We start from the raw sequence: 288,358 nt of genomic DNA, 5'->3' as shown, positions 1-288,358 counted from the left end.
CTACTCCTCTTCCCTTGCAAGAGGAAAAACACATTTTGAAGCAAAATAGTATATGACAATTTTTATAGTAGTTACATCTTGTTCCACGCTTGCAGGAAACCCACTGTGCTTTAAAAGCCCTCTACAAACAACTCCCCTTCCCTTCATTAGATACTGAGAATGCTGATACCAGCACTACTGTGCTAGTCTGCCAGCCAAAGGGAGTGCCTTGCACAAAAGTGCCATGGGCAGATACTCCAGGAATGTAAAATTATATTGGGTTTTCAGTCAAGTTTGATGAGATAGCTCCAAAAGAGTTGGAAAATATCCACTTTTTACCTGGAAGTTTTGGCCTGCCTAGGGTACATAGGGCCATGCTGCTTCTCAGAAACAGGAGCATGTATGAGAGCACAGATATGTTCAGTGAGTTCTTGCCTTAGATGAGTCCAAGGCTTTCTCCTCTCTAGATAAGTGGTCACTCTCTTAGATCAAACGAGAAGACTGACTTCTAAAGTCATACTAATGGATAAATCCATCCAAAATGGATGAATCTAAATATTCACCTAATAATTCTGCTTCTCTGGTTCTGATCTCTTCTGAACTGAGGAACTGACTCTTCAGCTCTGTAGGCTTGAGTTGAAGCTCTTTGAAATCACAACAAGCACTTTTACTGACTTCTCTCTTCCCCACTTTCTGCCATTACTTTGTCTGAATGGCACCAAGGTGACAAGCAAAATATTTGTCTCAGTATCAGAGGCCCCAGTGAGATGTCACAGATATTTTAGATACATTGTTTAGTATAATAGAACTAAAGATTAGAGGTACAGTGACCCACAGCCTAACATTGTCCTGGGATCATGAATGAGTCTGTGTAGCTCTGGTAGCATCTTTGTCCCCTCGGTAATCTTGTGGTTTTCATTGTAGTTTCTCCCCACAGAGGTAGACGTTCAAGGCTGCTATGTACTCCAGAAACAGTCATCTCACTGTTTCTTCGTGCTTCCCCCCTACCTGTTAGCAAGCATCTTCCAGCAATCTCTGGGCCCACACACAACATGGAAGCTCCTTTGGGCAGGAACTGTCTCTCTTATGAAGCGCTTCTCATAAAGCACTTGAAGACATTGCCTCTATACAAACAATACTAAGCATGTTGACTGGACTTACTGATGTTTGCTTTCGGTCTAGGCCTACATCCAACTCTGTGCAAAAGACTAAAGTCTGAACACCAGTAAGATATGAATGAAGCTTTGCTCTATTATAGGAAATAATTAAAAGCTGTTGTTTCAGCAAAATGAAGTCTGAGAACATGTCCCAAAAATGGAGTAATAAATGCAGTTGTTGTACTGCATGCCCCAAGAGGATGCTTTGAATGCCAATTGCATTGTGGACACACACACATGCTTGTTGTAATTCTATGTTTACATTTAAAGAGGCACTGAGACATGCAGTAGGGACTATGTACTATAACAGATTTAATTCTCACAGTTCATCAGATCACTTTGGCTTATAGACTTTACTGTAAGTGACTGTTAAGAAAAAACCCAACTTAGTCATAAAGAATGAGTAGTTAACCCTGAAAAATTATATTCAAAGCAGCTGACTCAGCTTTAGCTATTTTAACAGTACAAAAACACAGCAGTCTGTCTTTTACTGTGAGTGGTAAATCATCAATGGCACATAGAACTCTAAAGTGAAAGAAAATGTGATCTGATGTATCTGATCCTACATTTAAAGAGGTAGAGAGAAGAATTGCACAGGTCTGAGTTAAACAGAAGTCAATGCTCAGGTGCAAACTGGATCAGCAACTTCTAATACATCTGATACTTTAACTATTTACAGAGGTCTCTGTGCTGTGTTCACTTGGCTCTGTTGATTTTTTGCTGTTTCTTTTCTCACTAGGATTTTCTGAGCCTTTAGATTTCTATATCTCACTTTCTTTTTTCCCAAAGAATTCCTGCTCTTTTTCATGTTCCATTTTAAATAAAGTCCCACCTACAGCACATTTTGATATTTCTGAGCTGTCATTTCTACCTATGATTCATTTTTGCATGTTTTGTCATTCCTAATTTTATAGTTTCTAGAAGTGGCTGAGGAAGATGGCAGGTGATAGAAAGATCTATGGGAGAGAAAGAAGAAAATATCTTGTATTTCTCAGTGAGCTAAATTACAGGCTCTGACATTTTCAACAGTCCATATGGAGGTGATCAAACTGCCTCCAAAGGACAGCAAGTGCTTCCCCAAAGAGACTGTAATATGCATGTATAAGACACTTCAATCACTTACCTTCCTCTGCTGCTTGGCACTTCTGCTTAAATGGTGTTTTCTATGACTTGGGGATTTTTCAGTCCTTCAAGGCAGGGCAGAGAATTGAATCACTGGGGTGGTGGAGATGGTATGTTCCCTATTTCCCACGTGGAGATGGCCAAAGTTACAGTGGAGAATTATTTGTTTTATTGTCATTGTAAAGCTTTAAAGAAAGATCAGTTCATAGAAGCAGAAGACCTCCTGATTAATGCATCCTTAGCTAGAAGAACTGACCAAATAATTCCCAAAACTCATTTATGAGTTGAAATCAGGTAAGAAAACTCAAGTCTTCAAGGTCTAGAGAACTAGAACATGAAAATAGGATACTTCAGACACTAAGAATCATCTGGAAGTTTTGCAGTAGCTCTACTATGTTGGGATTGTACTGAGATGTATGCATTTGGATCCATCTTCTTTCCTTTCTTTTATACTGAGGGGTCTCTAATCAGTGTCTCACCTGTTCACATCATCATATTGAACTGAAATTATTTCAATTCTTTCATCTCCAGATTGATAGGACACTGACAAGATGCAATCAAGCCAGAGTTTAGCTCAAATTCATGAGTCTGAACTCATTATCTAGTCTCATGGTAATCCCATTTGGCTTTTTAGATGCAAGCTCTAATGATGATTGCTTCAACTTCACGTTCCTTTCTTCACTTTCAGTTATTATATACCTCCTCTTTTTGACACATCTTGGACCTGTTTCAAAGTGAAGTGTAGGCAGGAGTGTCGTTAGTAATTTGACATATGTACACATGGTACTTCTACTGCATCCTGGTCTGTACTATCCTAGCATAATCGATCAAACCTGGCATCTTTCTGCAGTAAGGAACATATAGGGACTGCTAGCATCTAGAAGGCACTAGTCAACACCAGTTTCTTTTCAGGACTATTCCCACTAAAGTTAAAGGGAACAAATTGTTCTCAGCATTTCTGAAAGTCAATCTGCTCATATCCTTCTTTCACAGCATAAAGCTTTAGAAACTGAAGCAGATAACAGATACCAACTAGTGAGCACCGAGACATAAGGGCTTATAGCTGCATGTAGGCTCCCACTGTGCCCACATCTGCAGAGAACTGGCCCTACCTCCAATGTTGTGACACATGGAGCAGTTCCACCCCTCCAAGCAGAGTGCTGTGTGGAAACCCTTGAGACAGATCCACTTCCAGGGTTAGAAAAGGAAGAGAAAGATCCAAGCTGTACTGCTCCTGTACCACAGAGACCTGCTTTCTGTAGCTCACTGGCTTGAGTGCTGTGCTGACTGTATTAAGCTTCCAACACCAGAGCTGGATTTTCTGCACAGGACTTTTCTGGGTGGATGTGCTGTTTCTAGGCTCTAGCATGGATATATACATATGTTTGTGTGTGTTGTTCTCTCAGATACTTCCCCTGGAAAGTTCTTCAGAAACAGATGTAGAAGCAGGACACAACAGCTAAATTTGTAACGTTGCTATGCTACTTGTGAGTTAGAAACCAGACTCTTTAAATCCCAGCTATTGTCAAATTCTAGTGTTTTTCATCCAGAGTAGGCTGCTGCTCAGTGTTGAAATAAAAAAAAACAAAAATAAAAAGTTCTGAAACATTTGAAAATTTAGTCTTTGAAAACCAACCTGAGTGCTGTTTTGGGGGGTGAATTATTAAACCTGAGGCCTGCTATAAACCTGAAGCAGGTGAACTATTTTTCTGTGTGTTAGTACATTGTAACAGAAGAACCTTTCTTTCCTAAGTGTTGCACAAAGGAATTCCAAATCCATTAAGGCCTACCTCCCACAATGGCAGACAGTTGTCAAGACATTTGGGTCACAAGGACAGAAATGGAATAAAATGAATAAGCTTCTCAATGCAGACAATATGTCTAGGAAAATCATGTAGAAGAACTTTAGCAACAGCTCAGTGCATCATTTCTAGAAGAGAAGTAATGTAGTCATTAAAGAATGACAGTTTTCACTCTCTGTAGAAATAAGGGCTTTGAAACTTTCAGAAAATTGAGTCAAAGTCCTTTTCAGCTTGTATACAATAACTGTATTCAAAAACCAATCAAAGGATGCTGATTTTAGCTGTAAGGTTAAAGGCAGAAGACCCTGTATATTAAAGAATGACACAGCGCATACTATTAAATTAAAGGTTGCTCCACTTTCAAACTACAGCAACTGCATAATTTTCTTTCTTTTCCTGTAAATGCCACTCAGAAATTAAAACTAGATGAACATGTCATCTTCTGTCCTCGTGGCTGACTTCCTATTGTGCTTATTGCCACAGCCAGGAATCATCAGACCTGCCTAAACCACCAAAATTAGTTCTTACACCAAAAAGCCCAGTGATGTTACATGCAGAGAATGAACAAGGGCATGAGGTATGGGTTCAGGACCAAATATGCATTGTCTTGATTCAGAAATCTGTCCTTTATCAGCAGAACTCTTGTGAGATTAATGACATAATTCTAATGGAGAACTAGTGTAATGGAGTGATAAAGTACGGCAGAATTTGCAGGTTTTCTCTTCCTGTGTTTATATACTTCATAAAAGCTCAGTTTATTTTGCAGTAGAACATCAATTAGTGGAGATAATTCCCCTTTTCAAGACAAAATTCAGATTACTTTCCAGGAAAACCTCATTCTATTCTGTTAAGGGACTGCAGAAAGAGTTTTCGGGGAAAAAAAAAGACTAGTTCATCTTGGCTTACAGAGAGTGTGTCAATAGACGCGCCATGATGCAGAAACATTGTTCAAAAAGAAACAAAGCAAAACCCAACCCCATTTTCCAAGGCTTTGATGTGGAGGATCCTGACAGTGGAGTGCCACTACAGCCTTTACGTGTCTGGTTCCCTTTTCCCTGTCAGTCCCAGTTAGCAGAAATGCTAACTTACAGCATGAAGCACCTGCCAGAAACCTCTGGAAAGTTACCTATGTAAAGATGATAGTGAAACATGGTTTCTCTAGCAGTCAGTCTAACTTTGTCAGTAATGCAGCCGTTTCTCTTTTTTCCACTTTATAGTGCATCCGCCAGCCTCACAGGTGCCTTTGCATTTCTACTCCTTTCTTCCCATCTGCCCTGCACCAGCAGCTCTTTAAATAAGCATGGCTGTTATTTGGTGACTTTTAGCAGAGAGAGCTGAGCATAACTGGCAATATATTTCCCAGTAAATTCATTAGGCAAGAGGAATACATTTCTTCTGTTACATCAGCCCTTACACACACGACCAACATTTCATTTTCCATTTTAAATTTAAATCTACTTCAAAATTTTCCATATCGTATTACATTAGACTCTGCCTTTCTGTGCTAATTATAAATGGCAGGAGGAAATTGTGTGTAGCAGGCTAATGGTCTAATTTATAGATATGGCAGGGCAGTTGGAAATCAGGTTTCTGCCTTGACCATTATCCAGGAGTATTTACTATTATTGGATCAAATCCTGAGGCAACTTTCTGGAATTTCAGCTACAGGAGGACTGACTCTTTCAGTCAGTACAGCGGCAAAGACTCCTGAATCCTCCAAAACTCACTTCCTGGGACTTTGTGTTTACCGATTTGTAAAGTCCTCCTCTAGCACTTGGAGATACTCATGGTTTCTTTTCAGTGGCCTCTCAGCATGTGCTCAGTCTTCTTTCTTGCTCAGTGGGGATGTTAAGGATAGGCAAAGAATGCATCTGCACCCTCCCCCTGGAAGGAAACTGGGGACTGCAATATTGCAAACTGCTATTATGTGCCAGCATTAATGGCTTCCCCTTAAAATGGTCCAGAGAGCAAGAGTGAGGAATAATCTAATTCTCTTCATATTTTATCAGATGCTGAAGACATTAAATCAGTAAGAGAAGACATTAGGGAAGGCAAAACTAAGTACTCTTGCCTGTCCTAGGAGGCTAAAATTGACATTGCTCTGACTCATCTCGCCTGCTATATTGGTTCTGTTGTACAGCATTACCTCCACTTTCACCCACATTAAGCAGAGGAAAGAGCTCTCCTGGCACTGCCCTGCACTGGCATGCCACAGGATGAGTGCCTGTGATGCAGTGACACAGCCCGCCCCGGGTTTTACATTTCTCAGGGAAATGATCCAAGTCTCAGGGACTTGGATGTACTCTCTGCTAACTTGTCAAATACCGGGGAGATTTCCTAGCTATCATCACTCCCTGGAGGACACTTCTCCCAGCCCTGACCTTTCCAAGGCCAGCCCTCCAATGGGCTCACACAGCTCTGCACTGACATACCCTCGTCACTGCAAGATACCTGTGCCCTGGGGTGATGTGTAAGGGAGCTGGGTGTTTCTTCAGGCATCTCAGAACTTTACCTGTAAAACTGACCGCATCTGTACATGAGAAATGTCTCAGATTAATCAGCTACCTTATAATCACCTTCAGGTCAAAGCAGATTAAAGTGAAATGCAGATAGAAGTATTTATTTCCTATCTACAAAATAAACAACCCAATTTCAAGTGCTTATAAAAGACAAAGAAACTAAAGAAAAGTCTGTATAAGCCTCTACCATTAAGATCATATCTGAAAGGCCTGTCTCCCCGTATTCAGTTGATTATTCACTCCCCTGACTCACTTTGAACCACGCTTCCTGGTGAAGCGTGCTAACTTTAATTTTTTCAGCCAATCTCTCTTTTGAGGTCCTCCAGTTCTATCAATATTCTATCTTCCTTCTGGGTGCCCACCAAATTTATTTTCTGCCTTACTGAACAGATAACAAGATGAGAATTAAAACTAGGGAATGGAAATGGAAATGTTACTTTAAGAGATCAATCATTATTTGCTGTACTTGACTAGCCTATTAACAACTTCTTGACTGACTGAGGAGTAACACTTCTCTCCTTCACACAGTCTCCAGAGACTTTACACATACATTTTAGTGTGACGTGTCTTCATTCATTGAAACCTGTATCAGTTTGGACGCTAACAAACAAAGTTGCTACAAACATCTACATCTGTATAGCACCTTAGCAAGACCAGACACTGAAGTAGTCAACCACTTTGGGGAAATAATAAATGTGGGCTGACTGGAACACCAAATCTAGCTTTGAAGGGAACCATAAAATCAACAGACAGTATAGGTCTCACATATTCCACACTTCAAAATGCTCTGTTTCCTAGCATGTGATATGGATATTCTGCATGCACAGCTCAAAAACTCAGTGTCATTTTCCTCCTGTCCAAACACTTTTCATCTTTCATGCAGCATGATGTGTGCTAATAGTTGCTCTCCTTTCCACCATTACTATTTTCTAAAGGCCAGATCGACCTGCATTTTTAGCAGCAGCCCTTCTCTACTGTGGCTGCTCTGTCCCATCCCTGTGCTGCTGACACCACTGTTCACAAGGCTTGTTGGAGAACTAGATTAGGAAATGGATCCAGCCTAGAACTATTTTTCAGCCAGCTGTGCAATCAGTTGTGCTGACACAACAGGAGGAGGAGCACAGGAGTGTGAGTGAAGGTCAGGAAGTAGGATTCTTTAAGCAGCACAGCCACCAAACACCTCTGTGGCAGTCTAGGGGTCATCACATCAGACAGAGAGCATAATGCTATGTCAAGGAGGAGCTCTCCAATGTAAAGCAGAGAGGAGTTAAGTACATAACCACCTATGTCCATTCACCAACGGAAATCCAAAGGAGATAGAGTCATGGAGGTTTTGAGTTCCTGCCATGCCAAAGGAGCAACACAAAGGGCAATAACTGGAGCAAGGCGGGCCCAAAGAGTTGGAGAGGAAACCAGGAGCTTTTGAGGTATAGTATAATTTTGTCTTCAGTCTTTAAGAAAAGCTTTTTTTAAATTGTGAAAACAAGGCAAGAGGAAGTCTGTCCACTGCGAAAAAAGCTTTCTTCATGTTCATTCCAGTATTGTCTCTGCTCTGGCTGAAGGTTATCTCTACCATTGCACAAACTCACCATTGAAACTGGGTGACACAGAGCAGCGAAGGAAGCTGTTCCTGGGACTCATCACAGGCTAGTGCTCAAAAATCAAAGCATATTTTGGGAAAATAATACTAAAGATGTAGATATTCTTCACACAAAAGGAAGAGAACTACCACCTTGCTTAAATATCTGCAAAAGCTTGCTCAGGAATAGCAGATACTAAGGCTGAGCTATTTGGAGATACCCCTGAGCCTGCATGGTCTTTGAAAACTCACCTTAGTCACAGAAATTCCTTTTCACTTCTGCCTGGCATAACCTGAGAGCTCTTCCCAGTCTTGCTGCAAACCTTCTGCCCTCTCTGATCATGCAGTACCTCTCCTGCTCTTTGCTTATTTACAGCTGTTCACTCATCCTCTACAATACAACAAAGTTTGTGTGTGTCTACCTGTTGAGTCTCTTTCTTCTTCCTTCCTGATCTATAGCCTCTGTCTGCCTTGGGAAATGAAACCCAGCAGCACAGGCAATTTTTCTCCCTGCTTCCATCTGCTGCTGAATATATGTGCTGTAAGTTAAGAAGCTATGAATGATGAAATGCATGTAATTTTAATTTAATGATAGCTGGTTAAAGAGTGATGCATTAGAAAGGAGAGTACAAAGGCCTTTGGGTGGAGTATGTAGAGGAAGTCAAAGTTTTTATCTGAAGGACTACAGATTAGGACAGAGTGAACTTGAGGACTAGTGGAGGTTTGAAAGCACAGGAGTGGGATCAAGGGACCTTTGGAGGTCTGTAGGGAGAGAAAAATCATTTCTCTCGTGAATCAAACAGAATAGAGACCCTTAGCCACATTGACCTGTGTATACTAAAGTTTAGGTGAGAATGCTAAAGGGCAGAATAGCCTTTTCATTTGTGACCAGGTTCATTCTTCTGTAACTGAGACACTGCCTCAGATCATGCCAATATCATGCTCTGACCTGAGACAGTGCCTCAGAAATCACTACAAGCAGCATCTTCATCTGATCCAATACCCATCACTAATTTGGTTTCAGAATATTCTATGTGAATTCATTAAGTTGTGTATTCAAGATCACTAGAATTATTGGTCATGACCCAATAGATATCTTTGCTCACAGACTAGACACATTACACTCAGATAGATTGGCATGCCTCTAGTTATGATCTTTTATTTTGATTTATCCATGGCTCCCAACTTAGAACATTAATTTGGAAACCAGATAATCAAATGGACCCTAAGAGAGGCAAAAAAAAACCAACAAAAAACAAAAAAAGAAAAAGAAAAACTTGTTTTAACTTCCTGGCTACTCATTATCTATAGTGAAATTAAAACTGGCTTTTATCAAGGAGTTTTTCTACATTTTTTTGCCATAATCAGTGCGTTTCAGTGCCTAAACATGCAATGACATCATTACCACAAGCAAAAATGAGAGAACCTATTCAAGACAAATAATGATGCAGGCAAACATACAAAAAGCATGCCTAATAGTATTTATCATAATGAAGACTCCAAACTGCACCTTTGCAGTTTCTTACAATAATTATAATGTAAAGCATCAGTGTTCAGCATGTGACACTAAATAATTAGGATGTTAGTATTTAGGGACACGAGGACATAACAGCAGAAAGAAAGGATGATACATGTCACTGTTATCACAAGCTATCCTGCTGCTGTACTTTCTTTAGCTTCCTGCTCCTGACGATAGATTTTACAACTTTTATACAATGCTAATTGCATTAAGAGGTTTTAAAATACTCCATCAGGGACAAAACCTGAATTCAATGGAAATTTTGCTCATTCTGCCAAAATATATAATCAAGAACAAGATTTAGCTATCTTCTGGGAGATGCAGCTCAACAGGGCAGGTTCTGAGATCTGCTACACCATCCTGCCTAAGGACACAGGGACTGCCATACGAGGGTAGGCTGAAGGGCCTATCCAGCCCAGTATCCTATCTCAAACAGTAGACAGGACTGGATGCTTAGAGGAGAACTTTCCATTGGGCACCTCTTCACATCAGTGACGAACAGCCTTCTGCAACTACAGGGAGCATCCAGACCATCAACACTGAGAGACAGCCAGCTGTTCTTCCTGCTTCATGTCTAGCGCTTTTAGAGCCTGCTCTGCTTCTCACCACTATGACACTTCTGTAGCAATGAGAGCCACAACTTCACTGGGTATTGTAGGAATAAATATTCCCCCCATTCTTTCTTTTGGGGGGGATGGGGAAGAAGAGGGAATTCAGCATGTGTCCCTAGTGCAGCCCTGAGTAATTGCTTCCAACCCACTGTCTCCACATCAGCCATTATTTTATTAATCTTTACATTCCCCATTCCATCCTCGCTTTTCCAGGCTAAGAGTCGTAGTTCCTTCAGTTCCACTTCGCAGGGAAGCTGTTCTACAGTCTGACAACTGCTCTTAACTGATTTTTACCTCTTTTAGTCCAACAACAACTGGAACATGTGGGACCCAGTACAGACCCTGATATATGACTCTCTGCTTGGTTGCTGGAGGTAGAGAAGGGGGATGGTGTTGTTGGTCTGTTCAGCACTGCTACGTCTGGGATGGCTTCTTTCACTGCTGGAAATACAGGAGCTGAAAACAAATAGAAGAGCTAGTGCCCCTTTTTCCCCTTCCAGTTCTCCAACCTCCAATCCTACCTGCTACATCCTTTCTGAAAAAGGCCAATCAGAAGTATATGCAGCGCAGCTGATAGAGAATGAGAAGGAAGCTGCTCCCAAATGATTCTATATCCTCCACAAGAACCCCAGGAACATGGAATTGAGATTTTCTGGGAATTGTCAAAAACTGATTCTGAGATCCATTTCCAGCACAGTAATAGTCCATTTATAGTCCCATCTTGTATGGGTACAGTGAGGGCTATTCTTTTCTTCAGGTACATTTGCTAGTATCTAAAGACCTGGGAGTTTAGGTACTTAACAGGTCTCCCAACTGAAATGTTATCATACATACAGACATCCTCAGCAACTAAGGAGGCTCAATATCCAGCTCAATATCTAGTAAGATCATATCTTTATTTCTCACTGAAGAAAAGAAGAAGCCATTTCTAACTTGCCTCATCAGGAGAGCATATCTATATTTAGTGACAACCCCAAAGGTTAAAAAAATACAAGTTACCTTCATACAAAAATGATATCACTGACCTTAAAATAGCAAGATGCTTTCATATGGGACTGTCAAGCTCCCTCTATTGCCTCTTTTGGACAATTGGCACAGCTGACTCTACATATTAATGGCTAAGGTTGGAAAGGACCTCTGGGAATCATCCAGTCCAACCCCCCTGCTCAGAGCAGTCAACCAGAGAAGGTTGCAAAGGATCTTCTCAAGTCAGGTTTTGAATAACTCCAAGGATGGAGACTTTACAAGCTCTATGGGCAATCTCTATGAGCAACCTCTATGAGCAACCTTTTCCAGTCTTCAATCACTCTTACAGATTTTTTTTCTTACGTTTAAATGGAGTTTCCTGTATTTCAATTTGTGTCCACTGCACCACTGAGAAGAGTCTGGCCCCACCTTTTTTACTGCTCCCTGTCAGGTATTTATACACACCGATAAAATCCCTGTAGACTTCTGTTCTGCAGACTAAATGATCCCAGCTCTCTCAGCCTCTCCTCGTATCTCAGATGCTCCAAGATCTTAATCATCTTTGTGGCCCTTTGCTAGACCTGCTCCAGTATGTCTACATCTTTCTTGTACTGGAAATCCCAGAACTGGACTTAGCGCTCCAGATCTGGTCTCACTAGTACTGAGTAGAGGGAAAGGATTCCCCTTCCTTGACCTGCTGGCAACACTCTTCCTAATGCAGCCCAGGCTTTCTTTGTCACAAGGGCACATTGCTAGCTCATGTTCAACTTATTGTCCACCAGGACCCCCAAGGCCTTCTCTGCAAAGCTGTTTTCCAGCCAGTCGGCTCCCAGCCTGTACTGGTGCATAGGGTTATCCTTCCCTGGGTGCAGACCTTTGTATTTCCGTTTGTTGGACTTCATGAGGTTCCTGTTTGCCCATTTCTCCAGCCTGTCAAGGTCCTTCTAATGGCAGTACAGCCATCTGGTCTATCAATCAACCATTCCTCCCAGTTTTGTACCATCTGCAAACTTGCTGAGGGTGCACTTATCCCATCATCTAGATCATTAATGAAGATGTTAAACAGTATTGGCCTCAGTATCGACCCCTGAGGAACACCATTAGTGACTGATCTCCAGCTGTATTTTGTGCCACTGAACTCAACCCTTTGAGCCCAGCAGTTCAGCCAGTTTTCTGTCCACTTCACTGTCTGCTTATCTGGTCCATACTTCTTCAGTTTGTCAATGAGGATGTTATGGGAGACGATGTCAAAAGCCTTACTAAAGTTGAGATAAACAATGTTCACTGCTCTCCATTCACTGAGCTAGTCATCTCATTGTAGAAGGCTATCAGGTTGGTCAGGCATGATTTCCCCTTCATAAATCCATACTCACTACTCCAAATCACCTTCTCATCCTTCATATGCTTTGAAATGGTTTCCAGGATTATTTGCTCCATCACTTTCCTAGGCATTGAGGTTCTCCAGATCCTCCTTGTTCTTCCTGAGGATAGGAGTGACATTTGCTTTCTTCCAGCCCTATTGTGAGAGTCTTATATCAAGCAATTAAATCTCCACAGAGCCTGTATGCCACTTTTATTCATCGTTTTCATATCTTCAGCTCCTTCCTCACGTTCCTCATTCTGTCCATGGTGGAGCTGCAGTCTCGTCCCTTTCAAGCCTTGGCATTGTAAAAAGGGACAGAACAGCCATCCTGCTGCAGGACAACATGAGACAAGAGAGGCATAAGAGAATAGATCTGCTGGGATTCTTCTGAACCTTTTTGCCTTTCCCTCCAGTTAAGGAGGTACAGATTTTGCCTAGTCTGCCTGGCTGCTCTCCTCTAGGAAGTGGAGAAGTGGAGCAGACAGCTCAGTGAAAACTCAAAGCTCAGGCTGATAATTCATGGAAGACTCAGCTTCCTGAAAACTGGCTTTCATCACAGCTGAATCGTCCATCAAAAAAAAAAAGATGGCCAGTCTTCTTCCCCTCTCAAGCCTTATGTCAAACCCTTAATATAGTGAAAAAACACAAGAAACATGCAGTGTGTCTCAGAGACACATGGGGTGGCTTTCTGGGCCAACCTGGAAATATTATCTTCACAGCCTGTGCTGCTTTCTCTGCTTCCACAGCCACAAATTCAACGTTATTCCAAGGACCTCATGCCAGCACAACGCTTTTCTGTTCACATAATATGCTAGTGTTTTTCCTGTCTTGGAGGCTGTGCTAAAAGATCAACAAGCTACACAGCCATACTTAGCAAACACCTCTTCTTCACTCGCTAAGGTACTAGATTAATGCAGAGGTGGATTCCTTCCCTTTGCTTCACAAGTCTTTAATCATCTATGGTTCAGAACCAGACCCTATTTTTTCTGCTTTCCCTCGACAAATATTCAGCCTGTAGCTTCAGCCTGGACACTGGTCATATGCAGACGACTAGACTTTTGCTCTTGAGCTCTCTTTGCTCCATATATTAAATTTTCTATTGCATTTGATCACTACCTTAAACCCCATCTCCCTCCCAAATCATTGCTTCCATAGCATACAAAAGCAAAAAAAAAATAATAATAATAAGGCACACTATTTACCCAAACTGCATTCCTATTGTTTCCCTCCAGAAGTGTATACTCAGTTCTCAGGAAAAAAAGAGTAAGAAAGAAGGAGACATTCACTCATGACTGAGACTATTCACATATGTTAACATTTTGCTGGAAGATGTTCAGATACTGTGGTGACAGCCATTAGCAACAATACCTGAAGAAGAGAATACAAAATAGTAAAATGAATATATGCACTGACAGGAACCTTATTTCTTCTCCTTTGCCATCATTGTATGATGGAATGCCTATAGAAGTTTTTAAGTGGTTACCCATACCTCTTTTCACCCACAGAGGAACCACAACAATTATTGAAAAGTTCCCGGTTCCCTCATGCTCTACAAGCTTTGATCTAGGTGGATGTCCTTTAGGAGTGTTGGTGACATCTGTCTTTGCAACCATTTTTGTCTTCCTGAGGCTGCCTTCAAGACAGCTAATTAGGAGGTGGCATGTCTACAATAACGGGTTAACCTGTAGATCCTGGGAGTGCTTCCAAGCTCTGAGGTTCAGCATCCCCATTGTGTTTCAGTTGTATCTGAGGGTGGCAGGGTCCAATATCCCACCTTACGTCCTGATTTCTTTACAACACTGCATGCCAGTCTCTGAATCTGAATAATCAAGACTTAGGACTATGGAGTGAACTGCAAAGTGTATCCACTACAGATATTGTCAGAGACACTGACCTCAATGATATTGCCAGAATCAATTCACAGAAACCACCTAACTAACCTGTAAGCAACACTGACTTTGAGGTGGCCCAAAGATTCTGCATCCTGTTAACAATGCCTCAATCATCCTCTTGCTTAATACATCTAATTAATATTGAATTATATCAAATTAAAAAGGCTATTCTGTGCTAAATTGCACTGGTAGTTCTTCAGACTTCTCAAATGAAAATCAATTACCAGTTGCTGTAAATGCTTACTTGTGTGTCTTGGCAAGTTGATGCCATGTGCACGCATAAAATGTTAACCACATTTATGATACTGCTTTATGTTAATAACAATAATAAAAGGGCAGAGAAAGAAAGAGAACTCAAGTCTCTTGAGTCCTAGGACAGCACAAAGAGTGCTTCTCTCTTTCAGGGTTTTGCTTGTGTAGGAGGTAAAAGCTCTCATATACTGCAGAGCTCCTCAATCCTGCCAGACAGAGGATGGAGCCACAGCCATTACACTACATGGTTGTCACAGCTCATTTAGGCACTCTGATCATGCGTTGCCTTCTGGGCTCAATGCTTCCCCAATGCACAGGTGACTGACATCAGTCTACATGACCAGGTTCAAGAGCACAGATCTCTTGGCAGCAGCAGGAGAATTCAATAACCAGTTCACAGCAAAACATTCAGAAACAAAGTGTCAGAGGCATTGACAAATGGCAGCAATGTTCTCTTAGCCGCTGACAAGGTCACACATGCAAGTGAACCTTTGTTGTGAGCAAACTGCAAAAGTCTGCTGCAGTCAGGGGTTCTCAAAAGAAAAGCCAAACAAAGGAACTATAGACCTATATTTCTCTAACATAAATCCTTTCAGTTACTGAGGGGGTCAATGCATGCAAAACAGGGACAGGTTCAAACTTCCAGACAGGAATCCAGATCTGGATTACAATTTAGATTCATCCCTTTTTTTCTGCTGAAAAATGTTTTTGGGGGCTTGTTCAGGAGTTTGGGGCTGGTTTTATCTCTAGTGCACAGGCCTCGCAATGTAGAAAAATGCTTGTCTGAAGCACACTGGAAAACCGCAAACCATGTGTCAGAGACATTTCAACTGACCATACATTGATTGCCTTCTGTCCCACAAACTTGCTGGTTCAGAGGTTATTATTTTCAGAGAAGCAAACCTAGACTGATGATGAGTGTTTTTACTGTACAGAGGCCTTCTGAGGCAGTACTGCAAGTAAAATTTAAAACAAGCAACCAAGCACTGATATCCTGAAAATTTTTGCTGGCTGTGGAAAAGATGAGACTCTCCCTTTTTTCCTGTATGCAGAAGTGACAACCATGTACTTCTCGCTCAAACACTGACTCTATTGTTGCATAAGAATTATTTGTGCCATTTGGACTTAAATCTCTTCAACACAGACTTGCTTTGGGCTGTTGCCAAGGCTTTAATGAAAGCCTCACTACAGCAGCCATACACAATCATTTCATTTGTGCTGTGATACACTCCAAACCTGAGCTTGCTTGACTGGCTTGGGCAGGGAGGGAAATCAAAGCCTACACTTACTTGAACATTTGCTCATCTATTTGCTGGGATTTGGGAGTCAGAACTCAGTTATTAGAATTTTCCAGTGCATTCCTGCTGTCTCCCAGGGATTTTCTTATTCTTCTGTCCATTCACTTTCTATAGATTTCCAGCTTCCTGGTCATCTGTATTCAGCTATTTGGCAACTGACCTAGAAGAGAACAAACATGTAATCAAGGAATTATTATGACAGCAATAAATACAATCAGATCAATGGATGACATCTCCATTGTTGGTTCCCATCTGCAGTGGGACAGCCAGCAAAATATCCCTGCTATGTGAAACTCATCAATGGAAGACATCATTATATCCGACTAAGAGCTCTTGTGCCATTGTGTATTGTGCTAAGAATATACTGGCACAGGCCAAAATTTTTCTGAAGTGCTTCTTGTACCATGGTACCATGGGTAGGACCACACAGAGAAGAGAGGTCCTGTTAAGTTAGCTCAAGGCATATTCAGAAGACAGTAATGGACAGAGCGGGTTTAATTTAGTATGACTGGAGGCAGCTTGGAACAGATGGAGCCTATGAAGAAAGCAATGTGTCTGTCAAAAACAAGAGAAATCATCTGATCACATTGGAAATTACAAAGGTTATAGAAGAGTTTTTAAACTTAAGACTTCAGAAAAGCCAACAGTTGTGAAAGAGAACACAGCCTCATGTAACAGATATTCTAGGGATGAAGTCATTAAACTAGAGATTATATTTTCAAATAAAGTTTAGCACAGAAGTTGATAAAATTCTAATAGGAAATAGTGAATTAGAGTTTCAACAAATAAAGCCTCTGTTACAGTGGATCTATTAAAACAGGTCACCAGCTCAAGACCACACTTTTATGTGCGTTGCAGGAATCTAAAATTAAGATGGTGAACTGGAATGCTTTGTTCTTTGTGATAACACTGATAACTCAAAAACTTGGTGAAAAAGATGATCTATGGTGCAAGGTACTACTGGACATGATCTGCTTATATGGGAATGACATAATATGTCATTATATTCCCTATATTCCTATATTCCATGTCATTCCTTATATAGGAATGACATAGTATATAGGAATGACATAGTATACAATGACATTTGTGAAGGAGTATTTACATGTTAAAGAAAACTGAGAGTCAAATAGGACAAAAATATTAACAATGTCACGAAGAAGCACAGAATCCATGAAGACTGAAATTTCCATGCCTAAACTGAAAAAGGATATTATTGCTATATTCTTAACCATTCAGAGAAGTGGCTGTTATTGTGATATGCTAAAGAAAAGTAAAGAGACTGTAAGGGCAGGAGACTAATAATGGAAGAGTTTTATCTGCGTACATACTGGGTAAATGTCACAAGGGAGCATAACACAGACACTTAATTTTACACACATTTAAACTACATTTTCTTGGAACAACTAACATCCTGAAAGAGGTGAAGCAATTCTTGATTTTTTCCTGAGTACACTATTGGATTTGGTTCAAAATGATACTTACATAGTGACCACAATTATTCAAATTCAAGGTATTTTTAGGAGTGAATAAAGCTAAAAAGAGTCACTGAAGGAACACTTAACCTAAAAAGGGAGAACTGTATAACAATAAGGAAGCCTATTAGAAGATTAAAAGAACTAGTCAAAGGATGACGTGCTTGGTGTTGATAAAGACTTTTTTTCAGAGGGTAGAAACAGAGCAGAACAAGTTCAAACGAAATACAAACCACTTTCAAAAAAGGGTTTTTTTAAAAAGACCAGAGAAAAACTGACACCATTAAACAATAAATTACAAAGGTTAAAAGCAAAAAAGACAACTTCAAAAAGAGCAAGTCACATCCATGCCGTAAACCAGCACTTAATCTTGACATGTTAAATTAAAGAACATGATAGAACATTAGCAACCTGCTAATGGCTAATAATGTCTTTTTCAAATACATCAGAAGCAGGAAGCCTGTCATGGATTCTGTAAGGCTGATGGACAAATGGGGTGAAACACAGTACTCTTTTAGGGCTATAGCTGAATGAACTCTTTGCACTGGTGTTCACTGTGGAGGAGCTTTGTTAGGTTTCTTCAGCCAAACAGTGCTTTACAGAGACAATTAGGAGCAATTGTCTCAAACTGAAGAGCCAGTAGCAGAGGTTTAGAACAAATCAATAAAAGAAATAGTAACAAATACTCAGAAAAGGTGACATCCCTGAAGAGTTCCAAAGAAATTTAAATATGAAGGGGCTGAGCTACTAACTGGGAGATGTAACCTCACACTTAAATCAGTCATGTTTTCAGGGGAATGGAGGATAGCAAATCTGATGACAATTTCTTGAAAGATTTCTGTGAGTAAATACCAATAAATCTAACTTCTTTCTAGTGAATTGGCAACAACTGTAATAGGAAAGAGAACTCCCTTCAAATCACATGTATTCTGGTTCTCTGAGTCTTGAGTTGTGACTTCCTTGAGGACTACTTGGACAGCATTCACCCCACTTCATATTCTAGAGTATTCAAAGCATATTCTAACATAAGTGAACAATTTTCTGAACCAAAAAAGAACTTTAAAATTTAGCTGCTTAGTCACTGTGGTCTATATCATAAAAATAAACAAAGTACTTAGTTTATCTAAGAGTTGATTGATCAAGTACTGTAAATAGTAAAAACAATTGATAATTGATGTATTTAAATTGATTATGTAGAGCCAAGCAACACATGTTCAGGAGCTGATAACATGTATATGTGTTATTTTTACCTGAGAAACAAAAAGGAGAGAACATCAGTCCTAACTCACTGCATTTAACCAAATTCTAATATGTCAGAAATCTTAGCATTATGGATAACAGGAACAAGAACTTCTACGTGAGATGTCATGATCTGAAAACCAAAGAACTAACAGCCCTCAACCTTCCCCTTAGTGATTTGATTGCTCATTTAGTTTGCTGTATAACCAAGTCTTTAGATAGTTAATATTTTAATTGTGTGACACTTTCTAATAATGGAATTATTTCAATATTTACCCCATTTACATCTTTAGGCCTGGTTTCTTAAGTTTAACAGTAACTCTGATAAGTGAGGGAGAGTCAATACAACAGAAGAAACTCATGCCTCACAGTTCTTTCAGAGTTCTTTAAAGGAGCCAAAATATACAGGAATAAGAGAGATTCAGCTGGCAAAAGGTACTTATATCTCCAAAACATTTTTGAAAGGTGCCTCATCACAGGCACCTTAATGAAACTAAGTTGTCATAGAAAACAGGTGAGGTCTTCTCTTGGAGGCTTCCTACTGTAGGATAGGAAACAAAAGGCAAGAATAAATGGACAGTTTTCAGAAAAGACATTAGTCTTGGCTAATGCTGGCATTAGTCAAGGTGGGTTTCTTCTGGATTTTTGAGACAGAACAAAAGTTAGAAATCTATGCCAAAGAATCTGCTGCGGGAGTCAGGAAAAGCATGGCAGTACTATCAGAAGGGGAGGAGAGACAAGAACAAAGCTGAGTTGTATTAGGAGGAAAATAACTCCTTGGGAAATGGACATTTGTATTTAAGAAGATATGGCTGCCATAGTAGGAGACAGGAGAAATCAGGAGGAGGAGATCTCTGTCTGTCTCAGGCTGGGTTTTTGTCTAAGAATAACCATGGAGAAAGATGTAGATACCAGCATGAGCATTCACAACAATTACACCTGCAAACCACAGGGTTTCTGATTTGAACCCTGTGATTCTGAGGGATTGTCTTATATTTTTTAGCTCCTGATCTCTATTTCTTCACCTAAACTGTCTAGCCTTGGTTTGGGCTGAAAACTACCTTTTGCTTTTTCAGTAGTCAAGCCCCTGGCTGGCTTCTAGAGGACCTGAGTTAATCTTTTTTGTTTTTTGCCTGCCAGTCAAAGACTGTCTCCTGGTCCTTGTATCTTCTCCATCCTCCAATGAGTTAGCATAGGGAAGCAAGGGAAGACCCCTGGAGCAGCAAATGTGAAGCCCAGCAGCTGCAAGAGCATCTTATGATCTTTTTGGCTGAGGAGTTGTGTCCATTTCTGTGAAAAGGATGATTTTAAGGAGGAATCAAAGACTGTGATGAAGAAGTATGGGTAGGGTTGACGCTGGGGTAGAATGGTAGAAGTAGATTCTCTGTAAACATGGAGGAGGATTAGGAGAATACTAGAATAGAGAGTTAAAAGGGACAAAGATAAATTCAAAGGAACTGATGTATTAGTAGGGAACTGAGGAATTAAAGGAATTGTGAAGACAATCTGATGAAATTTGCATAACTGCTTATTTAAATATATCAAAATTGCTCAGCTTCTGCTGAACTCATCTGTATAACATGGATGGAAAACTTAATTCAGGAAAACTTTTTAAAACAAACTGAGGTGTGCTAGGTACAATAATTTCCATTAGTGAAAATAGTGCCTGGAGGACGCATCTCTGATGTTTCTTTGATGTTTAAAGCTCTCTAGTAAGATATATTTAGTCTCTCTGCCCTTATGTTGCCATGCAATACTATTTTAACTTCCATGCAGTTTTTCTTAGCAGCTGCTGTCAACTTATTTAGTTTGATGGCTTTTAACTTCTCTCTCCTTGTTTTCCATTTCTGGTCATGGTAATAAAGATTCTTGGCTTTGAAAAATCTGTCCGTACCAATTTTAGCCTTTTCCAGTCAGGAAATATTGATTTCCTGTTTTGGAGAGCATGAAAAACAATAAAATTAAGAAGTATAAAAATAGCATTTGACAGAGCATGCCCCTCTGGACATGATTTGGTAATTTTCTCAGGAATTCTGTTTACACAGCTTAAAAACTGCAGAAGTACAGACTAGAGGAAAATGGTCCAATCTGTTATGTTATATTATATGGTAAATCCAGAATATCAGCTATGATAATTAGACTGGTTGCTTGGTTAGGTAATGTCTCTGTTCTGGAGGTTGCTGATGATCTGTTTCCACAGTTCACAATTCCATGCAATGTTTTATGTCTCCACTTTTCACTACATTCCCATTTACTCTGCCTTGTTGCTCACATAGCTTATTAATTTCCTTCCTCTGATTGATTTTTCCACATCCTACCTATCATCTGTCTCAAGATATTGTGCAGACAAGCTGTTCTCCGGCCTATACCATTCCCTGTAATATTTAATGATTTTCCCATTCTTACTGCCCATCGAATTTTCAGTATGTTTTCTTAACAACTAAATACAAAGATCTTCATATAGTTTTGGTGTTCTTGTCTCATCAGTGCTTAAACCTGTAGAGTACTCCCCATATTAACCTTATCTCCAGTTTAACTTTGTGACAGCAGGATATTCTTCCATGACAATTCAAAACCAATTTTGCCTGATGAATTCTAGCTCTAATCTTAGTATCTCATCAATAATCATTTGGCATAAAAGCTCACAGATATTTAACATGACATGGTGCATTTCATCCTGCCTTCCACATATAGTTTTGTAGTTTTCTGAGCTTTGATCTTTATTCAGTTTTCTGGCTTTTAGACTGCACTGATCATATGTTAAAACCTTTTTTCTCTGAAATGACCTCGACTCTGATCTCATCACTCTAAAATCCAACCCTCCTCCAGTAAAACAGATCCTGTATTTGTGTGAGCCACTTGAGTACTATGTGCCAATTTACTACCAAATGAAAGAAAACAGTACTGAACACATTTTTTGGTGTTAAACTCTACCCTGTACTAGAATTTACATACAAAATTGTTAAACAATTTCTGCCTTAATGTAAGACTGTGACTTGCTTACAGGTTTCCAGAATCGATCTAATGGTTCATGAGCAATCCACCAAACTCATCATCAGAACCAAACTTCCCGTTGACCAACAAATACCAAAAGGAAGCATACCTTGCCAGAACAAGAAATGCAAAGTCAGCCAACATATTGCTGTGGCTACTATAATCAGTGCAACACAGCAGAATTATCTAAAGTTGTGGACCCATACTTATCTACAAATGCATTGAAATGATGTCTGTGAAACTAAACAATTCCTATGAATCAGACTGTGCAGAAAGAGATAATGTGCAAAGGACAGACAGACTCTATTAGCAATGGGAGATAATTTTTCATTAGATGACTCCTTCTTTGCTTTCAGTTATGATCCCCCGAAAACATACAAAATACTTTTTTAATATCTTGTCTGAGAAATAAAAATACAACATCTATTTTGAGAATCTGCTGGATCTCTTTTGTGTGTTTTTTTTTACCTACAGTACAATATACAGAGACATTATGTTATATTCAACCCTTCTATTGAACAGGAATAACTACAAGTCACAGGAAAATGAACGGTATATCAAGCAATTGTTGAAAAATTGGTGTATCTGGAAAAATCAAGACACATTGGAACCAACCATACATAGTATAATGATTTTCTTGTGGCCTTTTGAGTATCTTAGTCTTATCCTCAAAATTCTGCATGGAGATTTCCTTATTCCTTCTATACAATCAAATTATTTAGAACTTATTTATGAAAACTTGGCTTTATAAGCTTTTTCTCTTTTTTCTTTTGTTTTTAAACCAATTATGCAAAACATAGCATGTAAAGTTGACTCATGATATCATTGCAGTTGATAACAAAACTGGAAGCAAAATTTAGTCCATAAGGTGGGTGAAACAGACAGACTTAGGTCAACTCAGAAATCGAAATTTTATGTTGATTTTTAATTACATATCACACACTTAGGTCCCTGCCTCACACGTGGCAATTACTACACATAGATGAAAGAACAGAAGGTTTGGAGGTTTTGAGGGTTTTTTTAAACAACTGCATAATGCTAAAATCAATTTCATGGACTCATTAATATACAAAATACAACAAATAGGCACTGAGGTTTATTTCCTATTTCCAGAGAAAACAATGGCAAAACTCCCACTGAAGGTAAGACTTTAAATGCACAAACATTCTCAGAAAGTGGGTTCTAACAATATATTCGAGTCAAGCTTCTCAGACAAAAGAAAAGAAGACAGAGAGGGAACAAAAAACAGATTTCAAGAATATAAAAAGCTTTTTCAAAGAGCAAATGAATACTATTCATAGAGAAAAAGGATAATAAATAATGGATTTAAACTGGACTTTAAAGTAAGAAAGCTCAGCTTAGACAATATGAAAAACTTTCTAATGTTAATGATAATGAAACAGTGTGCTAAGGTACCTACAGAGATTTCAAGTCTTAAAAAATGAATGTTTCTCAGTCATATGACCCTCTCAGGGTTTGTGACAGAGTCCAAAAAAATTGCAAAGTATTATACAGCTATAGTTGGCAGCAGCTCAGTAACCCCAGGTAGCAGCAGCGTGAGTCTTCCTAGATGTGAGTGAGAAGAGCATAATTACTGGCTGTCAAGTTTTTGCACTAGTTGGAGAATGGCTAACTATCTGTAATTATGCACACCAGTTCATCCAGAACAAGGGCATGAAGATAAACTGTTACAGCCAGTAGGTATATCTGCTTCTTATTCCTCCATCCCAGAACAAGTATGCTTTTGCTCATTCTGGGGCTGTACAGTGACAAAAGACTTGCCTTTGAAATTTGCAAAAAAAATACAAAAAATACTTGGTCATATCACAATCATCTGTGAGAAATTAAATAGGTCTAGCTGATCCTACCTTGAGGAAAAATGAATTTGATGATCTCCCAAGATCTTTTCCAGACTAAGTTTCTATTATTCTAATGATTCTATAGGTCTAGAGGAAGCAAGAAGGGAAAATGTATTGCACCAAATGCACTAGAGGATCTACTTACATTTTATTGCTTTTATGTATATGGATTTTTTAAAAGCTATTCCTTTCTAAATAGTTCAAACTAAACAGAGATCAGGACTGCTATTTCACATTATGGAGTGTTCACACATGTAAGTATTCCAGAAGTGTGCTTTTAAAATAACTACAGAGACCTTTTGCCCTTAAGCAAAAAGAGCAGTATAAAAGTCCAAAAAATGAAAAAATAAATGATGATTAAGCATTTTACATTACACAGCTTGAGAAATGGCTTCATGTGTATTCTAACAGAAAACAGGATATAGATGTTTCTATTCCACTCTTCCCACTGAGGGTCTTCTCTCCATCTCACTCTGCTTTTTTTAAAGTGACAAGTAATCATTAACCAAATGTGAAGGCATGACATCAAGCAAGAATTCAAACATTCAATAACTAAAGAAAAATAATTTAGAGGGAGGCTAGAGAGATAGCTCCATCTGAATCCAACACTTTTGCCATTGAAAAGGTTTACTAACACTTCCAAGAGCAATAAAGAGAAAGGAAAAGCCAACAATAAAGAGCAAAACTGCACTGAGAGGAATGGCAGGAAGAACTGCTGTGGAACCTGTTAAATGGCAATGAGAAAACAAAGTTGGCATGGTAAGTTCAAAAAAACCATCATTATCAACACTAACCTTCTTACGGTTTCTTCTGTTCTTTCCATATACAAACAAGAGTATCAAAGCTAGAATAGCAGCTGAACTGGAGAACCTTTCATACCATTTTATCTATCTTAGCCAAGAAAATCACTTTTCTGAAATCTTGAGAGAGCACTGATTCAGTGTCAAAAAAGAATCCTTCAGAATTTGATGTTTAAATTCCTTTATTTTGTTTCATTTTTTTCAAAAGCTTGCTTTTTTGTTACTACATTCTAAAATTTATCAAGACAGTAGCCCTCTGCTCTCAGAAAATTCTCCTAATTTTAGACACCTCTTTCCTCGACTCCAAAACACTCAGTTTGATTGCTGTAACAATATTCAGTTCTCCTACATTCCCTCATCTGATGTGTTCTTAACATGAGATAAATATTACCAAAAACTCTTCCTGTACTTTATGACCAACGTGCTCAGATTAAAAATTGTCATGCAATTCCTCCATTAGGACTTTCCCTTCAGTTTGCTGTCTCCCTATAACCCCCCCTAGCAATTTTACTATGAAGATAAATTTTAAAAATATGTGGTCATAAAAATCTCCATTTCAGAGGCTCCCTATGGGCCTTAAGGTTGGACTGAATTCCATTCTTAAAGCAGGGTTTAAGTCCTTAAATCTTTAACAGTAAGTGAATGACTGCCAAACCTGTGCCATTTCTGGGGAGGGAAACAAACTGAAACTCCAAATTAATTTTTAAGGTATCCTCAGCTGCAGTTTGAAGATTCTGAACCATTTAAAACACTCCTTTTAGAATGTTTTCTAGTGTCTAATTTTTTTCTTTCAGATCTCTCTAATTCAATCAACAGTTGCCTAATTTACCAAATGAGTTAACGTCACAAACATTAACATAGGGGAATCTGAAAAGGCTACAAAGCTTTAAACTGATTCAAGGCACATTTTTTTCTGTAGGGATGCTGGTCCTTACAGCATACAAGGAAGGACTAGTGGGGGATAATTGAAGCCCAAGAGTGGAGTCTGACTGTGACTGGAAGCAGAAGAGGCCTCAGAAAAAGACCTCACTCAGGTCTGCTGCTCTGGTCCCTGATTCTTCTGGGTGGGCTCCTGCTGAGGTATGGAGATGCGAATATAGCGCTCTTTGTCTCACCCCCTAGGACAGGAATTTTTTCTTTTTTTCTGGTGTCTGAACAATGGAAAATCCCTCTTTTGTTATATAAATAAATAAAACCTTCAGCTTCAATGAACCAATGCTATTTCTGCTCTGGTCGCAGCATGCATACAGCATAATGATGCTTTCTTTGTGAATCAACCACAATACTGTGTAGCTGGAGTGACAGGTTCACACTCTGATAAGCTGTCATGATTTCTATATAAGCTGCAAATACAATGTTGATGAATAGGATGAATAGCAAGAAACCAGGGTGGGAGCCTAAAACAAATACCAAAGGTAAAGCATAGCACAACATGTAGAAATAACAGCGTGACACTGAAATAATGCTATGACACTTACTGTCTTGTACCCTTCTATCAGTGTTTAAGTCATCAAATTACTTTCACATTATCAATAAGGTAGAATGCGGAGACATGCAAACTTTGAGTCCGAAGGCCCTGGCTAGCTTTTTAGTGTAAAATAAACTTATGAAACTGGTTAAAAATTGTCACTGTCAAACAGGGGGGAAAGTTCTTTGGGTATGCTGAAGTCCATTAGTGACACACAACTTGAAACAGCCCTGCCCTATATTCCTCAAGGTGGGAAGACTTGGTCTGTGAGAAAGCCCTACAGAGCTGGTGGTTCTTACTCTTTTGTGGACCCTCTTGTAAGAGAACTGAGCATCCAGCTACTTCTGGTAAAAAATGATGGCAAGGTCACTACAACAGAGAGTATTAGAGAGCAAAAAAGATAAAATATAAAATAGAAGGGGAGAAACAGAGTGGGAGGCTCCCAAGAACCATTGCAGAGAGGAAGAAAAGACGTTACATGATCACAGGCTGGATTCAGACATATAAACAGCAAATTATTAGTGTATGAATCACCTAGAAGGTAATTCAAGAATTTTAGCCAAACGTTGAGAAAACCAAAACCTAAAGTCATATGACTAACAGAGCTAGACAAGAAACTATTATCTAGCTTGTAATGATCATCTAGCTAGATGATTCGACCACAGATTTTTAACTGGCTTTTTAATTTTTAGACACTGCTCTGAGACCTGGCTTTTTAAGTAGTAATTGATACCTGCCATCCATGATCTATTAATGATCATGTCCACCTTCCATGAAACAATTCCTTGTGATTTCAAGAAATTGCTCCCCCTTGATAGATACCATATATCAAAATCTACCATTAGAACTGATGCAAAGCAGTCCCCTTCTTGGCAGTCGCAGAAGACACAGTGAGGACTGAATGCATATAAAATTCTACCTGTGCAAAAGACTACAGCTCTGGGTCACTTTTTAAGCATTGTCCAATACAGGCAGATAACTTTGCATTTCAAGTCTCACTCGCTCTCACCAGAATCATTTTTCAAAATTCTTTACCAACATGGAATTAGATCCTGGTTTTGAGATCTCTTAGGAGTTTTGGGATGTTACCAGGGTTGGGAACATGACAGCATTTTATACAGGGGCGGGGGGAAGAGTGGGGAGGTTTGGATTCATTCGCTTAACAGAAATCTCAAAGTAGACAAAATATCAGAAAGCTTAAGAGAGGATAAAGGTTTAAAAAAAAAACACAAATGATTGTCCCTTCTGATTTTCAGCCACACTCAGGCTCCAGCTAGGAAGATCACTTTCCTCTTCAAACACTGAGTACAAGGATATTCTTATCTAGGTGGTTGATTCAAGCCAATGTAGTTTTAAGTCAGAAATTGAAAACAGAGGAGCAGAGCAACTAACCAGTTCTCTTGATTCTCTGCGAGGCCCTGTGCAGGGCAGGAATCTCTCCATCTGCTCATGTAAATAGTGAGTTCTATATCCAAGCCTGTCAACAGACCACATTTTACAAACATTACCTCCACTCCACTTTTATTTCTATCCAATATTCCTGTAGTAATTGTCCTTCTGACTGTAGGTTAAATACTTAATTCAACTAGACAGATGAAGACATCAGGGGCTGTATAAATGCATGCTGCATAAGAAGTGTGTTAGAGGACCTTTACATCTTTGCATAAGGTTTTGGCAGATGTCCTGACTGCAAGAACACAATTTCTTTAATGTTCAAATTATGCTCTCTTAATATTGCTTGCCCTCAGTACACTGGCCATAATTTATAAGCTGTAAAACTAAACATCCTGGTTTTGCATGTTACTATAGGTATTACTGCTCTATTAATACCTACAAATAAATAAAGACCTGAAATACCCTGAAATAAATAATACTTATTTTCAACACATTTTTCATGAAATATTTCAGGTTAATGGATATTAAATTAAAAGTCTAACGGTCAAAAAGCAAATGACACTGTTTGGAATCAAAAAGGAAAAACAAAAATCTAAATGTGTTTAAAAAACATTATTCCGTTTGCATCTGAGGGACAGAAACGAATTAAGAAGTATTTGTAGAAAGCCAAGACTTTTAAAAAGACTTTTTTTCCAGTTCTGCTTTGACAAAAATATTGCCAGTATTAGCAAGAAAAAATAAAATAAAATCCAAAACAATTGGAAGGTTAACATTTGTATCCTGTACTTACATTTCTAGATGGCTTAAATAATATTTCATGCCCCACTGAGTGCTAATAAAACTTAGTGATGTCCCAAAATTCAGTCAGTAAAACAAAGGAGATTTTAATAAGCATGACTGCCAACAGGTTTTTGAGTCCATCTCATGGTACTTTGGAACACCTACAGCTTTCTGAAAATAACAGTGAATAAAATAAGCATTGTTTGAATTAGTAACATATCTACTATAGGTAAGAAGTGAACAAATAAACAGCCCAAACATTTAAAAAGAAGAATTACACAGAAAAGTTTTCACTACACAGCCAAGAAATAACCAATCTGAAATAAATGACAGCGTAAAGAACTTGGGGGGACAAAGTATAGCCAAATGAAGAAGGAAAAGTGCGTCTGTGAGGAAAGCAGTAGTCTACAATGGTTGTGAATCTCCAAGATAAGAGATTAAAACTATGTAGACATGCATCATATTATACTTGCCTGCTTCATGGAACATGTAAAATATACAGCTTCCCTGAACAATAAAAGAGAATACCCTGACAAGAATTTTCTAACCTCTGATCCCAAGTATACATACGGACAGAGATGTTCAAATAACATATAATGCATGAATACAAAGAATCAGGGAGTCCTGTGCACCAATGGATCACACTTTCCAAGTAGCACAGCTAGAAGACAACATGCCTACGCACTGTGTACATCCCAATACGCATTATGGAGAGCACATTTCTACAGGATCACCAGATTTGAATGTTTCCAAACACCCCTAAAGCCATCTCTGAAATTCTAAGAATTGCACAAAAATTAAGACATGAAAGCAATACAAGCAGGAGCAGAAGGTGTTCTGTATTTATGACAGCATTTCAGTGTCAACATTGAAAATATTGTCTTCAGTACACAGATATGGCTACCTTGACATACTTCCCATGGCACATAAAAAAGTTAACTAAGACAAAAGGCATTCTACCAACTGCAGTCACTGCTTTGGCAGGCTATAGGCAGTCTTCCTCTCACAACCCTCTGAAATGGTACCAATTCCATATCCCTTTATTTGTAGATTATTTTCAGTTTCATTAAAATATATTATCACCAGTAAAAGACCAAATTGTGCCACAATTCTTGATTTTACCTTTTGCAGATTTTTTCTCACAATTCTAATATCCTTTGCAAAAAGGTTTTTTTTAAGAATATACCAAGCTGAAGAAAAAAAGATAGATTTAATGAATATTGTAAGCAAGTTCAAGTTAAATGGCACATTTCATGACTCATCTAAAATTTGTCTTTTGTTTCAGTGGGGCATTGCACTATTTCCCCTTTGACAGTGAATAACTAACACAGTAAGTCATTGAGTATCTAGTCAGTATCATCTAAAAGATTATTACACAGGCACAGGGTTATGCTTTTAGCATTTTCACACACAAAAAAAGCCATAATATCAGCCTGCAGGGCTGGCTCATATTCCTTCACGACTATTGTGTATAGAGTGCTTTGTGATTATAACTGGAAATGCTGAAATCCACAGCAGTGATTAAAAAACGATTTTTGCAGACCAGTTATAAGCTTCTGGGTTTTGCAGATCAGCTACAGGCTCATAAAGGAAATTCCACGCCCCCCATCCGCCACTCCAGTTTTTGTCCTATTTTTCTTAAGTTGCTAATGTCACTACTAGGACATATGTGCAATCAGCTGCACCAGTGCCAGCCATGAATGATGGCATTTCGTTTCTGCTTCTGCATTTTATTTTTGAAAGAAGTGATTAACTGTGGCATGAGTAACAGGATCTGAAAGTGAATCAAGCTCTTAGAAACTAAATTTTATCTCATCTTTGGGAACACATGGAAAAGCTTCTTTTTCAAACAAGTAAATAGTTATAAGAATATTCTTAGAAGTAAGATCTCCACTTTGGGAGAAGAAAGAGGATGTAATGGCTGAAATACAAAGAATCAAGAGACTTTAATCCTATGGCTTGGAGCAAAATAGGTCCACAAAACTGCACAAATTCTCAAGAACCTCGTCTTCTCACTCATGATGTGGGGTGTTTCACTCAACAAAATCTGTCATAAAAATCCTAGTCCATGAGTAAATGAGCTAAATGAGAGTCAGCTCCTCTGTCTTTGTATAGCTTCTACATCTGTAAAATGAGGATCTTAAACTTTACCTTGTTTGGATGCTAAGAGATTTAGTTCATTAACATTTATAAAGCAGTTCAGAGCCTTAGACAGAAAGCTGTACAGGAAAGTAAATTACTGTTATGCTCTTCCATTTGTTACAAAAAGAAAGTTGTTTTGTCTCATCTTAGCAGAACTGATACTGTTAGGCTCTCAAATGTAATAATGAAATTTTAAAACATTTATAATGATTCTAGTCTTCTTCCCTCCTCCTACATCTATTTCATCCCAGTGACACACAGTAATCATCTTCACCTCCCTCTACAACTGAATGAAATAAAATTTCTTCAAATACGAAAGAATAATATTAAACACCCAACAAATCCGAAAGCTTTTTATAAACATAAAAATGAATCAAAGCTACAGGATGTTAGTTCCTACCATTAAGGATATTTAAGCCTTAATATTTTACTTGGTAATGAAGCAAATGTGTAGAATAATTACTGTCAAGCAATTAACACATTTTAGTGAAGATGAAATGTATCATTTGGTGTAGTAAAAAAAGCTACATCTGCTACAGTAATGATTATAGGAATTCAGTCAAAAATTCACTGTATTTTCCCTTACAGATTATGATGAAGCATGTTTTAGGACACCCTTTAATATTTTTTGGAAGCTTATTTGAATGTAATGCATTGGGCTTATGTCTTTGAAGCAGTGAAGAGTGAACATTTGCTGTGTGCAATCTTGATAAATAGGAATGAGACCACAAAGGGCAAACAAGCACATATTCTGAAAGGGCGGTAACTCCTTTTCATTAAATAAATGATTCCGCTTGTTGCCAAGAATGTTTGACTGAAGAACTAGGAATATCCCCCAGTTCTTTCTGAGGTGTACAGAAGAACAGTGCAGCTAGAGAGAAACACACAACATCAAAGAATGAACCTTGGAAAATACCCTGAGGAAAAACATCTCTCTTCTACGTATAAATATGCTATCTTCTCCTCACAAGCTGACAAAAACAAGGCAGAAATACATGAAGCAACAGAAACAGAAGTTGAATAATAATGGAAATAAAAGCTTAGATTAACAACTGATTTTAAATTGCAGTTAAAGCTTGGATACTGAAATGCTTGGGCATAGCCTGGGTTTATAAAGAGGGTATCTTTTTCCATTATACATCTAAGAAAAATCCTTTGGATAAGAAATTGCGCATACCTTCCAGACATCCTGCAAAAGGACTCAGTTTATTTTCAAAGTGACTTTATAGTGGCAGCTTCAGCAAAGTGAGACACACACACACACACACACCCCAAGAATAATCACTGGGATAGTTTCTGTGTGCTGTGTTTGGCCACCCCCTCTAGCTCTGTACTGCAGCCACTGCTAAATGCAATCATGCAAAGGTCACAAGATTCAGAAAATGCCCAAAGACAACTAATGCATTCTCATTCTTGAAACAAATAGTAATGTATTTTAAGGAATGCCTTCCTTAAAATAAATACTTAATGAGTATGGGAAATCCCATGTATCAACAAAAGAAACTACAGAGAGGTAGCTTGATAAGATGTTCAAAATGTTCCACAGTGTATAGTGATTTCAGCAAAACAGCACTGGATTATTATTGTTGTGCTTTGCATTTACTGGACCTTTTCAACTGTTGTCTAACAATTCTGCTCTGTTAATTAAACTCATTTCACCTGGTGAAATCTGACATAAGCCAGTTTCCTATTGGAAAAAAAAAAAATTGTACCCACTGATTTCCATGAGCATGTCTCCCAACAGGCAATTCTTTCTGGGAACAGGGCTATGAGGAGTATGTTCACTGTTGATTATCTTATTCAGGAACACAGTATTTTTCATTGTCCATTATTCCTGCATGTCAGGAACATCTATTTCTGTCCATTCCATAATTATTTTTCAATAAGAAATATTGCTATTAGCACATCATCATTTAATAATGAACTTTCAGGAAAAGCTCTTTCTGAAAGACAGTGGGCAGGTTACTCAAGCCAAAGCTCTAATAGACTGCCAGGCTTCCTCATTTACACTGAGAGGGTATTCAAACTATATGTAAAGGAGCACAGGAAATGTCTGTCTCACAGAAGGGAAGATGACAAATAGGTCAGCATTAATTTAAGCCTAACTGAAGATATCTTTAAAAATAGCTGTCTGCAGTTACTGGAGTGCTACACCTCCCTCATTTATTTAATGCTTACTCTCTGCAATATAAATGTAATTACAGAAATGATCCATTCAGCACAGCATAATTTAAGACTAACAGATTGCATTGTAGAGCTTTACAAAAGTCTCCAAGGTTTATTGGGCTGCTGGTGCTGGCTCCTACAGGTCTTCACAAGAGGACTGTTCATACCAACACTGTTAACAGGTGAAAAATTGGCCAGTCCTATTTCTGCTTGGCACAGTGCTGCCTCCAGTTTATTTTCATTGGCTGGATTTGGACCACAAATGAATCACAACAGATACTAGATAAACAACCCCTCAGGCATATGCTGTGTCATCAGCTGTGGGCCAGAGCACCCGACCAACTGCATCAAACTGACACATTGTACCAGCATTCATCATCCTGTATAACTCCTGTATTGTATCATGACCTGCTCTGAGAAAAGGTAAAGAATTAATCACCATGATCAAATTAAAGAAATGTAAACCTTCAATTTCAGATATTGCTAATTAAAACAAATTAACAAAAACTTTCTAAAAAAAATAAATACAATGTATTATTTCAACGACTGTATAAAGAGAGGACTGAATTTGTAGAACACATATCTATAATACTGTTGAAAAACTCAGTACAGAAACGTACTCTATAGGACAACTCCATCCCTACGTTGCCTGAGGACCAGGTAGAAGAGACAAGAAGTGTAAGTAGTCTGCACAAGGCAAATTATCTTACTTACTACTCTCCAATAAAATATCCTTATAGTTGACATGATCTTTTCAGCAGCAGCAATAGTCACACTATTTCTCATGGAGCCCCACTGTCAGCGAGACAAATACAAATAGCTGGAACCCAGCTCTTTAAGGGCGTGTTCTGCTCGGTTCACAAAGCCACTCTTCCTATCTGTCAGCACTGCAACTTAGGCTGCACCAAATGTACAGGCTGCAACTCCTAAGAATTCAGACCACATCTTTGGCAAAAAGGCTCATTTTCTGTCCTGTACAATGGATCTACTGTTTTTACCTTTTCCTTTTAATTCTTTTGTGGAACTGCTCACTGCTCTGAACGACAGCTATCACTTGTGCAGCCATGTGGTCACATACTCAGCAACTCAAATTCACCATTTTCACAAGCTGTGAAACATTGTTTCTCTTTGAATGAGTATTGCTAACCACACATCAAACAGAAGCTACTGAGCACGCTTTTGTAAAATAGCCTTCTTTTCGGCTGCATAGGAAATAACATTTCCACTATGTTAATGAGTTGTAGCTATTCAGTGCATTAAGTAGAGCAGACAAGCTACATGAGCAAGCATCACTGCACTTTGGAAAGCTGTGAAAGTTGTAACTATGTAGCCCTGTAATACAGTGTTGACATTGGGCCGTAAATTTTGTACCGAAATTGCAAAGTCTCAGGACTGAAGCCTGTCAGGTTTGCTCTGTCTGAACTTTTCCTGTCCTGCTTGCAGCTTTGTTTTACTTGTTTTAGCTTTGATAGCAATTTCTCATTGACCAGGTGTCTATGGCTAATTTGTTTTACTTCTGTTTATCTTTGCATGATACAACCATATTTTTATAGAGATAGCAATAATAAGCAGTTATTCTATGCAGGATGAAATATTTATGACTCTAACATAATGATATAGCATAGAGAAAGAGAGGCCTGTTTTGATAGCAGAGGCCTTGAGAAGTGGAGGCACAGGATGCAGCACAGAAGAATACGGACATGGGACACAGGCTTGGTACTGGAGACGGCACAGCTATAAACAACTCACCCATCGTCAAAGAAATGCACACCTGGAGCTGGACAAAACTGTTTTTCAGAGTAACAAAGAGAACAAAGAAGTAGTATCTAACACATGTAAAAGGCACTGTATATAGTAAATTCAGATGCAATGAGGAGCTGCAGACCAACGAATAAAGAGCAAAGGTGTAAAAGCATGTTAGCAAATGTGTAAAAATGACTCCAAGTGGATCCTAGAGCAAGGAAGAAGAAACCGCCATCATTATGAACAACATATTCCTTCTGATGAATGACTCCAGATGCTGTCAATTCACCATAAAACCCCCACCCACACACAAATGAACCACTGACCTGAGGACCCACAGGAGCAGTGAAAGCATGAGCAAAACCCCAAGAAAAGGGGTAGAAGCTAAGACGTATAACAACTTTTACTGCATTACTATTCTTTCTTTTTCTGTAACTATTACATCTAGACTAATAATGATTCTTAAATAGAGTGTTATAATTTAAGTTATACTAACAAGAAAGTCTTGTCCTTTTGTATATATACAGATAGAGAGAGAGAGAGAGATGTGTGCTTCCTCTTTGCTATAAACAAGATTTTGAGTACTCACCCCATTGCTAAGGCTAACTCCCAACGCTTTATACTTGCTTACATTACACGAGTGGAGATGGAGGTGGAGGAAAGACAATATTGTGGCTCTAAGTCTAAATTTTGAGCAAATCTGAATAAGATCATTTATAGCTTAAATCAGGGATTATTGCTTTGGTTGGTGAAATTAAAAACTTGGTAGTGCTGCTTGGAGAGTAGGGAAAGAAAGAGGTTAGGTCAAAATATGACAGTGGAAAATGAGTTAATTGTGGAAACAAAACCTTAATACATGTAAGACTCTAGTTTGTTAGGAAATTTGTGGATTCAAATGTCAAGTATTTTAAAATGAGTATTTTTCTTGTTATGATTCTCACCATCATCTGTTGAGAACAGTTGAACAGAGAGGATTTGTACGATTTAGTTTCCTGCAAATCAAGAGACAAAATGAATCAGAAGACTTTTCATTTGCAAATGCTTTTGCCTATCTAGACAGATTGAATGATGAAACCTTCAGTTCAGACATTTTTAAACTCAAATCAATGGCCTATTCACACAGTCAAAATCAAAGATTTTCAAGCGGTTTCCTCTTTTCACCTCTCCTGAAATGCAGTCACTCAAAATTGCCAGTTCTTACTAAAACCAGGCTAGAATTTCCTACAAACTACATAGAAGCTAACATTGTGTACATTATTCTATTTGAGGAAGTCAATGCTAAAAGCTTCTTGTTTGTAGCAAGGAATGTTGCTGGCCTTTATTCTTTAATTAACATAATTTCAGAAGATCATGAACTAGTCATCAATGGTCTTGATATGAAATATCAAGAATAATGAGGCAGTAATTCTGTCAAATAACTTCTCTGAAAGTTAGAATGACTGTAAGAAATACAGTCTTTAAGTACTTCACTGTGACTGTAAACAGGAATTCTCATATAGAATAAGACTGATGGTTTGATCTACTGTCAATATTCAATTATTCAGGGATGTGACAGGGGACTGGGAAATGATTCAGACAGAGCAAAAGACAGGTAAACCAGGCTACAGAATACACACACAGTCCATTTGCCTGAGAAAGAACTTGTAATCAGATGACTGCAGAAGGTAGGTGCAACTAGGAATAATAGAAGGCACAATACTACATGATCTCAGTTACTTTATTGCAGCCAAGCAAACTGAAGGAAAGGCCTTATTAAACCATAGCTTGGATTAACATACAAGTAATCAAAGGTTAACTGTAGTTTAGTCCACTGCCTTCAACACTGTTAGTACCAAACTTCGAGAAGTCATTTTCAATTAGATAAATAAAGCTACACCTGGTTCTCTGATATGATATTTTTGCACATATTACAGTAAAGATTACAAACATACAAGAAAAAACGATACTCATCTTGAAGGATGCCAGTTATGCACTGGACTGGAGCTCAGCAGACGCATGTCCTATTCTGAAGTTTGCTGCAGATTTGCTGAATGATATTGGGCAACTTAATCTTGCTTTCTGTTTCCCTGAATAGGCTTTATCTATATTGTCCATACAAACAATAAATTATTCATAGCAGGACTAGCTCTTGTTACTTTTTATACAATGTCAAATGCAATGGACCTTGGTCTCAGTGGAAGGCATCTATGTACTAATGCCACAAGATTAGTAACAGCCTAGATAATGACACTTCTAGGAAAGTTAATTGCCCTAAATTTTGTATTTTCAAACTAAAAACAGAAGCCGTAGTATTACAGATACATGGGTTAGAATTTCATGGCATGCATCTAACGTACTATTTTAAACACCCATAAGTTATCTAGATGATATGTGTTTGCAAAACTTTCCAAACCACTTGCAGTTCTTTCCAGGCAGTATTACATCACAAATACAATCTACTACAGAAATTCTGTATTGCAAAATATTGCTTAAATTTAGTGACACACACAACTATTTCTTTATCACAAAATGGTGCTCAAAGGATATTTGCAAATTCCTATTGATAAGAAAATAGTGTAAGAGAATAGGTATTTTTGTAGCAGGATTTCACTTGCAAGTCAAAATATACTAACAGTCAGCATTCTTCATATTTACTCTCACTAAATCATTTATATATTCCTATGGGAATCTCCCTTTTAAAAGAAATCCCTACATTTCCAGTCTGCAAGCAATCAAATGATTGGTTTCAACACTGTTCAGAGCAACAAAATATACATATGTATATGCTTTGTATTGTTGACTCCTGATGCCATTGGTAGCATGTTTCATAATCACACAGGGATACCTGGGACACAGCATACAAATTGCTTGCCATTTTAAGGCAGGCATTTCCCTCATCGGCGTACTGACCTGACCAAAGTGTTGCTTTTAAGACCAGTAACAACACAGGGTAAATGTCCAGTTTTAAGTGCTCTCTGCCTGTAAATTAATACTCCGAAGAGTAAAGAACAGGTGAAAACTGTCTCAGCTCTTTTCTGCAACAGTGAGCAAGCCAGTTTGGTTGCAATCCCACAGCCTGCAAAAAAAATCCTAGCGAACTCCTGGAAAGGACACAGCTGAACATGCCACCAATCCACCTTCCATCTTCTGTTTATTGGAGAGAAGTCCGCTCTCCTCTGCTGGCCATCAGAGGCAGCCAGTACTCCATCCTTCAGAGTCACAAAAAGCAGTACAAAATATGCTTCAAAATTAACAACACTACAAATATATTAAGATAAACACAATAAAAATCATTAATTATAATCTATTTCTTAACAAAAATAACACCATCAAATACGAATGAATGCTTTATACTATCACACAAATCCAGACCAAACAAACTATGCTACTTCAAAATATAGTTGTAATAAGATCCAAGGCATTTCTAAGGCATTCATTACAGTCTGAAAATTTAAAATCATATGACATTTCTACCAAAAGATATTAAAATGGGTTTCTTTAAGTGAAGATCATTTTACACTATTTTGAATGTAAAATGATTATGAGAATGCATATTCAGCTTGAGTAGGGCCAGCATATCAAGGTTTAATTTAAATGAAGTCTTTCTGAATAAATAATCAATACAATCAGTTCCACTGGCAGCTATAGGGAGTGTAGATTTACTTTACAATCCATCAGATTTAACCACACTGCATTCCCTTTCTCCATTCTAGGAAAGCCAAACTAAGACATTTAACTAGAATAGGAGTTGACTTTTAGTGATTACATTGTGGGAAATGTATCATTTACAGTACATAATATTAGTTTGGAAACCATAACCAGCTGCTGGTGGCATCTTTAGAATCACATGTCTTGGTGAAGCAGGAAGTCTGACATTCATTTTATGTCAAAATATGACAGGGTTTGCTTTGGCTTTCAAAATACATGTACAAAAACAGGTCAAACTATACACTCATAGTTTCCCACTCTCCAGTAATTATGGGCACTGCTATTTTAAGTCTAGAAGGATGCTATGGCTATCTTCAGATTTGCCAGGTATGAAATAAGTATTTTTGAAGATGCCCAGGAAAACTGCATTCATTTTCATTTTAGTCCAGTTGCAGCATGTACAGTCTTTAAATTTGTGTCTTTAAAGCAGATACCATCTGGGAGTCACTGGCTAAAATTACATGTAAAAATATAATTTAAAGTTCGAGTCTATGTTCACTCGGTAAGATTATGGTTTTATCTCCTGATATCTGAAGGAGATGGCCACCTAACACTTGTCAGTGATGGTCACCACGTGCCATGCCTGCAACCTTACTACTACTTCAAATATCCCCTGCTTTCTTCTTTTCCTGTACCTGCTGCCATGGTTAACCCTAATCCTTACCACAAAAGGATTAGTATTAACCATGGCAGCAGGTACAGGGAAAGAAGAAAGCAGAGCACAACTGAAGGATATGTAGTGGTGGTAATTAGTAGTGAGAAGTTATGTGACTAAGGAAAAACATTGGGACTGCACATGCTGTTTTCCTCCTTTAGGACACCTGAATCTGTCTTCACCATAGAATATGCTACGACCAACTTTACCCTTTTCGTCTGATTTTTAAAGCAGTCCTTAATGGGCCTTTGCTATCATGACTGTACCATTGTATAGATGCATAGATACTGCTTCATGACTTTCTACACTACATATATCTGAAAAGAGAATAGATTTTTTTTATACTGTCCCATGGGCCATTTTTCACTGCTTCACGATTCAGGATGTTAAAGTCACACATTATAGGTGAAATAATATTCTTGGATTGTTAAGAAATGAATGCTAGTTAGCTATTCATATGTTACAAACCAACCACTGCAAAAACACTCCCCCAGACTATGAAGAGTCCACAGTATACCTCTGTATCAAATTTCTTACGAGTAATCATCTGATGACCACAATGTTAATAATTTTCAGCAGAGTTAGCAGGGCTATGTCATCAAGTGCAGTCTGGTTATTTTCAACAGTTATGACTGCCATAGTACCAACTGTAGAGAAAAGTTTTCATAAGTATTCCTTACTAAACTGTAGGCAAAAAGTAGCTTCTCTGCTACTGCACTGAGACATTTTTATCTCCATTTAATATAGAGCAAATAAATATTGAAATTCTCAAAGTGCTTTTAAGTACTACAGTTTTGATTAGCAGCAAAGCATGTATTTAATTTACTTATTCTCTGTTAAACAGTAAATGAGTATATAAAATGTATACACATGTACATGACACATTTTATATACACATATCTATACAATGTGAGCCTAAAGATAGACATATAATATACAGACATTCTGAAACAGCAGTTAAAGCAGCTATTTTTAAAATAACAGTCCTGTCAGAAGCTATGCCAGCTGCAAATTCTGACTATTAACATGTCATATCAGCAGTAGAGAAACTACTTCTAAATATTAAAATTGTGTTGATGATGTTTAATCTGTTTCTAATTCTGGTACAGTGAACCTACATAAACTTGCTGTCTGGTGATATTACAAAGCTCTTTTTCTTCCCATAAAAGACACAAATGGATATAAAAAAAGGCTAGAGGCTTTAAAATATAGTTCCAGAAAACCTGACTATGAAGCAACTCTTAAAAAAAATACTTTATAAAAATAGAAGATGTGTACTGCTGGGAGCTGTATTTTCCACCTAATGTACAAACCTGGAAGCAACTTTCCAAATGTTCCTTGTAAAGTGCTTATGCTGTAAACAAATCTACGCTAACAGTATCATCCTGAAAATATCATACATGAGGTCTCTTGAAGCTGTCCCACATTGGAATCCCTCCTGGATGCTACTGATGAGCAAAGTTTGTCCCTTTGGTAATCAGACAGCATCTGCTGAGATACAGGAAGTTTGACTTCATCAGGAACAGTTCTGAACAGTTTTTTCACAATTACAAGTTCTTCTCTTTTGTTGGATAGCTCTTTGTTCCCCTTGATAGTAGAGATACCTGAAAAAAAATTGGTAGTTAGCATTTGTTGGAACTAAGAAGCCTCCACTAATCACAATCACCAGGTCTAGGATCAACCTTTCTGCAATCAGCAGAAAGCAACCATGCCATCAATAAGACATACAAGCCAAGCAACCCCAGATGTCTATGCAAAGAAATGTTTTAGTTCAGAGTTTAGAACAGAGTTTGATGCTAAAATCTCTGGGTGAAATTCTATCATTTATGCTATATGCAGGGAATTAGTTTGCCTAATGATCCTCTGACTCAAAATTCATGGACTTGTCTGCACAGCACACAAATAGAATTAGAGCAGCATGGTGCAAAGGTCTCTCACAGCTAATCAGTGAGGCCTGAATGCAACATAAAGCATTCGTGGGCCAGATTTAACTTATGTTGCTGTTGTAATATCTCCAGGGACTTCAGCACAATGGAAAACTAGTTGAAAGAAAGTCTTTAACATCACTTCCTTCTCCTTTGCTAATCCTTCTTTAGATGGCTAGAAAGAAAATGAGCACATAAAGTGATGTAGCTGCTTCTATCAGCTTTATATGTGTGAAGACTACCCCATTAAATAATTGTCATATTATATTTTTGACTCAAAACAGCACGACTCTCTACTGCTAGAGTAAGACCTCTTCAGACCTTTTCTCTCTGACATAAATATGCAACATGTATAACACAGATATCCAAAACCTAAGCCCTATCAAACATTCCTCTATACACAAAATACCTCGGGAAGCAGAACATTATGTTGATTACTGAAGTACTGAAAGACATGGAAATATTCCAGTAATGAGCAAAGAAAAAATATCTTATAGTTTTACACACACATATCAACACATGTACACAGAAATCCCTCGCTGAAAGATCACTATTAAAGTTGTAAAGCAAAGTATGTGTAAGAAAAAGAAGCTAGACTGAAGGCTACCAGCAAACTTTCATTCAGCCCCCTGTGTGGATAATATAATCCCTAATGAGGCACTGTACCTGTGGAAAAAATAGAATGTGGTCACACAACTAAAATATTTATCATGATACCTAACAAGAAGAGCGTTTACTATGTTTTGAATCACAACTACTGCAATATAGTTAAAAACATTTAATATAAGTCTTTGTGCATGTTATTTCCTAATTTTTACACCGTAAACTAACTTCTCTCCAGAAATTCCATTATCTGACATCACCCACTCAGGTCATCTGCAAGATTGAAAGCATTAGCTGCACTGCACAGACTCTGCTATTTAGATTAATAAATAGCTTCTAGCAGTCATGGTAGCAATCCTCTGTGAGGACCAGCACCAGAGAATGACAAGATACACACTTTCTGGAAAATATAAGAAAGAACATCGCACACTGGAGTGCTCCAGTTGTCAGAGACCCCCTTCTGTCTGTCCTTTTGGAGCTTGACTCCTGTTCTACATGGCTCTGTCCTAGTCTACCATCCGTCCTACCTGCAACCCAATGTCTTCACCTGGTCAGTCCCAGACAGTTTTTCCTTCTCCCCATACCAGTCTCCTTTCCAGTATTCCCACATTCCTTTTCCTGCTGTTTGACTCTGTATTAGATGCATCTCCTGCTCACATTCTATCTTCTACCTTACCAGTTGCTACTCACAACTTCTTTGCCCAGACATTACCTTAAGATGATCAGATAGCCTCACTTTCTGTTCTGATGTCTAGACTTGACCTGACAATTTTTCTATGCTCTGTGAAGACTAAGCATATTTAAACTGTGATTTTTTAAAAGATTATAACTTGGTTACATTGGCACAAATTTCTAAGAGAATGGTAAAAGTCCTATCTATCTTTGACAAAAGAAGTACTTCCTTGGTCAAATTTGAAAACCTTGCTGTAAAGCACAGCTTAACAAAGAAAATGTCACCAGAATTTTTTTAAGGGCACGTAATGTAGGGCAAAGCTTCATATTTTTAATAACCTTCATTCAGGGCTGGAAAGGCTAAAATCTTTCATCTCCTTCAGTAGCACAAATTTCTAGAGGTACAGGACTTCATGGAAAAGTGGAAAAGTCAGGGGATTATGGTGTTTTAGAGATATAAAACTCCAGTAAGACAAATAGCTATTCCTTCTTTTTAGGGAATTTTCAGATGAACGGTCTTAAGTAGAAAGTTTTAGATTAAATTTCAAAACTGGTGCTGATATTTCAATAAGGCCTAAGAGTTACCTTATCGTTATGGAGTACCATGTCAGAGCCATGAAGATCTGACTTTCCGTTATCTGTAAACAGTTCCGCCGGGAGAAAGGCAGTCTTCATGGAAAAGTGACACAACTATATCTTGAGGGACACTGTGTCAGTTGTTAGCACTATACTGACATCCTAGAATAGCTCTGGTTGTATCTTACCCTGCTACATGCAAAACAGCTACATGTGTAACAATGTGAAACTCTTACCCTAGCTACAGTCATCAAGGATATCTTGAGACAGTTTCAGAGAATTTATCTTCATATGACTATGATTTTTGAACACTAAGGCCAATAATGTCTTCCATCTGTTAGAAAACTTTAAGATTGCCTTTCACTTAGCCTAAGAATAAAGCCAGCCCTCAAAACTTCTTTCAATAACATCCTGCTATGAGATGTATTTCTTTCATCTCAGCAGAACTGCCCTAGCTAAACCAAACCAAAAAAGCCTCAAACAATAAAAGATTCTCTTCACAACAGCTCAGTGTGTCTAGTTCACAGAAGTCATGTAAGATAGAGTTCTGCTAGCACAAGAATGATTCCAGACTACATTGAGCTTTGTGAACCACCTAGAGTAGGAATGTGCCTTCTCGTTTGATATTATTTGACAGACTTCATCTATGCTCTATAAAAAGAAATCTGCCAAGCTGACATCTCATGGACACACAGAAGTTATTCTTGAAGTAAATCTTTTCCTTAAACTGGTAGATAGACCCACTTCAGAACTGGAAGAGCAAACCAACCTTATCTCAGTCAAACAAATCTGTGATGACAGATGCTTACACTCAGAGATGGGAAGCTCATATAAGAATGTCTGAGAGCTCAAGGCATGTGATCTCTACAACGGATCAGAGCCATCTGCCTAGTGTTGAAAACAGTCATCTTCACAGTCCAAATTCTGACAGACAGCTTCATAAACATGCACTGCTTCTACAGACAATGTGGACTTAAGTCATCTGCACTGTCAAGAGACTATTTAATTTTGTGTATTCATTACTGAACTGTATCAACGATTCAGGATCTACAGGGCATCTGAAATTTTGTAGTAGGCCAGATACCCCTTCATCTTTTTAACACAAGGACTGAAATGCACCTTTCCACCTATTGCATTGCTGGAGAGAATCTTCAGTGAACTGAGTAAGGAGTGATCTTCTATGTCAGTGATAGTCCTACCATAGGATCAGCTTATTTTGGTACTTGCACCAGATGGGTCCCTGGATCACACCCCTGTTCTGCTCAACATAATCTCATAAATTACAGCTAGGTCTGCATATAAGTCATTTATACCTAGCAGTCTGGATGCTAGCCAAATCTAGTAATCTGAATGCTGAATAACTCTAGAGAAACAAATAGCTTCTGCTGCAGTTCCTATCATTCTGATTCACAGAAAACAACCTGAAATAAAAATCTTAATTAGACTGACTTACTAACCAAAGAGGAAAAAGTGTTTTGTTTTGGTATAATAAATCAGAAAAAGGAAAATTCTCTTTCTGTGTCGTTGGACTACTGGCCACCCCTGAGGTGACCAGAGCATTCCTGCAACTTTCCAAAGATCCAGTTAGCAGTAATTTTTTCACACTTGGCCATCAGTTTTTCACAGGCACAAGTGATAATTCTTTAGGATCTAAGACATACATTTCCTTTAGCTTGAGGAGGATGAAGATCTGAGAATGAAGCCTCAAAGCCTCAAACAGTCAAAATTCAGAACCTGCTGTCATTCCTGAACTATATTATCCTCCTCTATAAGTCATTATTTCTCAAGAGCTCCACTCTACCATTAACAATAAGTCTTGGTACACCTGTCTTCTCTTTTGGACATAGCTACTACTGATGTGGCTCTAACAACTCCTTGGTAAAATTTATGTCTCTAGCAATCATGAAAAGGTGCAGTGTACATACCACTATATTCAGTGGCAAATTACGTACAATAAGTGTCTTTAATCCATCCCTTGGCCACATATTTCTTTGTCATTGGAATACTCTATATTCACCAATGTGACAAGGGTTAGTCACTGCCTTATCATAGGAGTTGGATGAAATTGTAGCCAGTATCAATTGTTACTCCATGTTTTCATGTTGCTCCTCCTTTTTCTAATAATTTCTGTAGAATCTGTGATTTGCAAAATATAGGCCTATACTGCCTCTTAATGGAAGGATAGCTAACTCAAAAGACATGGTAAATGCTGGTTTGTGGGAATAGGACTGCCTACATACAACTGAACCATCAGAATTGCAGCCATGGATGAAGAAGAAAAGGGACTGCTGAACTTTGTCAGCCTTTTATATTTCTTTGGGGAGAGATATAAACCAACAGATTGCTGGTATGGCTCCAGTAAATGCTGCTGGCCAGAACAATCTTCTTTTGTATATGAGAGACATGAGAAGTGAGAATCAACGTGAACAAACACTTGGAAGAAGTCGTCAATTAACTGAAAACACAAGACAACATTAATAGGTAGTGGTGGTAGAATAGAATAACATGCAGCAGAGTTTCTTAAATCACCCAGATATCACAAAGTCAAAAAATCCACTTGAGATTTCGCAGCACTGGAGCTGTGTACTTTCACCTACTGGCTAGTTTGGTACATAAAAAAATTAGCTACCCTAAATAAAAATTTGAATACTTTAATCATATAACACAATTAAACAGGTAGATTAACCTTGAAGAATAAATAGATAAAATGGTAAGAATTTGCAGATAAAAAAGTAATGCGTTTATATTTTTGAATGATGTACCAGTGGACCATTAGCCCCAACACAAATGAAGTCTGCCTCAAACAGTCAAAATTCAGAATCTGCTGTCATTCCTGAGCGATATTATCCTCTTGTAACACCTTGAGCAATTCTTTGACTAGCTAATAATGTATAACTATCATTAGAACCAGAGTTGACAGTTCTCCTCTTCATGAAATAGCTCTTTGTAACTACATGAATGTTTCTCTAATTCTAAAATTCCAATAAAAATGGAAAAGAAGCATTGAACAAAGCTGTGAAAAATATGATGAATGACAACATATTAATTTATGCATTTGATTATGAACACTATTTCCTTTTATTCTTACTTGCACTGCTACTGTTCTGGGTCCTACAAAACCAATCTTGAAACAACATTTCTGCCATAAACAGACCTCAGGTCACACATGCAATAAAACTTTTCCTTGATACAGTCAATGAGCTACAGCAGTCAACTGAACACAACTATTGTCTCTAACCATTGTTATTTTTGTTTATTTGTAACAAATCTTTTTACATAATTGAGTTGCTGCTTGGATTAAGTCTCTTAATGCAATTAATTAAAAACAGATTTTTGCATCAATTTGGTATTACATGTCTACCTCAATATAAAGAAGACAATGAGAGTTTGAAACTAGTATTCATTGTGCTCTTCATAAATGATCTCACCAAAAAACCTGTCTCGTGTGGTATAATGTTAAATCAGGATAGGGAAAAAAGGAAAGAATGGCATGATGGGTATGAATAGAATAATTTTGAAACATTCAGGGGTTTTTTTTATGTGTGTTTACTAAATGTCCGCATAAATAAGTAATACAAATCAGAGCACTGAGTAATTTCAGGGGATTAGTGACAAATGGGCACAAGCTGATTATTCAAGATAAAGCTGAGGGTCATTATCCTCAGCTGGTCATTAATTCCCATGAAATGACTTGTATTGAGATAGTAATTACTATTATAATGAAAATGAAAAAAGCAGCGTGACATTTTTCTTATGAAGCTGTCAGTTTCTAAAGAATTAATGTTTCTCTCATCACCCAATCAAGTTGCTTGAATCATTTTTAACCCTTTATACAGTTTACTCATCTTACTACAATTTTCACACCATCTTCCCACTTAAGATTTGGTGTCCTGTCATAAATACCTGGAATTTGGGACACACGCACGCACACGCGCACACACACACACACACACATACACACATAAAGAAAAGAAAATAAAAAATATTTCCAAAACTTTTTCTGTATAAAGCTTGCTTCACAATGAGGTAGGAGACTTCATTATTATGTTATATGCCATTAAGCTACTTATTCTGCATTTAATAATACTTTTAGGAAAAACACATATGCCCCATGTTTTTGCACAGGAATCCACAGGAATCCTTTGTTCAGAAACAGAATTCATCTTGTAGCTTTACAACATATGGAACCAATATCGTCGAGTCACATTGTTCAGAAATCATCAAGAAATTGACCCTAAAATGAAGAAACAGCTTTAAAAATTATGCAACTTTACAAATAAATTTTGTAGTGCTCTGGTGTGCCTTCTGAGGTTTCTTAAGTCTTTGCAGTTCATTTTTTCACACCTCTATTGGAAGAGCTAGAAACTTATTAATGGCAAGAGGGAAGGCAATTTATTTCTCCATTAGAAATACTACTATTCTTTGTTTCCATTTTGAGAGCCTCACACAGGCTGCCTCATTCCAACTTCCCCTCCTAGAAACTGAAGACTTCAATTCAAACTAAAAGCATTTTAAATAAGCTAAGAAAGTTAAAAATAGGAGTGCTGCCCTGCTACATGTTCCTAACACAAACAAGATAGATACTTATTACTCCTATACTTTTTTTTCCAAAGCTTTCTCTGCAAATACTTTTGTAAGAAAGGGATCCCAGGAAAACTACAGGATGTACTGAGTTTCTGCTGAACTCAGTTCTGCAGTTGCTTCTGAAATGGTTCACTGTGTATAACAGAGAGGAAGTGGAGTGAGGCTCATAACAGGTTTAGGCAAAAATGGCTGATAGAATATTAATCTGTGGGCTGCAAACCAACTTCTGTGTGGTAGAATAAAGCCAAATAATAGTGGACACTGATAAATGGCTTGGACTGCAGCTTGGGAGAGTGATTTGTCCTTCTGGCTTGCTTAAGCTGTTTGGAGAGTTTGAGGCAAAACCTAACGATGCATGTCTGCTAGCCAAATGAATCATTTGATACTGGACAGCTATCAAAATTGAACTGTTTGCTTGTCTGGACAGAGTGTGAGAAGCAGAAAAAAAATGCCTAAGTGCTGAAAGCTCTGAATAGCATTGAGCAGAGAATACTTTAGAAGACATGGTAAGTCTTCTGGAAATAGAGAAGGACATTTTTGACAGCCGAGGCCAAAGTATGGTGTGTCAAAATATTTTCTGAAATATCTAATTATTTGGGAGTAGAACAGGGACTGGAAAAGGAGTAATATAATAGTGACAGGGGAACCAAATGTAATAATGCATCACATCAGATAATAGGATGCAATAGCATGGTGAAAAATTGAGGGCGCGTATTGTTGCCAGTGACAGATCAACAACTGGGTTGCTGTATGGCTATTCTTCATGTGCCAACTAAAGCCGGGACATGCTAGAATGACACATATGCACTTGAGTGGGTCAAAGCCTCTAACAACAGCTGCTACATGCACATTAGCAATTGTAAGTAAGAAACAGAAAATAGTCAAAATTCAGGCAACACGCTTCGAAAGAGAAGGAGATTTTACTCCATTCCTTTCACCCTCTCCAGAGTCAATTTTGGCTTTACTACAAGTCCCATGAATGAAGCACAAATCAGAACTGCCTGTGGATAATATTATCAGCACTGCTGAGGAATCAGCATGACTCAGGGGAGTCACAATTTGATTTCCAGTTTTTCTGTGCTCCTGAGAAAATCAAATACACTGTACAGCACATCCACTGACCTGAAGAATGATGCTGAACATTGCCTGGTCTTCTTTAGCCTTTATGTATGTGTGGAAATGTACTGACCCAGCTTACCCTTTTCCTCCAGTTTCTTCCTGCAGGATAAACACAGCATAGAAAAGAAATACCTTATACTACACTGTCCTCCTGCGTGGCCATGAAGAATGGTCTCTTGTATCTCCTCTAAAATGAAATTTCCAAAAATGTAAAAAAACCTTTAAGATTCTAAAAAACAACTGCACTGTAGGGAATCCCAGCACAGCAGAAAAGTAAGCAGTCATAAACAAGCACTGTCACTAAAAAAAATAGAATATTAATTATTTTTGTGCTGTTAGTCTCCTGTGCATTCATGTCACATTCCTATGTTACATGTTGAAAGTACTAGCATATTTTACTGGAATCTTTAAGCATTCTATACATTTCCATTAATAGATATCTTATTTTTATACTAGTGTGTGTAAAAGACTCAGGCCCACATTCAGCAAACACCTGCTCAGTTACAGTTAATTGCAATAAGATGCTTTTTGCCAGTCTGTTTGGGAATTAAATGCCTGTACAAATACAACACATTTATACATTTATAATAAGGCCTGCTAGATCTTGATGTCAAAAGTGAGAACTTTTTTCATAATTTTATCACAAGTTGTGCACTATTTAATATTTTTCTACAGCTCCCAATTTTAAGAGCATGTGATTAAGATAAAAATTTAAACTACTTGAGAACACTTAGAAACAAAATTGTTAGGCCTCATGGCTGCAAACTGATCTGTAAAAAAGTGTACCCTAAAGTTTTAAAGAAAAAATATTATATATTTTTTTATTTTACTTTGGGAGTGCTGAATGATATTTTTTCAATACTTGCAGCTGGCAGTTGCAAGAAACTTGTAAGCTAGAATTCCAATTTAATAAGAAGCTTATGAAAATATTCAGACTAAAAATTGAAACTTCTCACACGAGAGTCATTCAATAGTGCCATGCAGAAAAGTGTATTGACTTTGCAGAGATAATAGATAACCAGAAAATATCACTGAAGCATCACAAGCTACAAATTCTTAAAATCTTTTAACATCAGGATTTTGATTTTTTTTTTTTTTCAGAAAAACTAACTGCAGTCTCCCAGTCTTTAATACGTTGATTACTGTCAAGAAGAGGAACAGACTTGGTGGAAGTAGTGAACTTTTTTGCACTAAAGTAAAACTGTGATGATAAATAACAGACAAGGAGGTAAAAACAATGAGAAATGCTAAGCTTACGTTTTGGACTATATCCCATATTTTTTATATATTCTCTTTCTTGGGTTCCTCAAAGGTTTTCTGCAGGAGAGATTTACCATCTCAAGGACAAGGCATCTGCCTGGTTTGAAACCCCTTAAAAAATTTTTTTCCCTTGCCCTTCTGTGTTAGCAACCACTTTTTCTGCGTTTTGTGCTGTACTCAAACATTTTGCTAAATACATCAGCTTAATCCTTTCAGCCCTGTAACAACAGAGTATTATAATGTATTTCTATTAAAATGAGTGGGATCACCTTTTGTTCAACTGTGGTTTTATATGGAAAAAATTTGAGGAGATTGCTGCCAAACTTGTCCCACTCTTGTTATTTGAGTGAGGAAACCATGTGGCCAAAACAGCTTAGATAAGCTAATGTGTCCCAAAATTTCTTCCAGTCCATGCATCCATGTGTTATAATAAAACATGTATTGCACTAAGTTTAAAGTGAAATTGCAATTACAAAAACAGAAAAATGATACATTTTTTAGCATATCATAATTTAATTTTTCCTTTTTAAATTGAACACTTGGGCTCACCTATTAGAAGAGAAATTGTAATAACCAGTTTCTTCTAAAACCTCTTCAATTAGAGTCTACAAGTTAAAAGAAATTCACTTCAGTAAAATTATCTTGAGTAACAAAATATTATCCCTTAAAATATATAAAAATCTTACCTGCAGCTGTTCATATGTCATCCCTTGTGCTGTGTCAAAAGTGCCAACGATACCTTAAAGTAAAAGGCAAGTAATGTTATACTACTGAATTTTGGGTTTATGCACTCTAATCAGTTTCCTAGTAATTCCAGTGCAAACATACTGACAACAGAGATACTTGTTTAATAAGAACATAGTTAGTTTTGATTAGCTGCAGTTTATTGCACTGACCACAATGACCCTTTGTAAAGGTGAGAGGGGTCTTATGGCATGATGTGAACATTTGAGGCACAGGATGTTACATTATGAAAGAGAGTCATAACTGATGGAAAAGTATTGATTTTTTGAAATATTTAATGTGAAAGAACATAATAATGCATCACTTTGCTATACTTCCCCACTTACTACTTGTAGTGGAAAGGGCACACAGACAGCAGCAAATTGTGAAGACAAAAGTATTCTTTGCTTGTTAAGAGATCCAAAAATTACAGAAACTGAGCATTTGATCAATTTGCATGGTTGTCTCAGGGAACAAAATACAGTTCACGTTCAAAGTGATTGTTAGGGACTCGTTTCTTACTCAAATGTCATCCTTGACAGCTGGTATTAATTTCTGTTTTCACAATAAGCTGTGGAAGTGATATGCCAGTTTCAACCCAAAGGCCAGCAAAAACAAAGTTTTTCACCCTTCTTTCAGTAACCACTGTTTTTAATCTTTCTATGTCCTCTAGCCCATGAATTGCAAACCTAACTTTTCCTGTACTTAGAAGAATGGAAATGACAAAATACAAGCTGCACATTTCCCTCAGGTCCCCTCAATATTTTCTTGCCTTTATTGCACAAAGAGGCATGTTACGGAACAAGTCTCTGACTTAGGATTGTGGTTCCCCACCTTGGACGCTGCCAGTGAGAGTGAGTTTCACTCAAGATGGAGCTCATGATTTGTCACTGTACGTATTGCTAGTCTGAAGTATATTTGACTCTATTCATTTGTTAAAGTATATGTATACATATTTCACCATATAGATTGTGGTGTAGCATATACATTTTGCTTTACAGTTCCTCCTCATGTTTCTGGGGCTTAATCCAGATATGTAATTAAATCATCCCAGTATAACTAGGTTCTAAATATGATAGAAGAACAACAGAGGGTTTAAATACAGTTTGTTTAAAAAACATGTGAAAGGATAGGCAAATTCCAAGCAGGACATGTTCAGTCACAAACACTCCTGGTGATTTTTATAGGAACAATGTGCTATTTGCATTGTTGATACTTCTTCATAACTCAAAAATATACTCTTTTAAATTAGCAGAATGTTCCACCGGTGGTAAACTGCACACCTTACCAGGAATTAAAAACAACAACAACAACAACAACAACAACCTACTGACACTGAAAATCAGTATAGTCAACATAATTTCGCTATCTTTAAAACACAAGTCCTTAGAGCAGGAGTTCCTTCTACTTCAGTACCATACCCTTATTAGAAAAATATATGCCACTACAGAGGTTTTGTTGCTGTCTTTACCTTTTCTGTCATTAGGAACCAATATATTTCTACTTGAAGAGAGAAGTAACACAGGGCAATCTGCTGTTGAGAAGTTGGGCTCAATCAGTTCAGGAGAACCTTGGAGCAGCTGTGGCAGGGAAAAAGAGGGAAAAAAAAGAGGACATCTGAAATCCCTACTCTCTTTTTGCCAAAACCTCAGACATCTGTAAGGAGTCTACAGTTTACTACGTTTCCCATCACAATCAGAGGTCAAAGGAGATTTCAGTACATTTTAGATTAATGAAAAAGTGGCGAACACAATTGTGAGTGTTGTACCTTCTCTTCAGAGATATTTACTGAACAAGCTGCCAACCTGCACTTGGTATAAAGCACAGAGTTCTTTGGTCTATCTGAATAAAATATCATAAGCTATACATTTGTGTGAAGGTAAGCAGGGAAGTCTGTTCCCTCAAATCTAGGAGAGAAACAGTCAGTGACTTTGGTTTTCAAAACTGGGTCTCAAGTGAAAACTGGGTCTCAAGTGAAATTGTTAGTCCATATTCAAGTGGTATAATTTCTATTAGCAGGAATTCAGCACTGCTGAAAGTTGAAAGTCTGTTCAGCTACTTGGTTACCTGAACAGCTACTTAGTCATCTGATGCCAAACTTCTAAATATCTAGTTTTGAAAATATTCACTGCTACAACTTTGAAATGAAAATATTTTTGTAGGCAAGAAACAACTTAACTGTTCAACTTAACTGTTCAACTTAAATTTTTCTCTATTTAGGTTCTTCCTCTTAACTCCAAATTATATTCATATTAGCCAACATAGTTATGATGGTGATTTTGGTAAGATTCTGAAAGTGTGCTTAGGTGGAAATACTTACCTGGCTCTCACTGACTTAAAATATGCATCATTTATTTACTGATGTTAAGCAATTCCCCATCCTTCTAACTTTGCTTTTTGTTGTTGTTGTCTTTAAATAATTTCTATTAATGATTTCCTTCAAGACAGAAATGCCCAGAATTGCATTCAGCATTTCAAACATCTTCAATTTACTACCATTTACTTTTTAAATAGAGTATTTCTTCCCTTTTCTTCAGTCTTAAGTCTGACAGTTTTGAAGCTAACACAATTTTAGAGTCGATACTATTATAAAGTCATAAATAAAAAGGTTCCTTTATTTCTGGGCGTTTGTAAAATTAAGCTAATTTTTTAATAAACATTTCTTTTACCTTATTTTTGGACACCCATTCCTGGAAACATCCATTCAGTAAATTAATAGAAAACATTTCCTTAGATGTAATGTTATGATTAAAATACAGGAATTGTTTAATGTAAAACCCAGCTTGATTTACAGACAGCAAATTTGCATGAAACTGATGCCTTGGAGGGAGACTACTCATCTTTAAATATCTTTCAAATGCACTACCTATGTAAACACTAAATAGCCACCTTCCATGAAGCTTTAGTGTCTCAGATAAACTATGAAAGTAGACAGAGGATTTAGAAACTGGGGTCACTCCATTCCATAGCAAGCAATTATTTAGAAGATTCTACATTTCAGTGCAAGTTTGGTTAGGCACAGGAAGGACTTGAATTTCCATCTCTTATATCCCAAGTGAATGTTAAAAAATGATCTTTGTCATCAATTTTGGAATACACTAGTATACCTAATAACTGCTTTGTCATCAATTCAAAAGCGAAGTATCTAGGCTTCACAGTTTCCCACAGTACCCAGATGCTGAAGATGTCATTTTCAGATCCTCTGTTGAGCACAGTCCTCTCAGGAGATTTTGAAGAAGGAACATTTAGAAATTCTAATATTAGTTATGAAGAGCTCTTTCTGTGTTGGAAAGTGTCCAACATGTCACTGGAAAACAGGCACGCATGGTTCTTTAGTCTTGCAATTCTTGCAAATCTGCAGTATTTTTAAAGTTATGACACTAAATTGTTGCTGACACACTATTCAACAATTGGACAAGATATTCTATACTCAAGACACTCTGGTCAGTTTAAATGCTTTCATAGTTTGAGTAGGAAGATATTCCAAATCACGAGAAATACTGGCAAGCTAATAAATTAAGAAGAGTTTACATAAATTAAGAAGAGCTTTCATAATCTCTATCAGCCTTTACCACAGAAAGTTACATTTTCCTTCCTCTTTTCTTTCTCTGATGAGATGGATTTTGTGTTGCATATTAGCAGCTAGTCGGGCCTTTCCATTTACAACATATGTTCTAAACATCAAAGACACACTTGAAACAAATCAGTATCAACTGCTTACCTAAGAAGCCTCCATATTTTCCAAATAAACAATGGTTGGAGCATATGCTAAATATTTCCTTTAAAAATTGGAAGCTTACACTTGTATTTTTTTGATATTACTATTGATAGGTTAATTCAAATAGAAGAGAGAAAGTCTGCCATTGATAATAAAATTGGTGTACTGCACCTTTTTCATTTCTGATTTCAGGTTACAAGGATTGCTCTGCTGACTGAAGAGGGACTTCTTGAATCTCTCAATGACTCTCCTTTTCAAGTTGCATAGCAAAGTTGGAGGAAGCTATATGAGACAGAGAAACTGATGTTATCACTGCGCAGTTACATCTCCTATAAAGATCATCTGATCATCAGTACCATTAGTGAAAAACGTAGATATACTGCAAAAAAGACACATTGATGTTCAATAGCACAGTGATAAACGACAGCACAAAACCTGATTTAATGGCATATAATAATAATGCTTGTTAGTTTACCCATTCTGTTAGGATTGGCACACCTTATAACTTATTCCCTCTAGTCATGAAGATAAAGGCCATTATATTGAGCCTAATATAGGTAAAACTAGATTTGCCTCCCTAACCAAAGCGATCAAGTGCTAATATTTGGGACATTTCTCTAGGGATGAAGCCCAAGAGAAAACAGCAGGCGCTGCATAGAAAGTTAGGGTAGATTTCATGTTGGCTACTTTGAGTTACTCTGGCTGAAATTAATGGAACTACAAGAGTCTAAGCCCTTCACCAATGCATGTAGAAATTAATGTGAATCTTCCTCATGATTTCAATGAGCTTTCTGAGGACTCTATGTATATCTTAATATAATTCAGACCAGCTCTTTTACCAGAAGTTTCCTATGGGAGGTAATTTACATTTCACTTGTCTATAAACCATATAGCAAATCTGATTTTGTATGCTTTTTCTTCTGCATTTTTGGGTTAAAAATACACATCTCTCTATTGTACTTACAAAAGAAAAGCACACAGAGTATTTTATTGGGTTTTAAAAAGTCATCTACAGGCAGTTCAAAGGAGCTCTCTTCCTTTGTTGTTTGAGATTTTTTTAAATAATTTTTATTCTCCAGCAGTAAATGTAAAGCTTCAGCTCTTGGTCACTGCAGTCATATTGATATTCACATCCGTCATCATTCCAGTTTGATGATCATTCTATGGTATATATTACCATTTGGAACAGGGTCTCCTACTCTGTTTCTGTACAGTTGCTTATACCAGTGATTTTCTATACTGTGATTTCCTACCATTTAGTAAATACTTTACAATCACTTCACTGATGTGAATTCACAAAGTGCCACTCCATTGAACTCAGGAAGCTTTCTGACTACACAAGAAAGGTTTGGCCATTACTGACTCATATTCAAAACACTGCCACAGTACACATTACGAAGAATTTTTCCTTCTGAAAAGAACTACTGTACTCAGACAGCTATAAATCTGGAACAGCAGTATTGGACTCACAGGAACTGCTCCTGATTTGCTGTGGCAAACCTGCGATCAGGCTTAAATCCTAAATGTGAAAGACTTCAGCAGAAAGCTGGTTGTATACAGCTTTCTGTTACAGATAGGTACTACTGTCTCTTCAGGTAGATAACGCCTTACACACGTTGCAAGCACATGTTGAACGTTCTTGACCTATAAATGAGTAAAAAATGATGCCTTAGGAAAGGCCTGCCATATAGTCTGTAGACTATGTGCCACAGCAATGAACTATGTATGTACTATTGATATACTGGGATACTCTGAAGCAGAGGTGGCAAAGGACGAGTCCCCTGCATGAGAAACTCAGAGTTGCCTTAGGCACTAGTGTTCAGTTTTAGCTTTCGTTTTAATGAAATCAGATGTCAGATCAGGTTAAAAAAAAAAAAAAAGGCAAGGCCAAAGATTTACATAATGCTTTTTTAAAAGCTTTCTCTTACATTATATTCCACAGATCAGGCTGCCTCTTGTTTCCATGGCAACTGCACTGGAAAGGCTGCTGGCAGCCAAGACCTAGCAGTTAAGAATTCTCCCTTGAAAACTTCAGTTTAGAGTTGTCAGCTAAAGTATGTAATTGAGAGTTTTAGAAAACAGCTATGTATTTTAAAAGAATTTTCTACCTTGGATTTGTAAGAATATAAACAAGTGCAAGAGAAGCATATAGCACACAGTGAACAAGTGCAGGTATGGCTCCTGGCTCCTCTGCCTTCCCTTTCTGAAACCAACCTACATGGAAGCTATCAAAGTTGTTACTATTGGTTAAACAGTCAATTTAGGGTAAGTCTTTGAGTTGTTCTTAGTTCTCAGGTGTCCATGTTACGATAACTGGCACTAATAATAGGCCATCCGAGAAAACTTTCTTCACTGTAAGGGGTAAGCTCGCTAACAAACATCCTGGACATAACAAAAACCTGCTTCATTTCTGTCAGCAGGTGCTAGAACCACTCTGACAATAAAGCCAGTCAATTCCAATGATTTTAAATAAAGATTTTTGTCTTTGTCCCTGATTATTTATTTCCTGTATTACCTGTTTTGATAAGTTTGACAGTTTCAAAAAATTTTAAACAAGACATGGCAGATATACATAAGTTCAGTTGTGCTAATCTATTTTAAAAGAAATGATACAAATGGGGCTCAGCAATCTGAAAGCCCCTGTGGTGATAAATATTGCTTGCCAAGTATAAATTTTTCATTTTGGAAGGTAAAAAGGTGTTTATTTAAAAATAGCAAATTTTGAGAGTAACAATGTCAGCCATCTTCCTGGAGAACAAAAAGGCTTCTGTTACATTTTCAGTTGAGAGCTTAATGCAGATCTATACCAGCTCCATTTCTGCTTTGGAATCAGTATGAAATAACTTTAATTATTTTTCATTATGAAACATTTGAACTTAATTTTAAAATCAGTCTCAAGTTTGAAAAACACCTGTACTGAAGTTTCAAAATATTTAAACTAACATACTCAGGATTTGAACTACTGCACTAGAAATCCTAAGAAATTACTACTATTTACTAATAATAGAAGATATTACTTAGAAATTATTTAGAAATTATTATTATAGAGGAAAGCATTTTATGAGTTTTCCACATAGTAAGTCACTTAAAATATTCATATTACTGGCATGACAGAATGCTGTAAAAATAAGTTATTGTACAATATTTTTCTGAGGTAAGCGAACGGATTTTTTTATATGATTTTTTTTCCTATTATTGCCATCCTCCACATACTAATATTCAAGGTTAGTCTTTATTTAAATGATGTATTTTTAAAACATCCTGCCATCTGCAAAAATGTCAAGTTCTGTTGTTTTTAAAGAACAGTGACTAAATTAGCAGCACTTTGCAGTACCATCATTTTGACAACAGCAAATAACTAAGATAGAATGTCAGAAGCAACAGTAATGCATACTTGAGTGATGAAGATAATTTTGTGGAGCTGAATAAGAATCTGCTGAACAGGGTCACGGATCTGACGCACCTTCCTTTGTGATACAGCAATTCCTGCCGATGCTGTAGATGATAATACTAAAATCAGGAGAGCTCATTTTGTTGCCTGTATATATTAGTAGTATGCACTGGTTACAAACTGTAGACGAATATATTGAATTTTAATGCGTGACTTGTTTTTCCAATAGTGTTGGGAATGAAAAAAGAATAACCTGAAAACTTAAAAGATTAGATAATGTAATTAATGTGTTTCAAAAGAAAATACCTTTCCTGAGTCATGTACACTAAGCTTCTCTATCAAAGAGAGAAGCAGCATTAATGTTCCTTGCTAATCATAAGTTTTCCACATTTATTCATATGTAAAACTGAAGATATTAAAGATATGACAGAAAACTAAAGATATGATAAACAGAATTTAAACTGAACAATTTTTTTCCACATAGACTAACATATACGATATATTTTAAATATTTTATGTTATGAAATAAATCATCTTTTTACCTTTAGGAATTACAATACAATGTCTTATGTGGACAATCTGGAAAACCTTTTTATCAAAATATATTTTCACTTGCCTTATAGTAGCATGTGTGGCTTTATCACAACTAGTTTTTTTTTCCTAGCATCTAGCAACAGCACATTTTGAGAGAAAGTTCAAGATTTTTTGCATGGGAAAATTTCTGGTTTCTGCTCTTTGTCAGAAATTCCTCCCTACCAGAGATCGTTCTATCTAAAGGATGAAATGTATTAATGGAAACTATGCAAAGACCTGTTACAATCATTCCCTATGATCTAAATGAAATCATCGTAAAGTGCATAAGTGGCATTTTTAATGATTAAAATGAAAGAACATCAACGCTAAGCAAAGAGTAATGCTGTGGAAAATGCACACACACTCTTCTGTGTGTTCTCATCCCCCACAAAAGAAAGAATACAGGCAACTGCTCTTTATTACAGACTGTATATTGCTTTCACTTGTAAACTCCATAAAAGTAGTACTGTGGTGACCTGTGAATATAAAGGGACAGCTGATTTTAAAAACTTTTAAGTGCAAAGCTAGTTAGATAATGATAGAAAAATGCATGGGGTTAAGCAAACCACAAATATGAACACAGATTCAATTACCATGTATGAATGCATATAATGAGCTATGCACATTACATACACGCTATATATAATGAAAGTTTTATGTACCTCTTGGGATGTAAATTTGGCCTGTTTCAAGAAAGGGGAAAGACTTGACAAATATATAAATTAAATGTTTTGGCGAGTTTGAAAAGTATTCTGTCTCTCAGCAAATCTCCAGGCATAGCAATTTTCTAAGCATTATCATTTCAGGTAGACTTGTACACTAGACAGCTCAGAAGAGAACGCATTCGTTGACTAAGATGAGAACAAGAAGCTGGAGAACTGACAATAAGAAAATACAGATGCTTTGAGAAAATAATGTTCCTGTGAGTCGTTTCTAATTTCTCCTCTAAAACAGATATTTAAAATAACTTTTCATTTTTTTAAATACTGCATTTGAACATTTCCTTTAGCTGTTGTTAACAACACACACAGTAAGTATGCATACACAAATACACACACAGAGCATGCCTAAGCTTACATTCTAGTACTTATATAATTGTGTATACAAATGTGACCTTTGCTAATAAGCATCAATCATACCCCTATCACAATGACACTGCATTTTGTACTACAAGCTCTAAAGTAAAAAAACAGAGTCAGTTTGGAATTAAAAGGGAAAATAATACATCATGATTTTAGAATTAAAAATATTGCAGTACTTCAAACACTTAGGCTTCCTCATTTCATTTTTATTAAATTATAGTTGATTTTATTTAGATAAGTGTGAAAGACAACAGGATTATTAATTATCAAAACAAGGAGCAAAAAAGCTGATTTTTTTATTTCGTTTCATGAAAATTGTAAGTAAGTGTAAATCTAAATCTGTTCCTCTAAAGCTACACTATTATCCTCTGTCTAGCAAATCCACGTGTAGAATGTATATTCTTCTTTGATAAAAGCACTGCAAAGGAAGTCATGCATAAATAAAAGCTACATTTTTCTTTCAGCAAAATAAATTTAATGCCACAACAGTTTTAATCTTTTCACGTACTGCTTTGTGTAAAAATCAGATAAAAGAAAATATACCAGTTAAATGAAAATATTTAGTTCTTGGGATGAAGAATTGACAATCAATGTATATTTCTTCCATGGAACTACTGTCTACAACTTGCCATAAACATCCATTAAATCAGTTAATTATGACCTTGGTCAACAAGACATTTACAAGTCATATACACTGTCAGTCCCAGAGACTAAATATAAACTTATCAGCAGATTGCCACTACAAAACAGTTGGTGTATCACTAAAGAACACTGGTTAACAAAATTATTTTTCCAAGTTGAGTATTAGGCCTGGAAGCTAAACAAAGAGCTTAGGTCCATGTACTGAACTTCTGCTAGCAGCCCTGTCTCTCTCTTAAATACAGTTATCTCTAAACTATGTTTCAGAGGCTAATTTAGATCCATATTCTAAAACTTCCTCATACAGTAACAACTTGAAGATCATAGAGTCTTATGTGTGCATTCACAGCCACCTAAACTTTTTTTTTCAAGTGATCTGGTAACAAGAATGAAAATATCACAGAGAGGGAGAGGAAATCCAAACACCAAAACTAATTAGCCTCCAACCGAACTATTATCATTTTGTCCTGTTGAATTTCCCCATTGACTTCCTTAGCAAGAGGTAGAAGACAGACATTTACAAAGCTGCACTCTGTATCTTGTTAGATAATACCATGATTTTTCAGATTGCGAAGAACTACAGCTGGAAGGCTATGAGACTGCCACCCTGCAACTAACGAATCCTCTGTTTTCTTAATGTGGGCCCCGCACATGAGTGGAGGCACTCTCGAGAGCAAATCAAGATGTTGCAAAGCTGAAGAAATAAAAGAGGAGTATATGCAACAGGAAAATAAGGTTTAAAAATCTGGAAAGAGCTATGTTTATTTTCAGTTAACGTTTGAATGTTGCAACCACAAAATTACCTGGCCGCAGTCTTGATCCCAGGCCTCCAATATAATCTCTATTAGAGAAAAAAAAAAGTAGCAGTCGTTTTAATTGCAATTTGGCTTCAAAGACTGTAGAAGAAGTAAATGTTCCTTAACTCCTTCTCATGTTTTCTCTAAAGGAAGTCTGTCCAAACTCATCAATTTTTGATTGTGCAGTCAGCATCTGCTGTGGCACAGCTCCCATCAATATTTTAAAGGGATTCAAATAAATAAATAAACCAACACATATGAGAAAACATGTATATAAGTACTTCTGATCATCACAACAGGGAGAAGAAAGTCCTAGCTCTAAGGTGAAGAACAGGAGAAACACGTAAGAACAAACTGCACTCGACCATTCTTAAGTGCAGGCACATTTTCAGTCAGGTCCAAACAACATGGTCACAAAAATGCAAATATTTTTGGATGAAAAGAATTCTTAAGTTTAAAAGGCCTCTTATAAGCCATCTAAAGGCTGGCTGACTCTACATATCCAAAATGGCATGACTTTTACTTAAAAATAAAAGTAGACTTTATTCCTTTCCCTTCTGAGTTTTTAGCCCAGAAGGTGCGAAAACAATAGACAGGCTTTTGGTATTTAAACTCTCATTAATCCACTAGATTACACATTATTTTTCATTTGAATGTGTTTAAGTACATTTCAGTTAACCCATTTTATGGATGGAAAGCATAAAGAACAAAACAATTATTGTCTAGTGGACAAAAACAGGAGAAATAATACATACAGTAGTAGTAAAACAAAAATAATCATAATAATTAATATTACTACATCACCAGCACAGCAATATCTAGATAGCAAAAAATATAGGCCTGGATGTTTCAGTGCTCTGTACTCAACACAAATAATGTCCCAACCTGCAGATTTCACTAGCTGAGATAAGCCACAATAAATGGGTACAAAATGATGAGGAACCGAAAGAACCAATATGGCTCAATACTATCTCCTACTGTATGGTAGCCTCAGTAGTCCTAGCATCTCAACAATTTCTATACTTTTGAGGCAGCAAGGAAAATGGCAGTTTCAGGAGGGTTATGAAGAAGGACAAGGAGTTAATTTTGCTGATGGTTGCATGAGGGGCAGAGATGTGCTGGCTTCAACACCTGAGCATTAGGAGGCTGCCATTACTGACTCAGGACTGTGGCTGGAAAGTGACAGACTGGATGGTGATACACCAAGAAGAATTTTGAAAGCAAAAATAAGACTGTGTTTTAAAGGGCCAGAAAAAGCACAACCAGTAGAAGGGTGCACAAAGAAAATGGCAGGGTTGAAGGTATGGCTACAGAAATGTTCCTTGCAGCAGTGCTCTGAACGGGCATTTCAGGGACTAGGATGCATTTAGCAAAGCCAGAGAAGATGCTGCATACATGATAGCCCTGTGAACCTGAGCAAGAGTTTTAACTGTGTATATTGATAGGAAAGGCTATATTCTAGAGATGCCAGCCAGAAAAAATCTGCCACAGTTAGACACATCCTGGATGCAAGGTCTTAGATGTGCAAGTAAAAGTGGATGCTCAGATCTCAAGGTATCTGTCAGGGTGGGTATTATCTTCTACAATGATCAAAACAGAAGACAATGGGTAGGACTTCGGCTACAGGCAATTATGACTTTTGTTTCAGTTGTGTAGAACTTAACTGTACAGTCACACAGCCATAAAGATACCTTAGACAGAAAAGCCAAAATTTAATATAGACAGAAGACAACACATCTGGCCTATAGAGCTAAATTCATGATTTTAATCAAAGGTAAATAAGTAGATGAATTTGTACATGTGAAGATAAGATAAAGAAGAAAAAAGAAGACAATCAGTAATAAAGCTACATACAACATCCAGAGGAAATTAGAAGGACAGATAAACTAATATCCTTCAAAATGGTGCTTAAGAATAGTTTCTTAAGAAGGAGAATCAGAAAAAGGACAAGTCAAAAGACCCTATAATTTCAAGAAGATGAAGAGAATGCCAATGGTAAATAGCAGGTCAAGAAAATAAAGTACTATGATTTGGAAGAGTTCATTTAAAAGTTTAGTAAGAGTTGTTTCAGGTATATTCCTTGAGTAAAAGCTAAATCAAAACAGAATCTGCAGAGAAACAGGGGAGATGAATCAAGGCAATTAATATAAATACTCTCCTAATTAAGTTACAGGTGAGAGGGAGGAAAAATTTGATCTGAAGCCAGATGGAATCCAGGACAATTTTTGTTTTTTACATAGGAAAGAAAACCAGGAATGAAGATATAAAAAAGAAGAGAGAGTCTATGAATAAGAGTGAGGCCAAAGACAGAAAAAATAACAGGTGGTAAAGAATGTGTTAGACGCACATCTGAAATAATGACAGAAGAAAAAGGAAAGCACTTTAGAAGGAGAATGAGGATGGTGATGTCATATTTTATGTTTTGTTTCCTTTTTGGAAGAAATGAGCAGGACTTCAGAATTCCTAAAATAGATATCTAAGTTTATGTAGGAGGTCTAGAGCAGTTCAAAGGGATAAGATATTCTGTACTATCAAATATACAAACCTATTTTTCTATGGAAAAATAACTGCTTAAAAATGCAAAAATAAAATTAGCTTACCGACTTACGTCAGTTTAATCTTATGTAACAGGGCTCACTTTTAAAACTATATCAGTTTGACATCAATCCTTAAATTATACTTATAAAGCTTCTGCATGAAGACACTCTCAAAGAATATCCTCAAGCAGACTGATTGACACAGGCTGAGACAAAATGAAGTTGTAAAGACAAGTAAGGAAATTCCACAAGTGTTTCATGCAGGCAGTCTTGCAACTGTTCCATCCACAGGAATTGACCATAATGATGGTCATTTATAGAATCTATATTAAAATCACAAATCATACATACCTAATCTGAGGCTGTCTTTCAGAAGCACTAAAACTTGGTTTAATTATGCCTGAAACAAAGGCACAAGTGTTATAAATCTCTACATTAAAAATATGATATACATACATCCTAGTAATCTCAATTTCCCATACATGGTGTCAAAATAATTTTTAAAAAGCAGTAGTAAATATAAACTTATAAACGTGAGCACTCAAAAGCACATTTGAAAGTGGTGTTGCTAGCTGATGTGTTGAAGATTTGCTTGCATCTTAACTAAAGTCTCAACCATGCACAGAGTTTTATTATATACTTTCAGAATTTCACAGAAACTAACATAACATGATGACCTAATGTCCACAGAAGATGTATCTGGATTAGCACTGAAATAACTACTTTAGTTACTACTACCAATGTAACCACAACAATGTCCTCAGCTGGATAAAAAGTCCACACAGAGGATTTTTGCTGCCTGATCTAAACCCTGTTGTGTCACAGCTTTACTGCCATCATTTGAATTAGCTAGTTATTTAAACTACTACATCTTTAATATCTTACTTCTTAAATAATCTCACCGATTTTAAGACCTAGAAGACAGGTGTATGACCACTTCTTAGTCAAACATCCAATCAGCAATAAAACTAACCTAGGCATTTATGACATTTATTGCATAGTGCCACAAAATGTGAAGAAGGAGTGGTAAAAACATGAAGAAGGAGTGTCATAAAACATTCCTGTAAAACCATTCCTTTGCCAATAATTTTTCCTCATATATAAGACCACTATCTCCTACAAATGGTATCTTACTTTATGCAATAAGGAATGAATGTATGCTTAAATCAAAAGATATTTCACCTAATTGAAGGTCTGAGCAGTAAAACTGGGAAATTCTCCAACATTTTTCCTATACAACTAATACTTTTTGATACAATACCCTGCATCTCTGTCTACACGAGGTGTTTTTCCACACCAGTAACATCACAAGCATTATCATAAAACAAGACCAGATGCATCTAATCACCTAAAAACTAGCGAGGAAAAAAAGATTATATGCCACACTTACACTAATTCTCCCACTGTTGGTATAGTTACAATAGTTACATTAGTCCTAGAGCAACAGTGGAGGAATTTCAGAGACAGTCCAGCCTTCAGTCTTTTGGAAAACATTAAATCTTTGCTTTGTGTTCAAACATACTTCTAATTGTGCACTGAAATATAGTGCCTCTATTTTTTCTACTTTTTAGAGATTCTCTGACTTGAATGAAAGGATCCTGAAGAAGGGTGGCATTAGCCACATTAAAGTCACTTAGAAAACTAAAGGAAATGATATATCTTTTATTTAAGCCAAACCTGTCTAAAGAAAGAGAGAAAGGGGGAGAAGGAGGGAAAGAGTGAAAGAGGGAAAGAGAGAGCAAGGGAAAGAGAAAGAGAGCACATGAGAGGGAGAGCACAAAGAAATAATGCTTCTATATTTTATTCCTTGCTAGTGTTCTGCTTAGCAAAAAAGACACTTACGCTCTTGTAGCCAAAAAGAAGGTTGGATATGAGTCTTTGATTTATGGAATAACAAACAAGCTAGTCTGTTATACAAGTAGATACTTCAAATAACTTTAACACCAAGGTATAGGAGAGTGTCCACTGTCTATAAAGCAAAGAAGCACTTTTGTAAAGAAAAATTATGACTGTGTTTATCCAGGTAAGAAATACTTGACCTGTTTAGGATGCAGACACAGTAATACAAATACAAAAGTAGAAGCTCTGGCCAAACCTGAATCATGTTACTTGGGATAAGAATTTTGAGTTACAACCTCAGGCACTCTGTTATAACAAAGAATATAATCTGTTTATGGAATATATGGGAGAAAAAAATCTGTAACCAAAAGCACTTGGCTAGAAAGCTAAGTTTGAACACAGCTGTTTGCTAGAATTTTAAAAACAGCTACTCCTCTTCAAGTATGTATTTACTAAATTGGATCTGAAATACTATAACCTTTGGCTGTTTCAAATAAATGGTTTCTCTATCAGGAAAGGGCTCATACCCAAATTTTCTTGATCGGTTAGAAGATGACTCACCACATTTGACTTGCAAATCTGCTTGCTTATGAGTATATTTACAACTGCATAATATTTCACACCAAAGAGTCTGTCTCATCAGTCACTGTACATGGCAGAGATGTAATAAGGGTTATTTTCTGACTCATATGACAAGATTAGGAAAATACTTATTAACTCTAAGAAAACAGAAATCATGATGCAGAGCTTCACTAAACAATGGCCAACACCCTTTGGCCCCCTTTTTATAGCTTATTATTATGTTAGAGACCCACTGAGTAATACAACTGAGACAGGAGTCTCTTTATATTAGACGTTGTGAAAACACTTCATAATAATTTCTTCAATAACTAAGCACGAGGAGACTCAGACATCTAAAAATCATCGTAACAAACAAAATGTATATACACACACACATTGAACACTAATGACACTAGCTATAATCATTAGTCTTTTATGTAAGAGATATTCTAATCATACAAAGCCAGATAGACAATAAGAAAGAACACAGATGCACAGGAGAGTTAACTAACATAAGTCATGGAGCATATAGTTCATCCTGATGCTCAGCCCAGGGTGTTACCTGGACTACATTTCCTTTTACCATGCTTACTCCTTTGATACGAATGGGAAGAGCAAAGCAACTTATGCTTGCTTCAAATGTCTTGCTAGAGGCAATTTGTCTGTTCAAGATAATCTCTTGGAAAATGAAATATAAGTGATCCATGTCTTTTTGGTTGTGTGCCCACCCCTGTTGGAGAACGAGAGACCAGTGCTAAGGCTTTTGATACTCATGACCCTCCCTACTCTGAAAATGTGTATGAAGACTCTTTAAGGACATTAAAAAAAAAAAAAGTCAAATGAGGCACCAGAAAATTTTCTATGATTGCTATTTTGGTCTTTAATAGCTGATGTAGTTAAGTAAATTCTAGGGCTTTAACTTCACAACATGCATTGACATCAGTGCAAATCATACAAATCCATTCTAATATACAGTTTAGTATTTTTCTCTTGCAGGCATCTAACCAGCTGCCTATCTATGTTCACACCATGTAATTTCAAGAAAAGAGCTTATAACATGATATGAGTTCAGAAGAACTTGGGAAGATGGATAGTTTTGCTTTGGCTTTTACTCCAGTGGTATCTAAAAAACCTCTGAAAGCCTTCTCAGGTTTAATCAGACTGATAGGAAAATTGAATCAAGGTTTCATATTAACAGAAAACTTAAATCAATGTCCCTGAGTGAAATGGAAGCAATGGCAGTGGGTTTTTTTGAATTATGGCTCAAAGATCTTGTCAGGAGAAAGGTCAAATTGCCTTTATTTATATGAAATACTCCTAGTAAGCTGCCCTTTAAATCACTGTAAATTAGAATGGACAGCACCAACCATGCTAATAAAGCTGGTTTGCAGAGCAAACAGGATTCAATTCTTTGTTCATTACAAAGTTACGTACAATGTTACGTACAGCAACAGAAGTTGCAATAAACATAGTTTAAGCTTAAGTGAGGCATACAGGAAAGCCAGATCTTAGCCGATCTTATTCTAGCTGATCTCTTCAACAATCAAAGCCTAGTCTCAGAAAATAGAGATCCAGAAGGATGCTGCCATAATCACCTTCTGGCCCCATTAGACTCAAGGTCTCAAGAGAAATCTGGATTTAGACAAAGGCAGTCTGTGAGAAACAAGCCAACAAAAAACTTTAAGATCTCTAAAACTCTCCACAGGCAGCTCATTGTGCAAATAACGAGCTTCTTGAGGCAATAATTATATTGAATAAATTTCCTAAGCAGTCCCTAGCAATCTGAAGAACCATATATAGCAGATGCAAGCAGCTCTTACCCTTAAGACTTACCAAACTATCTAAGTCTTACTTAAAGAAGCAGTATCCTTCTCAGATCATCAAACCCACCACAGAATACCACTGTTCTGAATGAAAACTGTTATCACAGAACTTGCAAGATAAAAGGTAGCTGTCTGTAATTAAACTCAAATTTTGAATGAAACTACTCGCTCCAGACAGCAGGCACTGCATTATCTCATAGCACAGCAAGTGACTTCACAGTAGGCAATCTCCACAGCAGAGGAGGTAATTTGTCATGTTGATGACATGAAGGAAAATTTGTTGTTAAACTTCTTCCTTTTTCCTTTATTATTTTCTGTCCCTGATTCTGTCTCTGAAGCTTAGGGGGCAATAAAATCGTTAAGCCCTGCATATGGCAGGTCAAAATCCATCTGTTCCACCTTCATACTCTCTGTATCATTCATTAAGCTTTTGATAGTGCATACATATTAGAATGGTTCATGTGCCTTGCATTTAAAGCATTGAATGTAGGCATCGTACAAAAATAAATTTGTATTTTTGCATAAGTATTAGCTGAAGCAGTTACCTCTAGTAGAAAGGCTGTTAATTAATATCAGTGCAGATATCACATGCAGAACCTTGCTCTTGTAGAATTAATGAAGTCTAGACTATTTTTTTAAGCAAGATAATTTCAAGCAGCACGAACAACTATTCCAGAATCTACATATCCTGCACTGGCAGTCCTAAGAGTTGTTAAAAGAGTTGGTCTTGAAGAACTATATTGGCTAGACTAAGAACCATACTCCTTTTCTTAAAACAGAATTAAAAAGCATAGGGTATGTAAAATTATTAAAAATATTATGGCAATTAGTGGACTATATGAAGCTAACCACTACTACACTGTCACTTACCTGCATACCAGCTTCTGTGCCATTGAACAACACAGCATATCACACCTTTTTTACAAAATACCACTCAAGCTTTAAATATGATATTTTTCTACACTCATAGATCATATTTTCTCTGAAAGGGATGTTATGATGGCAACATGAACAGACAAGCCCTTTTAAGACCCTGATCAATACACCCATAATTGAAACGCAAATTTTCATGTTAGCTGTTTCCGAGATAATGAGATGAAAGCTGGTCATATTTTCCCTGTCATGTTGACATGCTCAACAGAACCATGGCTGATACTTCATACAGTGTTAGTCATTTATTAGCAATGAATGGAGCATAATCCAAGCAATACCCAAGAACTCATAGTAATTTTTTAAAAAGTTATCTTTTCTTTTTCCCTGAAAAGAAGAAAAATTTGCCAACATTAATTACAACTGATATGGAGCACTAACTTCAGCATTAAACAGAAACTACATGTGATCTATGAATGTATGACTGCACAATTATTTTTTTTGGAAAAGCAACACTGCAGTATCTACACCAACTAAACTGTATGCTGGGAGGAAAATGTGCAACCATTTCTGGAAATGCTGATTAAAGTTCATGGGATTAATAGGAACTGATTAGATCTTTCTAGTTACAACATTTTATTTTATTAAATCAATGGAAATCTGGAAAGAAAATATTTAACTACTAGCAAAAGATGATTTTTGTTGATGTCCAAATCTTAACAAAGAAAAATGAACAACAAGGAAATCATCACCAAGAATGCTTTTGGGGTGGGAAATTATTATCCACAAAAATATTTTAATTGTCTCTGTATGATGCTGAACTAGCCCAAAAGAATTCAATTTCTGGAGGACATGCAATGTGTTATTCTTTAATATAAATACCAAAACAGAACAGCTTCTCTGTAGGCTGCTGTTCCACAAGGGGCTCTTTCTATGCAACCTCTTCCTTGTATCAGACTGTGCTTCCCTGTATCCTGTAGCCTTCTCCTGCCACTCTCTTAGTACTTTACAAGAAAAGCTTGGTAATAATTCAGGGCTGGCTAGTCACAGGTCCTCTGGCCTTCATAATGGTAAGCTATCCATTTACAATTAGTAGATGATATTAATGGACTTTAAGGAGAAATATTGAATCATTTATTTGCCCTGCACTAAGGCTAGACAGTGCAATTAAAACCAGTCATATTTCTTTGGTACCTGGGCCAAGATCTGAAGTAAATGCAGCTAGCAAATAGCAATACAAACAGAGAAAACTGCTATTCTATGTTTTTTGAAGCCTGGGATCTTGTAACACTAAAATTTGTTGATCTTCAGACAGCTACATTTCTTTCACCTTTTAAAAGGACCACATGCTTTTAGAAGCATTCACAAATCATCTGTCAGAACTTCATGGGATGAATGGAAGTCTCAAATTTTGCTTGGCTCTAATATCAGTCTTTTTCTAACACTGAATGTCCTTAGATTCTCTTCTAATCTAATCAGAAACCCATCCCATTTAACAGGCAGATCGCAGTGTATCACATTTCAACAGGTAGCTCACAGTGGTTAACAGGCATTTCACACCTCTGCGATTTTCAGATTTAGAATGTAATCCAAAAAAAAAAAACCCTATCAACACAGCTGATGCCTTCCTAACTGATTAGCATAAATAACTAAAGGCAGACTGAATGCTGTATTTTATCATACACTCCCTTTCTAATTCAAATCTAATCATCAGGCACTCCTTCGATTCCATTCAATCAACTCATCTACACAGCTAAAGCTTACCTCTTTCCAGTTTCTTCATTACACCCTCTTACACAGGCCTCCATTTATTCATATGTACAGCATCACTACTCCTGAGGCAAAAGTTTTCACACCTTCCTCCTCCTGTCTCTTATTAATATTGGTTACCTTATTCCACAAAACTAAAAACACCTTTTTTGTCAGGTTGCCCAGTAACATTCAGGTTGCTCTAGCCATTGCTTCAAAATATAGGGACAAGCCACACAAAGAAAACGTGATGAAAAATGCACTACACTGGAAGATTGGTACCATCAAGGCACAGTTAGTTTAGTTTTCTTTTACTTAGGACCCACAACATATGATGAACTTGCAATTAATCATAACATACCCTAATATTTTAGAATAAACAGCCACTTTACTGTCAGAAACCACTGAACTCCCTCACTTTTAAGGAAACTTACCAAAAGCAGACTCTTTCAAAGGACTTGAACTGGAGTTGCTTGAGTTGTCTGATATGTCCAGCTCATCATCTAATTCAGAGAACATATCTGCACACAAAAATCAAAGCAAAGAAGCTTGTAATCCACCTCTGAGCAGCATAAGAGTACTCTTGATGCTTCTTTTGCTAATGACTACCTTTCTCAGAGTTGTCTAAAATGTTGTCATCCTCTGTCAGAACTTCATATGTTCTGTCATCTTTTCCACACACAGATTGACAGCTTTCAGCTGGGAGGTCAGTTTTTTCTGAAAATTCACATTTGCAACTGGCTGTTCCACTGCTGTTGCTATGAAGACTTGACTTCTCATAATGTTCCTGACAACAAAGAACAAACAGAAAATGTTATATTTCCTTATGCCCTGTTCTTATCCTGTGCTCATTAGATAACCTGCAAATGAAAGATTCATTTGTGTATACACACACGTAAACATATAGAAATTGACTTTTAGTTCCCAATTAACTGTTAGTCCTGGACTACGTGGTATCAGGTCCAGCCACTGATTCTAAATTTAGAGTAAAAACTTTCAAACTCTTTATCTAAACAAATTATTTCTAGCCTTTATGTAAAAAGCATCTTTGTTCTTGATGAAGGTCTTTTTCACAATATGTACTGAAAATGAAAAAAAGAAGACAAGTGCCAGACCACAAAGGAATAGGGAACAAAACAAAAATTAAGGACTGGACAAAGACATAATTAACAGCGGACAAGAGTTCTGGACAACACAACAATCAACATATTAGTAAAATATGAAGCAAACTTGATGTGATGTGATGCCAGAGAGATTCCCTGAGGCTGAGCTGACCAAATGCTGACTGGCTTTACCAAAACACAGCTAAGAAAACCAAAACATGGAACATAAATTATTTGGCTGTCTCAAGCCTCTCATTTAAGTGCTGAATCTTGTCTGTAGCAAGTGACTCTTTAATGAGCATAAAATTCTGCCTCTCCTGCTATTGCTGTTTATACCTTTTCTAGAAAGAATAAAGATCCCTGATCCTTGTTATGCCTCTATTCTAACGAAACATATTTTGAAGGCAGACTGGTTTTATGATCTCTTTATATATTGTTCCAGATCGTTTCATATTATTGCTGTTGCACATAAATAAATTCATTCTTTGTTTTACTGTATCTTGTCAAAGTAAAGTGTGATAAAAGCGAACAGGAGATAAATCATACAAACATATCAGATTAATGTTAAAATAATTTCAGAGGATAATACATTCCAAAATACTTATATTCTTTTAACAGGTATGTCAAAGACTATTCGGCCTGTAACTAAGACACTGTTCTTCCTCAGTCCAGGTACTGGACTGAGCCTATGTCAAAGCTGTTAAAATAGCAGTGACTGCACTGTAGCATAATATGGCAAGCTCTATGGGCGTGTTTTTCTGTGCACTAAACAGTTAGGGCACAGTTATTGAAGATAACTAATCCCCTGTTCAAAGCCAAAGAAAGCAAAGCAAAAGAAGAGCAGAATCAAACTGTAGATAAGATCTCCTCTCAGCCTTCTCTTCTCCAGGCTGAACAGGCCCAGCTCTCTCAGTCTTTCCTCATAAGAGAGATGCTCCAGTCCCCTAATCATCTTTGTAGCCCTTCGCTGGACTTGCTCCAGTAGTGCCACATCCCTCTTGTACTGTACTGACAGTATATTCAAAACCTAGAACTTCTTTCAACATTGCCAAAACTAAACCTCACACTCAAATGACTAATTTGTTAACAGTAACTTGTAAACCAGGTGGGGCTAAGAAAAAAAAAAAAAAGACTGCTATTACCAATTGGTGTCAGATCTAACTACCACATCAAGAAAGGAAAGCTGCCTGAAATACGTGAACTGAGTTCTGTGGACCTCATGACAGGAATACTCATCAGACCTGCCACAGAAACTGTTCAGAGGTTAGGGAAATGTATCCAAAAGCAGCTTATAAATCTGTAATGTCTATACATAAAATCTGGTTCATTTACATAACATATGAATACAGAGAACTACAGTATCTCATTATTAATCTGAAAGAGAGTAATATAAATTTATTGTGACATATTTAGCCCCACCTAGACAATAGCTAATAATTTTCAAGAACTAGATTATAAACCATTGCTTCTTTTTTGGAAATACCTGGAGGATGCCTGACTGATTTAGAAGGATAAAAGTATGTTGACTGGAGGAGGCTGGGATGTAAGTTCAAGATCACTTCTGCCCAACTTTGGATTGGGACCAGCAGGACCTAAAAAGAATACTGTTTTGTGACCAGAGAGTGGAGAAGCTATTCTCCAACACCTTAAAACAATCATTTCCATATCCATGGAGAGACTTCTTTCTGATAGGTAGAAAGACAGATACATATCCTTTGAATAAATATATTAAACAGTGAGATATGAAAAACATTGCAAACATTTAAACATGAGTTAGATGGATATAACTGATTCATTTAAACTGAGCTCACAGCTGATTCTAAAGTCCAGTATTTTACAAATCTTTCTGGAGACTTCCTCAGTTGATCCAGCTTATTTTCACATTGTCATAATCAGCCAGTGCCTCGGTTTCCTCATAGGTCAGACTGTTCACTGCCTCTGTTAAAACAAACTCTGCCTTCTGGTGTAAGCAAACACAGTTCTAAAGGAAATCTAAGAGAAAAAAATCCCTGTGCAAAAATCTTCTCATTAAGAGCCAGTTAAACTTTTTTTTCCAGGATTCATCTTTCTTTATGACTGAGCAAACGCATCTGTGGCAACACAGAAATCTGTGTTCCAACTGAAAAGAAAAGTCTCTGTCTAAGAGCTGAGATGCTTCATCCATATTCTATACACTTTCACTGTCTCTGTCTTCACTGGTCACCATTATCACTGTAAAATCAGAGGTACTTTATTTTTAGATGGGTGAAATCGGTACTGTAAATTGGTCTTTTCTATTTCCATCAAGAATCTAATCTTTTACAAATCAAAACTCACACTGTTGAAAAATAAAAAGTAGGTTTAATTAAAATACAGATATTGATCTTGTGTTTAGGTCTGTTTTGCCATATTTTAGTCCAAAAGAATTAATTTTTCTCTAAAAAATACAGAGCTCTGTAATGGTATTTGGAAACAGTGTTTAATTAATCTTCTTTATTAGAGACAAGTAATTACAGTACTATACTAGTCAATTGAATTTCTTTTCCCAGAAAAAAAAAAAAACATAAGTACTTTCACTACTAATAAACTATTTGAAAAAAAACTAGAAGATAGCAATGAGTAACAGCTAACATGAACTTGCAAGGAGCAAAACATACTAAACCAACTTACTTCTTTCTGTAACATGGTAATAGCTTTTGTGCACTAGGAACAAGTGGATGTCATATATATTGGTTTCAGTAATTAGTGACTTTTGAGGATGTTTCTCATGACATCTTATAAGAAAGCTAGGGAAAAAGACAATAAAATCACAATACAGTTGGCTGTACAACTGACTGGAAAAATTGTACTCAAATTGATAACTACTTTAAGCCTTTGTTAAACTAAAAATAGGTAGTGAGTACAGTTTTGAAGGATACTTTCTGGCCTTGGTCCAAAACTGTTCAATGAATTCCAATGATAATTTACCTAATGAAATAGATCAAATGTTTAGTGAATTTGCATATACTGAGATACATGCATATCATATATCATATTACAGTATATGTATCATACACAAAGTTGTGTAAATACAAGTGGTAATGGATTTAGAAAATTGCTTTGACAAACTGGAGAAACTGAAAAAAATGAAGAAGCTTAGCAAGGGAAAAATGCGAAGTTCTATGAGTAGGGAGAAACAACTGCAGAAATGTGAAGACTAGGAAATGAACGGTTAGACAGCATCTGTACAGGAAAAGATATGGGGGTTTTGGTGGATCAGAAACAGAACATGACTTAATGAGACCATGCTGTTATGAAAATGCAAACATCATACTCGGATGTGTAAAGAAGAGAATCATCTTTAAGAGCAGTGAAATCCTTCTACTCAGTACCAATAAGGTTCTTAGCTGGAGTAACTGAGTCCAATTTTGGACACTACACTTCAAACAAGATATAAACCAACTGGAAAGAGACCAAAGGAGAGAAATGAGAATAATCAGAGGTCTAAAAGCACAACTTACAAAGTAAGACTGACAGAATTGGATTATTCAGTCCAAAGGAAAAAAGAAATGTCAGAAGGGATACATAACAAATAAGAGGAAAGAAATAACTGTTATGTATTTCCACTGTGGAGAGGACAAAAAGTAACAATAAGTTAGCACTTTTTAGTCATTTGCAGCTAGTCACTGCAACAAGTGAAATTTAAGTTAGTCTTTAAAACCACTTAACAGTAAGGGCTCAACTATCATTTTTCTGGGATCCTGCAGACATAAATACGTGCTTTTATTGTGTAGCAGCCTTGTACATGCTCAGTAAATCCAATTTTTGGGGACATGCTGGACCCTTGGAGCAACTGTACAACACCTGTTGTACACAAAGAGTAGGTCTGATACCTTGAAGTGTTGTGTACACCACATATGTGTACATTCATACGTTCATCTGATATCTTCTAGAAACATCTCATCCATAACATGGTTGCTGTGTCAGGCATACAAAGTTAGACCAACATTTTATGAAAGCGCCAGACTAACTGCAGCTACAGTATACCACACAGTGCATATTGCTATGGATATGCCCAGGATTTTAGGTTCTCTTCTGACAGTGGTTCAGGCCTCCTCAGAGTTTTCCCAGATAATATTTTTGAATGGAAAAAAGAGGTCATTCAGACATGTGATAGCTGAAAGTAAAGACAGTTCTGCGTTTCTGCTGATTTCAAACTGTTCCCTAACTTGGGTAGTCTGCCTGGGGAAAACAGAGACTTTCTATCACTTGACATTTTTAAGAATGTGGTCAAATATCTCTCAGGAGTGATAGGTAGCTATAAAGCTTGGAGATGGACTAGTTAACTTCTGACGTCTCTTCCTGCCTTATTTTCTGTGATTCTGTTAAAGTATTCTGACACACTAACAAATTGAAGCTGAGTTAAACAAATAAATGGGTTTGTCCTCAAAAGCTGTTCATACATTTTCATAGGTAGTAACTTAGCTGTGATGACTAATTTTCTACATTCAGCAATTCTTAAGAAATTACACCCACAAAATATTTATTGCATAATGATTTTATTTTATTCTCTAAATATTCTACAATGTAACTGAAAAAAATACTGTAAATCTAAAAATGTAATTTTATTTTTATCACATCAGCAGTAACTTCTAGCATTTAAACTTTAATTCCAGTACCTTCTACTTAAATGTCAAAATGGAAAAGTATCAGAACAAAATCAATGGACTGAAAGGTGGAAAAAGAGAACAACTGGTGGGATGCTAAGCTTTCATGACATTCCTGAGTTCTCATACTCATTTGAAAAGAAACGGGAATTGTATGAAGCCATGAACAGACAGGCAGTATCACAAAAAGAAATTATAAAAAGAATATGAATTGCATAGTCTAACCTAAAATAAAGATTGGATTATATTGTTGTAATATTAATAACGTTGCATTCTAAGTGATTTAGAAGCGAATATATACTTTGCTTCAACCAATACAAAAATAGTTGCTGCATTCATATACAGTTGTTTTAAGAAAACATATTTTTTAAATTGATTGGCTGAATTGAACAAATAGAATATATATCTAAACACAAAGAAAAAGGAAATTAAAATGGACATTACATTAATCCAATTTTTGTGTATGTTTCTGAGTTAACAGGAAAAATAAATAGATCAATCCAAACTGAATTGCTAATTAAGCATTATCTTTGTAATGCAAGTGGTGATTGTTAGTAGGGTCAAACTGCCAACAGCACAGAACTGTATTTGGGCACAGAAGAAAATGACTTGGTGAAAACACAGTTAAATCATTTTGTACTCTTTTGCCCTTCAGATAGGTGTGAATCTGTTTTTTTTTTTCTATAAATTAGAAGAAACTGATGGCTGCTTTTAATGGCAAGAGTCGCCAGTAGCCTGCAGGGTGGTTACAAAAGTGGAAATTCTTAGACCATCTGCTTTAATCCTTCCCCCTTTGACCACACATCCTGTGATGAATAAAAAGAAAAGAGTGGGAGGAGAAGCATGATCTGTTTTTACAGGTATTCCTACAAAATTCATCACCATTATTTGCATTAAGATCTTTGCAATGGTGGCGACATACAAACAAGTCCCAACATATCTCAGGATTTGAAATACACTGTTCACGTTTCTAAACCAATCCAGAAAAGACATAATACAATCTACTCTTAGTTATCCACAGGTGCATTATCAAGGTAGACTATTCATACCACGGACAGAAGAGAGAGAACTACATGAACCATTTCAAGTCTGGCCAGGCTCTCCACTTCAGACACAGTCCTGTATGAAGATCGCTATACTGCTTCTATCACCATTTTCAGTCAATAAATAGACAAGCTGCTTCTGCAAGGGATGCAGCCAAGCTTCTTACTCTAATGAAGCTGGCTGCAAACAGAACAATCGGGTATGTCTCCTAGCAGTAGGGTCCACCTGAAAAGCAGCACCTTGATACCTGCAGATCTAGCCCACGTCTGGGAGGGTCAGTGTTGATCTGCAGCTAAAAATCCTATCTAGAAGCAAGATGACTCCTCTTGGGGTATGTTATGCTCTCCAGCACCCTGGATTAGTGGAAGGCTTATCCGTTCAGGTGTAAAATCAGGAAAATGCAGAGAGCAACCTTATGCATGCCAAAGCTAATAAGCATTCTTGTGCCTTTGAACATTAGCACAAAGCACTCAGCTCAACTAACGGTGACCTATATGGACCAGCTTAAGCCAAGCACTGCCTACAAGTTCTGACACATTGTTAACCCTGACAAACGCCGGATGTGGAGCCACTCAACTAGATTGCACTATGCTCTATAACAGTTTTACCTGCTGTTCCATTACCTAAGCATCTTATTACTCAGCATAATAGGGAACTGTATTTGAATATATGGCTTTAAATATAAAATGTGAACTCAGATGATATTATTAATACAAAAAATGAAAATAAGCTTAACTTCCTAAAGAATAGAACAGAATACTACAAAATCCTGCCATACAGAAAAAATGTGGTAGAACATGTGTGCCAGATGCACAAATCAAACTTTAGAAGTGGAGATACAGAGGCTACTCTCAGAGATTACTTTAAAAGTGGGCAAACATGACAGACTACTTATATGATCAGAATAGCAGGAAATACAAAGGGCTCAGATTTTGTTATATATTCTTATATTTGGATTTTGACTATAAAGTTTACCTTTTTCTGTCCCACATTCAAAGCATGTGGCTGATCTCTGTATTCATCATACTATATTGCTTTAGAGGGCAACTGAACATTTTAAAGGAAAGCATACTTTGCAGTACAAACTGAAGGTTTGTTTTTGATATATTGATATTTTAAGTTAAAAAATCTGGCATCCAGAAAAAGGTTATCCTATTTATACACCAAGGAGTATGTGAACACACTTGCTTCTCAAGGGCTTCTAAGCCTAAGGTGAAAAGACTTCAGGACACGTGCAATAAGTGAAACAATGATGAATGATGATCATGTAATCAAATACAAATTTCCATAGTAATAAAAGTGACTTATTTTGAGCTTTTTGTACACAGCCAAAATAATATCTACATTTTTCAAATCTAGATATCACAAACAAAGCAATGGAATCCATACTTAGTTAAACACTCATATCTTTAAAGGAAAATATTAAAAAGATATTTTCATCATTAGTTAATACAACTACTGTTTTAAGACTCGGATTTGGCTTGGAACCCAGAAGACTCAACTTTGCCACTGGTCTGGTTGGTAACCTTGCACAAACTGCCTTTTCCCTCTACACCTTTTTCCACTCACAGCATGAAAATATAATATTGATCACCTTGAATGTAAGGTACTTTGTATGAGATAATTACTACAATTATTATTTTGTGCTCTATGGACCCTGTGCTATGTCAACAAACTTTACCTTTCAGGACTGAACACACTAACTCTATTAAAAACCATCCTTACATCTGTTTCTGTTCTCACATAAACAACAATTCCTATGGAAAACAATGAAAGATAAGAATTTAGATGAGGAAGTGATAATGATTATTTTTATTAAGATTATTTTCAAGAATAGATACTATGCTATACTTGCCAGGTGAGGTAACAACACTTTCCTGACACCTACTACTGACCTGTCCGTCAGACTGCCCAGTTCATCATTTTCCACACTGGTCTTGACCTGTTTATAAAGCAGATTCCACTCTGGCTCCAAAAGATCTATGCCACATAGTTCCATAAACCAGGACAGAGAGCGTGCTCTTTATTTGAGCAACATTCACAACATGACACAACTGGGATGAAAAAGAAGGCCATAGTACATCTCAGCAGAGAGAAAATGAAGATAGCTAGCTTCAACAGAACTTTGAGCTACATGGCAGAAATGCTCAGTTTTCTGACACCATGGAAGAATGACAAATCACCTGGCTGTGGAATCACTGGGGCCTTGACTAAGATGAATGAGGTTGTCCACACTTCACAGAGTTTTCATTTCAAGAACAGCTGCTTGAAATTCTTAATATTTTCAGTCAGAATATTGTCTTTTTTCAAAAGTTAAACTTTTCAGGAATAGTTATTCTTTTTATTAGAAATCCTCCAACTTCATAAAATTTTCCTGCAATGCTGAAAAGAAGGGAACAACATGGCTCCTTCTATTTGTAAGCCCTGTAGCACTCTTCTGAAATCTGGGAAATCCTAGCCTGATTTCTTAGTCTATCTGATTTACAGCAAGAATATGCAATCAGGTCTCCCACTTCTCCATACAGAGTCATGTTCCTTCAACTTCGGTGGTGTTCTGGATCTTTCTCAAATCCTCCTGTTGAACCTATTCCATTCTACATACATAATAAAATATCTGCTGGAGTGAAACTAGAATTACAGTATTTCTTCCTTCAGAAGACTAGCCATTATCCTACAAGATACAGAGGCATTTTCTTTCTCTTTTTGAAGACTGGTGTATTTTTTTAAGTATTTATGCAAAACAGAAGTACTCTAACTTCAAGGTACAGCTAACGGTTCTGTCTGGATAGAGCACTCTTCTCCTGAAGAATAGTAACTGCACTGAAATCCTAAACCAAGTAGAGTAACAAAATAAATACAGTTCAGCTTTCCATCCATAGTAGGTGTTTTTCCAAAGTTGATCACAGTTATGCATGAGAATGACTATATCAAGATATGAAAAATAATGTTATCCAATCAGCTTTCAAGTGTAGGGTAAGAAAACTCTAAAAATATGTAAAATAACTTTTGATACTGGTTTATTTAAGCCATAATTCTATCCTATACCTTACCTCTATCTCAGTACCTCTCATATTTCAAACCACAGTGGTTTACTGAAGTTTTTTTGGAAGTTGTTGGCATCCTTTTTATGAAAAACAAAACAAAATGAAACAGTAATTTGTCATCACTGAATACAGATAATGTTCTTGGACTGCTAGTTTGAAAAACTATGGAAGAAAAGTGATTAACTTCTATAAGCCTTTATATTGAGTCAGGCATGTGAAGACAAAGAAATGTACTAAAAAAAATCTGCAAGTTTGGAATCAGGTTTCTTTTGATTTTCTATGGTGTCAGAAAAACATTGACAATCTTTTTCTTAGAGGTTCTTCAATACTTCACTACTGAGCCCTGATTTAAAAAAAAAAAAAAAAAATCAGCCTTTCTAAGAGAGATGCAATCCTTGAACAGACAAGAGTAGCTGTATAAATTTTAACTTTCCTTCGTAATTGCCTTAACAATAATTTTCACAGTGAACTTTGACTATGAAGAAACATTGCCCTTCTGTTTTCTGAAGTAAAATCTCCAAGATTATATAAAAGTTTGCTTTATTATGTAAAATGCTGATGTCCTTCATGAAGAGTGTTTGGCTGCTTCACAACCTGAAGTAAATGAAAAAATTGCAGTATTTCTGCAGAACTGTATCAGACAGTAAGAAAGCCTTAGCAAATACATTATCAGCATCACTGCTCTTTATCTACCAACCTGTAATTAAAAGTTATATTTGTGTAGGTTCCATTTTCTCAGTGCCATTGTTTATGAATCATGCACATGATTATCCATTTGTTCCACTCTAGCCAAGTGTACATCCTCCTATTCACTAACCATTCACAAATGTGCATTAATAATTAGATGTTATCAGAGTCTATCAGAATTGCCAATATCGCCACAATAATGCCATTTTCCAACATGGGATGATACAAGTTTTTAAGATACTGTTATTTTTTCTGCAGAAGCATGTCCACAGAGAATGAATGAATAGCTAGTTAAAAATAAAGAGCCTGCATGGATTTGAAATTGTTCTAAGAGGATTTACCTTTTCATTTTGATTTATTTTCTGCTTTGTTGGACTTTATTTTCCCAGATATGGCACACTGTGATAAGAAAAAAAATGAAGTCTAATACATGTACTTACTTGTGATAAAATGGAAAGCTGATGGTGGTAAGTTACTGCATTTCGATTAGCCTCCATGAAGTACCTCTGGGTGCGTGTCCTCTCCCGACCCAGTTTCTTCTCCAACATGAGATGGGAAGTGGATAAAATATCCAAATATTTCATCATCACCTCAGACACCAGTGAGCTGACCTCCACTATGTCTGGACGTGTCTCTGCATCAGGAGTTAAGCACCTAGAGAAAGAACCATTCTCTAATGAAATGCAATTACTTTTTTTCTAGAAATCCATTTACTACCACTGCATTCATTCAATGGTATTTATCAAGTCATGCTGGCTAGCACTTGGGACAAAACAGAAATTTATCAGTGCATTAAGTTCTTACAATGACTCAATAATTACAGATGGATACACTTTCAGAAATGCACAAATACTTTTATGCAAAAAGACTGACAGAGCAACATCTGCCGGCTCATAAAAATGCTATTGCCAAAGTCTTCATAGCAAGAAATTTATCAAGCAGCGTTTTTCCGTTCAAGATGACAGTGAACAGAGGGAGTTAAAAGAAACAGCAGTTGTCACAGCAGTTACTGCAGCAGGTACACAAAGGGGCCCACAACTCTACTCCAGCCTGAGTGGGATTGCTCAACACTGCACAGCCTTGGTGCTGACCCACCACAGAGCACAGTCTGCAGCACCAAGTGGAACATTAGAGCACCGACCCAGACAGAACTGCTGCTGTGTAGGTCCAGGGCTGCAGGGTATGCCTGGTGCTAGGCAAGACAGTGGCCTCACCTGTGGGAGCTGTGCTCTTCTCAAGGTGCTGAACCACTGTGCAAAGCAATTACAAAGGAGGTGAATGTACTGTCAGGGAAGATGTACAGGAGACTGGCAGGAAAAAGACTTTGCAGTGACAAGAGCCCAAACTCACAATGCAAAGAAGAAGGGACATTAGAAATTACCATCAAAGGAATAGCAGATAGAGGATCCCAAAATAGAGGAGGCTGGATACTTGTGACTTCGGACAACAGAAGAAAGGCTTTTTCTCTGCCTGCAGATCTACAATTACAGAACAGGTATAGTGACCTGGGAACAAGTGAGGAGCAGGAAGACCTAACAGAGGACACCTATCCACCAAAACCAAATAAACCAAATATCCACACCACAAAGAAACAGCAGCTCATAGTCATTGGAGATTCCCTCTTGTAGGGGACAGAGGCACCATCTGCTGGTCCAACTTGATAATCAGGAAACCTGTTGCTTGTCAGGTGCTTGAATCCAGGATATTGGGAGAGACTGCCATGGGTCATCTGGCCCTTGGACTGCTACCTGTTGCTGCTCATCCATATGGGCACCAATGCTACTACTAGGGCTAACACAGAATGTATCAAAAGTGACTACAGAGCACTGGGTTCAAGGGTAAAGGGCAGGGGGGCAAGGTGGTGTTCTCCTCAATCTTTCCAATAAGGGGGAAAGGCTCCAGTCTGGGTGGATGTAATCTGCAGTTCAACACTTGGCTGTGCAGCTGGTGTTTCGTGTAGGACTGATTTTCACTACAACAGCACCCTCTTTGAGGAAAATGGACTACTGAGCAGGGACAGGATCTATCTGATGAAGTGGGGCAAGAAAATCTTTGTCAAGAGGCTTACTAACCTTGTAAGGAGGGCATTAAACTAGGTACACCAAGCATAACACAAAGAGAAGTGGAGGTATACCGGGCAGTAAGGTGTTTGTGGGACAATATGATGGAGGAGGGTCTTAGACTCCCCTTGCAAAAGTGTTACAAAGTACAACTTGGGTTCCATTTCAAGTGCTTGTACATAAATGCACACAGTATGGGAAACAGCAGGAGGAATTAAAAGTCCATGCACGGTTGCAGAGCTATGATCTCACTGGGATTACAGACATGTGGTGGGACTTCAATGCTGCAACAGATGGATACAGGCTTTGTAGGAAAGCCAGGCTGGGAAGGTGTGGAATCAGGAGAAAATTCGGGAGGAAAGGACGGGGGGTACAAAGGGGGTGGCAGACAAAGCACACCACCCTTTTGCAACATGAGTAACAAGCTAGCTGGTGAAGGCCAGACAGCTTGTTCCAGCTGCACGGCAGAGGAGGGAGCAATATGAAGATATTACAGTCCGCCCCTGACCACAAAGGGTTGCATTACCAGAAAATAATTGCTGCTCACGGACTAAGTGTTGACTTATAGTACCCCAGCCTCATTATCCCTGATTACCATATTAAAAAACATGCCCTTTGCTGCATAACAATATGTAAATAAAGGGGGCATACCCCCAACAACTGCGCAAATGGCAATCTAGCCAATGAAGTATGACTGCCGTGCTTCCACATCCCACCTTCAGCAACTATAAAAGAGAGGACAACCCAAGGGGAAGGGAAGAAAACAGAACCCCCAACCTGTTCACTGGAGATTGCTGATGAGCGAGCCTCCTTCTTTCCTCCCCCAAACAGGGACGCCTCTTTGGTAAGACTTGCGCCTCCGACAAACGTTGGACATTATCCAGGGAAATATATTATTATTGAAAGCGCTTAATTGTTAGCTTGAGTTCAAAGAAAGAAATTTGTGGCAGCAAGTGCATTTATCAACGGCAATTCCGAACCTGTTGTATCTGTTGCTTTAATAAATTCTTATTCTTTTCTACTTTGCAAAAGTGACTCGGGGAAAGTCCTTGAACAAGGGGCTCTGGCAGGCAAACATAAATTACCAAGATAAGGAAGGGCCTTTCTTTCCTCCCTTCACGCGACAGAAGGTGAGGAACATGGGTTTCAATCTATGCAAAGAAGTGATTGCAGTACACAGAACTTTGCTTGAAACAGGTGATGAGTCAGTCAAGAGCTTATGGGTAAGGATCAGAGAACAGACCAAGATGGATGACATACTTGTTGTCTGCTATAGATCATCTGAAGAAGTGGATGAAGCCCTTGTTAGAAGGCTGGAGGAAGCTTCATGATTGCAAGCACTTGTACCTATATAGGGGGCCTATAACCACCCTGAGCACAGGCAATCCAGATTTCTGAAATGCATTGATGACAATTTCTTGGTGCAGGTGACTGAGAAGCCAACTTAGCAGAGGCACTCTGCTGAACCTGTTGCTCACAAACAAGGAAGAACTGGACAGGGATGTGAAAGTCAAGGGGAGCCTTGGCTGCAGTAACCATCAGATTTAGACCATCAGAGTTTAAAATCCTGAGACGTGAGATAGACAAATAGAATCATAAGCTGGGACCCCAGGAGAGCACATTTCAGCTTTTTTAGGGATCTTCTGTGTAGAATCTCATAGAAGACTGTCCTGGAGGGCAAAGGGAAATCCCAGGAGAGTCAGATGATCTTCAAGGACAACTGCCTCAAAGCACAAGAGCAGCCCATTACTGCATGCAGGAAGTCGAACAGGCACAGCAGAAGGCCCACATGGATGAACAGGGAACCCCTGAGCTCATATGTAAAAATGAAGCACACAGAAGGTGGAAGCAGGGGTGGGCTACCCAGGAGAAATATACAACCCCCAAGGGGTGAAGTTAGGAAAGCTCATCTAGAGTTGGATCTAGCAATGGATGTGAAGGGCAGTAACAAGGCCTTCTGTAAGTACTTCAGCAACAAAAGAAAGGATAAGGAAAACATGCACCCTACATGCAAGCAAGAAAACATGCAAGCTAGTGACAAGATACATGGAAAAGGCTGAGGTACTTGATGCCTTTTTTGCCTCCATTTCCACTGGTAATGTTTGGCCTCAAGTGTCCCAGATCCCTGAGCCTCCTTGCAGAATCTGCTGTCATGAAGCATTACCCACAATAGAGGATACAGTTAGGGAGCACTTAAACCAACAGGATATACATGGGTCCATGGGACCAGCTGAGATGCACCTGAGAGTGCTGAGGGATTTGACCAGTGCCATTGTCCATTATTTCCAAAAGGTTGAGGGATGAGGGAGGTTCCTGAAGACTGGAAAAAGTCAAATATCACATGCATATTGAAGAAGGGCAAGAAGGAAGATCCAGGAAACTACAGGCCAGTCAGTCTCACCTCAGTCCCTGGGAAAACAATAGAGCAAACTTTTCTGGAAGCCATTTCCAAGCCCATGACGGATAAGAAGCTGACTGGGAACAGCCAGCATGGATTAAAAAAAGCAAATCATAGCTGACTAACCTGACTGGCTCTGTGGACAAGGAGAAAGCAGCGTATGCTGTGGTTACCTTCATTTTCATAAGGCCTTTGAAACAATCTCCTACACTATCTTCATGGCCAAACTTGGGAGATATGGACTGGATAAGTGGACTATGAGGTGGGTGAAAAAATGGCTCGAATTCCTAGCTCAAAGGGCTGGGATCAGCAGTACAAAGGCATCCAGAAATGGCATCCTTCAGGGATTGGTACTGGGCAAGTGTTGTTTCATCAAACAACACTTTTAACAACTCATCTTTGAGAGCGCAGCTAACAGAGGCAGCGAACAGACGCAGCAGTTTGCGCAGCAGTGGTTGGGCTCTGACTAGAACTTGAGGATCTTGTGGAAGTTGTGGGCTTTCTGAGGACCCCCGAGGACCTAGAAGGTGATCGCTGTGAACAGGAAAGGGGAAGCTAGGCAAGGACAACTGCAGGAGGCCTTGACTTCTCCTGGGAAAAGCTCGTGGGAAAAGCTCCAGCTAGGAGTGGCTGCTGCTAACGAGCTCTCTGGGTTGCCCCTGACCAGAGGGGGTTGGGGCCTTTGATCCCAGTGGCCCTTGATTGGGCGGTCAAGCACCCTGTGAGTCAGTGCTAGGGAGAGGCCTATATAAGAGCCAGGCCTAGAGCGCAGCTCCCAGAGCGCAGCGAACAGACGCAGCAGTTTGCGCAGAAGGGCGTGCGAAGGGACCTTCATTTCTGTTCCCTGCGGTGTACACTTCCCCAATATGGTCGTGACACGCCGCACAGCACGTTCCCCAGCGGCTGCTGGAGTTGCTGTGTCAGAGGCTTGGACCCAGACTGGCCCTCTGACAGTAGATGCAGCTCTACAGGTCTCAGGCTGCAGGGAGTGCTTGGGGCCTCTCCGGGAGGCCTGGGCTGGCAGCCAGCTCTCCTGCAGGAGGTGTGCTGCTGTTGACGAGTTGTGTCGTCAGGTAAGGGAGTTACGGGAGGAGGTCAGTAGGCTGCGCAGCATCCGAGAAGCAGAGCAAGAGATAGACAGGGTATTCTCGGAGACTGTGCAGCTTCGGGAGTCCCAACCCCCTGCAGCAGTGGAGTTGCCAGAGGGCTCTGTGCCGTGTGAAATGGTACATCATAACATCATAGAAGAAGGCTGGAAACTGGTCACTGCTCGTGGGAGGAGAAAGGCTCCTACTCCTCCTGAAGACCTGAAGCTGAAGAACAGGTTTAGTGCCCTCCAGGATGAGGAGGAGATGGGCATGGCTGCCAGGGAAGTAACCGGGACAACAGACCCTGTGCCCTGCCGGAACACCCGGAAAAAGCGGCGGGTGATTGTTGTGGGGGACTCCCTGCTACAGGGGACGGAGGCATCTATCTGCCGACCTGACCTCTTGTCTAGAGAGGTTTGTGGCCTGCCGGGGGCTCGTGTGAGAGATGTCATGCAAAGACTGCCAAGGCTCGTCCATTCTTCGGACTATTACCCACTGCTGCTCTTCCATGTGGGTGCCAATGACACCAAGGGCAAACTGCAGACCATCAAGCAGGATTTCAGAGCTCTGGGGATGGTGGTCAAGGGTCTGGGAGCCCAGGTCATCTTCTCCTCAATCCTGCCAGTGAGGGGGATGGATGAGAGGAGGAGGAGACGGACTTTCCAGGTTAACGACTGGCTGCGCCGCTGGTGTTGGCAACAGGGTTTTGGTTTCTACGACCATGGGACCCTGTTTGAAGATCAACAACTGATGGCGAGAGATGGGATCCACCTCACGAGGCGGGGCACGCGGGTCTTTGCCAACAGGTTGGCCAACCTGGTAAGGAGGGCTTTAAACTAGGAAAGATGGGGGAAGGGGAGAGTTATAGTGACAGGGTAGTTGGCAAAAGACTGCTCAAGTCAGGATGCCTCCAACAGGTGAATGCAGCCAGGGAAGTGCGCATGGGATGTGGCTATGGAGGACCCTCTTGTATCCCTCCTGGGAAACCTGCATGCTCGATCACCTCCCTGAAATGCCTGTACACCAATGCACGCAGCTTGGGGAACAAACAGGAAGAACTAGAGATCTGTGTGCGGTCGCAGGGCCATGATCTCATTGCCATTACAGAGACATGGTGGGATAGCTCGCATGACTGGAGTGCTGTCATGGATGGCTACGTACTTTTTAGGAAAGACAGGCCAGGAAAGCGAGGTGGTGGAGTTGCTCTTTATGTGAGAGAGCAACTGGAATGTATTGAGCTGTGCCTAGGGGTGGATGAAGAGCGAGTCGAGAGCTTATGGGTAAGGATCAAAGGGCAGGCTAATAGAGGTGACACTGTTGTGGGTGTTTACTACAGGCCACCTGATCAGGATGAGGAAGTGGATGAGGCCTTCTACAGACAGCTGGAAGTAGCCTCACAATCCCAGGCCCTGGTTCTCATGGGGGACTTCAACCACCCCGATATCTGCTGGAAAGACAACACAGCTAGGCACAAACAGTCCTGGAGGTTCCTGCAGAGCATTGGTGACAACTTCTTGACCCAGGTGGTGGAGGAGCCAACAAGGAGAGGTGTGCTGCTGGACCTCGTACTAACAAACAAAGAAGGACTGGTGGAAGATGTGAAGGTTGGGGGCTGCCTTGGCTGCAGTGACCATGAGATGGTGGAGTTCAGGATCCTGCGAGGAGGCAGCAGGGCACCAAGTAGGATCGCAACCCTGGACTTCAGGAGAGCAAACTTTGTCCTCTTCAGGGACCTACTTGGAGGAATCCCATGGGTGAGGGCCCTGGAAGGAAGGAGTGTTCAAGAGAGTTGGTTAATATTCAAACATCACTTCCTCCAGGCTCAAGAGCGGTGCATCCCTATGAGTAAGAAGTCAAGCAAAGGAGGCAGGAGACCTGCATGGATGAGCAAGGAGCTCCTGGCAAAACTCAACCAGAAGAAGGAAGTCTACAGAAAGTGGAAAGGGGGGCAGGCCACTTGGGAGGAATATAGGAATGTTGTCAGAGTATGCAGGGATGCGACGAGGAAGGCTAAGGCCCGTTTGGAATTAAATCTGGCTAGAGATGTCAAGGACAACAAGAAGGGCTTCTTCAAATACATCAGCAGCAAGAGGAAGACTAGGGAAAACGTGGGCCCTTTGCTGAATGGGGTGGGTGCCCTGGTGACGAAGGATGCAGAGAAGGCAGAGTTACTGAATGCCTTCTTTGCTTCAGTCTTTACTGCTCAGGCCAGCCCTCAGGAGCCCCAGACCCTGGAGGCAAGAGAGAAAGTCTGGAGAGAGGAAGACTTTCCCTTGGTGGAGGAGGAGTGGGTTAGAGATCATTTAAGCAAACTTGACACCCACAAATCCATGGGCCCTGATGGGATGCACCCACGAGTGCTGAGGGAGCTGGCGGATGTTATTGCTAAGCCACTCTCCATCATCTTTGAAAGGTCATGGAGAACAGGAGAGGTGCCCGAGGACTGGAAGAAAGCCAATGTCACCCCCGTCTTCAAAAAGGGCAAGAAGGAGGACCCAGGGAACTACAGGCCAGTCAGCCTCACCTCCATCCCTGGAAAGGTGATGGAGCAGCTCATCCTGGAAGCCATCTCCACGCATGTGGAGGAAAAGAAGGTGATCAGGAATAGTCAGCATGGCTTCACCAAGGGGAAATCATGCTTAACCAATCTGATAGCCTTCTATGATGGGATGACTGGCTGGGTAGATGAGGGGAGAGCAGTGGATGTTGTCTACCTAGACTTCAGCAAGGCTTTTGACACTGTCTCCCATAGCATCCTCATAGACAAGCTCAGGAAGTGTGGGTTAGATGAGTGGACAGTGAGGTGGATTGAGAACTGGCTGAATGGCAGAGCTCAGAGAGTTGTGATCAGTGGTACAGAGTCTAGTTGGAGGCCTGTAGCTAGCGGTGTCCCCCAGGGGTCAGTACTGGGTCCAGTCTTGTTCAACTTCTTCATCAATGACCTGGATGAAGGCACAGAGTGCACACTCAGCAAGTTTGCTGATGATACAAAACTGGGAGGAGTGGCCGATACGCCAGAGGGCTGTGCTGCCATTCAGAGAGACTTGGACAGGCTGGAGAGGTGGGCAGAGAGGAACCTCATGAAATTCAACAAAGGGAAGTGCAGGGTCCTGCACCTGGGGAGGAATAACCCCATGCAGCAGTACAGGTTGGGGGTTGACCTGCTGGAAAGCAGCTCTGCTGAGAAGGACCTGGGAGTGCTGGTGGACACCAAGTTAAGTATGAGGCAGCAATGTGCCCTTGTGGCCAAGAAGGCCAATGGTATCCTGGGCTGCATCAGAAAGAGTGTTGCCAGCAGGTCGAGGGAAGTGATTCTCCCCCTCTACTCAGCCCTGGTGAGGCCACATCTGGAGTACTGCGTCCAGTTCTGGGCTCCCCAGTACAAGAGGGATGTGGCACTACTGGAGCAAGTGCAGCGAAGGGCCACAAAGATGATTAGGGGACTGGAGCATCTCTCTTATGAGGAAAGGCTGAGAGAGCTGGGCCTGTTTAGCTTGGAGAAGAGAAGGCTGAGAGGAGATCTTATCAATGTGTATAAGTATCTGAAGGGAGGGTGTCGAGAGGATGGGGCCAGACTCTTTTCAGTGGTGCCGAGCGACAGGACGCGAGGCAATGGGCACAAACTGAAACACAGACGCTTCCATCTGAACATGAGGAAAACCTTTTTCACTGTGAGGGTGACAGAGCACTGGAACAGGTTGCCCCGAGAGGTGGTGGAGTCTCCTTCTCTGGAGATATTCAAAATGCGCCTGGATGCAATCCTGTGCAATGTGCTCTAGGTGACCCTGGTGGAGCAGGGGGGTTGGACTAGATGATCTCCAGAGGTCCCTTCCAACCTCAGTGATTCTGTGATTCTGTGATTCTGTGATTCTGTGATCTTTAATAAAGACCTGGATGATCAGACAGAGTGCACTCTCGGCAAGTTTGTGGATGACACAAAACTGGGGGGAGCAGCTGACACACTGGAGGGCAGGGTTGCTATCAAAGGGACCTGGAAGGTTACAGAAATGGGCTAACAGGAACTCATGAAGTTCAACAAAGGCAAAGTCCTGCCAATGGGATGGAATAGCCCCATGCAACAGTACTGCCTGGGCACCAGCTGGATAGAAAGGAGCCCTGCAGAAAAGAACCTGGAGTCTTGATGGAAAACAAGCTGAACATCAATCAGTAGTGTGCCTTTGCAGCAAAGAAGGCTGACCACATACTGGGCCGTATTAGTAATAGTGTAGCCAGCAAGGTGAGGGAAGCGATTATTCTGCTCTCTGTTCAACATTTGTGAGATCACATCTAGAGTAGTGTGCCCAGTTTTGGGCTCCCCACTGTTAGAAAGACATTGACACAATTGAGCAAGTCCAGTGGAGAACCACCAAGATGACCAGGGTATTGGAGCATATGACATACAAGTAAAGGCTGAGAGAACTGGGTTTGTTCAGCCATAAGATGAGAAGGTGATGGGGAGATCTTATTGCTGTCTACAACCACCTAATGGAAGGAGGGTGTAGAGAAGACGGAGCCAGACTCTTCTCAGAGGTGCACAGTGATAGGGCAAGAAGCAATAGACACAAGCTGGAACATGGGAAAGTCCAAGTAGATATAAGGATTATTATTTTAGTTATTTATTTTAATCAGAAAAGTGGTCAAGTATTGGAAGAGGGCCCAGAGACACTGTAGAATCTCCATCCTTGGATATATTCAGAACTCAACTAGAAGGCCCTGAGTAGTCTGATCTAATTGGATCTGCTTTGAGCAGGGTTTGGACTAGATGACCTCCAGAGGTCCCTTCCAACCTAAATTATTCTATAATTCTATAGTTCCTGTTTCAGGCACTGTAGGTAGCTGTTTAGTAACAATAACAATATATTATTAGGTCTATATTTAAAACCCTAGAATATTTCGGATGTAGGTTAGGGCATGAAAGCTGAGGCAGGCAGTTATTCATGTACTATAAATTGTTTTAAATCTATTAACTCCAGTGGGCCTGACAATTTACTATGATTTCCCTGCAGAGTACTATTAATTAGCTATCATACACATACACTTGACCCAACATCCTTTTTTAAAGGAGGTGTCACAGAATGACTTTATTATTTCTAAAACAGTACTTTTAAAATAAACATTATCTCCATGTAAAGCAGCAGTTCTGAAAATATGTTTTACAGCATTTTAACTTCTTGATTTTAATCTCTTTTTATAACCAGTTTCTCAAATCCACTATGATTCATCTCATTATCATAATTGTGTTAATCTGTTTTATTTAAAGTTTTATATTTCCTTTAAATAAATGCATTTTTTTGCCCTAAGAAATGTTCACTTGATTTTTCTTTTTAATCCTTGACTTTAATCCACTGAAATTAGTCAAAATTTCCAAGAATCATATGAGCTGTAAAAGATTTCTGATAGGTCCTTAATCCATTTCCCAAGTGTCTAAAAAGAAATGATTTATGACTAAACACTGAATAGACTGATGTTCAATTCTGAATGACTTTGGTGATTATGATTTCAAAACCTTCTTTAGTAGCTTAATCCACTGAAACTAATCTAATATACTGAATGCAAATTTCCAGTTGCAACATGAAGCTTTTTATGTTTTTCTAATCTTTATTAACAAGAGAAAACAGATGTTTTTTCTATTTATGGCATTCCTCTTTGAATAGGTATTGTGCTTCAGTCATCACTCAGACATGAACTTCTTCATTTCTTTCCTTTAATGTTCTTCATTTCGTCTAAATGTCTCCTGAAGCATGAGCCAAAAAATAAATTATTTCAGTTAAGGATTAACCAATAGTAAGAGAAGCAACTTATTATTTTATGCTTCCCACTGCTACTAAAATAAGCAGGGTAAAGCTTATGTGATAGGAAAACTTAATTTTAACTTTTTATGCAGATATCTATTTAATCAACTATTTAAACCATGTAGACCATCAGTAAAATGATGAAAAGAGCAACCAGTCTGATAATGATAGAGGGACTTTTAGTGAACCTGTTTAATACAGCAACAATATCTATAATTATAAAGGATAATCAATAGCTGGCCTTCTACCAATCAAATACTTCATTTTACTAAGTTTATCATCATTATCAAGAATAAAAAGAAGGAAAAGACAGGCCAGGAGAAGAAAGGCCAGATCCTCAGCCTAAGTTTGTCCAACTTTACTGATAAAGATCAGTTTCAAATTTGTAAGAGAATGCGATACATATCAGTTCTGATATGATGTGACATGAAGATATTTTCTGGATACATTTGGGATGACTGTATTACTCTTAAATGATGAGCAGTGAATGACTAAAGCCAGTTATTCTACCAAGTGCCAATGAAACAGAATGTGTCACATATGTTATCAGAATTCTACTTCGGAAATGTTATTTGTACTGTTTTTCATCTCTTTTTACAAACAGAACCACACTTACCTAGTTACTAGGTAGTTAATGGTACACAGATGAGAAAGGTACTTATTTTAAAATACTTCAAAATCAACTACAAATACCTGTAAATATTTAAAACAATTCACTTCTGTACCTTTTAAACTTAAACGTTAATTCTATTTGCTTCTATTCTCTCCAGTGACTTTTTTCATTTTCAGGGTCTTTAGATAACAGAAACCTTTTTATACAGTAAAAGATAGTATAGAAATGTTATAGTCTTTGCACAGTAAAGTGTTTTTTTAGAGATGGAATTCCACATTTGAGTGAGAAAGAAAAAGGATTTTTGTTCTAAGTGGAGTCTTTCTAAAATGGACAATCAAGAGAACTAAGTCTCTTTAGAAGTGCACCAACTCACACACTATAATTTGCCTTACTTGTTACATTATCACCAGGAAGAAATATGTAATCATAGCAAAGAGAAATATATGATGATTGAGCAGAACAAATACAGTCTCATCTTTTCCCCCATCATGGTACTATCTCTGCTTTGTTAACATGTTTAGAAGTAGCGAGAAATGTGCTTCTAACAATCAAATAAACACAAAATGATGAATGTGATCATACAGTGATCTATAAATAACATGTTGCAACAGAGTTACTTCCTTGACCACAAACTGCACTTGAAAAAGTCTCAAAATGCTGTAATTTTATGAAAAGAAATGATTTTGTGTAGCAGATTAACTGCAGCAGTGGTAATGTTAAACACTTCAGTACTCTGTATAAAGTCATACTTGTTGGCTAAACATGCTTACTATACTGGCATGTAGTTAGTCTCGTCTATACTAACTTTATGTTATCAGCAGGATGAGCAGATATCACTGTTTTCCTTGAAATCAGAAGACATTTCATATTCACAGATAAATACTGATGGTTGCTAAAGTCAGTAAATTGTCACATTGTCATTACTAGAAACATACATAACAAAACACCTTTCTGGCAAGATGTCAAAATAAGACTAGATGAGTAATTACCTTTTAATGGTAACTGACACTTTTTCAGAGTACACTCCTTCTGGCACAGGCTCATACACAGCCCCTACTATCTGCAAAATTAATAATCTAGAGTTAATTGAAGAAAATATATTCCATTATGAATTTTCAAGTATCATGTGATAAGTACTTTTCCTTTGAACAACCTGATAGGCATTAAATCAAAATCATCAGCTTTACCTTGCGAAGCAACTTAGAAAACATCATTTAATGCAGAATGTCTCTTTTTATCGGGTATCCACATTAATGTGGAACAAGGGCATGCAACATCTGAACAAGGGAAACATTTACAAAAAGCAATGATTTCTTTCCATTGGTGATCATGTTCTAAGGTGTGAGTAATAAACAACCCTATAGCAAATCCAATACTATAGCAAGTCAAGAAATTTTTTATATTTAAAATTCCTATCACCAAATGTGATGATAAAAATGTGCTAGTATGAAAAGTAATCATATATTATTATTTATAAGACATTTTTTGTGATTATGATGACAAGATAACAATTCATACAATGATAAATATTTCTGCTCATTCGCACATCTGAACCAGACAGCAGTCTGTGCTTCTGTAATCTTACATATGAATTCTTGTGGATCTAGCGAACACATGCAGAAATAATTGGGTAGGTTGATCTAGCAAATCCAAATACCTTAGTTGCCAAGGAGAGCATGTTGGTGCTGTAAAATGGTGGGTTCAGAGTTGCCATCTGATAAAGGATGCATCCTGCAGCCCAGACATCAGCCTTCTCTCCATACGGCTCACTCTTTACAACTTCAGGGCTAAATAAAAAGCAATGCAATCCACAAGTGTTTAATTAATAGTTTTTACCTAGAAGTAGGCTGAATTAAAAAAAAAACCCTCTAGTTAGTCACTACAACATATTTTCAGAGCATATACAATTACTTTCAAAAGGTAGCATTTATTTCCTTTACTTGCTAAATTCTGTAGGTGGAAGTACAATTAATAGCTTTTCCACTTCTGCTTCTTCCACATTACTCCTCACCACACTGGTGGTTTAACTGTTTACTCACTTATCCTTTCCACTCACTTCATTTTACACATCTTTGGAATTATTGGATACAAATGAGCTAGTGCATTCAGAATTTGCTTACGAAAATGGCATTTCAATAAAATGGACTAAAGAATGGTTAAATATACCACATCCTCTTGTAATTCAAATACCAGAAAGGTTTGAATCACATTCCTATATTTAGAACACTAAAGGAGATGATTTTGCTGTTAATGTGGGGGGGGGGGGGACAAAAACCCACTTTGCTCACAATATCATTTCATCCTGTTAAAATTATTGTCATGCACTCCCTGTGCCTACATCCCTGATGATGCTGCATGGACACTCGACAGCCTAATAACAATTAAAAAATATATATTGCAAAGATCCATTTAAAGCAAATGAAAGAAGGCAGTAATTTCAGTTGTGACTCAGTACGAAGCAGACTCCACTTCCTTAATTTTCTAAGCACCCCTCATAAATTTGGATGGCAGTAATTTATATTAGTAGGGATAGTCTGATGCTGGACTTCAAGTCTTAACAGTAAGTAAAGGTCATCTGTAAAATCAGCTTGAAACCATGCTTATTTTCCTTTTGCTTTCAGCTTAGAAATTGGAACCACGGAATCAACTTTATGACACTGTTATCTTTGGTAAAATATCATATTTTGGAGCTGAGAGCTGCTATATAAATTCAATTACAGATGTGGTCTAGATGAAGTATATTGCTACAAGGTATGCTGGTATGTACAAAATAAATGCAGAAAATTAAAATAAATGGGATGAGGTCCCCTAGATAAATATCACCTCAGTAAAATAGTTTATCTTAACAGAACAGAAAATTATACCTGAGATCACAGTGTGGGGAAATGAAAGAGACTGATAGGTCAGACATTTCTGATAAAATTGATCAAGCAAGATACAGATTTCTGAGTGAAGTCTATTTAGCAATTTCCCTTGAATTTGCTGCTGCTGTCACCATAGAGGGAATACACATGTTGAACATGATGTTAAAACAGAATACCATTTCTGTAATTGGACTGTCATTATTCCTCACCGTGATACCAGTTCATATGGGGACTTTGTGGAAATTTCATTTTTATGTATTAAATGTGTCTATTAGTCTGGCAACTTAATGCATAGATGGTAAGTTCAGTAAGGCAAAAGTCCCTGTCCTGGTAAAGTTCTAAATATTCTGATACTCCATAAAAATCAATCTATGACTCGAGTTTTACAACCTTTCTTTCTAGAGACCATTTTCATGGACAAAGAATTATAAAGTTACAAATTACTATTTTTAGATGACTAAATAATAGGAAACCATAAGGTGAGATTATTCAAGCCAAATCGATGCAACTCTGCTAAAAACAGTAAAGCTGTGTAAGAGTCACTGAAAAAATAAGCTGAAGACAACAGAGGTACAGAGAAACAGATGCAGCCATGACCTGTCCTGCAGAATCTTGTGTTACTGATGATGAATGGAAGGAATGAACTGAACTTGATACTCAGAACAAACAGAAGTCTATTGGGTCAGTGGCTGGGAACTACATATTTGTTACTCCAGTGATTTGGAAAACACAGAAAAAATACAGTGCTGACAGGATTTTTAAGGGTCATATTTTTAACAAAGTTTCATACAAATGCATAGTAGCTTAAAGTTAATGAAGTAATTTGGTCTACTTGTTCATGTTGAAAGACTTCTTGTTACAAATGCAAACCTCATCCATTTTCTTTATCAAAAGGAGCACTTGCAGCAGAGTACTACCTGATTTTTTCTTCCAGAATAAGTGTCCTTAGTCAGAAGTCAGTCTCTGGTATTTAGAGCATTAGGATGAGTCCTGCTTCATGCTTAAGAAGTACTGTATATTAATGAAGTAATATTTATCTTAGGTAACTGCAAGAGTTTTATAGAGAATCTAAAATATTATCCTTATATGATACTATGCTTTCATGGCAAACTAATTGTGCAGTTTACATTTTTAAATAGAATTTCTGAATATTATTTATTTACTCCAAAAAAGTGCAGTAGTGAAATCCCTCACCTTGTTCTAAAGGCATGCCTGACCATCTGCTAGTTAGAAATGTGGGTGGGGTACAGTACTTGTTGACTAGCAAAACGGTTTTGCAATTGAGTTACATCTTCTGGCTCCACACTGTTGAGGGATGCCAAACAGAGAAAGTACCCAGTTTTGTTCCCGTACACTGCTGCCCACAGAACAGCAGGGTGGTGGGAGTATATACAGTCTGTCTAATTCAGTTGACAACTGAGCATAAATTGTCACCGTCTGGTTAAGGCCAGAAAGAATGAGTAGAACTAAACCTTGAATTTTATTCCATAAAAATCCTACAAAATCAGTCTTCGCAACAAGTACAGAAAAGTAACTTAAGGGGGTAGTGTTGGTATGACTGCTTTTTGGTTTATTTGTAAAGGCAGGTTTCATCCTTTAGTGCTTAGATTAAAAGATCTAGATTGGGTGAAATAAACCAGTGGTGCTGATTAAATTTCTAGCTAACAGATGTCCACATCATAAAAAGCATTCAGTATAAAAGTAAAATATATAAAGGAAGAAACTCTAAGAGCTGATAAATAATTTCCATTGCTCCAGGGTTGATCATACTGCTGAGAAGCAGCAATGCAGATGTTATATTTTATGACATCTACAGTCTTGGATATTAAAAGAGGCACCAGCTATATCTGGGGGAGGGGGATTTGTTTTGTAAATAGTCATTCAGTTCTTTCAGTTAATGTATTCAAGATTATCACTGCAGTTTTCTTCTAAGTTTACAAATCACTGCTCATTTCCAAATTACATATTCAAGCTGAAAAAGCTTACATCAGCAGCATTACATTAACTATAGGAGGGCCCTTCACTGAACAAACGTCCATAGCAAAAGCAAGGCTAAATTCTAAGTGAAAGACACAGAAATATATTCCCAGCATTATTCTGCAAATGCTCAGTATCCTTGAACAGACTGTTTTAAGCATTTCTCAGAAAGCAGCTCTTGCTCATCATATCAGCATTGCTTTTTTATTTAATAACAAATAGTCTTCTATGCCAAGAGCCTTAAAATGGTCTTGAGCTTGAATAAGCCACTGATTAATCCAAAGTTTCTGTCTTTTCTTCTGAACTAATTTTGTAAAATTAAAGGGCTATTTTTAACAGAGAAAGTAACTTTCCCTACTACTCCACTTTTTTTTTTTTTTTTTTAAATCAGGATAAAAATCAAACCTTGTCAATATGTGTGCTACTTGTAAAACAGTACTATGTTACTAAATCATCTCTAAATGGCCTTGGAGACATTTGTGCAATTGAGCTTTCATTTATAATTTTGCTCATTGATGCTATTTTGTCATGATATTTAAGAATACTTTAAACTGGGATTTACAAGCAGTCTGTCCAAATTTGGATTCCGCTAAATTAGTACTATCACACTCCTGTATGAAAGATCATTATCCTAACAGGATTAGTTCATGTTCACATTAGTTATCAGCGGATGAATGTTCTATATATGATGGAAGATGTCCTGCATCTTGGTGGGGCAAAAGGGAAGGTCAGGAAACAAAGTTTTAAAAAACAGCATTAATTTTCTAGAGCTTCTAAAGCTTATAGAAATGTTGCCAATGCTATCTGGTTGACTCCACATGGGACACAATCAGTGAATATTTCCCATACAGCAGAGTGCTTCAATAAAGCTCTTTTGAGTTTTATTGGTATAGTATTCACTGGTCAATCCAAGTGCTTACAGGCGTAAGAACAGGCTGGTGTATGCCATCCTACAATATCTTCAAATGGGACATGATTTCATTAGACAGTTATGGATTAAATAACACAGGAGTGATTTTCTAAACTAATTTCCAGAAGAGTTAGCTCTATTGAAAGTAAAGAAGTAAGAAGCAAACACAACTGAACAAGATTTTAACAAATGACAGATAGTTATTGCTTTATATGTTTTTCATTTCTCAGATTAATTATTTACAGCTTGATGGAGATTTCTGCAGTTGGTGGTGGTTCTACAAATAGTCATGCATAGAAACCGTATCTGGTTCAGGAAGCTAGCTTAGCTGAAAATAGTTGGAGACTAGAATATCAAATATGCTTATCCCTTCCTTCCCTCCTTCTCTTTAGACAGCCACTTACTGCCACTTTTAGAGACAGTAGGAGAGATTGCCTTTCGGTCTGTTCCAGGATAATCATTCTTGTGTGTGTGCAAACACATGTGTGTGTGTACACATGCACATGTGTTTAACACGTACATGATTTCATTTTTTCATATGTTTCCATCACATCCAGAGTAAAATCATCAACTTCCACCAAAAAAATTAAGATAGCTGAGACTTTCCATGTATATTACACCATAGTGCGCAGTTATTAAAATGCACAGAACTTCATAAACTTATATTTGGAGTAGGAAACGTATTATTCAATGAGCACACATGGAAAAACAATTTTGAGGAAGGCTGAGAGTTTATGGTAGATTCTTATGGACAAGTGTGTCATATACTGATAATTTCTTTTGTCCCTGAATAAGAAAGGACTCTTTGCTGTTTCTATTAAATTTGGCTATGTAGGCACCTTTATTAAAATACTTATAAAATAATAATGGTTTACAGTGGATAGCATTTTTAGGTGACATTAGTTGCTCGCTGAACTCATCACAGCAAAGTAGAGGAAGGGATCTACACAATCTTTGCACACACATTCTGCCCACAAAGTTTCCTTCCACTCATATTATTTAACCTTTGCATTCTTGGGCCTCCCATTCTGTTCAGCACCATACGTTACAGAAATATACCATCACCTGATCTCTGATGTTGCACTAATTCCTTTCTAAGAATAAGGTCAAATTCAAGATACAGTTCTGATATCAAAACTTTTCATCTGGGACTGGGCTAAGCTACTGGAACAGTCTGCCTCATGATCACCTAAAACTGCCACAATTCACCATAAAAAAAAGACACAGCCATTGTTAGACATTAATCTTATGTGAGAAAGATGAAGCTTTCAGAAAAACTGACCTAGAAATCAGTAACTCACAGGAAAGACAGCAGTGACCAAGAACATCAGCATTTTCATAGAAACCTGCGATACTCACTGCTTTAGATTAGCCCTTTCAACAAAATCATACAGAACCCAAACCCTGAATCCTGGTGACAAGAGAGAAAATAATCATTCGGGGACATGTTTCACCATTTTGGGAATCATTAATGGTGCAACGGAAGACTCTCACAGAGCTGTGCTTTAGTTTAGTAATGGAATTTAAATAGTTTTAAGATTTATGCTGACTCTCAGCACAGACAAATTTTACCATCACGTGAAATTCTGTCACCATCATCACCCACAAGTGTCACAGACCAAACGTTAACACAAGAGTCTAAACAGATATTCCAGAGATCTCTTTCCAGGCAAAATTCTATGTATTTTTAAGTCTGACAAGTTTGGGGTAGCAAAGTCCTAGGCAACAGTAAATAAGCAGCATCTAGTGATTCCAAAAAGAAAGGGAATGTGGACGCCATTTTAGTTTTTATTTGTTACAGCTTAAATTTTGGCTTGACTCTCAGCATAACTTCTATGTTGCTTTGTCTTACCAGTACACTAGCAATCTGTAGAGAAGGTGGGACCTACTTATATTTTCTGTGTTCAAAAAGCACACTGGAGATGAAGGGAACAACACTTCCAGTCTTGAATCATATAAGCAGAAAGAGTTAACTGAGAAACAGTTAACTGTTTTCTCTCTTCTATTATAAAATCATAGAACAATTAAGGTTGGAGGTCTCTAGTTCAACCCCTGCTCAAAGCAGGGTCAGCTATGAGATCAGACCAGATTGCCAGGGATTTATCTAGTCAGGTCTTGAAAACCTGCAGAGGTGGAGATTGCTCAAGTTTTCTGGGCAGCCTGTTTCTAAACTTGACTGTCCTAATGGTGAAAAATTTTTTCCTTATATCAAGTCAGAACCTCCCTTGTTTCAATGAATGTCCATCTTCTATTCAGAACCAGGTCTAGACCACCAAATTCAGACCAAAGACTGAGAAAGATCAAGGGTATGCTTGTGTTAGAGCACCTTTTCTAAGCTTATATGAACCAAATGGCCCATTTCCACTCACATGATAGACCCTGCATTTTACTAAATTGCTATAGGATACTTTGTGGATGGTTGGAGAGCGTTGTTTAAAACAAAACAAAATAAAACCCTACTCTTTAATCAGTTCTCTGTTTGAATCACAGAATGAAAAAATATTTTAAAAGTGGGAAAAAAATACATCTTCTCACCATCAGCATCACCCCAAAGCAGAAAATAAGAAAAACAGAAAAGCAGTTGCTGCTTGTCACATATTTTTTCTCTAGATAGTTTGCTGCAAGTTACAAATACCCATTTGGTATTATAGCTTCATAATTACTACTAAAAGCAATGAAAGAGGAGGAACAGGAGCCACAAAACTGACAGTTTGAATGAAGAGGTTCTGCGAACATTGCTGAAAGCTCTTTGCATTTTTAATCTACAAAAAGAATTCACCACAAGCCTTTTGGGGATATTCTGTCTATCCCTTGAGAGATGAAGCTAGAACAGGATTTTCCACAACTGGTTAGAAACGTAGCTTTCACAGTTTTCTGTTTTGAAATGTATTGCCAAAGATTTTTATAATGTAATTTATTACATAGTCTACTAACTTGTATTTATCTTTCTCATTACAAATTATGTTAAATATTTCTTTTTGTAAAAAATTATATATAAAACTTCTTCTTCACAAAACAAACCCTTTCAAACACCCTCTGCAGCCTATAAAAAAAAAAAAATCATTTCCAGTGATTTTTAAAATGTATGGGGGCAGGGAAGGAGTTTATTATCTTTAGTTTGCAATTTTACAGTGTAATAAATCCTCTTGCCATGAGGTAGGGAATGTAATTTTATAATGGTTAAAGTTAGCTGAGGGAGGTAACTTTCCCATATATAATAGCTCCCATCAGTGTAATCTCCTGCACAGAAAGTTCCTCTCCGTTCATACAATTTAGTCTGTGAAAAGCAAAAAAATCACCTGAGGTCAATAAGTAACAGGCCACTAATGACTGTAGGATATATATGGACTATCTGACAATACCTCCTTTAATTTTTACTAAAATTTTTTTAAAAAGCCTGTTTTGATATGGAAAGAAACTTAACACCACAAACGGTAATAAAGCTGAGTAATCTGTCACAAAACGAAATGTTAATGAGCACTGAGAAACATGTAAGAAACAAGAACCCAGTAATAACAGATTAATAACTGACGCCACTGTTATTTCCTCATAGCTACACTGCCATTGATCAACAATTTAGAGAAATCACAAACTTACTGGATTCTTTCAGCACATATTCAGTGTCTGCCTATCAGAAACAGAAGCAGATGTTGTGCACTCCAGCTTTTGTTTTTTTATTTCACAGTTTTGGAAATAAAGATACAGACATTGAGTTAACGTTTAACAAGTAATTTGTGTTTCCTTCAATTTACAAAACATTAAGCTGATATTATACATTATTGCTTACAGATGCCACATACATCAACTGGAAAATAATTTATGAGTTTTAACAATGTAATTAGACAGTCTTCTAGAATATATGAAAAATGCCTGCAATTCACTTCTAATACACCCATGTCACATGCTCGTACAAATTAACTGATATTAAAAAAAAAAGTTTATTCTATTATTCTTTACTTTTATTAATTAAAAAAGAGAGAACTTCATACCTGAATTACTGAATACCCATCCATGGCTTAAGTAGGTTCCGCGCACAAGGTACTTTTTCTAATCCATAAGTGCAAGGAGTCATCCCTACAGACTTGTTTCCCCAGCAGAATGTAGAGCACATAATAAGCTAGGAAGGCCAAAATAGCCTCATATGCATTAAGTTGTTTAAGTTGTAATTTAAAAAAATATTGTAAACTCAAACAAGAAGTAGTTCTGCTTTTCTGCCACTCCCAGTCACTTTTTCCCACTCCTGCCTATTCTGTAGTGCCAGCACAAGTATTTCTACAGCTGCATGAGTCAGATGAAAGACCTGATTCACCTGAAAAATAACCCAAATTATTTTTCAGCTGGAGCAGTTCTCTAATCTAGTTCAACATCAAGTGTTTATACAAATTCTTGTGTTGGCCCAAGAGTGGCATGGCTGGCTCTCCCCCTCCCCCAGTTATTTTTCCACTTTGATCATTTCACTGACACATTTGATATCATGGTGTTAAAAACAAGTGGTACCGGCACAAAGTGGGGAGGTTTCTCTAGGAAACAGAGATACTAAGTAACTGCCAAAAGGCTGGCCTTTTAGACATAAAAGCAGCCTCCACTGAAAGTCAACTTTCAATTTTACTCTTAGTCCAAAATGTTCAACTGAAATTTTTTTTTAATCTTTTGCTAGGTAAGCAAGAACCATTCAGTCAATCAAAATATAACTAAACTAAGGAAATAAAAGCCTCAGGATATCTCTTCTCAGTGCCTTTTTTTCTGAATAGAAAACCTATACAAAAAGCTGCTGAAAAGACTGCAGAAAAATTTTATTGCGAGCACTTCTGTGCTCAAAAGACTTGTGAGGTACATTCAACTACCATGTGTCTTCCCATGTCCTCCCATCCTTGAACTCTGTACTTTTACTTCAAGTGTGCACATCTCTTGCAGTTAGAAAAGATTCGTGTATTTATCTAACAGACATTTCTCATTTGTGGCACTTTTATATTTTCCCTGCTTTTGCACACGTTAATCTTTAGCGCTAGTGAAAACAAGTACATTCTGAATTTCATGGAGCAATATAAAGTAAACACATAATTGCATAAGTACCTTTTCAAAAAAGTAGCTTTAAAACTGATGGATAAACTTCACTGGTGTTCACCAAGCCTTCTATCCAAGATACATCAATATCTGAATGTTCTCATGCTTGAATACATGGAAAAAAGAATATGCTCCAAAAATTCGCAGATACGTCAATTGTATGTTTGCCAGAATACTACTGGACAATTTCAACGTCTTCTGCTTAAGTATCAGTTCTAGCAGGTGGAACAAAATAGCTGCCAAGAATTCTCATAACGTACAGGGTTGTATGTACTTGAAAGGATGGCAGACATCAACATGACAACCTCGTTTAAATATGGTTATGCCAGAAACAGTGTTGCTAGCTGGATAAACCAGTCTATGCTTAATTTGGCAATGTAGAATACAGAAGTAAACTGAGCAAACAGGACGGTATCTGCCTCATGTTATCTAAACTGAACTAACTTCTCTACAAATACAAATATTCTCACTGTTTTATATATATTTGTATAGATATGCATATATAAATATGTATATATACATATATAGATAGATATGCATATATATACATGGTGCTACTGAAAGATATGTTTGGGGCCTCTAAAGTCAGTGAATAAAACTACTTCACATTTCCAGGTTTTTTCTTTTTAAAAAACTTGTTTCAAGAACAATTTAATGAGCCTTGAGGGTTCTATCAGAAAAGGTGATGTTTATAATAAGCTTTTTTTGTTTCTAATATCTCACTGTTACTGAGAATGCCATCAAGTATCACATTTCACATTGTAAGGAAAACGCAATAATTATCTAATTAAGCTAAAAATCAAATGTGCATAGCTGTTTCAACTGCTTTTACTCTTCTGAATTCAAGACTATCACATTCATCTCTGAGTAATTTTAAGGACAAATCAAAGTATCATCAATACCTAGTTTAGTGGTCCAGTATTACATACAGAGCCTCTGGGAAACAAAAAGCAGAAAAACATATTAAAGTTCTAATTTACACCTATTATTTCTTCAGACACATCATGGAACAAAGTCTAAAACAACAATAGAGTATAAGCCAGATTCTGAAACTTACAAAATAAACTTTCCCTTCAATGTGATTTTTGATCAACATTATTTAAGGCAAACATCACTGCATGGTCCACACATCTAGTATTCTTATACCAAAAAAAAAAAAAAAAAAAAAAAGCCCTAGCAGACTGTCAAGCTGTCAATTTTTAAAGAAATGCTGAAGATAAATTATATCTGTTAGGTTGTAGCAAGATGCTATCCTTGTACATAAAAATTGAAGCATTCATATTCTAAAAGGTATTCCTAATATGCATCTGACAGGCACTTTTAAGAATTGATTCCTTTTAACCAGAACTGTTTTCCAGTGAATTACAACTGCAATTTCCTATAAAATGTTTTGAGGATTTGCCTTAAATCTGTAACTGTATAAACAGCTTGACAAAAGAAAAAAGCTTTTTCCTTTAATCTATGGAACAGAAATCTGAACATTTAAAAAAATGATAAAAGATTTTGCTTACTGAGTTATATGTCCTTCAAAATAAACTTAATTCAGTGCCTTTGTGCAAACAACCAAGCTCCTCAAGAAATATCATGAATATTTAAAATTCACAGGGAGATGTGGAAAAATAATTTTGTGTAAGATGACCACAAGCAGTAGCAAATCCAATTCTTTAATAACTCTAAAATAACCCTAAATCTCAAACTAAGATTCATATAAGGTGCTAATTTCACCTAACTTTAAACTTCTATAAATTAGATCTAAGCTAAGCTATTGCTCCAGCTCCCTCTATAGCAAATGGAGAGATGCACATCAAGAAGGCGATTCACCTCATCCTAGAATAGCTGTTTAAGATAGATGGGATGAAATTTCCTACCAAAGCGCCTATTTTTTTCCATCACATTCTGTAGCCATCCAGCTGCTTTGCTTGAATAAGATGTCTAATTTTTGAATGGCTGCATTTAAGCAAGATGAATCGCAACCACGCAAGGGACTTCTTTCTCACTGGATTAGATGACTTTGCAAGAATTTGGATTTGCTGGAACCTAATATACAAGATAATTAATTAATAACTTTTTTATGTTTAGCAAGCATGGTCAGTTTAGATTAAAAAGTAAAAGAGGAAGAAAGCAGACAGCTGAAGATTTTACCAGAATATGACGGTAACTTTATTGTCTTCTTTTACACAGAACTTAAAATTCCCAAATCTAAATAAAGTCTGTTGATCCAGATACCTGCAAAGACCCCCAAGAAAGGCAGCAGATTAAATATGAGCACACAGTCATAACATAAATACGATTTTTTTTTAATGTAGACATACCTTGTTAGATATTTTAATATAAAGCAATAAATAATTAATTGTTTGATGGCTCAGTTACAAACATCAGCAGAAAAGGTAAGCCTACTTGGGAAATTGGGCGAAGACTAAGAAGAAGGAACAAGGAGGTTTGAGACATATTCTATTCAATTCACTCTCTGACTGCAGTAATTGGCACCCCCGAGATTAAAAAAAAAGATATTAAATATCTTAATAGTTTTCTTCTCTTTCCAGGAATAAACTAAGGCCTTTATCAACTCTTCAGATAGAAAGGAGAAAGAAAACATTGTACATGCAAACCTGTAAATAGTAATCAACAAAACCAATCAAAGTCTACTGGCTGTTCTGCTTTTCAGATGACTCGAACAGAATTCAATACTCAGCTTTGCTTAAATATCCACTAGATGACAGAATTTCTCAGGACATCATATCTCCAGAACATCTTTTCCTATTGTCCTCCCTGATACAAGCCATCTGGCCCAGGCTGTTCTTTTTCTGTCTTCCACACTGCCCCAGAACCATGCAGGGTAGAGAAAATACAAATAGACAGAAATAACACCTGTGTGGAAGAACAAGATTTCCCACTGACCTTCTCAAGAACCGCTTGTTATTTAGCAGGTATCAGTGCCCCTTTCCAGCATTTGTAACCCAGATGTGCATCCTAGTTATTATTCTATTTATTTTTCTCTCTTCTAATATTCTTTCTATTCTAGTTATCCTAGAAGAATACTGCAATCATTCAGTCTCCCACTATTGTTAGTCTTCTTGATTGGCTGTTCTTTCAGTCAGATGCTTGGCATACCTCATGCTGTCTCCAGCAATTCTGATGTGACAGCTGGCCTATCTTGAAGTAGACAGCAAAACTACCACTGCACAAAAAAGGAAGGGATGAAAAGAGGAGAGCAGACCATTAAAAATCCAGAATTAATATTTCTCTAATGAGACATGGCCAGTTACTGCTCTGGTGCTTACTCTAAAAATGTCTCCATAGATTGCAAGAACTCCATTCAATTATAGAGTGGCGTGTGCTTTCACTTATTCTAGCATTAAATAGTTATTGTAACCACAAAATCATCATCCTATGCAAAAACTCAGCTGGAAAAAAAAATCCAGGAAACAGTATAAAAGAAAGAGAACAAACTAAAGAAAGACTTAAGTCAGTTTGAGTGATCCTTGATAGAGCTTAGAAATCTGGCTACTATGAAAACGTAAGCAACTGAACAAAAGCTACACCAGAAACTAAACCCCAAGACCCACATGAACACAAGAAATAGCTTTAACTGACCACCAATGATACAGCAAACACAGTATTATGAAAACATCAAAGAAAGCAAGATGACATATAATGGCACTAGAAACTGAAAAAGCATATCATACACGGAGCAACAAAGCAAAGCAGAAAAAGAAATAGTAAAACTGCCATGATACCAATACAGGTGACATCTAAATAGGAGAGAATGGGGGGGAGGAGGAAACACCAGAAGTATTCCAAGTACTGCAGTTCAAATGTCAGAGTAGCTCATCTCAATGTATCACAGAATCACAGAATTGCTGAGGTTGGAAGGGACCTCTGGAGATCATCTAGTCCAACCCCCCTGCTCCACCAGGGTCACCTAGAGCACATTGCACAGGACTGCATCCAGGCGCGTTCTGAATATCTCCAGAGAAGGAGACTCCACAACCTCTCTGGGCAACCTCTTCCAGTGCTCTGTCACCCTCACTGTGAAAAAGTATTTCCTCATGTTCAGATGGAATTGTCTGTGTTTCAGTTTGTGCCCGTTGCCTTGCATCCTGTCACTGGGCACCACTGGAAAGAGTCTGGTCCCATCCTCTTGACACCCTCCCTTCAGATACTTGTACACATTGATAAGATCTCCTCTCAGCCTTCTCTTCTCCAGGCTAAACAGGCCCAGCTCTCTCAGCCTTTCCTCATAAGAGAGATGCTCCAGTCCCCTAATCATCTTTGTAGCCCTTCGCTGGACTTGCTCCAGTAGTGCCACATCCCTCTTGTACTGGGGAGCCCAGAACTGGACACAGTACTCCAGATGGGGCCTCACCAGGGCTGAGTAGAGGGGGAGAATCACCTCCCTCGACCTGCTGGCAACACTCTGTAGCTCATTTGACATTATTTAGAAGGAAAAAAAAAAAAAAGAGAGTGGAAGAGATAATTCTAGCAAACAAATACCACCAACATTGGACTAAAAGACATTTACAACCTCATAAATCGCTTCAGTGAGATTACTAATTTTATTGTAATAAAAAGTGTTCATTCATTATATTTCTTGTCTGCTTCCAAAGGGATTACAAATTAGAAGTCTTAAGTCACTTAAATAAAGGATTCTGCCACCCCTGAAATAACTGTTATGCAAGTTCTACAGAAAGAATTATTTCTGAGAAGTACATTGTTGATTTTATGTTATCTTCATAGATTAGTACATTTTTCTTTCAGATGGCAGATTAAATTCATCATGGAGTCCGTAAGAATTCTTACATACTACACTCTTACTTTATGTATTTTTTCAAGTATTAAAGTAACTCTTTAGAAGCTAGATCAACACGACTCACCTGTTAGAAAAAGAAGTACAGAAACTAACCTCTGTGTTTTCACACTCGCATCAAGAAAACCTGTTCTATGACTCTGTAAGTTACTTGTAAACTATTTAGAGTAAAACTACTCTTCTCTTCCTAGGAACCAGAGAGAGAAAAAAAAAACCATCTGTATCAACTAGCCCATGTCACTTTCAATGTGGCTTTCTTTCAGTCCAAGATTTTTGTGTATTCTGTCCTGTCTAGTATTAAATATGTCTTATGGTGGGGACTTTATAATTTCCATTGAAATATTTTTCCAGAGATAAATACAGAGATCTTTATGTTTTCTAACTTTTGTTTCATAACATCCAGTCTTACTCCAATGTGCAATGCTAAGTAAGACCAGACGTGGTGTGAAATAGGTAACAAATGTCTCCTCCTATTTGAAATCTAGCCAACTTGTTATTTAGCCAAACTGTATAAAAGTTAAATTACTTGGTCCTCTTTTAACGAGTCAGTCTGTCAACTACTTTTAATGTTCTTCCTTGAAGTTCATCCAGTTTATCTTTTTAGTAGTGGTATGTCCATAATGAAACATAATGTTCTATGCAGAGCTGCACTGTTGCATACAGAGACACCATATTATCTGCCTGTCTTCAGCTATACTGTCTCTGAGGATTCCACATCAAACTGCATTAGACTTTTTGCTGACACGTCTTATTATAAACCTTTGCCTAAAGTACAACTGCACTATCAAAATTATGTTTCACTGCTATGCTTCATTCTCAGAGGGTATACCTGAATTAATCATCCTTTAGCAGATCCTCTTACAAAAATATTGTATCAATATACTGAAAGGATTATTCAACTTCTGTTACCTTTCTAGGCAAGCCAGCAAATCCTCACACTGAATAGTACTGTTGGATGACAGCATGTACTGTGGCTTATTTGGAAGGTAACATTATAGCTGAGTTCAGACTTTTTTCTCACTAAGAATAACCTAGGTCTCTACTCACTATCCATCACCAAATTTCCACAAACGTTTAAAGAACCTAAACCCTCAAACTTGGTTGAAATTGGTGAAATGGTTCAAAGGTTATTTCTGGAGAAGGAAATAACAAGAAAAACTGATAATCAGCATGATTATATAGTATCATAAAACAGGCTAAAAATTAAATACTTATGAAAGTACAACATACTCCCTCATCTTTAATTACCCTTCCCAACAGGAAAAGACTTTAAATAAGTGAAATATTATCATATCTGTCAGCAGAATGAACAATAACAGTAATAAAAAAAAAACACAGCTCATGAAATCCTGTCACAATATTGAATCGTGCAATGCTCTTACAAGATATGGCTACAAGTAGAAGCAGTGATCAATACTAAAAATGAAATTTGGGTAGCATAATACAGTCTATTGAGGCTGACTGTGTACTCAGTGGACACAAATTAAGATGAAGGAATATTTTCTCCTCTACTGCAGAAGAGATGGGGTACACAAGGAAAAATATTTCCTCTAATTACCAGGAAATAGAAAAGACAGTTTCTCAAAATCCCACAAAGAGAATAAAAGCTCATCTCTAATAGAAGAAAACCCAAACCTTACATAACATTGTTCTCCTTATTGGTTTTCTACCACTTTAGAAGTAAACAATGATGCTGTAGAAAGATCAAGTTAACACTCCAAACATCACAAGTCACTCTTAGCTGATTCTTTATGATACCTGAGGGGTCTGTTCTTTTTCAGGATTTCCCAATTGCTTTTCAGAGCAGTAAAGTTCTCAAGGAATTATGATAGGATTCTCTATTCCATCTCAACTTTAAAATTTATTTCATTTCCATAAGTTTTTCTAAAAATATCTGTATACATATACAATTACAGAAATAGTTATCATAACCATGACTCAGCTAACTTATACTTAGATCTCTCGGTCTACTGTTCATATGCCGCCTTCGTAAGCTAGAATTTTTTTTGTGAAGCAAAGAAATGGCAGGTATACATGAAAGAAAACATCATTCTCTATACCCACTTACGATTTGCCATCTTTTCTGGGAGGTCCTTCAAGACAGCTGGATAATAAAGACTTTGCCACCACTAATTTGGGGCAGATTGTTTTTGGTGACTTATGGGCTAGGAAAAGACTTCAGAAGTCATTATCAATCCCTTAAAGCAGTCAGTTGCTCAATTTTTAATGTATTAAATGTAAACACCTCCATTTAATACATTTTGTATTCCAAGTGTACACATTGCTGGACTTTTTAACTCAAGGACATAACCAATTAAAAGGAACTGAATCACTTTAATATTAGAATTATATATTAGTATGAAGCAGAATAAAAAATCATCACAATTACGAAGCATAGTTGTATAAGCCCCTCTAAACATAAAACATAATACCATTATTTCATAATGATGCAATTCTTAAACTGTGTTAGCAAACTGATTCATTACTTGTTCTTACTAATCAACCCTGAATACAAAAATGTTTAGTCTATATAGTGATATATTTTTCCGAGCACCTGAACCACTCTGCATAATGCCATATATCCAAATCTAAACAATATGCAGACTCCACTTATTTTGACATTTGTTATTTTGTTTCTGTACTGTGTTGTCTGCTCCAAGAAGGCTGGGTTGCATTTCAAACTACCTATAACTAAAATGCTTTCAATTCAGAAGAGAACAATTTCTGCCACTCTAAAATGACAATGGTGTCTGTCAGCTCTCTTTCCCCTTTTCTTTCTTTCCTGCAGAAACTAATATTGCTGCTCTTGCTAGATATGCATTCCTAACATTTTGATTAGTTTATAGCCCTTCACCTCTACTATAAATCATCAAAAAAATCTAGTTCAAGCCAGTTCATTGAATCCTTAGGCTCTGACTTCTGTTTCCTGGCTTGTGTGAAAGAACTCAGTCAGTTCACCTCATTCTTTCTGAATAGGTTTCCATATCAAAAAGCCCACTGTCATGAGCAGTACTAGCCAGGTACCTTGAAGAAGGTATCCACTGCTTTTAGCTCTTTGCAAAGCGTTTTTAACATTTATAAATGATCATGGCATTGGAAAGACTTTAAATGTTTTATCCTGTCATTTTACATATGACTCAAGTATACATTTTTAATACAAGGACATCAGTCCCCTATCCTTGGTTTCTCTTCTGATTGCAGACAGGCAATGATCACTGCTTTGCCTGTGGAGAAGAAGAGGAACTGGCAAGCAATGTCCTAAAAGACCACTTGCAGAGTGAGCGCAACAAGTAAGTGAAATTTCATCCCAACGCCTTCTTCTAAATAACTGGATAAAGAGGTAGAAAATGGCCCAAGTTCTAACTCTGATGTACTTGCGTGTATGAAGACAGGTTATGCTAATAATAACAAATGTGGTATAAGCAAACATAAAAAAAAGCAGTGCATTTAAATCTACAAGAAGCTTCCACATGTATTGTTCAAATAAGAATTTCCTATAAAAGGTGAAAAGTGGATCAGCTACATTTGGCACAGAATCTAACAGGAGAGAAAAGAAGAGAATGTAGCTAGGATGAGAAAATTACAACTCAGTGATCCTGAGGATCGCTGGGGCACAGTTTGGAACCCAACACATCTAAGATGGCTCTAAATTGTACCAGTAACTGTTGTTTATAAGAGCACAGTAACTTCCCATCAACAGCTTCTCTGCCCAGTTATAAGTGAACAAATCCATTCTATCACAGGAAATGGAAAAAGATGGTACCTGGACCTGGACATGATCCTGTGCAACATGCTCTAGGTGACCCTGCTTGAGCAAGGGGGTTGGACTAGATGATCTCCAGAAGTCCCTTCCAACCTCAGCCATTCTGTGATTCTGTGAGAAAGATATTGCAAGTGCTACAGCCAATGTAGTGATCTCAGGAGAAATTCAGAATGAAATCACTTCCAGTTTTACTCAGGCTATAATGCTGTGCCAGGTTTTTCTCCTGTAGTGACAGTATTTTGTAAATGAAAAGTTTTGATGAAAACAGAAAACAATATTAGACTATAGAATGCACACTGTGCAACATTTGTGGTATGTTTATCTGTCGTTCACCATAATTTTCTTTTTCTGTTCTGTATGTCAAATAAACTTTGCCTTTTTTTTTTTTTTTTACAGTAGCTAGAAGTGGCAATTTACAGTAATGGGAATAAGAGCAGCTGAAAGTCCCTAAAAGAAGAAAACCAACTTCTGACCTTCTGAAGGTTTGACACTAAGTATCGTGTCCAGCATAGTGAGTCTGAAGAGAAGGAACAGAAGCTGTATGTAAAACGATGTTGCAAAAAAGCTGAAACAAGTCAGTGCAGGAATGAGGAATGTTTGGATCTGCATGGCTCCAGTTGAAGTTACTGTAAATGTATTTCTTTAACAAAGCAACAATGAGGGTAAGCAAAGATTAACCAGTAGCTTTGCACAAGAACACAGAGATCCAGAGCTGTGACACAGATTAACAATTCCTTAATTCATATTTTTTGTTAGCATTTTAATCAGCGGAAATTCTCAACTTAAGTGGTAGCCATGAAAACCAGCCTACAACACATCAACTGCTATTGGATAAGGACTAGGTTTGTGCTTTCTACAATTGATATTTTTACCTAGATTACTTTTGCTCACTTTTGTTCACAGAATCACACAATGGTTGAGGTTGGAAGGGACCTCTGGAGATCATCTGATCTAACCCCCCTGCTCAAGCAGGGTCACCTGGGTTTTGAATATCTCCAGGGAAGGAGACTCCACAACCTCTCTGGGCAACCTCTTCCAGTGCTCAGTCACCCTCACAGTGAAGAAGTTCTTCCTCGTGTTCAGACGGAACTTCCTGTGTTTCAGTTTGTGCCCGTTGCCTCTCATCCTATCGCTGGGCACCACTGAGAAGAGTCTGGCCCCATCCTCTCTACAGATACTTATACACATAAGGCCCTCCCTTCAGATACTTATACACATTGATAAGATCCCCTCTCAGGCTTTTCTCCAGGCTAAACAGGCCCAGCTCTCTCAGCCTTTCCTCATAAGAGAGATGTTCCAGTCCCGTAATCATCTTCGTAGCCCTCCGCTGGACTCTCTGCAGTAGCTCCATGTCTCTCTTGTGTTGGGGAGCCCAGAACTGGACCCAGTACTCCAGATGTGGCCTCACCAGGGCTGAGTAGAGGGGGGAGGATTACCTCCTCGACCTGCTGGCAACGCTCTTCCTGATGCACCCCAGGATACCATTGGCCTTCTTGGCCAGAAGGGCACATTGCTGCCTCATGGTTAACTTGTCGTCCACCAGGACTCCCACAATACAGTGATCACAATACGGTGATCTCTAATAACAGGTATGGTTGTTATTTATACATCATGAAACACAAAAATCTTAATACTCTGTCCCGCTCACATTTACCTCTGTTTGAAATAATCTAACATGTATAATTACATGCACTGTTTCCATTTTGAGGTGAACCTTTTGGACAGGAAATGCTTTCTATTTCATTCTCTTGAGAGAACAAAATGCAAGCCTGTAGTAATCTTGAAGCTTAGGTAGCTGTATCAGTATTGCAGTTTAACATTTCAGCTTGCCCACAAATGGGATGCCAAAGGAAGCTTAGCTCATTTAGCAGACTGAATAATGTATCAACTAAGGCAAAATTTTAGAGTTGTCATTCATACATTTACTAAGCTTAAATTGCAAAAAAAATCTGTGTCATGCTTTCCCACCTTTGAAAATTTCAAACAACAGAAAATATTTTTCCAGTTCAATCATTAAAACCAAATGCCCACTGACCCAAAACAAATGCACCAATTTCAAATAGTTTTCAGAATGCAAGTTGCTCATATATATAATGTAACTGACCACTTAAGCCACTATTAAATCAAAAGCCATTAAAATCAATTTCTATTGTTTACATATATCCTTTTATAGCTTGAAAATGCTTTTTTTTAATCTTTAAAGGTAGATGAATAAGTTACTCCAGAACAGGAGATGTTTCATTTTTGCATCAACCTACTGTACAGTAACTATCCATGTACAAAAAGAAGGGGGTACTGCAGAACAGGCAGGGAAGCAACTACTGCAGAGTAGCTGTGCATAACTTGCACTTTGTACCTTACTGTACTGCAATTTGTCTGTCTGTTCTAAAAAAAAAAAATCATGAAGATGGAAGCCAGTGCATTTAAATGTTGTATTTTACTCTTACCAGGAATACAGAATGGTTCCAACAACTGATGCGAGTTTACTGTTTTCTTGCTTTTGCTTTGCGAGACCGAAGTCAGCTACAAAAAAGAAAGAAAGAAAAGATTTACATGTCAATAACTACCCTGACAATTAAATAACTGAAAATTAATGCCGGTTCACAACAGCTGAAAAGCACTCTTTTTTTTTTTTAAAAATCTTTTACACTTTGCAGTAACGCCTATCTGCCTATTTCCATATTAATCAATGACATATGTTTTAATCAGGCCTGCCAGATTTAAAAATATTATAAACACACATCTGGTGCTTTTAATCCAAACTATACGACCAATTGCAGATTTCTATTAATATTTCCCAATCAACTGCATGGCAATGGTAAGTATCTACAAGTAGTGATTTAATGCCCAAATTAATGAAAAAAAATAATTATTTGGCTTCATTTCAAATTATGATAAACAGCTGGGAAGCATGGACTTCTCAGAAATTTAGCTTGGAGGAGTATGGGAGATCTAATATCTGAAAAGTTCACATTAAAAGATTGCATTTGTTAAGTAATAATGGAGAATCTTACCTTATGACAAAAGCCGTAAGTTCAGATTATCATGAAATGATGTTAATATAACTGCTTTTGTGCAATTATCAAGCTACATCTTTCACATAATTAACTCACATACATCTTTACAGACCATATTTTTTTCATCTAACCTTCATGAAAGCAATTCCAAGTTCCATAGATCAATACTGTACTGCTGTCTCAATGCAACAATGCAGCTAAGACATCTTGCACTTTACTAAATCCAAAAGCAGAAAGCAAGAGAAAAATCATTGTGCTCAGTTAAAGGTCTGCTAATAAAATATTTCATTTTAATACTATTTTAGAAGTGGTAAGATTTGAGTGGTTTAAAATATTTCAAGGCTCCTGTTCTATGTGGATCTAGAGAGTATCCTAACTACTGCTAGACAAGTACAAGAGCACCCATGACAGAATTCTTATCCCAATTGTTTTTACAGTGAGATAGTAACAGACTGTACGAAGTTTAGTTCAAAACATTTCTACTCAAAGAAGCTGTGGATCAGAGGAAAACACAGGTAAGAAAAATTAGTTTCTGTTGGCTCTTGCTCAGTGGAGGCTCAAAGGTCTGAAAAGGAATAGATCTCTTATTCAGAAAAGGCTTTTGATAAGAAAGCCAAATCTAGATACCCTGGCCACAGATCATTTTTCTTTGAACAAAATGTTCAAAGGACTGTAGTCCTTCTTTGTAGTGTTGTACTGCTTTTATTGCTGTAGTGCTTGGAAAGCATAGGTAGAAAGAATGCTAAATTAACAGGATGTGTGAGAAGTCTCCCTTTTGCCCTTGAGTCAGGCACTCCTCAGGCAGTTCACCCCAGAGGATATTAATCACAATAGGACCAGAGATTTTTGCAATGTTGATACTTTCTTTAATTTGAGTGAATCATTGCAACTTCCCTCCTTTTGAACTCTTCACATAACTAACATTCTATGAAGAAAGAGTATTAAGAATCCATAAATTCAGTTCCTGGTGCTTGAAAGATTTAGGGATGGATGTCCCAATTCTGGAGGAAATTTTAACTTTAAAATTTTAACACCACATTAGTGCTTATTCATCTGGAAAAAAAAAGAAAGCATGGAAAAAAATCAGCAAGATGGACTAATTGCCTTCTCCTCCTTCACAGAATCACAGAATCGCTGAGGTTGGAAGGGACCTCTGGAGATCATCTAGTCCAACCCCCCTGCTCAAGCAGGGTCACCTAGAGCACGTTGCACAGGATCGCGTCCAGGCGGCTTTTGAATATCTCCAGAGAAGGAGACTCCACAACCTCTCTGGGCAACCTGGTCCAGCGCTCTGTCACCCTCACTGTGAAAAAGTATTTCCTCATGTTCAGACGGAATTGTCTGTGTTTCAGTTTGTGCCCGTTGCCTCACGTCCTGTCACTGGGCACCACTGAAAAAAGTCTGGCCCTATCCTCTCGACACCCTCCCTTCAGATACTTGTACACATTGATAAGATCTCCTCTCAGCCTTCTCTTCTCCAAGCTAAACAGGCCCAGCTCTCTCAGCCTTTCCTCATAAGAGAGATGCTCCAGTCCCCTAATCATCTTTGTAGCCCTTCGCTGGACTTGCTCCAGTAGTGCCACATCCCTCTTGTACTGGGGAGCCCAGAACTGGACGCAGAACTCCAGATGGGGCCTCACCAGGGCTGAGTAGAGGGGGAGAATCACCTCCCTCGACCTGCTGGCAACACTCTTCCTGATGCACCCCAGGATACCATTGGCCTTCTTGGCCACAAGGCCACATTGCTGCCTCATGCTTAACTTGGTGTCCACCAGCACTCCCAGGTCCTTCTCTGCAGAGCTGCTTTCCAGCAGGTCAACCCCCAACCTCTACTGGTGCAGGGGGTTATTCCTCCCTAGGTGCAGGACCCTGCACTTGCCTTTGTTGAACTTCATGAGGTTCCTCTCCGCCCACCTCTCCAGCCTGTCCAGGTCTCTCTGAATGGCAGCACAGCCCTCTGGGGTATCGGCCACTCCTCCCAGTTCTGTATCATCAGCAAACTTGCTGAGGGTGCACTCTGTCCCTTCATCCAGGTCATTGATGAAGAAGTTGAACAAGACTGGACCCAGTACTGACCCCTGGGGGACACCACTAGCTACAGGCCTCCAACTAGACTCTGCACCGCTGATCACAACCCTCTGAGCTCTGCCATTCAGCCAGTTCTCAATCCACCTCACTGTCCACTCATCTAACCCACACTTCCTGAGCTTGTCTATGAGGATGTTTGTGCCTAGCTGTGTTGTCTTTCCAGCAGATATCAGGGTGGTTGAAGTCCCCCATGAGAACCCGGGCCTGGGATCGTGAGGCTACTTCCAGCTGTCTGTAGAAGGCCTCATCCACTTCCTCTTCCTGATCAGGTGGCCTGTAGTAAACACCCACAACAGTGTCACCCATGCTAGCCTGCCCTTTAATCCTTACCCATAAGCTCTCAACTCGCTCTTCATCCACCCCTAGGCACAGCTCAATACTTTCCAGTTGCTCTCTCACATAAAGAGCAACTCCACCACCTCGCTTTCCTGGCCTGCCTTTCCTAAAAAGCACGTAGCCATCCATGACAGCACTCCAGTCACGCGAGCTATGCCACCATGTCTCTGTAATGGCAATGAGATCATGGCCCTGCGACTGCACACAGATCTCTAGTTCTTCCTGTTTGTTCCCCATGCTGCGTGCATTGGTGTACAGGCATTTCAGAGAGGTGATCGAGCATGCAGGTTTCCCAGGAAGGGTAAAAGAGGATCCTCCATAGCCACATCCCATACACACTTCCTTGGCTGCATTCACCTGCTGGAGGCATCCCGACTTAAGCTGTCTTTTGCCAACTACCCTGGCACTATAACTCTCCCCTTCCCCCATCTTTCCTAGTTTAAAGTCCTACTTACCAGGTTGGCCAACCTGTTGGCAAAGACCCGCAAGCCAATCATCCTTGTAGGCTCAGGTCCCCAGAAACGGAGGGAAAAGACCTGTTTCATAGACTGTAGTCTTTTCCAAATTCTGCTAAACAGTTTTGACATCAGCTAGAAGTTCCTAGATACATCTGGTGCTACAAGAGCTAAGAAATGTAAAGCATGTCACAACCAGCTTTATATTAAACAAACACTTTTTTAACTCCATAATACAGAACTGAGGAGGAACTGGCAAATACTGAACTGCAGAGAGACTGGTGACATTGCTTCTTTTACTCTCATTTAGGCATTTTTCTGCAGCTTATAAGTTGGTCTATATCTTTTAAAACTCCAGGATTCCTCATTTGCTGTTTGATGCCAAAAGTTGCTCTGATGACAAACAAATGAAATCATTTCTGAGAACTGCCAGATGTCTGCCTCCCATACTCTTAAGCGAAAATATGATTAAAGTAGTTAAGGTAATCTCTATTACTCAGCATTCACTGTTTTGTCTGTGAACTGAGGCTTGCTGAGGCTTGATTAGTGAGGACTGATTGTGACAATTCATATCTAGGAATTTCCTGAGGCAGCTTCGCACCACTGCAATATGTCTTCTTAATCCCTGATTTTAGAAGCTGGTAGGGAATTACAAGAGCAAGATTACTCTGTACTTGCTCAATTTCTTATGAACTTAAGCATCAGCTGTAACCACAGAGAGAGTAAAGTGAGCTACATGAATCTTTGATCTGACCTAGTGATTCTTATGTTACAACTTTACTGGTCACTCATGATATTCAAAGCCCTGTTTATTAAAGAAATTATTCTTCCTGAACCATCTTGATTTACTACAGTTAATTCATCCAGTGGTACATCAAGCACTAAGACAAAACTGTCAAGTACAGGAACAGGTTTTCCTCAGAAGCTGGACCTACCCTCTAAAATTTGTACATATTCAATCAGAATGATCTGATTCAGATCATCTGATCAGAAATCACACCGATCTCAGAATGAAATATGTAACCTAAAGCTTCCAAATGTTTTCCTACAGCTTCCATTCTCACTGACACAGAAAAAGAACCTATCAATTAACCAAAGTAATGCAAAAACTAGCTGGAAGGAACTACATCAACACTGACAATACGATGATAAATACTAGTAGGCTAAAGAGAAGTGACCAGAAAAAAATGGAAAAGGAAAGCTCCCACAGAATCGTACTGAGAATGCCAGTGAAAGCTTTGTAAGCAAGATTATATGAAACAAAACAAAGGGTAGCAAGAGCAAAGGCAAAGAGATAAGACAAACTAGGAGAGAGGGAGAGGGCAGGTAGGCTGTCCAGCCACTACCTACATGAGGATACAGAAGTGCATGCTGCACCAGTTCATCCAAAAGGGAAATTATAAGCCCATTTTAGTGATTCAGAGTGAGGTTTTGTGAGAAAGATGAGCTAGTAGAGCTCTGCCACCAAAAAAGGCAGTCCTGCCCCTCTCTTGCACTGCCTCTGGAAACCGGAGACTGACACTTACATCTCAATCAAAGCTTTCTCACTTTTGCTAGGTTAGTTTTTTACCATTTTAATCTAGTCCCAGAACTAATATTGCAGTCCTAAAATCACTAAATTGTCTACCAATTCAGAGGATTCTTGTTGCCTCCCGTAGTCTTGCAATGCAGGAATACAATTGGCATTAGAGAGACAATTATCTCATCCGCAGAGAAAACAACAAAACCCCTCATTTTGACTGTTATATTGTTCCACCTCCCCGAAAAGGAAAAAAATACTCTTTTAGATCAAAAATAAAACAAACAATGGTTAATTTATAGCACAGCTGAAGGAAAAAAAAATGAACTATTCCCATGAGGAAGTAATCTTGGACTTTCAATGCCACCAGTGAAAAGATCCATCTACCTGTTCAAACAGGAGAAACTGGCTATTTCTGCAAGATGATGGTTGCTTAATCTGCAAATGTCATTTTGGAAAACTGATAATTTTTCTGCTTTTAAATACCACTTTGAATCTTCCCGGAACATGTGAATTACATGCATTACAGCTTATTGTACCATCCTAATATATGACAATTTGTAAGCAGAGTGGAACACTAGGTACACCAATCTAGCAATCAAGTTTTATAAAATAAAATTTCTATAGTAATAGTTTTGGTGTTTTGTGTACCGCGCAGCCTGAATTGGTGCAATTTCTTTACAGCTAATTTCTTTAATATTTGGAAGCATAGCATCCTTCACTGAAAAATGGAGATTATTTTTAAGTCCATTCAAAGACAATAAAAAAAAAAAAGAACAAACTTTCACCATTAGACGGGTTTTAAACGCTATGATTAGACATGCAATGCCACCAGTAATGACTTACCAATGCAGTCATTCCTCCTTCAAGGTATTATTATATTTGACTAGATTTTATACTGTGACTCTAAACATTAGGCCTTGTTTTTGTTTTTTTTCCTTTATTAACGTGTATATTGGGAACTGAGAAAACTAAGTGCTATTTAAAATTTTTTTTTAATTCACTAAAATAGTCAAGCAACCACGCAACAGAGCCCTCAAATAGAAAGAAAAACTAACACAAAAACACACAATCACAATCCTTTAGATTCTGAAACAACCTTCTTCACTTGTTTTCACTTGTTTACATCATGTTTAGCAGAGTAAGTGATAATGAAGTCTTCCAATTAAGATTGTTTCAGAAAACAAAACATCCTTGGGAAGAGGGCCTGTAAGGGAGAGAGGATTATGGAAAAAATGAGTAGGCTGCCTTGACTAATATCTTACTCTCTTGCAGAATCATCTCTTCACAATAGCTGAATAAGAAGACATTCTAATTCTTAGCAGTCTCTAAATGAGCATTTTGGTTACGTGCAATTTTTTTTTTAATTGATTGAATTTGGTTTTTCATTTGTGGGGTTATTACCTGAAGATTTCACCTGCTAGATTGATCTTCTAGAGTAAAGACAAGAGGAAAATTATGTTTCCAGATGCTGCATCTTAACAATACTAACAGCGTATTTGCACATTTGTTGTCTTAATTTAGATTTGAACCATATTTGGAAGCATCGTTAATTTTTCCTAAAATCAACTATGCATACAAAGACCAAAAGCAAATCAAAAAAAGGATTCAAGAAATATCAAATTCACTACATATGTGAACTTCAGACCTATTTGGGTCAGATTTTTATCGTGTCCTCATCAGACAGTTTCTTCTTTCTCCCTGAAAGGCTCAGAATGAGACAGGTTAGCTTTGCTTCTTTTCAGCAGGTTTGCAACTGTAATCAAGAAAGTTTATCAGCAACTAAGTGAATGGGATTAGGTATCTGATGTTTTTGAATGCTGCAGAAATACTACTGCTAATAACTTTTTCCTGTTTTGACATAAAATATAGAATAAGCATTTCTAGAAATTTGTAGAAAAGTACAAAATTATGTACCAATTGATACGGTATTAAAGGGACAAACAAGGTTTTATTGCTGGTGTATTGATCCGTTCTTATATTACTAGCCATTTTCAATTACTAGCCAGTTATTCAAGCTTATTTACCTTAAAATATAATATTTTTTTCATCTCATCTTTCTTCAAAGACCCTAGCAAGTGGCAGACTTCAGTTTTTAATAACGTAAAACATCTAATGATGTATTTCTTTAATAAAATTCATAAGTCATCATCACATTTATGATTATTCCAGTCCTATGAAATTTATCAATACCAGTGCTTGCTAGCATGAATAGTACCATTAATTTAAGTGGGACTCATCACACTAGTATATCCTATGCTTAATAGGAATTACTGGCAAGAGTAGACCCTGTAAACAGCTAAGTACAGCTATTTCAAATTTAAGCTACTGTGTTACAATCATCTGGAAAAGAAAGATAAAACGTTATCCATAAAAGCATATCCTAAAATCCAGTTTATCTGTAAATTTAATCAACAGCTGTATATACTTATTCTACTCTTTTCCATCAACAGAAAAGGAACAGAATCCATTTCTCATCATTCCCAAATACATCCTCCTAGCCAATCTATCATTTCTTTGCAGGGTGCTAATATCAATGCTTCTTAAACTCACTATAAAATTTGTCAGTTTTGTGAAGTTTGCAAAATTTGCACTAGGAACATTAGCATTGTTCCACATTTAGAACTGCAATTTGTGGAGAAATACATGATTGTGCAATTAGGCTATCAATAGTCCAGTCCCAAATGTTTGATTTACCGGATGAGCTTAAACAAAAGGATGGAAAATTCTACTCAGCCTCTTCTGAAAGTTTTGAAAATTAAGTATTACAAGCATTTCCTTGAATCTTTGTATCAAGGGTAGTGATCCTGATACTGAAGACTGGTTATATGACCTGAAAAAAAATAGCATTATTCTAAGTGACACTGTACAGTAACGACTAATATACAACAGACGCTAGTTATATCACTAGACCTCATAGCCACCACTTCTCTGGGCAGGGCACAGAATAAGGAGGCAACAAGTCTTTTAAAAAGCGCACCCAAAAAACAAGTATTCTAAATTACAGAATTAACATGTAGCTTTCCTTCAGTATCTGCCAACTACTTGAACTTTCAAGTCTCATTTGCTTTACTATTCTGAAACTTTGTGACTGCCTGCTATGATTAGAAGTATATTGGAGAGGTGATTTGTCTCATAATCAGTATTCTGCTACTATATAATAATCTTAGGTTTCAGTTGCATACAGATTCCTTCTCCTGCTATTGCATCGTATGCACTAAACTGTAAACAGAGCACGCTATCCATAAAAGCATATGGAACCCTACACAAATCTCCTTGATATCAGATCTGAAAGGTCTCAAAGCAACTGTACACAGCCTTCTTTGACCATCAAGATCTATACCTTGTTGAAACTAGGTGACACTGAGGAAAAATGATGATGTACAGAGTCTTCTGTTTTGCCCTACAAACAGATGCAACTACGGAACTTTAGATAGAAGTACGCTGTGTTAGAAACAAAATACAGCTGCAGTAAGATACAGCTGCAATAAAAACAGATACACATTTTAAATTCAGAAAATTATTACTTCTCAATGTCTCATATAAAGAGTTGGGCAGATTAAACTGAGAGCCACAGATAACATGGCTTCGAAAAAACCCTACACAAAACAACTACTGTTCAGGCTGTGCCTGAAATTCTACTATAAACATTGTTTATCATAAATTATAAATCACACATTCAAGCTGACCAGAGACAATTTCAGTAACACTTTTCCACCAATTCAGAATGAGATGTTTTATGAAATTACAAGTTAGCATGATTTAACATTCATACTTTGGTAGTATTCATAGGTCAACCAGTTATGTCTAAATACTGTACCAGCATATAAGAGATGGCAGTTCTTGTCTCCTCCCTATCAAATCTGTCAGAGATGAAATAAAACAAGTGAATGGGATGGTGAGTTGCAGAGACTGCATAACAACAGCATGCTTACAGTTCTTTACAGTCAGAAACAGAGATCTTATATCACCATTAATCTGGCTAGGATCAGATTACAAATGTCTGTTTTCCTTTTCGAGAACAAACGACTTAAAAGAGCCTGCAAAGTTTGGGGTGAAGCAAATTCAGTTGCCACGGGTAAAAGATGGGAAACGTAGAGAAAGTTATATAATTGACACATGAAAATGAAGCTGGTTTTTGGGCTTAGGACTTCTGTTAGTCTCTTCTGTAAGTTAAAAAACAAAAAAAAAAAAAAAGACAAAGACCTTGATAAGAATGTGTCTAATCACATTCAGGATTTTTAAAAAAATACACATTCTTCCTCCTATTACCTCAGGTATTTTTCTTGCAGTAAAAACTACAGCAGGCATATTCAGAGACCATCTCTACAAAATGTTCCTCATAGATTTCTTTTACATTGTGCCAGGCTGGACACAGAGTTATCTGCCTGTATGAATTCTTGTTTTCAGCTAGCTTTCACGTTAGACCCCTGCCTATAAAGTTCTGCTGGAATTGCTCTACAAGGGCCTCCTCTGTATGTAGCAATTTCTCCATGACTTCAGGACACCTAAGCACAATTCTGCAGCAGGTCTAATTTTTTTTTTCCCTGTGCTAACATCAAGATAGAAACATTTCCCATACTAAACATTCCTTTCCTCTTCAACAAACATAAATTCAGAATTTTTATGAGAGAACCTTTATAATATTTGGAACACGAACGGTTCAGTTCTTTCCACATACACAGTGGAAAAAAGCACTTCATTGTTGGGGCTGCTGCATAGTCATGCTCAATATAAAATGAAAGTCTACAGAAGCACTTTGCTCCAATTTATTCCTCACTTCTTCTTTTTCTTAAGTCAAAATCTACACGAGTCCAAAACCTGGGCCATTGCAGGGCCACTGTAGCTCTATAAAGACAACATATTTGAAGAATTTTAGTTACAGAGGAATAAGCTGACTTTGTTATATTGTCGATCTGCACATTCTCCCAACAAAAGTTTAACAAGAGTACTATTTCCAGAAGGACTGACTGATTAAGAGAAAAAAGAGGAGCATTATATTCATACAAACTTCCAAGCTTTTTTTCCCCCCAAAGCAAAATAATTTGGACTATCAGAGGCCATTTCTTAATTACACAGTCACACAACACTGCTTCACTAATAGCCCCACAAAAGTATTATTCCAGTTAGAGATAATTTGTGCACCATTTGGGGATTTGAAAAACTCCAGAAAATTGAACTATATCTCTTCACGGTGACTGTGCACAGAATTACAGTTCCGAGTAGATTTGTGGAGCAGAACCTTTTATTTTATAAAACTCGAAAGGTTAAATTCGCTATAGAGCCAAGATTTAAGATTTCTTAATATCTGAGCAAATTAGGGTGACTAAACACAGAACTACAGTTCTGAGCAGATTTGTGAAGCAGAACCTTTTATTTTGTAAAACTCAAAAGATTAAATTCACTACAGAGCCAAGATTTAAGATTTCTTAATATTTGGGCATATGCTCTCACCTCCATCAGACCTTTTATACAAAACTTTATCTGGAGCTCCTTGAACTTGTCAAATGGTTAATGATTTGTCAACTTTCTCCTTAAATACTGTGAGATCTAATTCTCAACACTGTAAATGATCCAATCTTTGGTATAGATTGATTGTATGAATTAGACATGATACTACAGCATGCACCAGCACAGTATATATTAACTATAATTAGAAAGAACAGAAATTATTCCTACTTTCATTAAGGTCGTAAAACAACAAGGCTCAGTAAAATTTAGAAGTAATAGATAAAAGATCTTCAACTCCCTCTGAAAACTCCTTATATTTTGCTATGCTAGTACTAATTAAAGTACTAAATAAAATAATTATCTGTTTAAATACCACAATAGTTTCTAACCAATCACTGTAGAAATGATCAAAGCAAGTTTCAGTTCTTCCAATTTTCCTCAACATCTGTAAATCTTTGACAAAAATACAATACTTTTCAATGATAATTTAGATAAATAAATCGGACCAGAGGTAAGGCAAAGGTGCTAAATCAAGACAAGACTGCCCCTCAGTGGCAGTATGTTGGTATAAAATACAACTATAAAATAATATTCTGAGTATTAATTTTTACCATTCAGGGACGAATGCTCCATTAAATCATCATTTTTCAAAACTTTAGTATTGTTATGAATCAGAACTTTTTAGCTCATATGATTTAATAATTAATGAATTTAAATGTTTATATCATCAGGTATAAATATTTACTCTAAAATGACAACTGCCAAATACATTGGTCTATTATAACAGAGTGTTTTGTGGTTGGGTGAGTGCATACGTTTACATTTCCCTTTTATTTTTAAAGATGAGAGGCTGCAATGCTCAAATTGTTTATTTTTTTCTGTGCCATAAGCAATAAGAAAGAATGTAGTAGTTGTTTGCAGAAATTAAAAACTACAGTCTCTGAATTGCCCATTAGACTTGCTGCATATTCCAGACTGTATTAATTCAGTCAAAGAGGATACCAAAGTAAAGCTTTGCCATACTTCAGAGTATTGTTCACACACACACACACACGCACAGCTTTCAAATCCTATCCTGAAACACTGCCTGGACCCCCCTCCTCCATATGGTAGAGATTATAGAAATATGTGTCAAGGACATTCGCTACCATAGGATTAAAGAAATAGTCCCCCACCTCAGCTGAGCACTGAGAAGAACTGATGGGTACTTACAATTGCATGGTAGAACTGGATTAGAACATATGCCCATTTCACTTTGTATGTTCATTAGCATTTGCTTAGACATGGTACCTAATCTGGTTATCTCAATATTCTTGCCAATTTAAACATAAGCAGGCCCTGAAGCATTGCTATAGCTTAATTTCTTTTAGAACTAAACCATTTCTTCAGTCATATTTAACATCCTTAGCTGCAAAAAATATAGTCATGGATGATGACACCTGGTGGCAATGATCACTGCATTAACAACTGTTTTACAGAACAGTATAATCATGAAGCGATTCACTAGCTTCCAAGCGTGATGGCCAATGCATGGGAGTCTGAAACCTTCCGCAAGTTACAGTAAGGAAGTTCTACTCAGTTATATTGATGGGAAATCCTCTTCAAGTAAAGGAGTTCTACTTACTAATTGTAACTTTGTCTTTATCCCCCAGCATGATATTGTTTGGAGTGAGATCTCGATGAACAATCCTTTTCTCTTTATGCAAATAACGAAGAGCTAGGCAAAGCTTAAAAACAAAAAGAAAGAGCCTTACAAAGATTCTACTGCAACCTAAATAAAGGCAAATAAAATTATGTTCATATCTTGTATTAGCTACGTAATAAGCATTACTTTGTCATTTATTATTAGCCTGAGAAACATAAATGGCACTACTAATTACATGCAGGAATGTTTCAACGAAAAAAACACCAATCCTTACTTGGATAAATATATTCCATATTCTTTCTTCTGTAAACTGCTGTTGCTTTTCCTTCAAAGAATGAAAGTGTTCTCCCAGTGGCACCCCCTCTATGAACTCCATGACTATGTATAACCTGTCATCTACATAAAAGAAAATGAAATGAAATATATTTATACAGAAGATGTTTGAAAATAGAATATTTGAGGTTAAATATATTAAAATAGCTGCTATTTTTTACTTTTTTTTTAAATTTATTTGTACATGCAAATACATTTTAATCCTAGTTCCACTCCTTGTTAATCCAATTTTTCCTCAATACCCATTTCTACCATGGCAACTATAAGGAACTCACTGCCTCATAACTACTCAATGGGCAGGTGTAGGTAGCCTACACTTCATTAAAAAGACGACATGGCTGAGCAACCTATATCATTCAATCTACCAGCCTGCCCAGCATTCCAATTTTGAATTTTGGATCCTTAACTGTACAGGATGAGGACCACACTTGCTACATGCTTACATTGCATCTAGTTTTACTAATATAGAACTATCACTATTTCGCAACCTTTTTTTTCAGTTTTAAAGCAATATAAGCATGTCTGAACTGTAATAGTTCTCTAAGAAAATATTAGCACTTACTGCTCAAATTAGACAATTCTTCCCAGTTGTAAGTACTCTTATTATATATTTCTATTTCTTCACTAGGTACAATGTAGTAATTCTCTACATTTATACTTACTTTCCAAGAAGGTTCTATGATAGCGTACAATATTTGGATGATAAAGCTACAACAAGGAAAGAAATTTAGATGTTTAAGATAGTTAGACTGATGGCACAATATTTATAATGTTTAGCTATGCACTGGAAGGAAGAAAATAGTGATGATGAAACAACATTTTTTAGATTTCTTAATATTATTCTTAATAATTCTTAATATTGAATTCCAACCAAAAACAGAAGTTCAAAACATTGACCACTATTTCTATTTACTCAGCATTTAAAACTGGATTGTGCCGTGCCATTAAATATGCATACTATGTGTACCAATGGGATTTCTTCATTCTGTTTGCACAGCACACAGGTAACAAGAATTCCACAAAGTTGCCTATGAACTGCAGTGCAATAGACCTTTCTCTGCTACCCCAAAAATAAAGAAGTGTTGCAAATTACTAGAGCAAGCAGAAGAAAAAACAGCATGGTTGCTATTCACTCTCCTCTTAATAACCAGAACAGTCCAAAGACAGGCAGTTACACCTGCCTCAAAGTACTGGCTTTCATAGCCTACAAACCCTAAATCTGATTGATCTTTTTTTTTTTTTTTTTAACAGATTTCCAATTATAGCAATGACTATTTTCTCACTGTATTTTAAACCCAGGAATAATTAATTGGAACAAAGACTCATTAGTTTTCTATTGCCACCTTAATTTATTGAATTCTTTAAAGAAAGTTGGAATACTTCCAGTAGAAAAAGTCAAAATCTTCAGTAACAAGTATGTGCACTGCTGCTAATATCACAGCAAGAATTTATGCAATATTGACAGCTTTCATGCACAGAGGGCCAATATTGTACTGATCAGACAAAAACACTACCAGCAGCTGGAAGCCCTATTATATAAGAGCTCACCAACAATAGTGCTAACAAGAGAACACCCATACATGAAACTAGAGTCCATGCGACATACCTGCTCTTTAATGATGGTTAATTCAGAGACGATGTTCTTTACATTACTGTCTCTGTCTTTTTTGTCCTTTCCAAAAGCTGGATTGTGTAAATTGACTTCTTTCATTGCTAGAAGATTTTGTCCATTATGCTTTCTAACCTAAGAAGAAGATAAAAACCCTGTAAAATTAATATAGTATGAGGACAGAAAGGATATTATTATGGCTAGCAGATTAGTTACTTGAGTCCAAACTTGCCTCACAAAAATCAAAATAGTTTTTTTCCCGTGTGTATGATGTGATTAGCCATAAGAACTGGAGCCCCACAATGCAGTTAGTAGTATCTTGCTGAACTTGCTGCAGTGTTTTAAGGAACATTATCAGCCCCCAATGTTGCTTTTCAGATAAAACATGTTTGAACTTCTGTGGTTCTACAGAGATTTGTTAAACTTTCTATAAACAGCAGTTCTGTCTATTGCAAGTAATCAAAAGAAAGTAAAAGTAGCATTTAGTATACCTAAGAGAGATACTGGTCAATTTTACACATACAGAGATGTCAAAAATCGCAGTAAATGCTAGGAAAAAAGAAATGCAGAACTATAAGCAACAAGCCCAGAACCGAAAAAGGCTTTTCAACACCTGCATTCCCTTGATGAAATCCAAAGAAAGCCAGTTAGTACCTAAAATAAGTATTAGACCCTCTTTGTGAAGCTTCTCCCAAAACCTGTAGTTAACATCAAAAGGGAAGTTTACCTTATATACACTTCCAAAAGCTCCACTGCCAAGGTGTTCTAAAATTGCATAATTGCCTATATGTTTTGTAGGTGCCTTATTCTGATTGATGTTCTCAATGCTTTCAGCAATTTGCTTCAATTCATCATCCTGTTTATAAATTAAATGATAAATATAAATATAAAATATTTTATGCATTTCCTGTGCCAGGAATGGGCAAAGAATCTATCTGCTTAACTCTATGAAACTTTTTACTTACCTTTAACAAATTCAGCTTTGATACCAGCTCTTCATAAGCACTGATATCACGAACATAATGTCCAATATCAATGAAGATTTCAAACAAGTCAGTAGGGAAAAGTCTACAAAGATTTAACATTTTGATATATTTTAGAAACAGTGTTCACAGAAGCTATTAATCTACAGCAGAGACTTTTTAATGTTTATTATTACTTCTTACTTTATAACCTAAATAACACACTTATTTTTGACTAATCTATTCAGATCTTAACTCCCTAGCACTATACTTTATACATAGGAAATAAAGGAGCTTTCAAAAGTTAGAATTCAACCTCAGTGCATTGGGTGCTAATATAAGTGCCAGTTGTCCAACAAGGGCTAGCCTCTTTAAAGTCAATGGATCTCCTGAATATAATGATATCCTACACTATTTTACACTGAGCTTTTAGTCATTTTCATTTTTTCCCTGTTGTATTTCATTCTGTGCTTACAGGCATTTATCCAGGATCCTTCTTGTATTAATTGATATGGTTAGTACCTGCCTGCATTCAAAGAATTATTACACCCATCTTAAAATTTTTTATCCCAGAAGGCTTCTAGACTAAAAGATATGGAAAGGACTGAGGGCAGTAGAAAGGCCACATATATAATACCTAAGAGACACAATATTTTGTTAGTGACAAGCTTAACTGGAGGTTTGTTTCTTTCTTTTTAAAGTTATAGTAGGAATGGAAATATTGAAAAGTAAGGCAGGTGAAAACAAATGAAAGACAGCAAAACAGGCATTCAGATTCTAAAGCTTGACCCTAGCTCTGAACATTCATTACAAGCTGGGGCCCTTTCACTAGAAAAAGTTCACAAATTCCACTTCTTTTAAAAGAAGTAAGATAAAAGATATATTTAGAATTCTAGCAATTTATGATGCAGAATAAATCATTAGAGAAACACTACTGACAGTCAGAACCCAGAGGCAGTGCAATTGCTATCCTAATCCCACAAATCAAAGTACCAGGTTATACACAGCTTTTGTATTCTATCTGGTAAAACTTTGCCATCATTCTAGTAAAAATGGGTAACTGATGAAAGACATTTTCTCCTTACTGATCCAAACCTTTCAGGAATACTCCTAAGTATCTCTGCTTGATGCACAGTCGCTCCTATGTGAAGGAGTGGAGGGCGAGCAGAGAAAAAATTTACTGCTCCCAGTTATTTGCTAGATCCAGGCCTGTAACTCACACCTGGTACTGTTTTGCTAAACCACACTTTTATCCTGAAGATTATCTCCAACAGTCCTAAAACTTCCCTCAACATATTTTAAACCTTGATTCATGGGGCAGGAAGGAGCCACTGCAGACCCAGGTCTTCTAGCATGTATGCAACCCAAGTCCCCATACTGGATGTCTAAATCATGTAGAGTGGCACTGTTGCAATGCAGGAGGGGCTATCTCTGGCTGTCAACAGGACAGAAGTTACCTGTCACTTATTCTTTTTGCTGAAAATAAATGATGACTTTTGATAAAATAAATGATTTTGTTAACATACCTTCTAAAGAGATGTCTATTTCTTTCCATACTGAAGAGGAATCTCAAGGCTCTGAAAGCATAGCACTACAGTAGGGAAAAATTTACATTAATGACAAATTTATATACAAATGAATAAGCAGCTGATAAAAAAAAACAGGGGTTCCCAACGCATCTGTAATCTTTGTATTTAAATGAGTCAGTAGATTATCTTGTAAACCTGCTAATTAATCTCAAGAAAGTAAAAATATATGATTCTATACTTTGACTACATGTGATTTGCTTAAGTGCCTGCTGTATTTCAAAAGTAGGCAAGCTCACCTGGAAAAAAAATGTGGGTGACTATAGCTATAGTATACTGCTAGATGCTGAGGAGCATCTGAGTCTTAATTTGTCTCTTTTCACTTGCAGATAGCTCAAGACTTGAGACCTGCTCGGTTCTCCAATACTGAAACAGGGTAAGTGTAACCAGTGGGTTTGTAATGATGCAGTAGAAACTGGCATTTTGGCTTTTTTTTTTTTTTTTTTTTTTTTTTTGAAAAATGCAGTGTAGAGCACTGGAAGTTCCAACAGGAGGAAAATAATTAAAAAAAAAAAAAAGAAAGGAAAAAAGTGGGATAGAGAATGTTCCACTGATTTGGGTTTTTTTGTTATCTCAGTTATACAAATTCATCTAGTTTACTGAAATATACCTCAGTTTCTATACGTTCACTACAGGAGAAAATTTAATTTTAAAATAGCCACCAGCAGGCAGTTAATATGTATGCTTTTATGTAACTCATCTTGAATTCTCTCTACCGAGAGTCATTTACTTAACCTACTATACAATATGGCTGACCAAACAAAGATGACAATATGAAACAAGCCAAAAAGAAATAAGCTACTGATATCTGAAACAGTACAAAAAATAAGTGCCTTTAACATTATTTTAGTCTACTTTATTACATCAGTGACTAAAATACTATCATAGTACAGCTCGAAAATCCCTATTTAGACAACCATAACTGTGATCTAGTAATAACTGCAGAATTGGTCCCCATGTCAAAAATATCTTTTTCTACATGTGGAAAATGCATTAAATAAAGAAAATCAAGGTCAAATACTATTTTTGAAGGAAGCGGAATACTTGAAAAGCTACAGGAAAGCAATGGATTGTTAATGCTGCCAAGAAGCTCTCTTTTACAGAACAATGTTCTTTTTAGTCCAAAACAAACACCCCAACAAAGGAGAAACAGGGTGTGCTTCTTTGTCTAACATTCCACTGAGAATCACAGTCACACCAACTTAATTGTACAGAAAACCTGGCCAGGTTTGGTTATAGTTATTACCTTGAAAGTTTTTTCTTGTTAGAGATTGTACATAGTTCTTAATGTAGGAGCCCGTCCGTGATGGGACAACATGATAATAGATTAACAATGAGACAAGTGACTATCTTAAATGGGAATAAGAATTGTCTCTCTCACACTAGCATTGTGGTGTTAAATATTAACACCTGTGATATGCTTCAGTTAAGGCATGATGATCTTACATATGGTATGTATGCCGAACAAGTAACTGATATCACAGCCACACGGGAAGTAATGGAGCAAGATCACTAAGGTAGTATGATAGAGAGAAACTGAAAATGTAATTGCTGAAAACACAGACAATGGAGCAGGAAAGAAACGGGGCTAGAATTGTCAGACTCCTGAGAAAAATGCCTGTGACATTTATAGAGGGCATTCCAATAGCTACAACTGTATGGGACAGCAGTACAGCGATAAAGGCAATAGCAGCGTGAGAGGCTGAATAAGGTTTCATAAAAGATATATTTCTTATTGTTTGCCTGAACAGAATTTAGTTTTTGTATGTCACCATTAAGTCCATTATTAATTCACATAGCTTCACATTTAACCCAACTACAAGTGCTTAGTATCTGTTGCAAGTTATTTCCTATCATATACTGCTGAAATCTAAAAATCTAGGTTGGCATAAATTAAGCTCCTTACAATGGTATAAGTACAAGGCAACTGTATTAAGCATATGCTCCAGTTTACTAAACTTCACATTAGTTTCACATACCCTCTAAAAAGATCCCACCCTTCCAGTTTTCCCCCAAAATAATGTCACAAAGAGTTCTATACTGATTTAGCTGAAGTGCTATGAAAAATCTAGTTGCAGGAAAAAGGTACCTACAGCACTGAATCTGCTCTCCAAGCCTGATCTAGAGGAATTACTATGAGAATGATGGCACTGCAACAAATTCTTTTGTGGGAACACCTTCCATCCCCAGCCAGGGCATGTCTACCTGGTTAGACAACTGAGTAACTATGTAATCAGGTTAGTGTAGCGCTAACAAAAGCCTGCTGAGAGGCAGCAGCATGCAGCTGACTGCAGTCATCTGTGATAAGGGCCTTACACTTGCTCACAGAAGGGCAACCAGGGCAGCAGCTGTGTCACAGACATCCCTGAATCACAGACTGCTACTTCCCTAGAGCTTAGTGGGACACCAATGTCATTTCACAGAGACTGGAGAAGAGCTACCAGATAATTCACAACTATTGATAATTTCCATCTTAAGTTGACTCCTCAGTTGAGTGACAACTGAACTTTTAGTTCCTGGGCCACCTGTTACTCCTGGCTTCCCCTTTCCTTCCTCCGAGTGAGTGGCTTATTGCGCTTTAAAATAAAATTTAAAATCATAAAACAATCTCAGGGACTGTTTTGGGCTTTCAACATGCAATGATATTAAAGGAAGTTACCTGTAATAAATTAGCTTTCTCATCACTACTTTCTTTGTTTGGTAAAATCAGCTTTGCTATTGTATATATTCCATTTGCCTGGAAGGGAAACAGAAAGGTCAACAATAACAGCACTCCTTTGCACAGAAACCACAAATAAAAACTAACATTACTTCAAATAAATCAGAAGCTAACACCAATCTACAAGTTCTCAACCTTCTACCGAACACCTAATTTCTAAGCTGACACAACTTAAAAGTACATGAGAGTGAAATTATCATTACATTTAAACTGATCCTGCAAAGAGAGCCTGTAAACAGGTAATGAAACAATGCTGAGATCTTTAGAGGTGAAGAAGATTGCAGCAACACATCTCCCATCACCATGTGGATATTTTGGATTGTCAAGAACCAAAAATTCAGACACAATAATTATCACAAGTTGGACAGACACCAGAAGTAACAGCTTGAGGAGTATTTCTCTGCCTTCAGTATGATTTTGTGAAAACCATACTCTATTTCAGCTTCCATTTTCATGTAACCATGCTTGTGCTCTCCACTGATATACTATATCCTTCATGTTGGTGGATTCACTGGTGGATTTAGTTGCAGTACTATTCTCAGTTATCTGTCAAGCTCCCTGTTAGAGACTACTCTCCTCTCTAGCAGAACTGAAGGTGGTATGTGTCTGCTCTGCAGAGGCTTTGGTGCAGTTCCTGACATGCTTGCTTAAACTGTTCATGAAAGTAGATTCGAATTGAGGTTTTGGACTGTGAAGAAGAGCCATTGAGTCATAAACACATGTTCTTGCTTGCAATCTCTGCTGCTCTGGTTGTAATTTCTGATGAAGGCATAGGATGTACAGGTAGAAGGCAGCTACAGCAAAAGCAAACAGTTCTCAACTGTCTGAACCAAGAGTCCTTTGCCACTGAGTGAGATAAACCTTCAGAGAAACTTAGCTTGACTTTCTCTATAAGCTTCAACACATAAACGAAAGAGTTGCAATTCTTCTTCCTCTATCTGATAGGTTAAAAATAGACTGGTAAAAATAGTCCTAAGTGAGTCTCTTGATCTTGTTCTCCAGGCAGCTCTCAAAAAGTTACATTAGAAGAAAGAAAGGACTGGAAATGAAACAGATTGTGGTGGGGTAGAACTGCTGTCGAAATAAACGTACTTGAAGTTATGTCCCTATTCTACATTAAAATCAGCTCTTCATTCCTTAATTTCCCCAGAGTTGTACCGTTTTCAAAATACATCCAATTTAAGTAAGTGATATTTTATTTTGATTAAACCAAGCTCAGCCTAAAACATATGCAGATACATGGTTCAGATAAAAAGTTGTCTAAATTGATATGATTTATTGACAATTTTAGTGCTTAAACTACACAGAAAGTAATTTTTCTAAACTTACTTCCACTCCTTTCCTCTTGACCAGTACTCTTGAAATATACATGAACTCCTTTGCCTATCACATTTAAGACTCTCCATTCTCTCAATCCCTTTTAAGAGTAGCTCTAGCTGGGTTTTAAGCTAACACACGGATTATGAATCTTGACCTAATATTTAGAGTAATAGAAGTGGCTATGGATTTTACCTGGTATTAATGTCCTCAATATTTATGTCTTTAGCTACGCATGGAATCTGTACCAGGGATTTTTAAGAACTGTTTTCAGAACCATTGATTCTGCCAATTTAAATACTGCATTTGATAATGCGCTTCAGAGCCACACTTCTAGGGGTGGAATACCAGGACATTATCTTGGAAATATCAAATCCTGAGGAAAGGAGGGAAATTGTTTGCCTGACATTCCAACATTAAGCTGCTCAAAGTCTGTTTTAATAAACTTCATAAAACTCAAAATTTGTGTTTTTCAGTAAATTCCATGGTTACTCTGATTTACTATTCTATTTTGAATATTGCAAAAGTATGGCAAGAGATTTCAATCAAAATAAAGTATGTGTCTGAGTAAAGCTGTTTATTCTCTATAATGACTAGACACATATGTTGATATCTGTGGGTCTAAGTGTGCATATGTGTGTGTGCATGTATGTACAAAGAGACACAGATATTAAAGTTATATAAAGGTATATTGTCCAATCCCTTTGAAATGCATTCTGTTTGTTAATTAAGTGATGCTGACCAATAACAACAAATAAGTCAAATCCTTAAAATACAGTTTGCTTCCTTGCTCAAGAAAATAACCAAGATATGGTAAAATTATAAACTCTAATGCCTTACTTAACTGAATAAAGTCTTCTTACCTGTACTACTTGGTAAGCATTAGTATCATTGAGCACCAGTTCAGTAATCGCAGCACAACAAGCTAGAATTAAAAAGATCAGATATAACATACACAGCCAGATTCATAAAAATATTCAGATGGCTAAAAACACAAACAAGTACTCAGTCAAAATTACAAAAGACCTCCGTAGGTTCAGTGCTTACACTCCACTGTCTTATGTAGGGGTCCTTAAAGAAAGCAGTCAGAAGTAACCCAGTATATATTCCATGTGGTCAATGTTTTTGTAAGGAGATCACAGACTTTATGAATGCACGATCTACTAATGCTATTCATTTCACATTAGCAGCTCCTCAGATATAACACTCAGGATAATGTATTTAAAAAGACTGTTACATATTATGTTATAATTTTCAAGGAGATATTGCAAAGGCTAAAGTAATCCCAGTAAGGATCATTTGCATGCTCTTTCTATAGAGACTAGAGGGACAGTCTTACAGGTGGAAGAAATGCATATGATTCCCATGTACTAAATACTTTACCCTTTGCTTCTTTCTAAAAAAAAGTGTGCTTTCTGAAAATATGTACTGGGATTGCACATCTAGAAATAAACACTGAGTTGATGCTCCCACTCCCCAAAGCAGGTGTAACTGGTTATTACTTCAATTCTGAAATATTTTGAATCCCTGTGTGCAGCTGCTAGTAAACACATAACCAAGGATTAGGCCTTATAAACCTACCTGCCTTAAGGGAGAAAGTATTTTCTTGTATCTCATTAGGACTCAAATCTTCTGACAAATGAAGATGCTGGATTCTCCCTGCTGCATTTGCACTAGATAAACTTCCAATTGAAGAGCGATCAGAAATAAGATTTCTCTCACTGAGGAAAACCAAAACAAAACAAAACAAATAGCCATCTAAAAATTGGCTTAACGTATCTTTGTTAACCAATTCTTACATTCTGAAAATTTGGATCCTTATCTTTTCACTAGATTAGGCAACATACTTTGAAAAAGCAGACAAACTTTTAAGCAGAAAGTCCCTTTACCATGTCCATCGATTATATCCACAATTCTAGCTCACCAAAGAGGTGGCAAATTAGTAGGGAAACTAAGTAGACAGTAATGGCATTTTTAATCTACTCATGGTTTTGTTTATACACTGAATATATGAAAAATGCAGTTTAAGAGAACAATGAAATATGCGTAAGTGGAAAAAAAAATACTTCCTATTCATTATGTTTTGAATAGCTTTTTAATTTCGGCAGACATCACATACAGCAGAACAAAAGAAAGAAGATATTTGATAAAATGTGGCTTGGTCAAATGTACCTTGATATATGAAACAGTCTCATAAAATTGCCAGAATGTTGAGGACTGAAAACCTACCCCTGTAATATATGAAGGAGCTGCTTGATTCCACCCCAAATCCGGATTTCCACACTAGTCTCAGGGTCTTCACAAACCTGTACCAGAATCCAAACTATACTCCATAGAAGCTTGATATGATCAGAATGGAGCAAACTGAGCAGGACTGGAACTCCTTCATACATTTTTACTTGCTCTTTGACTTGTGACTCTGCACAGAGGAGTCGTAACAACTCTGCTGTGAGCCTGAAAAATCAGCAAGAAATTTTAACAGCAACTCCCTCATTCATTTGAATTGCCAGTTACCAAAGGGGAGAAAAACACAGCAAATGTTTGAGAAAGAACAGAGACCTCCAATAAAAAAAAGAGCTTAAAGAAAACTGCTTAAAGTCACTGTAAACTGCTTAGAGTCACTGCTGGGGGTGGGGGGAAAGGAAGGTCTAAATTTTCACACGGGATGAAATTATGTTTACTATTGAGTATGAATGACAGCATATGCAGCCAAACATACAGAGCCAGGATGAAGGAGACCAGGTGGACTGCAGCAATCCACATTACCTCTTTTCTTGTCAATGAATGACCAGTACCACTGCATGAACTTGTAAAGTCCATCTGTGTAATTAGAATAACTGCACAAACGATCTAGATTCTTCTCCAGTATGGTATGAATATTATGTTTACAAAAGGTATTGGATATATCACAAAAAAAGTTCATACAAAATTTTTATTAATTCCACTGTCTATAATCAGGGTGGATGTACCAGAGAAACCATGGTTAGGGAATTCTACTCCCATTTGGAACCAAAAAGCTGTATGCATGTTTGATGAAACACATGAAAATGAAAAACCCTATCTGAACTTTTATTCTTAACTATCATTGAATTCACCAGCTTTTTCGCTAGGTTCAAATTCCAATTTTTAAAACAACATTATAGTTTTAAATGTAATCTAAATAATTTCAAATGCAGAAGCTAAATAAAATCTTTTGGCATTTTTATTTGCTTTATCTCTAATCATATGTAAAATAAGTAAGCAAAGAAATAATGAAAATACTCCCTAAAAATTTTAAATGTGGTAGGGTAAGTGAAATGTCATTAAGTTTGAGAGTCTTTTGGTTTCTTACCCAGACGCAGACATACTATCCTCAACCAGCAGCTTAGCTGAGCTGAAATGGGGTTTAAAGGACTGAAGGAGCCTTTATGATCTTCTGAGCAAAGGGATATGGGGACTGATCCAGCCTCTGCTATAAACTAAGGCAGCTATGTCTGGTGACATTTTACTCATTTATATTGTGCATCCCAGGATCTGTCAGAGCTCAACATGGTTGCCATCTAACCAGTCAGTTCTGCTGGGAGCAAAGAGGAGAAGCACCAAGAAAAGCAACTGCTATCACTTTAAGGAAGCTTTACAATCTATCTGAATTGTAGGCCATCAACAGGAAGAAAGGAGACAGCCTACTAGAAAAGATTTTGCTCTATCAATATCTGACTGAAAATACATAATTTCAGAACTTTACCTTGAACAAAATGGCACATTATCTAATTCCTCTAAATAATCATGTCTCTAAATAAAAAAGTCAAAAAAAATTTAACATAATTAATCTATAAGCGAAGTCTCACCTTTTAGAAAGCAAATCGTATTCATGTAATATCACCAGCAAGTTCTCAACAATGACGAGCTCACTTATCTTCTCCCTACATTCTGGACTACAAATTGATTATTCCTGGCATTTATATCAAATTAAATTATATGAAAAAACACATTGCTCTTTAGCCTCCCTCCTTATGCATTGCTTTGACCAATTATTTTTTTCTCAAGACTTAAGTAATAATATCATACTGAACACATGAACATTTAAAAACACAAAAATATGTTTAGTCAAGAACTGACACTATCACAATTTCCAGTTTTCCCAATACAGAAGAGCAAATGTGTAAGAGTAGAGACACAAATATATTTACTTTGTTTGATATTAGAAATTAAGAAATTCAGCAAATGAGGTTTTTTTATAAGCAAACATAATTTGCACAAATATTTTTAATCTACTCCAAATACTTTCTTGCCCAGTCCAAATGTAAAAAAATTAATTTTAGGAATAAATTAAACACAAGCTAAAAATGTAAGTATAACATAATTCAAATTAATCCTGATATTAAAAAAAATTAAACTGAAATAAAATGAAAAAAATTTGAGGAAAGAGAAATTCTGGATAAATCTCAGGAAGTAAATTCCTACTCATTCAAGCAATTGCATCAATTTTCTTCAGTTTTATGATTTTCCTTAAATTTTTTCACCTAAAAGATATAATTGTTATACAAGTCTGGAAGGCAGCAGAAAAATAATGTAGAACAAGAAGCATTTCTTCTATAAAACTTTTCAGAATTAAAGATGTTGTATCTTCCTTTTCCTTTTCTTCCCCACACCAGAACCAAATAATATGATGTATATTTAAAACAGCCATTAGTGAAGAGAGGATACATACATATGGATTTGGATGTATGTATTCTTTATCTACTAAACCGAACAAACTTCCTGCTAGTTATTTTGGGGCACTGTCATATTCAGTTCAGGACATAAGTTTTTTATACACAGAGAAGAAAGAATTACAGAAGTCTGCATGGGGATTACAAAGAGACATTATATGACTCCAGTCTTGCAAAGTTCTTCACATGAGTATGAAGGCTGCTATAAGGACCTAAGTCTGTACTTGGTAGCTTGTAAAGGCTTTTTAACTTTTCATTTTTACTGCTTCAATGTAAAATTTAAGCACACTTCATAAGCCTCTGCAGAACAAGGCCTCATTCTGTAAATAAATGTCTTCTCCATAAACAGCAGTTTTAATACTGTACCAAGAGATAACACTAAAATGCTTATTGTGAACAACAGCATGCTAAATTGAACCTACCTTTCTGCCAGGCTAGTTAGAGCAAGGAGGGCCCCCAAAAGCACATTGCTGTCTCTGGCAGCTAACAAATTTACTAAAGTCTGGAAAATGAAACATAGAACAAGATAAATGAATGTAAATTATATGCTTTTCTATTATGACTCAAATGCATATCTATTTTTTTAATTGAAAAGTCAATAATTTTCAAAATAAAAACTGAATCCTCACAGAATACACTGAAAGTGTTAGATACACTTAAAGTACACTTTTAGTACACTTAAAGACACACGTAAAATCTCAGAACATACTTAGTCTTAGGACAAGCAAAGATCTCTCTTTTCAAACTGCAATTAGCATCTCTCATGACTGTTAAAGCAACTGCCCAACTTAAGATACCATTTTAAAATCTGTTCTGGTGTGAAACTCTTTAGAACTCTAAATCAAGGCCCCTTCAAGTAAAAAGTTAATCTTCAGCTTATATTTAAACTATATGTAGTTTAAAGCCCTGCACGTATTCCAATAATGATTTAGATCATAAAGTAGGACTCATATTGTCTACATTCTCTAAAAGTATATCTTCAAATACTATCTGATCACAATTGCCAATGTTTTACCGCAGCATAATAGAATCGCAAAGCACTACTGTCTTGGTCTCAACTGTTTCTCAATTTGGCCACAAATCAGCCTTTAAATATGTTAAGTGTACATCCTTACACTCACGGTAACCTCCAGCAAGGTTGACACTGTTCTGCTTAGACACGGAATGCTGTATAAGTGAATAATCATAGAAGATATTTCCTAACAATCTACATTATAGCAATATGTAGTTTAGCACAGTGTAAACATGACTACTGTTTTTATAGGAACAAGTTTAGTCAAAACACTTAAGACTTAATTACCTCAAACAATCAATAACCATGCATCAGGCCAATTAACTCACATACATGAAATAATTTTTATGATAGTAATTCACACCAATAAAACACAGAACTGACATTATCTTACTTTACAAGTTTGACATTGTAAGGAATATAGTCCCAGACAGCTCAAATTTGAAAAGCATAAATCATTCGGTTAAGTAGCTAATTGGTTATAAGTAGCAATTTTATAAAGCACTTACTTTATGTGCTCCACTCACTATAACCCATTTTCTTTGATCTTTAACGGCAGCAAGCTTTTGAAAAATATCTATGGAACATAGGAAATCACATAAATTGGGTCTTCTTCAGTTAATATTTTTCTTTTTACTAATCAAATAATGAAATAAAAAACTGGATAAGTTCTTTGACATGACATGACTGGTTCACTTTACTCTGTTATTTTAATGTATAAAGAGGTAACAATTTCTTAAGAAGAAATATTACATATGCACAAAAACAAGATGTGCTATTCCACAGCAGTTTCACCTACCTTAATACTTGTGTGATGATGCTTACACTGAATCTAGCAATACCTTAGTTCTGACCATCTCAAGTATTTTAAACATTTTTTTAAGCCTCACATACAATGTTTGCCTCCTTTCAATACAAAGTTGTAAGTGCACTTGTAAGATAACAGCTAAAACACTTACATGTCATGTTGACCAATTTGTCCACATTATGCTGCTCTTCTCCATAATCAAGATAGCCATTTGCTACTGTTTCCATATACTATAGGTAGGAAAAGAAAATAAAGGATACTATTAGAAAAAAAGTTTTAATTCATAAATCTAATTGTTATGCACAGAAATAGCCTGTAGGTGGTGCATCTGCTTCACAATACAGCTTACCCAGCTATTCCTGAAACAGCACTGGCTAGATTCACTATATATAGAATCCCAAAATCTAGAGCCAGATAGGCCAAGACCGAAACTGCAATCCACAGAAACCTCTGTTCAACCGTTTCCTAACCCTGAATGTGCTCAACATCACAAGATACCTCCCTGTTTGACTGCAAAATTTCCCTGAGTGTCTAGATTTCTCCATTTTTGTGTCAGAAAATCCTCCCAAACTGCCTAGGCTGCACCATACTGTGACTATATCCTGCCTAAACTTGACTGGGATTCAAAAACTCTTTAAGACTCTTCAGATGGAACCTAGTGGGCATTCTCAGAACATGACTGGCATAGAAAAAGTAAATAGGGAAAATTATTCAGTCATTTCCATATTGTATTAAATGAAAACATGTGGCAATTACAAAACTAAAGGCAAAAAAAGGTAGCTCTCCAACATCATGCATAGTTTGGCTGTGAAACTCCTTGTCAGGGTACAGAAGATATCCTGAAGTGCAAGAATTCCAAAAGCAACTAGAAAAATTCCACAGGAGGAAAATCCACTGAAGGCTATCAAATACAAAGACTTTAATTGTAGGTTCAAAATTCCCTTCCTTGCAAGTTCCTGGAGGCCGATGGAGTTTTCTGGGGAGTTATCACTTCAGGCTTCTGCTCTCATATTTCTTTAAGTATCTACTGGCTACTGTCAGCAACAGCTAGAAGAATCTTCAGTCCAGATCAGTATTGCTTTATATTCTCAAGCATGCTTAGACTGACAGGCTCAGATTCTACACAAGCTGCAATTGCAGGCACTTTTTTTTTTTTTAATATAGCCAACAGGCTATATTTAATAACTAATAATTAATAACCCTAATACCGAACTGGGCAAACATACTTATCCAGGAAATGAGAATTATCACAAGGATGTAATGTTTGTACGCAAGATCTTGGTAAGATTCTCAGCATCACTTACATATTGGTCTTACAGTTGGTGGGAGTTTGAAATCTCCTGAACACTGTGTACAGAACCTGTAGCAGTTTCAATCAGATAGCACAGAGAGACTAGAACTACTGTAGTAGGACATAATTTGAATAGAAAACTCACATGAGGAGGACACTGCTATGCAAAGTAACAGTGATGGTAATAATTTTATTAGTGTTTTCTATCAAAACATCCCAAAACACTTTAAAATGAAGATAGTTTTTATATGAAACTGTGATGCCAAAAAGATGTTTTCTGTGCTGTATATAACAGTCTAATGAAGGACTTTAGACTGAGCTATTCAGATTAGGCAAGAAATTTTGATGAACAATTCACACTAAAATTATTGCCACTCTTCAAATTTCTGAGGGAGTTTTGAAAGTCTCAGCCTTAACATTTTTCAAAGTGCTTTTCAGAGTGCCAGAAGTCCATTTAGCACTTCATTTTATCTCACTTCAAAAGATAAAAAAGATTAATTTCCCCAAAAGTTCAGAAATCATTAAAATTACTTCTGATGATTTTTGAATTCTCTATGCCAGCAACACATATAAAGCAAAAATGATTATCAATTTTATGATTTGGGTTCCTGCTGCAGAGGACTGCATTTGCAGATGTTGCCAAACCTCAGTAGGCCATTATACTACACACTGTGCAAGTCCCCCAAAAGGCATAGTTAAGCATTAAATGACATAGGATTGGAATACTCCAAACAATTCATGTGAGAACCACATCCTTTAGAACGAAACAATCTTTAACTCCTGCAGCTCTACATATGTTTTAAACTGGTGACTGTCAGACCAAAGAACTCATAGCACACTATTAGTTCCTTGAAGTACCAGGGATGCCATTAATGAATGCCATTAATGCCATTAATGAATGATGATCACATTCTAGAAAGATACATACGTTTTTCCAAATTCTAATTTTTCTAGAAGGAAAACTACCAATGTTTAATCTCAGTCTTAAACATATTCAAGTGATGCTGTAACTTGCTGTCAAATGGACAACTCCCACTCACTGAAGAATAGATATTAAAAACCCATGAGTAAAGCAATATTAACACAGAACAATAAGAATACAGTAGTCAGTCAATAATGTTTCATAATGCAAAGGTACTGTAGTTCCCACATTTCAACCTGTTAAATCCTTCTATCACTATGCTTTTCCCCCTTCAGAAGTCATTTGGTGAAGTTCAAGGTGACTTCACTCATCTTTCCTTCAAAAGTCTACAGTTTCTTTTCTTGTGACTGAACCAAATATGTTGACCTTTCCTAACCCTTTTCCCACGTCAGTAGGCATCTCCTCATAATTAAACCCTCATAATTAAAAGCCATGGGTTAAGCCCTGCTAGATTACACAGACAGTTGCTTTGTGCACTAGTGAAAAACACACAAACTGCCCATGTGCAAACAGGAGAACATAACTCTTTCCATAAACCAAAACTACATGTACGCTGCTTTTTACATGCAACATATTGGGCAAAGGTACTAAGGAGACTTACCTGAGCTAGACATTCAATCCCACCCAAGCTGTGGAGCATTTCCTAAAAGAAAATAAATATATGAACAAATTAAGTGAATCAAAAATACAGAAAACAAAAGAATGAGAGAATATTTGAATATAAAGGCCCTATTTGTTATGAGTTTTGAGAAATCTTATCTCCAGTTGTCAAAGTCAATGGATTCTGGAGATGCTTAGTACCTTCAAGTTTAGAATTACTTATATTTAAGCAGTTATATAAAACCATAGGGGTGAAATTTTAAGGTTTGAAAATTGGAACAGCAATATAAGCTTCAGAAGACATGGAAAAGAAATTCATGAAAACAAATATCTTAAATGTTTGAGGCTTAATCTTATGAGTAACAACTATAATAGCCAGAATACAATTAAAAACTATTTGTTTGTAGTTCAAAGCATAAGGCTGCCAGGAAGAATAGGCAGTTTTCAATTTTCTTCAATTAATACATTATAGGAATTTTACATATTTATACCAAGAACTAAAGTCAGGTAAGGAATCTAGAGATCAGAGCAATGATCAAGCTGTCTGTTATGCAGATTCACAGGTTCTTTGCTAGGGTTAGCAACAACAGATACTACATAATAAATATCAGAAATTGAGTAAACTATCCAAGAACAGCAGAAGTTCACTCTTGGAATCTGTTTGCTTGCAGCTCACTTATATCTTCACATGGAGAAATATAGGTGCAGACATATAATAAGTATGCATCTGTAAGAATGCACGCATTTTTATACACATGCCCCTACAAAAGTATAAGCATGCTCCTTATATGCATTCTCTTCTCTAAATAGGAAACAATATTTTGATATACTGACCCGATAGCATGGATCCCTTATTAGTAATCTCAGGCAGATTAATACTCTCAGAAAATGGATGGCTGGAGCTTGATTAACCCACTCCCTGTAGCAGAAATATCCAAAACATACCAATCAAATACAATAAACAAGCGGAAGAAACACTTACATATGCCATTTCAATTTAGGAATTAGTTTAGTAGAAAATTAATAACCTACATCAGCTATACAATATACTATACTACAGAATTCTATACTATACAACTTTAAATCCTATTTACATTCAAAAATAGTAACAATTTTAAATAAATTAATTTCATTATATGAACATTACCAGCCATCACTCATTGTCAGTGAAGTGATCCAGGAAAGCTCACGCCCATCTCTAAGCACAAACTGATCATGCTTTGACAGAAACTTAGTTTAAGTGCAAGCATCAAGGCCCAAAAGGACAGAAACAGGGAAAGCACACGCCAAATTTCAGTGCACAAATTATACTTACATAAAAATATAATAAAACCATGAGTGCTGCAGAAGTAAGAATAGCTAGATTTGAAATAAATTTAAATGATCATGATCTACCCTGTTTTTTAAAATACATTATTACTACTGTAATATTATTAGTCTATTATTAGTCTTATTATTCCGAAGACTATTAGTAGTCTTTGGAATAACTTATTATTTTGTTTAAATGTTTTTGATACAGTATTATACTTTCAACCAGAACATCCTCTTTATGTTTCTGCATGCAAAGCTAGGCAGAAAACACAACTCAGATTTGCACAAAACATCAAGGGGCAGTAGTCCTGCATAAATACCAGTAATGGCATCACTAATTCCCTTGTCTGTGGAAGGTATATACCCCCCTTTCCCCATTTAAAACAAACCTAACATTGGACACCTTTTTGTTTTGTTTTAATTGAGAGCAGAGAATCTATATCTGGGCAAGTTTCCAAGGAACAGAAGAAGTCTGTATGATGTGGCAGTTCTCTTCCCTTGTTATCATTTGTAGTTGGGAATGATGCCAATGGCTAAAAATATTTTGATAAAAATAAATGTTGTGCAAATAGATACTAGCAAAATCTCAGCCCTTCTAATGCCAATATTCTGCCAGAAGCAATGTTATTTTTTACTATGTTTCCATACTTGGCCCCTTCAGAAAAGTGCTTAGCTTTCATGGAGAGTAAACAGCAATCACATACTGGCAAACCATGCGCTAGGCAAAAATTTGGAGGCAAGACTGGAAACGATCTTCATCTCATTTGAACAGTGGTTCCATAAAGTTATTTTTTCACAAGGCCTTGATTCTTGACCAAAGTTAGTTTCTTTAATGGAGCGATCCATCTGTCACATTTTCGAGTGGGGACAGTAATTCTCTGAGCCTAGTTAACATTTGAGAGCCTCTGCTACTATAGTTACATTTACATTACTTGTTACTAGAGACCCTAGTGTGTATTCAGCATATGCCAACAGAAGTTCTTCTGCCTGCTTAGTTACACTGCTTCTCCAAACAACTTAAGCTAAGCTGATCAAAGCTTTCTTCTCAACAGAACTAACTATCTTCAACCAGGTCTTCTGCCAAGCAATGTCAGTAAGTGGGTGTGAATTTTTTGCACCCCAACCAAACATAGCTATGCCAGCAAAAGTATGTAATGCAGATAAAGGTGACAGCTTCTAAGGGTCTGACAAAATACGATGGCAGTAGTTCCAAAGAGAGGATAACATCGCAGCTGTAGTAGTATATTTACAAAGGGCAACTAAATCACCTTTGTAACTGCACTTACGTTATGGGTTTTACAGGTCTATTAATATATGCTTGTCTCATTAATCTCATCTGGGTGCTTTCATTTACAATACAAAGGCTGGTTTTATTATATCATCATCATCAAAGGGCATAGAAAAAAAAACAAAAAACGAGTTAGATATGCCACAACATATAAATAGAATTTGGAAAGAGACAACATGAGTTATTCTTAAATTTTCATTCTTAAATTCTTAAATGAAGCTAGGCCACTGACATCCCTCTAGTGGTACTGAGATGATGAACTCCACTTCCAAAAAAGAGGTTCCAAATTTTCAAATGATTTGTCTTGATGAAAAATACAACACACCTTGATGGTATATATTGATCAAATTCTGAAAAAGCCTTTTCTTTCCCAGAAGGGAAAGGCCCCAGAAGGGGCTTTTTGCTTCCCCCATATTTTCCTGAAGGTCCTGCAATTTTTTCTTGATCCATCAAATGCTATGAGGACAGCATAAGAAAGAGTTTTTCCTTTCTATTCCTGTTATATGCACATATACAAATAAATATGAACAGCAGCATAAGCTTATCTGAATTGCATGAGAGGCATTGACCTTTCTATACATTGGCAGCAGTCCATAAAATAAGAACAAGTATCAATAAAATAAGAATGAAATTAATTAGAAAAACAAACCATAAATTACATTTACCAGATTTGGACAGATGATCATGTGAAACATAGGAGATGTTTGACTAAATCTGGATGACAAAAATTCTAAGATACCCAATCCTTCCTCCCTCCCTCCCACCAACCAAGTATTCAGTCTTCAAAACCAATATCTAAAAGATTGTTTAAAAGGCTAAAACTGAGATTACCCAGATATGTGAAGCTAGTAGTTTCCACACAAAAGTCTACTGTTGAAACATATATGTCAGGCCTTATCCATGCATACTGGTTCTTTACTTAACTCAAGGAAGAGTTATCCCTCTTTCTTAAATATAAATGTGTGCAGTATCCTTACCTGCAGGTAAGTCTGTTCTTAACTAAAGTTGTAAAGATCTCTTGAAAAAGCTTATGTTTGGGATGTTTGCTAAAATTTCTCTCATTCTTGTAGCTCACGCTAATGAAAAAAGTAGAAAAAGAAAAAAAAAAAGCTGTATTGGTAATTATCTTGCTGCAAGATAATTTTAGATTACCAAAGTTTAGTATTAGCAAGAAAAAGGAAGAGATGTCATACAAGCAGTTGCAATGGAATAAAACAATTTCAGATTTCCAAATATTAACAGTATGGAAAAACAGTCTTTTCTCATGCATAATTTGGGACTATTATAATGGTATAGTCTGGGTAATAGTCCAAGCTTTCCAAATAGAGGCACCAGTACTTTATTTAAATCAAACATAATAAATCTCAACAGTGCACTCTGTTGAGTGGGAGCATATGACTGAAACTTACCAAAGCAAGAATATACACAGTCAGGTTTAGAAAGCTACAAGTATATAATTCATATTTTGACAGTGGGTTAAGATGGAAGTACAAGTAACAGACAAAAGTACAAATACAAATGTTTTCAACACCTCAACAAGCTTAAGACACATAAAGATGTTCAGATATACAACATGGTGTCATCGTAATAGCTTTTTTTTTTTTTACCTGAAGTTTTCAAGTTCAACAGATTCAGTTGATCCTTGCCATTGACTATGGGTTTTTTGCCCATTACTCTTGACAACATATTGCTGAGATTTTGTCATACTGGTTTGACCGCTTTCAAAATTAATAGCTGGAAGCTAAGGAGAAAAGGGAGAGCATTTGTAAGGCAAACACTGTATTTTAACAGTTCTATAAGGATGTAAACAAGCAAAATATACGTTTTCTCAAGTTCTGACTTGAACTACAGATACTGTTAAACTTTGAATCTATAACTGCCATTATAAAACATAAGTATATATGTGTGTGTAATATACACACACACCACAATACAAAAATGAAGTCCTGGAGAACTGATGTAAAACAATGCTGTACATCAAGCTATATAAAGTGTCAAGATAGTGTCTTTTAAAATTTATAAAAAGAAAGCTCAATAGACTCTGCAACACGCACTTCTATTATCAATGTTTCTTACCAGTCTCACTTTTACAATTGCATAGCCTTCATATTTTACTTAGGTTGGAGAACTCAGATGTTTCAGCTTTATACTCAGAAGCAATTCCATGCCTCCATCCAGGAAGTGAAGTGCGTAACTCCTGTAACCCATGGAGGATTCCTTAAGTCATTTTTTCATGTTTTTTTTAAAGAATAGGAGGGGAGAAATTGTTTGGCATTCAAAGGACTGACACCTCTCACCATCTGTTGCTTTTCTTTCCTTTGAATGACAAACACAGGCTTCACCAAGTGCATTGAGGTGGAGGAGATTTTACTATGAACCTAACAAGTCCCATACACTGAAATTTACTCACTGAAGGTTTTGAGCTGTAGTGTTATTCTCCAAAGAAAAATTGTTTACGGTGAAAATGATGATTTGTGCTTTTATATTCTTTACCACTTTTCATCATGTTGTAACTAATAAACATCCAAGACTGTTTCCATGATATTGTGTAAAGAGTGCGGATGAAGATAAAGCTGTTAGACTACTTGACTATGTGCAACAATATCTGTATAAAATCTGCCAGAGATATTGACATAACAAAGCAATATTTTCCCATTTAAATAAAAATTACAGCAGATCAGGATCGATCTGGGAGGTTGGTCAGCTTTATTCTTTCACTCTTTCTGAATGGGATTTGTCCCACTGCTCTAAGATTGCCAAAAAATAAGAGATACCACATCCACTGCACAAGATTTACTAACAGATGTAATTAATTGTAACAGAACACAATGTTAGAACTATTTGCAACAGACTATAATCACCATTATTTATAATTATACAGTTGTACACCATGTTTAATAGTGGTTATTGAAAAATACCTGTTGTTTGCTTGACTGAACATTTAAGAGAGACCGAAGTCTTTTAAGATCAGAATAATCCCTAGGATAAAACATAACAGCATGAGTACATATATTAATAGTTACATAAAAGTATTTATGTAAGACTAAAAGATCAACAAGCTACAAGTCTACTGAGGAAAAAAAGTTCTCTGGTGTTGCCTCGTGTCCCCACTTTGTGTAGAGAAGAATTTATAGCTTCTCCAGAACGTCTTAAATCAACAAATGTGTACATAAACTTTGTGACCAGAGTAACAGTTGTCATGTTTTCACTGCATTTCCAATTAAAGCATTCAGCTTTGGCAGCCAGTGCAAATACCACATGGGTCCTGCTGAAGTTCAAACAAAGTAAAACATCAGATACTATACCTAGTAGAGATCCCATGAGGTTTTTTGTCTGTTGCTTTTTCTGTGCTCTTCAACTTTTTGTCCTGATCAGGCATTGTATATCACCATCATCATCACAGGGCTAAAAAAACCATTTCCTTAAAAATAAAGTGATAGAATTCTATCACTGTGGCAAAAAGCAACAAACGCTTACAGAATCAACTGAAATTACTTCAAGAAGAAAATATGGATCTGCTATTTGGTCAGCATGAAATTCTAGGCACTAAGTGACAGCATCCTTTAGAATTCCAGATATTAACAAGCAAAGTAATTAACCTTACATACACAAGCCCTTGTTTCCCAAAACATTTTTAGTGAGGGTAAATAATATCAGCTGTCTTGCTATTGCCCTTCATCTTTATTGGGATTCTTCCTCTTCTAGCACATTATTACAATTATTTCTTACCATGGAATGCCTATGTACGCTACAGCAGCACTTGCAGGCTGACATCAGGGTTGGATCATACAAGGTGTTGTGCAGACAACAGAGAAGATAATTGCTTTTCTAACATCTTAATAAAAAAGATAGATGAAAGTAGAAAAAGGATGTGTCTGACAAATAAATGAGATGCATACATTATGCAAACTACTGAAGAACCACAGAAATTTTCGGTAGAGTTTAGAATCTGGATCTTCTGAATTTCAGCTGAATGCCTTACACCAATAGTGCCCAAGCTCTTCTTACCGAATGGGATGTACGTCCTGCTTATTTCAGTAAAAGAGCAGAGCTGTATGAAAAAAAAAGAGCAGTACAAGAGCAGAGCCTCACCAAGCCCGCTACTGCGTATTAGATCCACTGCACATAAACTTTCAGTCTGTCTATTTGCACACATGCAATAGGTCTGACTTTCCACAAAAGCCCATGGCTTGCTGTTTACAATGCTCACAACATATGTTCACTAGAAATCTTATATTGCATTAGGGGAATGGAGAAAGGGACAGAAAGTCACAGAAATAAAATGGTCAAGAGGAACCTTTTGCCACCATTAGAGCAATTATACTGATGCAGAACCTGCTCCAAGAGGAAAAAGGATGATCAGGAGCAGGCTGGAGCTGAAGAATTATCCCAGAAAACTGCATAGAGCTGCATATTGGTAGAGCACTCCTGCTTTATAAAGCAAGGATATAAGACCACTATCCATTCCTCCCTCTCTGTTTTGTTCTTCACTAAACGTAGATAGTTTAGATGTTCCATTGATGTCTCTTTAATAAGACTTTCCCATGAAACCTGACAGCCTCCCTTCCCCTCCATTTTTTTTGTGCAATATAGAGTTGTTCTGCTATTAATCTTTTATTCCTCCTCACCATACAGGCAGAGAAGAAGAAAACCAGGCAGGAAACAAAAGCATCTTTAACTACTAGAAGCTGCTGCTTCTCTACTGAAAATCAGTTATTTTCAGAATTATGCATATTCACAACAGATGCAGAACTATCCAAAATGCAGTTTTTGACAGGATGCATTTTTGCACTGTATTACCTCACTCTGGGGAGTGAGGTGGCCTGTTAAGCCAATTCATCTGTTTCTATTCTACTGAATCAGTACTACCAGTCACCCCATAGAGAATGACTGACCTGGATCCCCAAAGGAATTCCTCACCTCTCAAATGTACTGGACTTCTCTTAATTTTTACTGCTTTTGAAGCAAAGAAAATGAATTGAACTAAATCAATTTGTTTTAATCTGAATTCAGAAATTAGGTTTATTTATTGGTAGAACATAGCCTTTTTATATTCATTTTTTGGTGAAATACAACAGAAGTATTTTGAGGTGTTCTTTAATAACTCTTTTTGGTGGATGCATAGAGAAGTCCAGTATATTTTAAAGCATATTTAAGAATTCTTACAAGTAAGAATTTCCATGTACAAATTCAGTGGAATTTGGATTTTGTATCATGTCCCCAATACCTAAATCAGTTTGCCGTAACATTAAGGCATGACACAATACAATCTTCATCTCACATTTACACACTTAAGAAATATTGTGAAACTCACAAATTGGCAACTTTCTCACAAGTACATGTGTATAAAGAACAGATTTCAAACAATCAGTTAAAGAATAAACCAAACAAAACACACACAAAAGAACTTGCCCATGGGCAAATACAGTTAAACCTTAAAAGTTTCAAGCCCCCATTTAAAAAGTTTTCCTTGGATTAAATCTCTGAACCGTAAAGATCAATAGCATGATTCCCCATATGGCTAGGATTTCATCCTAAAATGTTAGGTCTTTGTGATCATTTAGGAAACCTTACAACTATAGAACACCCTCAATTTTCCATCAGAGCTACTACTACAATGCTTTTGCTGCTTCCCATACTTTGGTAAAGTTGAAACAGAATAATAGCTACCGAATATTTTAAATGTTCAGTGATATTACAGATCCAAAAGTCCATTTACAAAATCAAACCTGACAACCATCAACCATCAAGCCAAATGCCCTTCACTATTGTCTGAGAATGAAGGGATGAAGTGTTACCCAGCTGCAAGAACTGTTTCCTGAGGTTGCCCCTCTAGTTCCTTGAGGCCATTAAGCCAACACAAGTTAATAAGCACTACAACACAGAGAGGCCTGCCCTGGCCACTTACCGATCTTGCAAAATCTCTTTATTATGCCAGCACAGCACCACCACAGGTGCACAGTCAGCTGAATTGGGAACCTGATTCAGGTTACAAATAATCTTTTCTGCTTTAACCCTTATCACCCCATAGCTTTTCCCCAAGTCCTTTTGCTGGCACAAAGGCAGGGACAATATGAGGAAAGGAGTATTTACCTATGTGGCTAAAAGTGTTTGTGCCCTTCAGCTTTAGCATAGAGACAAACCAAAATAATAGCTAGTGGCTGGTGAAAGTTCCCCCTCACTTTCCAACCTCAGTCTCTCTTCTCCACTTCCTTAGCTTATCTGACCCAAACCTAAGTTAGTTTAGGAAGCAGAAAAACATGTACCTCTCTCTTCATACAGCTAGTTTTCTGCCAGTCTAGCTCACTGTTATTGTGGTCTGATGAGTATCTCTGCTGACAAGGCAGGGGCAGGAAAGCGCAGCTGTAAAAAGAGGGGAAAACCCTTTCATCAGTGGCCAGTCATCAAAACAGGTAACTCTATCAGCACCACACCGTAAAGGGTAGCCTAAAGAAAACAACCCCTCATTTTCCTTGTAGCAGACATAAACCTGAGAGAAAACAGACATGAAATATTTCCTTACCTAATCTCACAGTTACTTTCTTGAAAACACTGAGTAAGTTTGCACCCCCATGTTTCTTCTTTAGTTGTGCCAGCAGAAATTTGGACGGAGCCAGGCTATTGCCTATCCTAACTATCCTCCAGCTATTAAGCCAGTCCCCATGAACAATATATAAGAAACAAACCAAAGAGCAGTGGCACTTGACTCAGGTAGTGCCAGAAAAAGATTGAGATCAGACAACTCTTAAAAAGAACAGAAACACATTTAGGAAAATATGTTTGCAGAATAGAGGCTTTTTCAGTTCCATTTAAAACAATGAAATGAGGGCAATATTCATGAATATAATAATAATAATGAATATTCTGTGAATATGCATTAATTCATTTTAGCTGGTGATGATTAAAAGTAATTAATTTAATTATTATGTTAATTCAATTACACAGGAAGTGAGATGTATTCTGATAGTGCTGATGTGCAGGGTAGAACAAGAAGTGTTCCAAGAACCCTGTCAGAAATGAAAGAATTCACATGATGAGAACAGGAGACACAGGAATTATCACACTAGATTTGATCTGTGGCCCAGTCTAGTATCTCTCTTAGATGACACAAGTACATAAAGCTTCAGAAGGTGAAAACAAACCCCAAAATAAACAAAACCACAAAGACATAATGGAGGATAATCTACCTCCATAAACTACAATATAATAGTTAACAATGGTCTTAAACAGGAAAAAAAAAAAAGATATCTTACATTCCTTATAACTTTTGCTAGCAATAACTACTGGGTATGGATAATAGATATGAACAGTTTTGTAAGCCAACTAAATGTCTGATTTATCTTGAATTCCTTTCTTAATTACTCCAGTGGCTGAGTTCCACTATCTAATACACAGAAGGGTAACTGGCTTAAACTGGATAAAGAAGCAGCAGTATCTTGGCTTTAATAAGACTTTTTATGCTGTTGCCAGACAGGAATGTATCTAGTACCATACACTGGATGTGAGATCAGATGAAAAATCACTCCTTAAAAGAGCAATTTTCACAGAATCACAGAATCACAGAATGGTTGAGGTTGGAAGGGACCTCTGGAGATCATCTAGTCCAACCCCCCTGCTCAAGCAGGGTCACCTAGAGCACGTTGCACAGGATCGCGTCCAGGCGGCTTTTGAATATCTCCAGAGAAGGAGACTCCACAACCTCTCTGGGCAACCTGGTCCAGTGCTCTGTCACCCTCACTGTGAAAAAGTATTTCCTCGTGTTCAGATGGAATTGTCTGTGTTTCAGTTTGTGCCCGTTGCCTCATGTCCTGTCGCTGGGCACCACTGAAAAGAGTCTGGCCCCATCCTCTCGACACCCTCCCTTCAGATACTTGTACACATTGATAAGATCTCCTCTCAGCCTTCTCTTCTCCAGGCTAAACAGGCCCAGCTCTCTCAGTCTTTCCTCATAAGAGAGATGCTCCAGTCCCCTAATCATCTTTGTAGCCCTTCGCTGGACTTGCTCCAGTAGTGCCACATCCCTCTTGTACTGGGGAGCCCAGAACTGGACGCAGAACTCCAGATGGGGCCTCACCAGGGCTGAGTAGAGGGGGAGAATCACCTCCCTCGACCTGCTGGCAACACTCTTCCTGATGCACCCCAGGATACCATTGGCCTTCTTGGCCACAAGGGCACATTGCTGCCTCATGCTTAACTTGGTGTCCACCAGCACTCCCAGGTCCTTCTCGGCAGAGCTGCTTTCCAGCAGGTCAACCCCCAACCTGTACCGGTGCAGGGGGTTATTCCTCCCTAGGTGCAGGACCCTGCACTTGCCTTTGTTGAACTTCATGAGGTTCCTCTCCGCCCACCTCTCCAGCCTGTCCAGGTCTCTCTGAATGGCAGCACAGCCCTCTGGGGTATCGGCCACTCCTCCCAGTTCTGTATCATCAGCAAACTTGCTGAGGGTGCACTCTGTCCCTTCATCCAGGTCATTGATGAAGAAGTTGAACAAGACTGGACCCAGTACTGACCCCTGGGGGACACCACTAGCTACAGGCCTCCAACTAGACTCTGCACCGCTGATCACAACCCTCTGAGCTCTGCCATTCAGCCAGTTCTCAATCCACCTCACTGTCCACTCATCTAGCCCACACTTCCTGAGCTTGTCTACAAGGATGTTCTGCGAGACAGTGTCAAAAGCCTTGCTGAAGTCAAGGTAGACAACATCCACTGCTCTCCCCAAATATATTTTCAATATATTATTGTCAAAATGGAAAAAGCATTTCAAATCAGGTCAAATGATGGCAAAGGAAGCATCAAAGATGATGAAAAGCTCTCTAAATTTACTTCTCCTTCTCCAGTTAGATGAAACCGAAGGGAACTTGGGACCACTTCTTCTATAATTCTCAGAGAGCAAGGCAGTCAGAAGGGTCACCACTTGTCAACATGTGACTAGAAAATTCTAAACTCATGAACTCATACAGACAACATTTGAAGAATATTTCTTACACGGTTTGTATCAATATGGAAATCTGTACATTTGCTATACATGCAAACTTCTATACACATATATCTACTTCTCAAATTCTACTTCGTTTAGTCACGTCTCTGAAGGCTCTCTAATGATTAACAAGGATCCAGCATCAGGTTCCTATTCCCCAACAAATCAAAATATTCAAACCACTGCTGTTTTTCGCTTTCCCTCTGCTACCTCCCCAGTTCCAGTGGAACCATAAATGGCTAGGCCCAGTCTCAAATTCCTGGAGGCAAGCAATGCGAGTCTCTGGGCTCTTTTCCCAGCTCATAACTTACAGCTGCAGATTCTGCCTAAGTCCACCCCGTTAAACTGCAATTCACAGATGTGGAAAGAAAGAGGATTTCTGAGGTTTATATAGCAGATCTGTATCAAGGCAAGGATAATAAGTAGCTCTATGAAATCTTTTCTCTCTGCCCTAGCTAATAGGCAGACCTTTTTAGGGAATTGGATTGGTATGACTTAGGGCTTCTGGAGATCATGACAGATTGTTTAATGTCTCCTGAATGTTCAGAGTTGGTTAAGGTGCAGGACCTGGAAAGACATCATTAGAAGGAATGTAGGAGGGAAAGGGCCAAAGTAATTCTTATTTTAAGAGACATTACCTGTAGTCTGCTTGGTCAGATTGAGGACTGAGATGTAATCTGTGCTGGCAGATGGCACCCAGCACAAACTGGACTTGATTTACAAGTACAGAGATTCCCTGGAGTTTTCAAAGGTTATTCACGACTAAGCGGGCCTGCCTCAGCACTTGATCTTCCAAACTGTTTTATACCAAATTGCATGCTTACACATATTCCCAAGTACTCATATTATCTCTTGACTTTTTAATTAATCAAATTTTAAAGTTTGTAGTGTTTATGCTGTGCCTCCCCATGGCTTGATTTTACCACAGTTGGGGTATTCGACCATCTCATAAGCACATGACAAAACTAAGAAACGCAGAGGAGACGGCAGTCTAGCTGGGTTGCTTCCCCCGTCGCTTTCCCGCGTCAGCCCTCGCCTCTGGGGCGGGGCGGGAGCCCGGCGGGACTGCCCTCCCTGCCTGGAGACCGCCAGGCGCCGACGGCTCCTCACGGCCGCCGGCCTCGGAAAGCGGGCGAACAACGGCTCCGCCGCCTCGGGCAGCAGCGGCCGCTGACGCTCTCGCCCCGCCCGGCGTGGGGAGGCGGCGCCAGCCCCGCGGGCGCCTCTCAGGGGCGAGGGGCTGCGCCGCCCGCCGCCGCCGCTGCCACCGCCGGGACGGCCCCGGCCGCGCGCGCCCCTCCCGCCTCGCCCCACTCACGGCGCGGCCCGCGAAGCCCCTGCCGCGGCCTCCGCCCCGCTCCGCATCTGACTGCGGCGGCACCGCGAGCACCACGAACGGACCCGCAGCCAATCGTATCGCCCCTTCTTGGAGAACCGCCGGGCTCGCCGCCCAATGGCAAGCTCCCGTGCTCCGCGGCACCCACGCACCCTAGCGACCGCTAACGCCACGGGCGTTGCCATGGGCACGGGAACGCTCCGCAGCAGGCGGGAGGCGCGGGGCAGCCGGCGGCTGCGTCACCTCATCCCGCCGCGGGGGGCCCCGGCCCCGCCGCCCCCAGCACCGCCAGGGGCCTGCGGGAAAGTCAAGGAGCGACCCGGTCCTGGACACGACAGTACCTCCGTCACTAAATCCAATCTAACGGTATTTTATAGAGTAGAAACAAACAAACACACACAATGTAGTTCAGTAGATTTTTATTACTTTTACCAACTTTCTGAAACATTACAAAAGATAATTTTCTTCTGCCAGTAATTAAAACACTTAACAAAAGGCTGGATCTTTCACATTAAAGACAAGTCCGAGATTTGTGTTTTCTGTATAAACTGAATATTGATTCTGCATTTGGAATAATGTTTTCATTTACTTTGGATTTTGTTATAAAGTAAGAAAACATCCTTGTAATTAGAAAAGCACTCATCAAAAATTAAAACCATACAATGTAATCACATTTCAAATGATCAATATTAAAATCAAAATTGTGGTTCAGTTAAAGATGCTGAACACCGGAAGACACGTTTGCACAGAAGTGCATCAGCAACAACAGAAAAAAAATACTACAAATAATGTGTCTTCTCTTGCCAATAAAACATTTTATAAAAAGTCTTGATTTTCAACTCATTATTCCAAATCAATGTCAACAGGTACTAAGTTCAATACGAAAGTGTCTTTAGATTAACTTCAACGCCAACTAAAATTTCCTACAGTTTATGATTTCACTAAAAAAGTTACAAAATAAAATCAATTTAAAATTACTAAGCAATTTGCTTTGTATTTATAGCACTACTTTTATACTGACTCAAAGCTGTATGCCTCTAGTCTTAAATTTGCTGTAAAATAAATTACTGTTGGTATAAACAAAATATTTCACACATTTGTACTGTACTTCATAGTGAATTTGACCTAGATGAGTAATTAAAACATTACTAATCATATAAAGCAAAAAAAAAATCATTGTGATGCTCATCTAACAGACTACATTTGTGAACTGAAAATCATGAACCAGTTACCTTATGATTTATAGAACATATGTACAAGATAACCCTTGAAAATGTTGCAGGCTCTCTTACATTACACCTATTCATTAGACATGCATTTTACAGCACATTGAACCTGCCTTTGCAAAGGGCACAAATTAGTACGCTAACGTATAAAGAGAGATGCAGGTGAAGCAAATGAAAAGTTATAGGAGAACTTTGATTAAACATAGAAGAAAATGGCCAATACATTTAGTTGGAAAACCCCACTAGGGCACTGAATTCTACCTTAACAAGTTTTATGATAAACTTGGCAATTTGGAACATTTCACTAAATAATCATACAAGATATTACAATACAGCTGCAAATTTAAACTAGGACGAAAATATAACTTGGGCATATGTAAACAGGATGAAAATGTGTCATTGTAATACATATGAAAAATACTAAGAATGAGTTTTGTAGAATATAATTTAAACATGAGACTGCATTTTAAGTGAAATATTTTCAGAGATAATTTAAATGGAGTGGTCAAAATTAAGACCTACGCTTTATGTAAACATTCATCTTTTTATAAAGAGAGCAAGCGAAAAGAGAAAAACAAAAACCAAAACAAACAAACAAAAAAAAGACTTCCTGAGGTGGCTCTGCAGCCAGATACACAGCAGCACTAAGCTCCATTCTGGGAAACCAAGGCATCTAGGAAAAGTGCAGGGCTGTTTATTTCTCTCTAACTGTTGGAATGGAAATAAATTGGCTTAATTTTTATAGGGCTTAACCCCTAGGTTAAAAATCAGTGCATAGTAATTATCACTGCTCTTTTGCACCCATTAAGGCAAAATGTTTATCTACATACAGTAAACTACATCCTCAGTTGTTTTACTTTACTACTATGCATGATTTTAAAGCAGAAAAGGAATAAAATGAGCGGCACATTACTTAACCATAGACTACCACTGGGTTTTTATGCACTTAATACAAGGCCTTATTCTATTCATGTGGAAAAAAAAAAAGGTGCAAGCATAACATGCTACTAATCAAGAGCAACAAAACTGAGGGACACTGTAAACTGCTTTGCAATTCATGGTATTTCTAGCACCGATTAAACTACATACACAATTAAAATTAAAGAAATACTGTGATTAGACTTAGTGGGGGAGGGGAAGAGAGAGTTTTTTTTTTTCTTTTTAAAAACTTTACTAGAAAAATATCCACTTCTGTAATATTCTGTATATTGCCCAAAAGTTAATCTGTCAGAAGTGGAAGCCAGATACAAAGTGTGCAGCATCAGGGAACCGTGATTTCTGGCATTACATAGTTTAAAAACTATTAGGCTTTTAACAACTGCTTGGGTCTTCAGAAATGGTTCTAGGGCTGTGAATATTAAGTATACAGATATTACTTGGAAGACCAATATGAAAGTAATGCATTACGGATAATGCTGTGTAAACTGCTAGAAATATTATTTTCGTCGTTGGATTCAGCAAGAGCTACTTAGTAGTCAACAATCGACTACAGATGTGATGCTGCAGATGAATGCTTGTTTTTTGAGGGTTTTTTTTTGGATAATGCAGAAGGTTTTGGGAAACCATCTACCACAGTTTCACTGGATCTCAGTTTAACTAGTGGGAAAAATGGGTATTTTATGAAAAAGCACATACTCAAGCTAAGGCACAAGCTACACTAATATCTGAGAATAAAGAAACACCTATACAGCTCATTACACAGTATTATTCAAATTGGTAATGCAAACCTCACTTGTTTTTTCACTGACCTGAGCCTCTGTTACAACAGTTTGGATAGCATTATTCATATTGCTCTAAGCCTACTTTCAGTAAATTGTCTTTTTTCTCAGAATTCAGCAAGAAATATATATATATATATATCCATTATGTTTCGATCAAAGGAAATGGTAACAGTCCATGTAACTTAAATGCTACTTCTAATATTTCCATTTATTCCCACTGATTGCTTTGTTTTCGTAATATACAATTGTCTTCTCTCCAAATGACACTTATCTGAAGAGCACCATAATTCCACCTCTGGTGGTATTTTCAGATGAACTCTGCCCTCCTCCAAAATCTGCTTCTTCTGAAGATCTTGAGAATTTTACCATGTTGTCCATGGTAAAACTCTCCACTTTGCTGAAAGTAAAATTAACCTAACAGTATCTTCCATATTTAAGTGAGCACGGATCATATTAAAGCCAGAAAGGGCTGGAAGCAGTTCAGAATGTAGAGAGACAATTTCAGGAATTAAAGCCAAAAAACTAAGGTGTAAGGCAAAAAATATCAATAATGGAAACTGCAGCAGGTAAGTGATCAAGATTTTGATTTTTACATAAAAGTATAATTTTTTCAAATATTAGAATGCTAAACATTAGAACTTGAAGGTGTAATACAATAAATGCACTGACTGCATTTTCAAACAATGTGAACCCGCAGAAAATTCCATTTACTTTAATAAATCAGTATTTATTTTTTCAATTTGTCTTACATGATAAAAATTTATGCTAATTAAAATAAATAGAATGTTTAAAAATAGGTTGGTGTGCTATCATATATGCCCTTTACAATGGAGAGGATCGTAACAGTAAACACAAATACCACAAAGCAATTTGTAATCCATAAAACAATACTGGTCATAAACCTATTACAGAATTATAAACAACTACAGCTAATTTAATCAAATACACAGTAAGTTTAAAAATGAATTAAGCAAGAAAGCTATTCTGAGGAGGACATGAAATACTCCAAAGTTTCAGTCTTACAGCTGAGCAAATCAAACTTTCAAAGTCAATGGAAAATGTAAATAAAAACAGGAAGGAAAGAATTCAAGACTACTAGTGTAGTAAGTATGTATAAATTCCTATATACCAAATTTCTGGCTGTAAATCCAATTTATGTTGTTTAAGCATGGAGTTTCCAGAATGGCAAATACTGACTTGGGGCTGTAACTATAGTTACTGCACCCATACTACTACTGGGTGATAACAACAACAACAACAACAACAACAACAACAAAATATATATATATATATCAAGAGTGGATTTAAAAAAAAAAAACAGTAGCAGAACAGGATATTTAAAATCAAGAATGGTTTAAAAATATATATATATATCAGAACAGCATATTTATATATATTCTAAGGATTAATTACCTGACTTGGAACTCTAGGCCACTTCTATATAATATGAGTGACAGAATCCAAAAAAATATTAGCATGTAGTGGAGACATAAAACACAGTAGTTCATGTTAACAGCACATTAATTTTCGTTCTGTGAAATCACAAAAAACGTGCTTACCCTGCAAAAAACACACAGTAACTGTCTGCATGGAAAATAAACTGTAACACAGAGGTATTGCAAAATTCTAAGCAACATGGACCAGTAATCATCAGCAAAAGCTGATTTAACTTTTATGCACATAATGATTATTGAAAAGAATACGCATTCATTACAATCTTCCTATTTAAAAATGAAAATAAAATTTCCAATAAAATAAATATCTGAAGTGTGATTACCACTCATCTTATTTGTAGGAAAATCTTCTTGTTTTGCAAGCATATCTACAGTGCCCTAAACAATGGCAGAATTAAATATATGTTCCTCCTTAAACTTGGAAATCACACTTCAATGGTATGATATCCTACAGTGATATATATATATATACACACACACACACACACACACACACACACAAAATACACAAAATTCCCCTTGGTTCAGTTCTATAAAGATGTTTCAGCATCCACATATTTCACAACAGGTGCATCTTCCATATTTATTTTCACACCTTCTGGCTTCTCAGGGCTGTTGAAAGCAAAGATGAACATTTAAGGTTTGGCTCACTTTAATGAAGGTTAATTTTCAAACATTTTATACTTAATGGTCAACATTCAAAGTATTTATGTAAGGATACTTTTATGATCACATATTTCTGTTACATTGTAGAATGTTAAATACTATTCACAGGAACAGTACAAGCTTGAAAAACAAAGTCAACAAGATCTCATCTATAAATACAGTCTTACATCCATCCATTCATTGTTTTCCAGATCTACTGCTGTTACTGATTCTATTGATTTGAAATGAGACACCTTTAGAAAAAAAAAACTGGCTAATTAAAAACATTCACAAATATATAACAAGCAATATTATTAATATTTCTTAATTATTGGGAAGGGAGCAAATTTTTTCATAATACAAGACTGGGAAAACATTTTGGTCTCTTCAAAATAAGGAACCACATTTGTAACAACAGGAGAGGACAGCTGGAAATCTGGATGAGCTTCCATTCAAGTGGAAGGCCCTAAAGACAATGAGCTGGCTGGAACCCAAAACAACTGGCTTGCTTGGGGACACAGACACTCAACAATGGCTTATGCAAGGAGAAGCAGGAACGTCCCAAGGTAGCTACAGAAAAGTAGAAGAGAAATTGGAATGTCATAAGAGGTAGGATCTCTTGGCAGGTATTTTAGAAGACATGTCTGTGGAGTTGTTCTTTAAGGAAAAAATGTATTAGAAATCCATGTAAAGAGAAATATCCTGGCATTCTGTAAAAGATGTATTACAGCTCTCTACAGAGTCCAGGCATACTTACAAAATGGGAGAAATGGAAGAGAGGGAAATAAAAAGTTGTCTAGATAAGATGGGGAAAAACAACAAAGAACAAAATATGAAAGTGGTTAGGACTGTTAAGGAGTAATGCCAACTCATGTGACAGTGTCTGGAACTCCAGAAAACATTGCTTGCTTCAAACAACATCCTATTTGAAGTCTATGAATCTGAAGATAGCAGTGACTACAGAATCTTCCTGCAACACCAAACATATGTCCACACTAACAAATGAAGATTGTTACAAAGAAAAACCTTACCAGAACTGAGAGGAAAAATTTTACTGGGAAATATTTTTGATTGAGCACTGGTGACACCTTTAAGTCTCACCAGCAGATCACAAAAACATGACAAACTGGTCAGAAGTCTAATGTGTTTGTGCTGCATATAATTCTACACTAACTTAACCTACTCAAGAAACAGGAAAGTGCAAGATGGAGTTGCACAAACTTCTAAATGCCTGAAAATCAAATCTAAAAATTTGAGTTCATCTAGAAGGGAAAGCAGAGGTCTGCATCTCTTCAAGCCTTATACATCCAATAACTATCAGATATTGTACAGAAAGCCTCCACAAATTCTGTAACAGGCTTCTCAAATAGCATGAAAGAGAATAAGCAATTAAAATACATGGATGCACACAAGCCTCTGTTATCAATCTTCCTGAGAGACAAGTTCACATGGTACTCAAGGGTTTTAAAAAAAAAAAAGTTCAAGATAGTACAATCTCAAGTTTCACTGAAGTGTTTCACTAGTGCCTGTATGAATTACTCTTTTCAGCTCCTCCTATTACAGTACTTCAAGTCCTCTTCACGTCCCCCACTTCGCTCTTGTTTACCTACCATCTGGGCAAAATAAAGCACATTTCCGTGCCTAGTTTGGAGTTGTGCACTTGCTGAATAAACAGGCAGTATGCAAGTGCTAAGCAGCCAGTCACTACCACTGCTTCCATGAAGCAGGCTAAACAGTACCTAATAGCTTGGACAATTACAGAGAAGCCCCCTCGCTCCCACTTCTCTTCCACTGAGGTTTAAATTTACACAAAGCTGGACAACTCAGTCTCTCTGAAAAATGTCCTTCTCTAACAGACTTAACTGAAAGGAATCAACCAAAAAGATGATGACGCAGGTACAGACAGGAGGATTGCTAAGCCTCATTTTCCTGGATAATCAGGCCAATTCTCCTCTTCTTCCCGCATGAAAACACTACTAAGCAATTGTTAGTTGGACTATTGCAACAGTCCACAGATAGGGGTCCCTGCAAAACATAAATTTTCAGGAAGCTGGGGACTTTACATATGAATGTTCAGGATTTGTTTTGCTCCCCTTGATAGATTCAGCCAGACAGGGAAAAAGATAGGACAGAATAACAGAATGATTCATTGAACGAAAAATTTCTGAGAAAAAGGCTGATGGCTATCATAGATGCTGGCCAGCTGCAGGAAAAGTTCATAGCTCCAAGGGCTCCTAACTTGTCCAATACTTCACATGAGTATTTTTCATTTACAGGGAAGATAATATTTGAGCCAGGTTTAATTTTTAGGATTTAAAAATAAGCTGGGGAAAAAAAAAACAAGGGGCAGATCCTTAGGGAAGCATAAAGCAGCAATGAAACTGCTGGACTTACCTTTTATTTCCACTGGCATTTCTAATACTCAGGATCAAACAGTTCCCATGTTTATATACATTTTAGTAAAGTTTTTAGAAACCCTAAACCTATCAGAGTAGCATGCAATTGTATTAAACAAATAAAGAATAACTTTAAAATTGCAATAATACATTTAATAAAAATAATAAGAATTTCTTGCAGATATTGTTTAAAACTTCATGATAAAGAGAAAAACGAAGCTCAGATGCAAGATCCTTGAAAGTAAAATATCAGTACAAGTTTACCAACCATGTACGCTCATTTTGAGATACATTTCAAGAAAAATGAGCACAACTATCATTTGCTAAACAAAACTGTAATTAGAAATTGTGTGAGTAATTATAGCTACCTCAGGTTAGCTCTGGTTACTTTGGCATTCTCAGTACTCATGGCAAGAGCCTTCCACTGTGCAGTTTTGGCCATTTCATCTGATATGTTTACAATTGAGGGATCAACGCTAAAGAACAAACATACTTTCTGGTTAGTACTCAATACCTTGCAATAGCATTATACTTTTTGTCACTCATTGTTTACATCAGTTGTGCCTTCTTTTTACATTTATGCAGCCACAAGTTGAATTCACCTCTTACAAAGATATTTAAACAAGAATTTGAACACTTAACTCACTAGCACTGCTCTCATCACATAGCATCTTAAAACAGTTTTTCATGTAGATATCACTAAGACACTGTGAATGAATGAGATTTGAGTATCTCATTTCCAAATTATCCTGTAACTTAAGAAAACTATTTTGAATGTTCAGGAATTAAAAAATGAATCATATTATTCTGCTAAGGCTTTCATAAATCAGAATTATTTTAAGCTGCTTCCAGAAAATAATCAAGAGGAAAAGAACAGATGTTAATAAAATTTTGAAACTGGTAACTCAAGATTAAAAACTAATAAAAATCTAGAACTCCCAATTTCCAGACATATTTCAAAGTTTTTTTTCTGCAGAGCCTTGCTAGACAAATTTTGAGTCCCTCCCCCTCGCAGAGCCCTGCAGAAGTAAGTTTATCCTCACAGATGGTAAGCTTTCAGAACCTATTAGCCACTTTGCCCTCCATATCTCTATATGTAGAGCAGCCTTAATGTGCTGGCTGTAGACAGGCTTTCTGTTCTGCTCCACACTTAAGCTTACTAAATCCCCTCTCCAGTGTACAATCGCTGTATAAGAACTATCAGACACATTGTAGCCCAGTTCTCTACTACCTTGTATTTTGGGGAATATAAATCATTTGTGTTATAAATCAGCACAGAAAGGTTTCAAAGCCATTTTTCTAAGAAATCCCACAACATGCAAGACAGCGTAATATATGGTAAATACACAGATAAAAACACACAGTTGATGAAATCATAGTTCTACTGAGAGAACAATTAGCAACTCTAATGTTTAAAAAAATGCTTTAGCATCATTTTCACTTGAGTTGCTAGAGCAAGTTCAACCCTACTTTTATGTAGAGTAGATGACAGGACTCAGCTGGAAAATCTAACCCTGAAGTCTGCTTATTCCCAACTCAGGTCAAAGTAGATCTAACGTTCCTCTAGATCCACAGGAAAGTCAATTTTTAACCCAGGAACACTTACTATTAGAGGCGCAAAAAAGATGACAAGCTATTTATCTGTCAACACCTCCTGGGGCGTGTTGAACAGCTGCAGAATACCTAAAAAAATAAGCTTAATACTTCCTCAGTAGGGAGATACATACAGAGACAAAATACCGTCCAGTCTTGGAGACATATTCTGTCAGGGTAATTCCAGCACTTCCTTAGCTGCTGCTGAACTAGTACAGCAAAGCAGAAAAATCAGGGTGAAAAGGTTTCTCTGCAAGAGAACCAATAACCCTGTCCTCACTTTTTACTTTCGGAAAATAAGCTTAAGTGAAAAGGCTGCCTGTTAACAAAATTGGTTTAGATCACATGGAAGTTATGGACTTTAGCTGTCCTGACCTAGCTAAGCCAAAGAACTGCGCTCTCAGAGTCCATTTTAAAAATCCAAGTGGCTGGTAAAAACATGGCTCAACTGATGCTATTCATCAACCACTGTTTAAAACCCAGCACTTCATGCACAGTAACACACAAGTATTCCATGAAAACTGACCAAAGAAGCTTCTTCACCTTGAGTACAGCTGGTCGAAATTGAGTCATCTGATCTGTTCAAGATGGTCATGTAAATTTATAATTAAGATGCAGTTTTAAAGAACAACACCACATACAAATGCTAGCGTAGTACAATGAGAGATATCTTCAATTCTTTCTAATCATAGCTGAGTTACAAGCTTGGATGAAAGTTAATTCAACTCATACATGGCCAACTTAATATAAAGCAAATTATGGCATATCATACAAAAACTCCTCTTAAAAGACCAACATAATATTATACCTGTATTTTAGGGTTTTTACAGGAAAATCCAAGACGTTTGCTTCTTCATATCGAAGGTGTACACTTTCGCTGTCCCCTGCCTGAAGCATTCTCTCTGCTTCCTGTAAATCCCAAGTACAAAGTTGGTAAAATTAATCATGCAGCAGAAATCAACTTTTTCATAAAAGTTATACAAGCTCTGTTAAGGGTCAACTAGCAGTTGACTAACTACTGCTCTGCATACAATAGAATGTAGTAAACAGTTTAATCATTAGTCTGAGCAGAGTCAAGATCTCTGCTCAACTTCACTGCTTTTCTCTCCCACCCACATCTGCCTTCTAAACTAATGAAAGACTCAGAAAAAAATTGTGTGAAAAAACTGTTTCTGACTTTCCAATCTGCCTGCTAAATTTAATCACAAATAAGAGTCATAACTTATAACAGCATCACTGAAACAGTGTCCTTTCCTCCCCTAAATTGCTAGTAATGGTTATTCTGGCGTTAAAACTCATCAGTAAATAATTTCAAAATGTTTATTACATTTGGGTATAAAGTCATATGCTTGTGCCACTTAAAAATCTTTTAATTTCATGCTATTGAGTATTTTCTAGTAATTTACAACACGCTTAGTTTGATTGGGTTTTTTTGGTTGATTGGTTGTTTTTTTTGTTTTGTTTTGTTTTTTTTACACTTACTGCTTTTTCCTTTTTCTTTTTGTCATCTTCTTTCTTCTTTTTACTTTCCGGCATAAGATCATCAAGCCAGCTAAGCTCTCTTTTGGTGAAACATAAATCCATGAGCTTGCGAATGAACACTAATGCTAGAACCTTAAGGGAACCATAAATGGAATTTATGTTAAACTATTTAAATGAATAAATATGCACACGCTTTCAGTTTACTCAGTATCTTTAACTAAAGACCTTTTTTGTAGTACTAGTTTTATCTTACTACACAGTTAAATCATTTTCACTTTCTGTAGCTATTCACAACCAAATTGCTTACTTTTAGGAAACAAAAAGCCTTTCTGTTTCAAAAGTGAAAAGCTTATAGCAGAAGTTCTCCTTTCTTTCCCACTCCCTTTCTAAGGCAGCAAATATGTTCTGAAGAGATCTCAGATGATGCACGCACTCTTCAAAAATGCGTGGCTTGTAGGATAGGTAACTTACCATCATAGGGAAAACAACAGCAGCTGCAGACGCTTTAATCACCCACAACAAAACTAGACAAGTGAGCTGAATAACTGTAAAGATATGGACCTTCCAGAGTGGCACATAACGTAGATATATCAGGTCAGGTTGATGTTTGGCAGGCATTCCAAACAGCTTTATACGGTCAAAAAACTGCATTGAAAAATAAAATCACCCTTCAGTTAATGATCTCCTCCTTCTCTTGAAGGCAAGAAAAACATTTCTGGGAGGCACCAGAAGCAGATATTAATCCCAACTAAAATAGTAATGAAGGACATTGAAAATATGTGTGTGGGGTGGGGAGGAAGCAGTGTTGAGTGGCTGTCATTTTTAACATAATTTCTTCAACATTTGAGAATACTTCAGAAATTTGCTGCTCAGCTAAACTACTGAAAGAATAAACACAAAAGAACTGAGAACTGAAAGCACAATGTGGTAAGAACAAACATTTGAATATGACACTTAAGAAATCATTCTACATCCTGCTCTGACAGTATGGGTTAACTGTCATGCTCATGTAACATAATGTGTTAAAAAGTTTCCTTTTCATTTAGTGTTAAGCAAAAGCAAACTGTTCATTAAAAACAGATTTTACCTGAATGCCTTTTAATGAAGATACTCCCATGTAAAGAAAGACACCATACAAAACTGGCATTGGAATAAACTGGGGAGGAAAAAAACCCACACAATTACTTCTAGAACCAATATGGTATACAATATGGTAGTTCACATTAGTAAAGGAAATGAACCAAAATATTTTTGCTGTATATTTATTTTAACTGATATCTGTAAAAGCTGAGGCCCTTTATTTACCTGGAGAACAAATGCAGCACTGAACAGCAAAAAAGCAGGGAGATGGCGTAGGACCTACATCCCTCCCCATGACTATCAAGGCTATCATCATGATTAAAACGCAATTCAGTCTTGACTGCCCAGCCACTAGGATTTTCTAGATTGTAAACATGATTTCTATTAATGCTAAATATGCTAGTTTATGTGGCTCTCTCCTAGGAACTGGACTGAGACTATCAACTTTATGAAACTGCCATATGAACATTACTTTTGATCAGTGTATCTGGCATTTCCAGAGCAAATGAAACAAAAAGAAACCACACACACAATATGAAATTCTGCCAATTAATCAAGGCTAAATTTTGCTCCAGTAAGAATATCAATTTAAAGCTTACTAAGATAATGAAGTCGTCCATTGATTTCAGTGACACTTGCATCAAGCCTTTGCAAGCGAAGCTGACTTTGCTCTTGAATTCAAGAAAGTTTTAAATGAATAAAGGACAAGATGTAATTGCAAACCTTAAGAAAAACTGCTGTAATCAAGTCTGAACAAAGGCCTTTACTGAAACTTAACTATCCTGGAATAAAATTATGCCTTAGGGATTCATTATAATATATGCATGCGTGTGTGTGTGTGTGTGTGTGTGTGTGTGTGTGTGTGTACACACACACACATATATATAAAAATAAAGCTCGTGTCTTCACCATGAGCTATATAATTTGACATGCTAGTTTTTCATTAGCATCAACTTCTACTGCATTAAATCAGCATATATCCATACATGGAACGAAACCACAGCACCCTACAGATGCAAGGTTTTCTTTGTCTTCCTTCCTTCTTTTGAACAATGACAGCCATTCACACTGAAAAAGGAAAATATTTCATAAAGAAAGAATATCCAATAATACCATTTCTATTGGTTCCCTAAGAAATGAATGTATTAGCTTCCAGGAATCAACTCTTAAAATGTGAAAGAAACAGACTTCAGCTATCTGCACCTTTACTTCACCTTTCATTTTCAAGCAACAGTAACTCTATATTCCTGGGTTTGATTCTGATTGTTTCCATTACACTGCTTAGCTCTTGGTAGCTTTTCTAACAGAGATCATCCAGTCTAAATAGTTATCTTTCATAACTTCTATTGCCTTATTGTTCAGACCTTTACATTCTTTAATATATATAAATGTCCAACTATTAAGAATTTAGAATACGTAGGTCTAATTACTAATTTAAAGCTAATTGTCCATAGATCTATTCCTTCCCATTGCCTAAACTTCAGTTAGAAGCCCATTAGAAGCTACCTTTTTGTAAAAGGACTTGTGGCCTGTCTTTAAAGCCCTATCACAAAATTCTTTAAAGGTAGTAGTAATTACGCATTCTAAGTCATATCTGCTATTTTGGCAATGAAGAGACAGTATTTTCCATTTCTCATTTTAACTATATGGAGTTTACATAGCAAAGCAGAAGTGAGATTGATTTTACTCAAATCTGAGCAAAAAGCCAATTAATTTGACTTGCAGAATCTCTATTACATGCAATACTGCATAAGCTAAGCCTGAACTTTAAACCTCAAAGTGAGTTTACAGAGCTAGTAGATAAAGAATTAGAAGTGAACAATGTCATTTCTGATGTTCATTTTAACTGGATGTTTTTGTTTCTTCTGCTACTTTATATTACTTCCACTTAAATAACTTCATAGCTTTACCACATTCCTGTTCTCTCTCACTTTACACACTCACACTAAAACTACTAGGACTGTATCTGGTAACATGTACTTGGGAAACTAAAAAAATCGCTAACAAGAAAAATCAAGTAACATGGATAAAGACTGCTTTCTTCACTATTCACTACATACCTAGCTTATTCAGATTTCATTTTACTTGCATCTCCCCTGATCATTTCTATTTAATTAATATTTGTTGATAAAAAGGCAATTTGAGAATGAGTCCGTGCATATTTTACTTAACATATTAGAGCTTGCTAAAATTATGAAATACTAAAACATAGTATCAAAATAAAAAGTGCAAAGCAAGCATAAATATTTTTGCAAAAACTCTCTTTTACCTTTAACACAGAGGTCATGAACACTGACAGCCCCATCAGGACAAAAATCATCAATCCTGTCACTCGCTGCTCACGGATTCCCAAAAACTTTGGTTGCTCTCCTGGGGCAGAGCATTCGGACTCTACTTTCAGGCTGTTAACATGACTTATAGACAGGACAGTTGCAGCAACAAACCATGGTAAGCCCATGATAGAACATATGCCCAACATAACACCAACCATGAGCAGATCAAGATGATAACCACAGCCTTTCTGTAAAATTAAGCAAAGAAATGACTCACTTATGAACTTACACAATGAAATATGTATAGCTTAGTAGGTAAATAACACGACTATAAAAGTTGGAGATTTTGAGAGTGTCCAAAAAAAGATACTTGTTCTTTATTGGTAAATAAGGGTATCTAGTGGCTGTTGGTAATGTTTCACAGATTTACAGAATGAATCTAATTTAAAATAAAATTGACTTATACACTCAAAATGAACAGACTTTTACCTTCAGCTTATGCTCTTTTCTGTTTATAATAACAGCTGTTATTTGTTGATCCATGAAAATGAGAATGGTACAGAGTAAAGCAGGAACAGCAGCTATCAAGAGTGTCCACCAAGGATTGCCTCCAAGAGGATCTATGAACCATCCTCGGTCTTTTCGAGTAGGCTGAAAAACAAACATCAAAAATAAGAATTAATTCACTAAAATAAAAGGGAGATTTTATTGCTACAAATGTTAGCTACAATGAACAGATCAACCCAGCTCAGAATACCAAAACTTTTCCTTTGAGAGTCTCTTAATTATATGTTCATGTTTTTTAAAAAATGGCTTTGACTAAAAGACTGATTAGCTGTTTGATGTGAATGTGACGTTTATATGGAAAAGATTAAAACAGTCCATTCCATTCCTTGATTTTGCACATCTCCACAAAAGAATACATCCTTTTCAGCCATATTAGACTATAAAGCATAGTCTCTTCTGTCAGATGAGATGCGCACCCAAAATAAAAAGGGAAATTACTTCAGTACTTGCATTAATAATGTAAGCCAAAAAGATATGTTTTTGTTTCTATGCAACTCCACTATTTCATTGTCTATGAAATTGCAAGCATTTAAAAAAATTAAGTTTTTTTAAGAGGCTTTATTTCTTACTTCAAATTTCTCTGGAACATGAAGCTTAGGAGAAGGTACTCCTACAAGATAGTCAATCAAAACCATGATTACTATGGTTAGAAATACTGCAAAGTCACTGATGGTAGAACGTACCTATAAAGAAAAGACTTTTGTTAACACTTGCTTTTCATCATTATAATTTACATACAGGAAAAGAGAATTTTCTCCACTATAAGCAGTGCTTAAAGTCTATTTATATTATACACTAGACCACTGATTATGTTTTCTCACTTTATTTTTAAAAAATTTAAACCATCTGCCAGCACAGGTTAGAGTTGCAGAATATTTTGAACTACTGTTCATCTAACCAATAATCTCATTCAAAGTGATCTGCTGCAAGAAGCAAATTACTTCAAATAACTCCTTCATCTTCATCTATTCGGTGGTCTTAGCTCTACTGGGAGGCTGGGTCATCACAGCTGGTCTCTTGGAGCTTAATTCAGTGCTACCATTGAATTGTTCTGAAATCAACGTGCATTCATTTGATGTTTAATTGATATGAGGGGTATACTGTGCAACAGATTCTGGTTATGGAAGGTGACTTTAAGAAATATTAAGAACATGTTGTAGGTATGGCTTGAGGTTCAGAGATGATCTTCCACTTTATTTTGGCTAGCAGAAAAACGTAGTGCAAATCAATCCAAGGATAATCACTGTATGAGCCCCTATAAGGGAAAGTAATTCCTTGAGGAATAGTACAGAACCCTCCAGTCATCATCAGTTTGGGGAAAGCAATCAGTGCTCTGTACTAGTAGGTGAGGAACACTGTGGGAATATAGTCATTCCAGATGATACTTGGCAATATCCCATACAGAATGATAGATATGCTTAGGTCTCTTAATATTTGGAACATCTCATTAGAACAATAGGAAAGGAGATAGTAAGCACTGAATTTTCAGCAGCCAATTTCATTACTCTAATGCCTTATTTTTCCACAATCATTCATTAATTTTTTTGTTTTTAATTTCTCTTCATGTCTTAAAAGAAATGTGGTCAAAATCACACTCACAATAAAAAGTTTTGAGGAACAATTAAAAAAAAATTTTCCACTTCATTAAATTACACTAATGTACACAAAAACATTTATCTCAAAACAATCATCACTAGTCAGAATTACCTTAGTTGGGAAATAGCGTTTGGTCTTGAATTGCTTAAGAAAAGAGGAGAGGAAAAATGTTGTAAAGAACAATATGACAGACCAGAAGAGAACATCTGGAATATATGGTCCATGATGACCACAAGCTGATCCACGAAACACACCATGAAATTCTAAACATTCCTGCAAGGAGAAAAACCTCATTAAATTTCTAGTCTTTGAAACAGATTCATTCAACCTAACTTGTAACTTTTCAGTATAAAACACACCTAAAAGCTATTTCATAAAAAGTTAAAAAACGCCAAAGATTTGTGTGCTTTCTGTTCCAGAAGAGTCACAATAGCCACCACTGATATTTCAGGAGGCCAAAATGTTAGGAGGTGCCCAACAGGGAACAACCTGTTTATATTCACCTCATTTCTGTCCTATTTCTCAAAGCATAAGAACACTGAATGTTGTAAATAAAGGCCAAGGACTAAGTCCAGGAAAATCAGACCATCCAACATCAACTCTCAAGTTGATGAAGACAAAAATGAGCTCTCCCTAGTTTCTCTCACCTCTTTATTCTTGGGTTTGCTTTGTCTTGATACAGATGAAGGAGAAACAAATTCTTAGAAGATAAGATTAACGCAACAGAACAGTAATAAATTAATTTCTAATGAATTAGTAAAACATCATAAATAACAAATCTGAATGAAAAACAGAAACAAACACAGAGGATCCCTACACAAAAAGCTCAATGAAGTGCAAAGCAAAGAATTAAAGTAGACACATAGGAAGAGTACAAGGAAAGAGCAAGCGAATAAATCAAATAGTTGAAAATAGCATATCCACAGCCTAGGTCTTTAAACAGACTAATTTATCAAAAATTTAACATATGAAAAAAATCTCCCATTAAACAATTGGCTTTGATTCTAAGCACCACCAAATCTTGGACCACCTCCATCTCTCTAAGAGAATAAAAAGTTACATGGAAGTTATATACAAGTGGGAAAACCAAGTTCATGAGAAACTGCCCTCCTGGGTGAGTGTGGTAGACTAGGAAACATTGGTGGGACATGATAAACACTAAAGAATCTAAAAAACACAGAGAAAACTGAAGTTTTTCATAGTATTTTTGCTGTGTGAAACACTTCCTGCTTTCCATGACTACAGATACCTAGAGGCTCTGACACAAGAGCCCATACACAGATATCTTATTGCCATTTTAAATATCCTAAGATATCAAAAATATCCACATGAAGCTGGCAAATGCAACACAAAATCTATAGTAGATCCAAATCCTTCAAGATGCAGGTGGAGGCCAGATGGGACATGCCAGGGCATTCAAAGGCCTGTAAATGTCTGTGTTTAGGCAACTGAACTCCACCCAAGGAATAACCAATCAGCAAAAAATGTTTCTTTCTAAAGGTCTCCAAGTGCTACTTCCAAGTGATAATGTTCTTCCTTTCCACCTACCCACAAAATCAGCTTTGTTGTGAAACTTCCAGTACAGAAGGTAACATTTTAAGGTTTATTCTTTGAATAATCCTCCCCTTTTTCTTTTAATCTTCAGTTTTCCAACCCATTATTTTCTTTCAATCAATTTTTATTGGCAGTCTCTCTCATTTTCTTGTAATTTTATACTAACATCTAATATGAAACCATGAAACATGTCTGCTACCGCACTTTTAACTCCAGATTCCATCTTTACATCTTCTTAAAAATATTTACCCTTCCTTTTCAGAAAACTGAAGGAAGCAATCCCCTGTTTATTCAGCTCTGTATATTCATCCGCACTTCACAAAGATGACTGTTTTGCCTGCCAGGAATAAAGTGATTATCTCAAACAGCTATTTATGATATCAGTGTTTACTGACATGGACTCACTCATAGGATGTACAATGACTGCAATTCCCTCAGCTTAAAGCGTTGTGGGAAAAACAGCAGTGTTCAAAATACAGTTTCAAAGAAACCAGTTGATGTTCAAATTGAGAAAGACCTTAAATAATAATTAAAAAAGAGTGGTATTGTGTGGGGTTTGGGTTTTTATATTTTTATTTATATATATATATATATATATATATATATATATTTTTTAAGCTTTTAGATACTTACAGAAACAGTAAGGTTACTCCATGCTATAGTTTCCCCAGACTTATTCATACTCCCCCACATCAGTAAAGTTTCATTGCTAGGATTCTGAGGCTTAGAACACATGCACCTGAAGAAAAAAAAGTAAATTCAGAACTTTACAAGGAGTTGCCCATTCTTGAAAAAGTTCGCTTTTAAGCATATAAAAGAATAATGTGCTGATTTGAAGTAATTTTTTAAAAACTTTAAGAGTTTAATGCAACATTCCATGAAAGAAAGAGAGTAAACAGCCCCTCCTTATGTGAAATGAAATAGGACATTTTTTGGGGGTGGGGGGGGGGGGTGGGGGGAAATCAAAGAAAAAAATCATTAGAAAGAATTGCTGAACACAATCTGGGATAAAAGTGGATTTCAAAAAAAAAATTAAGAGGAAGGTTTAAATTTAAAATGTGCAAGGAACTTATATTAAGACATATACCAATTTTTTTATTTAAACGCATAGTATCATTAAATTGGAAAGGAGAAGCAAGCAAGGAAGAAAACTGTAATAACTTCAAGTAGGGTATCTGAAGTTTGAGAAGGATGCTTCTCCCTTGTCTCTTTGCCCTTTAATTGGCTCGATGTAGGCAGTTTCAGTTTCCCTGCTCAGCCAGCTTTGAGTTCCATCAAAATAATCCACAGAAATATTAACAAAAAGCAGAAAATCTCCTATAAAAAGTTTCAAAAGTTATTTTTATTTAGAATATTATAGACTGCTCCATCACAAAACAGTAATTTAAACTGTTTTAAACTAGTGATTTTCACATGTTCAGGAAGACACTGTCCTTGCAGTACAAGTAAAAATCTTTAAGATCGCAAACCTAAATTTTACAAAAAACCAGACTAAAATATACTGTATTATTTGTAAAGATTTTTACATCATTGGGCTAAACCACCATAAGTATCTTTCTATGACTGTATACAAACTAAGATTTTAAGATTACAACAGCATACCATCCCACAATGAGTCAAAATCCACTTAGTCCCACCCATTTTACACCAAAGTAAGCGTGGATTAGAGAGACCTGAACCATCATATTTAAAAATTTGGTGTAGATGACTCAATTTCAACAGTTGCTTTTCAAACCAGACATATTGCTAGCCCCTACAAGTTTACGGATCTTTTGCTTTCTAAAATCTTGGTAGAGTCAGCCATTTATTTTATATTTGGCATGCCTTCTGATCTACATGTAACCAAAACTGGTCAGACTAAATTAAGACACAATATTTGAGTATGTAATAGGCTAACTGAAGATGTAAAAGCAAATATGTCTAAGATTTAAAATAACTGTAATATGTCTAAGATTTAAAATTTTAAAAAAGCGTACATTTCAAAGTGCACCTACTGCAGTGATTCTCAAACTTTCTGGACTGCAAAACCCTTTGGGTCAGACAGGCTGACACAAGTACACCTCGGTAAAAAGCCAACACATTAAAAACTGATTTAGTAGGATATTGTTTTCAAGTAAAGCTATTCAAGTACTCCAGACTGTAAGCTTAACATGTAAATATTTATATAAAGGAAGAGAATCAGATAATAAAGCAAGAAATAAGTCTCAGATGAAATTCCTTTTTCTAGGAGAAGCACTGATATTGAAAAACAGAAAAGAAGAACTGTGAAAGAACAAACTTACATGCTGATAGCATGAAGGGAGAGAAGAAAAAAGTACTAGATATGGATGGCCAAAAAGTATCTAGATGTGCAAAGCACAATGCTGAGGAGATGTAAAAAGATAAAACAGAAAGTTTAAAAAGTATATGTTCTCTCTTGATAATTTAATCCTAAAATAACAGCAAAAAAAATTAGTAGAAGATTGAAAAGCAATTATTCCTCTTATGCACAGTGGGATGAAAAGCAATACTCTGTATAAGCTAGCTGCAAACCAAGAATAACTTAAGAATCCTCAGAAGAGGAAGGGGTTACAATAATAGGTATGATGAGAGGAAAAGAAAGCATCTTTAATCATTGCATCAGTGCAGTAACAAGAACCAGCATGCTGAAAGAGAGCTGACAGACAAATCTCTAAAGAAATACAATAAGGATTAAGAATATCAGCAAGTAGGTAAGTGGAAATCCAAGAAAAGAAAGAAAAACAGGAAACGGAATTGTATTTGAGATTGTCTTCTGGCTCTTTTAGCTGAAGATGTTTGTTCCGCACTCCCTTCCCCAAAGCAGGGGTGGGTAGCACAACAAACAGGAGCAATTTTAAAAGGCCAGATCTTCTACACCTTCCTATACAGAACAAAACGATAACAAAGCTCATGGCACATCCAGAAAGACAAGTGTGACTTCTCAAAAAGCTGAACCAAGGAGCACGAAAAGCTGTCATACCCTCCCTTCTCTACCCACATGGGTCTGCCTACACTAGTGTGGCAGAACACAACTGGGAGGCAGGAGATGCGGGGAGACCTACACACACACTGGACAGTTTCTGTCAGATGATTTTAACTTGCTCACAGAGAAGTCCGATGAGTCCTACAGCCAACAAAACAGAAGGATGAACAGCCAAGAGAAAGGAAAATAGGGGAAATTAGGAAGAGTTAGTGCAAGCGCACTCCCATGGCCCAGTCTTGGTAAAATGGCCTGGACATTTCCCATCTTAACAACAGTTAAGATAGGAAAATGAGTGTAAAAATACCATGTGTGAATGGAATACAAAAAGCAGTCTGACAGAGCATTTGCCCCAAACTGGTCATGTTGAAGAGGAAGATGACAATCATTAGCTGGATTAAACATTAACAAGAGAACAACAAGAAACTTTTGAAAAAAAGAAGGAATCACTCTGAAAAGAAGTATAAAAGAAGCATAAAAGTTTGTAATAATAATGAGAGACCTTGAAGTGGCAACATCAGTAGGCAAAACCTGGCTTGACACTGCCAGAAGTCACTCCGCTCTCTGCCTCTGCCAGACAAAGCAGCCACCCCGTGGGACACCCTGAGTAGCCTGTCCTCTAGCTAGGGACTGACAGAGCGGGGTGCAACAAGCAGGGACTCCCACCTCAGGTGTGCAAATGGGACCTCATGGGGGGCCTTCTCACCAGCATGTGACTTAACAGATTGCAGGGAGCAGCACAGGTCCATGTAAAGCTGGAGCACCCACATCTCCAGCAGGAAAGGAGCACTAGCAGAAGAAAACGTACTCCTCAAAGATGCTGTGTGCTTGTAACCCACACGTCCAGGGTGGGGGGTACATATGGGTATGGGTGTGTGTGCGATTAGAACTTTTGGGGATTAGTTATAGAAAGGTATTTTAAAAATTTTAGGTGCTTACTGACATTTCATAAGTGTCTGCATTGTGGTTTATCTGTTGTATTACTGATCCTGAATGTATAGGTCACTGATTGACAGTTCACTATGTGTTAATAAAAATCAATGTCCTTGATCCTGATTTGGTTTAAACTACGTGAACTGAGCAGTTTTTTTCCCCTGCAAGGGTTTAGCAAGATCTTGCTTATTATATTCCTTAAATAAAATAAAGTTATTTTAGTATTGATAGTTTTACAGCTAATTACTGATCAGTAGAACCTTTAGTTCTACTGAGGCAGGACAGAGGAGAAAATGTGACTCTATTGTATGTACTGTTGTTCTCCTCTGTCTTACAAAAAATAAATTTAAAAAGTCAATTATTTCCCCCCCTACCTACAGTAGAAAACAATGTTGCTTAAAGATGTTAACTTCCCCTTCCTAGCCCACAAAAGTTGCAGAAGCTCTCATTACCCAAACTCCTCTCACCTCAGGCTATGCCCCAGCAATCTGGCAATAATCCTCACCCAAGTGGGAGAATCCATCCTGATTTCTGGAAATGGCGAGACAGGATTCCTGTCCAGCTAATGGAACAGCTTGGCTTTTAATCAAGGTTTAATCAGACAGAACGGGCAGCTGTCACAGCCCCTCATCCCTTCCAACCATCCAAAGCTATCACAGAAAATTCAATTCCACTTCATCCCGAACAGAATTTTTCTGAGGTTTCTCACACCCAGAGCCACCCCCAGCCTTCCTCCTACCCTCCCGGAAAGAGGCACACACTGTAGTTTGATAAATGGTATGTTGCTATAATACAAAAAAGTTTCCTTACATATTTTACTAATGAATAGAAATTTGATACTTACGAATATAAAGTCAGTTTATCCAAATCATTGTGCATATTGAAGGCATACACTTCTCCCAAATGAAAAAGCTTTTCCAGTGCCTCATAAATAAATATGATGCATATAAGTGCTGCAAAAGCTTCTTCAGTAAATCGAGTGATGTAACACACAAGGCTGCTGGCATCTGTTGCGACAAGTACTATGCATAAAAATGCAGTCCACAGACCAATGCTAGTTCGCAGGGAGAGGTAGGAAAGCTCATAGTCTCTGTGTAAAAAAAAAGAAACAAACATTTAATTGAGCCTAAAATCATCTATATCATGTCCTACTTGAAAACAGATTCTGAGGCCAAGACCTGTAATTCATCACTTCTTTCATTCTGGAGGGCAGTTTTGAGGGAAGCAAAAACTTTTCTATCTCATCTTCCACCAAAGGTAGACTACCCTTGCAAGGTATTTCTAGAATTCAGGGTGCAGTTATCTAGCTTGGGAGGTACTACAAGGATGTTCTTTCCAGGACTACCTAGATAAGTCTTCCTGGAGGGTAGACTAATCCCTTCAGAATTAAAGCCGACTCCCGCACGCAGTCAGAACATCATTTTGAGTTACATCCTGACCACTTCTTGATCACTGCTTTTCTTATTAAGGCCCACCCGTGCCTCAAGCTATGGCTAAGCCACGGGCTTATCACAATTTCTCGTCATTCTCTTTGCATCTTCATGGACTTTCACTTTTAAAAGATGCCTGCTTTAAAAAAGTATTTGAGTAAGCTGGAAATTTAGAAAGTGCATCAAGCTAACACAAACATCACTTACCTGCAAAATTTAAATAATATTTTTTCAAATACTAGAACTGGTCCGGTGCTCCCCAAAATAGTAAGAGGTTGCCCAGCAAAGAGAGAATAGGCAATCCCAGTTAACGAGGCTCCAAAGAGAGACTCTATTGCACTCTGTTTGGGAGAAAAGAAACCGCTGTAACTATGCTGCCTTTCAGGTTAGCATTTAACACCACATCTGCATAAATATAGTTTTAAAATGCATTAACTTAGAAACAAGACAAGATGTAAAAACATTAAAACCAATATTGATATTTGAGACACAAGAATAATCTAACACAGTTTTGCAGTAACAATACCATGGATAAAAGATTTGGAAAGCTTCACTCCTGAGAAACATAAAGCTATCCATAAGTTTGAGAACAAGTTACTAGTTCTGCTAGCGATGGAGGAAAAACATAGCAACAGTTATTAAAGATAAAAGGTCTACTCAATATGTGGTTTAAGGAAATGGAAAAAAATTATCTGTCTCTGTAAATATAAAAAAAGTATATACTGCAACATACCTGTACCAAAACATGATACGGTGTGCTGTACCAAACCTGCATCAGTCAACCAAGTATTACAAAAGAAAAAAACCTGATGGGCAAGGGGATGGGAGAGGGGGGATGCAAATTACTGAACAATATCAGTTTATGTATACATGACACCATAAATAGATGAACAGTAAACCAATGTCCCACCTGGTAATGCATTTCTTTTCATTGAAGTAAAATGCTTATTTCAGTTCTTGAATAACATGTTTTCTAGAATATTCTCCATAAAAAAAAAAAGTTACAATGCGCCTCAGAAAAGAGAGGCAGGGCTTTCTAGAACCTAAAATGATTATAAATCTACTTTAATAGTTAACTACACCACTTAAAATTGTGAGAAGTCATGAATTATAGATTAAAGAGTTCCCGATAACATTTTTGAAAATATTTGCTATTTTGCAATTATGCAAGCCTGGGAAAACAAAAATTATGCAAGGTTAAACCCCAGTTCAGGAAAGCTTCTAAAATGGGGCAAAATGCTTTACTGAACTGGGGTCGCTAAAAATAAGAACACCAGTCCTTTGTTCATTATATTAGAAAAAAATATATATTGTGAACCCAGTCTCTTGTTCAGCTATTACCTTTGAACTAGCGTTTTTGCTTAGTCAATGCATTAACCTTGGGGCTCTCTATCAGGGTGGCAGGGACAGGGAGTGCTGTGGAGGTGATGACCTCTGGGAATACAAGGAAAAGGTCTGAACACAAACTGTGTACCTTACAAAGTCAGCTACTGTGCTTGAACATGTGTGTGCAGTAACTAAATTTTATATTCAAATGATGCACACCAAGTATCTGAAGGCAGGAACAAACCCGCAAACAATCCCAGATAGCTAAAAGAAAGAAGGTATTTAGGAAGCAAGCTTTAAAAAGGAGCAATTTTTGTAGTTATACACAGGTACATTCAAAAATTACATCAACATTTTGATAACCACAGGAAAACCTATTCCTAAAATTAGAGGGGCAAAAAGAGTGCACAGAAAAGACACAACATATTTCTGCATTTGCTATGAGCTTGAAGTGCTACATCAGTAAATAAATATCCAAGTCAACTGCATTATTTGCAGGAGATACAACTGAGAACTATATTCTAATACATTACAAGCTCAAAATTTGATCTGAGAAGTATAATGAAGAATTTCATAGCACCATTACAAGCTTCAGCAGAATCTTAGAATTTGTAAAGGAAGTTTCTGAATATATCCTTCCCCTCCCACAAAAGATCGAGCCTTATTTTTTGCAATAGATTTAAAAAACAGAAAATACACTTCAAATTAGTTTAGTCACAAGCCAGCTGACACAAATGCTAACTTACTAAAATTGTGGATGTAAGTGTTTTTTCCCTACTCCAAAATATACAAAGCACAACCAAGTATTTTGATTAAAAAGGCGTTTGGTGTTATATACTCTTCAACATTAACACTACCAACATTTTATGAGTTTACTCATTTATATTCAGGTCGTTTACAATGAAGAGTATTTTCTGTTCATAAACCTTAGCCATCTTTTTATTGATAAGAAAATACCATTAGTGAAGGCATATATTTTGTCCATTACTTAAACACACAATGTACTTTCTCTACCTATACAATGTAGGCATTATCATCCTCATAGGCCTACTACTCAAGGCCAGTACATATTCTTGGCTATCCACCTTGAGCCTCTGACTTTGCCTAAAGCAGGCCTAGTGGGATGGTGCACCTTTACTGCTATTCATTATTTTTATTGAAGCAGCCAAAAAGAAGGCAATGCAAGCCCTTTCTCAATTCATAAAGCTATTCATCCAGTAAGGCAGGATAAACATTTTTTACCTCCACTGTGCATCTTCTCCTGTTCACATGGGTTCCCCACATTTTCCACAGCAATTACCTTTTGGGGGAAGATCTGCTTTTGGGCAGGCTAATCAAGTGCTGTGGGTAAATTCTTCAAATACAAGTGTAAATAAATGAGACAAATGCACACAGTGACTTGCCTCTGAAGGTCTAAAAGCCTGGCCACTACGATTCTTTGTACTCACTATTCTGCCTTGTGTAGCTTCTCCCAGGAGCCCTCCAAAAGTGATTACAGGAGACATACAGGCACAGTATAGGAAAAGAATCGAGGCCAGGCACTGCAGGCTTAATGCATCCTTGAAGTCACTCAAGAAAAAAGGTGCTTTCCTTTTGATGTCAAGTATCAAACCACCAAAAAGCCTAAATAGGTGAGATGAAACTCGTCAAACTGTACACTAAAGGATTCTAGCTAGTTCAGAACTATGGGCATAACACAGTTTAAAATGTAAATGAATTTTATCAATTCTGATTTGGTAGTTTTCAAAAATACAGTCAAGCAGGTCATTATCCATATTTTTAAAAGCTGGCTAGGTATTTTTGCATATAATGGGCTAGATAATGAAAAAAACATCTTTGCAAATGATTTCACGAAATATATGTACAAGACAAATCTGTCTAATGATTTTCAGAACAAGGAATATGCATGTAAGAAATATGCTAAGGCTCAACCAAGACAACTGCATTAATACTTTTCAATATCAAAACTCCAATAAGCAGTTTTAGCTTTAGTTTTAATCCAAATTCTCTACATACATATGGTTAGGTTTATAAATAAATTTAGGTCTATCATCTTTAACAGTGGAAAAGTTTTGAACGCTGAGAAATTTTACAATGGGAAATATGAAAACAAACATATGTAAGTCAATTTAACTGGGCAGTCATTAGCAAGAAATTAAAAGATTTTTGGTAGCTTCTAAAAATTTTCAAGGCCCATATCCAAAATATTAGGTAAAGCTTGTACCTACAAAACATGTAGTTTGGTGTGGATTACAAAGGACTAGTAAAAAAAAATTATTCCATTCCTACAAAAAACCAGTAGTCTTATCTAGAGATAATTCTATGGGTAAAAATGAACTTAGTCCCACATACTGCATGAAATAAGCCAAGAAATTAGCATAATTAAGCCAAAATGGTAAAAATCAATACAAATCTTTGTCCTTCTTGCAAATAAATGAGAAAGATGCATTTTATTTGGAAGCTTATCATTCTGGGTATAACAACTCTGTACATCTTTTCCAGAATTTCTCAGCTGATTTAACCTCTACTCTCATATCTGATGAGACATTAAGTTTCAGTTTTATCCAGATGTATTTCTAATGTTGTGGATTTTTTGACAAGGATTTCAGAATTGACAGAGGATTGCAACTGAAATAAATTTCTCCAATTTTATTTCAGGTCTAAAAGAAACCTGAACAAAATAGTACTTTTTCCCACTTAATATTCCTTGTTGTTCCATTTCGTACCTGTTTAATAAAATGGATTTGCATTAATGGAAATTTTCAGTACCTAGCCCAGTACTGAAAATTGTATATTTCTGCTATCATTATGACAACTGCATGCTCTCAATAATTAAAAATAATAATAATAAAAAACCACAACTCTTAAAAGTCAGTTAGTTAAATAAGGCAGCATCATATATGAAAACCTTCACAAACGTGTTGAGAAATATTGCCACAGGTTTGAAAATGCTTTAAGCAGACCGGTAGTTATAGGCAAGAACCCAACACTTGAAAAGGAGAAAGGATGCGCCCTGACTCTTACACCATGAATTTTTATGCTAAAATGTCATCATTAAAAACTGTGAAGATTTACTTTTATTCACTTTTATTTCTCTGTGGTAACTAGTATTTAGGGAAGTGAACACACCTTCCAGTTCTCTCAAGTTCAGGTCCAGCATGATGGCCTTCTTCTTTGAGAGTCTCTCCTGTAGGAGTAGATCCATTTGGAAACTTAGGTATCTTCCTTTTCTCCTACGGAGGAGAAAAAAAAAAGAAAAAAGAAAAGCATACTTCAAGACTGCTCTTACACTAAAAAAAAGTATAATTCAAACCAAGTATGTAGACACTCCAAGCCTTTTAAGACTTTTCCATATTTCTAGCTTATCAGCAGTCCTCTATTTGCCAAATTCATCTTTTGTTGAATACAGATGACTAGAACAACACTAGTACAACACTCCAAAAAAGATCTTACCAGTGCCTTGCACAATGGAATTCATCTCTCGTATTTCCAGAGGAAATATCTCCCCTGACACACGCTGAAACAAAGTCTGCCTTTTCAAGACCACACAATGGTCACAAGGCCTAGAAAGCCAAGAATTTCCCCCCCAGCCAGAGTAGAGGCCTCTCATTTGTAACAAACACTGACCTTGCTTTATAACAAATACAGTATACATTTGATGTATAAATGAGAAGTCATTCCTCTTTCAGCAAGCTCATGAGCGCCTCAAAATTCTCAGCCAAGCTTACATTCCTGAAAAGCCTTAGCCATGCTTAGTTTGGAAACAAATTAAAGTGGCAGCTTCATGCTATTTATGAGATAAACTGCACTGCTGTCACCCCCTTTATATTCCATCCATTCTCCCAAATCATCACATAATTCAACAGCAACATCACCCTTCGGAATCAAGAGTACTACTTTCTCTTACACTTGATCCTTGCAGCAGGAATTCCCTCAGTTATAAGGGGGGAGAGAGGAAAGAAGTCCGAGTCCCTCTGAGGTCCAACCTCCCCATGGCTCTCATTCTAAGCCTTGTAGCACAAATGAGTAACGTGATCCATTTTCATCTATTTCATAAACTTCCTGTAAACATTATTTGCTAGACAATATACAGCATCAAAATGATTTTCAGCCAATGCTGTATGCAAATAAAGTTTTTGTAAGTAGTACAAGGTTCTTCTGACCACTGTTAGATTAATAATCACATTCATACTGTGGACCCAGCTACAATTTCAGACCAACTCACTTAGATCACAGACAAACTCACTTCAGTATTACAGAAATAAATACAGTTTACTTGAAAAAAAATCAGGATACTGATTCAACACATTTTTTTTTTTTCTCTTAAATGAATGATCCACTTTTTCTTCCAAAGAATGCTTTGGCTTTTCAGATACTTTACTGAAGTTCATACTCAATATACATTTTTGTATGTTTTAACTTGCATTTGGAAATAATGCTTTCAAAATAAAAATTACTGGGCCTAGCTAGTGGATTTCCAATCTGCCCCCCCCCCTTTTTTTTTTTTTACCTGGGAAGGAACACTTTTTGGTGGCTCAATTCGTATAGATGGATCCCACTCTCCTGGAGGCAGGACTGTCACTTGGTCTAAGAACTCATCAATTCCTGATAATAAATCATTTCGGTCTTTAGCTTTATAAGCAACATCATGGAAAACCTATAAGGAGAAAGTACCCACCATTCAATTATTTATTTTTAAAAGAGGAATGGATGACAAGAGACACTAAATTATTTTTAAAAAGGAATGAGATGGGAAAAAATTTTAAAGGCCCTCTATAATCAGGCTTTTACTTTATTCACATACTTTTGCATTAAGAACTATCTATATGCACAACCTTACAGAACATAAAATAAGGATTCTACGTTTTAACCTCAAAAGGAATATTGAATTTATTTCTAAAATTCATAAAAAAGTTAATCTTCAGAATTCAGTAAATCAGAGTAATGTACTCTTGCCAAGATAATTCTGCACTACAGTCACAATGTCACTGTACTGTGCTAAATCGGGAAAAAAAATTAACACAATCTTAAAACCAAAACACAAATTGTTAAGAACTTTATTTATATACTATATATCCTCTAGTTTAATTCATTCTAGAAGACTTAAACACATGAAAGCAATCTCATTTCCTTCTACTACTCAAAAAAAAAAAAAAAAGTATTAAAACTACACTCAGTTTCAAAGACCACAACCACACAAACTTTGAATTGATGGTTTAAAACTAAAACAGGCAGTATTTAAACAAAACAATCCCTGAATTCTGAAGCTGCATTTTATATAGAACAACATTGTTAATTTTGGTATTAAAAATTGTTCCAGAAGATTATCCTAAATTGCCTCTACACATACTGGAACCTGAACTATTTGTCTCCAAAGACCTGACCATGAATTCTAATAACCATATATTAGAACTTTTAAGCCTATGTAGGTCTTTTTAGACCAGTGAGCAATTAAAATTTTCTATTTCAATGATCTACAGCACTGCTAAAAATTGGTCTACTTAAAAAATTAGAAGCTGCAACTAAAATTAAGTTAAGATTCAGTTCTCATTCAGAACAAATACTGTATCATGTGCTAACTAAGCAATTATGAAATGACCAATTTCTGGTTTAAATTTCCAAAGTTAAAACTGCTCCAGCATAAAGAAATACTAAAATTTCTACTAGTTCACCCTATTCATTATCAGGGATTCAGTAGGTGGCACTCAATCCGAAGTCAAAATTGGAACAACATCCTAATTTTGCTCAGTAGGATAAGAAATTGTTTTAAAAAGTCCTGATTCCCCTATGCTCTTTAAGGCTGTCCACCAGAGCTCTATGCCTAATAAATACTTAGTCAATGCCTAATAAAATTCTGATTTTGATCATTCGATCCTGCTTTTCTAAAAATATCTGTGATGACTCAATTGCATGCATTCTTAAATCTTCTGTCCTAAATAGTTATGCAGCTTGCTGTGTGCTTCATATCAGATATATTTCTGTTTAATAGCAGGAAAATGAAATCCATAAACCATGGCTAGAATATCTTTTCTGAAATATATTTAGGATTTCTACAAGAAAGGCAAGGGAAAAAAAATTCATTTACCACTATCTAATTCACTGAACTGGGGGGAAAAAAACGAGTTTTTATTGTTCTTCATTTAACCAGTTTGGTTCCTTTTCTCTAACCTGTCATTCCAGGATATATTTAAAAGCAGTCAGTAAATACATTATTCTAGACTTCTTTAACTACATGTGTTTGAAATACATCACTCACATCATCTGTCATAAGCGTAGCTATTGATCTTCCAATTTCATGGTACTGCGGTGCTTTGCCTGCTGGTCCCAGCAACAAAAACAAAAATCTATGGAGGAAACAATTGAGACAAATCAATAGGGCTGGCTCATTTCAATATAATCAGAGAATTCTTTCAAACTAATGTTTCAAGAAAATTTGATGATGAAGTAAAAATTTGTTCTTCACAGTTTCAGATCTTACAGACTGCTGCAAGACTAAGACAAGCCTCAAAGTCATTACTGAAACTTTAATACTGAACCAAAGTTACTCTGAAACCTTAGTTAAGCCTAATTTTTCAGCAAGGTATGATGCTATAATTGGAACAGAAATCCACAGGCTAGAGCCCAATGAAAGTTTCCTCTGGATTACAGCCTTTCTGACACTCTCATTGACAAAGGTTTTTAGAGCTATATGACCTGTTCTCTAGCCTCTTTGCTGATCACCTTTTCACGGGAGTTACACCCCTCTCACTTGCTATGTCCAGGTATGTCACCTAATGGATGCACAGATGCATTTCAGGAAACACACTGGCTATACCCATATAGGCATATCCTGGTCCTGTGTCAGTGGAAAGGAAGGGAACCTGCATTTTGGACACCTAACAAGTGACAGTGACACTCTACAAGACATTTTGGTCTTGTAACTGGGAAGGAATCCAACCAAGGGATGGGTCACAGCGCATGGTACCAGGTGGTCTCCATTTCCAACCACAATCATTTTCACAATTTTTTTTTTTTTAAATAAAAACGGGACCATGATCTTATAAACAAAAGGATATAATCAAAGAGTCAGCCTCAGTAATTCTTTTCACAACCTTCTTACTACACTCTATGAATATGAAATTCCTAAGTTCAACACATTTGAAAAAAGTAGCGCTTTTTTCACTTCACAGTATAAAAATCTCAACATTATTCTTTCTTTGCAAGCTGACTACCCACACCAAAATTGAGACTGCATCTTCAAAATCAAGTTTGCTATTTCCAATCTGTAACTTTTCACTATTTTGAAAAAAACAGGACGGGATAATTTTAGCTACAATATTTTGCTTACCCAAACTTATGAATTTCATGTGAAACATTACGAGCACAGATGTCAACTACTCTCTGAAATTTCTCACATCCCTTTAAAAGAATACTGGCAAAATTATTTTCACTTTTCATTAGAGTACATACACTGAAAACCATGAAGATAAACAAGCACTATGATCATTTTAAAACATAAAAATCAAAAATGTAAAAATCAAAAATAGGTGTCAAACACCATAGAACAGTCCAATTCATCAACATGCATGGAAAATGAAGTGTTTGTTCTCCACTAGGACTGAGGTATGTGTAAGTCCTGTCACGAAGAGATGAGCTGGGATCCTCATCATGACACTTGCATTTTGGTCATGTGACAAATATACACAGTCACACGTGGTCACAAGACACACGAGACAGTATGGCAGGGGGTGAGCTGGATGACATGTTCTGGCAGATTCAGAACAGATTCAGCCTATCAGCTGCAGATTAGTTACCGCAGTGTCAATCATGTAGATCTGGGTATATAATCCAAAAGATAAATTTTTTCACCATCTAGATTATTCATCTAGACATAAATTTTTACATAAAGAACAGTGTTTCACACTAGACAGACTTTCAGGCTCAGTGGACTCTTCCTCCCATCATGTTGTGCTGCAGCTAAGGGAACTATAACACTCCTCATGCCCATCTTTAAAATGGCAACACAGGCTTGGAAGACTCATTGCTTTTTCTTCAGGTCATCTATCAGTTTCAATTTTTATGCTTGCTTAAGACAGCATTATTTTTTATATTTAAAGCATTCAAAGAATTTTAGGGCAGATCTCATTACTACAAATTTTGCAGCAAATGACCAGCAACATGTTAGACAAAAGTTACATTTCCTGACTCGGTGAGTTTATCATCTAAATTTTGATATGTACTCTTTTTGAAATCTTAAACGTCATTAATTTATTGTATAAGTAAAACCCAGCTTTCTGGGCATTTATTTACCGTGTAGGAACTGGAACCTCTGTGAGACCTGAGAGGAGCACAGCAGGGGAGAGCCTCACAAATGCAATAATAGGTCTTTCTAAAAAATCTACTTCTCCCACTAACACATTTGATGCTTCCGCTCCTGAAGGAATTTTCCTCATGAAGTTCATATCAACCTATTCATATAAAGATGAAACAAGTGTTTATTCCCCTTAGCAGAAATTCTGTAACATAATTTTAAATATATCAGTATTTAGCAAACATTTATTCCATAAAGAAAAATGTAAAAGCAAATAAAATATCCCACCATACATAAAAAGACAAACATATGTATAAAATGTCAGCCAGCCATCTATTAAACTATTTTCTAGAAGTTAGCATTACTACTACCTATTATATACTAAAAGCCTCCAAACTGCATAACCACCTTTTTAAGATTACTTATCATGACAAACATTCTATGATAGCACATAACTTAACAAGCCTATGCACAATTAACTAAGGAGAGTCCATGTAATTACACGTTTTCTAGAATGTAGCTAGTTATTTCACGGCTTCATATTTCATATGTTAGAAAAGGTATAGTTTTGCAAAAGAATTTTGTATGTTTTTCATCCATAAAAAAGATAACTGAAAAGGTAAACTTCTGTTTCTGTATATAATTACAGAAGAGCATTAGAAAACGGTACAGTACATGAACTCTTTGTTCACATATGCACACACACACTGCTATCTAGAGAACTTACAGATGGCCTCTTGAGTCCCATACCAAGTGTGCCACAACTACAGTGCCAGGAGGCTGACTCCTGCCCAACAGGAGACAAGGCAGGTGTACAGAAGGACAGGCCAAGCAAAAACATAAAAACTGTGACAGAGGAGCAGGAATAAATGGCACCTGCCATGAGTAGATGAGAACTACAGTGTAAGTTACCTTTGCTTAAGTGCAATTATTTAACTTGGCAAACCAGTTTTCTTACAATCTTTCAGAGTACAGATGACACTACAGAACTGAGTTTTATAATAACAGCCAGGTTGGAACTTGCCCAGCAAATTTAAATCATAAAAGAAACGGAAAGCATTTACAGTAATACACAAGGTTTGCTTCAGAAAGTGATAATATACACTCCTAATGATTGAGATGTGCAATAGCTTTTGTGCAGCAAACTCATTAGAAGTGCAAAACAAGTCCCCTTTAAAAGCCCCCTTTGCCTCCCCCAAAAAACAGCAAGTCCTAGAAGAAAACCTTAAAATACCATCTATAAAATTGTTTTTCATAAGAGTCTTTATAGCAGATCTGAAAATATCTCCCTCTGTATGAGAAAGTACAGTGACCATACTCATCAAGTTACCAAAATACTGAAAAGATCACCTAATGAAATAGAAAGATCAGTACCACTGGGGAGACTATCAAAACATACGACACATTTAACCTATGCCACCTTCTGACACTTATACAAGTCATACTTAACTAAGACAGCAATAACAACCACCACTTTTTTTTTTTAAACATAATCCCATTGTGCTGAATCCTAATACATTTAGTGCTATTTACCTTACTAAAATCAACGGTGCTGTTTTCTCTGCTTCCTCCTGTTCCAGTACCTTTAACATCTCCACATTTCCCAGTGTCTAAATTCCCAGGTGCTGACTGTGGAGATGCTAATAGCCCTAAATTAAAACAAAGGAGATAAATTCAAAATAACGTTTAGAGCGAACCAAGTATGCAACACTACGAAAACTCAATGTGGCAGCTTGCTCAAAGCGAATGTGCAAGTTATTGAATAAAAGTGCCCTACATTAGTATCATAAATGCAACATTAAAAAGTCATTATGGTAAAAATTTTGACATAATGGAAAAAATAAGATGTTGCCTAAATGATGGCCATTTGCAGAACAGTCACCAGAAGAGTGACTTTAAGGGCGGTAAGGGAGGGGCGCCAAGAGAAAAAACGTGTGTTAACATTCAGTCTTAACCACCCCAGTACTTGGTAGACAGCATCTTCACTATATTTAAAAGTCCTCAAATACCCAAAGCAAACACCTCTGTTGCCTATTTGCTGTGTAGTGGGTATTCCAATTGTGAAAAGTCTAGAAAAGTCTCAGGCTATGAGTATTAGAGATGATACCCCAGTTGGGTAGCTACATCTGTACAAGTAGCATAGCACAGGAAGGGTCAACAGCTTGCAAACCATGATTTAAATAAACCAATTGAAGCTCCAACTACAGATCTGACCAGATAATACTATATAAAAGGGTCTCTCAAACACATTAGCTAAGAAGGCACTTCCAGTGAAGTTACTGAGTTAAATGTACAGCATCCCTCTAATATCTGCACTAAGACATAGCAGTTTTATGTAGCTTGCCAAGCTACTAACAACACTGAATTGCAGGTTCACTGAAGGGTAAAAAAAAAAAAAAAAAAAACACACACCACAACACCACACACACACAAGAAAGCAGCACAGGTGTTCATATACTGAATTCCATGTTGCCACAGTCATCCCTAACCAGCTAGCATTTAAAAGCTGGTCTGGGCATGTATAACCAAACTGAAATACCATCTTTTGGATTACAGAGCTTTTCCTTGTTCAGTTTAATGTGCTCTAGAAGTGTATTTTGCCTTGCTTGTCTATACTAGACCTTTTAGATGTGGCGATAAACATGCTTTAACATGCTTCCAAAACCACATCTAGACTAACCCTGAAGTTTGAACTTTGTATAACATATTAAATGCTTGTTGTAAAGGTCAACATCACTCTAGTCAAAATAAAACCAAAGTCCTCATTGGTTACTTTTTGGCTATCTGCTGGAAACATAGAGTGGCCTCCCTCCATGTTTACTATTTAACAATTTGACTTTTTTTTTTTTTTTTTTTACATTTTTTAATTTTTTTAACATTTCAAATTACAGCTGAATTCACTTTACTTGTTCTCCAAATTTGTTTAAAAAAACTCAAGGAGCATTTAGCACTTTCATTCTTCTAGGTCACAGGAATGCATATGATATGGGTAGCTTTTCCTGAAGCAAAAAGATCAAAAGAAGTTAATAAGCCATAATTTCCTTTGTGAAATCTAATATGTACAAGTAATTACCTAGTGCTATATAAATACTACTTTCAGTAAGCTAAACCAACCAAAAAAAAAAAAAAAAAAATCACATTCTATCCTTCTGCTCTGAGACGTATGCATTGCTCACAAGAATAGCTAACTACAATCAACCACCTGTCAAATTAGCTGTTTGAATATTTAATTGTATGAGATGTTACACTGATGTTACAACATGTTTGTAGATCTAGAGACAGAAGAGAAATGCTAGAAATTCTTTGGAGAAGAAGAGTGAGGGGGACATCAAAGTACATATACAGATAATCACAGGGTCATTTCACATTTTTCCCCACGTAACAATAAAGGCAATAAAAGGCTTGTGATTGATAAAAGGTAAGTAATAACGCATCATTTTGAACTTTTCTTTTCATGAGTGTCCCATGAATAAGAGCAAGCAGACACTAGAATGAAAAGTGGAAAGACAATCAAAAGGAAGATAGAGAGCAAGTCTACTGGCCATTTCTCCAACCTACCTGGTTTAACCCCAACATGCATGATCAGTGGAAGTTGGAAAAAAAAAAAAAAAATACAAGTTTTGCATTATGTTTTCTCAAATGTGCATAGAAACAGTGGTCTCAATTTCATCCCTAGACTTCTACATACTAGCAGAAGGATAATTTACTACTTCAGTACTAAAGTGATATTGATTCTTTCAAAAGGTTGCTTTCAAAATTTCCCCAAACAGTAACAGTCAAGGTTCATATTTCTTAGCATTGATACAGGAATATGTCCAATTTAAACTAAGTATAAATGATTTTCCTTATTGTTGTCTAAGAGTTGGATGCAATGCTGTGCTCATATGAGAATACTGCTTACTTGCTTCAGACCTGAGCAAGCATCTCTGTATGATATTGCATTGCATTATACTGATGAATCACCTTATATTTTTAGCAAAATGTGGAATAAAAACATTAGTTCTAACAGTGAAACACTCTTCCTCAAATCTCAGACTAATAATAGAACTTATTCCTCTCTCTTCTCCAATTTGGTAAATACTAATTCAGAGGTTAGTGCTAAAAAGGCAACTACCTAGTAGCTTTTCCAGATTGAGGCAAAAATTCCCATAGTCTTACTAAAGTACTGAGGAAATCATTAAGAGTGCATAGTACTCTTAATGTTGTAATGCAAGTGCACACCTGTTTCCTTTGAAAGAAAACTGTGGAATGAGTCTTGAGCAAGTGCTCCTATAGTGCTTCCATGAGCTCTTTTATACTTGAAACTCTGAAGCAGTCTCAAAACCTCATAAAATAATCCAAGATAAAGTACTTTCCAATGACACCTTCACAAAAGATCAAATGTGTTTTCTAGTCACTTTGGCTTAATTTAATACTATGTTCACAAAAATCTAATATAAAAGGTCTACTAGAAAAAGAAGCAAGAAGAACACAGACATTTGCCTCCCATATCTCTGCTTCAGTAGACAAGAAAACTTTGTCAGGGGAAAGAAAATGAGTTCAGCACCTAAGCATGACTGTCCCAATATAATTAGGTGCATATATGCAAAATTTATGAAAAAGGAAACTTGTAAAGGAAAATCATATCACAATCATGTTTGAGGAAATAAAAAATAATTTTTTTAAATAAATTCCTATGAAGTCTTATGTGAAAAAAAATTTTGAATGGTTTATTCCTAGTAGGCAAACACGCAAACATTTCTGAATTCCTATTTTCACTAAGTAGATTATTTTAAGAACAAAATTGTTCTAAATATTATATTACTTTTATTAAGTTTTAAATACATTCAATGAATAACAAAGACCCCTTAACACATTTATCTGCTAAAGCAGACTGCTGTTATTCATAGACATTAATAAAATTTAATGATGCTGGTGAATTAACAGTCTTGAACTTTAGCTGTAACATAGCTCTCCTCCCAACTCTACCTATGGAAATCATTATTCAATGGTTCCAAAGACAGAAAAACAAAAGCTGTTCTTGAACAGATGACAAAAGAAACAAAAATTACTGAAGAGAACCCTTCACCTGGGATGACTTATTATAAAACTGATAACTGGGTGACAAAAATCAAGTAGTTATCTGAAAATGTGTCCCTTCCCTCTTTCACATGAAGTCCAGTAACCTTCCAGCTACATATAAAGAGGGGAAAAAAAAATTTTGTCTAGCACAAGGATAAGGATAGAAGAATGCCAAATAGAAGTCATTTATTACAAAATTACCACAGTTCCTAATGCTCACAGGATGCAAATCCAACACAATCATTAAGGTGTGAAAAGGTATTCAGGGTGCAAAATTCTGAATTGTTAGGGAGGAAGTACAGGCCATTATCTTTAATGATATGGATCTAGAGAAATTTTCTTTTGACAAGGAAGAACACTTCCTCATGTGGGTTCCCTTCTGGGTCTGTCTCCCAGGATAGGCATCAGTCCAGTCACAGCCCAGAAGCCAGAATCTGAGAACATCTTCAAAGACATTTCAAAGGAAAACACATCTTTTTGTGGTCATACGATTTCTTCTATTAAAAGGAGAAAAATCAAACTAAACAAAAAAAAAAAAAAACACACACCAAAAAACAATAAATCTCCTGACTTCTTTTATTGGTCTTTCTCTGGAAAGACCTTTATGGATGAACTGGGAAATCATCCTTTCCAGATTTTTCCTTTATAAAAAACATTCTCTCAAGGCACAAAAGCAATCTGAAAGCAACTTGGAGATGGTGGTGGAAAGCTTTAATAGCGATAACAACACAATCTAGTATTTCATCTTCATTTGCTTGCTTTCTCTTGGGTTCTAAAGATCTTGGGTCTGGCATGTTGTCATTCCTGTCCGATGAGTAGAAAAATGAGAACTGCAAAACCAATTACATCTGTTACTTTACTTTTGTTTTTTAAATACCGTTAAAAGATCACCCATGAGAATGATCTTTATGTAAATTCTCTTAATTTCCCATAAGGAAGGCAAAGAAAGACTTTTTTGCTGGCTTTTTTTAATTTTAAGCAAAGAAGGGGCCCCTACTCCACCTCCAGATGATAGTCTACAACACAGTTTGCTGTTTAGTGACTTGCCTGCAAAATGTGAAAAGGCAGATAACAGTTCTTTTCTCTGTCAGCTTGCTTTCACTGCTGTATGTGACTGTGTGTTTTTTCACCCGGAAACTGATTCTGGCTTGGAGATGAATAGATATGTTGGAAAGGCCAAAAAAAAATATATATATATATATATATATGTATGTATGTGTGTATATATATATATATATATATATATATATATATATCTCCAACTGTTTAAAAAAGTTTTTCACATACCCAGACACTTTGCAGTACTTCTGGTGAAACTAAGTTTCCATAATTTTTAAAGCTTATGCTGTCTTATCAAGTGAGGAAGGAAGCAAAGAAAAGCCTCACTGATGATCTGAGTGAAAACTGCTCACTTTTTTTTTTTTTTTTTTTTAAATACACACATAAGCAGACAAACATACAAGACAGATTTTGGCAAGATACATTTCTACAAGAAAAAAAAAAATCCAGGAGTAGCCCATTAGAGGCTAAAAAGAAAAGTGATCTCTTTAAAACAAGATTTAGCCAGGAGAATCCCAAAGTCTTTAAGTAGGTGGTATTTTGCAAAAGCAGAAAAAGTATAACAGCATGCATAATGCATGAGTTATGAAACATCTAATAAAAAAATGATTAAAGAAACTGTCACAACTTTTCATCCTCTTTCTTTCAATGTATCTGTCTTTTTACATGGAAGGAATAATAGCCTAGCAAACTAATAAATTGCTGAGCTCTGACCTGTGATTATAAACTCTTACTTACCTTACACTCCCTTAGCTTATCAAACACAACAAAACAATAATGAAGCCTCCGATGCAGAAAGCTACCTGCAATCAGTTACAAATAAACTGAATCTGCCAGTTTCATCATAAACTACTACTGCTTTTAATAGCCCTGGTTTGTAATAGCACAAAAGCAAAAATAAAACTGCTCAAAGACTTCATAATACAACTCAGCTACCAACAACACAGATTATTGCAGCCTTCCTCATTCTTTCCTTATTCCTCTCCAATACTTCACTATATCTTAGACTATAGATACCTCAGGACAACAAACACATGTTTAAAATATTACTACATCCACTGTTGATTAAAAAGGAGGGGGGGGTGGGGGGGGAACTGACATGGATTGAAGTAAGTGAAAGGAAAAGGCCACCATTTTTGACATTTTGATTATATATGACTGATTTTAAAAAATCCTTTTTAATTACACATATTAAGGTTAATTAAAGAATACTTTGGCTGGCTTTAGCTAAAAAGCTAAAAAAGTTAAGAATGCCAAACAAGAAAACAGTCACAATTGAGAAGAAATAAAACATGCAGGCAGAGGTAACAGTTATCATATTCAGTTGTGCCCAAGCTATGTGCTAATAACATCACAATGCAAGTGATCCAGATGCAGAGAGCATCACACATGGACAGCTTAAGTTTTGATAGTTGCCTGGTGTTTTGTCAATATTATCCTCTGTCTTCTTTTCCTGCACTTCTAAATCCTCCTCAGGTGGGTGGATTATTACTGAAGGAATATCGTCACTGGCAGGTGATACCAGCAATTCCTTGCCCTGAAGTGGACTTGGCTGGGCACTTGTGGTTGGCAGGTGGCTGAAGGTAGGACTGGAGGGTGGTGTGTTTTGAGGGGTAGTTACGGGGGTTGTACACCTTGAGGCTGCCGGGGTTCCAGCTCTTGAAGAAGGAAGAAGGTAATTGAGAAGAAGAGACAAACGGTTTTCTCCTCTCAGGGAAATATTTGAGGCAGAGAGACCTGTTCGTAAAGAGTGGCGGGAGGCTGAAAGGCCTTCCCCTGAGATAAAACAAATGAAACACCATGAGGCTTACAACAGGGAAACACTAAAAATCAGAGAGACAAATTATGCATGAACAATCTACATAGTAAATTGAAAGCTTTAAAGGCCCAAAAGTTTCATACTCATGCAAGTAAGATAAGGGCAAATTTGATTTTAGACATTAGAAAAGTCAGAATATTGGTAAGTACTGATTAGAATGCCAAAAAGATGTGCGAGAAGATAATATGATCTCAAAGTCAGCAAGGTTTTTAGCACAAGAATAATATATATATATATATACACATACACACAGAAAATGTATCTCTTTAAACCAACTTAGATTTTCCTAGACAAATGATCTCTCAATCCAAATAATTCAGTAGCTACCTTTAATACCATCCCAAAATAAAAAAACCAAACATGTCAAAACATTACATGACTTCACTATTACCTACATCCATTAAATACAGAGTTCTGTTGATTTTTAAAATGAAAATATTTTCAAAATGAACATGATCAAACATATGTAATCATGTTACACCTGTCTTCCAACAAAAACTTTGTTTTAATGAAAAGTTTTCTAGCCAGCTGCAGTCTTAATATACCATTTTTGAAGAGGGCACATAGATATGCTATTACATAGTACCTTCTCCATCTCTGTTTACTGTGGCTTACCAAATATTCTCATCAGCTAAAGATCAGACACATTTCCCAAAAAGCCACTGTTATTTTTCTTGTCCTATCCAGCCTTAATGCCCCACTATTTCATATTAAAGAGAAGACAGGCTTGCCATCCTTTCCTCAAAGACTGGTTCATAATGGATACCAGTTCTTCCTTAAGCAGTAAGAGAGGCCATCTATCCTCACATCCACATTCCATTAGATGGTTTAGTGACATCCTTCCTCCTGTTTACAAAAAACACTCTTCCCAGTATGGCAGTCTCCGAGAAGAGTACCGATTGCTTCTCCTACAATCTTTGAAATGAAAAACATGCTGCTTTCACATAACACCATCAAGCAAGGAAAGAGCAAACTAGACACATTTAGTCTCACATTTGTATTAGGTACTATACAGAGACCAACACTTTGAACAGCTCTAGAATAATTTATGAGAAGGAGAGCCAGAAAGTATGCCTAGGTAAATATCATTACATAGGTTTTTCCCCCCACTCTAACATTGGAAGAGTGGGTCCTACAGATATACGTTTTATTTAAAGTGAACATTAAAGCTTGTCTTTACTACACTCCAGTTTTAATAGCTAAGAGGACCAATAAAGCAAATTGTTTGATTTTTTTCCTATACTAAAATCACTATAGCATCTATACCAGACTTCTGCCAGTAGGTCTGTTCTGAATCAAGAACATGAGGTAACCTAATCCTAATAAACACAGCTGTAAAAGGAGCCTAAAATGTATTATACTGCATGTTTGTTTTACCAGTTGTGTAGAGGGTGATATATGCATATAAAGAAAAAGTTAACTAGTATATGCTGGCAGCGAGTTCCTCATGTTATACTGGTTTAATATGTCAGCATACATCCTATATCCTGTTGTAGGAATAGTGTAAGAATAAAACACACTGGAAAGCGGAAGTTATGTGAAAAGTAACTGAAAAGCAAGACACCTTAAATACACAATTTTCAGAATTACAATTGAGGAATACAGGTGTTCAAGCATGGGTAAAACCAAGTTTATATTTGAAGTGCTGAAGTTTGCTAAACAAAACATGAAAGCCAGAAGATGTAGAAGAAATACTTTTGCAAAAACTAGTAATATTTTCATTCTAGAAACAACTAATTCTGAAACTATCAGTGAAACGTTTAAGTATGCATCATATATTCACTAAGAAACACTATCAGCAAACTTGGACATTTGCTGGAGGAACTCCAAGTATGTGTCAGACTCGGAGCACCCATGAACTTAAAGTTAAGTGAAACACTTGTTGTAAGAAATGAGACATCTTTCAAGAACGAAACGGAACTTCATTTCAAGGAGTGATTCATGTTATCAGTGTTAAATTTTCTCTAGACTGAAAAATTCTAAATAAAATTACATCTGTCTTAGTTAACGCAAGGGGAAAGGAAACATGAAGAACAGAGATGGAAACAGAGGTCATAAGATATATAAGAACAAAAGTAAGCTGCTCTGGGCATGTGCATTGTTACCAGACTTTGGATGAAATTTATTGACCTTCCAGAATTTTTCAGAATTAGTTTTAATAAAAGATGTAGTATATGCTGGAAAAATGCTGTAAATGCCTTTTTTGTTTGTTTTTTTTTTTCCTGTTAGATCCTTCTATACAAAACAAGGTAAAAATAAGTGTCCTAGTTAAAAACAATTTTCCTCACTAAGCATAGCGAATTCTTCCTAGTCAACTAAAAATAACATAACACAATTAAAACATAGTAATTGTCAGCATCACTGAACTCATGACATCAGCATAAAAAAAATCTCTAGTACAAAGACCAATAAGTAAGTAAGATCTAGGTGACAAACATATAAAGCTACACCACAATGCTGAAAGTCCTCAAGCATTACACATTTCATTCAAGCATATCCCCAAAAGCATTAGAATCAATGTGAGTCTACTTCTACACTTCATAACAATAATGCATGCTATGTATACAGGCAGGAGTAGAGAGCTTGAGTAAAATCAAAAATAAACAGGAACATCCATGGTTACACATACACATTCATTCCTTGCTTATCAAGAAGGAAACACTTATCTGCTATTATCAGCTGATTTTTCCTTCATCTCCCAGTGAGAACATTATTTAACAGGTTAGAAGAAATTGGATGCTACAACTTATCTCACCATTTCGTTCAAGCAAGTGAGGGTCAGAATGTTTCTTGCCTATATCTGCAAAAGACCGAACCAGGGGAATCCGATTGCTGAATTTTTTCTCATTCTGGTGATGGTGTCTTTTGAGAAGAGCCTCTCTTACATTCTCTCTTATGGATTCATCCAGCTGGCCAGAAGCAATCATGTTGTCCAAAACCATATCTACACAAATAATAATAATAAAAAAATCAAATTTGAAAACTATATATATAGCTATCAAATCTCTCCCTCTGCACACCTGAACACTGTAGTTGCACCAATTCATATGAAAAAATTAAATCGGGAGGGGGTGAACTTCCAGAATCCACAGTAAATTTTCAAAGACTTCCCTGAACAAACAAATGTGTAAATAAGCGAAGCACAGTTATGTGAATCTGAAGGGACAGTACTTTAGTAGCATCATTTTAAGAAATAGGTTGTTTAATATTTTGTAATTCATTTTGTCATTTACTCCAAATTTTAACTTCCACTTCCTTAAAAAAAAAGAGCATCTACATATTCAACAACCATTCACATGGGAACACATTAAGACAAACTCACAAAGGAGAACAAACTCCTTAAGACAGTCTTAATCTGGCGTTTTCTATTTTGAAAGTATAAAACTGTATTAAAGGAAAAGTTACTATGTAATAAGATGAATTCTTTATCTCCTGTCACCTTCAAATGTCCTAAGTTCCTGAGACTCCCTACCTGACACCATGTGATTCACGTAGAAGAGGAAGCATAAAACAAAAGCTAGTTCCATCTGCTAAAACCAATATGAGCTGTCAAACAACTTCAAGTTTCCAAAAGACATCTCATTGGTATGCTCAAATTCAGGAATGAATGTCTGCATATCTGAAAAAATATCTGCTGTGACTTCTTAGCTGTTGGGTTTTTTTTTATTATTATTATTAACTGTACAAACCAACATAAGCCTATGTGACACACAACTTGCAAAATACATTTTATCCCTCTTAATTGATATATCAAGAACCTAACTGTATTGGTAACCTGAAATTGCATAGAGCTTTTCAGAATGAAAAAGCTGATGGTTCCAAATACGTTACAAAGTTATATGCAATGAAGTCTTTGTCACTACAACACAGATTTCTCCAGGGATTATTGGCTTTACAACACATAGCCTGTTGCTATGGCTTCTGAAAAAGAAATCCTCTCACCTTTTTTTCCTGTGTAAGCGTGAATCAAGAATACCTATTAGGTATTCATGGCTCAGGGGAACAAGAAAACATATTTGTATCCTCATTACTATATCAATGGTTGTTTTCCTATATGTTTTCATAATGGCACATAGAATTAACTGAGACAAATTCATGCAATCTCTCAATACATTCTAGTTCCACTTAACATACCTGCTATTAAAAAAAAAAAAAAGATGCTTACAGAGAATTAAACAATAATTATTTTTCTTATGTACTAAGATAACTGCTAAATTCATTTATCAAAAAACCAAAACATTACATTTACAAAGCACGTATTGAACCCTCCTACTCAATAAGTCAGGAAAATAGAAAGAGAATATTCTTGAGTGAATTTCAAAGATTTCAAAAAAAAAAATTTTTTTTTGTTTCAAATAGTGCCAATGTTTTTATGTTAAAACACTTTGTCCTTCACATACATGTTGGTCAGCCCTAAGCCTTAGCATGATTCCTGATACAGCATTCCACTGTGTGGTACCTGTAGCAAGACATACCAGGAAAATTATGTAAAAATAGTCCACACAGGCATCCAGGCTAAGCAGGTATATATGAGAAAAGGTTTTCAAACCTGATTTTGTAATACCCAAAATGACCATGGTCATATGATTAGTGAGGACACTCAACATACTAGGTCAAACAATATTTACAAGATTTATTTCTGCTCACCTCTTATAAAGGTGAAAAAAATACCAGATGTGCAACACTCAACTGCACTAATGGCATCAAGTTAACATCAGCCAAGTAATGATTAATAATTATGGTACTAAAGTGCACAAATAAGTCTTACAATGTTCTGGCAGATATTTACATTTCATCTGTAGAAACAAAGACAAAGAACACATTCAGGGATTAGAACATAAAGGCAAATCCTGGGCCTCATCCTAAGATATGTAATAAAGGAGGTCCTACTCATCCAAGTGTAGCTCCTCATAAGTGAAGTTTGCAAGACCAGCCCTTTACAACCAGAGGAAGAAAACTGCAGTAAACATGCACATACCTATTTCTTCAATGTAGTAGTTTCAAGAACATAAAGAAAAACTATCAAGACATTTAAAGTTTAGATTAAAACTTAGAAATGAAATATTTCAAAAAAAGTTTTGCTGCAACCTGCTATCTCATCTAGTGCGTTTGCTCTCATGTCCAACATGACCGTCCCATTAAGAATACAGCTTCGCAGTTCAAAGAGACTGTGCAGAGACAGAGTTGCTACATAAGGCTTGCTCCATCGATCACCACCATCTTCAACATCCTCTTCAAATTTTAGCCACCTGCAATGCATACGTATATATACACATATATTTGTATTTCTCCTGCAAGAGAAAAATCGGCAAATGATCCCATCCTTCCCTTTGACTTCTGTATGCCACAGAAGAGCAAAACCCACCAGCTCATACCAGCTTTCACTTTCTCAGACAATCCAATTGATTTATAGTCGCAACATCCTCATCAGGCCCTTTATCCATGCTTAACGGTTTTACTTTTCTCCCACCTTGTTTCTTTTGGTTTGAACAAGACCTGCCTATTCAAGAATTCTGATAAACTGTACAGGATCGTGCCTTGTTACTTGATTTGTATGTCTCAGTTTCAACTGTATTTTTGGATCAGAAAGCTGTCTGAAACACAGTTTAGTTTCTTAGGGTGCAAAGTCAGACATTCAAAAGTTAGGTAATGTTAATATGTGTAACTATAAATCAATCTTGATTCTGACTCACAGGCATCATGTAAGTTGAAATTCTGCAAAAATTAACATGTAATACTATAACTAGTGGTACTGAATACCAAAGAATGTATTACAAAGCATATGTAGAGGGAAGCAATTAGACCTGCACTGGGCAAAAATAACTGTGACATCCTCTAATGTTCAGGCATGCAACTTTGCAAAAAATTAACCAACTACTACCTAAAAAGAACATAAGTAAATACTTAACTTTATTTAAATTTTTTCAAGAGAAAAAATTGACACTAATGTATCAGCAATAATAGAGCAAAGCAATTCCTGAGACGGTAGATACTGCGCTACAAAGCTCAACCTCTGTATTCATATCCAAATATAATTGTACCTTCCAAAATGCTTGGCAAAATCAGCCTTCAGTAAATCAACACAGCACCAATAAGAATTTAAGAGTCTCTTGAGACACCATATTGACTGTTCCAAAGTTGGACAAAAAGAATAAGCGTTTTAATTTGTTGAACTTGAACTGAGTAACTAACTCCTATAGTTCATGAAAATTCTAAGCTTGACCTGGCTTCTCTGAAATAGGATCACTAGAAGAAATACCTTGAGACAATCTGCTTTTTGTTTACCTAGCAGTTTCTTTCCATTCATATTCTTCTCCATCTCTGAAGCAAAGTTCATCCATTTCAGTGAAGAGATCATGGGGAATATGTTCATCATCATCTTCAGTACCCAGGATAAACTGCACTCGTTGGGATGGCGTGTCTTGAAGAAAAGGAGAAAAACAACAATTAAAAAAAAAAACATTATCTATTGCACGGGACACAACATAACAGTTAAACTTTCTGCTCTCAGTTAGAAAAATGCAGCACAATATTTTCATAAAGAGAGGACAGGAACAAAACAAATGCAGAAGTTTCTTGAAAAGGAAGCCTTTTAAAAATTTTACATTTTTTCTGAAAACAAAGCAAAAAAAAATCTGGAGAATTATGTATGCATCCTAGTAACATAATTACATACTTTAAGCTCTTCTGTAGATCAGTCTTATGAAAACAAACATTAACAGCAAAATTGGTAAGGAAGTAAAAATTAATATACCAAAGGGCTAGAAACATTGTTTTCACCTTGGGAAAAAAATAAATAAATAAATACCATCATTACACAAACATTAAGGGGGAGAAGGGGGACTGACAGAAATAAATAGCCCAACTTTTAGACTGGTTGTGCCCTCATAAGAGAAATAGTTCAACATGCAAAACAGCTGATTTTGTTGCTGTTGCTGGTGTTCTATATAGCGGGTGCCCAGGCACTCTCATTAAAGACAGCAGGTTTTTCAACAACCTGTTGCTGCTTACGTATGATGGAAGAGAATTAATAGCTTTTTCTCATTGCATGGTTGGAGCACTGAACATGAGTGTAAATTAGCATAAGAAAGTAGAAGCTAAACAGCTAAAACGTTGAGGAAATATTTAACTTCTCATAGTATACTGCCTAGTAAAACAGGCTAAGTAATAATTCTTTACAACAAAATTTAACCATCTTTACTGAACAAATATTACCAGTGCACCTCACTGCTATGAGAGAAATTAGGGGAGGAAAAAAAAAAAAACACACAAGAAAACATGTATTTCAGCAATATGATTAAGTTATAATACCTATATCCAGATCTTGTTTCAAGGGAAAACTGTCAATGTATGAATTCTATAACCTAGCAATCACCAAAGTATCTACACAACACAGTAAGAAAAAAGAAAACTAATTAAGAATTCCTCCCCTTCTTTTCTTTTTAAAAGAAAAATGTTTGCCGATATTTCTAGTAAACTTTTCTCAAACGATATTTTAATATAAAAATAAATACACTTTAAAGCCAAGGCTAAACAGTTTTTTGTAAAAAGTCTGTATTAAAATTGAAAAGTCAAATAAAGAGTAAATGACTGCATTACAGTTGACTACAGTGTCTTAAAAGTCAGTTTATGCAAACATGCTCCGCTACAGTGTTTTCAGTAAACTGCAGCCCCCGCCCCCTTTTTTTTTTTTTTTTAAAGGCTACATACTATATTACTATAATCATGCTGTGAAGATGATAAAAAAAAAAATAATAATAATAATAATAATTTCCATGGGACTTTTCCAGAATGCTCTTCTCTGCAGTACCAGAATATTTCAGGCCTTTTATTGTCTCAATATCACACAAAATATCTAAACAACCAACCCTCAATTAACCACAAGCAGCTTATTTAAATGCAGACCACCCATGGTATGATAAAGGTACACCAGAGCTGGCTCTACCTGGAGCCAGCCAAACTGTGGCAGTGCTATAAGCACAGGCACAGAACCACAGGAACAGGGCAGTATTACTTTAGGAACCAAACCAACTGCTGCCGTAACACCACTTTCAGGAAGAAAGAAGCTTGAACTGTTCATCCCTGGGACTCCAACTGCCATGTTTCAGGAATCAAGAGCATGATACAAATGCTTTGCAGTAAACACCACATAGAGTCAATGAGAGGTGAGCAGAGTTTAGACTCAATTTGGCCTCAACAGAGCTGATTTAGATCTGCATCTTTTTTCAGTTGAGAGTTTAGTAGCCTAGGAACACTACTTTGTCTTTCTTTATGTATCAATGTAATTTATGATCGCCTGGCAACTAATAAGATCATCTCCAACATCTTTTCTCCAATAGTTTCAACTGAGAAAGTCTCCCCTCCCCCCCAAAAAAAAGAATTTTTCAAAGGAAAAAAAGTTCCAGAAAGCATGAAATTTTATCCTGAAAGGACATGACACAGTTCTGTTAAAACGAGTATATTAGCTCAAACAAGGGAAAATCTGTACTTCCACCTTAGGGCAATGCCTAATCTGCAGTGTTCAGTAGAAGTTCTTTCAACTGTACGCTGTCAAAATGATTCCAATCTATTTTCCAAAATAGTACACTGTATTAAAATACACAGAATAGTATTTCTGTTTTTATTCTGGATTACTCATTTTATCTCAAGGACAGGTCAGATCAACAGAATTTACTGCCCAGAGACAGGAAATCCAGGTAAATCTCAATTTTTTAATTGTTATTTTGTTCCTTGAAAATCTTACTCTCACAGCTGCTGGATCTGAACACAGGGTTGTATGCTTCTAGTACAGAAGAAAGATCACCTTTTAGATTCAGACGTGACATCTGAATCGCTAGTAAACGCCAATCAAAATTGAATTTTTGTTTTGCAGTGCCTTTCTGGCACGTGTAGTATTCTACTAAAGCTCTGAAATAAGCTCTTGAATACAAACAATATTCATTATCCACAAAGATCTACAGGAGACTGTCCTAAATCCAACATATCCCAAGAATTCTACCACATCATATATATCAGAAAAATCATCCCAGAAGAGAGAAGTGAGTTTCTGTCTATTTAATGTTACTTGCTACTTTGGAACCTGTAAAGCAACTCTACGAACATACGAGCAAATGATAATAATTTATATTTTGGAGGGAAAGCTTTAAAGGTGGATGAAACCTTAAGAATTGAATGAGAATGGTAAAAGGAGATTTGCTGCCAAAGTATTCCCATTTGGAAACTTCTTTGTTTCAGAGAACTGCCCCAGGTAGAACACGATTCTAATCACAGAGAAGTGATAGAGAACAGCAAGGTGTCCACACATGAAGTAGCACAAAATTATCTATTACACTGTAACTTTTTCATTCATTATACAGTCTAGGAATAAAAGGGTTTTTTGAAGAAAAACTCCCAAAAGCAGTGTCCAGTACTTGCATTTCAGAGAATAATATGACAGAGTCATTATCTCTTGTAGAAGATGTGGGGGAAAAAACAAAAAAAATCCAAAACTAGAATTCAGGAGGCAGTAAAATCCCTTACTGTTAGTAATGGACTGCAGGAAGACCAAAGTAAATATTTTAATAGAACATGGATCACATTAATAGAACATGGATCATATTACCACAGCAAATCCTGATTTGCAGCCATCATACTCTTGAAAGTCTTCAGTGACAAAAGGAAGAATATAAGGTTACAGAATCTGAAAAGAAGTTATCTGTAATATCAGTAACGTGTATCTTTTTATGCTAAAGGACAATATTATGAACCTCTAGTCTAACCTTCTATTTAATGCAGGCCGTCAGACATTCATTCAGACACCTGGATGAAGCTCTTATGATTGGATAAAATACAGCCACAAAATCCTTGACTGATTGTAGGTAGAAATACATAATTTTAGTAAGAATAAAACAAAGAGTACAAACAAACAATGTTCAAGCACAGAGTAACTATTACAGGCTTATTTTTAAGCGACACAACCCACACAACAGATTTCTTACCATAAGATGGGGATTCTCGACCATCCTCTCTGTCAGTTTCTTTTTCTTTTTTTCTTCTATGATGCCTGTGCCCACGATGCCTGTGCCGTCGACGGCCCTGCTTTCCAAATGGGACGTGAACTCCAATATAGACAGCTCTGTGGCCTTTCAAGAAAGTGCAAGGGGGAACAATTAAATGAATCAAACAAAAAACAACTTCTTGCACAAATTTAGTGTTACAGTCAAAAAGATTAGAGTTTGTCAAAGTCAAAAATAAATCCAAAAGTTCTTGACAAAACCATCTTTATTGGACTAATATTACCCTTTGCTTTCTGTCTTTGCCAAGTGTCAAGGAATTAGTGATATACTGATTTCCGCAACCAGTTGAACAAGAACAAGCTATGACCCATTTTAAGAATTCAGTTATGAAACAAGGAATATAGAAACAATCTTGATTCTTGGATCAAGAATCTGGAAGAAACTACTTGATAAACACCAGGGAAGTGTTAGTAAAGCTGAGAAATTACACTCCTTTCTTTTTCTAGGAGTCAGAATATCAGGATTGTGACTACAATGGGCAAAATGTAATCTCACAGTTCAGTTTATGAACTTTGTTAAGAAACTGCCCATAATTTAGAATCTGGAAGTAATTTTCTATGGTTGAATGAATTGCCAGTAATTCCTTGAATATCATATGAAGCATCCAGGTGACCCTGACACTAAAAAATACCATTAATTTAATACCAGTTTAAGAGCCTAACAGGCAGTTGGAAACATATGTCCAAAATCACACAAGTGACGCGAAAGGGTTTTTTTTTTTTTCTATTCTAGAAACTTTAATAAATTTAGATAGCACATCCTCAAATGAAGATATACAGGTCTTTAAAAGGATGGAAAAAAAACATAGAAAAAGAAAAAATGTTACAGAAGGATAAATGCATTCCTGTAGCATTTACTTTGAACATATTATTTTTCCTTTGACATTTCACATTAAGGCAACACAATCACCAACAACTTGACAACAGAAATCCATCAACTGACTGTTACGAACATATTTCTAACATGCCTCCTGTAAATGGAGTTAGCATATACAAAAACCTTTTCAATTCCTTTTTAAACAAACAATCTCAGGAAGACACATTAGCTACAAGCCTGGAGGTTAACAGCAAAACTTTGTTTCATACTATTTAAAAGAGTTATTACAGAAGACTGACATTAACAAAAGGAAAAGGAAGCGGTTTTCCAGCTCTTAGAGCTGCAAATTCAGCCAATTTATAAAAGCCAAGCAAGCCCTAGGAGTTGTGACTATATATATGCAAGGATGTGCATATATTAGATTAAGGATATTGAAAAATTCTAACCATTACAGAACTCCACCACCTCCTTTAAAGAAATAAAAAGCAGTAGTATGTGTAACTTGTCTTCCAAAACAAAAATATCTGTGAGTTCAACTAACAAGAGACATAAAATTTTATAAAATAATACTTTTACGGTGACACAAAAGGAAAGACTAAGAAAAAAAAAAAATCAGTAATGATACATAAGTTCAATGTTTAATTAATTTGATCAGGATTCCCTTTCAAATTACAAAGCCTGATTCTTGACGCACTTCCAACACTGGTTTTAATTAGAGTCGACTGACTGGGACTATGACCAATTCTGAAAATAAGCCATATTACAAGTGATTTGTTTCCACGTAAGAGTGAAAAACAATTTCTTGAAGTATTCATCAGTCCCAATCGTAGAGAGAAACTTTTCTTTTTCGTTTCTTCTAAAACAAATACTCAGCCCCTGCTAAGAAGCCTAAGAATGCACCAGTGACTGTTTCTTGAGTTAAGAAAGTGAACTTTTTTGGTATTGAACTGATATACGAACAAAGAGATTTCTACTATTACCTAGGAAGTCCAGAATTGCTGCTATTGGATATACTACCAAGATTGCACATGAACATGTTGCAGGTATACTCAACTCCAAAAGACAGGTTAAAATTGCATAATAAGAGTTAGACAAGCTCAGTCTTGATTCTAACTCCACATAGAAAAGCACTGAAAGGCCTTTTAAAAATAAAGACAACTGAATTAAGTAGGTCTATGTTCCCTCAGCATCATTACTCAGGTAGGAATAATCAAAGATGAACAGATAAAGATTAGTTAATAGTACAATTTGCAAGAAAATGAAAACCAGGATTTTTTTCCTTCATTCCCAGTCAATTTGACAAAACTATTAACAGTTCTCTTCACCCCTGCCAAAGCCGCCAGGAAGACTAGCAATAACAGGAATGGATAAAAAGTTAACTCTGAGAAGTCTGACATTCATATTACTTGCACCAGTGTTATTTCTAAAAGGAATGCCAACTTTTTACTTGAGTATTGTTTTTAAAAGCTTAAAAGGTACAACTACATGACCTTCAAACCTTCATTCACACAAACATCTGTACCATCCTACTGCTCTCAAGCAAAGCTTGTTACAGAATTACTTTAAACCAATAATCAATAGATTTAGTAGACTGCCTGATACTAAATTTAGTAATACAGAACTCCAGAGACAATTGTTCATTTTAATCTAACATGACTTTATCCAAGCTTAGCTGTACAAATCCACCAAGGGTATTTACTATTTAAGGTCATTACCAGTATGAAACAAATTTAAATGTAAAAGTCTGCTACATGACTCAATCACATGGTTGTTCTCATCCACAAGTCAGTTTATATAAAGGAGAAGTCCTATAATACTGACAAACAGAGGAGAAAACTTTGTTTAGGTTTCTGAATTCCTCCCCACAGCCACTAAGAAAATGGTAATAGAAGACTTCTGAAGTCCTGGAGAGATCAAAAACATGCATTCAAAAATGCTCTGATGTGGAAATTCTGAAAGCACAATTTTCACACAGAGCTTTCTTTTTTCTAATAATCATTTTCTTAACTAGAAGCCTTGTAAACTTTATACAAAGAAGTACATGCTTCCCCATGCTAACAAGGGAATAATAAGGAAAATCAAGTTAATAAGTATGTGAAAGAACATTATACATTTTCGTGTCCTGTTGCTTAGAAATCTGAACTGCAGAGATCACATATTAGTTACAGTTGTAAGCAACATCTGGAGGTCATCTGGTCTCACTCAAAGCAAGACTAACTTCAAAGTCAAAGCCATTTTTGGATCAGGTTACTCAGGATGATAGCCAGTCAGGTTTTGAGTATCTCCAAAGGATAGATAATTCCACAACCTCTCTGGGTAGCCTATTCCAATGTTTGACCACACCCTCAGTGCTAAGTTTTTCCTAATATCTAATCATAATTTCCCATATTGCATCTTGTGCCCATTCCCCCTTATCCTTTCACTGTGTGCCTCAAACAACAGCATGATGCCATCTTTTCCATAAGCTTCCAGTAGTCAGCTGAAGACAAACTTTAAGACAAGAATTATTATTTTTCAAATATCTTCAGATAATAATCTGAAGACAGATAAATTATTTTACATGGAAGCCTTTATTTAAATAAATAATGTTTAAATGTTTTAATCCCTCTTCAACAGGGAGCCTTCCACTATGCAAAACCTGGAGGATCTGCATGTGAGATCCTGATCTGTTCCATAAAACAGGCAAAAAAGCAGTTGTGAAAGAAAGCTGCATGCTGTTAGGTGTCTTCTAACTCATATCTCCAAACACACTACCCTAGTAGGAAGCATTTGAAATCCATCATCATCTCATTCTTCAAGGTTATTCCCAGTACATCACAGAAAGTACCTGAATGTTCAAAAAAGTAAGCTCAGTGCTATTAATTAGCACAACTTCTAGCTTCTCTATCATAGATCCACTCAGAAGCTAGAAGCAACACAAACAGGAAAAATAATCTTAGCTGGACAGAAGAGGTAGAGCGAGAGCAAGCAGATCCTGTCACATCCCAAAGAAGCTTAGACTCCAACGGTCCTTCCCAAACACTCTCTGCTGTAGAAGATGAAACCTAAAAACAATTAGAAGATGAAACCTAAAAACAATTAGAATCCTCTCCTCCCTTTTTTTAAGCCAATTCGTTCATATTAGTTACTTGTTTTATTAAGTCCAACAAGTAACAGAGAATTCACTGAAAATACTGTTATGCTAATTCTCCAATTTTCTAATTAAAAGTAATGTCACATTTCTGGAATATTCAATTAAATGTACAATTTAATGTTGACAGTAAAGATCGTATGAGACACACATATTTCAAAATAAACGATTTTATTTTAGCTTATTTTATGAACTTCTCCCCCACAAAAAGCATTCCAGAAAGAGTCAAATCATTTTCCTATGGAATTAATGTAATAAAAGTGAATACAAGTGTTTCAGCATAATTGCCTAGATTATGCAAGGATGAAGTTACTACAAAAAAAGCCCTATTATCATCAAGGGTTTTTGCTATTTTTTTCCTCATGTTTTTTGTTAAAGACCAAACACCTTCTAAGTAAAAAAAGAATGATTTGACAAATAATTCTTTCTTGCTTTCAGAATAAAACAGAATCAAATTTTCTAACAAAATCTGTATAAAGGAATAAAAAATAAATAAAATAAAAACCTATTTCACAGAACAGTTACATGTCTTATCTGGAGTCTACAGTTTCTCCACAATGCAGATTTTAGAATCTCTTAGAATTTCTGTTCCCTATCCTAGATTCTTCCTATTACTCCTAGTAATTAAGTGCATCCAACAATATGGTCTTTGTCTAAAATATTTGGACAGATAAGATTGAAACACGTAATCCAAAATCTTTATTTTATATGCACAGCACACGTTAAACAGTTCAGTAGGAAAGAATGTTTTCCTACTACACAATGAAAGCCAGCATCATACTATGCTGACTGGCAGAAGCAGTAAATACCAGAACTCTCCCCATACACAGAAGTGGGTTTCTTCTGCAGACTGAACTAACTGTGAGTTGGTAGTGGCAGTCATCAGAGAAAAATGTACTGAATATTTGTATTTGACACAATCAGCGACATTCGAGAAGGCATTATCAGTAATTACATTAGACATGCAGGTACTAACTGTAATAGGAAAAGCTTAGTGCCAGCTGACAGAGCTACAGAGGGATTCTGGCACTGCATGTGCCTTGCAGGTCTTTGTGGCCCACTGCCAGCACTGATATCTCTTGTCTGGGAAAGGAGCCAGCACTTGGTATCTGAGAGAGGTGGGGGGAACTAGCTGCCCTTGTAATGTGCAAAGCCAGCCCAGAGGTGGGCCCCACCACCTTTCTGAGCTAAAGGTTCTTCTGCAAGCCTGGCTCTCTCGCAGTGCTCAGGAAAAAAGGATACACAGAAGAGATCATTTCCAAAAGAGCTGTTTTTGTTGGAGGGGAGAAAACCTTGAAATTGGCAATTCAAGAAAAAGTTCCATTAAGATCAAAGGTTGGCCCTTTGTCGACTATAATAACGAAATCTGTATTGCAAGCCCTCCTCAAGGCTTTAATGAACTGTAAGAAACTGGGATTCCATATTCATAACACCGTACTTGTACAGCATTTCAAAAAAAACATTTGCAAGAAAAAAATGCTTCCACTTCATCAATAGGTCAAACATATTCTTGTTACAAATTTGATCACATACCTCTCTCCTACAACTATTGCACCTGTTTTTATAAGGACTAATAGAACCATCCCCATGAAATGCATCTATTTCCTGATGCTTGTAAGTTATAAAAATATTACAGAGAATCTTTCCTCAGGCAAGGGTTACCTTTTTTTTGGGGGGGGGGGGGAGGCAGGGGGGAGATATCAAACTTTTACTGTTTATTTATAACATAAGAAATAGACGGAAATCAAACTCAAAAAATCTCACACTTTAAAAGCTTTAATTATTATGAAACATTAGCTTTCAATGAATTGCAAACGGAGACAAAAGTCATCCATTCAGCAAGAGTTCTGACATCCATCAAATCATAGGTTTACCCAGTTTTTGGAACATTTGATTTTAAAAGGACTAAAAATGGAAAGATAAATGTTATAGAAAGCCATCAAGAAACAACAAGCTGTAGAATCCAGTGAGCTTCCCGTTTCTCCCACCACATTTCTGATATTTTAGCTTGAGTGACCTTGGGCCACCAACTTCATTATAAATGGTGCTGTCTCATTCAACTTCAGTTTTATGGCCTGATTAGTTGAACAACAATTTTACATATTTTTCAGACTATGAAACTCCAGTTATGTATTTTATGTAGCCGTTGGTCAGAACAGAAATACATAAAGTTCTCTCAGATAAAGAAGTCTGCAAACAACCAACGCATTAGGCCACATGTCAAACTTTTAAAAAGCCTTGCTTCCATCTTAGTCTATTTTACATTTAATATCTGTTTTACATCTTTATGCAGAAGGCAATTAGGTTGTTTGAATAGTGTTTGTTTTAAAAACACAAAAAAAATGTTTTAAGAATAAATGCTAAAATTAGCAGTTTCCCAAAATGGATTTTAAAGACTTTTGCAAAAGCAAAGTTATTGTCTGCTGCAGATGTTCTCATGAAGTAACTTGAACAAGTTTAAATGCTGAATCACGTTAGTTGTACTGTCTACCCACCAGTCAGAGTTGTCAGGCTTTGGCTGTTGGGGTGGGGGGTTGAATATTAGGTAATCCAGCCTAATTTGTCAGAAATCAGAAATTGTAGCAGTTCAGGTGTATTTACATTCAGTATTGTCTCCTAGCTCTAAAGGAAAAGCAGTTACATACTGAAAAATTATGCTCTGCTGCATCACTTCCTTCAAAGATACATATACAGATTCATACACAAATGTTCTACCTTAAATTGGCTGCATAAGAAGGGAAGTATAGCTAAAATGAATTGTATTATTCCCTACTCATGTATTCCATTACCCATGCAGAAGCCACTGAAATTACTGGTCTAGGCTTCCCATAGAGCAAAGGACTGATTGTAATATTATGTAAATCAAAGTCATTACAAAAGCTGTTTTCTCTGAGCAGATTTTCCTGATTTTAAAGTGGAATAGAATATCATATGCATTTCTTAATATTATACAATGCCTTCTTAAATGAAAATAAAATCAAACCAGGAATACTACCTTTAATATAATAAATGACTTGAGATATACACAAAAGCTGGACTTAGTTTCAATATGAATACTACTACTCAGTCCAAAAGACCACAAATTTGGATAACATCTTCTTTAGCAAAACACAAAACATCCTGTCACCAACCATTAATAAACTGAGGTATGCAGAAGGGTTCCTCAGCTGTTGAGACCATTCTTTAAATAAGAAAGGTCTCAAAAAACAGCAGTGGACACTTGCTAATATTAAGAGGATCTCTTTGTAGAATAATGAATAATTTCCCTTAAAGAAGAAGGTATCAAAACTACTAAAATCTTTTTTTTTTTTTTTTTTTTTTTTTTTTAAGGCTTATACAGTAGTTATTTAACCAGGAATAAGAATTTTGGGGGTGCACTCTCTTATGCTTATTTTTATACTCCGTTCTTGCTAGGCTACCATGAAAATTTTTCATAAAGTGAAAAAATAAGCAAAAATTATCTTGTCTCAAGTAATTTCTTGAGAGTTTCATTTGCCAGGAGTTTACAGTATGTCTTTCTAGTAATTTGTACGTAATTTAGCACGCAAGTAAAAAGTAATTTGCAAGTAGTCTGTTTTGTACATTTTCAGTAATTTTAAGTAGTCTGTTTTGCAGAATCAAAAACAACTTCCAAAAAAACTGTTCTGGAATTTAGAAATAACCCCCTGCCTCTAAAAATCAACAATATACTATTATGTCTACTTGTTATTATAAATTATAAAATATATTATAAATTACATCTACTTGTTTTGGGTGCCCTATTGAGTTTTATGTCCGTATTAACAGGTTGCCAACTTTTTCCTCCAAGCTGAAAATCTGTAAATACTTTTGATGGCATTTGTTAAGGATTAACTATAGTGATGAGCACCACAGAAGAGCTCAAGGGGAAAATTGTTCTTTCTATACAGAAGTGTGAATATTGCACAATGAACAGGACAAGAAGTCACGCGGAACTTGTCTGTGAACTGTGTAATGCAGAATTCCCATGGCAAAAAATTTATGATATTGTGTGACTGTAAATTTTCAATGTACATATGACAAAGGTGTAGCGATGCAACCCAATTCCAACATTCACTTAATCAGGATTGCATTAAGAATCATGTTAGGAAAACATCTTCAATTTTTTGATTTATAGAGAAGAGCTGGGAACAGCTAACTTATTTATTTCTTATTGATAAGGACAAAAGAATTATTTTGCACCAGCTGTTAGTGTAGCTAGTGCAAGTGAACACTTTGCTGATGCTAAGGAAAACTCAGACCATGTCTAATATATCTGACCAGCTATACTGTGTCTGAATAGACATGCTTTTGCTTACTGTCAGTTTAATTCCAATTGAGTAGCTGACAGACCTTTTCAATTCAGAGGTATCATTAAAGAGGATGGATGAAAGGCAGTCTGCAAGAATCATTAATAACCATCCTAAACTACTTTTGTATTGAGAAATAGTTACACATCTTTTTTTTTCCACTTTTTGATCACATAAAGGATACACCTTCATGAGGAACAGGTTTTCAAAATTCTTTTTTCTGTTAAACAGGGTTCTTTTCTGGGCCATTATGGGGTCTTTTAAAGGCTCAAACATTCATTCTGTAGTTTGAGAACCATGAGAAACCTGTTCTGTACTGCCTGTCTAAATTAGTACAGCTTATTACAGAACATAAAAATGTAAATACTAAGCACATTTTTTTAAATGTCAGCAGCTACAATAAGTTCTGTTACATTACTTCTGTTTATGTTCTCCTGTACAATTTGTTCTCTTGGAAGGATTTTACAGGAAGTATTCAAGAGCTTTAAATAGTGGCAATTTAGAAGCATCTAAAAGGTAGAATATTAATCTTGGCACCTGAAAAAAAAAAAACTTAAATTAGTGGTACATTCCACTACAAGTTGTAGCAAAAATTCTCTTAGTTCCCCAAAGTTTCCTCATAATACTGAAACAGTTTCTAGCTATTCACAATGCATTAAACTTCAATACACTTGTACAGCAAGTTTTCTACTTCAATATACAATATTAACTTCTAGACAGAAAAAAATGCAGGATTATTTATTACTTATTTTTATTAACTAAGATTAACTGAAAAGCACAGCTGCTTTTTTAAAGGAAAAATAAGGCTTTAAGCCATCAAGGAAGGTATCAGAGATAATAGGGTCACTTGAAATGTAAACACTACTTACACCTGCCACAGGATAGTGAGAGTACAGTAACTACTAAATCATCTTAACTCTTGAAAGCTGCTTCTTGGATTTATGCCACAGAAAACTAGTCTACTGAGACAGATATTCCTGACCCAGGATTGCTTCTGCAGCAAGACTTTTGTTATGTGTAAACGCCTTATCTTTACTACACTGGTAACTGGTCTACTTTAAGAATAACAGATTAAATCTCTTTTCCCTTAGGCTGGATCTTGTAAATACATCTAGAAATCAAGGTGAAAAACTAAGTACTCATTAAAAAAAAGGGGGGGGGGGGGACTGAAAGCCTGGCACTATCAAACCAAACAAAGCAGCTCAAGTTTTAGAAAGCTTTGCTCATATATGGTTAATAAAAATAAATAAATAATAATAATAAAAAAACTATTTGGGTTTTTCTTTCCTCCTCCTTTAAAACAGCATGAAATACTTCTGCCAATGTTATTCTCATCTTACCTCCACTCCTCCCTTACTTTATTATTATTCTCATTCATTGCAGCTAAAAGAGTTCTACAGCATCAAACCAGCCAACATTAGTTTGTACAGGCTTTAAATACGTCAGGTTAAATAACACCTGCCACTGCTGGCTCTCAAAGGTGCAAGTGGCTGCTTCACATCATACCTGACCTGAATGAACTGCTTGCTGCCTCTCCTTGAAAGTGAATTAACACACACTTCTGGAGAGGTTCCAAATTCCTAGAGCTCCTTTTCACGTCACAAGAGATGAGCTGGAAGAACAGACTGAAACAGTTTCAGATCTTTAAACTTAATGCTAAATAGATCTTCCTATGCCTACAAAAAAAACTTTCAGAAGTCAGTAAAGAAAAAATACTACTATCTGGAGTTTTCTAGTGATTGCAGCCAACAATTCCATTTTTCCCCTTGTGAGATTTTAATACAGGAATTAAAAACCAAAAAACCCACATATTTATTTCTATCCTCGTAGCTTATAATTAATGCTCTCCTGAAAGAGGAGCTCTAGAGTTCACATAAATTTATCATCTAAAACACCCTGAATTTAAATAAACTCTGTTGATGAAACTCGCAAAAGAAAATATGCATAGAAGTTATTAACTGTACTTACATACCTTTTTCTTTCATATAGGAGAGGGAAAACTTCTTATTCTCACTTTGGAACATTTTCCACTGACAAAAATCAAAATACACGCTGTTCCTCCTCTTCCCCACTCTACCATCCAAAAGACTGATTTTCTTACAAATAATTAAGGTACTACAAGAATATGTATTATCATTACCAAAAATAATTCCCACTTAAGTGTGAAAATGTGTGCCCGTCTGACGCTTCAGATACTAGAGAAGAATCCTACTGGAATACATTTTTCTTGTCAGATGTTTCTTACTAGTCATTTGTTTAACACCTGGATAGCCAGCCCTCTCTTGGGTTAGAGAATTCCACTTGGTGACTCCAGAGAGAGCCAGAGGTAGCCAAAGAAAGAGGCAAGGCTGCATGGCTAAGAGCAAGGTGAGTACAGTGAGATCTCATCTCCTCCTTTCAACAGCAGTTAGGTTGACTCAACTGCTCTTGAAACAAAAGGTTTGGTTATACCTTAATTTATTCTTTGGCCACCTAAGACAAGGCTATTTTCACATGCAGTAATACAAGTGAGTTTAAACTGTTTCAAGCAGTTTTAACTCCTGCTTTGTCAGCCAGTACCTTGTGTCATCACTGTGTTGTACTGGCTTAAGCATTCCTGTGACAGGGCTAAGAAAGAGACTGGGAAAGGGATCTGGCTGCACATTCCCATGTCATTCTTTGTGTTGAAGCATTGCAGCTGTTCATGCTGCCGCATGGTGAACTACTCCAGCCGAATGCCTGCTTCCTCTTAACCCTTTCCTCCCTGCAACACACACATGCTTTTCCTGGGTCCTCTTCCAGACAAAAGCAAGAGATGGAAACGAAGGAGGAAAGAGTTTAAACCTGCACTGAAGATTTAACTGCAGAAACAGACATGGCAGTGGTTTCAGTAGCTTAACTTTATCTAAATGGGCAGTGTTGCAACCTCCATCTCTTCTCTTCCCAACCTTATATTCCCACTTCCTGCCTCCTCTCAGTATTGGCCCACATCCATCTATGTGGCAAGTTGTTTCAGGGTGCTCAGCTGATGAGGTTTTGTTATTATTTTCCGTTGTCAGGAGTGTTTCATGTTCTGCTAGCTTAACACATTTAACCAGGCTTATCGTATGGTCAGACAAACAAAATTGTCAGTTCAAGACAGAAAGCAGGAACACACTGAAAGGAACAGAGCAAGAGTACGATGGCAGTAGCAACAGAAACTTTAAACCGAGTCACTTTAAACTTTCTAAATCACTTTCTAATCACTTTAAACTGTCTAAAGCGAAAGCAACCTGAAGTCACCTTTCCTCAGCTAGAAACAGCCTCTATAATGGCTCTCCACTATGCAGTAGCAGTAAGAGTCAATCCCTTCAGAAAGTACTACTAAATGTATTTACTGATAGTCTTCTAGCATTTTGCAAGTGTTAATTAAGCTTTAGAGCAGTCTATGTGAAAGGCAAATAAATAAGAATTTAACATTAGATCTCCTTATTTTTTCCCTCTGGCATCACTAAATACCATCCAGGAATTATCATGCCTGTCTACTTCCTTTTCAAGCTAGTAAGAAATTAAATCTTAGATCCGACATCTAATATTGCATTTTGCTATATGAAACTGACTCAACTCCATTTTTCTGCTGAGTGCAGGATTTTGAGTCAAATAATGAAGACTGACAGAATTTCATAATAATTTTAACTGATTGCATACTGAGGAATTTACAATTCACTATGGAACTAACAGCACTGTATCTGCTTACACTGTCAGTATTTAAAGTGCATTATTACAGCCACAAGGACACTCAACTTTCAGAAAAGAAAACAAATACCTTCTCCCCACTCCCCAGCCTCCACTCTCCCACTTTTGATTCTGCAGGACTTTACATCCCTCGTGCTGGGAAACAACTTAAATACCAAGAGCAATCAGTTTTTCAAAATTACAGCCTGACTGATAACCTCAAAAGTAAAGCTTTCCTTGGAGAGCTGTTTCATAAACAGTTTTTTGGGTTCTTTTTAAATAAATTTTTCTGTGACAGCTCTGAAAACCAATGAGTATGTATTAGCATGCTTAATGACCATAAAAAGCACAAGTCATCTGCAGTTCACTAGTTTTATTCCTAGAATTTCATGCTGGCCATAGAATTCTGATTCTTTTTAGTGACACAGGTTGCGCTTTATGGAAAACAAATCTCTTATCTTGAAGCAAAAAATGTATGATTTTGAACAAGCAAAAAAACCTCCAAACTTACTCTCTAGCTCTTCTTTTTCAAAGTTTGTGTTGATAGTAGAGCTGATTTTGCCCATATCCACAACAGCTTCTTCATCGTGACCCTGAAGAAACAAGACCACGAGTTTAAATTAAGAAAACTCAATTAAAACTAAATAGAACTCTGTTTTTTAACAATATAATTTGTAATAATCAATCTTTCTTTAAAAAGTTCTGCATTTACCAAACTTGAAATCTTAAATATTAAAATCCTGACACTGTTTGTCAAAGAGCTCTCCAACATAATAGAAGCTCAACTCAAACTGAGAAAGTAAATGTCACACCTATCCAGTTCCTCAAAACATTACCCTGTACTGATGGAAAATATCCTACTACTTGTAGAAAACAATGTGGTTAAAACTAGTAAGCTATATGTCATAACATTATAGAGCAAAGTATGTCCTTAATTACTTGTTTAGATTAAACAGGGAAGATAATTCTTAACTTTTTGAAGACCATGAACAAAAATAATTGCCAATATATTTTTGAGATGCTCCTAGAAGTTTAAAAATAGACTCAACTGTCCTGACTGAAGGCCAGAAGATAGACAAAATTCACTTTAAATTCTGGCTGGTATCACAATAAATAGAGAAGAGGGGAAAGAAAGGGGCACACAACACAAGTTGGACAGCTTGAAAAACTCACAAAGTAAAAACTGTCTACAGAAACCTAAAACCATTTAATTTAAGAATACCAGCAAACAGAATCTAAAATTGTTATAATGGAAAAACAGAGAGGAAATTCACCTGAACTCTAAATGTCATGGAATTTCCTTTTGCAAAGCTCTTGATTTCACCTTTTCAAGGATCATGATAATCATTTCAGGAGTAGAAAAAACATAAGAATGGAGAGTTCTAGAAAGGTGACGTAATTTTGCCACTACTGCCGCACTACTAAAGCGGAGATTTGCACACCTTAGAAAATAATCAAAACTCTTCAACACTCCAGACAATGACAAATGACAATTTCATGTGATTAAATCAACGTCATGTCTGATGGGCAAATCTGTAAAGTGTTATAAGGACCTATTACAACAAAATGGCAGAAGTTTAGGAACTATCATATTAATAAAATCTAATTGAGATAGGGAAAAGAAAAAAAAGTGAGAGGTGCTCCCTCCTTGTCTTCCTACACATCAGAACAGGATTCAAAAGCCTTCTACAATCCCATTTCAAAATGTAACTGGTATCTGTCATCTCTTTGATTACTGTTTCTGGAGGTAGGGGGAAATAATTGCGGGTGAGTCCTAGCTCTTATCTCTACTGAAGATGTATTTTCCAACACAAGTTGGGGGAAAAAAAAATTGTACATGCATAAACCCTACAGAAAAAAGAGGTCTAGAAGTAGCAGCATTAAAAGGCTTAAGTTTACAATCTATTGAGGAATCAAATAAACACAACAAAACACAAATTAAGTCAAGCATATCTATGTTCAAATTTATTCCAACTCCAATTTATCTCTGTGACACAAAGATAGAAAATTATAGGACACACCAGCTTACAGAGTCACAGGTACACGCAAAGCTAACACATTACCAAAGAAATCAGAAATAACTTACATAAGATAATTTGTAATGCTTCATTTAAGTGTCTCAATTTGAGAGGAAAAAAAAAAAAATCTACTATTTGGAAAAGTGCCGTCAAAACCTCCTCCACATCAACTTCTTGGTTATAGCCATACAGGCTGCTGAAATATCCTTTACCTACTCTCTCTCTCCTTTTTTTTTTTTTTAATAACTGAAAGTTTGCCAAACGCACAGTTTTACAGCAATAAAGGAAGACAAAGTTTTTCCGCAGATCATTATACACACTACTTTTTGTACCGGAAGAAAGTTACACACACACACACAGTAGAAAACTTGCATGTAAAACAAGATATTGTTTTCCCCCAGCAACATTTTAAAATTGTCTTTGCTGTATCACTTACTATGACATTAATATTTATCATCCTTTGCGTTTAGTAACAGAGGTTTACTTTGCCAATTTTGTACATACAGAAGCAGCTTCCAAAACCACATCACATGAAAGTAATGCCTTTTGAGATAAGATTACAGAAAGGCATGCATGCCCTTACAAACCATTCTATCATTATCTCAAAGTACACAACATATGCAAAGACTCTTCCAAGAATAAACCATTAGCAACCACAAATATCATACATGAAGAAAGCTTATAATTTCTGGCCTTTGCTTAGAAAAACACAAAGCACCATTCTTAATGTAACTGTTTGTGATGCTAATAGCAAATCCCACCAGAAGACACTTTTACCTTAGGTCAGGCAAAACCAAAATGTTCTAATAAGATATAAAACTAACTTCAAGCTACAGCATTTCCTTGCTAAAAATAGTCTGTAGGGCATAGGTTTCCAGTAATTATAGATCTACCACATCGGTTTGAGACATAAGGGTGAGAGAAAACTGTTTCAGCTGTTGAATCAAAACATGTTCTATTCTAGTTGATCTCTTTGTTTATATATGTAAAAAAGTTCATAAAGTAAAAGTGAGGTGGAATTGTTTGAAACTAGTCAACTTCCCTTTTCTAAGCACCTAAAGAGAATGGCATCATCTTAGCAAGCATTCCTCTGCAGTTTACCATAGATTTCATGTGAAGCTCTACTTACAGTAAACCCACAGATGCACAAAGACAGTTGATGAAGATGAGCCAAAGTAAAATTTAAGACTAATTTCTGTCAAACACATGTAACATCTCTTTTCAGTAAAAAGATGGAATAATCAAGAAAAAAAAAAAAAAAAAAAACAGAAAACTAATGGAAGCACTAACCAAGGTGCCCCAGAGAGATTAAATCCAGTGACAGCCTTCAGCTTTAGTTTGCTTTTTAAAAGAAGGTGGTCATTTATAAAAATAAATGAAAACATAAAACAAACAGAAAGATCCAGAGTACTTCAAATACTCTAAACAGATTGTATTAAAAATAAACTACGTATACTTTTTCCTACCACCAAACTCACGAATACCTGCAAAGGTGCCATAGAGGCAACCTTCCAGTAACCTTCGTATTAAGCCAGATGTGCCTTACATACATGTCTTCTCTGTTGGTCTTCCAACTTTCCCAAGGGATTTTAGAACTGAATGAAAATGAAAACCCTTTTTAACTGTTGCAGGCCAGACATTTGAATACTCCTTGCTTTAGTAGAATCCTGCCAGGATTCCTCTTACCACCTCTGATTTTCATGTCCTTTTCAGCCAAAGAGAAAAGAGTAATTCCCCTTTTACTGAAGTCAAACAAATATCCAAAAATTTCTCACACTCGACTCATGTTGTTATCAGTCATTATGACTGTTCAACAATACTGCTATTTATGGAAGGCTAGAATGCCTAATGGTGGCAAGAGTGCCTGCCTAGGCACATTTTCCATTTATCTGGAGAAAGTAAAGGGGGGGGGGGGGGAATCAAATACATGAGTGTACCATGTAGTGCATTGCTCACTACCTCTTTGTAGTAAAAGGAAAACACTTTTCGGGGGGGGGGGGGTGAAAGAAATTCAAAGCCATTTAGTATTTCTATCAAAACAGGATATCTAGGTGTCAGGCCAGGCACAGCAAAAGGATTGAATTTCTAAACAGTAGCTCAAACCAGTCCAAGACACTCTTCTCTAGAGAGGGGGCAACTCATTTAGGCAAACTATTAGAGATATGTCTACCACAGATTGCATGAGCTCCAATGACAGCGAATGTTTGGAATGCATGCCCAAATACAGGACTGTGACAAAGGATACTAATTTACAGGTTTGTGGTAGGATATTTACAATCGGAATATTTAACACCAAGAATAAAATGTTACGGGATCAGAATGGTTTGTTAGTTTTTACACTTAAAAAACAGACTCTCAAACAAATACCTTCTCAAACATTTAGTACAGTACACTTTTTGTATCTAAAGTATGAGCACTGCACGTTCCATAAAAGTAGTATGTTTTCAAATCAAGTCTAAATTGTGTGAAACATTATGGGAAAAAAAGGAAGTTTGCAGGGATTAGCTTGTCATCCTCCAACAGCATGTATTAGTTACTGTATGTTGGACTGGCACAAATACGACACACAGAAAATTAAATCTAAAGGAAACTTTCCACTGTTATCTGTACAATCTCTCTTACCATGCAACTCGCCTAACATTATGCAGTCACATACACGACAGACTTCAGATGGGCACAATGCCAAACTGCATTACTGAATAGCCACTTACAAGACATGCATCTTGCTAGCAACAAATTTTTAAGATACTTAAAATCTAATTCACTCAATTCTCTCATTTTGGTGATAGAGAGTGATCACACAAATGACTGATACTATTAACTTTTGAAACACAGAAGTAATACATTAGTTGTATTGAGAACCCATTGCAACTGTTTTCCAGATCTATTTATCCATATAAAAATAAAAGACTGGCATTATTTATATATACATAAATTATACACACATATAATTATACACACACAAATACATATGCACAAACTCACTTGCATCGTCACACAGCTACTGAAATTTATTGGTTCAGAATAATTAAGAACCAGTAGGGTAATTCATGACATATTTTCATATTACAATGGATCATTGTTACAGAAGCCTGAATTTCTGTTCTAGGCACACATAACACTCCACACAGACAGGAAATAATATGCATCTCCAATTCGCAGAATGCACATAAAGCCACTTTCTCTACACATTTTGTCTCCCAGAACTGCAAACTATGAATTACCAATATACTGGTCTTGTCTACCTCAAGGTATTTCCTAAACTATCTCCCAGTTTGATAGGGCTGTAAGTCCACAGTGATGGCAACCTTGAAAATAAATATGGTTAAGAACCCGGAGAAGTATTTTTGTTAGTGTCATCTGTGACTACTCTAAGCAGAGATTGATGATAATCATTCTACCTCTGGCAACCGCCAGCACTAGGGTCTCTGCTACAGTTCTCCTCACAGCAGCCCTCACAGAGCATTGACTAGCCCGAGGCAGAAGCGAGTAACACACCAAGGGCTTCTGACACGGGTCAGCTGCAGCAATGACTAAGAGCAGCACTTGGAAAGTCCTGAATACATTGTTTTACTTCTCCAAACTGATTCCGCTTTTAAGTCAGAGGTAAACTGCATCTATTGTGGAGAGGAGAGCAGCAATCAGAGATGGCTGCTTCCTTAAAAGACAAACAGGATGTGAAAAATCATTTCTTTCTTTATAGGGAAAAGCAAGGATATCATTCAGCCTATTAAACAGTCTGTAGCAGAACTGCACAAGTTATCCTATAAATGCATTTTAAATAAGTTATTTGGGCACAGTATCACCTACATGGCAGTATTGTTTCTTCCAAATTTGTCCCAAATAAAAGCATGCTGAGTGTAAATGGGGCCTGTTTCAATCTGTTGGCATACAATTTTTAGCTGGTCTTGCCCTTTAAACATACACAGATGAGAATAACATTAATAATAATTCCCAAACAGAACACTTTCCAGTTTTAAAATAAGAAACATATTATTGATGGATCCTCCTTGCTCCTATTTGCTACGATCTCACTCGCACAAGAACAACTGTTTTCCAGATTTTTTCCACCATCATAGTAGTAGCTATAGCCCAAGCACTACCGACTCAAATACTGCTCAAGTTGTTTTGGTCTGGGTTTTTTTGGTTTCCCTTTTTCCTGGGAATTTTACCTGTGGTTACACAATTGCTATATTACACAACTATCCTCACACATAAATGCTCCCTCCTAATCACAGTGATACTCAGAGCCTTACAGGAAAGTGTGACACAGATTTCAGTAAGACCATAGCTATAATGAAATAAGTTAGGAATGTTTCAAGAATTTTTTCTAGCTAACTAATCCTCTAATTAACTGCTCAGTTTATCCTCCCAAAAACTGAAGTTTGAACTATTTCCTTTCTAAAAGACTCTCTCACACACACACACACAAAAAAAAAAGAACTATACAAACTCTCACTTTGGACAAATATGGGGGTACTTCAGTAACTCTCCAGAATTTTTATTTACTTCTCTTTCTTCAAAACTGTGTGGAAGACTGTGAAGAAAGAAATGCATGTGTTACAAAAAATAACAATAATCTGCATAACTTTGGGGGAAAGCAGTTCTAAACAAGTTAATAGTTTAATACATTTTGCTTTCTGCATAGGAAAATATTTAATTTTTATAAATATTTTTTTTGTTTCAGTAGTTCCACAAGACACTAATCAGGTCCCTATCATGCTAAGAACTACAACCTACAAGATAAACCATGTCCCACAAATCACACATTAGTCTTTAGACAATGAACACAAAGTCATGTACAAATCAAAATGAAAACTGAAATAGGAAGAAAGAGGCAGGAAAAAAAGAAAGCATAAACAAACACTGTAGAAAGACTTCTCACAGTTTGTCTAAAAAAGAGGAAAAAAAAGTATAGAATGAACAGAAGATGAAGCGATGGCTTGATTAATACTGAGTTTAAGAGCAGTGACTAAAATGCAAGAATACATTCAACTAAAGTCAGAAACCTGTTTGAATTCAACACTCAGTGTTCTGTGAGCCAGAAAAGTCAACACTGTGGATAAAATTCGCAAGTACCATCTCCACCATATCAAGTTGCATATTTAACAATATAGCCATCATTTTATGAAGTTGCATTGTATCACTGCTTCACAGCACTAAATTTAATTCAAAAGATTCATAGCTCCATTCGGTTCAATTATTTCTAAAATTACAGCCCAAAAAGATCAGTTGCCCAACAGCCAAACAACTCTATATTTTAAAGGACAACACTCAGAGAAATATACAATATATAAAATGTACTCTTCAAAATTGAACAATCCTACAAATACAGCATGCAAAACAGTAGAATTCTATAGCTAATCACCTCAATGAAACTTAAAAAAGAAAAAAAATCAGAACAGAACATACTATTCCCTCTTACATTTAGAAAAACACACATTTTAAATTTTTGAGGCTTGAACAACTTTTTATTTAAGATGAAGCTGTCAATTTAGCTTACACTTAAGCAGAAATGTCGTGTGTGTGTTTGTCTGTCTGTCTGTCTGTCCTGGAATTAGGGATAGGGAAGGTGGAAAGGACAAAATGCTGTGCAAGTCTTACGCTTACAAGAGTTTGATAAAAGCAAAACATTAACAGAGAACCATCCATGACTTCCTAAAATGCTGGATTTCATTAACAGAAATCTAGTAACTACTTCAAGTTACATTTTGCCCCCCCATTCTCTCATAGCTGAATATGCAAAAAATAGATCTTTGCCTTGTCTTTTAAATGCTAAGAAAGCAGATTACCTTTGAGCCCTGAATCTGCTTTAACTAGTACTGACTTAAAAAACATACATATGTCAGTAGGGACTGCCTCAGAGAGTTCTGTGTCCAGAGTTGAAGGCAGCACCATACCAGAAATCAATCACTGTACTGCAGAGCCCCTAACAAACAAGATAATTGCAATTAGATGCATTTTAAAGTGTCTAACTGAAACTCTTACTTATTATGCTCATAAAAGGAATATAGTAAGTTTAGTGATCTTTTTATAGGTTTTTTTTTTTTTTTTTAAACAACACACTCCAAGGCTCTTTAAAGCCTTAAATTTTAGGAAAATTCCACCCCATAGATTTTAGTTTCCGTTGGACTCTAAAGTAGTTACTCCTGTTACACACTGCATTTGCAGTTAAATGTCAGAGACAAAGGCTACCCATTCAAGAACAAAACAATAGCTCATAATGCTATTAAAGTTCACTGCTTCATTGTATAAATCTCTATAAAGGGAGTTCTATAGCTATAACACTGAAGTCTGAAGAATAACATTATCTCCACAAATGGGTTTTGGGGGTTCTTTTCGGAAAAAGAAAGGGGGGGGGGAAAGAAAGAGGGGGGGGGAAGGAAGGGGGGGGAAGGAGGGGGGGGAAAGAAAGAGGGGGGGAAGGAAGGGGGGGAAAGAAAGAGGGGGGGGAAGGAAGGGGGGGGGAAGGAAGGGGGGGGGAAGGAAGGGGGGGGGAAGGAAGGGGGGGGGAAGGAAGGGGGGGGGAAGGAAGGGGGGGGAAGGAAGGGGGGGGAAGGAAGGGGGGGGAAGGAAGGGGGGGGAAGGAAGGGGGGGGAAGGAAGGGGGGGGAAGGAAGGGGGGGGAAGGAAGGGGGGGGAAGGAAGGGGGGGGAAGGAAGGGGGGGGAAGGAAGGGGGGGGAAGGAAGGGGGGGAAGGAAGGGGGGGAAGGAAGGGGGGGAAGGAAGGGGGGGAAGGAAGGGGGGGAAGGAAGGGGGGGAAGGAAGGGGGGGGGAAGGAAGGGGGGGGGAAGGAAGGGGGGGGGAAGGAAGGGGGGGGGAAGGAAGGGGGGGGGAAGGAAGGGGGGGGGAAGGAAGGGGGGGGGAAGGAAGGGGGGGGGAAGGAAGGGGGGGGGAAGGAAGGGGGGGGGAAGGAAGGGGGGGGGAAGGAAGGGGGGGGGAAGGAAGGGGGGGGAAGGAAGGGGGGGGAAGGAAGGGGGGGAAGGAAGGGGGGGAAGGAAGGGGGGGAAGGAAGGGGGGGAAGGAAGGGGGGGAAGGAAGGGGGGGAAGGAAGGGGGGGGAAGGAAGGGGGGGGGAAGGAAGGGGGGGGGAAGGAAGGGGGGGGGAAGGAAGGGGGGGGGAAGGAAGGGGGGGGGAAGGAAGGGGGGGGGAAGGAAGGGGGGGGGAAGGAAGGGGGGGGGAAGGAAGGGGGGGGGAAGGAAGGGGGGGGGAAGGAAGGGGGGGGGAAGGAAGGGGGGGGGAAGGAAGGGGGGGGGAAGGAAGGGGGGGGGGAAGGAAGGGGGGGGGGAAGGAAGGGGGGGGGGAAGGAAGGGGGGGGGAAGGAAGGGGGGGGGAAGGAGGGGGGGGGAAGGAGGGGGGGGAAGGAGGGGGGGGAAGGAGGGGGGGGAAGGAGGGGGGGGGAAGGAGGGGGGGGGAAGGAGGGGGGGGGAAGGAGGGGGGGGGAAGGAGGGGGGGGGAAGGAGGGGGGGGGAAGGAGGGGGGGGGAAGGAGGGGGGGGGAAGGAGGGGGGGGGAAGGAGGGGGGGGGAAGGAGGGGGGGGGAAGGAGGGGGGGGGAAGGAGGGGGGGGGAAGGAGGGGGGGGGAAGGAAGGGGGGGGGAAGGAAGGGGGGGGGAAGGAAGGGGGGGGGAAGGAAGGGGGGGGGAAGGAAGGGGGGGGGAAGGAAGGGGGGGGGAAGGAAGGGGGGGGGAAGGAAGGGGGGGGGAAGGAAGGGGGGGGGAAGGAAGGGGGGGGGAAGGAAGGGGGGGGGAAGGAAGGGGGGGGGAAGGAAGGGGGGGGGAAGGAAGGGGGGGGGAAGGAAGGGGGGGGGAAGGAAGGGGGGGGGAAGGAAGGGGGGGGGAAGGAAGGGGGGGGGAAGGAAGGGGGGGGGAAGGAAGGGGGGGGGAAGGAAGGGGGGGGGAAGGAAGGGGGGGGGAAGGAAGGGGGGGGAAGGAAGGGGGGGGAAGGAAGGGGGGGGAAGGAAGGGGGGGGAAGGAAGGGGGGGGAAGGAAGGGGGGGGAAGGAAGGGGGGGGAAGGAAGGGGGGGGAAGGAAGGGGGGGAAGGAAGGGGGGGGAAGGAAGGGGGGGGAAGGAAGGGGGGGGAAGGAAGGGGGGGGAAGGAAGGGGGGGGAAGGAAGGGGGGGGAAGGAAGGGGGGGGAAGGAAGGGGGGGGAAGGAAGGGGGGGGAAGGAAGGGGGGGGAAGGAAGGGGGGGGAAGGAAGGGGGGGGAAGGAAGGGGGGGGAAGGAAGGGGGGGGAAGGAAGGGGGGGGAAGGAAGGGGGGGGAAGGAAGGGGGGGGAAGGAAGGGGGGGGAAGGAAGGGGGGGGAAGGAAGGGGGGGGAAGGAAGGGGGGGGAAGGAAGGGGGGGGAAGGAAGGGGGGGGAAGGAAGGGGGGGGAAGGAAGGGGGGGGAAGGAAGGGGGGGGAAGGAAGGGGGGGGAAGGAAGGGGGGGGAAGGAAGGGGGGGGAAGGAAGGGGGGGGAAGGAAGGGGGGGGAAGGAAGGGGGGGGAAAGGAAGGGGGGGGAAAGGAAGGGGGGGGAAAGGAAGGGGGGGGAAAGGAAGGGGGGGGAAAGGAAGGGGGGGGAAAGGAAGGGGGGGGAAAGGAAGGGGGGGGAAAGGAAGGGGGGGGAAAGGAAGGGGGGGGAAAGGAAGGGGGGGGAAAGGAAGGGGGGGGAAAGGAAGGGGGGGGAAAGGAAGGGGGGGGAAAGGAAGGGGGGGGAAAGGAAGGGGGGGGAAAGGAAGGGGGGGGAAAGGAAGGGGGGGGAAAGGAAGGGGGGGAAAGGAAGGGGGGGAAAGGAAGGGGGGGGAAAGGAAGGGGGGGGAAAGGAAGGGGGGGGAAAGGAAGGGGGGGGAAAGGAAGGGGGGGGAAAGGAAGGGGGGGGAAAGGAAGGGGGGGGAAAGGAAGGGGGAGGAAATTAAACAGTTCCAGTTACACAGAAAATATCTCCTATATAACAGAAATCTCTACTTCAAGTATTACTTCTACCACCAGATCTTTCAGAGATTTCTTCCATAACTAACAAGCTCAACATATTCCACCACTCTGAGATGCAAGTTACTAAATATCACTTGTATCAAAACACATTCAAACCATTATTAAGTTATGCAGTTGCTATTTACATACAGGTTGTATTTTCTTCCCTGGGTGAGCTTCTTCCATGCTAATATGTAGAAATGGAGAACGTCCTTGTACAAGACACTGTAATGAATCTCCCAAGATACCAGCAACTGCGCATACACGACTGCTTTAGCTCACTCTGCTTTGCACAGACGTACTCCAGGAAATTGCTCCCCAGTCCCACAGCCAATCGCAGTCTCACAAGTCTCCCTCATCTCCCAAGCCACTGATTACAGCTACCACAGGGTCACACAAGAGCAGAATGGGCAATACAGCATGCCTTCAATTCCAGCTTAGAGAACTGAAACTGAGCTTGAGACTTATTTTCTGCATCAACAGCAGTTATGAACAGCTCCAATGGTATATTTTTGCTCAGATCCAAGACTTCATTAGCACTATGAAGTGAAAGCACATTTGTACCTCAGCTCCTAGAATGGAACAACCCACAAGTCAAAATATCTTCTAAGTGTGTTTATAGCCATATTACCAACCCTTCACTGAATATTCATTACAAAGGCAGTTTTTCTAACATAAGCCATATATTCTTCCTCGGCAAAATAAACCAGGGATTGCTAAAAAAAAATTATTCTTCTTTTTTCTTTTAAAGAAGTAAAAAAGCCATACTATTAGCAGTAATTACTTTCATGCCTCCTTCCAGATTAAGATGAAACTCTCACTTTCAGGTATGATATGAGTAGCTTCCAAGAGATTTTTTGCTTGCTTAAAACAACCTTAGGAAAACGTATCCTCCAGCCTACCATATCAAATTCAGAGCTTCATTTCACTCTTCCAGTCATCATTGCCATACTTAAACCTCCTTGTTTCATCATGTAACATGCAGGCTCTTAAGGGCATTATCAATAATTTAACTTTTATGGCATGACACCACCTTCCTTGCTCCTTTTTCTTTTTTCATTCATACTTCTTGGATGATGAGAAGAATTCTAGTATTGCTGGACTAGCACTCCCCTCCCAACCCAAAAAAGAACAAAACAACTTGGGCAAAACAAAATAACACACCGTTTATAAATTTGGGTCAAATACCACCAGACAAAGAAATACACTATGCAGTTCTAAAGATGATATTTATCACCTAGTAGCTCAGAAACCGGAAGACTTTCCTAAGAAAGAAAAGCCCACATTCAATTCCCATCACTGTCTTTCTCACTCCAGAAAATTATCAAACCAGACCAACAAGGGCGTTCTCCAATAGCGTCTCCAAGAGACTTTAAAAGTGGTTTGTTCCTATTTCTGCAAATAGGTGTTCACATTAAAATTAAGCTGTCATCTCTTCCTTCTAGTGAATCTTTTATCTTCCAAGCTACTGAAGCCCCTCTCTGTCGCTAAGTGTAAATGCCTGTAAACTAAACACTTCACGTAGGAAGAACAATTTAAACAAAAATACCAGGTATCCTAGCTCCTAGTTCTCTTTTTTCAATTCAACATCCTAAACCAAGCCTAATCTTTTCCTCATGTGGAGCACAGATTTATATAAAGTCCTTCAGCTACTCAGACGAATACTTAAACAGCTATGCTCAATGTATTCTAGGTTTGTTCTCCCAGATTTTAAAGCAGTCTTCCTTAGCATAAATACATATGAAAACGAAGTATTTCAATTCCTACACTATACAAAGAGTGCAAAGTTGGTTTGTTTGGGTCTTTTAGTTGGGGGGGGGGGGAAGGGCGCAGGGTGAAGGAGGCAGCTTGCTCTTTTGGAACAGGAGACAAAGATTTATGGATTTTTTTATATATTTTTTTTAAGTTTTGGAAAGAATACTTGCTTAGCTTGGAAAGTAAAAAAATCACTGAAGAGGTTTACTGAAATCTTACTGAGATCTAGTCTGTAGTCAAACAATTCCTAGATAACAGTCACTCAGTCTCGGGACAAAATAAAAAAAAAAAAAACACTCAAAAGCTTTACTTATTTTAAAGAATAGAAAATAAAGAACATGCATATAGAGAGAGCCAAGTTCAAAAGCCAACATTCTAAAAAAAAATAAATAAACAAGTCTTTTCAAATAGCATTGAGGGTTTGTTTGTTTTTTTTCCCCCAAGTCCCACAACAAAAACACTTTGTGTGATAAAAGTCTGCTCTTACCTAAGAGTAAATACCTGGGAAAAGCTTCACATTAGATAAGGAACAACGTACCAATTTAAAACTGCAACTGTCTCAACATGCTTAACTACAGAAGTCAGTGCTCTAAAACAAACTGTAGTCAAATATATTCAAAATCATCATGTCCTTGAACATGTTCTGTGGCAACACTGTGAGAACTCAGAGCAAAACAACTTATGTTGCAGCAAAATTTCAACCGTATGCTGTGATAATCCACAAAAATCTTTAAAAAATGCACGAGGGTGGGGTTTTTTTAATTAAAAAAGAAATAAGTTATCATAAAACATACATAAATCTTTCCTTCCTAATTTTCACTTTTAAACCCCTTCAAGTACCACTTATTTCAGCTTATTTCCAGCTATAAAAGCACTTTCTTAGAAAGTCAGATCCAGAAAAAGTTTTAGTTGCAGTAAACCTATCTCCAGACAGAAAATTATATTTATAAGCTCCTAGCTCTTTGCACAAACTTTAATCTTTTGAAAGTAATACATAGTCTTTAATCTCCTCACAAGCAGTATACAGACTTCCACTAAAAAAATGCCTCAAAATTAACTAAAGCAGGACTAATTCCAAACCCTTTGTTAACCATCTGGTAGAGTGCAGAAAACACTACAATGGATTAGAAGTGCAATTTTCATGCCACTTGTTATAACTACCTTCTGGAGCATTAAAATTAAATACACCCTATCACATCTTACAGAAACACTACTGTTAATACATCAGCAAACAGCACACTACTGCAACCACAGATTCCTATCCTCCAGATTTTGCTCTAAAAATGAAAGGGCGACTATTACCCCAGTCAGTGATCTGCTTTATTGCAGGGTCTGCAGAGTCTATAGAAGACAGAGCTGTGCTTGATCCAACTTTCTAAACTAGCAGGGCACAAGCACGTTTTTATTCAAAGTCAAGTAGCTTTACTAGGCAGGATTTACCACATTAGCTTAAGCACAGCACTTTCAGACTGAAACTGGTTGTCACCCAGCCAGCTCTAAGCACAAAGAAACTGAGTGGTGGTTTGCTTGCAAGAGGCCATACTGACATGCACGCATGTCTAGCCTTACAAATTGGTAGATCTGGTATGAGCTTTCTACTAATATTTTAAAATCCTGTGTTTGAGGGAGGGATGTAGAGTTGCATCCATAACCCAAACTCAACCCTTCCTTATATGAACAAGTCATATGAAATGAACATTACCTTCTTTTCTAACAATGCAGCCCATACATTAGAGAGGATCTCCTTTTCAACCCAATTTGGGGAGGTCTGGGGGGGCAGGGGGGCGGGGGAGTGAAGCTCAGTTCATTGCTACATTTCTTCATGATTCTAAAAGAATAGTATATCTCTCTAGAAACAAATATTGAAAACAAGAAATCCTTATCCATGAGACAGTACTTCTAGATGAAGGTTTTCTGGGGGGTGTAGCAGGGAGAGGCAATGTCAGAAGAGGGGCAACATGCTGGGGGATTAAGATAACACAGGAGCAAATTGCATGACAAAAAAAAAAAAGAAACTGTCTAATGTCAGTATGTCAAATACCACTAAAGATGCTCATGTAGGACTTCTTTATTAAATGGGAACCTACTAACACATAGGAAGCTGTTTTTCTGTTTTCTGTAAAGTTTTCTGTTACACATGAATTAAATATAAGCTATTGCTCTAAGGAGCTGCTATTCCCCTAGCAAGGAAACACAAAATTTGGTAGGCAGTGGCTCATCATTTAATGAAAGAAAAATCATCCATATGAAAATATGAGTTTGCCTACCTAGGACTATTTTTCAAAATACAACTTCTGCATAATAGCTAGGTTCCCAAGAGGTGCATCAGAATAATATGCTTCAGCTTGCTTCACTTCGTATGAGCACGAACATGTGGAACTGAGTGTTTACAAAAATCCGAAGTATTCTGTGCAGATATTCCGTAGTGTATTGTCCCAGGGCCTGACTCCAGGATTTCTCAGGACACTGCAAGTTAGCTGCCAGAAGTCACTAGCATTCTGAGATGGTATCAAGGAGATCTGCTAGTCTGAATCCTCCTGACATCACACAACTGCACATCATTTTGAGAGCTGCAAATTTATTGCAAATTTATTCAGGAGAGGACACTCCTGAAGTCTGTAACTTGAATAGTTATCAACAGCCAGATTAGTAGGTACTCTGTTGTACAGACAACTTTGGTAATCACCCTGCAAATTCCGATCTGGATGTGAAATGGAGTGAGGAGGGAAGGAAAAGAAAAAGTATGTCAATTTTTAGAGTAGCTTATTTGGTATAATGTTATTTCTGGGCTCAAAAACACCCCACTGTAGTGACAGATGGAAGAAATTCACTGTGTACAAACAGAACAATGACAAGAGCTTCACTTCAACATGTATGAGTGTGTGGTCACCCTGCAAATGGCACTGAGCCAGGCTTTTTTTATTTTTGATTAAAAAAAAAAAAAAGTAGCTTTCCAAATTCAAAGCTCCTCCCTTTACAACTGCAACATATCCTTCATCATTTGCTTTTACATAAACTCATCTCTAGGCAATTTGGCAGCTTTGAGAGACTTTTTTTTTTTTTTTTTAATTCCAGATAGGTCTTAGATCACTATACAAGAACTATAAATCAGGACTGTTTTAATACTACTAAGGGCATTTTACCAAGGTCAAATGTTTAAATGCTCTACAACCACCTGTGCAAAGTTTGAACATCCTTACCCTGGAATAACAGATGGCACAGAAATGAATAGCTGATGAGTCCAGGTGTGAAACAACATAATATGAAACAGATAAAATTGTGTTTTGTACTGACATTACTTGAAGCACAGGCATGCAGAAGCCTTTTCCTGAGAGTAGATCCTCAGGAGGAAAAAAATGAAGTCAAATTAGAGTTAGGATAGAATCTTCAAATACAGGTGAATCAAACTGCTCCCATGCAGACCAGTTCCTTAACAAGAACACCAAATATCATCAGGTAATAAATAAAAACTTGACTCTTTCAATGAATGCTATACTTTTCGAATGACTATTCTTCTACATATCTTTTTCTTCAAAAGTGAAAGATCACTAATCTCAGCAATTCACATAAATTCAAGACCTAACTCTTCACCTTCAGCTTTCCCTGCTTCTTCAATTCTCCTTTATTTATATAATTGCATCCCAGTCATGGAGGGATTACCATCATCTTGAACTATCTGTTTTTTGTTGTAAGGTATACAGATCATCCTGCTAGTAAAATCAAATATCTGTATAATAACTTACTGACAACACATTTACTCTTATCATGAAGAAAAATCACTACCTACAAATCAAAGTTCTGCAAACTATAATAGGAAGGTAAAGCAATGTATCCAACATCTGTAGCAGGACTACTAACAAAGCAGGAGGTGTCAGCACTCCAAGACCTTATTTGCTGGCGTACAACATTTCTCCTTAAAAACAAGGTAGGCAAGAAGTAAAACTCTGGACCTGCTAATGACCATGACAATTTAAACAACACAACTTCACCATAATTTGTTACATTCCAAACAGGGCAACATACAGGATTCATGTGTTGTTGTTTGCAGGTTATTTTAAATACAAAATTCCACAAATTACATCTCTAATATTACACTGAATAACTTCAACTCATCTGAAATCTATGGATTTCATGAATACCAGTCATCAGACTATTACCACCGTTACATGCTGAATGTCAGCTAATTACCAATCTATTAGTAAACCTCCACCATGACAAATTCACAACCACCAAAAAGGAAAAATGTTCTAGCAACTCAAGTGTATTTTATTAACAAGGCAGAGAGCAACAGAAAGCTGTTACTCCCTTCCTCGTGCTACCACTGCCACTCATCTGAGCCAACAACAAACTGTATCAGGGAAGTGATCTGGCAGACACATAACCCTAAAATATTTTTGCCGCTTCAGCTCTGAAGCCGTTCATTACTGGGTCAGGTGCTGCTGGTACACTGAAGAGGTGAGAATATTTGGCCTGGGCAGTAGGAAGGGCAGGACCATAGTAACTCCAGTCAGGACTCGAGTTAGACTGTTGTAGAGCCGCACTCAAATGCTGTAGTTTTACACCCAAGCTTGAGTCAAATTAACAGCTTGCTGCAACTGAAACAGAAAGATACCACTCATGCGACACTCCCCTCTTCTCACAATTTTCTAGCCAGACATTATAACAGCCCTGCCTTACATTAGGTCTGATTCTTTCCTGAGCTCAGGAGTAAACACAACTCAGTAATATTAATTTCAGAAAACTAACCCAGATAAAAAGGGTTGGATCAGAGGGCACGGGGGCTTCACAAGTTAAATCAGCTTATGGAGGAGACAAGACAAAGTGGGGAAGATAAGACCTCCCCTTCAGTAGCCATAAAAGATTAGTTCAGCTCAGCCTTAACACATAACCATACCCTAAAGACATAGTTTCTTGCCAAATTCTTCCATTTTCCTCCTGCAATTCACAGTACGATACATTTAAGTCTGAAATAGCTTTTATAAAGGAAGATGTTGCTAGACAAAAAAGCTGGCAGAACTTTAAACTTCCAGGAGCTAGCCTAATCTCCTTTGGCAGGATCACTGAAAGTATTAATTTTTAAAAAAGAATCCCCTTTTATTTCTCAGTTGCCTTGTTGAACATAATTAAAGGCTACATAGCTAAGCTTGTTTTTGTTTCCTTTTGAAAAAAATATCAACAAAAAAGCTTATTTTCTGATGTACTAAGAAACATAATGTTTTTGCTTTGTCTGACTAGGAAGCTCTGGTTTAAAAGCAAGGTGTTGATTCTGATACAACAGGCTATCTAAACTATGGCCTGTTTTTTATATGTGAGTTTAACTGACAGTAGGCAAGGAAAAAAAATCTGAGATCTAAAATATTAACTACAAAAGAAAACCTACCTTTCTTATATTTATTGTATCCTTTATCTCAAGAAAAGCCATTAAAAGTTTTTTTTAAACACTTCTTTTCAATTTTCTTCTTCTTTTGAGTATAAGCAAGCAAAAGAATCTACAAGATAATATTTTTAAAGAAGAGATGCATGCATTACTCTTCTTTAGAGAAAACTAACGCTGTAGGACTCTTATTAAAAACTCATGATTTGAGGGGTTATTTAATAAATAAAACAGGTTAATGCATCCAATATGTGGCAGGTAAATTAGAATATTCTGATTTGTTTAACACACTTAGACCTGTCTGTTTCAGAGAACATTAACATTTAAACTTAGTTTGCATGTGAGTTTTAACCAGCCAACAAATATCAACACAGGTGCTTTCTGAACAAGTTACCCAAGCAATACATAGACATTTTTAATCATTTTGGAATAAGCAATAGAAGGTACCTCTCTTGCTAATGTAACCACAGTTAGACTACAGTCCCATGCAGTGCTTAATCTGTACACCACCACCAAATAGAACAAACGTGATCCGGAGGAAAGATGGATTTCAAGTGAAATCAGAAAACAATACAGAGGTTACAAGGCTTTTGGTTTCTACATTGACTTCAGGAAGACAGACAATATCTGGCCTTGCCTAAAGCCTGCCAGTAAAAAGTCCACCACCATTTTCTTTTAAAGCATATTTAAACTTGCAGAGTAAGCTTATACCAGACCCATGCTCATTGAAATGCAACCACAGCACTTTTGACACAGTCCTAGGAACCCTAAAACTGGCTTCAACATACCAAGTCATGCCCTCAGATACAAAACCTTCCTCCTGCAATCTGTGCCAGGACTTGAAATGAGATCCAGCAGCTTTAGGATGTCCTTGTGAGCATAAGTGATCCCATTAAAAGACAGAAAAGACAAAAACTAAAATATAAAGCTAAATACACAGTAAACCAAACATTAAGACAAATAAATAAAAGGCATTGCCAAGACCAGAAACCTAAGGGGAAAAAAAAAAAAAACACCAAACAACATATACAAACAACTAAACCACACTGAATGTCTAGAGCTTATATTACCACAAAATAGCTTCCAGCAAAATGAATATGCTATACCCAAGGGCTTCAGGAACTTTATCTAGACATCTGTAATTGAGCATTTTAAAGTTAGTAGGGAGTTTTGAATGTTCAAAAAAATACAACAGTTAATCTAGACATTGGCAACTGTATCTGGCAGCCAAATGAATTTTCCACAAACATCAGACAAGAGAGGAAGAGTAGAAAAATTAAAAAATTGCATGAAGTATTTAAGGAGGTAGAAACCAAGTCTCCAGAGTAAGTATTTCTTTCTGATACTACTAAATCTCTAGGAAAGCCATCTACACAGAAGCTAAGATTTGCTTTAAACTGTGACATATAAGAAAAGGTTCAACTACACCTTAAAGTCTTGGGGGGATGCACTACTACATCAAGCAAATTTCTGTAATCAGATATCTTAATGACACATGTATGTGTGTATGTAATATAACTTAAAATGTTTTTTTTTTGGTACATACTCACTAGAACTTTTTTAGCAACCAAAAGCGATATAACAAGCTTTCATCATTTCATGATTCTAAAAGATTTTTTTCTACCTCAGCCTGATACAAAAGGAAGAAAATTCAGAAAATGAAATACAAGAAATACAAGAAAGAACAGTTAAGAGTTGTAATATTTAAACGTTACCGCCTAAAGCCCAAAGCAACATGTAAAGAAATACTCAAATAGCAAGAATTTGAATATACTTACTCCCTACTTTACTCCTCATGTTTCTAACAATAGTGGTTTCATCTGCTTAGATTATAAGTGTATTGAGATATCCATCCCTTTTTTCCAGTGATCCTCTGATTAAGTCAGAGCACACACCAAGACATTAACCTATCCACCACATTCTTTGCCATTATTCTCTCATTTTCTCACGGGACTGTCTCTACAGAAAAAAAAAAACTCAACTGTTTGTAAATAAGGTCGCACAAGTGTCACAGTACAGCACTTTGTAAAATTCTCTTAGTCAATGTACAAAGTACACAATCAAACTCCCTTAAACAGCACGCTTACAGAGTTTTTGACTGCAATATCATTAAAGTAATTAAAATCAACACATTTCATAAGCTGATTTTAACAACCTTTTACAGACTTCCTTAAAAACTGAAGTTTCCAAAAGATCTACCTTTAAAATTTGAGTCAGTTTTCATTGTTGATTATCAAAATCAATACTAACAGAAGCATTACTAAAATGAATTAATATAGAGCAGAATCACTCAAGCATAATGAGGCAAATATATGGATATTTTAAAATATTTATAACTAGGTCAACTCTCCGCAAAAGCTATTAATTTTAAGGCTTCTGTGCATTCACATGGGATCAAAGAAAGCGTAAGGCACCCTTTTCTCACTGGGACAGAACAACTGCACCAAAGGAAGCTCTCCCGCTAAAGGAAGACTGAACTGTAGTTCAATTTAGAATTACAGCATTCGTAACACAACACCTAGGGGAACCTGAAAACAGTCCACTTCGCAAATCTCTTGTAAGCACTAATGCTACTACTAACCCTAATTTTTCACTCATAGCCAAGTTAATTATGTTAATCATGAATGAGGTTTTTTTTTTTTTTTTTAAAGGACACTGAAGTTGTAATGCTTAAACTATATCAAGCACCACTCTCAAAAACGATTAAGACAACCACAGTAAATGAATAAATAGACAAAACAGTTTGCTTATTTCTTAAGAAAGTAATTGCTAATAATTCTTGTATCGTAATCCTTAAAGGAAACCTGCATTAGAAGTTGGATTGATACAGCAAGATATGGAAGGTGGCAAAACTCAAAGAGTGACAAATATTAATAGTAATCCTTGCCAAGGCAGGTAATGATATGAAAGGCACAAGACTGTTGGCTCTTCCCATAGTTAGCTTAAGTACTCAATCCAATATGTGACTAAACATGGTTTGAAGATGACAGATCAAATCTCAGACTTACAAATTTATCAAAGGATGGGAGTACATTTCAGAGTGAAAGAGGAACTGTGTTTCCAGGCGCAGTATCTGTAGCTTACATAATTTTTAATGCATCTCATAGTGTTGTCTGATAGTTTTGTTTTAGCACTTTTATTATTTATGAAGTAGGGGTTTTTTTATTTACAGAGAAGACAAAAATAACAGAAAAAAGTACACCTCATTATTTTAATTTAGAATGTAAGATCACAGCAGCAGCCTGATCAGTCCTAGTAATACTGAGTATTACCTAGGTTACTACTTCTACATCATAAATTAACAGTCAATACCAATCCTAAATTGAGACACATTTGCCAGATGTCAGTGATTCATACAAGTCTTTCAAGTAGAAGGCAGTGTGTTCCTCAAAAAATTCCAGCTTTCCCAAACAGAGCGTGTACTTAGAGGATGGTGTTTTAAGTTTTCTGTCACACAAGTGCTTTGTAACACTAAAATACTTTTACATTGAATATTAGACCATGAAACGGCTACCATGCTCACAATTAATCCAATTAAAGGCTTACAGAGCGCCTGAAGTTGAAAGAAATATTTTCATTCATTCACTTCAAGAATGATAAAGGAATACAACAGGCAGATTCTTTGGACTCCAGCAAGGTTGAGAAAGATATCAAGCATCCCCAGAAGACCTACAACAACTTCCAGATAAGGCTTGCACATAAGCCTTGTTTTAAAAGATTTTTTTTTCTCCTCCAGGCGCCATATATGTATTTAGTACATTACTTTGACATTTTAAGAGGCCTACAAAACAAGTGGCCCCATGAAAACAAATCAAGTTTTGAGATACCCACAAACCTCACAGTTGGGTCCATGATATCTGATCCAGACTCCATCGCTTTTCAGCGATGGTTCAGATGGTTGGTATACACCGGCAGTTTTCAAAACTCAAGAACTCCTACAATGAGTCAGAAAAGTTTTAATAAATTTGTTTGTACTTACAATCTAAAATTAAACTGTTCAATAACTTTTAATACACTTGATTCAAAAGCTGAAATATGAAACTCCATCCTATCACTATCTTACTCAGTATTTGTAATTCAATCAAATAATACAACGTTTGCCTCCCTAATTTCCTTTTTGATATCTGTCCCAAGGCAGGCAGGTCCAGCAACTTCAATAAAATCAAGCTGAAAAAGGAAAGGATCTCTGTTATTCTTGAGTTTTAACACTTCCTTAAATGAGTCATAACAATTACAAGACGGTATTTGTTTGTTTTTATATAAACAGTTTTAAAATGCATGGCTGGTAGGGTGTAGTTATTTGATTAATACAAAATGAAGATATTTGCCATCAACAGTACCCCCAACCGTGGCTCTTTACTAAGAAGTTTCTCACGTCCTTTTTTGTTCACTAAGTCTGTCTGGAAATGTGTGTGACACGTTAAAGAAATGCATATGCTCACACTTAAAATAAACATGCACTTACATAATAGTATAACCTCACAATAGGGCTGCCCAAGCCAAAGGAAAAAATGATACAAAAACACTAGCCTTAAAACAAGCAGCAGTTTAAATACAATCTTTCCAATTGCTGATTTATTTTTTTTTTAATAGAAACACGGAAACAAATCTTAGCATGCTAAACAATAAGGTGGGATTATTAAACTACTGCTAACTGAAGAGATTGCCATCAATGCTTTGACTTCACAGGTTAATGAGAAAACCTACAGAAGTGCAAGCTATTCTTGATTTGGTCCAGAGCAGTGCTGAGAAGCTAATTCACAACATTACCACCTAACAGCTTCCTGCTATCACGTACAGATTCACCATCTCTGCATGAACAAAAAAACATCCCAGCTGCACTTTAAGCTTATTTTTAAATAACCTTTTTTTTTTTTTTTAAATATGAAGTTCCCTTTTATGAAATTAAATCCTCGCAGCCAAATTGGAGACTATTTAAAGACATCCCATCCAAGTCTCAAAGCAAATGCATATCATCTCTCAAAAAAGACCAAAAGGGAAACTAACACACCTAAAAACATGGTGCAACAGGTTTTAGGAGCAAGAAAGCATCTTTCAAAAGCTGATGTCCAAGTGAGGCAAATGCTAACAATCATAAACTATGATAGTTTAAATGTAGTCACAAAATAAGCAGGCAAAACACATTGAAGTTACATAAGTTTAAAAAAGTAATAATAAACTAGCAGTATCTTTTCAACCACGTAGCAGCAAGAGAGACTGCTACAGAGTCTGTATGGGTAATATAAATCAAAATCTAAAATGAACATTCAGAAAAGATACAGCCATTGCAGAAAACAAGTTTTGGCAGCCAGGTTCACAATGGAGAAACTTAAGACAGCATGAATATGAATACGCACTGAAGAATATCTCAGATTGATGTTCCTGTAGATGAGCTCTTTAACTAAAAAAAAAGACAATAAAAACATGACAAAAAAATCCAAGGGTAATTTACAGTACTAGTATCACTGTATTCATACAAAAGTTCTAACGGAACAAGACTGAAATAGTGCATAACCTTTTTTCACCCCAAACCACTTTGGAACTATAGGATTGAAGAAGTCTAGCCAAATTACAAATTTCAGAATTACTGGAGAGTGGTCTAGGACATTACAGACCAGTAAGCACAACTCTCTATACTGAACAAATTTGCAGACTATTCCAAAGAACAGAATTAGTGGGCATGCTGATTTTTCCAACACACTGGGAAAGAACCAATATGATTTTGTAGAAAGAAGTCACAACTCCAAAGTTTACTAAGTTTAAAGAGTAATGGAAGAGAGATACAGTTAATATACTCTATTTAGATTTTTCAAAAGCAGCTGATGAAATCCTTCATCAAATGTAGTAAAAATTCACAGAATAAAGAGAAAGGCCCACATGTGGATAAACAATTAGCTAAAGAGGTAAGAAAAGAAAAGCTAGGAATAAATGTCTTTTTCGTAGTGGAGAGAAGTCATTAATAGAGTCCCTTCTTGATCTGTGCCCAGATCTGTGCTGTTCAGATTATTTATAAGTGATCTGGAAGTGAACAGTGAGAAAAAACAGTTATCAAAAGGAATTAGCAGTTAGTTGTACTGAAGCAAAGGAGATATTTCTTTGCACAATCTATAATGAAGCCTTGGAAACTCTTGCCACAGGATGTTGCACATTGCAAAACCTTGCACAGACTCAAACACAAATCAGATTCACAACAGAAAAAATTTTCAAGGTCTATTAAAAATAAAGATCCCAACTCTGTTTCAGGAAGCCCCTCCAATCTCTGGAGGCTGAGGAGCCATACTATGAGAAAACATTACTACATGCCTGTCCTGGTTTTATTCTCTACCTTAGGCATCCATTATTGATTATTTTCAAAAACAGAATACTTAAGTAGGTGAACCTTTAGTCTGGCTTGATATGGCTGTTTCCTTTAAGGATCAGAGCAGATTTTCACCAATAAAGATCACTTTCTCTCCTTTATTTTTCAAAATTACTTTGACAGCAAAGTATCATATACTTAAATATGATTCAGGATACACAGAGAAAAAAGAAGAGCATTAGTTAAAACTAGATAATAGCTAAGCCCAGAAAATTACTTTATCATATTATAGGACCTCATCTCCTATAATGAAGTGACCTGTCAGGCTACCCTAAGCTTCAAAGAAATCTTTAAGTGTTACAGTAGTATAAACAACAAAGATATACAAAACAGTTTTCACTTGATTGTGCAACACCAAGAACAACTTTACAAAGAACCTGAAAAGTTACAGAACTTCATACTGTGCTCTTAATTACACCTTCATTAGTTTATTTTTAAAGTAAAGATATCTTAAAGTTTTTAACTAGGGAAACTGAAGCACAAAAATTACTTGCCCCCAAAACATCCATGACAGACATCAATGCCTACAGCAGCTCCCAGATCTTCTGAAAAATGTAACATTATCTTTCATTTAGCTATAAATAGACCATAAATTAATTAAAAGACATCCTAAGAATTAAATGGGTTCTCAGCAACTGAAGAATGTCCAATTCTCATCCCATATATAGTGGGAGCCATTTATTAATCAGAGCATTCTACTAAGTAGAATTTGATAACTCAGTAGTGATAAGTCAAAATACAAAAGGTTACAAATGGAACACTGACAGGATAAACAGGAAGACTGAGCAAATAATTTTGAGCAAGGCTTACTGCAGCTGTAAGAACAGGTGTGCAAAAATAAACTTCCAAATATTCTAAGAGTATAAAGTGATGTTTAGTGCTGCACTCCTATACAAACAAATGAACCAGCAGGCCCACTCTGAAGCAATACAATAATGAAAAGTATTTCTTAGTTGCAGGACCACTACTTAAAAGTTTTGAGGACCGAAATGATTCTGACCCACTTTCATTCCACTGCATCTTGTGAAAGCTACAAATAGGAACAAAATAAGAATCAGACCCTAATAGAGAATTATCCAAAGAGCTTCAAGTATTAAGAAAAGCAAGCTACACTTAAAACAAGCAAAGCAGGAAACTGATGTATCAAAAAAAAAAAAAAAAAAAAAAAAAGAGGATTTCTTATTTAAAATGTTCTTTCTGGGGAAGCAACTAGGGAAAAGGATACCCAAGTTGTATCTAGCACTAGTAGCACTTTTCAGTAAGACCCCTCTATTGAGAAAGGGGGAGACAGAGGTGAAGAGAACAATTCCCAGAACACAAACCAAAGCAGCATTAAAGTTTCCATCTGCAGCAAATTACACTTATAGAGAAAACAGAGGAAAAGAGGATAGTAAAGTTTAGGCATTTTAACAAAAGCATCTTTAATTTGGCAGAATTCTCTTCTATCTACACAACAGCATTTAATAAATACCTCATTAAATATTTCAAGGTAAGGGAAAAACATGTATACTATACAGATACATGACCTGACAAAACACAAACATGAAATTCAGCCATTTGGTCCCTTGATATTGAGAAGCCATAAAATTATGAAACTGCATCAGCCAACTAAAAACGCTTGACGACTATTATCAATGGATAATGGATACCTATCTTACTGAAATAATATTCATTATAAATAAGTTTACAATATTGGCATTGTTAAAAAAATATCAACACAACGTGTCCATCCAAAAGCAGGTAGAACAAAACATTTACATAAACCTGCAGATTTTAAATCTATACACCAAACAGAACTAGATGATAAAGTTTAGTAACAAGCATAGGCACAGCACAGCTTCCAGGGTTTAGCAAATGGAGGCAGCTAATAGTTGTTATAGCAGTTTGCACAGCAAGGCTACAAAGAGCCCAGAAACTGTTGTTTAAGACTGTGCAATGACATCCACAAAGCAAAATACCCAATACCAGCTGGAGCAACCGTACCTCACAAACTGTTCCTCAGAAATCCCAGCCCCTAGAAGTCCAAGGGGAGGATGCCACCATCCATGTCTGGAACTGCAGGAAGTGCCTGGTTCCTCTCTCTGGGGCTAGGGATAGCAGTGGCCTCACCTGTGCTAGGTGTGTTCTGGCTGAGGTGCAGCATTACCAGGTGAAAGAACTGCAGGATGTGTGCATGAACACACTGCACATCAGGGAAGACTAACAGGAGGTCACAGGTGCTGCTTGCTGGATGCTCATATCCAGGATGTTTGAGAGAGACTGCCAAGGCTTGTCCAGCCCACAGACTACTACCCTTTGCTGCTTATCCATGTGGGCACCAGTGATACTTCTAAGGTGGACCACTGAATAAATGAAGAGTGACTACTTAGTGCTGGAGGCAAAGGTGAAGGGGCCCAGGTGGTGCTCTCAGCCCTTCCAGTGCGAAGAAAAGGCTCTGGTCAGAGCAGATGCATCCAGAGTCAACATCTGTTTGCATGGCTGGAGCTGCTAGCAGAGCGTTAATTTCTATTCCCACAGGACTCTCTTTAAGGAACAAGGATACATCTGACAAAACGGAGCAAAAGTATTTTTGACACCAAGCTCACTAACCTTGTGAAGATAGGCATGCTGGAGAAAGGCTGTCATACTCTGAAGTGAAGGTACGGGGAACAGCAGTCTGGGGGACAACATGAACGCTCTCACACTCCCCTTTTGAAAGCAGCATGATTGGAGGCCCATCTCAAGTGCTTGTACACAAACAGCATGGGAAACAACAGGAGGAATTAGAAGTCCATGAACCATTGCAGAAGCCATAACCTCACTGAAGTTAGAGAGTCATGGTGGGATAACTCACATAGCTGCAGTGGATAGACAGAAGCTCTTGCGGAAAGCCAGGCTGGGAAGGTGAGAAACATGGGTTTTGAACTATGTAAAGGGCTGCCTGAAACACATGGAGCTTTTCTTGGAACAAGTGACAAACCAGTCAAGAGTTTACAGGTAAGGATCAGAGGCCACACCAACATGGGTGACATTGGGCTACGTGCCTGCTACAGACCTCCTGATCAAGAACAGAAAGTAGATGAAGCCTTCATTAGACAGCTGGAAGAAGCTTCATGATTGCAGGCACTGGTACTCATAATAACCACCCTGATATTTGCTGTTAGGGTATGGCTTAGCACAAGTAGTCCCAGAGAATTCTGGAGTCTACTGAAGACAATTTCTTGGTGCAAGTAATTGATGAGCCAACTAGTGAAGGATCTCTGCTGGACCTGTCGCTCACAAATAAGGAAAGCTGAAGACATGAAGGTCAAGGGCAGCTTTGGCTGCAGCAACCATAAGATTGTGGAGTTACAGGGGGAGAAGTGAGAAGGATAAATAGTATAATTACAGCCTGGAACTGCAGGAGAGCAGATTTCACCTTGTTGAGGGATCTTCTTGGTAGAATGTCATAGAAGACCACCCTGAAGAGCAAATGGAAAGTCCAGGATAGCTGGCTGATCTTCAAGCACAACCACCTCAAGGTGCAAGAGAGCCCATTCCTACATGCAGGAAGTCAAGGCAGCTTAAGGCCAGCTCAGATGAACAGGGAACCCCTAACTGAGCTTACATGTAAAAACAAAGTGCATGAAAGGTGGAAGCAGGGGTGGGCTACCCAGGAGGAATATACAAATGTCATGTAAGCATGTAGGGCTGGAGTTAGGAAAGTCAAAGTTCAGCTAGAGTTGAAACTAGCAACAGAAGTAGAGGACAATAAGAAGAGGAGAAAACATTTTTGTTTCAAAATTGAACTTATACAACGGAGCCAGAAAGCAGACCTTTGTACAAAGTGTTATGCACTTTAGCATCTGCTATACCTCCTTTTCTGAGGAATCTGTACTTCAAAATTCAACTTCCAAACACAAAGTCTGTGCAATAAATATGATTTACTTAGCTGTATTAGCTTATTCATAACCTTGTCTGAAACAAATCTTGTGCGCTTCAGCTTAGCATGACTTTTGAAATCCAGAACACAGCAGGCCGATTTTCTCATCCAGGCAACAGAATTTTGCACTGAGAAGCTATCACTCCAGAAGTGGACATCAAATGAGATTCTATTACAATACTTGTATAAACACAGGTTCACTTCAACTTCTTTCTGTTCTTTATTAACAAACATCTGTGAACAAGACAGTCTGATTAGAGATTCTCAAGCTTTTTGATGCTTATACTCTGCTAATGATACTGTGATTTTCTACAGAAGGGGCACTTTTATTGAAAGAAACTTTTAGCTTTTTTCTAGCAAGGAATACTCAATAGCATTATCCTTACTATAACCTAAGTATTTACAATCATTTAGTTGTCTTTCTTTTGATCCCAAAACAGGTGCTGATCAAGACACATCTAGCATTTACTTGGTAGACATTAGTCATGTAAAATACAAAGGAGTCAGCCTAATGTAACACTAACCAGGGGAAAAAGAAAAAAAAAATCCTCATTTTACACTTGAGGGAAGCATAGCTTTTTGGGATGTGCTGTCCACAGATGCATTCTTTATGCACACATGCCCCCGCAGTAATAAGATGATGACAAAAATAAACACTCAGTAAAATTTTCAGATGAGTCTTCAATTCTCGCTCCATAAAGGCAGGCCTCAATAATACAAAGCCCCCGTAGTATATCATACTGTCATATTTATATTATATGCATGTTATATATGAGAGAGAGAGAGCGCGCAAGCGAGTGAGAGCACAGGAGGGTTGAGTAACAGGGCAAGTAGCAGAATTCCCATGTACATTAGACTTGGGGGGGGGGGGGGGTGAAGACAGGTCTTTAAGTCTTCTCTTTAGCCTCTATCCTTATGGATCTTATTCACACAAGTTTCCAGTTTGTCTGGAGGCAGGTACCAGAAATTCTAATAAACTGGGGCAACTGTGTTTGACAACAGATTCCTAATCTGGAAACTTTTTTTTTTTTTTTTTTAATAAAAGTGAGTTTCCAGTTTAAAAAAATAAAAAAGTTTGAGCCTAAGCCATACTGCCATCATCTGATGTCTAGATGCCTTTCTGCACAACTATGTCTTATGAAAAATGCCAATACTCATTCCATCTCATTTGTAGCAAATTTAAACTTCCCATGAGATTGAACAAGAAGCAGGCACAAAATTCACAAAAACTGAATCACCAGAAATTTTAGAATCTCTCACAGCAGGAACCTGAGGAGGAAGAGGACACATCTAGACCTCACAAAATACCACATATTAAGAGAATTCAAAATGAGGTTTTGAATGAGGTCCTACTCCTCAAGTTGACTTTATTTACCAAAAAGACAGTCTTCAGTGCAGAAGACTAGAAGATGGGGAAAAGGGGGGAAGGTCTATCAGCTACATTACTATGTACTAAAGCAAGTTAGAACCTGGTTACTTCACCAAAAGAGACAAAGAATCATAAACCAAGAAAAACATGAATGATACCTTTTAGAAAAAACAGTTGCTGAAGGAGGTTATGAGATGATACAACACATATAGCATTGTAAATACTTCTGCTAAAATGGCACTTCATAGAATTAATAAGTCAGGGGCGTTTCAGGGATATGAAGCAGTCCAACACTGCTGAAATAATTAAGATAGCTTGTGCCCAAATCAGACAACCGTTCCATTACATAGCTTTGAGTTATTTTAGTTAAGGCACTGGAGGAAGAGGGGAAGAAACAAAAAAACCCCTCAGTTTTAGCTGTACAACCTTTGCTGGTCAGACAGCATTCAGGCTGTCAGATACAGTGATATGGAACAATATTCCGAAGGGTTACAACAGGCAATACAAGGTGTACAAAGGCTCTAAAGTTCCACTCATGTTACTACACCGAACAACTTACAGAAATAACTGTAATACACATAAAGCACAAGCATGTCCTCTCTTTTTCACACATTTATGAAAATGGCATGGCCTCCTAACATTTATATTGTGAGGATAAAATGTTTGGTCTTCCCTGTAGACAAAGAAATGATTAAATAATTATGGACCATATTCTAAAGACAAGATGACTAAACAGACTTAAAAAAACCCACACTTTTAAAAACTATTATGTAAACAGGCATGCTGATAGGTATTGAACTAAAATGGCTCCATCTACTGGTTAAAATATACATTTCATATTTGTCACAGACTACACTGTCTAGTCAATAAATTGCAACAATTTTAACTCCCTGTGAAACAAGGAGCTCAATGGGTACCAAGCACAAGCTAATGTGGAAACTTAAACAGATAATCCTTTTTAATCAGCATTGAGATACATTGGCAAGATGGATTTGGAATGCTTGCATAACTGATGTTTGTTTTCAGTAACACACAACAGAGCCTCTAAGATGTCAAGACTGACTTTTTAAATGCAAATATTACGCTTGTTTAAAAATATCATTATATTTTTCAGCTGCTGCTAATTGTGCAAATGTAAATTTAGAAATACATGTTTACACACTACCTTATTACTTTAGACAATGTAAGACATTCTGTAGAAGAATCAATATTCTCATTTTTCTATCTAAATCTCCAGGTGGAAATATAAAAGTAGTGTGTTAGTGCACCTCTAGCACTTTGCAAGCAAGTTTTCAGAAATCTTGTACACTCCATAGCTCAAAGTTAAATACAAGTTATACAATTCAGACAATTACTGATCCACAAGGTTAAGCAATTTGTATGTATGTAGTGTTTTCCTTAATCTACTTATTTACAAAAACTTAATTTAACTATTCATATTGCTATTTCAAAACACTAGCTAGATATCTGTCTTAATTTTAGTAAATAATTTGAGGTCTTCCCAAACTTTATTGTTCCAGAATACAATAAACCAAAGGCATGATGATATTCATTACAGGCATTCTCCACTTCGTATGAAAAGTGTTATACTCTACGTTTTACCAATCACTGATAAAATTCTATTTAAGTACTACTTAAAGAATATTAATGTTCAAGAATCAACAATCATGGTGATATGTCAAAAGTCACCTGGAGAAGCAGATCAGTCAGATGGAGATAGGGGAACAACTATTCGACTTAATATATCCTATAGTTTTATTTGCTGTCCGGTGAAGCCTAATGAAAGTTCAAGTAATATGTCAAGTTTACAACAGCTATGGGTAACTTAGGAAGAACTTAAAAAGACTGTCAGCGTATACAGTTAATAGCAGCTTACAGTAATTTAACTGAGAAGTGATCAAAGATATAGCTCATGGCCCACTGCATGGTGCAGGTGTCTGAGGTATATACACTAACCAAACCTAGAGCATCCAAATAGTACAATACAGAAATACAGCTTCTCTCTCAAAAGTCATAGATGCAAGTCAGCAAGGTGCTACGACAAGCTAATCAACTTCTCTCTCATCAAAGTTATTTATCTGGGGCACTGCCACACCACTATGACTGTATTGCTTTAACTTCTGGAGACCCTGGGTTCAGACAGATGCCATGAACTCATCGGGGAGGAGAGTTTCCTGTACTGTGCTCAGTTAGGCAGTATAGATATTCCCTCAGTTATCCTTGCCCAGCTATAAAGAGAATACACCATCATGTTAATATGAAAAAAAATTTAAATGTACCAGCGTAATATTCTCCAGAGGCCTCTCATTTGAATTACCATCAGAAAAAACACAAGTCAAATAAAAGCCAGTAATTGCAGAAAAGAATGTTTTTCCAGCATTTAGTTTCTAGAACAGCAAATCATCCAGGATATGTGGGAAGATATAAAGTAGTCGGCATTGTAAAACTTTGTTTTACTGCACTGATGTTACCCATATTCTTGCATATGAAGTACCACATAGGTAAATCAAAACTCAGAACACATTTCAAAAGGAACTGTTTCAGCAGCTACCCAAGAGGTGTGCTATGCAGTTGGACAAAGCTGCCAAGCTATCTGAAACGTTATAACTAGACCCAAGCTTGGTTTTCAAATCATGTATTCTAACCTAGTGGGCACTCAACACCTGGTACTCCTTTGAAAGACAATCATGAAGTTATATGAAAGTTTTTATATTATCTTGAAAAGGAGAAGCATTTTGTGTTTTTGATTACTAAACTGTGTAAGTCGTCGTTTCCAGCAGGATTCCAACCTTTAGGGTAATTTTCATCAAGTTCTATACATTTATATTTCAAGTGGCTCAGATTTGTGTTACCCTACACTCCCCAAGCCATCAAAAGTTTTGTTATAAATCTGTAAAGTTGGAGTACAAGGCACTAAATGCATCAGGATAAGAAGATGGACAGACCCCACTGAGGTGATGAAGTGTGTTAGTGAAGTGAGCAATATCTGAAAGAGTCTTCAAATGAAGCCTAACATGAAAACCTGAAGCTGCCTTTGCAACACAGTCACTGTTGAGAAGGCCAGTCTAAACCCCACCTTATAAGGCACACATACAGCTGTTAAAAAAAGAAATGGTAGCCAATCATGTAGTCACATTAGAAAAAGTAGAAGCACATTAATGCCCTCTTCAGTGACATCTGGCAGACCACGTTACTGTAATGGTTTGATTAGGAAAGCCAGACAGAGAAGCCTGGAAGAATGCCCTTCTTCCCCAACAAGGGCCACTTTCAGTTCTATTATCATCTGTAGTAGGACAGTGATAAAACCAGATTTGTCTCACTGAATGCTGTAGTTCCATCTTTCGATGCAAGACTCTACTCTCTCCGCAATCTTGTAATTCAAAATCTAAAACATGAGACCGTGATACACAGAGGGCCCCTCAGAACAAAAAGAATCACAAAGTCTCCATTACAGATATAATATTTTAACCATCTTACACGTGAGGGAATACAGTCCATTCTCCATTACTCGGATAACGAAGAGACAGGATATAGCAGAAAAAGTGGGAAAACCCAGACAACTAATGTTCAAAGAGCACCAACAGGTATTATACCTGATTAAATTCAGGGCTGCTTCCCACAGTACCACACACGTGCCAGTATGCTGCCTTCACAAGCATGCCAGACTCCAGGAGGGCAGGCTTGCTTACACACACACACCACTAAATCTGAGCAGCATCCATATGTTTGTGCCACAACCACAGCTCTGGGGAATGCAGTGAGGAGATTCACAAGCCATCTTTCAGGAGCCATTTGGGAGTTGGAAACAGAAATGGCCCAACAAGCTGAATTTCACTCATTAAGCAGCAGAAAAATCAACAATTTAAGATGTCTTCCAGGACCACATATTGCATACCAAAAGAATATCTATCTCAGATCAATGAAGTTTCAGAGAAGTCAGCTTAGGTGGCTAAAAATAAAGCCTCTTCTTCTATGTCCAGACCCACCCCCCATCCCAAAACACAAAGATAACGGAAGGTAAGGAAATTGAAAAAAGTCATTTTGTGAAGAAGTATGACCTATTTTTCCTTAAAAAAAAAAAAAAAAAAGGACACAAAGAAACATATACCCATTACTTAGCCATACTGCTAGGTCTACAGTCTTTTGAACCCTTTATGATATACATGAAGCAGTATCAAATACTAAAGCAAACAAAGTTTTCATCTACTTTTTTTTTTCTTTTTCTTAGAGAGATGTCTTATAGAAATATTACCTGAAAAATACCTAGACAAAGACCTGAAATTCAAGTTCTTTCTAAATGCTACTTACATTTATTTAATATTTGCAGCAGCCATATCTGAAGTAAAACCTATTGTGGTTTCAGACAGAAATACACAATACAAATACCCACAAAGTGTTTTTATCCTTACTTTCATCCCCTCCATTGCATCCTTGCTTGCAATAGATTTTCTAAATCATCATGATTGGAAATTAATGTCCATTCCCCAGGTGCCCTTGTTATTTTACCCACCTCAGTAAAACACTGGTAAACCTAAGTCAAAGCCTGAGTTTTGAATTCTCCAGAGCACTTCACTCAGTAAGAAGAAAAAAAAATCTGGCTGACTGCGTAATATCTGGAAACTATATGATGGCTTCTTATTTAAACATAAATCTAAAGGTCTATCCATCCTGTCTCCAGAAGATTTCACAATCAGGAAGACTGTTTTTCCATGGTGAGACTCATCTCTTGCATTTCTGGTGTACTGACCTCTGATTTCTCCAAATACAGGAGGCACCACATTCACACTCCTCTGCTTAAAAAAAAAACAGAATAGCAGCTTGCACAAGGATCCTGGATGTCCACAGTCAGAGCTCCCTTGAATTACAACCATGCTGACTATCAGCAGACAAGGTTCAGCTTACACCAGGTATTTCAAAATCTGTGCTTAGGCTGTTAGAGCATAAGAACACACAGCACAGAACAGAAGCAGTGGTGGCTGTTGGTGCCTCCTCAACAATGGCAAAACTCAAAAAGAAAAAAAAAAGCCACCATTCTCCATGCAAAAATATGAAGCTAGTACAAAGATCATAGGCACGCAGCGTCAAACATTTTAACATCATTGCTGCAACTGTCAAACTCACCACTGTGTAGAAATCAAAATAACACACTCCTCTCCTACTTATACAAACCAAAAAAAAAAAAAAAAAAAAGAGTAGGTGTTGAGGGAAGAGAAAGAACAAGGCACGCATACAACATACAACACCTCCCCATTATGCTCTCCCAACCTCTAGCTATTTTCAGCTCAGATTTCCTGAGGCTGTTGTTCATCCATTTATTAACCTCAATGTATCTCTCTTCCGATTACTTATCCAACCTCTCCTTGAGTCCATGCAAACTTCTTGTATACACGGTGTTTAGCCAGTGCACCTGGGAAATTCCTGCACTGAGTGAAGAACCACCTCCTTTTGTTTGTTCTGAACCTAGCTCCTATCAACTTCAGTTGACAGCTCCTAACTCATGTGATTTGACTGTTTGCCTCCTCTTCCATCTCTGTCTGCTCTCTTCACAGAGCTCTGTTATAGACCCCTAACGCATATTTGCTCCACCTCCAAGTTATCTCTACCAGGCTGATACATCCTAAACTATTCAAATCATTTTTCATCCAGGAGCTAATTCATATCTTTGATGGCCCTTGTTGCCTTTCCGTTAATCTTTTCCTATACTATGTATCTTTCCTGAGAAGAAGGGAGCAGAAATGCTTACAGTATGTAAGGTATGAAAGAACCATGGATTTACGCAGTAAAGTGAGATAAGTTACATGGTCAAAAGTACCAATATTTTGGCTTAAGTATACTAGTATTATACTAGTAAGCTTTAACCTATATAGAATCATGCCTCTTACATATGAAATCTCACAACACAACCAATGGTGCTATACTACACAATTGCCAGAGGATAGGCACACGTCCCATCTTTTCTTTAAACTGTTTACTTCATGTATTTTCCTTAGAAATTCCTTTTTTTTTTTTTTTTTTTTTAAGTTCCTGCCAATCTTTATACCCTTCTCTTTCAAATATTTCTGACCATTTCACTGTCTCAACTACAGTTGCCTACTGAATACCTTTCTGCACCAAGGGTAGAGTCCTGACTAGGTGATGTTGTGCAAGGGAAGTGACGAAGTCAACCACTCACTGAGCACCCCAGTTCAAAAGCCTACATCTAAACTGACAGTGCAGTACAGTGGCTGATGTGGCAGTCCCAAAAACCCCTTGTTAATTTGTATTACAAGGGAATCCCAGTGACTCCTACTGGGCCTGACAAAGATGTGCTTGGGACACACACACCAACTTTCATTAAGCTTACAATGGTCTTTTGATTGGGATTCATCTGAGGGTAAGCATTAGCATCTTTCACATTATACACCCGAATCCCAAAGATTTTGCAACTTGCTACATACAGCCTACTATCTAGTTACTAAAAAGGAGAATTCTCCTGCCAGCTAACAAGAGGTATCTCCTACACAGGAGCAAGGTAGTTTTAACATGGATTAAACCTAAAAAGCAGCTTGCTTTCGCTAAGAAAGTATTTTGAACAAAATAACATGGATTAGGAATATGCCTTTTTAGTGCAAAGAAAAGATCATGGAGAAATGGGTAGATTTCCAAACCCTTGGAGGTAAGCAATTACAATAATTTCTGAAGACAACATACAACAAAAATGGTAAGAATCCAAGGAAGATGTAATATTTGTGGATCTTTAAGCCCCTAAATTACCAAAGGTCCTGTTATAACAAAGGAAACACTAAACATACTGATGTCACAGGAAGCAAGCACTTCATTATTGCCAATTTTATCAAATGTGACTCAGGTGTCTCCTTGAAGAGTAATGGAAAAATGGTGAAAATTAGTATGCTTTCAGTGTTGTTTCTCTGTCCATCACAGTATACTTTTGTGTTAAAAAGTATACATCCCTCTTCCTCAGGCATTAAAAAGAAGTCGCTGTGTGACACTTTGGAAAAGGCCTTGAAGAAGAGCATCAGAATAAGGACACAGAGACTCATTAACAAAATCCAGACCTTGAGTCATCTGAAGGGAGGGGAAATTATAACTGTGGAACCACATGTATTTTTCAGTAGTTCAGGAAGTAAGGCAACACATGTCTGCTTTACTTAGCCACCAGCCGTGGAAGGAAATGAACCCAAGCACTGTAGTTTTATCCATCCCCACCCACCCACCCCCACTCCCGGCCCCCCTTTTAAAGGGCGAGAAGTCCGCCGGGATCTCGCCTCCACCACCTGACCTGGCTCTGTGGCCGTGCAACATGAGGACAAGGGGAAGCTCACTGCTTGCCATGTGTGCGCACTCCTCCCTCGCCCAGGAACTCGTCAGCGAGCGGCCCGGGGGCAGGCAGGACCGCGAGGCGAGGGGTGGCCGCTGCCAGGGCTCACAAAGGACGGCGGAGGCGGGCAGGGGGGAGCGGCGACGGACGGAGACACCCCGGCTCCCTCCCCATCGCCGGGCACACGCTGCAGCCAGGCCCGAGGCGAGCGCCGGAGGAGCCGGCGGCAGGAACAAAGACCCCAGCCCCCCGCCGCCCCCACCCCACTCAACGGCTGGGGGGGACCAACGGTCACTGAAGGAGGGGCAACGGCCATGGCGGGGGGGGGGGCGTCCCGCGCGCACGCGGCCGGCACGCGGGCACACACCTGCGCCCCCTCCCCCCGTCCCCCTGGGGCCGAGGCGCCCCCGGCGCCCAGGTGCCCGGCGGCGCCGCTGCTTCCGTGTTCCTGCCGCCGCCGGTGGCGAGGGAGACGGAGAGGAGGGTCCTCGCCACATCCTGCGCCCTCGCCCGCTTCCTCCCGCCCCGCCAAGAGGGAGCGGGGCGACCCGGGCACAAAGTGGGGGGCGCTGCCCCGCGGCCGGCCCTTCTTTGTGCGTGCCCCGCGTCTCCCACCGCCCCGCGCGTTACCGTGGTGAGCAACGGTCTCATCTGCTCGCCCGCTCGCTCCTCTTCCATCGCGGCGGCGCCGCCGAGCCCGGCGGCAGGCGCGGAGAGGGAGAGAAAGAGAGAAGAAAGGCGGGCTGGAAGCAGGGCTCGGCGCTACCCCTGCCCGGTCAGTCAGTCGGTGGCGGCCGGCGCCCCGCGCGCTGGCTGGCTGGCGGAGGCGGGCGGCGCCGGTGCCCTCGGGACGGAGCGGCCGCCGACTGCTGCGCCGCGCCGGGGGCTGAGCCGAGACCAACTCGGCGCGCCCGCTGACCTGCCCCTCCCCCCCCCCGCTCCGCGCGCGCGGCCCGCAGAGCCGCTAGCCAATGGGAGGGCGCGCAGCGGCCCCGTGCTCGCGCCCCCGCCTGGCGCGGGCCCCGGGCTGGCGCGGCCGCGAGGCGCTGAGGGGGCGCGGCGCGGCAGTTGGGAGAGTCCCGTCCCACGGGGGTGGCGCGGCCGTTGGGAGGGCCCCGTCCCACCGAGGGCGGCGCCGGTGGGGGGGGCTCCCCCGCCTGGGCTCGGCCGCTCCCCGCACGGAGGCTGGCGGCTGCCCCGGGGCGAGCCGGCGTTGCGGAAGCACAGAGCGTTGCCTCGAGGAGAAGCTCCTCTTGCCGCGGGGCCGGGGCGGCCTGCGCGGCGCCCCCGGGCAGCGGCGGGGAGAGGAGTCAGCGCTCGGCCCGGCACTAGGCATCAGCAGCGGGTTACTACAGACACGGCTGATAGCACTGCCAGCGATTACGGCTGTCTGACACTTGCTTGCATAGCGCCCGTTTCTCAGTTGCTTGTGATTTTTGCCAAGCTTTAACCAGGCGAGCTGAATTTTTCCATGCCAGGTGCCTGCCTCAGGCTGATTTTTTTTTTTTTTTTTGAAAAAAAAAAAATTGAGATATTTCCAGAAATAATATTATTTGCCCTTATATAAACATTCCAACAATCTTTTATTCAAAAGGCTTGAGATAGGGGAGGGGTGGGAGGGTAGTGCCAAGGATGTACTTTTGGCTGTCTCTGTAAAGATTCGCTCCAGTAGAAGCCTTTAGAAGAAAACAGCCATTTACACTTGCCTAATAGAGATAACTTACACTTTGGGCATTAGTCTCTCTAAAGGTTACATCCTCATTGAAGACACTCAATTCTAAAATATCTTGTATTGATAGGACTGAACATGCACATACACTGCAGATGAACCATTGCTTCCTATTTCTTATGCTTGATAACCTGCTTCATGATCTGTGCCTTTCTCCTTCTAACTACAGCTACAGTTCAAGGGGGGGTTGTTAGACATGGCCCCTTTTTCCCCCCTGAAATCCTGCCTGGCAAGACTAGAAGAAGGCCTGTATTTGCCCAGGACTTCTAGACTGAGCTGTCAATGAGAGCTCTAATATTGTAAGTGCTGCACGGTGCATTAAGAAGTTGGTGTGCACCAGATGGGCAGAGATACCATGGAGCCGTAAATGCATGCTACAGAGCATCTGCAATACAGCCAGTACTTTGGACCACTTTCAGGAAGCTTTAGGCTTAGTGTTTGTTTGCTACGTACAGCATGTGAACACCAAATGGTTTAGAAATCTCAGAAAGAAAATACCATAGCCTGACTTTCACTGCAGGCCTAATCCCAGCTAGTCTTCTGAGAGTGACAAAGTCTGAATGGATCACTGAAGAGAGGCACAGAGATTGCAGTATCACACTGAGATCATAGGAGATGCAGTGTGAAAGAGAAAGCAGGCTGACTGACACAAATACATCAGGGTCAGAAAACATATCAAGGCAAGGGGAAGAATTAGACTGGGTCTCAAACTGACCCTCTCAAATGGAGATAAGAGGGCCACTGGTCTTATCAGTAGCTTTAGAAGCAGCAAATGAAAGGAATGCATGCATCACCAAACATCAGGCACTAAGAGCACTATAAAAGGAGGCTCTGCAGAGCCTGGAGACAAAAATGTAAACCTGGTTGTAGAGGCAAAACAGGCCTCTTCTGCTGCCTACCAGCAGCAGGCTTAGCACAATTTCAGAGACCCACTTTCTACGGAGGTTGGCCACAGGCAAGCAGAACGCTCTGAACTTTTGCTGGAGCATGGATAAGAAGAGCTAGTTGGTGATTAGCGCTCTTCTGTGCTTTTCAGGAAAGGCACTGATCAGTCTACAAATCAAATTAGCTGACAAAACAGTTGTCCAGCTAGGAACAGTGCACATGCACACTGTTGGATGGCACAGGGTACAGATGCAATCCTGGCTGTAAGGCCAGAGCTCCTGACCCAGGCAACTTCGAGGAAGCTTTCTAATGAATGACTTAGCACGGGTCTACATGAGGTCTGCTATAACCTGTCCTTTGAGGAATGTATCATTAGTGTAAGCTGTACCTGCCTAGTTATACAGAGGAAATGAAGTAAGGAGAGCTATGTAGAGCTGATTGAACAGGGAGCAATCTTAACATACACTTCTATCAAAGATTATAGGTTGTATCAGATTTCAGCTGAGTTTGAATAGACACTAGAGAGAAATACAGCACTTTGGAGAACCACCACAAAAATAGTGACCAAAGCTAAAGCACCTTGATATACCTATAGTATAATCATGACCCATTCTGTCCTTTCCTCTTCCAGAGGAACCAGAGGACTGGCAGAGTTCCAGCTCAGATAGACTGTTGAAAATGATCTTGCACTAGACACAGGTATAACGGGGATGAACTGTAATTTGAGCTACTGTGGGGTGGTCATAATTAGTGCTTAATAGTTGTCTTGAGAGGCATGTCACAGAAGTCATCTTTTGGTATTGGGAGGAACACAACCCATCTTCACAAGCAGAGAAGAACTCAGTTCTCTGGGGACTCAGCCCAGAGAACAGTAATATCTCAAGTAAGGACTTCCCAGCACATGTGGTAGAACTACAACATTTGCTGAGGTTTGTCAAGGGACAGCAGACAGTTTCTAAAAACTCAGCCAGAGTGAGAGGAATTTTTAGTCAGCTCATCATACAGGAGCCTACTGACACAGACATCATGGGCATGAAAAGATGTTCCTTCTCCATTATCTCCTTGATCTGTAAAGAGGGGTTCATCTTCTGGCAGAAAAGGGATGCTCCATCAGTTCTTTTCCATAGCATCAGAGAACACCCAATACACAGATCAAGGTGCAGTGCAAAAAAGGGCCCAGCATTCATACTTCCTCTGGCACACTGTACTGAGAAAGGTATCTCCAGGTGGACACCCAGTCATTTGCCAAGCTGAAAAACTTGTTTGATCACTGCATTCCATCAGGTCACCCTCTATATAACCATAGCAGAAAAAGGCCAACCTGGCTTCCCATATCATGCTGCCCGAGTGAAAATAAAGTGATGCCTCTATTCATATCAAGTTGACCAGAATTTCTGAACGTTAAAAGCCTACATTTTCCAACAGGCATTGTTGAAATAAAAATAGGCCAGCCTTAAGTATACAAGCATAAGTGCAACTGTTACTAACACATCAAATGACATATGGAAGGAGCTGGACAAGGCTAGCGTGGCATTGGAGAAGTGGATCATCAGTACTTTTGACAAGATAATGTATATGGTCCACTAAGAGTGGCCTGATTTCCCTCCACTCCTTTTCCTCCGTCCTTCTTCCCTGCCACCTTGGACATGGATGAAGGCGAAAACTGTTGGATAAGCCAGATCTCCAATTAGGAGATTGCAAGTCTCCTTGAAGCAGTCATCAGCATCAGCTTGCCACCTCACTCTCTTGCTGTTTAATTTCCTGCCAAACATCAGGCACTTGCAGGGCTCAAAGGAAGGAAGCTAGATGCTGATAAAAACACCTTCCAACCAGCCTGACACCAGCAAAGCATTACTAAGACGACTGAGAAGTAGTCCCTCTCAGCACAACTTTCCTAAGTCTAAAGAGCTCCTACCCGAGGTTCAGGAAGACGAGAGTAGCTCATTCCCTTCACACACAGACACACATGCACACACACAGTCATGCACCTCTGGTTTGCTGAGGTAGCTGAATTTAACCTAGTCCCCTGTGCTAGCCTCTCCAGTCCTCACCTGCTCTGGCAGGTATGACCTCAGGCAGGAAGCTACCATGGCCACCCATGTGCACAGGGATGAACAGGATGGAAAGACCATGGCTTGGGATAACTACAACAGCCTTTAGCACTGCAGAAGTGGACTCCTTCTCAGGGAAGTTATCTGTCAGTCTAGATGTTTTTATTGGCTGACACAACATCATTAATGAAAACATTGGCAACTTCAATGGTAGAGAGTACTTGTTGCTGATAATCACATGAAGAGATTATTTTGGCAGCAGTAGTGGCCCTAAGCAGAGCTCTAAGGATGGTAAGGGAAGAAAATGTTAGGAAACAGTATTCCCTAGTCTTTGTCCCTTTTCTCACAGAGAAAGCAGAAATCATTTTCATGGCTAGGACAGAGTCTCTGAGGAACCACCAATGGAAAGAGGAAAGGTGAAAGGTGCTGAGGGGGGAAGAAGATAAGGGGACTGACCCTTCTTTCTCATTAGGGCATCTGATAGTGGCAGAAGCAAATACAAATTTAAGAAGTGAAATCATTGTGTGCGGAGAAGAGGGATGCAATAATGCAAACAAATGGTTCCTGATGCTACACTAGGACAAAGAACATTTGAACAGGAGTAATAAAAGTCAAGCAAAAAAGGAGAATGACAAAGGGAGATATAAATACTAGTGCAAACAATCATAGGTACAGAAGGTCACCAGTAAACAGGCAAGAGCAACACCTGGGCAGGGTGAAAAGGCTGGCCCCAAGCAAAGAAGTGCAGTGAGGCTGCAGGGAAAGATGTCGATCTCTTGGGCATCTGAAGAATAAATATCAGACACTAAAATGAGAGGGTGAGGAAGCAACACACAAAATAGAGCTGCAAAAGGAAAAAGAAGCCTTCTGGCCTAATGCTTTGAAAGACAAAGAAAGAGGTCTAGGGAGAGAAGGAGATGGGTAGGAGAGTGCTAGGTCCTACAAGAAAAAAGCAAACGGATAGTAAAATGGACTGAAGTGAATAAAAGCACTGCCCTTTGTGGCCTCCTCATCCACCCACAAACACTAATAGTAGAGCAGCAGCTAGCAAGAAGCCATAGCCTTTGAAATGAAAAAGTTGTCTCTCTGATGCACAGGATCAGGTCCTAGGTACTAAAGGAGGATCTGAAGGAGCCCTATCTTATCCGTTGCAGAAGGTATGAAATGAAGGAGGCAGAGTGTAGCAGAAAAAGTGAAGAGAAGGACTAAAACCATTAAAGGGAGCCCATTGGAACTGAGATTTATCCCTGTTGACACATTTCCTATACCAAACTGAAAAAAATTAAGCTTTTTATGTCATAGCCAAATTGTGCATTCTATACTTTTTAGGTATCTGTTATCAGGTCCAATCTGCAAAAAAGCCAAATGCATTTGCAAACAAAGTCAGAGGATGTTGCACTTTGAAGATAAGAGTATCATGTAATACTAAATGCTCAAAAAATTACCAGTTACAGGTGTCTCAAACTGGATACTCCCAATTAGTTAAAGGTTTTGACATTGTTTGGCTAGCCACCTGCAAAAGGATAAATACATCTTCCCCTACTTGTGAAAAATGCTATGAAAGTCAATGCTTATGGAACAACTAGGTACTTAAAGCTGAATATGAGCAAAAGGCACACAGGAAAGTATGCCCCCAGAGCAGCAAGTAATAAATACAGCCTTAGGCTGCACAGTGAAATACACAACTAAGACAAAACACTAAGAAGTTGCCAATTAAGTGAATACTGTCATTTTTTGTGTGATGAATGGGGTAAGAAGGGTCTTCTACAAAAAAATTATAAACTGTATAAATAATTATCATCTAATAAGGCAAGTGAACAACAGGGTCAAATCAAAACTAATAGCAACCTGCATTCTGGAAGATCCTAAACTAAGATTTACAAGTTTTGAGTGCTTGTTCTGCACAGTTTTGGGGTGTAATATTAAATGCAAAGTTGTGACTAAATATTTATTGTGTATTAATATGGTCAGGGATCAAAGTTATTCTTGTTTCTTTCCAGAACATTTATTGTTCTATGTGTTTTTTAAATGCATATGAAGAATAATCACAGGCCTGAGGAGTTCATAATCTGTGGGTCAAGAAAAATGCAGACTAGAGGACAAGTACAGCATATTTGAGGTACACCTAAATTACCAAATTCCAAATATGAGGTATAATCAATACCTCTCCTAAAACCACCTCTGTTGTGATGCCCTCAAAAGAGATTTCAGTATAAACAAAACTGTGATGTCACTATTAATATAGTCAGAGGCTTGAATGAGTACAGGTTTAGATGAGTAAAGTAGATTTGGAAGGTATATAGCAAGTCAAGACAGGTTACTAAGGAAATAAAATCACTACCACTTCATTTGCTTTTCTAATTTCTCCTGTCTTTTAGAAGATCAACTGACTTTTTGTTTCTTTTTCTTCCACATAAAAAGAAAGACAAATACAGATTTAAAAACTATTAGGTGTTTGAGGTGTTACAAAGTTAATAAGAGTTTTCAGTCTAGGGAAATTTGTTTCAGCTTTAGTATGTCTTTAAAAAAAAAGAATATAAAAGAAAAGAAAAACTTGCTGCCTAATCATTGTCAGATATGTTGCAATACTGAAATCAGTATAGAGCTCTGGCAGAAAGAGAGGATTTACTAGCCCCAGTCTGTGGAACCTGGCCATTTTAAAAGGCATGGTCAGATAGTATAAGAGGTCACTCACAAACTACCTAATGTCTTGGTTGTGTGTCCATCTAGTTCTATTTACTCCTCTTTAAGACCAGCTTTTCTCATACTCAATGCCTGGCTTGTCTGAGTACTGTAATCCAAATAATACATTTTTCACTTTAATCAGTAGTAGCAACAGAAGACTTCAAAGAAAATTTAAGTTTCTATACATTTGAAAATACATGCAACTGATTTTTAACATAAATTTAGATTTCTTCCCCCTTCCCACTTGTGTGTAATATCTAAAATTTAAGAAACCTCAACCCCCTATCTAGAAAAGCAGTGAAATCTATCCACCAACTTAATCATATGTTTAAGTGCTTACTGGATTGGGGCCCCAGTTCAGCATTGCTGTGTCCAGCTCACCACAGGAAGAGGCCTTCCTGACGTTCCACCTTCATGTTGTTTAGCTCTGTAGCAGCCATCATCTTCATTCTTTCCCCATGACACAAAAAGGAACTGTTGTTTAACTTAAAAGACGATGTTGACACAATTTAGGTTGAAAGAGGTTTCTAGCCACTAGGAGAATGAAGGTCTAGGGAGCCCTTTCAAGACAGATCTAAGGCAACCTTGAGAAAGCAAGAAACCTACTTATCTTAAGATAGACCTTGAAGTAGTCATTAAAGCTTTTATGATGTAAATGCTTGCAGTAGGAGAGAACTAAAGTTAAGCTCTTTCAAGAAGAGCTTCCAAGAAGCTCTTTCCAGTCCTGTGGTCTCACACATTTCACATCTAAACTTATTCCTTGTTATCCATATATGATCTCAATTTAATATTTTAACCTTCAGATCAAAGCTATCAGCACCCTTGATTATAGCACTAGCTAGCCTAAAGTCCTGAGTTAAACCTTTAACCCTTTTCTCAGCCAAGGAAGACTATTAAAAGTTAGTCAACTTCTGTAAAATTTTTTCACATGCACAGAAGGAAGATATCAAATAAATACAAAATATATTCATATATACTGGGTTGCAGGTACCTGAGATAAATTGTGCAATATGGGACTCCAAATCTCTTTTCCCACAAGGCTCTTTTAGATGATCATATTCTTCCCACACAGTTTCTCTTCCATTACCCCAGGGAGTTTAATCATACCTGTTGTGATGAAAGCCAACTTCTAAATGAGTTTGGACATCCTCTGGACTCTGTTCCAGAATGCCCAATTAAATATGTGCCAATTATCTAAATATAAAATGCCTTCATTGACATTTCTGTCTTACAGTGTCATACTACAAGGTCTTCAGCCAAGGATCCATCAGATTATTACCTTTAAAAACAGTTCTAACATCATCTGCATTAACATCACTTTCCTTTCTTTTGATAATCAATACCAACATAGAAGATATTTTGTGAACTTTATATCAGTAGAACCATTTTTTCAAACTCAGTACATTATCAATAGTTTAATTTTTGTTCCCAAAGTACTATATGCTAGGGTTAAAAAAAAAGAAAGAAAGAAAGTAGACACTATATTTGTGCAATCGCTACCTTTCCAAATGAAACATCCTTACTATGTACTGAGTTTCAATTTGCTATTGTGGTGGTCGCTTTCTGACCAACAACAAAGCCAAAAAACATGTTTAACTTTGGTTACTTTTCTTCTACATTTGAGACATTTCAGCTTTGAGAAGTAAGGTACATAGGGAGAGATAATATTCAGATAACAGATAATAAAGTCATAGTCATAGCCATGTAATATTTAAATAAATTGTAATAATAAATCAAAGTATCTTAAGACATTATCTAATTACATTGAAAGTTAGTGTTTTACTGCATACTACCAAACTTAGTGTGTTACTGAATATTACCAAATCCATTATACATTGCCTTTTTCAACTCTTATGTTCAAGGATAACCCTATATATTTCTATTTTCTCCACAACAGTTAGGAAACCTTCATTTTAAAAAGGTAATTTAGCAAGAAGATTAGAAAGAGAGTTGGCAAGAGTATGTCAATAAGCCAGGAAGGCAAATCCTTCACTTCTGGCCTCCTGAGAGAACAGATATGAATGTTGTTTCTTGCAGAGCATAGAAAGGATAGTGAAAATCTGTTTGTTAATGAAGGACATGACTGATGCAAATGAGGTTACACGTCCCACTAGGCACAGCTTTGTGATATTTTGGGGAAGGAAGTGGGTGGCCTACTTTGCTTCCTCCTTCACTTAAAGAGAAATACCTGCATGTATGCATGTCTTACCAAGCACACTATCTCTATTTTTCTGGCACTGATAGAGGAACATGGATATAAGGAACACTTATTTACAAGTCAAATTCATGTCCCGCATTTTGTTATGTTGTAATTAACTTTAAGGAGACAGCACTACTAATGAGCTGTGTGTATTCCCTAATGCAAATCGGATTAGGGATTACTGACGCTATAACCTCCTCACGAGGGGACTGTCATAGAAATCCCTTGTGTGAATGTGACTTCTAGAAAGTTCAGGGCTTCTATATGAGACTTCTAAAGAACAGAGCAAATACCATAACAAGGTACTACAGTAAGATTATCAGGTGAAAGGAAAAATAATCTATGGCAAGTTTAGCTACATTATTCAGGAGATAAAGTGATTACAGCAAAAATCCAGAGATTACTATCCATCTGTCTACTGTCTTACTGAAGGCAACTTCTCACAAATCATCAAAAGATAAATCAAATTAATACTTTACAGGTCCTTACAATCTGCTCTATTCTTGTGACTTTTCTTAATGAAGGATTCATCAGATTCTTCTAAGAGGTGGGATGTCTGTAGAAAAATCAGATCACAATTAAATATTTTCCTGAGTCATTGTCAAAATGCACTCTTGCTCATGTCATTAAGGACTCTTCCATGTATGTGCTTTCTGTTCTAATGGCTTTTTCTATTTTCCATCTGGAAATAGCCATGGCAAAAATGCTGCCCATTAAGCAATTCTGGGCAAAGAAGCCCAGAGGGTCAGAGTGAGAAGAAAGCAGCCAGAAATGAGAATGGCCAGCTAAGGAAAGCAAGGTACAGCATGCTTTGTCTCAACTCCTAAACTGCCTGTGCTCCAGTCTAGGGGATTTACTAACTGAGCTGGCAGTGTGCTTAGAAGTGATGGCCCCAGGCCATCACAGTGAAAATGGAAACTGTTACCTGCACTTTCTGTGCTTTACAGCATAAATTCTTATAATATTTATGAAAGTACTAAACTATAAGTAAATGTTATCCAGGACAATTGTTCTTCAACAAATGGGACACATTTCTGCAGCACACTGGTAACTGGGTAGGAATCAGATTACATCCCATCAGCCAGCTGGGAAGCTATGTTTTCCCTTGTGATTACAAACCACCAAGTTGTTTTTGGCAAGATACAAATAGCTGTGTCCCTGACAGACATCTAGGCAGTGAATTTCCAATTATGGAGAAGTTACAGTTAAGTTTCAAAATTTGAATTATGGACTTCGCCTTAATTCAGCAGCTGTCGCAAAGCAATTTGCCTGTCAAGTTACAGACCAATCTGGAAATAAAAAATGCTGATACAAGTCCAGCAAAAGGTAGCTATTGGACTTCCACTTGTCTAGCAAAGGATTAAAGTGGTTATAGCCAGATCACATGGATTTTCGGTTGTAGTAAAACGTGACTATTTTATCTCAGATATGTGGGTTTTTTTCTAACAGATTGATTAGGAAGGGGGGCGGAAGGTGGGAAGGCAAGTCAGAGTTTATCCTGATCAAAATTTAGACAGAAAAGACAAAAAAAAGTTTGGGGATTTTCCTCCTTTCAGTTGAGAAAATTAAAATTTTACCCAGCTTCATCTTCTTCCAAAAACATCCTGTTGTACTGACACATTCAGCTTCAAGGTAGGTGCCTGCAAAATTCCTCTCTTTGTTTTATGAGTTTCATTTCTTGTTTACTTCTTGTTGCCAAAAGCTGTTCTGTGAAGCTCTACAAGTACATGGGACAGACCATACTATCTTTGTGCTTCAGAAATGCTCTTTACACTCTTCACATTGCTGTTTTGTTACTATCATCTATTTTAAAGGTGCACCGTGTTTGGACAGCATCTCAAATTCTTGTCTGATAATAGAAAAGTCCAATTTTTGAAAGACAAAAGTCTTTCTGTTTGTGATCATATTGCACACTTAAATAGCAGAAAGTTTCATACAAGACATTAGCTCAGGAATTCATCCAAAGTGATTTTAGTAAAATCAGACAGTAGATAATTTATGAATGATATTATAATTGCTATTTACTGAACATTTTTCTGGCAATTTTCTGTCTGCAAATGTGGTTCAATATATTAGGCTTCCTCTTTCAAAAACTTTAAGTAGAATCAATACCCATAGAAATTACGTTTAAATAAATAATAAGGAAGAGAAAATATGTGGAAACAGAATACAGAAATGGATCGTTTGGGAAAGATGTTTTAAAAGACACAATTATTTACATCTTTTAAACTGAACTACATAACAGGAAATGCTTTAAGTTCATAGCTAGTTGTCTATAGTAGTGGCTAGATTACCAGATGTGCTGAATGGGTTACTGCGAGCATTCAACGATTAAGAAAAACTAATCTGTTAACTTAGTGCACATGTAAGTATTTAAACTTTAAATAGTCAAACCTCGAAAAAATTAAGAAAATGGACACAAATCTTGAAACTAACACATGACCCTCATTTCAAGTCAGCACCCAGCTACAAACTCCTGCTTTCTTTGGTGAGTGTTGTGTTCACTAAAACATTCCCACTGACTTAAAACCGAGCAAGGATTCCTTTGCTGCTTCCTCAGGCACTCATGGCTTCATGCAGGACACATACCTGGTTTGGGTTGACTGCTCAGGGTACTTCAAGAAGAAATGAAAAATGGTAGCAACTGCTGTACAGGATCATGCCACAGCTCTTTATGTTCCATATTTGTTTCTGACACTGTCCTGTAGCAGAGGCTTAGCAAAAAAGAATAAGAAGTAGAACAACTTTAGTATGATCTTTCCCTGGTGTATCCTCCCAGTTCTCAGCAACCAGTGTGGGGATCTCTTGGTTTGAAGGCTGTCTCCAGACCACCATGTTCAAGGACTGCCAATCTGCCATGACTTTTTCCAACATATACTTGAATTGATTTATACTTCTGCTGAGTCAAGGAGAACTGCCTTTCTTTTTTAAACTCACTGCCTTGTAACTGAAAAATTAAGAATACTCAAGTTATAAGAAATAGCCAATATCTATTTCTTGTTCATTTTTCCACATGGTACATGTGATTTTGTAACCACTGACATTTTATTCCTCTGAGGAAGGGAATATCTTTCCTTGGGACAGGGTGACTGATCAGACCTGGTTGCTATGGATCCTACTTTGCATAAAAGTCAGTCTGAACCCTTGTCCCCATCTCCACTTCTCCTGTACTCTGTACTCCTGTAAAGCACTGAAACCGCAGGTTCTAATACTGACATAACATCTTCTTTGTACTTGCTATTTCTTTCCTAATAATTTCTGACATTCTACTAGTTAGTTTGCCCACCACTGAAAACTGAGCTCACTTTTTTCAGAAGACTAGCCACAGCGACATCAGTATTATTTTCTGAGTAGTAATATTAAATCAGAGCCACTATCAGCATGGTCACTAGTGTATTTGAAGAGCTGCAAGAGTCTCCACTCATACATCCTAGGCTAAGGTGATTTTTAGGGTTCCTGCTTTGATGTCTGCCAGTGCATGTTTGCACTTACGACCAACATACATCCACTTGCAAGATCTCATTTACAGCACCTAACTCTCTTGCGGCCTTTTGATCTGTTTTTGAGCTTGATTTTTTTTTCAGATTTATAGTTCTAATACTTAAACACTATTTGAATATAAGGCCTATATTTAATATATCTAAGGGAAGAACAGCTTGGCCTGGATGTAGAAGGGGTAGGAAAAGCTGAGTACAGCCTCTACCCTGCTTTCACCCATCCTGGGCAAGATATACTCCTTGAGCAAAAGTCTTCCTTACTAAAGATTTGCACCGTGTGTAAATCATTTCAGCTATCCAGACTTGACTGTATCTATGTCAGGTAGTCCATGTACAGCCTATGCAATAACAGTATGTCATCTCAAAAGCATTGAAGGAAAGAGGAAAAAGCCCATCAGATATCTTCACATGGACAAGGGAAGACAGATAAGAGCAAATTCTGCCTTCATTCTGAGCTGACCAGACCTGGGGTAGTTCTGGACTGAGAACTAAGTAGCCACATTAGCATGGTGCTCTGCTGGGGCTAATCACCCGGTGAGAAATTGTCCTTGTAGACATATCCTGAGACAATTGCTGATGTTTTATATCTCTTCCTTGCCTTTATTGGCAGCAGCCATTTATAGCCAAGGAATAGTTCTTATTTTATTCCTCCCCAGTTTCTGGGTCTAAACTGATACTAGAAGTCTATTTAACAAATTTATATACGAGTCTTCCCAGTTTAACACTGCCCCCACCCTGCTGAACTTTGAAGGCAACAGGCACTGTCAATGGTTTGGCATTCTACCTTATCTCCCCACATCAGCATTTATCTGAAGCTTTTATTTATATTGTTCTGGCAAAGTAAAAGTATACAGTGATAACACTTTTTATCTTCAGCTGGGTGGTGTGTTTGGGCTGCTTTTGGCAATCTCACTCAATCAGTCCTGTTTAAATTGTGAGTAAAACATCCATTTCAATCAGCAGATGCAGAGATCAGGCTTACACATTCAGTTCTGACCTAACTCAGTACAACTAATGGTTGTAACTTCTTTTTTTTTTTTTTTAATGTAGTTGCAAGGTACAATAAGAACATAAAGTCCTACAATCATAAACGTTTTCTTTTTGTTCTTTGTAATATAAAACTACTATGATAGCTACAGAGAAACATTCCAGAACTCTGGCCTACCAAAATTGTCTATAAAAATTAAGTTTCCAGGATTTGTTTTGTCAAAGAAAACATACATAATTATGACAATGTTAAGGCCCCTACTTTGTTCTCTAGTCTCAGATCCTCCAAGATATTTAAGTGTTACTGTTTTATTGCATTTCTGTAAGAAATTTGCTTTCCACCTTCTTCTCTATTGCAGTTTCATTTGAAAGAAAAACAAAACACTACTAAAGATAGTCATTCATTCAACACTAACATCAGTTCAGCAAAGCTCTGCACAAACCTTCCAGTACAGGGTATGGCTTTCTTTGTTTAAGCTTCTAAATTAGGCTATATAAAAACTTATTAGGATTTATATCACCCTCCCAAAACCCTGTATAAACTCTGAGCTCTGCAAAGTGTAATACAAACCAAAGATAGAAGATTGTAGATGGAAATAAAATGCCAAACATAAGCTTCATAATTTGCCAAGAAAACTGTAGATAAAAATAAAGCTTGGAGGTTAACTCTAATACTTGGCTGTAGGAAAGCTTACTTTGCTAAGGACTAGAATTTAGAAAAACTCCCCAAAGAATTCTGGCATGAGTAGGAACAGACTGCAAGGACTTATGTTATTTAGAAAACAATTCCTTCCAGAACTAGAATGATTAGCTTTCCCTCTTCTCAGTTTTTAGTCGCAGTAAAATTCCTTTGCTAACAGTAATTTTGGAGAAGCCACAGAGTTCTGTCAAAACAGAGGTTCTGTCTATCAGAGGTTCTGTCAAAAGATGACAGCTTTGGGACAGCGATGCTAAATCCGGTCACTGTTTCTGTCTCAGAGGAGGAGCCACAGTAATCAAGCACTTCTGGCTAGTATATAACCAGAGGGAAAGGATTTTTCCCTGTGAGGAGCTACACTCAAAATACCTCAAGTGTTTTGTTATATCACTGCCCTCTCAAAATGTCTAGGCCAGAGGCAAGTTGCAGTCCTGGGGCTTATTGCTCCTGCCTGCATGCTGCGCCTCTGTCGACACAGGGTAGTAAGTTCCACTGTTTAGTTCTGCCACTGAAATGCTCTGTTCAGATCTAGTACTTCTCAGAGCTCATGACAATAAGGAAAAATCAACATTACTAGTGAGCCACCTCCCCTTGCACCTATTACTTCTCTTTCAGTTTCAAAAGGATATCGTGGGGTCCCATAGCTATATCATCTAACCTAAATCTGGGCTGCTGCAGTCCTGCTCCCCACTGCACTCTACCATTTCCCTCTTTTGTGCTAGCACTGCTGCTTCTACAATTGCATAGTGAGCTGACTCAGGGAGATAAGCCAACTGAAAACCAACCCTAAAAAGAGGATTTGCGACTGGCTTAGCCCTCCAAGGATCATGACAGCCCCCAGTAGATTAGCTACAGATGCTACAAAACTGCACCTTTAGTTTCATCTCCAGTTTGGCCATCACATCAGACTCCTCTGTCCCACCATTAGCTTTTCATACCCAAATTTTTGTGCTTTCTGTTGCAGACTCTCATAGTTATCAGAAGTTCTCCATAAGCATCGCCTGTGCTATCTTATTCTTCCAATCCCCCTTCACTTAACATGGGTGAAATTGCTGCCCTCCAGTGACAATTCCTACAAACATAGATCAAAAAATACTCTTCTTGTTTACTTACCTTGCCCATTTGCAAGACTTGTGTATTTGACTGTACTCTTTGAGGCTGTGTCTGTGCTAGACACTGTACAAATACAGAACAAAGGAATTTCGGTGTCAGACACCTCCGCACTCTGGTAAAACAAGCAATAAAGGTGACATATCCTAGATCCAATAAAGGACAATAGCAGCCATTGCCAGACTACATGATGTGCACATCAGTAGCAATACTTCCAGTGGTGGTACCCACTGCTATTGCCATCACTAGGAGTGACATATAGCAAAAGAAAAGTTACAAGTAAGGAGCACTTGTGCTTCTACTGGCCTGGGCACCACCAAATAAACAGGCCATTATGTTTCCATAAATATATGTTCACTGCAACTGCACTTCCATACTCCAGTCTGAAATGGGCAAACATATGGACTATTGTGATGCTCAGCAGACAGAAATAGGATAATCTTCACAAAATGAAAAGGCACTCTGCCCCCTACAGCTGCATGTGTTTTCATGAGCAGCAGAGTAACCCAAGCCAGCTGGCCTTCCTATAAAATAAAGGAGGGTTGTATTGTACTTTTCCTATCATGCTATCTAAATGCCACGGACAGCAGCTCTTCCATTTTATCTCTCCCAGACACACATATCAATCTTGACCCCACTTTCACCCAGGTTGTAGCCAAGCAAGTCCACACTTCTTAGCTTTGGTGAAAGAGCCCTGCATGTCACCTGCATGCTGCTGACACAAGAGCCCTCGCTGCCTCCCGTGCTATTTCAAAGGCAGAGCTAACAGAAGAGATTCCTCACCAACGCCAAGCTCTCAGCATGAAAGGGAGGTGACTCAGCACTACCAGCATGTTTTTTCCAGGCAATAAGGTAGGGACAAATCAAAGGCCATTCCTTCCATCCTTGCTAAAGTCCTCAAGCAAGATGCATACTTACAGAGCTGTGCCAGTCAAAATTACCTTTGTTAACAGGCCCAAACATGATTCCTGGTAGCAAAGTCTAGACTATGTTACTAAAATTAGATAGCAGAAACTAAGCATTCTTTGGACATACTTTGACAGTAGCTTGCCAGCACAGGTGCTACATGACTAGTCCTGATAAGAACAATCCTCCAGCAACCATCCCACAGTGCCTTTGTTCTTGAGGAAGCGTCTACTTCAGTCACTAGTTTGAACTCCACCACCCAGGAATTCCAGGCACCAGAGCCTTCACCCTTTCCTGCAAAGCCCATTTACTAGCCCATCTTGCTAAGCAAAAGCTCCAGCTCAAAACTGTGCTGCTCCCTGGGAAAGGATTCTTGGATCTCTTAGGTCCACGGGCTTGTGCTGCCTGTTATATCCCACTGCAGGAGACATTGACATGGTTGCTGCAGTGTGGAAGGCAAAACTGGGCTGTGCTAAGAAACATGCTACAAAGGCACAGCAAGAGCCCTACTGGGAAGTGAGGAAAACACCAAATCTGGGGCTGCTCTCCTCCAGAATAGGAAGGTCCTTGACAAACTTGGCAAAGACGCTTCTCCAGTCTTGTCACTCGTACCTCATAAGACCCAAGAGCAGGAAATGTTGGCAGTGCCCACTGAGGAAGGATGGGAGGGTTTGTCCCTGACGGCAAACGCACCCAGAGGAGGGGACACGGACTCCAGGTACAACAGGAAGAATTCTGTACTCAGTCAGGTTAAACCTAGACTTTGAAAAAACAAGGGAAGAGGGTTCAAGTGACTCTGTGGCGCATTCTTTTTTCCACTCCATTAGTAGGACAGAAATCTACATTCCCCCTCCTTTTCAAGGGATGCCATGTTTGCAGGCAGCTAGAGAACAAATAAATTGACTTTTTAAGACCACTTTATTCTAAAGGCATGGCCCAACAAAGCAGACTGAAGGAAAGGATCAAGAGTTTCACTGAGAAGCAAACTAAGAGCCTAGTACAGCATCAAAGCAATCCTGAGACTGGAACATAGTGTGAGACAGCCTGTCTGCTCATTTGCAAGACCCAGCCACATGCATCTCCACTCCACCTGAACAGGCCGTTTAAACTAACACATGTCACTTCACAGCTGGGGCAAGCAGAGACCACATGCATTGCCAGTTCCCACATCCCAGCTGACAAGCACTTGCTAACACAGCTTTGCATGTGCCCGCACCCAAACATGTCTCTCAATCAATGAATTTTAACAAGGTACTCACCGGACAGCATTTACACATCTTGCAGAACGTAAGATAAAGATTTCCAGACACTTGCAATCTCAGTGACTGTTCAGTCCACAGATAGCTCAGTGCTCATGGCTTGCCTCACAGCTTGCCTCCTCATCTGTCATGCTATGCTGGTAGAACAGTGACTGTACCTAAATCAAACTGATACAGAGGTAGTCAGGTAATCAGTATCTGGAAACCTTCTTCCTTTTTTAAATATAAGTATTTTAATATAAAATGAATATTTAAGCAGTGATAGGTTTTGAAATTTATTATTATTAATGCATTCTCTCCTGGCTTGTTATTGCTAAACTTTTTTTCTTTTTAAATTGAGATCTATCTAGATGATCGAATAAACGAAACATCACAGGTATGAATTATTTTTTCAAGCCTTCCCCAGTTTTATAGTACTGAATGCATTCTTGCAGCTAACCAGGCTGTTCTGTTCAGACAGTAATGAAATCAGTCCTTGTTCCTGTAACTTTGAAATGCAACTCCTGTATATGAGCTAAAGAAGGCTGGGAGGCCTTATTACTGGCACTGTGATGGTATCAATACAAGTATATCAATCTGATAAAGAGATCCCTGCTTGCAGCTTTCTGAAAAGATGTGCTCTTCTAAACATGTGAATATATTGCATTTTCTCCTTCAGGGCTCAGAAAAACAATCCCTAGAAAGCCATCCAACATCAGTGAGGTGCTCTCTCTTTGTGCTCTGAGGCAAGGTGACATGCACCGAGGAAGGCAGGACTGGGTTCTGCTGGCCCACCAGGACACCCATCATTTCAAAAACGCCTTTTATTTCTGGCACAAAATCTAGAATCACTAGCTTCAACAGAAGGGAATACTTCCTGCCTGGATAATGACCTATCTCCCTTAGATATTCTTACAAAAATGATGGCACACTAGACCAAGAACTGTCCAGGATTTCAAGCTTCCAGAGAGTGACTGTAAATCCGCTTCCAAATTTGATGGAGCCACTCTCATTTTTATTGTCTCAAAGGAACATCTCCTCCAAGCCCTGAAGCTCTGCTGCTACTCCTGATCATCCCTGATGGCACCTGGACTACTCCCCAGCAACAGGTATTCATCTCACAGGCCCAGAAGCATCATTTCACCTCCATAAATGTCCCTCTGATAAAGACAATCCTAAAAGAGACATACAACTGCACCTAAAATGGAAAGATAGCAAGGTGACAAAAATTGAGGAGTAATGAGGGATTGTTTTTAAATGCCAAGAAAATTGTGAAAAAAAAATATTATTGCAATGAAAAATATAGAGAGTTGATCTTAAACCCAGCATCTGTAGGACACTGGGCACAGCAGAAGGATCCCACAAAACAGTACTTTGAAGACTAGTAGCATGCTCTTCATGGCGCTTCATGTAACTTGTGGCTGTAGTCTCTTATAATAATGACTTGTCACAAAGACCTGTGGCACGAACAGAACAGCCAAGCAGCCAAATGCCATTAACTCATGTAGCTTTTAGTGTCAGACCTGGCATTAGTCACATTGGCCAAGACCAGTGACAGGCATAAAGAAACCGAACAGTTGGCCTGAGATCCTCTTTTTGGGATTAGCCTACGCACTGTAGTCTCTCTTTGCTTCTACTAGCAGAGATTGATTTGCATTTGCTGTTTAAATAGGTTCTATGTTGTATCAAAGTACATGGCAGCTGACTTGCTGCCGGCAGCCTGAACCTGTGTCACGCGAACCACTGCTGCTAGGTTGAATCCAGCTTTCTGTTTATTGAATACTGTGTATATAATGTTTGCTTCTTTTGTTATCTTATTAGAACAGCTTCACAGAAATAGAAGTCATTGAATAATCCCTTAGCAAAACTTCAAGCCAGGTTTTATCTTTCTGCTGTTCTTGCAAAGGATATCATTTGTGAAATAGGAATCTGACCAACTATGGATTTCTTTTTGTTTGTTTCTACACCCATGAAAGCATTTCCACTGAATTTCTTTTCCTGTAAGTAGTCAGTCAAGTTTAACTGTTTTCCAACTTAGCCAGTAAATGTGTTTGTACATGGAAAAAAAAAATCTCTTTATACCTCATGATTAAATACTAGTATCATTCTTTTTGTACAACAGATGATTTATATGGAACCTTCACATACTAAGTATTATACATGTTTGATACACTAAATATTATACACGTTGGATCTCGTAAGTGCAAGCATATACAACACACCTTACAAGCTTAACACTCTTGAAGAATCAGTATTGGATACACATTAATTCAGTGAAGGAAAAGGAGAAATGAATAGCAGGCCTGGGCTTAAAACTATAGCTTTTTTCTAGAAATGTATATTTGGCAATATGGTAATGCTGTTTTCAGATGAAGGTTGAGACGAGTGAAGACTCACTACAACAATACATGGAAAAAATATAGTAATCACAGAAAGGGAGAGAGAATGCAAGGCAGAAGAGAGACTGATGGCTTTCCATAAAACATTTCCGTTCTTGCTTTGATTTGGTTTAACTTTGTACTTAGCTGTTGCCTAAGGAAAACTCTCTGATCGAACACATCACGTCTAATGTTAGACACTGTAAATCTAATGTTTTGTGTGGAACACTGTCAGTTCCCCACAAAGTGGCATCAAATCCTGAACTAGTTCCAAGGGTGTAGGTGCAAGTTACTATTTCCTGTAGAGAAGGAGCAATCCAAATAAAACATTGTTTCTGCTCCTTGGACCAGAAAGAGAAAAGGCAGTAACAGGGTCTCTTAACATCAGGCCTACTTTAGCTGACAGAAATGGCCTGAAAGATTGTCAGCTTTATACCTTAATTAAGAACTACCAAAAAAAAAAAAAAATTACAAGAATATTGCTCAGATACCAACCAAGGAAAAATTTTCTTTTACCTACAACTGAATTTCTTACATCTGTAAGTTCCCTAGGTACCACTGAAAGGAAATGAGTTTTTTTTTTTCACTGTTGCTGTAAAAAATTCAATTCATGAGTATTTGATTGACATCCTCTGTATTTCACACTATCCACAAAAGAATGTTCCATACACATATTAGCTCATTTACCATTATGAACTGTAACTGCTTACAGCAGCATAAACAGCTCTGGAGACCATTTGATGTAAATTCTGCAATTGCTTAATTCAGTGACGCTCCAATGACTTCAATGCACATATTTCACATCTACATAAGCATAAATAAGCAAAATCAGAACTGGGAACTGTGCTTGGCAAAGTTCTTACAATTAGCCCTACCTGCAGAAAGAATTATTTGACCTTTAAACATATTTGATAAGCTTTGAAAAACCCTCCCTCCAACACACACACATACTGCCGCAATGTTTTTATGTCCTCCTTAAAGTGCTTTATTGCCATTAGGAAAGAGAAAAGATCTAATTCAATGTTAAAAACCTGGTTGAGTGTCACTGTTGGCATAAACAGAGCTGCCTCAGGTTGGCATAGCAGAATCGCCCTGTGCAGCCAGCTGCATTCAGAGTTGGCGCTGTGGAGTTACTAAGCTTTCACCATGTCACGTATTTATGATCCCACAAGAGGAAAAAAAAAAAAAAAGAGCTGAGTCCAGCAATACTTTTAAAATAAGTAAGAGCAGGTAAAAACATGCTCAGCTTACAGCAGCACCAAAACCAGCTCATTCAAATACCCACGGCAAACACATTCCCTCATATCCCAGCCTCCCAGGAAACCTTTACCTGCATGCCTATCAGCCACATGGAGCGGCTCAGGAACTTAATTCCCATTGTCAGTAGTAGTTTAGGCTCACATCTTTTAAGGTGCCTAATTCCTAATCCTAGGAATTTAGGCAACTGTGTATCTTTGAGGATCTAAGCCTAAGCTTCACTAAATATCAAGTAATTCAGTGTGAGTGATTAAACACCTAAATTTCACATATAACTTGAGGATTTGAAAACTGTACCCCATCAGGAACACATCCTTACCAAGTCCCAACACCAGATTTGAGTTATTCACTCTGCCCTCTGTAATCCACATCCTAAAATTTACTGCAGCCAATAACTAAATTAATTGCACTTCCAACAGCCGGCACTTGCAAACAGCTTGCAGGTTGCAATTCATAATGCAAGTGGCTCCTTACTCAAGAGCAGGTGAGCTGGTGGAAAAGGTTTGGGGCTTTGCTAAGTGAATGCAGCTTACTGCATCTGGTGCTGAGACATTGGTAGTGGTTCCCTGCTACCTGTTATAGCATATAGCAGGAAGCCACAGTTACTTAGCTTGATGGGGCCACTGCCAGTTCCCAGGTAGGTTTCTCTTCAGGTGCCCCAGGAAATGACACTACACAGAATGGCTGGCTAATGGCCTTCTTGCACTGAACTGCACCATTGTTCACATGGACATCTATAACTTCCAAGGGGGAAGTATCTTGTCCATTACCATGTTTCATCTTATGTCTGCTTCTAATGAAACCACAAAGTAGGAGACACAGGAGGAATTATTGGACTTTTCATTATAGTTCGTCAAGGCAACATCTTGCAAACTGAGTGTTGAAAATTTAAGATGTTTATAACTACCAATAATCCCAATTATTATAGATTAAGCTTTATATACTGCACCAGAGTATTAACTGTATTTTTAACAGATAGGCCAAGGTAATAGTTTAATCTTAGAGAAATCTTCCTAACAATTATTTGACAAACATTTTTCAGCTGCTGTTCATTTTATTTTAACCCTTTATTCCTTTTGGGGGAATTAAAATCAATTAGAAAGCTCTGTGGATTAATCTACCATACCAGACATATCACAGGAAAAAACAGAGAATCTTTCTCCGTGAAGTCATATACACTAATTTCAGAAAATACTGTAATTCAAACAGATCATCAATGGTCACCAGAAAATGTTGTGAGGTTTTTTTATCAGTTTTATGCTGTAAATGCCAATGTTCTTCATAATATTTGGATCTCAAATTTTAAAAAGCAAGAAACCTATCATATACAGGTTACATATTTTGCATTGGTCCCTGACCTACAGTGATCAACATGTACATTTCTTTTTCTGCGGTTGCCTTCAGGTTCCCCACCTCTGCCAGCTGCAGTCCAATGCAGATGGAGAGGGACACAGGATTATCTTACAGACTTCACAGCCACAAGCACTCAGGTTGGGAGCCCAGGCCTAAGAAGACAAGTTCAAACATCATGCAGCTCACTGCAGCTGGCAATCTTCTTGCGCAAGAGACTCATTAGTGGAGGAGGAAGCCTCTACGTGAGCACAACCCAGGTACCCAAACACTTAGCGCCAAAGAGTATGGGCAGGACCTTTCACAATATCCACATGTATCAGGTTGACTTATTCTGGCTCATCCTATTAATTCCTTGCCTAAGGGGGCTTTAAAGTGCCCCAACAAATTTCAGCATGAGTCCTAAAAAATACCCACCTGGGAAATGGCAATTAAGATTTTTTTTAATTTTTGTTTTTTATTCTCGGATTTTAGAGAGATTCTCTTAGGACGCATACATCCTCACTCACAAAGATTTGATCCTGCCTCATGATCTGTACTCCTGAGGCTCCGACGAGCAGAGAGCTGGCTTAACCACCTCACTGGGGATCCCTACACATGTAGGCCTTGCCCAGAGACACAGCGCACTGCTGCATTGCAACAAGCCCTTGCTGCTCTCATAGCCCAAAGGGGCTCCAGGTGGTTGGGTGCAATTTAGAAGACTAGACTATAGGCTTAGAAGGAGCCTCATCTAGAAGTCTCTCTCTCCTGCCCTGAGTCAGTGAGCAGTACCTATATGATTCTGGACCCAGTAATTGTGCATTTTTTTCTTTATCCTCTAGAGATTGCCCTGGGTGGCTCCAGAATCACTCCGTGAGCACTGACTACCTCAGCGATCAAAGAACTCTTGCGAGCATCCAGTCTAAACATCACTTGCTGCAATCCAAGTACTACACACAAATGACATGCAGAACCCTTCGTTCCTTCCCATTTTGCAGCCTACCTATTCTGTATTTGAAAGTTTTTCTTTCTCTCTTTAGCATTCTTTCTCCTAGAGTTAGGACTGATGTCTTTTCAGTCTTTCTTTGTAGATTTTACTGTTACCCTAAGTTATCAGCAGGGAGATGGCATAGCATTTGATTAATTGCCACATTGACAACAGTCTACTGGGTCTGAAGAACTGGATCAATCTTTCCAAAATGTATGTTATTATCATGGTTAGCAAAATTAATTATGATTACCCCATATACAGACAGGCATTTTGTTTCTTTAGTGGTAAATGCATTCCAAGAGCACTGTGCTATGAAAAAAAAAATTATAAATGTATAGAACTTTTGTTAAACTTGGTCAAATTCTGCAGCTCAAGTGACTGCAGCGACCACCTACTACCGTAAATTCTTTTTTATAATATGTTAGAAGGCTATGCCATTCCTCTAATGAACTACCCTTTCCCCTACTGACACTGACTATATTCAAGATAGTTGGCCTAGTAGCAAAATGAAGAAGTAGGAAATGATTACAATGCAAATTTATATAGCTAATTTTACCCTCCCTTTTCACAAACATATTCTTCAATTTTTCAAATATCCGGTGTTTATCAGTGTTTTGATTAGATAATTCACCCATACACTCTCTCCATACCAACAACTCATAAACCACCCCAGTTAGAACTGAAAACCTACCTCTGTGTAAGAAATGTGCACAGACAAGAAAATTACTCCAGTCATTAATTACTCAGCATCAGTCATTTCTGAAATTTCAATAGTAAAAATAAAGGTGCATCTGCTTTGCAAATGAGTTGGTACCTGTGCTGTGTAGAGTTATTCAAAAGGTGCAGTATGGAGTATATAAGGCGCCCATGGTTGAGAATGTCCACTACAATGCAGCCTGCATGGGCAGTGAATAATGGAGTAAATCAGAATAGATTACACACTGACAGTACAGAGCAATGCTGGAACAAAGCAAGAAAAAAACCCACAGAGCTCTTTGTGTAGCAGACAGGAGAATCAGTTTCATCATCCTCAGTAACAAGATCATACACTGTAATTAACTGCTAAGAAGCTAGCTCTGTAAATAATCCAAGTTAGCTGAAACCAGCATGCTATGTCTGGGTATGTTACAGTTGAAGGGTGTTAGCTTTCCAAGTCCTCTTTATAAGAACTGATCACAGAAAACAGGTTAAATATTCTTGTTACTGGGTTAGACACAGACATTTTAATCAAACTGTAACTAAATCTCTTTAGACAGGCAAAGAGCAACTGGAAGAAAAAGATATGACTTTTTTTACTTCATCTTGACAAAGAGAAAACCTGAATAAATGAGGCTTCAAATAACTAAGCAGATTCTATAACTAATCAAAAAGTTCAAAAATAAGTGGTGTTGACAGTTGTAGAACTGATCCTTCAAAACCTTGTCTCCCAATCGTTTCTACTCAGGTAAGAACTATTCACAGTGAAGAAGAGGAATAGCACTGTGCCTTATGCTTCCCTCCATGGAAAGCAGGGGATAGATGATGGAGCAAGAACTATGCTGTACACCATTGTATACATGGTCATATATCATTCCCTTTTATATTGTCTCTTTCCCATTTCCAGTCATCACTGTTTAATGCCATCAGACTGAGTGACAGCCAGCACATTTTAACAAAAACATACTAAATATCAGCCTAGCCAGAGCTTGACTGCTCTCAAAATACCTGAGCTGGTTAGAGCTAACCCTTACATTATATGAGCCACAGGTGGAAGCCATTCTGTTACTTGTGAACTGGCCCCAGCCTCGCAAGCCTGTAACACAGGCATTAGCAATACAACCTTCTCTATGGACCCTTGCACCCAGGCTATACTGAAGTCTGCTTTGTTTTCAAAGCAATTAAACTCTCTAGATACCGCTGTCTCCAGAGTCTTTGGCATCTCACTATGCACTACTACAGACACTGCCATCCTCTGTTTGGTCTTTGGTACTACAGATTTGCTCCACTGTCAAAATAACCTTAGCAAAGGACTGTTCATGACATGCCCCAACTTTGAACTCTTCCACTGCCTCCCCTTCTTTCCTACTCAATGGTCTATCCATTGCCTCTTGTTCTGGCTTTTAAGATCTCCCACAATTTCTCTGTTTTTCTATTAATTCAGAATATTAGTGACTACTAACAATTCTCAGCTGACAACATAAGTCCCATACGGTGACACTATAGGCCACTAATCTATTTAGCGGCAGTCTTAAATCATTTATGATCAGACAGATAGTATAACCAAAAGGTAGACATAATTCAGGCAAGAAAAGAAAGAGAACAGATAGAGGTCTGACTTAAGTCTGGTAAGTTTGCCCTAGAATATTTTTAGGAACTGGCAATTTCAGAGCCATTAGCAATTATTTCCGAAAACTTGTGGGGAAAGGATGAGGCTTTTGATGAACAGTAAAGTGCAAACATAGTGTTTATCTTTAAAAACAGAGAGAAGGGAGGATCCTAGAAATGACAGAACACTTAGCCTAACACTTCAGTTCTTGGAAAGACACCAGAACAAATCAGTCAATTCATATGAAAGCACCTCAAAGATAAGGACACATCAGCATGGATTTGCCAACAACGTCATTTCAGTCCAAGCTGATTTCCTCTAAGGCAAGCAGCAAGCCTCAGACCCAGTGGAAATATGATTGATCTTTGCTTTGTCAAGGCTTTGACACTATATCACATAACATTCTCACAGACAAGCTGGGGCAACATCATAACCCAGCTGCATAACAACATAGAAAAAATCATATTCAGAAGCATGAGTTACCAATGAGAAATTGTCAGACTGGAAACTATATCAAACCATATTATGCAAAAGACTGTTCTAGGTCCACTGCTAGTCAATATGTACTTTCATGATTTGGAAGCTGGAAGAGAGCAAAGACTTACTACATTTGCAAACAGTGTGAGCTGTGAGCACTCTGGAAGATCACAGAAAGCAATTTAGACAAGTTAGAAGGATGGCTTGCTAGAAACAGAGTGCAATTCAGAAGTGACAGCCAGGTGCATAAATGCAAGATGAGGAATGACCGAGTACGCAGCGGTTCTGCTGAAAGAGGTTTGAGCGTGAGAGCAGCTTTTCGGCTGCGTGTTACGAATGGAGTGCAAGTCAATGGAGCTGTAATCTGGGCGTGCAGGGTGGGAACAGGTCTTGTTTCACAAGGAGCATGAGAAGAGCAAAAGCCTTCATGCCTAAGCAATATTAGTAAGATTTTGGTGGGAATACCATCTTCCATCTCTGCTTCTAGGTCTGGCACTTCAAGAAAGGTAAATTAGTGGCCAATTAGAGAGAAAAAGCAGAGATTTACAGTGATCAAATGTCTAGAAGATGCAAATTATGAGGAAAGAAAAACTATACTTTTTTCTAGAAAATATGAGACCAAAAAGCTCTTTGCAGGTACCTCTTATCTATCTGAAGACTATGGATTAAGTAATTTTCACTGTCCTCTGATGACAGAATGAACAGCAAACCTCAACTTCAGGAGAGGAGACTCAAGACATATGGGGGGGGGGGGGGAGGACACAAATAACTTTCTACCAGTCTGATTAACTGAGCACTGCCACAGAGGGTTCCACAGGAAAGTAAGTCCGGATGTTAAGAGCAAGTTAAGGCTACTGTCTTCCAGAAATGCTTTGAGAATAGCTAATCCCGCTTCAGGACAGCAGGGAGTGACTGCTCACTCTCTCCCTTCCAGCCCTGACAGTATTTTTCCTCTTATCTAACCCTTATGAAAAGCATAAGCTTTATGCCCTCATTTGACGTCTCTTAAAACTTCCCTTTAACCATGTTGTGCTTCTATTCATTGCCTTTCAGCCAAACCCAGACAGTTGTTTGCCTCCTCTCAGGTTGTCACAACTTGTTGCTTGACTGCAAGTGCCTTGGGAGAGGGGCTGCCTTTAACTGCATTTGTACATCACTTTCTATAATAGCTCCCAACCCTTTGCTGTGTAGCAGCTTGTGTGTTACAAATTAATTAAAAAAGAAATAAATAACCCAACCCAAAACAGGCAGACCTCTTCTTTGTCAAAACAGATGATCACTGTATTCAGCACTGAAAATATTCTGAATGTTTCAGAACAGGACAGCATGCTGAACAGGAACTTTAAATTTGCACTCACTTTTAATTTGCCTTCTTTTCATGCAATACCTAAGGCAAGAATATCCAGCAGTGGTATGTACTAATAGCACACGTACTGAGGGCTGACACGTGGAAAATGAAGCAAAGCCTGTGTAAAATGAAATCATTCCATACAAGGACACCAGGGCCTAAGGGATGGAATTACCAGTGCTAAATGGCACGGCAGCCAGCTTGTGCAGGATCAGAAGCTGCAGACATTGAACACACATGTTCAGCTTGACTATGAATAGCCCTATTGAGTTGAATGGAATTATTTACAGTAGTGAAGTACGTGTGTGAGCACTCACGGATTTGGGGTTTAATACAGGGCAAAGGAAAAAAAGAGGATGAAACCAGACATTTCCTGTGCCACAGAGAAGAGTCAGTGCAGCAGATCTGCTCAGACCCATTTGCCCACGCCTGCAACTTTCCTTTCTGCAGACACCTGCTGTCAAGTTGTCCTGGCAAGCAGATGGGGTGGAATTCTCATGTGTTAGACTCGCTGCTATTCCTTCTCCAGACCGTACAAAACCTCCATCGTGCTTGCAGACCTAAGATGGCTCAAATCTGGTGTGACCTTTCCACTCAGTTCAGAGAAATTGAATCATATGCTGTATTTTCATTGACAGTGAAAACATACAAGCCAAGAATAAAATCACACAGACTTTTACAGAGTTCCCTCACCCTCACCACACTGGTATTTTCCAAACTCCCAGCCAAATGAATATATATGTCCACAGTCTTTGAAGGGCCAGTCCTGTACTGTGATGCCTCTCACCTTGACTGTCATTCAGATCAGCTTTTGGTTTGCTTAATGGTATTAAATGACTTTTTAGGGAATAAAGCACTTCACTGGATTCTAACAGGTACCTAAACCACAGCATGAAAAATGAATTATCTATGGATTTAAAATAAGCCTGGATTCTGTATGCTGTAGTGTTTTACGATTTAACCACTGGAATGGAGAAAGGATGATCCCATGGTCAAAGTAAAATTGATATTTAAGAGACGGGGGGTTCAGCACTGATCATTACAAATAAGCTCTGTGATTCTGAGCACATTATTCAAACACTTTGGCGAAATTTCCATCAGTGATTCATGACACCAATGTCCAACTAGAGAAACTTCAAGCCTGATACTTAGAGATGTAACACTCTGCATTTTGGAAATCTGGAAGAGGGAGGGAATAAATCATCACTTTAGAAATCACAGGCTTCAAGTTGTAAACCATGGCTGAAATTCAAATCCTAATGCTTAATTCATTCATATCTCATAGGAAGGTGTCCTGGACACAATGGGTTATTCCTTAAATTTTTCTCTCTGGAGTTTGTTTGCTTCATAAACCATGTTCACATATCAGCCTGATTTACCCCTGAAGGTTTTGTATTTATGTAAGTATTAGAACTAAAATGGTCCCACTAGGAAAGAGTGCTTTATAGTAGAATACTATTGCCTTTAGCATGGGAAAAATAACACCAACAACCACTTTTATGCTAATACTTTTGCATCATGTTACAGGAAGCAGTTTGTACTGTTCTCAGCGTACAACCCACCATGCCAGTTCCTCCAAAGGAGAGGCAGAGCACAGCATGAAGCATGGGCAAAGGAGCAGTTATCCAGGTTTGCTCTCCATGCAGCGAGGCCTGGCTGCGATGACGGCAGCGGCGCTTTGGGAACGCCACTGCTGCCATCCCCTCTGTGGAAAGCAGCAGGGCACCGATGCAGAACCGACTGCATGGCGGCGTGACAGAAGAGGAAAGGACGAAGAAGATGCTTGGTGTAATTACAATTTATCCCACCCAGCGTAGCCATGCTCTGTACAGATGTCAGAGTGGCAGAAATTGGTTTTGCATCTCCAACTTGATTTGCTGAACAAGGTGAAACATACAGCGGCCACAGATGGGCAAGTTTGCCAAAGTACCCTAATGGCACAGTAATACGGTAGTACCTCCTCCAGAGAGACACAACCTGTGTTCAAACAGCTGTTGTTAGACTACCTGGTTCTCAGTTCCTTCTTTCTCAGTTCAGAGTTATTATTATGTTGTAGACCCAGTCAAATATTTTTCATCAGTGATTTTGCCAATAGTAAATGCTAATGCTTTCAAAATTGTGTTCCATTTTTACTTTGATGAAAAAAAATGCTAGAAAGTCATCATTGTAGCTATTTTATTTCAAAGTTGCCTGACAAAGAAAAATATGTTTTGTGAAGGGACAGGAAAGTCCCTTTGGTGATCAGTTCCAATCACAGGACCAGGGTAGATACTCTTTTTTCAGGACTATTCTGAACTAAAATGGGTTTAATTTCAAGCACTCTTCTTAATAAACAAATAGTAAGAACAGTCTTTGTGTGGACAAACACTTACATGCCCATATTATATCCTATCAGTGCACTGCTTGGTAAGATTATACTGTCATATGACAACAGACCTATTTGTATCACAGGCTTGTTTTGAACAGAGAACATGTTTCAGTAATTTGGACTTCTAACTATTTGACAGGTGGGAGGTTTTCAGAGAAAAGATACTGACGGGCCTATTTAAGCAAGCAGCCAGCCAGGAGCCATTGAACAATCCTGAGGTACACAGCTAATAGAGTTGGTCTTTTCATAAGACGACAGACAAGGATATAAAAGCAGTGCTGTTGTTTTCACTCTGCAGATCACTCCAGCTGGCCTCAGGCAAGTGAAAGCAGTTACATCCATGCCCTTCCCAACAGAGGGAGAGCTGGTTACTTCCCGCAGTTCTTGGGACAGTTGCAGCTGAGCTGAATTTGTCTGCGAACAAGTGTGGGAGAACTTGCCCAAACTTTCTGGGCACAAGCGGAAGCAGTCTTAGCCCACAAACTCACTAAAATGAACCATTTCCAGCATGCCACATTTTATTTCTGGCTGTGGCCTTCCTTCCAGCCAGTGTCATGGCACAGGTCCAACTCAGAAAGGGAACTTGCTTCAGCTGCTGAATTAATGCAGCCCAGGACAGGAAGGAGACAGAGGCAGCCTGGCACAGCAGAGACTGTAATTGCAGTGGCTTGTCACCAGGGATAGGGAGTGGGTGCTTTGCTGAGCAGAGGCAGCTCCAGGGTTTTAGTAGGTGTGAAACACCCCTAAGCTAACACCTTTGAACCGGACACCAAGCACAAAATTGCAAGGACTCTATTGCCAGGGAAACCTGGGAATCACACACAGGCGCTCCAGAGCTACCTGCACAAGGCAGGCCAAAGCCCTGGAGCTGCTGAGAAACTCCCCAGTCCATCAGCGCACACCAGAGGTGCCACACATGCAGGACTCTGAGTTAACCTTGCAGCCAAGGTAACTCATTTACATTTCCTGCTACTGAGCATTTGTGTAATGTATCTGGGTGGTTTCTTCACTGCAATGTCACCTGCTAGTTCTGTGTTTTCAGCCACAATAGTTACATGCGGCAGAAATGTTTTTCCTGGCCACAGAAGATTTGCCTTGCCCAGATAGCAATTCCCTCAAATGTTTATCTTGAGCTCTTGGAGTGTCTAGCCCAAAGTAACAGAAATAAAAAAAAAAAAAGGACGAAGAACGGAAAATAAGCGGTAAGGACTGAAAAAAGGGAAACTTAGAAAACAAGGAGATCTAAAGAACAGAAAAGGGAGCTAACATCAAAGTTATCAAAAGAATAGCTCCAGCTGCAAGATCAGGAAGGTGTGGTCTGTAATTCTTGTTTACCCTTGTATACAGTAACAGAAGGGAGCCAGACTGATTCAGTGGAAGGCATTATTACTGCTTGCGCATAAAGACACACCTAAAACTCCCAGTGGGGAGTTTTACCTTCACCAGGCCCAGCTCTGCCCTGCAGACCGATCTTCACCTGCTCCCACGAGCTCCCTTTGCTGGCACCCAACAGAGTGGCATGTTGGCATCTCCCACATACTTTGGCGGTGTGTACATGGCTGCATAAGGTGTGTGGAAAGAAAAGTCAGGCTCGTTGCTTTTAAATGAACTCAGACAAACACAGAGAACTGTAACTCTAGGGCATTTACATGCTTATTTAAGAAAGCAAGTACTGGGCATTACACTGCAAAAAGCTGTTTGTCATGGGTTTGAGCCAACACGTTTTATTTGAAGTTGGGCCTGGTGCACGACATGGTCAGTTACTGCAGCTCA

General features: G+C 37.8%; 2 protein-coding genes across 5 annotated transcripts; both read right to left on the bottom strand.

The window, feature by feature from the left end:
* Positions 1 to 49,746: 49,746 nt before the first annotated feature.
* Positions 49,747 to 149,681, bottom strand: NEK10 (NIMA related kinase 10). The gene is made up of 35 exons (XM_013950730.2): positions 149,608 to 149,681; positions 149,221 to 149,281; positions 147,910 to 148,043; positions 147,280 to 147,378; positions 144,538 to 144,622; positions 143,705 to 143,746; positions 141,042 to 141,120; positions 140,592 to 140,659; positions 139,493 to 139,572; positions 138,207 to 138,293; positions 136,609 to 136,833; positions 135,961 to 136,100; positions 135,243 to 135,304; positions 133,003 to 133,080; positions 130,284 to 130,348; positions 128,761 to 128,863; positions 128,523 to 128,651; positions 127,793 to 127,930; positions 126,849 to 126,894; positions 126,128 to 126,249; positions 125,833 to 125,935; positions 113,790 to 113,865; positions 93,615 to 93,744; positions 92,947 to 93,017; positions 80,447 to 80,660; positions 70,113 to 70,290; positions 69,938 to 70,024; positions 63,013 to 63,061; positions 60,131 to 60,168; positions 59,881 to 60,021; positions 57,037 to 57,137; positions 53,814 to 53,924; positions 51,396 to 51,504; positions 49,888 to 49,940; positions 49,747 to 49,806 (listed from the first exon to the last, which is right to left on the bottom strand). The coding sequence occupies exons 1-35, from the start codon at positions 149,679 to 149,681 to the stop codon at positions 49,747 to 49,749; spliced, it is 3,438 nt and encodes a 1,145-aa protein (XP_013806184.2).
* Positions 149,682 to 157,020: 7,339 nt separating this feature from the next.
* On the bottom strand, positions 157,021 to 257,010 carry SLC4A7 (solute carrier family 4 member 7). 4 transcript variants are annotated; one of them, XM_067291488.1, is made up of 26 exons: positions 230,223 to 230,301; positions 225,582 to 225,659; positions 219,616 to 219,697; positions 207,081 to 207,224; positions 203,389 to 203,524; positions 202,192 to 202,352; positions 199,859 to 200,047; positions 190,698 to 190,813; positions 189,164 to 189,321; positions 187,131 to 187,218; positions 185,385 to 185,531; positions 184,004 to 184,107; positions 182,323 to 182,497; positions 179,756 to 179,889; positions 178,963 to 179,208; positions 174,839 to 174,944; positions 172,763 to 172,924; positions 171,625 to 171,738; positions 170,978 to 171,139; positions 170,485 to 170,736; positions 168,223 to 168,291; positions 167,607 to 167,780; positions 167,136 to 167,267; positions 166,462 to 166,562; positions 164,429 to 164,536; positions 157,021 to 161,631 (listed from the first exon to the last, which is right to left on the bottom strand). In XM_067291488.1, exons 3-26 carry the CDS (start codon positions 219,668 to 219,670, stop codon positions 161,550 to 161,552), a joined length of 3,315 nt encoding a protein of 1,104 aa, XP_067147589.1. In that variant the 5' UTR covers positions 219,671 to 219,697; positions 225,582 to 225,659; positions 230,223 to 230,301; the 3' UTR covers positions 157,021 to 161,549. The 4 variants fall into 4 exon arrangements, with proteins under 4 accessions (XP_067147589.1, XP_067147588.1, XP_067147590.1 ...); XM_067291487.1 differs by lacking the exons at positions 225,582 to 225,659; positions 230,223 to 230,301 and adding an exon at positions 256,778 to 257,010; XM_067291489.1 differs by lacking the exons at positions 167,607 to 167,780; positions 225,582 to 225,659; positions 230,223 to 230,301 and adding an exon at positions 256,778 to 257,010.
* Positions 257,011 to 288,358: the final 31,348 nt, after the last annotated feature.

The sequence above is a fragment of the Apteryx mantelli genome, chromosome 2 (assembly GCF_036417845.1).
Source record: "Apteryx mantelli isolate bAptMan1 chromosome 2, bAptMan1.hap1, whole genome shotgun sequence".
NCBI classification, from domain to species: Eukaryota; Metazoa; Chordata; class Aves; order Apterygiformes; family Apterygidae; genus Apteryx; species Apteryx mantelli.
Note: the sequence above shows the minus strand (reverse complement) of the source record. Positions and strands in the feature narration are given on the sequence as shown.

What these genes read in the sequence shown, in the direction of transcription:
- NEK10 (XM_013950730.2), bottom strand. Translation starts at nt 149,681, where the DNA reads ATGCCTGATCAGGACAAAAAGTTGAAGAGCACAGAAAAAGCAACAGAC. An exon ending in CTCCTTCATATATTACAGGG is followed by an intron (nt 136,101 to 136,608) that starts GTAGGTTTTCAG and finishes GGTTTTCCTCAG; the next exon opens with TGAGAGAAATCTTATTTCTG. An exon ending in TTTAGACAACTCTGAGAAAG is followed by an intron (nt 70,025 to 70,112) that starts GTAGTCATTAGC and finishes TTTTGTGTGCAG; the next exon opens with ATATGTTCTCTGAATTAGAT.
- SLC4A7 (XM_067291487.1), bottom strand. Translation starts at nt 256,825, where the DNA reads ATGGAAGAGGAGCGAGCGGGCGAGCAGATGAGACCGTTGCTCACCACG. An exon ending in CAAAAAGTGTTCCTTCCCAG is followed by an intron (nt 184,108 to 185,384) that starts GTAAAAAAAAAA and finishes TCTCCTCCGTAG; the next exon opens with GAGAAAAGGAAGATACCTAA. An exon ending in GAAAAGAGCATAAGCTGAAG is followed by an intron (nt 170,737 to 170,977) that starts GTAAAAGTCTGT and finishes TTAATTTTACAG; the next exon opens with AAAGGCTGTGGTTATCATCT.